General features: G+C 38.1%; 1 protein-coding gene and 1 non-coding gene across 2 annotated transcripts; one reads left to right on the top strand and one right to left on the bottom strand.

Moving 5' to 3' along the window:
- The first annotated feature begins 68,929 nt into the window (after positions 1-68,929).
- NEXMIF (neurite extension and migration factor) lies at positions 68,930-194,948 on the top strand. Its single transcript, XM_020284864.2, has 4 exons — positions 68,930-69,505; positions 182,183-182,308; positions 182,981-187,355; positions 187,956-194,948. Exons 2-4 carry the CDS (start codon positions 182,230-182,232, stop codon positions 188,047-188,049), a joined length of 4,548 nt encoding a protein of 1,515 aa, XP_020140453.2. The 5' UTR covers positions 68,930-69,505; positions 182,183-182,229; the 3' UTR covers positions 188,050-194,948.
- A 20,633-nt stretch (positions 194,949-215,581) lies between these two features.
- LOC142866035 (U6 spliceosomal RNA) lies at positions 215,582-215,687 on the bottom strand. Its single transcript, XR_012916107.1, has one exon. It is a non-coding gene; the product is annotated as a U6 spliceosomal RNA (small nuclear RNA).
- Between the last annotated feature and the right edge of the window lie 2,462 nt (positions 215,688-218,149).

Genomic DNA, 218,149 nt, shown 5'->3' with positions numbered 1-218,149 from the left:
TAAAGATTGAAAATTTTACTTTATTCCTAAGGGAATCCCAGTTTACAAAAATTAAATTGAAACCAAGGTAATTTGGGATTATAAAAACTGGGCCAGATGCCTTACTGAAGGTTCTTAACATAGAAATATCTTGGTGAGCAGATGGGCTCATTTGGAAATTTTTTAACAGCTCAAGTCTGAGGGTCACTTGTGAGAATCAGAAAGAGGCCTTAGCATTTGGACTTGAACAAACTCAAGATATGCATTTGTTTTTCCTCTACAGGGATTTACACCTTTTATATATCTTAAGAAAAAAAATTGTCTTTCTTTTAGATGTTGACAAAGCTCAGTTTGTGAAGATGATTGTTTTAAAAATATATTTTGCTTTAAAGGCAAGGTATTTAAAGATTGTATGATTCCTTGTTTCTGGATCACTTTGTCCATACTGCCATCTTATTCTTATCCTTCCTACTTGCTGAATGTGTCAGTGAGTAGCAACTTTTGCCAGTGTATATTCACAATTCTCTTACCTGGCAGCTTTCTTACAGGATATTCTATTATAGATTAGTAGTTGAAAGCATTTAATTATGTTTACAATTGCAGTTTTCTTAAATTATAGAAAGGTTCCTTCTTTCTCTTCTTTGAGTATATAGATTTTGAATGTAAATATTAAGTCAAATAAACTTGTTAAACTGGTTAGTTAAAACAACCCAGCCAGGAGAGGCCCTTTATCACAATTTTATTGTTTATAGCAATCTGTGTAGATAATCATTACTAAATAAATGTCTTTGTGATTAGAAATGGGTATGCCATTGAAGCAACTCTTTCCTGCAGTGCCCAGGGGAAACTAATATTTTGTAATTCATGCACTCAGAGTAAGTACAGATAATTAATGGTTACTCTGGAAATATGGCCTTATAGCCATATGCAGAAGGTGAAAACTTGGAATTGTTTCAGAGAGAACATAATTGTTAGCTGATCTTATAATGTGGGTAAAATGGTAGCAAATTATAGTGCTTTCAGTTAGCATTAAGCTGTCATATTTTTGATGACCAGTCATTGAAAGGCAAGTTTCTATTGCTCCCAGTTTCTCAGTTCTAACGATTAAGAAAGAATGGTGGAGAAATGTCTTGACTGCAAACTGTGCAATAAACTAGCATTTTGGTTAGCTAGAAAGAGTTGGAAATGAAGTGCATGTTCTAATTAAAAACAGGTTGGAACATTTTTGGTTAAAAAACATCAGTGGATTGTTTTCATTTTTTTGTGTTCTCACACAGCTACAGTTGAGTGTTTTTCCCTGATGATTTTCTATTCCCTTTCTATTTCATAAAATTATAAGATTTTAAACTTGGAAGGAGTTTAGGGGTCATTTAATACAATTCTCTCATTCTACAAATGAGAAAACTGAACTTCAGGAGAAGTACTGAGCTTGCTAGAGACCAAGTTGGGATGAAAACCCTGGCTCCTGACACTCAGTCCATTCCTCCTGTTGTACCACATTTCCACTCAGAAGTTATATTAAAAAATAAATTGAGGCCGGGCGCTGTGGCTCACGCCTATAATCCTAGCTCTTGGGAGGCCGAGGCGGGCGGATTGCTCAAGGTCAGGAGTTCGAAACCAGCCTGAGCAAGAGCGAGACCCCGTCTCTACTATAAATAGAAAGAAATTAATTGGCCAACTGATATATAAAACATTAGCCGGGCATGGTGGCACATGCCTGTAGTCCCAGCTACCCGGGAGGCTGAGGCAGAAGGATCGCTCGAGCCCAGGAGTTTCAGGTTGCTGTGAGCTAGGACGCCACGGCACTCACTCTAGCCTGGGCAACAAAGCGAGACTCTGTCTCAAAAAAATAAATAAATAAATTGAAGGGCGGGACTTCCAGAATGGCAAAATAAGGAGCTCAGTAGACACTTTCTCTGGCAAAACAACACTTTAACTGGTAAAAATTGTTTTTTAAAAAAGCAATCATTTAAAGTCTCTGATAATTGTCCTAAGAGCATATAGGAAATGGAAATGGATAAACATTTATTCAAGACAATCTATGAAATCTTGATAAGCGCAGCAAGAGTTGTGGCCTTTGAGAAACAACCTGTGCCATACACTCCCACCCCCACCCAGTGTTACCTGAGTGTTCCACCCTGGATGCTCTATTCTGGGTGGGTATGGTGAAGACGACAGGGTAAGTAGGGCTCCCTGTTCCCTCAGCTCCCAGCCTGGACCTACAGTTTGACCCTGACAGGCAGCTTTCTGCCTTTCTGATCCACCACCAACCCTGTGTTGCAGAAACTCTATTCCAGGCAGGCAAAGCCAAAAGGACTAGAGATCCCTCCTGCCACCCAGCCTTCCCCCCACCCACCCCGTTATAATGTAAGCTTTATTCCTTACACAGGCTGAAAATAATGGAACCCTGATTTTTTTCAACCCCATCTTGCTCATAGGTTGGAGGTTTCACTCAAAGAGAGGGAAACTGGTAAATACTAAGGTCTTACACCCCACTCCATTGCCCATGAGTAGAGTGGTGATTTCACTTCAGGAAAATGAGCCCCACCCCCACCCCCAGCTCCAGTTCAGTGATGAAGAAGTTCTGCCCAAGGGAAAAGAAAGTCATGCAATAAAGATAAAGAACTCCACAGCTCTTTCTGTGGGAACTGACTTCATTTGGAACAGAGCAAGGAGAACTCTGTCCCTACGGGTGTTGTCAAAAACAATGCTGATCTTGGTGGAGATTAATTAGGAGGGGCCGGCACAAGCAAAGCAGCCAGAAGTTTAATAGAAAATGAAAGAGGAAGCCAATCAAAACCCTTCTGGGGGCACAGTCAACTCTGTGGGTCAAACAAGCTGTGTGCATGTGCTGGACTGCACCCACTCACGACAATCAGAGCAGAACATGGGACAGACTTGAAAGCATTTTCCAATACATGCAGACCCGTCAACACTGGGCAAAAGCTTCACTGACACAAGAGCTTAAAGACAACCTTTGGCCAAACACTGACTGAACAGTAAGCTTCTCTGACCTAGGGGTGACTCCTAAGAACACCTCCTTAAAAATAAAATCACACTTATCCCAGGCAATCTGGAAGGCTGTGTGTATGTCCAAAGTTGTGCCCTCTTAGAATGATCAGAGAGGGAACCTCCAAGCTATGAATCCTTAGTGAACATGGGTCAAACGTAAACTCTAAACTATTGATAGCAGCCTCCAAGCACACACACAGCCAATGGTAAAGAGTAAAAATCTTACTGGACAATGAATGCCTTGTGCTAACCCAGGGGCAACCCCTAGATAGCTGAATTAAAAGATAGAACATCAGGTTGCACACTTCAGGTGAAATAAACAACAAAGCAAACAACAAATCCCCCAGGGGAGGAAAATAAGAATCCAGAATTGCTATAAGATGCTATCTAAAATGTCTAGTTTACAACAAAATAATTACAAGATATACAAAGAAACAGGAAAATGTGACCCATACACAGGAAAAAAATCAAACAGTAAACACTGCCTTAGAAGGGGCCCAGAGGATGTATGTAGCAGACAAAAGATTTATCAACAAAGAGAATGTGTGTTTGTGTGTGTGTGTGTCCAAATGTAAATTCTGAAGTTGAAAAGTACAATAGCTGAAGTAAGAAATTCACCACAGGAACTCAATAGTATATTTGAGCTGGCAGAAGAAAGAATCTGTGAACTTGAAGCTAGATAGAGATTAATCTCAATAGAGATTATGTAGTTCTGAAGAACAGGGGTAAAAAACAATGAAGAAAACCTCAGAAATGTGAGGCACCATTAAGTGTATCAACATATGCATAATGAGAGTACCAGGAAAAAAGGGACAAAAAAATTCAAAGAAATGGACAAAAAAAATCTCAATTTGATGAAAAACATTAATCTACACATCAAAGGAACTCAACAAATGCCAAGTAAGATAAACAATGAGATCCACACCCAGACACATCATAATCACATGTTACAAGCTAAAGGTAGGAAGGAGAACATCTTGAAAGCAGTAAAAGAAAAATGGCTCATTCATATACAAGGAAACAGGTGAACAAGGAAACCTGTTACCCAATAAGGGTAACAGGTGAAGTTTCATCAGGAATAGTGAAGACCAGAAGACAGTGATGACATTCAGATTTCTGAAATTAAAAAAAAACTATCAGCCAAGAATATTCAGCAAGACTAGCATTCAAACATGAAGGCAAAATAAAGATGTTCCCAGACAAATAAAAAGAAAATTCATTGGTAATAGACCTGCATTACAACAAGAAATACAAAGGAAAGCAAGTGACACCAGACAGTAATCCAAATTCACATGAAAAAACCAGGAGCACCAGTAATGGTAATCATATAGGTACTTACAAAAGACAGTATAATAGAATGTTTCTTCTCCTGACTGCATAAAACAACTACATAAAACAATATGTATATTTGATGGGATTAAGACCACTGGGACTTAGGGAGAGGAGAGGAGATGAAGGAATTGCCTGAGCAGAAGCCTGAAATAAGGGGTGATGTTAACTGCCAAGTTGGGGGACATACATCAGCGATCTGGGAGTACAGCAAGGCATGCATGCATGAAAAGCCATGGGTGGCCTGACATGAAAACTTTTCATGGCTGTAGAGGTGGATTGCAACATGTCAGCCCAGGAGAAGGGTCTTAAGGCTTCCATAGTGTTTGCACCCTGGGCTAAGTTCCTTCTCTCCCTTTCTCTCAACAATGCCTCAGTTAATGTAAAACCAGTCTCCCAGTGGGAAGCATGTAGTTTCCTTGCTCCTCTATCAAATGAGTCGCAGCTACTGACATTAAAGATTGATATCCATGTACATAGCTTGAGCTTGGGATAAATCAGTTTACCTTGACCAAAAGGGTTGTACCTACTGAAGAATTATGTGTTTTTTACTTCTAAAAAGGAGAAGGAAATTAGCTAGGACACCTTGTGATTTTTTGGGGGAGCCCTGAAACCTTTGATCATTGTATCCCGTGATTTTTTCACATGAGATCATTGTATTTTACAACATGGCAAAGAGAATAAAAAGCAAGTGCTGGGGTTTAGTCACTGCCACCTTGGCACCAGAGTGCTGGTAGTCCCCTGACCTCCCCACTTTCTTAACTATTATTTCTGTGTGTGTCTTTGTTTCTCTCATCTCTTGCAACACAGTCTGCCAGGTGACCCTATCTTTATTGGGGACGTTGTGAACCCCCAATATATATTATTATTTTTGGGGGAGTGGAAACAAAGCTTTCTTGGAGTAAGGAATGACACCACATGATATCTCAAATCTACAGTGAAGAATGGAGAGAGCCAGAAATGGTATATAAGAAGGTTAATATAACAAACTATGCATATGTTTGTGCCCTTATCTCACCGTTTTTAAAAGACATAAGATCATATAAAGTAATAATTATAATAATGTATTGTTGGGTTTATAATATGTTGATATAATATATATAACAATAATAGTATGAAAAATGAGGGAGAGGAAAGGAGTAGGGTTTCTATGCTTCCCTGAAACTAAATAGTATAAATCAGAAGTAAATTCTGGTGAGTTAAAATGTATATTGGCTAGGCACGGTGGCTCACATCTGTAATCCTAGCACTCTGGGAGGCCGAGGTGGACGGATCGTTTGAGCTGAGGAGTTCGAGACCAGCCTGAGCAAGAGTGAGACCCCGTCTCTACAAAAAAAAAATAGAGATTAGCTGGACAACTAAAAATATGTAGAAAAATTAGCCAGGCATGGTGGCGCCTGCCTGTAGTCCCAGCTACTCGAGAAGCCGAGGCAGGAGGATTGCTTGAGCCCAGGAGTTTGAGGTTGCTGTGAGCTAGGCTGACGCCACACCACGGCACTCACTCTAACCAGGGCAACAAAATGAGACTCTGTCTCAAAAAAAAAAAAAAAAAATGTATATTGTAAGCCCTAGAACAACCACTAAGAAAAGTAACTTTAAAAAATATGCTTAAAACATTAAAGGGATCAAAATGTTACACTAGAAAATATCTATGTTACACAAAAGAATGCAATAAAAGAGGAATAGAGGGGGGAAAAAGACATGAAGCATATAGAAAAAAACAAAATAGAAGACATATAGATGTATACCTAACCATATACATAATAACATTAAATAAAAATTAATAGTCGAGTCAGATTATATTTAAAAAATCAAGGTCCAACTAGATGCTGTCTACAGGAGATGTACTTTATATTAAAAGATACAAATAGGTTGAAAAAGGATGGAGAAAAAGATACGCTGTACAAATACCACAAAAGAGTCGGAGTGGCTGTACTAATATGAGACAAAACTTTAAAGCAAGTAAAAGTTACTAGAAATGAGGACATATAATAATCAAAGGATCCATCAGGAAGATATAACAATTTTAAACATATATTCACCTAAGAACAGATCAAAATAGATAAAGCAAAAACTGACAATTGAAGAGAGAAATAGACAATTCAACAATAATAGTGGGAGATTTCAAGGCCTCCCCCTTCAATAATGGATAGAACAACTAGGCAAAATATCAACAAGGAAATAAAGGATGGGGAACCTGCGGCCTCAAGGCCACCTGTGGCCCTCCAGATCCCCAAGTGTGGCCCCTCGGCCAAATTCAAACTTCACAGAACAAATCCCTTTATTAAAGATTATAATAATCCTTTATTAAAAAGATTTGTTCTGTAAAATTTGGATTCAGTTAAAAGGCCACTCAAGGATCCAGAAGGCCACATTCAGAAGCCTTGATAAATTTAAAATGATTAAAATCATACAAGAAATGTTCTCTGACCACAATAAGAACAAAATTAGAAATCAGTAATAGAAGGAAACTTGGAGACTTCAGAAATATATGGAAATTAAACAGCATGCTTTAAATAAAGGTCAAAGAAGAAATCACAAGGAAATTAGAAAATACTCTGAGATGAAAATGAAAACTCGAGAAAAACATGGAATGCAGCCAAAGCTGTTGGTAGCGGGAAGTTACAGTTGTAAATGCCTATATTTTAAAAGAAGGAATATTTCAAATCAATAACCTAAACTTTCACCTTAAGAAACTAGAAAAAGAAGAACCAACTATACCTAAAGCAAGCAAAAGGAAATAAATAATAAATATTAGAGCATAAACTAATGAAATAGAGAATAGAAAATCAGTAGTGAAATTAACAATACTATGAGTTTTTTTTTGAAACATAACAAAATTGTCAAGTCTTTTAACTAGACTATAGTGAAGGCTCAAATTACTAAAATAAAGAGTGAAAAGGGGGACATCACTACCAATCTTACAGAAGTAAAAAAGATTGTAAAGGAATGCTATTAACTGTATGCTAACAAATTAGAAAACTTAGATGAAATGGACAAATTCATAGAAAGTCATGAACTACCAAAACTGACTCAAGAAGAAATAGCCAATCCAAATAGATCTATAACAAATAAAGAGATTAAATTACTAATTTAATCACACACAGAAAAACCCAGGCCTAAATTGCTTTCCCACTTAATTCTACCAAATATTTTAAAAAGCATTAATACCAATATTTCACAAACTTTTCCAAAAATAGAAGACGAGGGAACTTCCCAATTCATTCTCTCAGGCCTGTATTATCCTGATATCACAACCAAAGACATCACAAGAAAACTACAGAGCAATATCTCTTATGTATATAGATGCAGAAATCCTCAGCAAAATACAAGCAAACTGAATCCAACAACATTTTAAAAGGATTGTATGGCAGGACCAAGTGTTATTTGTCCCAGAAATGCAAGGCTAATTTAACATCCAAAAATCAATCAAGGTAATATATTAATAGAATAAAGGATAAAAACCATACAATCATTTCAATAGATGCAAAAAAAAAAGCTTTCGACAAAATGCAACACACTCTCATGATAAAATGCTTAATAAATTAGGTATATAAGAAAACTCAATCTGATGAAGGTCATTTATGAAAAACCCACAGGTAACACCATACTCATTGGTGAGAGACTGAAAGCTGAACTCCTAAGATCAGGAATGAGATAAGAATGTTTGCTTTTACCATTTCTATTTAATATTGTACTGAAGATTCTAGCCAGGGCAATTTGTGAATAAAAACAAAGTTAGAGGACTCTCACTTCCCAATCGCAAAACTTACCCCAAAAGTGCAGTAATCAAGATGTGTGTGGTACTGGCATAAAGATACAAATATACATCAGTGAAATAGAATTGAGAGTCCATAAATAAACCCTTATGTTTCTGATGAGTTGATTTCTGACATGGGTGCAAAGATCACTGACTGAGGAAAGAAAAATTCTCTTCAATGAAGGGTGCTGAGACAATTGTATATCCATATGCAAAAGAATGAAGGTGGACTCCACACCATATAAAAAAGTAAAGTAGATCATAAACCTAAATGTAAGAGCTAAAAATATAAAACCCTTAGAAGAAAACAAAGAAGTAAATCTTCATGACCCTGGATTAAGCAAATGGTTTCTTGGATGTGACACCAACAGCACAAGCAACACAAGAGAAAATAGATAAATTGAACGTCATCAAAATTAACTTTTGTGCTTCAAATGGTACCATCAAGAAAGTGAAAGGACAACTCTTACAATGGGAAAAATATTTGCAAATCATATATCTGATAGGAGATTGTATCCAAAATATATAAAAATACATAAATATAATTATGACTTGATAGTAAAAAGTCTAATAACCTAATTTAAAAAATAGGAAGAAGATCTGAATAGAAATTCTTCAAAGAAGATATACAAATGGCCAGTAAGCACATGAAAAGATGTTCAACATCATTAGCCATTAGAGAAATGCAAATCAAAACTATAGTGAGATACCACTTCACACTCACTAGGGTGGCTATAATCAAAAAGACATAAGAATGTTGGCAAGAATGTGGAGAAATTGGAACCCTCATACATTGCTGGTGGGAATGTAAAGTGGTGTAGTTGCTTTGGAAAACAGCCTGACTGCTCCTCAAAAAAGTCAACATAGAGTTACTATTAACATATGACCCAAAAGTTCCACTGCTAGGTATACACCCAGGAAAAGTGAAAACATGTCTACACAAAAACTTATACATGAACATTTATAGTAACATCTTCCATAATAGCCAAAAAGCATAAACAACCCAAGTGTCCACCAACTGATGAATGGATGAAAATAAAATCTTATGTATCTATACCATGGGATATTATTTGACAATGGAAAAGAAAGAAGTATTAATACATGCTACAGCATTGATTAACTTTGTAAACATGCTAAATCAAAGCCACTCCCAAAGGTCTACATATTCTATGGTTCTGTTCCAAAACATGCAAATCTATAGAGACAGAAGGTAGATTAGTGGTTGCCCAGGGCTGGGGCTGGGGTGGAAGTGTGTTGTGAGGGAATTAGAAATTGCTGCTAATGGATACTAGGTAAGTATATTGACTATATAACCTGTGTTATGTGATTCATGACACAAAATGTGTTTTGTACATATCCTGACATTGTAGTATGTTGCCAGTTATTTTCCTTCCAAGAAGTCACTCCATTGAAGTAAGAAATTGGGGTCCTCAAGCAGGGTTTTTATTTTCCGGTTTTAATTACAGGAGTCTCCAACTGCTATATCCAAAGGTTTGTGTACCATGCTTCAAATATGCGTATATATGTTTTAGAGTCTCACTCTGTTGCCGGGCTAGAGTGCCGTGGTTTCAGCCTAGCTCACAGCAACCTCAAACTCCTGCCTCAGTCTCCTGAGTAGCTAAGACTACAGGCATGCACCACCACACTCAGCTATTTCTTTCTATTTTTAGTAGAGACAGGGTCTTGCTTTTGCTCAGGCTGGTCTCCAACTCCTGAGCTCAAAGGATCCTCCCACCTCTGCCTCCCAGAGTGCTAGGATTACAGGGTGCTAGGATGACAGGCGGGAGCCCCGCGCCCAGCCATACCATGCTTAAAATATTTTTAACAGTGATGATTTTAAAAAGAACTTCTACAGATGCTGCTCTTAACTGCAGTCATGAAAAATAAAGAACAAACCTTTCTTCCAATAATATTAGGTGCCAGGTTGTCTATAAAGAAGAGCTACTGCATAAATTAGAATCTGCACATTTATACATAGAATACAATTGTAGAGACTGTAATTTCATAGTTAGGAGTAGGAAGAAGACTGAGATGATTTAGTACAGGAATCAGCAAACTTTTTCTGTAAAGGCCCAGATAGTCAATATGGAGACTTTGTTGGCCTAATGGTCTTTGTGGCAACTACTTGAATTTGCCTTTGTAGTGCAAATGCAGCCACAGGCAATACATACACAAATCAAAGTGGCTGTGTTCCAGTAAAACTTCATTTATAAAAGCACCTTCAGATGCTAGCCAGATTTTGCCAACCCCTAGTTTATTCCAATCCCCTCATTTCTCTGTTTAGGAAGTTGAGACACACAGAGGGGACATGTCTACCTTAGCCAAGTTTTACAAAGTTGATCAATGGCAGAGCGAGGACTAGAACTCGGGTCATTTCTCTCTTTCACTATGCCATGTTTAAGTGGTCAAATTAGAGGTGACTGCTTTATCCCAGTAATCTGATCATATTTTCTCCCAGTCTGAATTTATCATTTTTCAGCTACTCAAGTAATTGGGATGCATAATTAACTTTTTTTTGTTACCTTCTACTGAGCCTTAGAAATTGATGTATATTGAGTTAGTAGTATCAGAGTATATAGCATATTTTAGGCTTATAGGATACATATTAATATTTAAGAAATGAATATAGTATTCCTCTTTCAGGGAATTTGTAGTACAATAGGGAGTGTCACACAAATCATGGAGTATCTTTGAAAGACAGAGCAAAAGAAGTCCAGATAACCAGCACATGTCTAAAAAAGAAAATGACTTTGTAATTCAAAGATCTGTCTTAGAACACTAGCTCTTCCACTGGCTGACTGTGTAATGTTGGTCTAGTCCCTTAGCCTGACCTAGCCTCAGTTTTCTTATCTATAAAATGGATATAATAAGCTCTTTTTCATAGATTCTAAAGAGGCTTAAATGAGAGAATGAATGTGAGAGTACTTGCAAGTTGTGATGTATTAATAACTATGCATAAAGAAGGACTGATTGTTTCCTAGTCAATGATAAAGAAGAGGCCTAATTTTGTGCTGTCTCTACCCTTCCATATGTTTTTAAGAGCTAGGCAGAGGTATACCCTTACAGGTACTTTTCTGAGTTGGCACCAATTAATGTAGCTACTAAAGGAAGAAGTGTTCAGTGTGAATTTAATTATGGAATTAATAATGGCCAGTGTGTCAGAAACTGGAAAATAGCATGAATAGATGGTGTTAATTTATAGGCTAAGAGTAGTAATTGGTTTGGCAAGATTGTTAATTCTTTCAGCCAAAGTTAGGCCATTTGACCCCTCCTAGATATTATAAAAAAAAGTCTGACTCTTCTTCAATTAAAACATTTCTTCTGAACATGGCAACTACCATCTTCAGGAGTTGAAGGCCATGGGTTATAATTGTTTCTGACTTTAGTGTACCCAAAGGAGGATTTAAGGAGAAAACATGTTGGGCTTTCAGTAATAAAAGAAACATAATGTATTTCTGCTGTCCTGTCATGTGTTGAACCTTGTAAGAGCTTTCAGGTAGCATACTAAAGTAGCAGCCCCCACTGCTGTCACCATTAGTCTTAGACCCTTTAAAAAGTGGAGCCATGGAAGGTATTCCCACGTACCACTTAACTGGCATCAAATGAATAATGCAACCTAGACGACTGATTTGTATTTACCTACTGTAAATGAACTTATGTAATGCAATTAAGTGTTACTTATGCACAACACTGAAGATCTTTGTACTGTGAATACCTAAGAAGCTAGTTTTCCCCTTTTTCTCTAATTAAATTTAGTATCTGAAGGTGATTTTCCTATCTTCATCTAATACTTTATTCTCAGAACATATTCTGACGGCCTTTCTGTAGAAAACACATCCAAATACATAATGCTTCTAAATACTTCATAGTCCTGAAAGTTTCTGATTTTTTCCATATTTTCCCCCTTAATTTAGCTTGTAAGTTTTCTGACCATACATGTTCTTTCCTTCTGTTTATTTTTTTTTAATGGAACACCTCAAATTCATTTATACAACAGTAAATAGCACTAGAACAATGAACTGTCAACTGACTTCATGGTGGTCAAGAATTCTCAGAAATACATGAAATCCATAAAGTGTTATTAAATCCCATCTCACCCTCCTGTCTACTAATCAGATGCATTAACATATAAAAATTGATTACTTACCCTTTCATTCTTTAATCTCACTTTAACCCTTTGGTAAAGGGAAAGCAGAAAAATGACTTAAAATCCAGAGGAAGAAGAAAGTTTAAGGATTGATAATCTGGAAGTCAAATTTCCACCTATGGAATAATTAGAAATTAACTAAGTGAACCCTTGTTTGAACCAGTTGGTTTCCCAGCTGACTTCTCTTATTGGTAGTAAGCCTTTCTTAAGCAGATACAATCATTTTTTTCCAAATGTGGTAGAATTCTTGGGGTTGAGCACTAAAAAGAAAATGCAAAGAACAGCATTCTAGACTTGTCCTTTGATGATTGTCCTTTCAGAAATGATATTTCAGTGCAGAATTTTGGTTTCCCTATGGTCTTGCCATTTCTTATGGTCTGCCTGTGTTTAGGAAGAAGAAAAAATGAAAAGTATAATAATATAATATATTCAAGAGAAACCTTCATATGGCTGTGCCATCTTTAAAGTCTCCGAGGTATTACTTCTCTTCACATTTTAAGATCACATAAAATGCATTAATGTATCTTTTAACCTGTAGCTCAAAATAAAACTTGTTTGTGTGGTCTCTGCATTCATTTGTATAACCATTCTAATTTAATATTTGAAATTATAGTTAATGTTCTAAGACTCACATCTTAGATTGACATTTGGTTAGCATTTGTCTCCTAAAAATACATGTGCAAATTAAGTTTTATACTAATTGTATTGATCAGCTCTAACCCAAATATAATAGAGATTTCCAATAAACTCTTTCTGATGAACTATGGAAAGTTTTCAGATCCTGGTAACTAGGGTTTATGTGAAGGATTTCATAGTAATATCACTCACTCAATAAATACCATGGGGGGAAAAATGTGAAAATGTGAGGACAGACACAGAGAGATGACCACCATGTATGATAGAGAGGTTGGGGTGATGTATCCATAAGCCAAGGAATGTCCGGGGCTACCAGAAGCTGGAAGAGAGGGACCATGGCCCTTTCAATGCCTTAATTTTGGAATTCTAGCCTCCAGAACTATGATGAAATGGAAGTCCTGAGTGGTTGAGCAACAAGCCCAGAGTCAGCCATCTAACACAAAGCACAGATAGGATCCACTGCAAATCTCAGCTAACCAATGGATTAGGTTTTGTGGGAGTCCAAAAGTGGTTTTCAACCTCTTTAACCCTGGCTTCATATTTGAAGAACCCAAGGAGAGTGAAGAACCCAGGCCTAGGCTGGGTGCGGTGGCTCACGCCTGTAATCCTAGTACTCTGGGAGGCCGAGGTGGGCGGATTGCTCGAGGTCAGGAGTTCGAAACCAGCCTGAGCAAGAGCGAGATCCCGTCTCTATTATAAAAAGAAAGAAATTAATTGGCCAACTAATATAATATATAGAGAAAAAATTAGCCGGGCATGGTGGCACATGCCTGTAGCTACTCAGGAGGCTGAGGCAGAAGGATCACTTGAGCCCAAGAGTTTGAGGTTGTTGTGAGCTAGGCCGACGCCATGGCACTCACTCTAGCCTGGGCAACAAAGCGAGACTCTGTCTCAAAAAAAAAAAAAAAAAAGAACCCAGGCCTAATAGGTGATGATTTCCAAGGATGTGAATCAGAGTATGAGCAGAAACCACTTGAGGATTGTGTTTTCAGTCCATTTGGAGGGCATCATGCTACAAAGATTACATAATGACTAGAGTAAGAGACCATCAATTGAGATGGGTTATCTAATGTCTTCTTTTGGGCTTTATTACATTTAATATTTTGATCCAATCACTAGTCTGTACAATTTATCTGTCCTAAGACAATACAGCTAAAAACAAAACAAAAACCCTGACCTTCCAGATGTTAGTTTAAATCTGTTTTCACAACTTCTCTTAAGAAGGCTGTGTGGGAACTACTTATTCCTATCTGGCTTCACAGGGTCTTAATACCAGGTCCAAGAATTACAATAAGGCCTCATCACACTATGCATTTGTGGAGGATAAGAAATTTATAATAAGATTTACACTTGCTAATTAGCCTAATTAATCCTAATTGGCCTCTTCTATGTTCAGGTTTGAATATGGCTTTGCTAACCAAGCCTGTGGGATTTGTTTCTTGGAGTCAGGGATGTTTCTCAGCAGTGCTTAGCAAATTAGGAGCCAGAGGAGCAAAATTATGAAAATTATGAAAATAAATTATGAAAAAAATTAAAACCATTGAAAGTATTTGCTTTCATATATTTGTTTTCATCAATATCCTGAGTTAGGAATAACATATATAATCAATTCTTTCATTCAATAAATATGTTGAACACTATGCAAATTACATATTGAAGTATAAAAATTGATAAGGAACATATCCTCAAAACCTTTACATTCCCATTCTTTCCTTTCAGCCTATGCCCTACTTGTGGATTGGCAGCAATGCTTTTAAGAGGATTTTTAGCCTTTGGAAAAACTTTGGAAGCATTAATGAATAATTGCTCTATGTCTTATGGCTCCCCACTGATTAGAAACAATAAACTTATTTCTATTAAAAAGCCATTAGGCTAGCACAAGAAACCTGAAGAAGAGCAATGCAAATCCAAATATATCAACAAAGTGAGACATTAATCAAAGGAAGTAACAATAATGCTATCTCATAAAGGAGTAATGTACTTTTATAAAACTTACTATATACTTTCTTATCCCCAGAAAAGAAGTTATGCTCATAAAGGTCAAGATGTGCCAGTGTCTAAATATCAATGAATGGTAAATGTGAAAGCATTAGGATGAATTCCATTAAAAATTTTTTTTAAATGAGCAGGAAATAAAAGCAGTGCCCCAAATTACAGTTTCTTGCCTAAAGTGCCATCCAATTAATCCCATTTTGAGACTTTATTTCTCATATGTCATGTGGGTTTTAACCAATATAAACCAATAATATCAAACTCTAGAATGATGTTTTGAAGAAGGTGGTAGAAAAATCTCTGTCCCTAGAGATTTTAAAGAAGTGGACTGACATTCATCTCTCTTAGGTATTTTAGGCAAATTTACTACAGTAGAGATTTTTATGAGTTGACTTCTTGAATTTACTTTCAATGTTAGAAATTTAAACTAGATGACACATGGTAAAGTCCATTAAAATTTAACAAGTTTCTTTTAAATATGAGAACTGATGCATTCCTGGGAGAAGAAATCTCTTTGCTTCTTCTAAAGACAAACTTCTAAGACCTCAGAGTACTTGAAGCACATCATCAGTTATCATAAAGAACATTTTTTGTTTGTTTTATAAATAACCCTCCCCCAAAAAACACCTTATGATAAAAGACATCCCAGTAAGTCAGTTGTATGAATGTCTGTGTGTAGGAATGCTTGAATTCTAGGTTTTCTTTTTGTCTTCATGACAGAAGGAAGATCGTTTGCCTTTTTAGAAATATTTCTTTTGCTAGTGTTTGCACACTAGATATTGCTTTTGTTAGTTTCAATGCACTGCCATTAGCAATAGAAATGTTTAATTGTTCATGGCACTTAGGAACATTTTTCTGTAGGTTATTTTTCTGTTCTGTAATAGAAACTGGTTTGACAAGTTAGAAGGAGGGAAGGATTGGGAACTCTGTGTGTTGCTTTGGGGGAGAAAATGTACAAACTAGCTTTTCTGTGACTGCTCTGCTCTCGTTGATAATTCACTTTTAACTAGAAGCTAGGGATGGTACATCGCCAAATTTCAACTGAATCAGAAGCATGCTGTAATGGGAAATAAGAGTAAATAAAGTTAAGGAGGCTGATGAATAATTGTACTGTTCATCATTCACCTTCCTATCTGAGATTTCTAAGCAATTTCAGAAGATGGCCCAGTCTAATTTTCCTTCATTTTGCCAATGAGAAAACATGTAGAAATTGATGAATCAAGTGACTCCATGTCATACTAGGAAGTAGGAAGCCTAGATTAGAAGTTCTCAGAGTATGGTGGGGCGCAGTTCCTGAGACCCTTTCAGATGAGGTCCAAATAGTTTTCATAATTATACCAAGATGTTATTTGCATTTTTCACTGTCATCGTCTCATAAATATACCATGTTGTTTTCCAGAGGCTACATGCTATTTAATGACATTATTGTTCTGACAGTTAATGTGTGTGTTCTTGTGTTTTGGAGAATTTTAGGTTTAGGGTATAAATGTGGAGGTATATACATATATACACACATACACACAACTCTGTTCTCAGTACTTCTACTATTTTCTTCCTAGCTATCAATCTATTTACCTGCTATAATCTTTTTACCTTGTTATCCACTAAATCAATATTTTAAAATTCTAGAGTTTCCCTCATGCCTGTGGAGAGGCACAAGAATTAAGTACACTTTGTCTTCTTTTGTATAATTTTTTTAATTTTTCAAAAACTTCTGTTTATATTTTATCTAAAACATTTTAGAATTTAATATTTTATACTAACAAAGTTTTATTTATTTATTTTTTATTTTGTTGAGACAGAGTCTCGCTTTGTTGCCCAGGCTAGAGTGAGTGCCGTGGCGTCAGCCTAGCTCACAGCAACCTCAATCTCCTGGGCTCAAGCAATCCTCCTGCCTCAGCCTCCCAAGTAGCTGGGACTACAGGCATGTGCCACCATGCCCGGCTCATTTTTTCTGTATATTTTTAGTCGGCTAATTAATTTCTTTCTATTTTATAGTAGAGACAGGGTCTCACTCTTGCTCAGGTTGGTTTCGAACTCCTGACCTTGAGCAATCCGCCCACCTCGGCCTCCCAGAGTGCTAGGATTATAGGTGTGAGCCACCGCGCCCAGCCACAAAGTTTTATTTATAATTGTTTTTCTATTTAGAGCTGGATCACTGGCTTACAAAAGGGAGACTAGAAGAATCACTCCCCCAACCCACAGCTGCACCAACCAACTCTAAAGATGCTGAAAATTGTTTTCATCTTGAAACTGACATATCAGCATAGAATTCTTTGCCTCAAGGGAGGGAGGAATATGCTCCAAAGAAACTGGACAAAACTATAAATTAAAATTTAAAGACTGTCTTTCAGCTTTATAGATGTTAATAATTTGCCCTATTGTGTCTATGATGCCAGTTAAATTGCAATATTATATGAGGTTAATCTCTCAGCATTTACAGAAAAAGGAGTTGAATATTTTAAACATAGATGGAAAAAGCTGTTTAATGCCAAACATTGTTTGTTACGGCTTTACAAACTAAAAATAATGCCACCAAAGCAACTTACAGGTAAATTGTCATAAATAGGCTAAAGAAGCATACAGTAACTAAGAGAATAATTAAGCCTTGTAGAGTTGACATTGTTGAATGAATGCCTACTGAATGAAAAGTCAGTAAAAGAAATTGTGCCACTGTCATTTTCCAATGAAATAATAATTCATCTAATTAAATATTTAGCTGCAAATATGGAGAATGACTTCATATCATCCACAGAATTATACTTTCGCCTTGCAAATATAAATACCCATAAATGTGGCTGAAGTTGCCGTGAATGGTTGGGAACAATCACAAGTGTTGGTGAACTATGCAAAGTGTTTGAGTAACTTTTTTGAACCTCATAGTTTATCCTGGAACAACTGTGTTGACATTTGCACTGGTGATGCAAAAGCAGTGGTAGGTAAAACTGCTGATGGCTTCCTTAGCCAGGCGTCCTCAAACTACAGCCTGAGGGCCACATGCAGGTGTTTTTGCCCGTTTGTTTTTTTACATCAAAATAAGATACGTGCAGTGTGCATAGGAATTTGTTCATAGTTTTTTTAAACTATAGTCCAGCCCTCCAACGGTCTGAGGGACAGTGAACTGGCCCCCTGTTTAAAAAGTTTGAGGACCCTTGGGACAGTGATGCCACATTGTACTACTAGCTGTTGCATTCTTCCCAGTCATGTACTTAGAGTAAAATTTAGAAATTGATGGTTTCATTTAAGAATATCCTTGATAAAGCAGTAAAAGTTATTTTATTAAATCTCGACCTTTGAGTACACATTTTAAAAAGATTCTGTGGAATGAAATGAGAAGTTAAATAAAATATTTCTGCTGCATCCTAAAGTATGATGGTTGTCTCAAGAAAAAAGCACTTGTGCAGTTTTTTTAGAGCTGAACTAGTCACTTTTTTTCATGGAACACCAAAAAACCTGAGTTGAAAGGAGGACTGACAGAAGAACTATGGCTATTCGGATTTCAGTATTTGACAGACATTTTCTCAAAAATTAATGAAGTGAGTATGTCACTTTAAGGAAAACAATGGGCAGTGTTTGTTACCAATGATAAAATTTGAGCTCTCAAGAAAAAAATTAGAATTTTGAAAAACTTATATCCCCTACTGTGAGCCTGACAACTTTCCAGCACTTAGTGACTTTTCTGAAGATATCAGTGGCGATGTTAACAAATGTGATAGATTGGATATTTTATAATGGGATGTGTCAACATTTGGAAGACCTGCATAAATCAGTGAATCAATATTTCTCGTATATCCAATGCATGATGTTAAAAAGCCTGCATAGGTCAAAGATCCATTCAAGCTGCAAGATAGGCCAGTGGACTTTGCTATAACAGAGTCTGAAAAATGCATTGATTTAGTGTCAGGTTCCATATTGCAAACTTTATGAAAACACCACTTGTCAAGTTTGTTGTAAAATCAAAAAAATATATACACAATTATTGAGAAAAGCTATGAAAATACTCCCCCATTGTCCAACTATGCATCCATTTAAGGCTGAATTTTCCTCAGCCAAAACAACATATCACAACAGTTCAGAAGCAGATATGACAATCCAGCTATCTTCTATGAAGCCAGGCATTAAAGAGATTTTCAAAACTGTAAAACAGTGCCATTCTTCTTAGTAATTCGTTGTAAAATATTGTTATTTCTCATTAAAATGTTATATTATGCAATATGTTTATTACTTAAAATATCTGGGGGACAGACACGCTTGAAGCTCTGACTAGAGGGAGAAGAAGGGGGCAAGGGCAACATACATAACCTAAACATTTGTACCCCCATAATAGACAGAAATAAAGAAAAGAGTACAAACCAAAAAAATAAATTAATAAACAGATACAGTAAATATTTTCTCAAATTTAATTTCCAATACAGGAAATATTGATAGATATAACCCATATGAATAAAAGCTACTTAGCATCTCCAGTAATTTTTAAGTGTACAATATTCTACATGTAGGATGTGGATTCATGACTTGAAGCTCCAAGCCTTATTAGAAATGTGGCCTCTTGTCAAACAAGGGAATTGGTTTCTGGGCAGAGGGAGTCACAGTCTCAACTGTGACTCAGAGTGAGCTATATGAACTCTATGAAAATTAAATTAATGCTTGAAAATAAGTGTGGGAAAACAAATTGTTGTGTGTGTTATCTTTGGACAATTTAACATACTCTTACAGTTTTACAGTGTTTTGCCATTAGCGAAGCATTTTCATGCCTATTACCTCTTTTGTTCAAGATTAGAAGTGTTTTTAAAGCGCAAGTCCCACACTTTCATTTTATAGATGAGCAAATTCAGGCTCAAGAAGAGAGATGACTTACCTAAAATCACACAGTAATGTTAACCATTGCATTCACGGTAACTAAGACAACATAGACACTCAATACATATTTGAGGTGTGCACATGTAAATGAGTGAGTGAGTGAATGGATGAATGAATGAATGAATGAATGAAAGACAGAGCTTGGAGAAACCAGGACTCCTAATTCTGAGTTCTATATTTTCCTACCCTTACACAGCCTCCTCATATTAATGCAGAAAAATTGTAAATGGAAAAACAAGCATCACGTGTACCTACCATCAAGTTGGTTTTAACCGATTAACACCTAAGTGGACATATAGGAATAACATTCATGGGGTGTCGGGCAGATGGGAGGGGGAGGAGAGGATGGGTACATACACACTTAATGGGTGCGATGCCCACTGTCTGGGGGATGGACACGCTTGAAGCTCTGACTTGGGTGGGGCAAGGGCAATATACGTAACCTAAACACTTGTACCCCCATAATATGCTGAAATGAAAAAAAAATTAAATAACAGTAGCAGGAAAGATTTAGATCATTCATAATAAAGAAATTTTTGACAATTTAAGGTTCATCCTAAGCATTTATCTTAATTGAGATATGGAGTGTGCCCCCACCTCTTTTAAAAACAGGAGAAAAACACAGGAAATTTTATACTTTATCCTCTTAGCAATCCTATTGGTCTTTCTTACTTTGAATTACGGATTTTCATATATATATATATATATATTTTTTTAATTTATTTCACAATATTATTGGGTACAAACATTTTGGTTACATGTAATGTCTTTGCCTCGCTCAAGTCAGGGCTAGAAGCATGCTCTTCCCCCCCATAGAGTGCGCTCTGTCTCCATTAGTTGTGAGTTTACCCACCCCCCCCTCCACCCATCCCAACACCTGACCAGCACCCAATGAATATCACTACCATAGGAGCACATTAGTGTTGATCAGTTAGTACCAATTTGATGGTGAGTACATGTGGAGCCTATTCTTCCATTCTTGTGATACCTCACTTCAAAGGATGGGCTCAAGCTCTATCCAGGATAATTTAAGAGGTGCTAGATAATTTAAGAGGTGCTTTTTGTAGTTGAGTAGTATTCCGTGGTGTATATATTTATATATATATATATGCCACATTTTATTAATCCACTCATGTATTGATGGACATTTGAGTTGTTTCCACATATTTGCAATTGTAAATTGTGCTGCTATAAACATTCGAGTACAGGTGTCTTTTTTATAAAATGTCTTTTTTTCCTTTGGGTAGATGCCTAGTAGTGGGATTGCTGGATCAAATGGTATTTCTATTTTTAGCTCTTCAAGATAGCTCCATATTGCTTTCCACACAGGTTGAACTAGTTTGCAGTCCCACCAGCAGTGTAAGAGTGTTCCTCTCTCTCCACATCCTCGCCAGCATTTGTTGTTTTGGGACTTTTTGATAAAGGCCATTCTCACTGGAGTTAGGCGATATCCCACTGTGGTTTTGATTTGCATTTCCCTGATTATTAGAGATGTTGAGCACTTTGTTTTATCTGTTTGCTGGCCATTATTCTGTCTTCTTTTGAAAAGTTTCTGTTCATGTCCTTTGCCCATTTATTGATGGACTTGTTTGATTTTTTCTGGTTAATTTTCTTAAGTTCTATATAGATTCTTGTTATCAGCCCTTTATCTGGTGTGTAGAATGCAAACATTTTCTCCCACTCTGTAGGTTGTTTATTTGCTCTAATGATAGATCCCTTGGCTGTGCAGAAGCTTTTTAATTTGATCAGGTCCCATTTATTTATTTTTGTTGCTGCTGTGATTGCCTTTGGAATTACAGATTTTCAAGTAGAGCTACCAGTATGTTGAGTTCATCTTCCACCTGTGTTATAACAGTAAAATCCCTTTTCCTCAGAAATAACATTTCTGTGTACTTTTATAAGTATACATATTTATGTGTGTATATGTAAGTAGGTATATCTATATATACATACACACACACACACACACACACACAAATTGTAACCATCCACACAGCACATTCAAGAACAGCCTAAAGAAAGGGTGAATCAGTGTTTAGTAATCCAGATTTATGTTCCCAATTTCTCTCTGCTTATAGGTGTCCTGTCCCAGTTATCATAAGAAAGGATGCAATTCTAATTTACGTCATGCCTAGCACATAATAGGAGCTCAACTTGTTGTTTGAATGGTTAATCTTGTAGAAATTTGACTACTAAAGTCATCTGGGTGTGATCATTCCCTGTAGCAAAATGGGCTCCACTTTATTAGGAAAAGCAGCTGCTGAGATCCGATTTTGTCCTGTCCTTTGGTGAATTCACAGGGAATATCACACACCTCAGACTTTAAAAAGTTCCTGTTGGGCCCGGCGCGGTGGCTCACGCCTGTAATCCTAGCTCTCTGGGAGGCCGAGGCGGGTGGATCCTTTGAGCTCAGGAGTTCGAAACCAACCTGAGCAAGAACGAGACCCCGTCTCTACTATAAATAGAAAGAAATTAATTTGGCCAACTAATATATATTAAAAAAATTAGCCGGGCATGATGGCACATGCCTGTAGTCCCAGCTACTCGGGAGGCTGAGGCAGGAGGATCACTTGAGCTCAGGAGTTTGAGGTTGCTGTGAGCTAGGCTGACGCCACGGCACTCACTCTAGCCTGGGCAACAAAGCGAGACTCTGTCTCAAAATAAATAAATAAATAAAAAGTTCCTGTTAATGGTGGGGCTTATTGGGAATTCAGTCTCCAGTCTCTGCCAAGTCTATCAGTCTCAAGAACCCATCTTCAGTAAATTCCAATGCAATGTTTTTTAAATGTTTCCAGGGACTAAGATTTGGGATAAATAAAAATGTCGTGAATAATTATAGTTGACAGTTCCTAACAGAGAAGATTTTACTTAACTTTTTAAAACGTAACATCTTGGGAAGAAGTGGAGTTTTAACCAGTGGAGTTTAGGGTGGGAATTAGGAAACCTACATTCCAGTCCTGGCTCTGCTATTCGTTGTTTTTCAGGGACCCTGGAAAGATGACTTACTGCAGACTCTGCATAATGTCTGTATCCCTGTGCCTCACGGGAATGGTATAAGAGAGTAAGAATGTATGTGAAAACATATTGAGCTCCTTAATATAAAAATTAAATGCCACAGCTAGATTGAAGAATAAAGTTATCTTTTATTTTCCAATCCAAAATGCCCCATTTCCACTCCTTCACACACTTTTAGAGCTGTTAAGATCAACAAAGCATAATGTTTAAGATGTGTAACAAGCCATGAATTTTGACCAAGAAAATCAGGTGATCCAATATGAAAAACAAATGTGGAATTTTTTTCTTACCTCTATTAAGGCACCAGCAATCCTGCCAGTGAGTCACCTAGACTTGTACTCATGACTTTTTTTCTTCTCTATGCCACATTGGACTGTAAGCTTCTGGAGAGCGAGTACCATTTTGTCCACCTTTGTAACTTTTTCTGCATCTAGTAAGGCCCTTGATTATGGCATTCAGTAAATATGTGTTAGAGGAATAGATTTTCAATGTAACACTGGTTGTGGAGCTTTTTACCTTTAATTCTTGCAATAGCCTTTTAAGTCGCCCCCCTACTTCCAGTGAACAAATAAGACTCTGAATTATTTTTCTTTCCTATAATTCTCTTTCCATCTTGTTCTTTCTATTACTTCTTCCAAGTTTAAGAGGTCACCAGCCTTTTCCTATCAAAAATTGAACGAAGAAGCTGTTCTATAATGGTATTTGACCTTTGTAGGAAAAAAATTCTCCATGTGCAACTGTAAGATGAAAGATTCAAGGGAAACTAAGAAGTGCCCAACTTACATTAGTGTGAAGCTTGTCTTATTTTAAACTCTAGCATCTGCTGTTCCTTCACTGATTGCCTGAAGACCTGCTCAGAACATATCTGGAACTCCCAAAGCAACATTTTTGCATCAGATGTATGAATGATTCACAAAACAACTCCTTCCTTTATTCTTTATCTTGATTACAGTCAGCTCTGTCATCCTAGTCTTTAGAATCCCTCAAAAAATATTTTGTCAAAGTCCGCTCATTCACTTTTGCTTATTCATTCAAATGGACATTTACTCCTAAGCTATCTCCAGGCTGTCCTTTCTTCTTCATTCTCATTGCACCTTCCTACTTTAGGCTCTGATTACCTGACACCCCTATCCCCATTTATGACTTGCAAATGGAAAATCGTAACTCCCAGAAGCGGTCTGTACCTCTACTTTCTTCTCTCTTCCAGTCCATTCCTTCCCCCACTCCCCCACTGTTTCAGAGGAATCCTCCTAAAACACATGTCTAAGTTTTAGGCTTGCTCCTTAACAAAATCCTAGTTCCTCAGCCTGGCATTCAAGGCCCTCTACAAGTGAGCCCCAATTTTTACCCCAGTATAATCTTCCATTTCAGACTGAGATGCACAAGTTTTACATGTACACTCTTTCATTGCCATCACCCAATTTTTGTTAACTTTTACCTATGACCCCTTGTTGAAGTTATTACTTCTGAATGGAGTGCTATAGTCCCCCATACCTAGAAGTTTGATCCATTCTTCAAAGAAGGCTCAGCTAAAATCCTGCATCCTTCAAAAAACTTATATTTCCCATCTCCAACCTTGGTTGAAATTCATCTTTCCTGATTCCATATTCCCCTCACACTTTGGACTTGTGGACATAAGTAATTATGTCATTCTCTGCTTTACAGTAAGCTTATTAAGACATTTCCATACTTAAGATTCCTCCACAACACCAGCCAGCACAATACTTTGAACCTAATATAGATGGTATCATTAAGTAAATGTTTATAATAGCAGAAGAAAATTTGGGTGAAAAATAAAATTCAGACTACCAGTCTAGCAGTTCTTGCTCATCACTCCTGGCCTCATATTGGTCAAGATGATTCTATTCCAAGTAAATGCATAATGGTTGCCACCTCAGGTTACTTTGGGAAGATGAAAAGGCATAAAACACACATTTTTAGGGAGTACTACTAAAGTCCTTAGGCATATATGGGTCTCTAAAGAGCCAGTGTTTTGTTTATTTGATTGTTATTATTAAAATATAAAATCTTCAAACATGCTCCTTCTCCATGTTTCCCACCTTCTCACTCAGCATTCTAATTTCCTGCTTAATAGGAACAGTGCCCAGATTCTACCCATCTCACCTGAGTTATTAATATTATCCTAAAGGTTTATATTCATGGACCCCTTTTCCCCTCTTTGCTTCTGGAATCAATAGCCCATAAGTAAATACCCATGGCTGAATACTGCTACAAATTGTCAGATGTGTACATTCAGAAATATCAATTAAGCATTTATGAAATTTCTGACCCTACTGTAGGTGATGGAGATTACAGTGCTGGATAAGATAGACTTGATTTCTGGGGGGTAGGGGGAGGGATGTATCATTTATTAGAGAGGCAGATAGAAAAGTACAAGTAAAAGATGCCAGATGGATTATTTCCTTTTAGAATAAGAATAGAAAGAAGCAATCATTTTGGTCATATTCAAATAAAACTTACTTAGAAGCCAAGTATATGTAATAAAATCAAGTGTGGAACAGCCAGCAGGGAACCTAGCTACAAGTATAACAGTCCTTGTGGATTCTCCAGCAGTAATAAAAACGAAAAGATCATTAGGTAGCAGAATAACCAATAATAACTAGATACAATGAGGAGATATGCACAAAAATATGGGAAATTTCAATGTTGAAATGAGGATAGGCACAATTCAGAACAATGGGCATTGGTCAGAGAAGGCTTTCTAAAAGAGACTGTTGCCTGAAGCATTAGTAAGAATTGCTCATGAATTAGGAAACATTACATACAAACAAGGTGCAAAACATAAAAATGAGAGTGGAAAAGAGCAAGCAGTTGAGTTTATGGTTGGAGTGTAGAAGGAGAAAGAGGGCAGTGTATATGGAAAAGTAGGGACAAATCTTTGGCAACTCTTATAAGCCATGGTACAGTATTTGAATTTCATTCTCAGCATCAGAAGCCACTGAAAAAGCTTTTAGAGGAGGGTTATTTTAGAATGATTACTCTCATTTTGGATAAGGGATCAAGTCTGCAAACAGTGAGACCACTTTTTGAGACTAATATGGTACTTCAGTGGGAATTGTTAGATCATATTTCTTCATGGATTCTGCCAATCTCTGCCTTTTAACTGAAGAGTTTGATTTATTTACATTTAAAATAGTTACTGATAAGGAAGGACTTACTTCAGCCACTTTGATATTTGTTTTCTGTATGTCTTACACAGTTTTTATTCCTCAATTTCAACATTACTGCCTTCTTTTGTGTTTAATTGATTTTTTGTATTGTACTATTTTTATTCCCTTCTTTTCTCCTTTTCTGTGTATTTTTAAGCTATTTTCTTAGTGGTTACCCTGGGGATTACAATTAACATCTTAAATTTATAACAGTCTGGTTTGACCTAATACCAACTTTGCTTCAGTCACGTACAAAATCTCTCCTCCTGTACAGCTTCTTCCCTCCCCATTTATGTTGTTATTATCACAAATTATATTTTATACATTGTGTGTACCCATCAATATAGGTTTATAATTATTGTTGCATGCATTTTTCTTTTAAATAATATAGGAAAAAAACGATTCCATTTTAGCTGAAGTATAATGGCCATCCCCCAAACAAATTTTGAGTAGCATGTCTAAGTTCTTAAGCACATTTCATATTGGTCTGAATAGCTTGTTTTGATTTTCTTGAAGCACTGAAGTTATGTTCCTGACCTTTTCATGTCAAGCACACATAGAAGATTCTAGCATTTGCACAGCTTTCTGGGGTATGTCACCAAGGCAGCTCACAGCTCGAATCCACTGGGCTTAAGAGATCATGTCACCCTAGGATTTGACTCATATTCCCAGGGCTGATGGACCCAATATCTGGTCTTATTACCTGTTCTTGGCAAACCAATTGGGAAGCTATGCTATATTTCATTCGGACTTCATTCTGCATGGAGAATAAACCAGTGAAGGGATTTTTTTTAAAAAAAGAAGAAACAGCATGTTCTGTTGTAGGCACGATTGTAAGATGTCCCCCAAGATTCCCCTCCCCCTGGTGTGCATAATCCCCAGGACTGTGCAGATGATGCATTGTACTCCTGTGATTGGGTTATATGATGTGGCACAGCTGATCTGAAGATAGGGAGATTATCTAGTGGACCTGTCCTAATTACATGAGTGCTTTAAACGTAATTTTCTTCAACTAGGAGTAGAAGAGAAAGTCAGAGAGACGTGCTCCATCTGGCCTGGAAAAAAGCAAGCAAGCACACATGTAGAACTGTAGAACTGTGAGGTAATAAAAAAATGGGTGTTGTTTTCATCAGCTAAGTTTGTGGCGGTTTGTTACTTATTAGAAAACTAATATAGTCCCTTTCCCTGATGAGTTCAGATCTATAGAGAAGACCCTCTTAGAGATAAACCTGTGAGAACAGGCACCGTAACTCAGAGCAATACTGCGGTTACTTATGGTGGTATATAATGAGAGATCTTAACCAGGCTTTGTGTCACTAGTATATTATTGATGTCGGGGTCTCACCTAACGGATGAGAATATTAGTTGTGTCCGTCACCAATCAGTAGTGGACAAAATGTCAGATGGGAAGCCATCACTGAGTAAGTGACCATATAGGGTTGGGGGTGGGGGTACTTGATGGAAGAAGGGAAAAGAAGGAATAGGCATTTCACAAGTAACAGGAAATGCATTAATACCTACCGTATGGTGACTTGGAGAGTAAACAGCCAAGCTGTCTGGGAAGTTGTATTGGTCAGTACCTCGGGGCTGAAGCACAAGTATCTAAGGAGGCAGAATAAGGCTTGGGATAAGGATTAAGAGCTTTGTAAGCAAGTTTGCCAGTGTGGACTTAGAAACAAGTTATTTGGAAGCATGATTTTTTTGTGTGTCTTGTACTTTTTTATTTTCTTTGTGTACTTCCTTGGTATTTTTTCAAATCTTAAAAACATTTCAACCTTTTACAGCTGTGCTAGGGAAAACCAGGCAATGAGGAAATTGTTCACACTTGTGCTAGAGATTTAATGGGAAAATAGTGCTCCTCTGAAGGTTAGACATGGCAGTTTGAGCTGGAAGAGAGGCTTCAGGAAAGTATTTCCTGACAGAGGCCATTTTAGAGAAGTTAAAACTTAGTTAAAATTGAACACCCCTAGTGTGATTGATTATAAAATGGTAGCACAAGGGATCATCTTTCTGGTGATGGAACGGTTTTGTATTCTGATGGTGGTGGTAGTTAGTTACACGTGATAAAATTTCATTTTAAAAATACCTCCCCCAAATGAATGCGTGTAAAACTTGATGGAATCTGAATAAGGTCTATAGTTTAATAGTATCGTACCAATGTAAATTTCCTGGTTTTGATAATATACTATGGTTATATAACATGTTATTATTGGGGAAATCTGGGTGAAGGGTACACAGTAACTCTCTACTATTTTGCAATTTCTTATGTCTTCTTTCAAAATAAAAAATGTTTAGTTGAAAAAAGATCTGAACACCCCTAGATTTCTGAAATTGATTCCTGAAATTGCTAGCCTGATACAGACTATGAATTAAATGAAATGTGTTTTTACAAAGTTGTAACAACCAGGTATAAGGGAAAATGCATTTGTATAGGCAACAGGTTTCTTAGGCCAAACTAAGATGACTGCCACAGTGTTTTTTTCCAGCCTGGCCCCCCAGCTAGCTGGCCTTCTGAGGAGACATGAGTCAGCACACTTATGTAAGTAACCAAGGTATTATCTCCTATGTGAACCCATGTGATCATGCTTTCCCATGCCATGTTGCCACTATTGTTCAGAGCCGTATATAAGTGCTCGCCATGTTCTCGGCCATGTTTTTCACTGCTGGTGTATCCCCTGACAATGAAGAGCATGTGTCACCTGCCCACTGCCATCCTGCCACTCGCCTTTTATTCCAATTTCCAAAGCCTGTGCCAGAGCACGCACTAGCCACGGACCTTCCTCCTCATGCCAGGAGACACTCGCTAAGCCTCAGCCCTATGACAGAATCACAGAGCACTTGGATATGAGCAGCTCTGCCTCAGGTCAATAACAGGGCTGCAAACACATTCTGCAGAAATACTAACCATGCATCTCAATCCTCCAACTCACCCTTCACCTTCCATCCCTAAACCAGCCGAGTCTCCTATGGGAATTTATACACAGAAGTGAGAAGCAGAAAATGTTAAGAAAAGGTCAACAACATCATTATTGAGCTGATTATAACACAACGCCCTCAGGCCCCTGATTTACTGTCCTACTGGTACATGTCATATACCATAGGACTTTGCTTATTGTCATTTCTCTTCTAATCATCTATGTGACTTAATAGTATGATGCACTGTCCCAAAGGCTGGTGCATGATGTAGAAACAATGAGAGACCCATATAGAAGAAGCTTCTATCTGCACTAAGCAGTTGTTCATCAGGGTTACTTCCCTGCTCTGAGAGAATGCAGGCACCTTACATACTAGGTGTTCCTGTTTTACCATGCAAGCACACTAGTTTTTGCAGATGTATTCATTTTTCCTCCCTATCTCCTTTGATATCTTCTTTAAAAACTCATCCTTGTTCTTCTTCAAAATCAAGACTCCAAGAACCCCAACAACCATGTAACTCCTGGTTTAAAACGAAAGGAAATGAAAATTTTTTTTGGAGGAGGACAGAGGTGATATATGTAAGAACTTTTGCCTGGGCTAGTATGGGTGGAAGGTAGATTTTTTTAAAAAAAAAAACAGCTTGAGTTCTAAACTTAACCAGATGGAAATGTGCCTGATGAGAGTTGGACCTAATTCAGAAAAGATTGTTAGCCAATAGATGAGCCAATTTAGACCAGCATATGCCAAAAATGGTCAATCAGGTTGTCCCAAGTGTGACTCCCCCATAGCAGATGTCACTGTCTCTCTAAAGGCTTTTGAGTGTCATCCCTTAGCATGGAGGTAGGTTTAATATGTGCACACATAGACATAAATAGAACCTGGGCCTGTGGCCACCCTACATTTAGAGTACTATGGCCTTATCACTCTATCAGCAAAACGCATAAGCCCTCTCTTAGGGCTTTTAAATGAACACACATTTTGCAAATCAAACAAAAGCTATGAGCACATACAATTAATTATAAGCAACTGTCCTAATTTTCTTATCTTTTCATGTTCCTCTATTGTAAAACAACAGAAATTCATGACCATAATTGTCTACATTCTCATCACCTAATAAAAGTCAATATTTTAATTTGTCCATGTTACCTTCTATTATTTGCCCTTTTGCTCAATTTTGACATTTTTAATTTCTTTAATATGGATCAGAAATGGAAATTTGCCCTCCTAAACACAGGCGTACCCTGAAAGGTCTCTGGTTTCCCAGACCTGGAAAATTTCCCTGAAAAGGGATATCCTAAATGCAATGATGACCCTTATGGTACTCTACACTTCAAAAGTCCTCTTTACATCCATTGTCCTATTACATCCTTATGAAAAACTTACAAGGCAGGCAGGGCTCCAGGAAACGAATAAAAATATAGGTTCTTTTACCATTCTCCCCTCCCTGGCTAAACCAGAACAAAAGGCCTACCTGGACAGAAGGTCAGTGCAAAGAGTTTCAGAAACACAGAGGTGGTTGAGGTCACTTCTAAGTGAACGGAATGACATCTGAACTGGATCTTAAAGGATGGGAACATTTGGACCTGTGGAGATGACAAGGGATGGAATGAATAGAAGGTATCACAGCCAAAGTAACAAATGAGGAATGCATATGTCATATTTGGCAAACTGTTTGCTGGAGTGCAAGATACATGAAGATGAACGGTAGAAAACAAGGCTAGAGAGATACGCTGGGACCAGATCATGGAAGGTCTTAAATGTCATATTTAAAAGTTCAAATTGTTTTCAGTAGGCAGTATGGTTTTTAAAAGGAAAAATAAGTCAGAGAGATTCTTTGCATTATTTGGGTTCTGTTACCCTCTCATCATATGACCTTGAGCTCAAGTTTTCTCATCTGTAAAATGGGTATAAGTGTACCTACTCCAGAGTATTATTGTGGGGATTAAATGAGATAATGCATGTCAAACACTTAGGACAGTGTGTGGCACATAATAGGTGGTATATAAATACTACCTGTTATTATTATTATTATCATCATAACAATTCATCTCTATCAGCAGGCTCTGTTTCCTCAACTGTAAAATGTGGAAGTTGGATTATCCCAATTTAATTTCTAAAGAAAGTCCTTTGACATCTTCAACATTATTTATCATCACCATCTTCTTGCTCTATCCTGTACTATTCAAAAACCTCATCTCTGAGCTTATTAGAATTTTGTCTTTTTATAAAGAGAAAGAGGTTAGAAAAAGTGATCACCAGGCCTTAAATATTTTATCACATAGTCAAATTACAAGTCTTTTTTTCCCATTTTTTATTTCTATATATTCATGGGATAAAAGTGCAATTTTATTACAATAATATATTGCATTGTGGTGAAGTCAGGGCCTTCAGTACATATATGACTGAAGCAACACACATTGTACCCACCAAGCAAACTCCCATCATACACCCCCTCCCACCAACCCACCCCTATAAATCTCCATTGTCCATCATTCTACACTCTGCTTCTATATGTACACATTATTTAGCTCCCAATTATAACTGAGAATATGTGGTATTTGTCTTTCTGAGTTGTTCCAGTTAAGATAATGGCCTCTAGTTCCATCCACATTGCTGCAAAAAACATGATTGCATTCTTTTTTACAGCTGAATAGTATTCCATTGTATGTATATACCACATTTTCTTTCTTTTTTTTTTTTTGGTTAGTATATTAAGGAATTAAATTTATGTTTAATATAAAACATTTATGCATGTTTCTTTATCCAATTCTCCCTTGATGGACACTTGGGTTGATTCCATGTCTTTGCTATTATAAATAGTGCTGCAATAAACATAGGAGTGCAGGTATCTTTTTAATATATTGATTTCTTTTTCTTTGTATAGATACCCAGAAATGGGATTGCTGGGTCATATGGTAGTTCTATATTTAGTCCTTTGAGAAATCTCCATATTGTTTTCCATAGAGATTACGCTAATTTACATTCCCACTAACAGTGTATATGAGGTCCCTTTTCTCTGCATCCTCTCCAACATCTGTTAGTTTTTGGTCTTTTTAATAATAGCCATTCTGATTGGTGAAAGATGATATCTCATTTTGGTTTTAATTTGCATTTCTCTGATGATTAGTGATGTTGAACATTGTTTCATATGCTTTTGGCCATTTGTTTGTCTTCCTTTAAAAAATGTCTATTCATGTTGTCAGCCCACTTTCTAATGGGGTTAATTATCTTTATTGAGTTGTTTGAGGTCCTTGTAAATTTTGCGTATTAGTCTCCTGTTGGATGCATAGTTTGCAAATATTTCCTCCCATTCTGCAGGTTGTCTGTTCACTGTGTTATTTCTTTTTCTGTGAAGATTCTTCATAGTTTAATTAAGTCCCATTTGTTTATTTTAGTTTTTGTTGCTGGTACTTTGAGGTGTTAGTCATAAATTATTTGCCTTAGGCCAATGTCCAGAAGAGTTTTCCCTAGGTTTTCTTCTAGGATTTTTATAGTTTTAAGTTTTACATTCAAGTCTTTAATCCATTTTGAATTGATTTTCGTATGGTGAGAGATAGGGGTCCAGTTTCATTCTTCTACATATGGCAATCCAGTTTTCCCAGCATCAATTATTGAAGAGTGTTCTTTCCCCAGTGCATGTTTTATTCTGGTTTGTCAAAGATCAGTTGACTGTAAATATGTAGTTTTGTTTCTGTGTTCTCTATTCTTTTTCATTGATCGATAGGTCAATTTTTATACCAGTAACATGCTGTTTGGGTTACTATAGCCTTATAGTTTAATAGAAGTCAGACAATATGATGCCTCCAACTTCGTTCCTTTTGCTGAAGATTGCTTTGGCTATTTGGGCTCCTTTTTGGTTCCATATGAAATTTAGAATTGTTTTTTCTAATTCTGTGAAAAATGGTGTTGGAATTTTGCTGGGATTGCGTTGAACCTGCAAATTGCTTTAGGCAGTGCAATCATTTTAACAATATTCGTGAGCAGGGGATGTTTTTTCGTTTGTTTGTGTCATCTACAATTTCCTTCATCAGTGTTTTATAGTTTTCCTTGTAGAGATCTTTCATATCCTTGGTTAAATACCTTCCTAGGTATTTTGTTTTATTTTTTGTAGCTATTATATCAAGATTGCCCTCTTCATTTGGTTCTCAATTACATCATTCTTGGTGTGTAGAAATGCTACTGATTTCTGTGTATTGATTTTGTGTCTTGAAACTTTACTGAATTCATTTAGCAAATCTAAGATTTGTTTGTAGAATCTTTAGGGTTTTCTAGCCATAAGATCATATCACTAGCAAAAAGTGATAGTTTGACCTCCTCTTTCTCAATTTTGATGACTTTTATTTTTTTCTCTTACCTGATTGTTCTGATTAGGACTTCCAGTACTATGTTGGATAGAAGTGGTGAAAGTGGGCATCCTTATACTATTCCAGTTCTTGAGAGAAATTCTACCAACTTTTACCCATTCAGTATGATGTTGGCTGTGGATTTGCTGTATATGACCTTTCTCATTTTGAAGTATGTTCCTTCAATGACTAGTTTGTTGAGGATTTTTATCATGATGGATGTTGAATTTTATTGAATCCTTTGTCTATGTGTATTGAGATTATGATATGGTTTCTGTCCTTATATCTGTTTAGGTGATGTATCACATTTATTGATTTGTGTATGTTGAACAAACCTTGCATCCCTACAACCCATTTGATCATACATTTTTTGATGTGCTGTTGGATATGATTTGCTAGTATTTTCTTGAGGATTTTATTATCTGTGTTCATCATGGATAATACTATTCTGTGGGTTTCTTTCTTTGCTGTGTCCTTATCTGGTTTTGGTATCAGAGTGATACTGGCCTTGTAGAAGAATGAGTTGGGACAATTGTCTCTTCCTTGATTTTTTTGGAACAGTTTCAGGGGGATTGGTATTAGTTCTTTGTATGTTTGGTGCAATTTGGCTATGAATCCATCTGGTCCTGGGGGGTTTCTGTTGGGAAAATTTTATTACTGATTCAATCTCACTACATATTACATGTCTGTTTCTGTTTCTTCCTGGTTCAATCTCAGGAGGTTGTATGTTCCTAGGAAAACATCCATTGCCTCTAGGTTTTTTGGTTTGTGATCACATAGTTTGTTAAAATAGTCCCTGGTGATCTTTTGTATTTCTTTGCTATCACTAGTAATGTCTCTTTTTTCATTTCTGATTCTGTTTATTTGGATCTTATCTCTTCATTTCTTGGTTAATCTAGCTAGTGATTTATCAATTCTTTTTATCTTTTCAAAGAAGTGACTTTTTGTTTTGTTGATCCTTTGTATAGTTTTTGGCTTCTATTTCATTATTTCTGCTCTAATCTTTGTTACTTCCTTTCTTCTGCTAACTTTGGGTTTGGTTTGTACTTATTTATCTCATTCCCTGAGGTGTGACATTAGGTTGTTAATTTGTGATCTTTCTGTTCTTTTTTTTTTTTTAACCATCCATGGAACTCTGCTTGATATATACTTTTTAAATGTAGACATTTAATGCTATAAATGTCCCTCCTAGCATTACTTTTGCTGTATCCCATAGGTTTTGGTATGTTGTGTTTTTATTTTTATTTTCATTTGTTTAAAAAAATTTTTCAATTGCTGTCTTATTTTTTCTGTTGACACAGTGATTGTTTAGGAGCATGTTGCTTAATTTCCATAGTTTCTGAGTTTCTTTTTGTATTTGATTTCTAGCTTTATACCACTGTGGTCTGAGAAGATAGTTGATAAGATTTTGATTTTTAAAAACATTAGTTAAGACTTATTTTGTGGCCTAATGTGTGGTCTATCTTGGAGGATGTTCCATGAGCTGGTAAAAAAATGTGTATTCTGTAGTTGTTGGGTAGAATGTATGTCTGTATGTCTGTTAAGTCCATTTGGCCTAAAGTTTAATTTAAGTCCAATGTTTCTTTGTTGATTAGCTGTCTCAATGATCTGTCTAGTGCTCTGAGTGACATGTTAAAGTCTCCCATTGTTATTGTATTGTTCTCTCTTTCTTTAGGTCTAGTAATGTTCGTTTTGTGAATCTGGGAGCTCTAATGTTGGGTGCATATATGTTTAAAATTGTTATATTCTCTTGTTGAAATGATTCCTTTAACATTATATAATTCTTTTTATTACTGTTTTTTATTTAAAGTCTGTTTTATCTGATATAAGTGCAGCTATTCCTGCTCACCTTTGCTTTCTGTTTTCATGAAATATCTTTTTCCACCCCTTTACTTTCAGTCTATATGTCTTTATGGGTAAGGTGTATTTATTGTAAATAGCATATGTTGGATCATGTTTTTTAAATATTACGGGGATACAAATGTTTTTGGTTACATGTATTGATTTTGTTGTGCTTGAGCCAGCATTATAACTGTGCCCATTACCCAGATAGTGTTCATGGTATCTGTTAGGTAGGGTTTTGCCCACCCTCACCTTCCTCTGCCTCCCTGCTTGATTATTGCTGAGTTTACTTCCTTCTGTGCACATGAGTGCTCATCAGTTAGTTCCAATTTAGTAGCAAGTACATGAGGTCTTTGCTTTTCCATTCTTTAGATATTTCACTTAGGATAATGATCTCCAGTTCATCCAAATTATTGCAAAAGGCATTAAGTCATGCTTCTTCATGGCTAAGTAGTATTCCATGATATACATATGCCACATTTTCTTAATGTACCCATGGATTAATGGACATTTGGGTTGATTCCATATCTTTGCAATTTAGAATTGTGCTGCAGCAAACACTAAAGTGCAAGTGTCTTTTTGATAAAATGACTTCTTTTCCTTTGGGTAAATACCCAGTAGTGGGATTGCTGGATCAAATAGTAGGTCTACTTTTAGTTCTTTGAGATATCTCCATACTGTTTTCCATAGAGGTTGTACTAATTTGCAGTCCCACTAAGAGTGTATAAGCATGCCTTTCTCTCTGCATCCAGGCCAGCATCTGTTGTTTTTGGAATTTTTCATAAAAGCCATTCTGACTAGGGTAAAGTGATATCATGTTGTGATTTTAATTTGCATATCTTTGATTTGACTTTCAGCTTTACAGTTATTGGTGTTTAGGAACGCTACTGATTTGTGTACATTGATTTTGTAACCTGAGACTTTGCTGAATTTATTTATCAATTCCAGGAGTCTCTTGGTGGAGAGTTTGGGGTTTTCTAAATATGAGATCATATAGTCAGTAAAAAGCGACAGTTTGACCTCCTCTTTGCAGATTTGAATGCCCTTTACTTCCTTCTCTTGCCTGATTGGTCTGGCTAGAACTTCCAGTACTATGTTGAATAGAAGTAGTGATAGTGGGTACCCTTGTCTTATTCCAGTTCTTACTGGGAATGCTTTCAACTTTTCCCCATTCAGTATAATGTTGGTTGTGGTTTTGTCATATATGGATGGCTATTATAATAATCAGATATATTCCTTCTATGCCTAATTTTTGAGGGTTTTTTATCATGAAAGTGTGCTATATTTTGTTGAATGCTTTCTCTGCATCTATTGAAATGATTACTGGTCTTTATTTTTGCTTCTGTTTATGTCATGAATCACATTTATTAGTTTACATATGTTAAACCATTCTTGCATTCCTGGGATGAAACCCACTTCATCATGGTGGATTATTTTTTTGATGTGCTGCTGCATTTGGGTTCCTAGTATTTTATTGAGGATTTTTGCATCTATATTCATAAGGGATATTGGTGTGTAGTTTTCTTTTTTTGTTGTATCTTTTCCTGGCTTTGGTATCAAGGTGATACTGGCTTTATACAATGAGTTGTGGAGGATCCTTTCCTTCTAAATATTATGGAATAATTTCTGCACTGTGGATATCAGCTCTCATTTGTAGGTCTGGTAAAATTTGGCTGTATATTCACCTGGTCTAGGGCTTTTTTGTTGTTATCGGAAGAATTCTTTATTACTTCTTCAATGCCAGTTCACTGGTGGCAGCTGCGTTTGGGCTTGTGAGAGTAAAAAGGCTCCCCAACAGCTCGGGAGCCTAATGACTGTCCGAGATATAAGGGAGGGAGAAATAAACCGCTCCACCTACCCTTTTTGCTGGACTTCAAGCCTGTCAGGAGTTGACCTCTGCTGATATCTTGCTTCTTCTTCTTTTGCTCTGCAACTCCTCATAGAATCTATTGTAGATTCTGGTACTTTACCCTTGGAATTATACCTGATCTTATTTGTTTGTTTGTTTTTTCTTTTTCATCTAAAACTTTTTTTTTTCTTTCTGAGATGATCTGGCAGCTGGTGTCTCTGGGCCACCATCTTCTCCTTCCAGCCTTAAGTCTGGATCATGTTTTCTTATTCATGTTGCCTGTCTATATTTTTAAGTGGAGCATTTAACCCATATATGTTCCAGGTTAATATTGACATATCAGGCTTTATTCTTTTCACATTATCAATTATTTTCTTGTTTTTAATCAATTCGTTGTTTCTTTCTTTTTCTCTGTCTCTTTGTCTTTGTGATTTGGTAAACTTGGGTGATATTGCCATTTAATTCCTTTCTCTTGCTCCTTTGTGTGATTTGTTTATAAGGCCTGCAAGTTATGTTTTCCTTTGTTATTGTCATGGTGGTGAATATTGACCTTTTATTCTACCCCCTTTGAGCATTTCCTGTATGGCTGGTTGAGGGGTGATGAATTCCCTGAATGTTTGCTTGTATATTTCAGCTTTGTTTAGGAAGCTTTTTATTGGAGCTTGGCTGATGAGAGGTGTGTGAGCAGTTTGTGCTTCCCACAGCTGTGACCTCTGCTAATCTCATCAACAGTGGTATGACCCTGCTATCAGAGGCCCATTGCACATCTTCCCCTCTCCTACCTGAGCATTCTTCCATAGCAGGAGAGCACCCCAGCCCTCACTATCATAGCCAGCACCTGAACCCAGGGAGGAATGAGAGCAAGTTTGCCATCTAAGTCTCTTTATGGTCCCCCCAGGACTCAAGCATGCCATCCAGGGACCTGGGAACTTGGGATTACCTAACCTAGTCTACCACCACTGGCACCTGAACACTCTCCCAAGTGTCTGAGGTCCAACCAACCCAAATTGCCAACAATATCACTGTAGGCACCTACCTGCATGGGTTAATAGACAGCTTACCTCTTCCTCTGTACACTGAGCAGCAGAGTTCCCAGCAGAGGAGACTAGGTGAACTGCAAAGATATCTGTTGTGAGATTAGGGAATAGGTTCCCAATGACAAGGAGCCAGCATAGCAATACCTCAATATGATAAAAGAGGCTTGTTTGACACCCCCTAGGATCACACTAGCTCTCCAGCAGTGGACTCTAACACAAAGGAAATTTTTGAAATGTCAGATATGGAGTTCAAAATATGGACCAAAAATAAGCTCAGTGGAATTGATGGGAAAGTTGAAAACCAACACAAAGAAACCAATAAAATAATTCAAGAAATGAATGAAAATTCATCAAAGACATAGATTTTTTTATTTTACAAAAAATATAACAGAGATTCTGGAAATGAATGAATCATTTAGGAAATTTCAAAATACAGTGAAAAGTTTTAACAACAGACTAATCCAAGCAAAAGAAAAAATTTCAGAACTCAGGGACAAGGCTTTTGGATAAACCCAGTCAAAAATAAAGAAAAAAGAATCAAGAGAAATGAACAAAATTTCCAAGAAATATGGTATTATGTAAAATGCCCGAGGATGAGAATCATGGGTATCCTTCAGGAAACAGAAGAAAATGCAAAAAACATGGAAAACTATTTGAGGGAATAATTGATGAAAACTTCCCTTGTCTTGCTAGAGATTTAGACATCCAGATACAGAAAGGACAAGTGAACTCCTAGAAGATTCATTACTTATAGGGCATCACCAAGGCCCATAGTCATTAATCTAGCCAAAGTCAAAGTGAAGGAGAAAATCCCACAAGCTGTGCAACAAAAGCATCAAGTATCTTACAAAGGAAAACCCATCAGATTAACAGAAGACTTCTCAACAGAAGCCTTATAAATCAGAAGGGATTAGGGTCCCATCTTGAGTCTTCTTAAACAGAATAACTGTCAACCAAAAATTTTATATCTTGCAAAACTAAGTTTCACAACTGAATTAGAAATAAAATCTTTCCCAGAAAAGCAAACACTAAAGAAATTTGTCACCACTAGACCTGCCCTATAAAAAATGCTCAGAAGTGCTATAAACACTCAAAAGATTGGTCAATACTCACCAGTGTAAAAACATTCAAAAGTTAAAACTCATAGCTCTTATAAAACAGAAACATGAGGGAGAATATAAAGCAACTAGGTCAAGTCAATATGATGACTGGAATAATATCTCACTTATCAATGTTAACATTGCCCCACTTAAAAGATATAGTTTGAGAAAATAGATAAAGAAACACAGCATAAATATCTGCTATCTCCAAGAAACCAATTTACTATGTAAACAGTCACATAGACTCTTAAGTCTATGTGGTGGAAAAAAATATTCCATTAAAATGGAAACCAAAAGTGTGCAGGAGTGGCTTTTCTATATCAGATAAAACAGACTTCAAGTCAACAACAGTGAGAAAACACAAAGGTGGTCATTATATAATGATAAAGAGATCAATTCAAGAAGAATATATAATAATCCTAAATATATATGCACATAACACTGGAGCTCCCAGATTCATAAAACAAATACTACTAGACAAAAAAATGAAATAAACAACAATATAATTATATTAGAGGACTTCAACACTCCACTGACAGAACAGACAGATCACCAAGGCAGAAAATTAACAAAGAAACACTGGACCTAAAGCAGACTCCAGAACAAATGGACCTAGCACACATTTACAGAACATTCTAACCCCAAACTGCAGAATATACATTCTTCTCAGATACACTTGGATCATTTTCCAAGGTAGAACATATCTTAGGCCACAAAACGAGTTTCAGCAAATTTTGTCAGCACCATGTTCTAATCAACTGAGCTAACCAGCCACCCTCAGATAATTTTAAAAAGTGAAAATCATACCATGTATCTCCTCAGACTACAGTGGAATAAAACTAGAAATCAATCCCAAGAGGAACTCTCAAAACTGTACAAATACATGGAGATTAAACAGCCCACTGCAGAATGATCCTTGGGTCAATGACAAAATCAAGATGGAAATAAAAAATTCTTTGAATCGAGTGACACTAGCTGCCTAAATCTATAGGATACAGAAAAAGTAGTGCTAAGAGGAAAATCCATACCACTAAATGCCTAAAACAAAAAGACAGAAAGATGACAAATTAGCAACATAATATTTCACCTCACAGAGCTAGAAAAACATGAACAAACCAAACCCAAAGTTGGCAGAAGACAAGAAATAACAAAGATCAGAGCCAAACTAAATAAAATTGAAACAAAAAAATACAAAGGATCAATGAAATGAAAAGATGGTTCTTTGAAAAGATAAACAAAATTGACAGACTACTAGCTAGATTAACCAAGAGAAGAAGAAAGAGTATTCAAAGAAGCTCAATCAGAAGTGAAAAAGAAAACATTACAAGATACCAAGAAATAAAAAGATCATCTTAAACTACTGCAAACACCTCAATGCACACAAATTAGAAAATCTAGAGGAAATGGATAAATTTTTAGAAACACACAACTTCCTAAGCTTGAATTAGGAAGAAATAGAAATCCTGAACAGACTAATAATGACAAGTGGGATTGAATTAATAATAAAAAATATACCAACCAAAGAAAGCCATGACCAACCAGATTCATAGCTGAATTCTACCAAAAATACAAAGAAGAACTGGCACTTATCCTACTGAAACTGTTCCATAATATCAAGAAGGAAGGAATGCTCCCTAATTCATTCTTTGAAGCCAGTATCACCCTGACACCAAAACCAGGAAAGGGCACAACAACAAAAAAAGAAACTATAGACCAATATCCCTCACAAAGATAGATGCAAAAATCCTCAACAAAATACTAGCAATCTGAATCCAACAGTACATGAAAAAGATAATTCACCAAGATCAAGTGGGTTTTAACCCAGGGATGTAAGGATAGTTTGACATGTCCATGGAAAAGAACCTAAACTCTGTAAAATAATTTAAAGAGGTTTATTCTGAGCTGAATATGTCAAGCATGGCCCAGAGAGCCAGGCCCAAGAAGCCTTGAGCAAGCGGTCCTGCTGTGGTTGGGTTATAATTTGGTTTTATACATTTTAGGGAGACAGAAATTACAAATAAAGGCATAAATCAGTACATAGAATGGGTACATTGGTTTGTTCTGAAAAGGCAGGACTTCTTGAAGCAGTGGGCTTATGTGTTATAAGTGGGTTAAAAGATTCTTTGATTTGTAATTGGTTAAAGAAATGAAGCTTTCTCTAAAGGTTTAGTATGTTTGAAGTTAATGTAAGGAAGTCTTTAATCATAGACCAGCCACCAGACATATACCAAGACTCAAGTTATCTGCTAAGTAAATTGATGACCTACAAGTGTAGTTTAACCTTTGTCACCCAGTTAGTGTGAATGGTACCCATTAGGTGTGAATTTACCCATCCCTCTTGCTTGCCACCTACTTGTTTGCACATATGGAAGTAAAACTCAAGGGAAATCAAGTAGGTGGCAAGCAAGAGAGATGGGTAAATTCACACCTAATGGGTACAATTCACACTAACTGGGTGAAGGTCACACTTATAACTTTGACTCAAACTGTGTACAAAATTAAATTATGTAACTAAAACATGTGTACCCCTATAAAATTCTGAAATTTAAAAAATAATAAAATTTATATAATGTTTTCAAAGTTACTTGAAATGAAATAAATTAAATGCTTACCTGCCTAAAAAAAATCTTTAAAAAAGAACTCAATACCATTTACTATAGCTGCAAAAAATAAATGAAATACCTAGGTATATGCTTAACCAAGGAGGTGAAAGACCTCTACAAGGAGAATTATAAAACACTGATGAAAGAAATTGTTGTCTCTCTTCCCTCTTAAGAATAATAATAATTCATAAGTTCGATTGCTTAGATAGCGCCAGACATCCTGAAGGCTTTGTTCATTCTTTTTTATTCATTTTTCCTTATTTTTGTCTGACTGGATTATTTCAAAGTTCTATCTTCAAGTTCTGAGATCCCTTCTTCTACTTGGTCTAGTCTATTATTGAAGCTTCCTAATGTATTTTGTATTTCCTTTAATGAGTTTTTCAGTTCTAGACTTTCCATTTTGTTTTTTCTAAGCTATCTATCTCCTTGGTAAATTTCTCATTCATATCCTGAATTGAATTTCTAATTTCTTTGTAGTGATTTTCAGATTTCTCTCATCTCATTGAGCTCCTTTAAAATCAGTATTTCGAATTCTTTATCTGACATTTTGCAGAGTTGTTTTTGATTGGGATCTATTGTTGGGCAATTGCTGTGAGTCCTTTGGTGGTATCATACTTCCTTGCTTTTATATGATTCCTTTGTCTTTCCACTGACATCTGTGCCTCTGATATGGTAGTCACTTCTTCCAATTTTTTGAAATTGCTTTTGTAGGAGTGATTTTTTCCTGAAGATGTATATATATTGTTGTTTGAGTAGGACACTTTGGCTTTTGTTTTGAGTGCCCACAGTAGCGTGATCTTTATATGATTTTTTCAGCAGTACACAGAGTCAATGATATCTCTGATTTCCTCAGTGGCTTAGGGTATGGTTATTAGTGAAGGTTGTGGTGAAGTTTTGCTGGGGACTTGGAAGCTAGCTAAGCCAGTCTTCAGGCCCTAGCAGTGGTAATAGTGGAGAGTGTGATCCACTCACATCTCAGTCTCAACAGCAACTGGTAGGAGGGTGATGGGGACCTTCCCAGGGTTGCATGGGACACCCCAGTCTCCTCCTCCCTCCTCAGAGCAGTGCAAAAGCAGCAGCTGTGTCTGTGGATCCCCGATATCTAGGCTGTTAGAATGGTGCCCAGAAACCCCTAGCCAAAATTGTAAAAGCCAAAATTGTTTTGAAGTGTGAAGCCCTGGGGATTTCCTTCTTACTGTTTCCCCACATTGAGGAGCTTCTCCTGGCTTTCAGTCAGTCCCCAGCCAGGCAAGCTGCTTTGAACCCTCTTCCTTACTTACTTTTGGTGCTTCCTGTCATTTCTATCATGAGCGAATCCTAGCATTCTCTCCTAGATGATCTGTTCAACATGTGAGTATCTACTTACTATTCTGGTTCGTCTTCATGGAGGAGGCACATGCTACCTGTGTCATCTTGATTATATCTACTCAAACTACGACTCTTTAGCTGAGAATGTGCAAACTTCCTTTAGGATAATCACAATCCCAATTTATTAAAGAATATGATTAGTGTGTATAAGAAACCTAATAATATTTGCAAACTATACCTCTCATAAGAGGTTAATATCTAAAATGTGTAAGGAACACAAACAACCCCATAGTGAAAAAAACAACCCAATTTAAAAATAAGCAAAGGACCTGAATAGACATTTCTCTGAAGAAGACATACAAATGGCCAAATATATTTAAAAATGTTCAATATCACTAATTATCAAGGAAATGCAAATTAAAACCACAATGAGCTATTACCTTATACCTGTTAGGATGGCTATTGTCAAAAAAACAAAAGATAACAAGTGTTGGTAAAGACGTGGAGAAAATAAAACCCTTGTATACTGTTGGTGGGAATGTGAATTAATTTAGCCATTATGGAAAACAGTACAAAGGTTCCTCAAAAACTTAAAAATAGAACTACCATACAATCCAGCAACCCCACTCCTGGGATTATATCCAAAGGAAAAGAAATCAGTATGTCAAAGACGTGTCTCCACTCCCACATTGATTGCACCATTATTCACAATAGGCAAGATATGAAATCAACCTAAGTGTCCATAGATGGATGAATGGATAAAGACAATATGTTATACATATATACAATGGAATATTATTCAGCCTCAAAAATGAAGGAAATCCTGCCATTTGTGACAATATGTATGAACCTGGAGGTTCATTATGCTAAGTAAAATAAACCTGGCATAGAAAGACACATACTCCATGATCTCATTTATAGGTGGAATCTAAAAGAGTTGAACTCATAGAAGCAGAGAGTAGAATAGTAGTTGCCAGGGGTTGGAGGTGAGTGGAGAATGGGGAGATGTTATTCAAATGGTGCAAAGTTTCAATTTAACAGGATGAATCTGTTCTGGACATCTAATGTACAACATGGTAAATATAGTTCATAATAATGTATTGTATACTTGATAATTGCTAAGAACATAGATCGTAAATGTTTTCATCACACACAGAAAAGGATAACTGTGGGGATGATGTATAAGTTAGCTTTATTGTGGTAATCATCTCACAATGTATACATATATCAAAATATTATGTTGGATACCATAAATATAATTGGTGTGAAAACTCAATGACTATTAGAGACCCTGGGCTAGAGAAGACCAGCTTGCTCTCAGAAACAAAACAACCCCTCAACCCACATGAACTTACACACTTGTATGGATTATAAAGCATTTTCAAATTTCAGCCTCACACCAGCTCTGTGAGATTAATGTTACTATTCTCATTTTTGAAGATGAGGTAATGAAGGCATAGAGAGGGAAATGTCTCTCCTAAGATCACATAGCTGCTTAGTGGTAGAACCAGTACTCAAACCCAGGTTTCCAATATTGTCCTTTACCACCACAAATCACTACCTCCATTATGTCATTCAGAGAACTAGACACCTGTCAGTCTGCCCAATTTAATTCAAAGAGGCAAACTAAGCCTGCCAGAGAAATGGCAACTCATTCGGCTTTCTGTAAAAATACCAGTAACAATATGTAACAGAACTTTCTGGGAAACCAGTTGAAACCATTACAAAAACGAAGAGAGAATATGAGAACTTTCTGAGTTCCAATTTGCATGAAAACTGAAGATGGACCTAAGCTGTTTTCATTGAGATCAAGTAGATAATAGAAAGATTCTGCATCCTCAGTTAAGATATATGGATTAATATTTTAAATTCCTAAAGGAAATTTGGTATATTAGGAAATAATGTTTCAAAACATTAGAAGAAATTGACCACACTTTGTGCTAATATATTTGCACTCAGCACATTGGACCTTGCGTTCTCTTATCTCACAGTTTACTGCAGCATAGGCTCCTTGAGAACAGAAAGGGCATCTTCCTCATTTGGGGCACCTGTGGTGGGAGTTTGCCTTGGACTTTGTACATAATAGGCACTAGATAAATAACTACTTGTTTCGTGAATCAATCAGAGCTTTTATTGATTACAACTTAAACCAGTGATTCTTATGCTGTTTCCCATTTTTGTTAAGTGAAATGGAAAGGCCATCTTTCCCCCTCCCATACTGAAAAATCAATCATAAAAATTAAGTTTGTAAATCTAAGTGGACAACTAAAATCTCTAGCAACCCTCATTGGATTACAATGTGATCTTCAAAAGTCTCTGTCCTTTTGTGATTCTATATAAGAACAATAAACAGAGATATATGGAAAAGTTTTAAAAATGAAGATGTTTTTAATTGAAAAAGCTACATGGTGAAAAACTCAAGCAGCTCCAGATGTTAATGATCATTTGTAGTCTAAACCCTAATAATAATAATTATTATTGATCACGTTATTTGAAAGAGTTATCTCACTTGTTCCTTATTACAACCCATTTTATAGCTGGTAAAACAGCTTCAGTTAATTTAAGGAGCTTGTCTAGGATCCTGAGGACTCTGAACCCCCAAGACTGACTAATATCAGAACCAGTGACCTTGACTACCTATGTTATATTCCTCTCAAAGTTTTTCTTGCAGTTTTCTACATGTGAGAAAGCCACCATGTGAGAAAATTGGCCCTAAAAGAAATCATGTAATAAGGAATGATCTTTAAAGAAAAATGTGTCCCGATTATATTGAAAGCGATTATAACTTTAAATTATATATAGTCCAAAAATCCTTGATTAATTTTTCTTTTAAAAACCATAGTTTTTGGTTTTAAAAGAATATTTACTAGAAGCACTTAGTTTCTTATCTGATGCTCATTTTTCCAATGCAAGGTACCCTTCATAGTTTTTTATTTGTATTGAGAATTATTATTAACACTTTATCACAAAATGACCGGTTTTTCCTCCTTTAACTCTGTCATTTTAAAAGGGTCCCTAAAACCTTGAGTATGTGCCTTTAAATTTGTTATTCGGTCCCAATTCTTCTTATTATGGAAGCCATCTCTGGTTTTGTAGTGAAAGACATTGGTAATATGATTTGATTAACAAATGCGCTTTGTGGTAAGGCAGATTTTATTTAAAGTCAATATATTTAAATCACAGGTTAGGAAGACTTGATTTCATAGAACCATAAAATATTGGCATGGAAAGGGAAATAAGAAGTCATTGAGACCAGCCCTCTGACTCATGAATCAGATTATTAACTACAACATCCTTGACATTTTTTCCTGGAAAAGTGCTTTCTTGTTGTTTGCTATGGCCTTATTGCAGGTTCTTCAACTCAGCAGTAGATGTAGGCTTCATTTTAGAAGGTACACACTAATACACTTTAGAGCAATGACTCATTTTTTCTACTACTTTCAGATTAATTTTGCATCCACACAAAGAAGCTAAATAATAATTTTTTTTATTTGCCAAAGCTAGATGAAGTACATTCTTGCAAGGTCATTGGGAAGCAAATCATCTACTATTCAGTAGGTTAATTAATCTCGAATATTGTTTATTTTTTTGCCAGACTGTATTTAAAAAAGAGATTTATCAGGGAAATGCAAATCAAAACCACAGTGAGATATCACCTAACTCCAGTGACAACAACAGATGCTGGTGTGGATGCAGGGAGAAAGGAGCACTTACACACCATTGGTGGGACAGTTAACTAGTACAATCTCTATGGAAAGGAGTATGGAGATACTTCAAAGAACTATAAGTAGACCCACCATTTGACCTGGCAGTCCCACTACTGGGTATTTACCCAAAGGAAAAAAAGATATTAATAGACACTTGCACTCGAATGTTTATAGCAGCAAAATCAACAATTGCAAAGATGTGAAATGAACCCAAGTGTCCATCAATACTTGAGTGGATTAATAAAATGTGGTATATATATACCATGGGGTACTACTCAGACATAAAAAAAATAAAAAACACCAAACGGTGAACTAATACCTTTTGTAACAACCTGGATGGAACCGGAGACCATTCTTCCAAGTGAAGTATCACAAGAATGAAGAAAGAAACACCACATATACTCAATACTAAATTGGAACTAATTGATCAACACTCATGTGCACATATGGAAGTAAAATTCAAGGGAAATCAAGCAGGTGGGAGGGGGCGGAAGGGATGGATAAATTCACTCCTAACAGGTACAATGCACACTATCTGGCTAATGGGCACACTTATAACTTTGACTCAAATTATACAAAAGCAAATCATGCAGCCTAAATGTTTGTAGCTCCGTAATATTCTGAAATTTAAAAAAAGGAGATTTAAGGTGTTTTATGTTAACAAAACCAACCAACTTTTTCTGGAGATTATTTCCTTTGCTAAAACATATATAATTATTTTAACAAGACATAAATATGAATACTCAAATTGTTTACTTAGTGATAGGTATATGTGTAGCAACTATAATTTTAAATGAAAATCAAGTCCCTTTTCATCCCCAAAATATTTTATGTAAAGAATTCAGGCCGGGCGCGGTGGCTCACGCCTGTAATCCTAGCTCTCTGGGAGGCCGAGGCGGGCGGATCCTTTGAGTTCAGGAGTTCGAAACCAACCTGAGCAAGAGCGAGACCCTGTCTCTACTATAAATAGAAACAAATTAATTGGCCAACTAATATATATACAAAAAAATTAGCCGGGCGTGGTGGTGCATGCCTGTAGTCCCAGCTACTCGGGAGGCTGAGGCAGAAGGATCGCTTGAGCCCAGGAGTTTGAGGTTGCTGTGAGCTAGGCTGACGCCACGGCACTCACTCTAGCCTGGGCAACAAAGTGAGACTCTGTCTCAAAAAAAAAAAAAAAAAAAAAGAATTCAGTTGTCATCTTCAACATCCTATTTGTTTGGACACTTAAGGAGAAAGGCTAATATTCCTTTCAATATATTTTAAAGTTCTCTCAATTAAAAATGAATTTGACTAATGGGAGAAAATATTCGTTTTCTATCTGTATAAGAAGCTTTCTGGTACTAAAACCAAGATCCATCAGTGTGGACACCTGAATCCAGGTATTTATGAGATTTCTATTCATTTGCCAATGTGACTTTGCTGAAAGCCTCAATAGCAAGACTATATTGTTGAAAGATTGATCATTGATAAATATTTCCTGAATGCCCACTTTGTACCAAGTGCTGTGCTAGGGACTAGGGATATAAAGATGATTCCAACCCAGACCCAGTCCCTAATCTTACATTTAGTCAGAGAGCCAGAGATACAAAAAAAAAAAAAAAGATTACCACAATACAATGTACACAATGTAGAGGACAAATTGACTACCTCTGCCTTAGGAAGACAGGGAAGTCTTCACAAAGAAACTAACTTGTGAGTTGGACTGACGGATAAATAGAAGTTCACCAAGCATAGAGAGTGGGAAGGGCAAAGGAGAATAAAAAGAAGCAAAGAGAATAAAATGTGGAAAGGCATAGGGGTATGACTGAGTATGGCATATTAGGGAAATTTTAAGGTTAGTATTATTGGAGGGTACACGTGTGGGAATTAAGTGGTAGGAGATGAGGCTGAATGAATGGATTAGAAGATGCTTTTCCTATAGGTATTGGAATGTCATTAATGGTTTTTCCGCAAGGGAATAATAAGATCAATTTTGCATTTTTTAAAAGATCACACCAGCTATGATATGGAAAATTAAATAGTGTCAACAAGACTGAAAGTAGAGAAATTGGTGTGACTCTACAATAGTCCAGAATGAGGGTTTGACTTAGAGCAGTGGCAGTAGGAACAAAAAAAAGGAGGGAGTATATTCAAGAGAGATTTATGAGGTAGAGTAAACTTGGATGAGGAAGATGACAGAGGCGAGTGTGACTCTGAGATTTCCAGGGAGCAGGGTGGAACTGTACAGAAGGTAACAAGTTCAGTTTGAAGTTCCTGAACCCCCAAGACTGACTAATATCAGAACCTACCTACCTAAAGCTAGGTAGATAGGGCATGTTGGCATATTTATTTAGTTCAGAAATATATTCTAGGCCGGGCGCGGTGGCTCACGCCTGTGGTCCTAGCACTCTGTGAGGCTGAGGCAGGAGGATTGCTTGAGCTCAGGAGTCTGAGATCAGCCTGTGCAAAAGCGAAACCCCATCTCTACAAAAAGTAGAAAAATTAGCCAAGTGTGGTGGTGCACACTTGTAGTCCCAGCTTCTTGGGAGGCTGAGGCAGGAAGATTGCTTGAACCCAGAAGTTTGAGGCTGCAGTAAGTTATGATGACACCTCTGAACTCTAGCCAGGGCAACAGAGCAAGACCTTGTCTCAATAAAAGAAAGAAAGAAAAGAAAAGAAATATATTCTAAATAGGGTATGGCAAGGTGCTTGTGGACATTTACGTCAGATTCTGTCTTTCAGTTTTGGCTAGGACTGTTGAAAAATTTCTCATAGAAAGACAGAGCCACATGCTCCAATACAAAGGTACTTTGTAAGCCTCTGCAACCTGTTGATCTGCTGAAAAAAACTTTTCTAAGCTGTTTTACTCTAGGTAATTAGAGTAAACAGAGTAATCATTTTTATTCCATGTGAGTTTCAGGATGCATTCAATGCACATACATTAGTTCCTGGGTGCTTATTGGATAAGTACCTACTTTCTAGGGCAGGCCCTGTGTTAAATGTTAGGGATAGAAAGATAAGTAAGTTTTAGTCCCTGAGCATTTTGTGCAGCATCAAATGCTCAGGGACTACTGAGAATTATGCAGAGACCTTTCTGGGATTCCTTTAAACATTAAAGTCATCTACCTTTTCTCCTGGACTTTAACTCTGATTTAGTAAGTAAGTTTTGAAAAGGAAAGATCATTGTTTTTCTAACTTACGGTTATGCCAAGATAAAATTTTTACACATAGTAACTTCAGCTTCATAAGCCATTGCTTTGCAATTTCACCAAAAGAAATGGATTATTGGTTTGGATTTAGAAATGTTTGTGTTATACAGATTTTGCCTTCATCCTGGAAGAACAAAATTCTACTTATAATAGCCAAAATACCAAGGTCATTAGGTCACTTAATATCATCACACTGATTACATTAATATTTTTCTTCTGTTTCTGCTTTTCTTATTTTTCCTTTCTGTATGAGAAATGGGAGATCTGAAAGCAAAGAGGTCTTCAAGAAGGTGTCTGCTGAGTGACTTCAGTTGTTGTGTTTGCTTTTATAGCAAGTAGTGTCTCTTTTTCTTTTTTTTTTGAAAAAAAATGATATTTATTTTCTTATATTTCTTGGATTTTTAAATTTTATCTCAATTAATACATAAAAAGCATTTGACAAAATTCAACACTCTTTCATGATATAAACACTCAGAATAGGAGGGGATTTCTTCAACAATGATAAAGGCCACATATGAAAAACCCACAGCTAACATCATAATAATGATAAAAGTCTGAAAGCTTTCCCCCTAAGATCAGGAACATGACAAACATGCCCATTTTCATCACTTCTATTGAACATCGTAATGAAAGTTCTAACCAGAGCAATTAGGCAAGAAAAAGAATTAAAAAGCATCCAAATTGGATGAAAAAAGTATCTCTATTCACAGATGATATGATCTTATAACCAAGAAACCCTAAAGAATCCACATACACAAAAACTATTAGAGCTAATAGACAAATTGAGCAAAAGATACAATATCAGCAAACAAAAGCAACTGATATTTTTATATGCTAGCAATGAACAGTCCAAAAATGAAATTAAGAAAACAATTCCATTTATAATAGCATCAAAAATAATAAAACACTTAGGAACAAATTTAACAAAAGAAGTGTAAAACTTATATTCTGAAAACTACAAAATATTATTATAAAAATGAAAGAAGACTTATAGAAATGAAAACCTATCCCATGTTCATAGATTAAGAGATTAAATATTGCTAAGATGCCAATACTCCCCAAATTGATTTGTAACTTCCTATCAAAATCCCAGCTGAATTCTTTACATAAATTGACAAACTGATCCTAAAATTCATATGGAAATTCAATAGATCAAGAATATTGAAAACATTCTTCAAAAAGAAAAAAGTTAGAAGATTCACACTTCCCAATTTCAAAAGTTACTACAAAGGTACATGATCAAGGCAGTATGATACGGCTTAAAGATACAAATATAAATCAATGGAATATAACTGACAGTCCAGGAAAAAACCTCATACATTTATGTTCACATTTGCTTTTCTACAAGAGTATCAAGACAATACAATAGAAGAAAGAATAATGTTCTCAACACATGGTACTAGGACAACTGGATATCCATCTGCAAAAGAATTATGTTAGATATCTACCTCACAGCATATAAAAACATTAAATCAAAATTGATCATAGGTCTAACAAGAGCAATCAGGCAAGAGAAAGAAATAAAGGGTATCCAAATTGGAAAAGAGTCAAATTATCTCTGTCTGCTGATGATATAATCTTATACCTAGAAAACCCTAAGGATTCCTCCAAAAAAACTCCTAGGTTTAATAAATGAATTCAGCAAAGTCTCAGGTTATAAAATCAATGGTGTTTCTATACACCAATAATGACCAAGCTGAGAACCAAATCAAGAATGCAATCCCATTTACAATAGCTGCAAAAACAAATAAAAAGTAAAATACCTAGGAATATATTTAACCAAGAATGTGAAAGATCTCTACAATAAGAACTACAAATCACTGATAAAAGAAATGATAAATGACACAAACAAATGGAAAACTATCCCATGCTCATGGATCGGAAGAACCAATATTGTTAAAATGACCATACTGCCCAAAGCAATCTACATATTTAATGTACTTCCTATGAAAATACCAACGTCATTTTTCATAGAATTAGAAAAAAGAGACTGGACACAAAGGCTGATGCCTATAATCCTAGTACTTTGGAAGGCTGAAGTGGGAGGATTGCTTGAGGCCAGGAGTTTGAGCTTGCACTGAGCTATGATGATGCCACTGCACTCTAGCCCAGGTGACAGAGTGAGACCCTGTCTCAAAAAATAAAGACATAAATTCTAAAATTCATATGAAACCAAAAAAGAGCCCAAATAGCCAAACAATCCTAAGGAAAAAGAACAAAATTAGAAGTGTCACATTAATGGACTTCAAATTATACCACAAGACAAGGCTATAGTAATCAAAACAGCATGGCACTGTCATAAAAGTGGACACATAGATCAATGGAACATAATAGAGAACGCAGAAATAAAACCACATACCTACACCAACTGATCTTTGACAAAGCAGAAAGAATATACACTGGGGAAATGACACACTATTCAATAAATGGCACTGGGAAAACTGGATAGCCATATGCAGAAGAATGAAACTGGATCCTCTCACTATATACAAAAATTAACTCAAGATGGATTAAAGACTTAAATGTAAGACCTGAAACTATAAAAATACTAGAAGAAAACCTGAGAAAAACTTTTCTGGACATTGGCCTATGCAAAGAACTTATGACTAACACCCCAAAAGGAAATGGGACAAGAACAAACATAGGCAAATGGGACTTAAATAAACTAGAAAGTTTCTGCACAGCAAGAGAAATAATCAAAAGAGTAAATAGACAACCTACAGAATGGGAAAAAATATTCTCAAACTGTGTATCCAGAATCTGCAAGGAACTCAAACAACTCAGCAAGAAAAAAACAAACAACCCCATTTAAAAGTGGGCAAATGACATGAACAGATATTTTCAAAAGAAGATTTACAAATGGCCAACAAACATATGAAAAATGCTCGACATCACTAATCATAAGAGAAATGCAAATTAAAACCACAATGAGATACCATCTTATTCCAATTAGAGTGGCCACTATTATTAATGAAATGTCAAAAAACATGACATGGATATGGTGAAAAGGGAACACTTATACAGTGTTGGTGGGAATATAGATTAGTAAAACCTCTATGGAGATCGGTATGGAGATTTCTCAAAGAATTAAAAGTAGATCTACCATTCAATCCTGCAATCCTACTACTGCATATCTACCCAAAAGAAAAGAAATCATTCTATCAAAAAGATACCTGCACTTATACGTTTATCACAGCACAATTCACAATCATAAAGGTATGGAATCAGCCTACATGCCCATCAACTGATGAGTGGATAAAGAAAATGTGGTACACACACACACACACACACACACACACACACACACACACACCTTGGCGTGCTACTCAGCAATAAGAAAGAATGAAATAATGTCTTTTGCAGCAACCTGGAACTGGATGCCATTATCCTAAGTGAAGTAATTCAGGAACAGAAAAATAAATGCTACATGTCCTCACTTATAAGTGAAAGCTAAACTATGGATACACAAGAACACATAGAGTGGTATAATGGAGACTCAAAAGGGGTAAGGGATGGAAAATTACCTATGGGGTACAAATGTACACTATTTGGGTGATGGGTACACTAAAAGCCCAGACTTCTCACAACTATACAATATATAAATGTAACAGAATTCAACTTGTACTCCCTAAATCTACTTAAAATTAAAATAAAATTGATCATAAGCCTAAATGTAAGCACTAAAACTATAAAACTCTTAGAAGAAAACATACAAATAAATCTTTGTGATCTTGGATTAGACAATAGTTTCTGAGATATGACATCAAAAGTACAAGGGTTGAAAGCAAAAACAGATAAATTAGTCATCATGAAAATTAAAATGTTTTGCGTGTCAAAGGATGTCATCAAGGAAGTGAAATGATAACCCCAAAAATTGAAGAAAATATTGGCAAACTACATTTTTGCCAAAGGACTTTTATGTAGAATATGTAGAGAACTCTTACAGCTCAATAATAGCAAGACATATGATCTAATTAAAAATGAAGAAAGGAGCTGAATAAACACTTTTCCAAAGAATATATACAAATGGCCAATAATTACATAAGAAGATGTGCAACATCATTAGTCATTAGGGAAATACAAATTAGAACCACAATGATGTACCATTTCACACATACTTGGATGGCTATAATTAAAAAGACAGATAATAACAAGTGTTGGTGAGGATGAAAATTGGAAGAAAAATTGGAAGCTTCATGCATTGCAGGTGAGAATGTAAAATGGTGAAGCTTCTTTGGAAAACAGTCTGACAGTTAATCCAAAGGTGAAACAGAGTTTTCATATGATCCAGAAAGTCCACTCCCAGATGTATACACAAGAGAACTAAAAACAAAAATGTCTACACTAATGCTCATAGCAACATTATTTGCAGTGGGCCCAAAGTGCAGACAACCCAAATGTCCATAAAATAATTAATGGATAAATAAAATGTGGTATATACATACAATGGAATATTATTTGTCAGTATAAAGGAATGAAATTCTTATGTGTGGTGCAACATGGATGAACCTTGAAAGCATTATAGTAAGTGAAAGAAGGCAGTCACAATATTTTATGATCCATTTATATGAAATGTCCAGAATAGGCAAATCTATAGATTCAGAAAGTGGATTAATAGTTGCCTAGGCTTGGAGGAGAGGTTGGGAGTAAATAGAAAGTTATTGCTGGTGGGTATAGGGTTTCTTGTTTCTTTTGGTATTGATGACAGTGTTCGAAAATTGATTGTAGTGATGGTTGTACAACTCCATGCATATACTAAAAACTATTGAATTGTACACTTTAAAATGGTGAATTGTTTGGTATCTGAAGTATATATCAATAAAACTGTTATTTTTGACTAAAAAAGTATAACCAGTCAAAATTATGGAGAGAGACAGAGAAGGAGAGAAGGAGAGGAAGAGGGGTGTGGATGTTGCTGAAAATTGCTGGAGTGACCAGGGCAGCTGAGGCTAGGTGGTCCTGGTGAATACGGAAGGAGAGAGAATATATTAGAGGTGACAAAGTTCTATTCCACAAAGTAAATTACTGGACAGGGATTAGAATATCGTAAACGAATTCTTTCCAAGTATTGCCAGGAAATGTGTTCAGAAGTGCAGCTCTCTCAGCTGAAGTTTGTCTTCCACCATTTTCTCTCAATGCCTAGAACAAGATCTTCTCTTTGGTACTTAGCTGTAGGCCTCTGGTGTTTCAGAGCTGCTGCTGCTACAATGCAGCCACTGCCACCACCATCAATGTATAATACACCAAAAATGGTGCTGTCACCAGGAGCTGATGTTGAGAGCCTTATTGTCTGCACCATGGATCTTCTTTTGAGCCAGGCTATGCCTTCATTTTTAGGCTACATCTAACAAGAAAGTTCCCAAAGCAAGGCTGTCTGCTCTGTTTTTGGTGGAAGATCTCTCATTGTTTTTCCTGCTATCACACTCTCTTTAAAACTCAGGCTTATATAGAAAAAATTAGCCGGGCATGGTGGCACATGCCTGTAGTCCCAGCTACTCGGGAGGCTGAGGCAGGAGGATCGCTGGAGCCCAGGAGTTTGAGGTTGCTGTGAGCTAGGCTGACGTCACAGCACTCTAGCCCGGGCAACAGAGTGAGACTCTGTCTCAATAAAAAAACCACAAAAACTCATGAAATGCTTTGTGTGAATGGAATACTCTATGAGTCCCAAAGTTTGGAAAGTGTCTCTTCATACAATGTTCATTGATCCTCACGAAGGCCATGTTACTTTCTAACGTTTCAATATTATTAATTTTATTATTAATTTATTAATATTATATATTCAATAATATTATATAATATGCATTATATATTCCATATATATTATATATATAGATATCAGTTATATGTAAGCAGTTCTTTACCTTGACAATAAGATATAGATTAGGAAAATAACCACTTGTTGTTTATATTAAAGGCATTAAAATTTAGAGACAAAGAAAACAAAAAACTCAGGCTTGTGTGTCCAAGATCTGGGCCAAAGAACAAGCTGAGTGGAAGATACTACAATCAGTGCTCTATTGAGTTTTACCTTTGTCTCTCACACTGTTCACTGCTGTTGATCTAACTTTGTGGGCCTCTACTCTTTTTTTCCTTGCTAAATTATTTCCCAGAAGGCTTATCAGTCTGTCATCTAAATTTATCTATTATGAGGCCACTCCATCCGTCCTCTAGACATGTTTGAATGCTTTGCCAAACAGTATGTGCTTAAGCTGAGAGCCCCTGCTCCATCCCATAACTGACACAAACTTTATTCATACTTTATCAATTAAGCAACTATCATGTGTTAGATCCCATTCTAGGCATCGAGAGGCAAGCACAATGCAATCCCTGCCCTCAGGGAACTTCCATTTTGAGGCGTGCAGACAACAAACAAGAAGTTGCATGATTTATTATTTAGTTGTGCTCTATAGGAAAAATATAGGCTGCTGTGACAAGATATGATAGGAGGATTCAATCAAGGCTAGGGCGGCAGGAAAGCTTCCTTGAGAAAGTGATTATTTCAGCTGCATATTTCAGGCTATGAAGGACTTAACCAGGTGAAGGAGGTTGAGGCAGAGAGATAACAGAGCAAACAACATTCATTCATTCATCCAGAAAATGTGTATGTATCTGCCATGCGTCAGGCATTGTTCCAGGTGATGAGGATACAATAGTGAATAAAACAAAACAAAATCCATAGTCTCATGTTGCTTACATTTTAATGGGAGAGGGGCAGAAAATAAACAACAAATGTGTAAAATAATTGGTATGCTAAATGGTGTTAAGAGCTACAGAGATTTTTAAAAAGCAACAAAGGGTGATAGGGGTACCAATGATAGGTATAGGGGGGATGTGGATACAATTGCAAAGATCTAAAGTAGGGAGGCTTCTTAATACTTCCCAGAAGCTGAAAAGAGGAAGCATGGCTGTGGGACCAAGAATGGATGCTTATCCTGTTGCTACTACTAGTACTATCTTCTATTTACATAGCACATTGTTCTCATGTAAATCATTTTACACACTGCCCAGTCTTGCCCAGTCCTTTCCAGCACAGCATAGTTGACCCTTCTTCACCAAAAGCTTTTGATTCAGTGTATTGTGGGGACAGTTTCCATGGGAACACGCCTTCAACTTGACAATGGAAGTCAATAGAGAATTAGAGAATTAGGATTCTCTTTACAGAAATGTGTTTTTTGCCAACTTTTCTGGGTTGCAAGTGTGTTTGTGGAAATTAATATCTTAGAGCTTTAAATCTGAGCTGATTAGGTCAGACAAAGGTGAAAACATGTTGGCAGAAATGGCCAAATGTGCAAAGGAAGAGAATTCTGATTTCCTTGGAAAGGCAATCTTCAGTGACTTCTGCAAAGCAAGGAAATAGTGGGTCTGGATTTCATAGGAGGTGATATACAGCTGAGTGTTCAGAAGCCAAGTATTCAGAAGAACAAGTAGGCAAGTCATAAGCCCATCCAGCATGTTTGTTGAGAATGAGTCTATACTACATTTCTAGAATGAGTTCCTGACACACTTGACACATTGCATGGAATTCAAAGAAAAGGACCGAGAAATAGTGGACGTGTTGGGGTTTAAAGTGGAGGAGAGGAAGGAGACATTGTGTATAGTTACTCAGCAAACAACTTTTAGTCTGGCTCTGTCAGTTGCCACCTATATGAGCTTGACCAAGTCTGAGCCTCAGTTTCCCCATCTGTACAATGAGAATGGGAATATGCATTTCACTGGGTGTTGTAAGAAATAAATGAGACAATGAATTTGGAAAATGTTTCAGAATAACAACAGCTAATTTTTATTGAGATCTTACTATCTTCCAGGTACAGTTTTAAGCATGAATCAACTCATTTAATATGACAACTTTAGAAAATTGATACTATTATTATACCTCCTACTTTACAGATGGGGAAACTAGGGCTCAGAAATGTTAGGTAATATACTCAAAGTCACACAGTAAGTAGCAGAGTGAGGATTAAAACTCCAGGATAAAAACCCATGCTCCTAACACTCACACTATACTGCCTAGGTAGCAATTCAGAGGGTGGAAGGAAGGTATGAAATCTGGCTAGTAAATACAAGAAATAGGATTCAAATTAGATCTGACTCCAAAGTCTGTGCTTTTTTTTTCACTATGCAGCCTTGTGACAGCACAGTTATAATAGTAGCTATCATTTGTTGACTACCTATTTACCAAGCATTTTATGTACAGTATCACTAATCTTTATAAGGTAGATAACCCTACAAGGTAAATGGCATTATACTCATCTGACAGATGAGGAAAATGAGCCTCAGAGAATTGTTCTTTGTTCAAAGTCACACAGTTTAGGGTTTAAATTCACATCTGCCTCACACCCAACCCTGTGTTTACTGTACCTTCCTTCCATTCTTGTGCAGTGTAAAGGGAAGAGGTGTTTTTTGTTAGTGTCATATGGGTCCGTGGGTCACTAGAAGTATCAGCTGTATGCTTTTGGGAACTCACTTGGTATTATTTTACGTGAGTATGGTGCCAATTGGCTGTCATCTTCTAACTCCCACATTGTCTACCATCTGATTTAAGGTGCTACACCTGCCTCTTTTTGGTATTCCCTCCCTTCTAGATCTTTCTCTCCTTCCCATCTCTCCTTTCTTGTCTCCTTTTTCTTTCCTTCCCTACTATCCTATTTTTCTCTTCCTATTTCCTCCTCCAAACTTCTCTCCACCTCTAGGGTCATCTGAGTTCAGGCAGAGGGACACAAGGACATCTTCAGGTTGTCTTCAGGGTCACACCAAGCCCTGGAACTGAACCTCTTACAGAGATTGAGGTCCTGGTCAAGGCGGCCTCATATTGAATAAGAAACCCAGCAATTGGCCCAGCCTCATTAGTTTTTGATGAACTTGTTGACTGAGCAAGGCTCAAGAAAGAATGCACTGTTTGTTGTTTGTTTTTGAGACAGAGCCTCACTCTGTGGCCCAGGCTAGAGTGCCGTGGCATCAGCCTAGCTCACAGCAATCTCAAACTCCTGGGGTCAAACAATCCTCCTGCCTCAGCCTCCCGAGTAGCTGTGACTACAGGCATACGCCATCATGCCAGGCTAATTTTTTTCTACATATTTTTAGTTGGCCAATTAATTTCTTTCGATTTTTAGTAGAGACAAGGTCTCGCTCTTGCTCAGGCTGGTCTCGAACTCCTGAGCTCAAACGATCCACCCACCTCGGCCTCCCAGAGTGCTAGGATTACAGGCGTGAGCCACCGCACCCAGCCAAGAATGCACCGTTCTTCAAAGACATCTCTTAAAAGCATTCATCTATGGGGCAATAGCTGGTGTCAGAGTGTGCATGAAATCTCATTCTCTTATTTAGACATTTCATTCTTCAAATGTAAGTGCTTGGCACTGTCTGAAGAATGGAGAGATGGAGAGATAGAGAGAAGGAAGCAAGGTTCCTACCCTCAAGACTTTAGGAATTCTCAGTCCGATATGGGAGCAGATACATGCCCAAATACTTATAATACATGAAAATAAATGCTTTAATCAAGATTTATAGTATACAAGATGCAATAGGAGCCTGGAGGAAATAGCCACTCATTCTTCTTGGGAAAGTAGGAAGTCAGGAAAGGCTTCAACGAGGAAGTGGCATTCAAACAAGCCTTGATAGGTGAGTGGCAGATCACCAGAGAAGGTGGGAAGGACATTCCAAAGGCAGAACAAAGAACTCATGCAAAGGCACAGAAGCATGAAAGAACATGCAGGTTCTGAGAACAGCAAGTAGTTTATTTCTGGTAAAGGCTCAACTCTATCACTTACCAACCGTGTGACCGGGACCAAGTCACTTGCCCCTCTTGGCCTGCTTACTCCTCTGTTAAATGCTATGTATAATAATAGTGATCATTTTATCCACACTATGTATCTCACCAAGATTGTATGAAGAGCAAATGAAACAGTTAACATGGAATTCCAGCAACATGTGAGGGTGAGGATTTAGCCATTCTTTCCAACCTTTAAAGGCTATGGGAGAGTAGATGTGGAATAACTTTGAAAATTATAAAGCACCATACCCGTGTGCATTGGTAATATTGTTAAATCTCATGGGCCAAACCCACAGACCCATAGGAAAGTTCAAGAGTTCAGTTTCCAGTCACAGTTTTTAGCCACCTGACTCCAAACCCTCCTTCCCTAGTTTGGTGCTGGTACTCCCCATTCCATCTCCTTACCCCCATGGCTGCTTTTCATCAGTTTATGTAGGGGCATATATGAGAAGACTATTTCCCTGAACCTGCCCACCCATCCTATTCTTACCTTCTTATCTTTTTTCCCCTGGCTCCCAAATGGGGACATATATCCTTCAACTCTCCCTTCCTCATTCCACACTCCTCCCTTTATTCTGAGAGTTTCATAATTAATTCTCTTCCTTTATTCAAGCATCTTAATTTCAGCATCTGGGACCCCAATTGTCAGTCCCAAAGTCCCATTCACAGTGACTCCGGGGTTTGTTTTTTTTTTTTTTTTTTTTTTTTTTTTTTTTTTTAGTGCTTTCATAGCTGAGCTAAACTCCGGGGGTTTTAAGGGGGGGGTAGATTGTGTCTAGGAGACATGATGCAAATAGACCTACTGGTAGTCTGCCTTGAACTTCTATGGTTTCAATATGGAATGAAGGGTTGGGTTACTCTTGTGTTTAGAAAGTTTGTAGTTAGATAGAATTTGGTAAACAAGCATGTTTTATTCTGATCCATAAAATAGAAAGGGAATATGTGCCCTCAGTAATTAGTGTTGTATCACAGGAAGCCCAAAGAACATGGATGTTTAAGATAGAAGTGATGGGCTTTCCTAGGAGACTTCATGGTTCTAAGTTCTATTGAGGCAATAGGCTCTCTAACTTAACCTTGGCAGTAGTCCATCAGTTACACCCATGGGAAGATGATCATATCTGGCTCCATAAATGTCATGCATATGTGTCTTTTCTTTTTGGATAACTCTAATCTCATAAAAGACAATATCTATACCTTATGGATTTATGTATCTCCTTATTATGCCTAGCCTAGTGTTTGGCACATAGGGGCTTGATTAATGAATGAATGAATGGATGAATGATAGCTACTTGGGAAAAATCACTAAATGCTGAATGATATGCTAAGGCTAGGAGACTGGATGGCTGTACTTGGGGCTTTTCAAGAAACTCTTGCTGTTTGGACTGTAGTGCTACAGGGAGTTGCAATTGCCTCCTAGCCCTGCTGACACCTTGATTTCAAATTTCTGGCCTCTAGAACTGTGCAATAATACATTTTCATTGTTTTAAGCCACCAAGCTTGTGGTAATTTGTTGCATCAGCCCTAGGAAAATAATACAGGGAGATTAAAGAAAGACACTAGAAAGGATACAACATTTCAACTATACCTTAAAGAAGAGAAGGATTTTCATGTGTGGAGGCACAGAAAGGCATTCCAGGATAAGGGAACAGCCTGAGCAAAGACATGGAGAATGTCCCTGTGTTATTTAGCAAAGCGGAAGATACTGATTGACTGCTCTGAATAGATGGCCACACTGGGTGTGCGTTGCCTCCACATTTCCTACATGCCAATGGGTTGGTTTATATGTAACAAAAGGGTACTCAAGGAGCATTTGTTTCAGATGAATGGAAACATCTCTTTTCCTGCCATGGTCTGCATTCACTCTTGAAACACATCCTCTATCCTGGGCAGGAGTTTCTTAGGACACATTTTGCTACATAATCCCCAGTGCAATGTTCTCAAGGATTCAGCATGAATACTTATGTAGATGGACCTGAAAAGGCTAGTTCACGGAAGGTCAGACCTTAAAACCAGCCAGAGCTTCTGTTTGCTTCCTAAGGTATTCTCTCACTTGTTTTACCTGTATTACTTATTCCATTGTCTCAGCCAATCATTATTCTCCACATTACACTATCACTATCACTACCATTATCAATATCAGTAGAAGCAGCAGCTATTATCAGGGTCAAAGGAGAATATCATAGTAACTGCTAGTGTATATAGAAGGAAACATACTTCCATCAATGACTTAGGAAAACCTTCTTGCAGGATAGGAGATTTCAGGAACTTCTGGAATGCATGCATGAACAGACACATTCATTATATACCTCTATATGCCAAGCCTTTGGTCAGGTGTTTTCATACACCTTAACCCATGAACTTCTCACATGTTCTCTATGAGGTAGAGATTGTTGCTGTTTGGCCTCTTTTTATATATTCAAAGACTATGTTTTTTTTTTTTTTTTTTTTTTTGAGACAGAGTCTCTCTTCTTGACCAGGCTAGAGTGAGTGCCATGGCGTCAGCCTAGCTCACAGCAACCTCAAACTCCTGGGCTCAAGCAATCCTTCTGCCTCAGCCTCCCGAGTAGCTAGGACTACAGACATGTGCCACCATGCCCGGCTAATTTTCTATATATATTAGTTGGCCAATTAATTTCTTTCTATTTTTTTATAGTAGAGACGGGGTCTTGCTCTTGCTCAGGCTGGTTTTGAACTCCTGACCTCGAGCAATCCGCCCGCCTCAGCCTCCCAGAGTGCTAGGATTACAGGCGTGAGCCACCGCGCCCGGCTTGAAGACTATGGTTTTAAGAAGACCCAGTAAACTGCCCAGGATTACATTAGTAAGAGGCAGAAGCCAAGGTCATTTGGTTCCACGTCTAATGCTTTTCCATTTCAACACAACTCATCCTCCTTTACTTTATCTGGGTTGGTGGGGGTGGAGAAGTGGGATACACTCTAAGATTTTGGATTTTATATGAAGAAGAGTCCTTTGAGGTCCTTTCCTTAAAGGAGCAGAGGTTACCATGTTCACCAAGCATTGGATCAGACATTTCTAGAGCTGTGTTTCCTCATTTGGGGACTACTCTTCAAACCATGAGACTACATTGCAATTTCCAATAGTGTCATTTGGCACTACTAATACCTCTCATTCTGAATAAGACCTGTAAGTTTGTGCCTGAGAGAGAGCTCACATTGTGCATGTTGCTCTGGTGATGCCCAACCCAGAGAAGCCCAAAGCCCATATCACATGCTCCATACATTATCCACAGAACTGCAGTGCCACTCAGGCCTGTGGCTGCATGATGGAAGGCTGCACTTCACTGTGGGGTCAGCTGGGACAGGCTGAGTGACTCAAAGTTAGGGAACTGAGGTCTGGAGAAAATCATTTCCATCTTCGGTTGCCAACAGCCATTGGAAAAGCCTCAGATGAAGCTGGGGGTGGTGGGAGCAGGGGTGGGGGTGATAAAGATCAGCATCATGCCTGCTGATCTCTGTCCATGGTCCTGTCCTGAGTCTGGACACATTTCCCTTACCCACACCCCTGCTTCCATCTTGCTCAGTGCTGCCAAGGCTGCAAATATCTTTGCTTTGCTGCTGGACTTGTGTAACAGAGCCCTGTGTTCTGGGCTGTTGGGCCCGGCTTCATCTGGGGCTTTTCCAATGGCTGTTGGCATCTGAAGATGGAAATGATTTTCTCCAGACCTCAGTTCCCTAACTTTGAGTCACTCAGCCTGTCCGAGCATGTTTCAAAGGCTCACCCTGAGAGGGAAAGTACTTAAGAGGCAGGAGCTGTCCCTGCTCAGGCTGGTTTTGAACACAGCAGCCAAAGCACCTGAGCATGTGGACAAATGGGGTCAGGACAACCCAGACACTCTGGATCGGAACAGCCTTTTGCTCATCTGGCCTCAATTTGTGAGCCCTGCCATTGGCTTCTACCCTCAACAAGTCAGCTCTACTTCCATAGGACAATGAGCTTAAATAACAGGTTATGTTTGTTTGTTTGTTATAAGGCTTCAATGAAGGAGGAGGGAGGGGAATGGTTGCAGTGGGGCACTTTGTTTGACTAGGTTGTCATGAACAAATGACATGATGTATGTGAAAGTATATCATAAATGTTCATCATCGTTATCATCTGAACCTAAGGATCACTACCTCAGCTAGTTACCTATCTAGTGTGTGGCCATGACCTTTCTTTTCACATTTATAAATTAGGGAGTAAGAATTTAAGGGCAAAATATCATAGAGTTCCAAAGCCTCTCTAGTCTGGCCCCACTCAACCCCTCCAAATTTGCTTTCTCCACTGAGGATCCCCTTGATTTCAGCTATACTTTATCACTGACCCCCAAATACATTGCTCACCATCCTGCTTCAGCACTTTTTCAGCTCATGCTGTTCCCCATCTCAATGTCCTCTTCCCCTTACTGCTGAGCACAGTCCTACTTCTAAGGCCACCACGCCTGATGCATGGCAAGGAACTCCCAAACTCCTTTAGCACCCCAAAGCCCTGACTTATTTTCACCTCTCACTCAGCCCTCAATCTTCACAGCCTAAGAGTGTTGCCTTTCTGTGTTTCTATTTCCTCCACTAGACTACAGGCTCCTTTGAGGCAAAAAATAAAAAAATAAAAAATGTACCTTTAATTGTCTCTGTTTTCTCCTCCTGAGTCCTAATACACGGCCCACACCAAACACTAGCTGAATAACTCATAGAATGGGGATCTACTTGCCCCTCTAAGGGCTGCTGAAAGGGAAAAAAAATGAGGCATCTGTCTATTTGTCAGCAGGGTGAGAGCTATAGTGTTCTAATCCTGTTTAGGACAAAGGAGGGAAGTATTGAGCCAGTTTGTCAGTTCCATTGTATTTAATGGGAGCCCTTAACATGCTGGGTGCTGCCCCTCATACAAGAGGAACAGTCAATGATGGTTTCAATTCATTGACCTCTGAAATCTGGACCCCCTGAGTTCCTATGGGCCATTATTTGAAATTCACCAGGGAAAGGCACCATAAAGTCCCAGCCAGGGGCCATTATTATGATTACTATATAGCCTCTGGGCACAATAGTGGTACATTATATGAAAAATAATATGGTAGTTTTCTTCCTTGTATATGCATATGTAGCATAATAATGTTATTTCTGTCATTCACCTTTTTTTTATCCCTCTCAGTTAAGATAAAACATAAATTTGGGCTGAAAGACATCCTGTGTCTGCCCTCAGCATGTCAGAAAGAAACTTACTGGGTCCACCTCCAGAATGGCAGCATCTCTTATGCCCCAGAAATTTCCAGACACTGTAGCTCTCTTCACTGGTAATAGGCTGAGTTGTCAGGTTATTAAAGAGGTGATACGGCAGGCAGAAAATCACACCACCTTGGGCTCCTGGTTGGCATTTGAAAGGCTGTGGCCATTTTGCAATACCAGTTCTGGGGGCTAAGAATCATCCAGGCACGTAACATGGAAGTAATGAAAGGGTTAAATGTTTTCTGCAAGGAGAAATTCCAGTAAACTCTCTTTAATCTTTGTTATTAAGCTCTATTAGCCAGTAAATTAAGAGACTGTGCTCTCCATGTCCCCCATGGAGGAAAGGCGCAGAGTGGTTTGGTGATTTGCTGAACATCACAGAGTTTGTTTAAGGCAGAATTAAGGTCAAAACCCAAGCTTCTAGGTCGTAGACTCATACTCCTCCATTACCCCACTTTGCTCTAATGGACATGCTATCATTGGCTATCAAATAGCAGTGGCCACCTGCTTCCAAATGGCACCTTTTTGCATTGAAGTTTCATAGCGAGTTTCTCCTTTAGATATACCTTACAGGAGGGACCACTCTATAAGAGATTCTCTGTTATGTTTTGGGTCAATGAAATCCCCGGAAAGGGGATGATGGGGGCTAAGACAGGCTTGAGTTCCACCCTAGACAAAACAAATGTAGTGACAATCCAGTCAATGTTTTTATATTGAATGCCTCTGTTGTGTTGAGCATTGTGCTCAGACATGGACACCTAAGTTGAAAGTACCTGCTTTCCTCTCTGTAAGTGAACAGTCTAGACAAGGAAGAAAACACATAAGCAGACAGTGTCAGTATCATGTGCTAAGTGAGTTGATTAAGGTAAACACATATGTTATGGGAGCACAGAGAAAGATACCTAGGCTAGTCTGCAGGTAGGGATGAGGCCTCAAAAATTTTCTTGGAGTAATTATAGTTAACATCAGTTCCTGGCCCATTGAAAACACTCAATAAAAATTAACTATTATTGCTATGACATTACACATTATCTCTGCCCTCAAGGAGCTCACAGTCTAGCAAAGGAGAAAGTACCAATATACAACTATAATACTACATAATTCAAACTATAATGGTGTGGTGAAGATACACATGGATAATAGCTCACATTCAGTGAAAGCTGCCTATATGCCAAGCACTGTTCTGAGGACATTATGTATATTTCTTCATTTAGTTCCCACAGCTTTATGATTAATCCCGTTTTCCTCAATTATAGGTGAGGAAACTGAGGCACAGAGAGGTACATTAATTTGTCTAAAGCCATACAACTAATGGACGGTGTTAAGTAGTCACAGATGAGAGAGAAGGAAAAGCAGCCCCTGATTTCTAGAAGATGCCCTGGCACTCAGAGGTAGGCCATGTAGTTCTCCTGCTGGACATAAACAATCTCACACTATACCGACATCAAAGTTACACTGAGAAGATGATAAAGTGAGACAAAGCAAGGCCACTTTGTAATTTTGTCTAAGCACAGACAAAAACAAAAAGCCTTATCACTACTTTAGTCCCTATAGATAAGATTTATTAAGATAAGTCACAGAATTGTCCTTGTTTTCTGACAGCATTCAATATAGAATGAATTCCTACTTCCGTAGACCTTCCCCCAAATTATCCAACCAAAACTCCAATCCTAGGATAATTCCTTTCTACAGCCCTTTTTCTGAGACACCCCCTAGTTTCCTATTGTATTAGTTTGCTCAGAGTGCCATAACAAAATATCACAGACTGCGTGGTTTAAACAACCAAAATTTATTTTCTCAGAGTTCTGGAAGTTAAAAGTCCAAGATCAAGATGGAAGGTTTGGTTTCTCTTGAGGCCTCTCTTTACTTGGCTTGCAGACATTCTTTCCTCTGTGTGTCCTAATCTCCTCTTCTTATAAGGACCCCAGTCACACTGGATTAGGGCCCATTCTAATGGCCTTATTTTAGCATAATCACATCTTCAAAGACCCTATCGTCAAATACAGTCACAATTTGAGGTACTGGGAGTCAGAGCTTCAACATATGAATGCGGGGGGGGGGCACAGTTAAAACAATAACAACTATGGCGTGTGTTCTCTCTCACTGTAACAAGTAATAAACCCAAATTGTCCAACTACAGGTTTGTTCCTGGTAGTCTTTGGCTGGAAAGCATTGACACAAATTATAACTGGTAATTAATAGGTGACTAACTTTAAAATGGAAGAATAGCATATGTGGTTAACACAGGTGAAAACAATGTCCTATCCAACAATGAGAAAAGAGCAATGCATTCTGGCCATTGAGATCTGGCCAATAGATAGGTAGCATTTTACATGTTTAACTTGTTTTGTTTGTTTGTTTGTTTTTGTTTTTGAGGGTAGAGGCCACATTTTATTTTTCTTCTTATGTATTCCAGTGCCTGAAAGATGCAAATGTATTTGCACAGTTCCTGGCAAATGCAAGATAAATTAGACATCATTCGTATCCTCAAGATATGTATACCTAACTTGTGACCCAGTTATCTCACCTGTAAAATGGGGATAATAAAATTGTCTTTGTTGTGAGGATTAAATAAAATAGTTCATGTAAATTGCTTAGCATAGTGTCTGGCACATAGTAAGGACTCAAAACATGTTGGTTATTTAGGGATTAGCTATTTTTTATGGATGAGTTTCATAGATATAAAATGAGAGGGAGAAGGAACAGCAGTATTCCAAGCAGGTGGAATGGCAAAAACAAAGGCACGGAGATGAAGAGCTCTAAAAGCCATACACTTTATAGCCCAGGGATGAAAAATCCATGGAAGAGTGCCTTATACACACTCGATAAGGTGACGCAGACCTTATTGGCAATGGGATATCTAGAACATTTGTCTCCTGTATGTTGCCAGGGAAAGGGAAATAGGCCCTCCTTCTCCCTGTGCTGTTTCTGGGAGGGGTTGTGTGACAGGCTACATAGGCTCTGTTGAGGGTGATGGCGAGAAGTTGGACGTGTCAGATCCCAAAGCCTAAGCCTTGGTAGCAAAATGAGGCTGTAACTGTGGCAGCAGCAAATACTGAAATTGGGCCTTGCCTGACTGGAGAAGCACTGCTTTGGCAATGACTTGGTGGAACAAGTGTGCACAAAGTAGCTAGTTTTCTCCTTTCTGTCGTAGCACCCACCTTTTGATCCCTTGCCTTGGCTGCTAGCGGTCACGGTCACGAGTCCCAGAACTCAGGCAGCAGCCTGACAGCCAAGGTTGCAAAAGTGCTACCTGGTCTCCAAGACGGGAGTTGCTCTTCAATCTTTTGCTGTTTCTTGTTGGGTTCCCAGGACGTCTGAAGGGAGTTGACTACCTAAGGGGTTTTACAGTGACAGCAGTCAGGCAGATAGATCCCATTTCCTTCCTGGTTCCCTTCTTTTCCCCTTTATTCCAAAACCGCCCCTCTCCACTTCTCTGCCTTCCTCCAACCCTTCCAAGATGACCCACCTTCCTGGGGGCTTAGGCCCTTAAGTTAAGGGTAGGTAGAGGTTGAATGATTAGATGCTTGGTGGACGAAGCCATTCAAATATTCTTCCCCAAACTTCAGAGCGCCCCTCTCGGCACACACAACTGCCCTAAAAGGCGTGGGAGAGTGGTGTCCGGCTGCGTGTCTGCTAGACCAAGAACGCACAAGTCGCGCGGTGGACTGGACCGGCTGCAAGAATGCGAGTGGGGGGCGGGGTGGGGGTGGGGAAGGGGGGCGCGCGCCCTTTATCACTGGTGGCCGCGCAGTGCGCGCTCCCGGGCGCCTGAGGGGAGGGAGGGACAGACGGACAGAGTGGGGGGCACATGGGGAAGGGATCTGAGAGAGGGTAAGGAGGGAGAGGGAGGGAAAGGGAGGGCTTTGGTGGGGAAGGAGGATAGAGGGGGAACGCGTCCAGCAAGAACAGCGTGTTGGAAGAAACAATGGCAGGGGCAATAGCGATGGTGGCAGGCGAGGCAGCCCCACTCTGGTCACCTTTCTGAATGGGCAGAGGCAGCTCTGGGAGAAGAGGGGACCAGGCAGCGCCCGCAGAGGCTCTGAGAAAAGCGGCGGAGGGAGGAGAAGGAGGAGGAGGGGGAGGAGGAGGAGGAGGAGGAGGAGGAGGAGGAGAGGAGGGGGGACGAGGCAGGGGGAGAACCCGGGAAGGAAAACCAGTAGCATCAGCAGCAGCAGCAGCAGTCGCCGCCGCCACAGCAGTAGCAGTAGCAGTAGCGACAGTAGCAGCATTTAGCAATAGCTTTAACAGCGATAGCGACAGTAGCAGCAGCCGCCCTCCTTCTCTCTCCCTCTCGCGGACGGCCGCGGCCACCGCACAGAGCGGGCTCCAGGCACCTCGCGCGCAGCCCGCTCGCGAGGTAGCCCCGGCCCGAGCGAGCGGTGGTGCAGGCGAAGCGCGGACCCTAGGAGCAGCCGGGCAGCCACTGAGGCTCTGAGTTTCAGGGCCAGAGCCCGACAGCTCTGACTCCATCTAGCACGGCGGCGGCGGCGGCGCCTGAGCGAGCAAGCGAGGGAGAGAGGCGCGTCCACCTGGCGGGCCCGGCGCATGGAGCTGAGGCAGAGGCGGCGGCGGCGGCGGCAGCAGTAGCAGTAGCAGCGGCGGCGGCGGCGGCTCCAACAGCTGCGGCGACGGTGGCAGCCCAACCTTGACTGTGGCCGCACCAGCTCCGGCGCCTGCTGCCTGAGCCCGCCAGCGACGTGCGCCCTGGGAGTCGGCCTGTGAGGTGAGCACGAGCGCTGCCATCCAGCCCCCTGGCCTTCTCGCCGGCTCCCCGGCTGGCTCGGGTGGCGGCGGCAGGGGGTGGAACGAATAGGAGGAAGCCGAGCGAGGAGAGGAGGAAGGGAAAACAGAAGGGAGGACGTCTGTGTGCGGATGGCGTGCATGTGTGTGGCTGTGTACCAGGGAGCGAGGCCGCGAGGGCGAGAGATCCCGGCTCCCCCTGACAGGCACTGCAATCTAGGAAAGGCCTCTGTGCTTGCGCCGAGGGGGAGGGGAAGCCAGCGGGCTGGAGCCGCCGCGCTCACACGCACCCCACCGGGCAGCGGGGACAGCAGAGTGCAGTCTCCTTTCGGGATGGTGCCCGGGAGAGCCTGGCCAGGGAACGGGGCACGGGCACAGCACGCTTTGGCGCGAGCGGGAAAACCCACGCGGCGGCCGCCAGGGCCGAAGCCGCAAAGGTGCGAAGCCGCGTCGCCGGCGCCTCCCCCGCCGGCGGCTCCCCGCGCGCGCCGGGTGGCGGTGGTCACCACAGAGCGCTCCGGGGGGCATGACGCCACCCAGCCGGGACCACAGGCGGGTATAAGTTGGGGACCCAAGCGAGCCTCGCCCAGCTCGTCACCTTTGCGGAAATTGGCCCACGGCCCCTTCCCGCTCTCGGTGGCAGTAGAATTGACGCTTTCCTGCGTGGCTTCTGCGCTTCTCTGTGCCGCACCCCGCGACACACGTCCGCTGGCGTCCTGTACACCCTGTGGGGCAGGGAGGCAGCGAGCCGGCGCGGGGAGCCGGCCCCGCTCCGGGGAAAGTGTGGAAACCGCGCCGCTGAGTTGGCGCCGTTCAGCTGAGGAATCCAGCGGTTTCAGCATGACTGCTTCTGTCTGTCTGATTCGTGAGGGACCGAATCACCCGCGCAAGGTTTTCTGTCTTTTTCGAAGTTAAAAAAAAAAAAATTGGCATCCCCATTTCGACACCAGCGCTCTTGATTTTTGTCGAGCTTCTGGCTGCATTTTGGAATAAGTGGGTCTCATATTTTGCTTCTGGGTTTTGGCTCCCAGCATATTGTTGAATTCCGTGCACAGCAATACACTTAGCTATGTGGCCTTTTTCTAACGTTCCATTTTCAGACTGTTATCTGAGAACACATGTTTTTGTGTGTAGGGCTGGCAGGGCTGTTTTTCAAAAGCGTCTAAAACACTCTAATCCCGGGATTTGAATATCTCGGTTGTTTTTGGTGCAAGAGCAGAGTGTGTCGATAGTTTCTGGAATATTTTGCTTGGTGAGAAAAGGTGCTCCAGTGGTCTTCTTTGAACTACTAAAGACCATTTGAGGTTTTTTTGTATTTTTTTAGGGGGGGGTTAAATCTTCCTTACATCTTTTACACACGAGGTTACCTATGACCAAACGTTTTATTTGCAGCAGTGACGTCCTTATGGCTGAGGAGAATTTACACTTATTGAAAATATATTTTTAGAAGGGAACAAAAAAGTCCTAAGTAACTGTCATTTTACATATTAACTGGGAAACCGGCTAATCAAATAAAACTGGCTGAGTGTCTGAAACTCTATCCCAGTGAAATATGTGGCTGTGAATATAATTAACCATCTGTCTAGTGAGCAATTTAAATTTGGGCTGGTACATTTTTATTACAGTGTCTAATTTCTGGAAGACTTGTACATTTTACCCTGCAGTAACAACAAAAACGTATTTGCTTACTAGGTCAAAAATTTACTTGTGTGGTGGTGGGATCTCTCCTCATAGCTTTCCTGGTCCCAATACTGCTTGACCTGGGAGATCAAAATGAATTTTGCTTTTGCAAACTGCATATTTACAATAGAGGAACTCAAACCAGCCCTGGAGGCTACTGATTAGACATTTTTGTTTCTTGGAAATACTTTCCAATATTTTACCTCCCACAGAACCTAGATATATTGCATGCATTTGAGTTGAAAAGATATAATTTTTTGTGCACATGTGTTCAGATGGCATAGGGTGATTCAACAAAATTGGTAACACTTGAAATTTGACTCCATTTACCTCCTCTGAGTCTACCTAATTCTCTACCTAGCTCTCCCCTAGCTGTTCCAACTGCCGCCCCCGCCCCACAGACATACACTCGCAAAAAAAAATACATCCTTTTGTCCTTTTAGCCAGTTTTTTAGGTTAACAGTATTCAGATCTGTGATTTGAACAATATGCTGAGAAACTGCTTTTCTGGATATCACAAGTGTAAAATACTATAACATAAAAGGAATTCGTATATATTTTTAAAATTTTCCCTATGGTGTGATTTTAATCAGAAATTTATTACTAGGGAAAAAAGGAATAGAGTTTGGGTGGGGATGAAATGGCATGGGAAAGATTCGATTTCAGAGACTTCCACCAAATAGCTATTGTTAACATAATATAATTAAAATGAACCACCGATTGATTGTGCAGTAAGCTAGAGAAAGTCATTTAAAGAAAAATACTTTTAAAACAAATATTTGCCTAAATAACAGCTCTGATAAATGAATAACAATTATGTAAGCACATGGCAGAATTTGACATATGTCAAGTCTGTTAAATAAATCAACCTGTTCAGTGAATAAATCTTCAATGCATCAATGCTTTTTAACACACATGCGCGCACTCACACATGCAAACCTGTAACACCCCTGTTGCCGAAGTCAAACAACTGCAGACGCTGCTTCTTTTTGTTTTGCTCAGTCTTGTCTCTCTTCCCTCTTTTTCTTTTTTCCACAATGGTCTAATTACCTGTAAGCTACCCAGTGAGCAGAGAGAACTAAAGGTGTGGTGGTGTTGCAGAGAGATGAGAAAAAGGATAAGTGCTGAATTTTAAATATTCAAGGATGTCCTCATAGATCTCTGACACAATCACCGGAGGTCCTGATCTCACTGAAGTATTTGCTCAGGAGGACGGGCCTAACCAAAGAAGCATTGATTGCAGTTTTTCTGTTCCTAAGTCCACTTCTAGTAAATATTTTTTTTTCTTCTGCAAACCCCTTAGTTAGGGGAGAAAAGAGATTCTAATTGGCCTTTGACTCTGTTACATTATCTTTAAACTCTTATCTGGTGGTATTTACATGGTTTATGTGTTCCTGTGCACAGTAAGCAAAATGAGAGGACCAAAGTGGGTGATAGGGAAGGGTTAGGATTCACTGAAGAATACGTCATTTGACTTCCTTGTTTTTCCCATCTTAGGGACTTTAGGTTCGGGCATTTTAATTTTTTTTCTTTTCTTTTTCTTTTTCTGTTTTACCTCCTCTGAAAAGTTGCTCTCCAGCTCCCTAATTGACAGTTTCTCTACTAGAGAACCTTTTCAAACCCAAGATCATAGAGTTAGACACAAAGAACTTCCCGGGTTCTCCATGCTGCTTGAAAACAAAGAGCACTAGACAAGACTGCGTCACTTGGGGCCACCTTTAAGTTTGCACTTTTTCGCTTGCCAAGAAAATTTCATGTTGGGCAGAGATGAGGATTCCTCTGTTCTCAAACAACACTGGCCTTGTGCATATCACAACCTTGAGGAAGCCTGGTCTGGGATGTGATCAGCTGGGAGAGTGGAGGATTGAGGGAAACTACCTTTTAGTGATGGTAGGGCCTTTTCTGGGCCAGCTAGAGGAAAGGGTGAGGACCTTCTTTGTCTTTCTTCCCTCCAGTCCCTCACTGCATGCAGTGATTTGCAAGCCTCTGCTAGGGAATGTGCTCTTTTGGTCTTTTTCTGTAGGTAAGTGCTGTGATCTGATATCTTTCCCTTTCTTGTTCTCTGGTGGAAAAGAAACTGAAGTCTTTGGGATCAACTCCTATGCACACAATTATTATTTTTCCAAAGGGCACCTCAATAGGTTCATCTTACCTATCCCCAGTGTGATAATTTTGATATAAACAATTATCTACTATTTTCTCAAGCACCCCAAATCTCATTAAAAAATTTAAACTTTTCACCCTCAGTAGCCCGTTTCAAGTGCCACTCAACTAGCTTAAACAAAAAGCTGCCCATGATGTTTACCTGAAGAGGGTTTAGAGATTCAAGACCAAGATTATACCTTGATTCTGACTGCTAGAGTAGTGCCATGCCATCATCAAGAACAGGCATAGAGGTCTGTTTTATTTGAAGGAAGTTAAAACATTTCCTCTATGGAGGACCATAGAGGTGATCATCTGTTGTGGTTTATGCCTGTTGTTCTAGCATACCTATTTCACCCTCAAATGTGTCCCAGTTTAGAAAACAAATTCTGTGGTCACCTTACTATGTGGTCACCACATTTGAAAGAATCTATGCTTCTTGATTTGGGGAGATAGTTGTGTTTGCAAAACTTGGGGAGATAATGAGCTTTGGAGATGTAATAGTCCCTTAATCTGGCTCAGCCTATCTTTTTCCTAACTAATGGGTCTTTTTTTTTTTTTTTTTTTGAGACAGAGTCTCACTTTGTTGCCCAGGCTAGAGTGAGTGCCGTGGCGTCAGCCTAGCTCACAGCAACCTCAAACTCCTGGGCTCAAGCAATCCTCCTGCCTCAGCCTCCCGAGTAGCTGGGACTACAGGCATGTGCCACCATGCCCAGCTAATTTTTTTTTTCTATATTAGTTGGCCAACTAATTTCTTTCTATTTATAGTAGAGACGGGGGTCTCGCTCTTGCTCAGGCTGGTCTCGAACTCCTGACCTCGAGCAATCTGCCCGCCTCGGCCTCCCAGAGAGCTAGGATTACAGGCTTGAGCCACCGCGCCCGGCCACTAATGGGTCTTTGTGGAGAAAAACTCCAGAAATGATTTAGGCTTTGGGCTTGATAGAATTGGATTATTAGCTCCAAAGGCATCCCTCCAAAGTGCATGCATGTGTTTTCATGTACACATGCACACAAAGAGGTGCTATCTGCATGCTAGAGTGGCTGTTCTTACTTTCATGAAGGACTGATAAGAGGTAATAAGCTTAAAGCTTATTAGGAGAAAGGTAGTTTTAGAAAGAACATCCTGACCATGGTAGTTGTGAGAAAAAGAGGTGTAGTACCAAGGGAAGTGTGAATGCTTTTTTTCAGAATATGTTTGAGAAGTGCATGGGCAACTCTCTGTCCTGAATAGTTTGCATGTAGTCCTGCATTTTATGTATATAATTTTCCATTTGCCTTTTGGTCAAGGCAAATGGAAAGATGATCTTTTAAACTGCCTCCCATTCTTAAGTATCTGTGATTGGCTTTCATTGATCTAGGACAGGACTCAAATCAGGCCTGCCATGGAAAAAGAAATAATGCAGACAAGAAGAAAACATAGATCCATTTAGCATTGCTTTTGCAAGTGTTTTCAAGCTCTTCCTTTTTATTTGATCTTGAGTCCAATGTTAAAATGACCCCACATTTCATGACCATATTTCAGCTGATATCTAGGTGCTTAGAGATTGTCCAGAGCCTGGTGGCGTGGCAGAGGGATGATCCAAAAAGTGAAATCCACAGGTAAATTTGTTTAAGTTGAAATGTCAATAGTTACCTTTTCTTTCCTGCCTATTGCAGTAACCTAAAGTTTGTGGTGCTACCACATTCTTTCTGCCTTCCTTCCCAATATTTGCTGTGTTATTCCAGGCACACATGTGATTTATTAACCTGGAGGGAGACTAGCTCTCAGATAATTGCTTGAACAGGAACCTGCTTTCTCTCTAGTTACTAAATAACTGGAACACATTTTGAAGATGTGCTGTTTACTAAGTAGGGGAGTAGAAAAATGGGGCCATCACCATTTAGCCAATGGCCCCTAAGCTTAGCATGAACTCCTATGAAAATTCAATGAATGCCAAGGATACCCTCTTCCGAAAGTGCACATTTACAAATATAACACTTGCATACATTTTCAAGAAGTCCAACCATGCATTGTGAGTTAAAAGCCTCTGCACTAGCCTTTTCCTAGTTGTTACAGAATTCCTGTTCCATGGCTGTCATGGTCACAGTGGCTTGAAATGGAAGCCATGAAAATGACTCTCTCAGAAAAGTATGTTATTAGTATCCTTATGGTCCACAGCCCTCAGCTACTCTTACAGGCATTTTTCTGATTAGCCTTCCTGAGCATTTTTATTATGAAAAACAACCACTTAGCACTCACTTTGACATTACCGTTCTCACCCAAAACAAGTTGAAACTAGTTTCCCCAAATCCTTGACTTGTCAACTCTCAGATTCTTTAAAATGCCTGTTCAGCTCTCACCTCCCACAAGTTCGTCATTAATATATAACTACATTCCATAAAAGCTCACTCACATGTGTCTGCCTCTATCTCTCTGTCCTTCCTCTGTATCTTTATCTCTGCATATTTCTTTTAGCCAAGGGCATGACGAAAGTAGGGAACTCAACTGTTAGGTATGGTGATGGGGTCAGAGAGGGAGGTGGTGTCCAGATATCTTCATGGGGACCTTAGGGACTTATGAACCTTTTGGAATATCAGCCATCCTGGAGAGAGTTAATGGATTTAATCCCAGATATCTAACATCATATATTAAAGGCAAAGCTCCTTAAGCTCTGTAAACATGAATATATGCCACATCTGCGCCTTGCAGTTGGGATGGTAGTAATAGGTGGTATTCTTACTCATGAATAAATATTTATTGCTTCTTTTATTAGCAGTTTAGAATATTGCACAGTATGAGAGTTAATAGAATTCTAAGGCTGGATGGGTCCATTAATGATCATTTATAATTTGATTCAGGAAACATTTGTTGAGCATCTACTACTTGCTAAGCACTGGGATACTGGGGACAGAGGAAAAGATAAATGGATTTTCCTATCTTATAGGGAATTAGCTTTGTTCCTGGCTGAGTCTTTTGACCATCTACATGAATTTACCCCATAATTTTTATAATTCAATGCATTTTTCTATTGTTTCTATATTCTACCCCTTGGAAAATGTTTTAGTCCATGTTCTGTTGCTTATAACAGAATACCTGAAACTGGGTAATTTATAAAGTAAAGGAATTTATTTCTTACAGTTATGGAGGCTGAGAAGTCTAAGGTTGAGGGGCTGCATCTGCTGAGGACCCTTTTGCTGGTGGGGACTCTGCAGACTCCTGAAGCAGCACAGGGCATCACATGGCAAGGGAGCTGAATGTGCTAGCTCAGATCTGTATTCTTCTTCTTATAAAGCTACAAGTCCTATTCCTGTGATTACCCATTACTCCATTAACCTATTAATCCATTAATCTATGAATGGATTAATCCATTTGGGAGGGCAGGGCCCTCGTGACCCAATCACTTTTTAAAGGTTTCACCTCTCAATACTACCATGTTGGGGATTCATTTTTAACATAAGTTTTGGAGGAGACAAATATTCAAACCCTAACAAGCATAGGTGGCCTGTTTTCCTAACACAGCGGGAAATTCCTCAGCAAATAGATATCTCTAGCTGGGTTGAGACAAGATTTCCAGCCTCTGTGGCACAAATGCTTCTGTTCTTATCCCTGTGATGGCTTAGCCAGCCTCATTTAACAGGGAGTAACGTGTTTTTTTCTCTGCAATTCTGAGGCAGGATTTTTATCATTGCGATCATTGGTGATGTGGAATTGCAAATAGCATTAGCCATGATGTATTGACTATTGCTTTAAGATTATGGTACAGAGTTATTGACTTCTGACTAATTAATTGAATATACTCTGCAAAAAGCCAGTTGTCTGTCTTCGGGTTTGTTTTTAACCCCTAGTTGGTAGCTGTGTTGGTTTTCTACTATCGTTACTCTTACAAACTACCAAAAACTTAGTGGTCTAAAACAACAAATTTATTATTCTACAGTTTTGGAGGTCAGAGATCAGGAGCCTGAATTACATTCCACTAGGCTAAAATCAAGGGGTAGGCAGGGCTGTGTTCCTTTCTGGAGGATATAGGGGGAGAATCTGCTTCCTTGCCTTTTCCAGCTTCTAGAGGATGCTGGAATTTCTTGGCTCATGGCCCCCTTTCATATTTAAGACCAGCAATAGGGGATTGATTTCTCATATCACATCCCTTCAATCTTGCTCTCATCATTACACTTCCTTCTCCAACTCTCACTGTTCTACTTCCCTCTTCCACTTATAATGACCCCTATAATTATGTTTGGTCCACCTGGCTGGATAATCCACGATAATATTCCCATCTCAAAGTTAGTTGATTTGCAACCTGAATTGTATGTGCAACCTTAATTCCTCTTGTGCCATGTAACCTAACATATTCACAGGTTCTGGGAGTAGGATGTAGACATCTTTGGAAGGCCATTATTCTGCCTACTGCAGTTACTTTTTTTCACTTTTAATTTTGAAATAATTATACATTCACAGGAAGTTTCAAGGACAGAGAGGTCCCATGTATCCTTCGCCCATTTCCCCCAATGGTTATATCTTGCATAACTCTAATACAATATCAAAACTATGAATTTGACATTGGGACAATGGGTGTATAAAGTGCTATGTCATTTTGTCACATGTGTATATTTGTGTCACCACCACTGCAATCAATATAAAGTACTACTCATCACTACAAGAGATCTCTCTTGTGCTACACTTTTATAGTCTTTGTAGTCATACTCATCCCCCTTCCCCATCACTGCAAACCCCTGGCAATCACTAATCTGTTTTTCATATCTAGAGTTTTATCATTTCAAGAATGATATATAAATGGAGTCATAGAGTATGTGACCTTTTCAGGTTGGCTTTTCTTGGCTCAGCATAATGCCTTTGAGATCCATCCAAGTTCTTTTGTGTATAAATAGTTCATTCCTTTTTACTATTGAACAGTATTCCACGGTATGAATTATCACAGTTTGTTTAATCATTCACCTATTGAGAGACATTTTGGTTGTGTCCAGTTTTTGGCTATTACAAATAAAGCTGCTGTGGACATTAGTGTGTAGATTTTTGTGTGAACATAAATTTTCATTTCTCTGGGAAAAATTCCCAAGAGTGTAATTGCTGGGTCCTACGGTAAATATATGTTTAGTTTTTTTAAACTAAAAACTAGTTTTTCAGTTTTTTTAAGAAACTGAAAAACTATTTTCCAGAGTTTCTGTAAGTACATAACTTATTAAATCTATTAGTATCAACGTTTTACCTATTTGAGTATATTAGAGAGACCTTACCTCTCTTTAAGGCCCTTTACCTTCCCCTGCATATATTGCCTTAAATATTTCCTCTACACACTTTAAAAATTTTTTATTATTTTTAATTTTATCTCCTTAAATTCCATTTACCATTTGTTTTTTAGAGATGAAGTCTCACTATGTTGCCTAGGTTGGCCTCAAACTCCTGGGATCAAATGGTCCTCGTGGCCTCAGCCTCTTAAGTAGCTGGGATTATAGACATATACCACCATGTCCAGCTCTCTACATATATTTAGAACTACATCAGACTATAATTTTTGTTTCAACCCTCAAATATAACGAGAAACTCAACAAGAGAAGCAAAGTCAATTGTATTTACCCTTACTTTCACTCTTTTCGGTGTTATTTCTTCCTTTGGAAGGTTCCAAGATTTCTTCTTTTATATTTTCCTTTCTGTTTAGAAACTTTCCCTTAGTCATTCTTTTAGTGCACGTTTGCTAGCAACTAATTCTCTTAGTTTTTTTCCATCTGTGAATTTCTTGATTTCCCCTTCATTCCTGAAGGATATTTTGACTCAAAATAGGATTCCAGGTTGACAGATTTTTTTTTTTTCTGAAAGTGCTTGAAAAGTGTGCCATTTATTTCTGGCCTTCATGGGTTCTGATGAGAATTCTGCTGTCATTTGAATTGTTTTTCCCTTGTAGGTAAGGTGTCATTTCTCTTTTGCTGCTTTCAAGGTATTTTTTTCCTTTATTTTTTAGAAGTTTGACTCTGATGTGCCTCAGCATGGATTTCTTTGGGTTTATCTAATTCAGGATATGCTTCTTGAGTCTGTAGGTTTATGTCTTTTGCCAAGTTTAGTAAGTTTTTGAGCATTATTTCTTCAAATACTTTTTATGTCGTGCCTTCTTCTTTTGTTTCAGGCCTCCTCTGATGACAGAAAAGTTAGATCTTCTTTTTGTAGTCCTATAGGTCCCTGAGGCCTTGTTCATTTTTTTCAGTCTATTTTTTTTCTCTGTTATTCAGATTGGATAATTTCTATCATTGTATCTTCAAGTTAGGTGATTCTTTTATCAGTGTTCTCCGTTCTGCTGTGGAGATCATACATTCAGTTTTTAAATTTTGTTATTGTATTTGCCATTTCTAAAATTTCTACTTGATTTATCTATATATCCTTTATTTCTTTGATGAGACTTTTATATTTGATTTGTTCCAAGGGTGTTTCCAGCTGTATAATGAAGCATTTTTGTCATGGCTGCTTTGAAACCTTTGTCAGGTAAGTCTAATATCTCTGTCATCTTGGTTTTGGCACCTCTTGATTGCCTTTTTTCCAATCAATTTGAGATCTTTCTGGTTCTTGGTAATGATGAGTGATTTTCTATAGAAATCTGGACATTTTTGTAGTATGTTATGAGATTCTGGATCTTATTTTAACTTTCTGTTTTGGCTGGATTTCTCTCACACTGCTCCGGCTCCAGGAGTTCCAACTCCAGGGGAAGGGAGTTGTTGTCTTGCTACTGCCAGGTGGAAGTGGAAGTCCAGATTTCCCATTCAGCTTGTTGACACCTAGAGGGCAAGGCTTCTTATAATTGCTTTGTAGGAGTTGGAATTCAGCCACATTTCAAGTGCTTGGTAGCCACATATGGTTTGTGGCTACCATATTGGGCAACACATGGGTAGAACATTTCCATCACTGTTCTAGAAGACTGAGGTTGGGGGAGGGAGCAATAAAGGAGTTTGACCCTACAGTAATTGAGGTTTGGGGTTACTGTGGCACAGGTAGAATAAGACGAGGACCTAGTTATTGGATCCAAGGTCCATGGCTAGGGTTTGGATCCAAAACCTGAGGTGCTATGACTGGTAGAGAAATATGGGCACAGGGAACTTAGCTGGTCATTATGGATCCAATAGAGCAGAGTTGGTATCCATAGTATTAATCAAGTTTCTTCCTCTCAGCCCTGTAAGAGAGGTAGTGTGGCATGCTGCAGATTCTAGTACCACTCCATTTGGATAGAGGGAAAGTCTTTCCTATTGGGGGATAGTTAATTTATAGCAACAAACTTCACCTCCATGACTGAAGTAACCATTGATTGAGGAAATATTAACAGAAAAAACTAGGTCATGAAAAGGGTATTCATTTGGTTTATGGAATTTAGGGTTTGTTTGGCATCTTGGTGGCCTTGATATTCTAGTCCTTGAGGCTTCTAGCATGCTCAGCCAGCTGGGGGGCATTTGTGAAACAGCTCTGTCCTTCACAGAGCTCTGTGTTGGCTTGTTGACACGTTTTGTCCAAGGCCTAGAGAGTTAGTAGATGCTGTTACACAGCTTCTTTGTACACTGGAATAACTGTTCCCTTCTCAAGTCTCTCTTTGCTTAGACTAGTGGGAGTGTACTCAGTGTAGGTTCAGTGTTCTCAGTCTCCCCTTGGGGCAGTTTAGTTACATTTTCCCTTACTGGCTTTCTGTATTTGTATATACATCTCTATGTGCTTCTATTTATGAGCTGCCTATACACTGTATCTCTTGGCAAGGGACAAGGTATATTCAGTGTCTACTGAATGTGTGTTGTATGTATGTATACAGGTAATATTGCCTTTTCCCATAGTAAGACCTATATGTGCAAAATTGTTACCTTGACATGTTGAGATGTTTCATAAATGACACAGTCAAATCTATTTATCAAAATAGGTGAAATGAAGGGGAATTGTGCCTGTGCTATAGTGGGTTTTTCAGATCTATATGGCTTGACTTAAAACTCAACAGAAACATACACTCACCTGAGAAAGAAGCAGTTTGGGAGTTAGGCTGTAAAGAAAGAGGCATGCTTTCTAACTGAAGACTAAGGTGTTGGTTATAAAATCCCAGATCATGGCTCACCAAGATCCTTCCAGTATATATATATGTGGGGAAGATGTTAGTGTGCCTACTCTGTTACTCAGAGATATGACGATGGTATGTAGTGGGAGTAACCAAAATCTTGATTTGTCACTTTGTCTCTCAAGAAGGCCCAAATATGCCACTTGACTTTTGAAGATGGTGTTCACTAGTTGTGCTGAGGGGCCAAAGAGTAAGGATATTGCTGAACAGAGCTGGGAAAAGAACTGGAATCAGCCTTCCTTGCCACTGATTCTACCATTTTCCTATAAGCCACTGTTTTTTGGCTCTAGTTCAATAATGTTTTAGTAGCTAGGCTTACATAGATTTAGCACCTGCATAAAGAGAAAGGTTCATTTGTTTATTGTCCAAATAAGGTGGTGATGTCATGATATTATTGACCCTAGTAATTCATGACTCATTAAGTCAGGGTCACTTCTAGCCGACCACTGAAAGATGCTGAAAAGTAGGTAGGTGAATTAATCTCTTCCCTTTGATTTTTACCTTTAATGTTCTACCCTCAGGTATGACTTATCTTCCAGCACTGAGTACCATTGGCTAATGGATGCCTAAAGTGGATGCATTTAACACCAGGAATGGAATTCCTTTGTTTTCTGAAAATTCAGTTTATTAGACTGAAGTATCTACAGGCCTGCCTCAGACAACAAGGCCACATACAGACAAGAGCACTCTCAAATTACGCTTTGAAATCAAAGTCTATTTTGGCATAATATGTGCTGAAAGGAAAAGTGTACTCCTAGGTATGCTCTTTACTTTGCCTTTTAGACTGTCCTTTTGAGCTTCCTCAGCCCTTCTCTGATCTGCATGGCTCTGACCCCACTCTCAATAACCTTCTGGGAAGGAGGCCCTGTCTTATGTCATCTACTTATGGCACTGAAATCCTGGGTGTCACATGGAGCATGCTCAGGGAGAAGCTGTTTCTAGACCCTCAGGTAGAAAGGGTGCTCAAGCAGCTGAGACAGCCTGAGGTAGGAGAGGGAGCAGTGGATGGTAGGGTAGAGAGCTGCCATCCCCACTGCTAAGATGGCCAGCTGAGGGAGAAAGCTATTTATTCAATAGTTCTGAGAAAGTAAAATCCTATACTGGTGTGTCTTCATTCAGGAGACAGTTATGATAAGGAACCACAGGCATTAAGGCTGCCAATAATAATGCCTTATGATTCCATAGCCCCTCTCTTCTAAAGGGCCCAAAGGGCTCCTATGTTTGACTTCATTTAGCCTCAAAAACATCCTTGTGGACTTAGGAAAGGTAAATATTGATGACCATGTAGGACAAGTTGCATCCCCTCCCTGGGCCTCAGAGTTTTCAAACTGTGAAATGGGGGCTTGGTCTAGAAATGATCTCTAAGGTCTTTTCCCACAGTAACAGTTTCCACTGTGGTAACATTTTCCAGATGGAGGAATTGAGTTTCAGAGAATTTTAAGTGAGTTTCCCAAAGCCACACTATATATCAGGGACAGAATGATGATTACAGGCCAAGCTCTGATCCCTTCCCTTAGATTTCTCTATCAGTGGTCTCTTTGAACAGTGAGGTAAGGGGAACTCTCACTTCTAAACACGTGATGCCTGTGCTTATCCCTTGCATTTAGCACTCTCCCCACATCTGACCACCTTCCCAAACTATCTCCTCTTACTTATCAGCAGGGCCTTCACCCTTGCCCTTGATGTTGCCCGGAATTCATATCTTGTTTAACTGCAGCTGTTTTCCTAACATACTGTGCAGCTGGATGCAAGGTCACTGCTATCCTCAGAGAGCAAAGTCTGGAGCCAGCACTTTAGTTACATCAGCCGAGAGCCTGTGGCCCCAGGGTGTAGCAGGAGGTCAGGGCAAAAAGAGCCACTGAAAAACATCATATTTCAAGGTACCCGCAAAAAGAAAGGAGAGTCTATAGATTAGGGCTGGGGGGGAAAGGGCTGACAAAAGGGGCCATTGGGGAAATCAGGAGCCAGTGAATTGATAAAAGCAAATTGATTCAATGATCAATCCATAAGCAGCAAAGAGACCAGGATGCCTGAGATTTCTTCAGAGTTGGGGGATAAACATGGCATTTGTGGCTGTGACAGAGATTTAGCTTGGGAGAGGGCAATAGGGAAAAATAAAAGGCTTCAGCAAGTTTAACTTTTGTAGTAAGACATTTAGTTTAAGAAATGTTGTGAGCTAAGTACTGCGAAGGAATAAATTCAGAGAACCATACTCCCCATATGATTCCTGGAAACCAGTAGGAATTTGGCTCAAGAAGGGATGGCAGAAGGTGATTTGTGGCGTTATAACAGCCGCCCTGGAAGCTGAGATGGAAAATTTGTCCCTGAAAGGCTAGGCAGTTAGAGGAAACTCACTGGAAGTTTCTGTCCGGAGAAAATCAATGGAACAGAGAGGGGTTTTAAAGCATATGGTGGGGGGTGAAGTCTGGAATACCTGGGAGTGCCAATCTTGTAATAGGTCCATTCGTTAAATTCTTGGCTTATGGTCTAGAATAGGAATTTGTTCGTTACTTTGGGGCAAAAAGGTCCCGAGGCTCCCAAGGCCTCTCTCTATCTTATGCCAGTGATTCCCTCTCTGATTTTTCTTTCTCTTGTTACTTTTTTCTCTTTTCTATTTCTCCAGTTTTAAGAATAAATTCATTTGTCATTTATTAAAATAACCCATGAACATTTCACAGATATTTTAAAATATAGACAAGAAACAATCCAACCTTTTGCTTTGAGAAATTGTTTATGTTTTTATTTTGAATAATTAGAAATATATTGAAAAGCACTGAGAATCAACAATATAAAAAACACACCTGGATCTCAGAATTGACAAACTGTTAACATTTTAAACATAAAGTTTGCTTTAGATTTTTTTTCCAGTGGGAGAAATAAAACATTAGAGACAAGTTAAATTCTGTCCCTAATTCCAGTCCCATTCTTCCCCATCCATTTCCAGAGGCAAGCACTAAGATGAACGTGGTATGTATTCTTCCATTTTGTTTTTGTACTTTTGCATAAGAGTATGCTTCCCTCTCTCCCTTCTCCCTTCTCCCAGTAAATAATGTGTAGAACTGTTCTGTGTGTTTTTAAAATTTACATAAGTAATATCTTAATGTATGTGTCATTCTGCAACTAGTTTTTTTTTTTTTCACTTAAAAACTTGTTTTGGGATTTATTCTAGTTTTCTTTTTACATTCTCCTTTTCCACTCTGTGCCCTAGAACCAATGGCATGTACATTACTTTTTCATGATAAAAATAATATATAATCACATTGCAGAAAAACTGGAAAATCCCATCAATCGTTGGCTCTTAAAACCAGAGAGCTCAACGTCCTATTGTAGACTTCAATTTGCAAAGGCTGCAGGCAGCTCAGCTAACCCAGTGATTCTGGCTATAAAGCAATGAAGGGCAAAATTGGAATGGTCTCTAGAGACACACTTCCTTACCCGACTCCTACCCCATTCCATGAAAAAGTAAAACAGAGGCCCAAAGAAGGGAAATGACTTAATAAGGGCACACATTTCTTTAATACTGTACTTGAGACTCCTTACTCCCTGTCCCGTACTTGGTACTTGAAACCTTTCTGAGGCAAAAAACAAAACAAAACAAAAACAAACAAAATAACCCTAAAACTTCAATTTTTCATTATAAAAATTATCCATTTTAATACGGTGTGTAAAATACAGAAGAGTAGAAAAATGAAGAAATCAAGAAATGCCCATTTTAACATTTTGATCTGATCTTTTTTCCTATACCATTTTTATGTTTCTTTGATTGTACCTTATCTTACTTTTTTCTACTTTAACATTATAATGTCATATGCACATTTGTTTTCAAAAGGCAGATTTGTACATTGAACTCCTACCACTAAATATTTTTTAAGGCACATGTTTGCTATTTAGCCATTAAGATGGTATAGGCAGGGTCTTGAGTAGAGAAGGAAACAAGGACCATAGTATATTCCCCAGCAAGCTTGTTCCTGTCCTTTAGCCAGATCTTGTTCTTCTGAAACAAAACAACAACAGCGAAACCTAGGTAGACATTTCTAGGATTCCTGCTCCTGAAATAGTCATTCAGAGCAGTTTGGTTGCCTTCTGAAATGGCTTAGTGTATAACCATGGGGAGCTCTGATAGAGCCCTCCAATTCCAAGGCAAGGGCACACACACGACTAGAATTGTTGCTCACAATATTGGTTACATTGTTTAATTTTAATACATGCAAACATGCATTCAATCATCAAGACCTGCTGGGAGAAAGAGAGGTGATGGTTTATTATTCTGGACAGTTCAACATATTTGAAACAGTAAAGCACCGAGAGATTAAGCAACTCGCTCAAGGTCACACAGTGAAAAAGTATGATGCTGAGATTAAAAAATAAAGTAAAACATGAGAGTGCTGTTATTCTTGGTCTTGGGTCTTGGAAAGCCGGACCTTAGCCTGCTGAAGATCACTGCACTTCTGCTTTAATCAGTTTAATTCATTGCTAGCTTGCCCTTGCTGCCTTTGATTCTCTTTGCATTGGCCAAATGTCAATCCGCAGTAGTTGTTCCAAAGCTCTTGACAGTTTCAATTTTTCAGTTCCAGGCTCTATTCTTTTGCTCAGGGCTAGAAAGGCAGAAGTCAGCTAGCAGCTAGCTGCATGTCTGATCCACACTTGCTCAGGGCTGGGGTGTGTGTGTGTGTATGCCTGTTAATCACTGAAGACTCCAGTATTAGGAATGTTCAAGATTTTACATTGAAATAATTAAATGAATTCCTCTATAAAGAATCCTCTCCCCATGTAACCAAAATGTTTGTTCCTCCATAATATCCTGAAATGAAAAAAAAAAGAACCTTCTCCCCTGCCGGAAGATTTACTTTTGGGAGATACTTATTTCTGCAATTGATCGAATTGGTTTGGAAATAGGCAGGTGAGGGTCAGCAAGCATGTGATTTGCTGGGACATAGGGTGATCTTGCTTCCAGATACTTAGAAGCCAATGTTGGAACAAGGTCCACCCTTTTCCCCTCCCCATAGCAAAGACAGCTGAGCTAAAGCTGCCTTTATTAAGGAGTGACTTTGGGTGCTGCGGTACCATTTTCCCTTCAAACTGGGCAGACAACTTCTCTGTGGGAGTCAGAACCTGCCACACCTATCCCATAGGCTTTGGAAAATGCGAAGTGGCACTTGCTGCATCTAACCTCCAAAGAACTTGCCTGCTTGCTGACCAGCTTGGCTTTGGAAAACTTTGCCATTTTTTGCCTTTCCAAAGGCCTCCACCTGTAGAGGTTTGAATGCAGGGGTGTAAGAGGCATTGAGGGTGTGCTGCTGAAAGCTCACAACTGTCCTTAGACCCAAGGAGGGCAGCAGTTCAAGAAGTCCATTACTCATCTGTTTCCACTATCTCAGGTAAGTGAAGATTCTAGTCCTCACTGGAAAAGACAAGAGGGGTAAGTAGATATAGGAGCCCAGAAGAGTTTCGGGGGATTTTAGCCACAGATCAGCTAAAACAGTGCTTCACGATCTTTTTTATACCCTCCCAAACCCTCTGTTACCTTTTTTCTTAAGGCCCAACTTCAAAGAGTTTTCTCCTGAAAAACTGTACTTACTAAATAATAGCTTTTCCATGTTCATATACATACATATATGCTCATGTGTCAGAGCTGATCAGCACATATAACCATGTTATTGTGCTTAGTTGCTATAATTCTAGGGAAATGCAAAGAAACTTAACATTTAGCTAACTGGGGCAGCTATATGATACAGTGTTCTGTTTTTCTTAAAGTTTTGAAATATGAAACTGGCTTGAGGATCCCCTTTATTACCTTTTTTGTTAAGATGACCAGGGACCTTAGGTTGGAAACCACTGACCTGGTTAACTCCTTCTCTCCATTTTTGAGTCAAAAAGTAAGGCTTTTGGCCAAATATAAAGAAAGTTAGTCTTTGAGCTGGGATTAGAACTACCCCCACTACTAGGGGCCAGTTTGCATCCTATTACTTAGATTCTCCTATGACACTTCTATAACCGACTCATTCATGGTCAAATTGCAAAAATGTCGCGAAGAGGACTTTTGGCTGTGGTCTTTAATAGACATTGAAGGCACACATGGTAGTTTGGAACTGCCTTGAGATTTGGCAATTTCTGGGAAGGGTATTAAAGGAGCTTTCTCATTCTAGTGATTAGAGGTTCAAAGTCATTCATAGATATTATAATAAAATATACTTAAAGAATATCTGTTAATACTAAATGTGATACTATAGCGGGGAGGAGGGAAGGGGTCGGAGTAACAGTGAACGGATGGATTAGTAAAATAACCCCCATTTCAGGAAAACTATGTGTTATTAGGGAGATATATGTACACAGGACTATTTCTAAGGCAAGGCATAACATAGTGCATGCCTCTGGGAGTTGTAAATTGCATAACACTTTTGGGTAACACTTTGTTCAGCAGGATTTCCTGGGACTGAAAAATGTATAATGAGACCAGGTAAACCAGCAACTGCGGTATTTTTAACTGCCTGCTAGGAGAAGACAAGTGATGTAAGTTGTGCCTCAGTGGTGCTTCGTGCAGCAAATTACAACAAAATTTAGAAGTGCTACCATCCTGGCTATTTGTATGTTTATCATTAAACCTCACATTGACATATTGGCCACAATTGTTTTCTGTGTCCTGGAAACAACATAGGGGATCATCTAAATCATCCTTATCTGACACATTAATTACCTTTGCTAGATTACCTTACCTACATATATGCACAGACAGACAGCTACTTCCAAAGGCAATCCATGCCAGAAAGCCCATTCTTTTTATTTTATTTGACTATTTTTAACTGGCAAAATACACGTAACATAAAATTTACTGTCTTAACCATTTTTAAGTGTACAGTTCTGTTGTATTAAGTACATTCATGCACATTGTGGTACAACTATCACCACCATCCATCTCCAGAACTCTTTTCATGTTGTGGTGCTGAAACTCTGTACCTATTAAATAACTCCCCATTTCCCCCTTTCTCAAGCCCTGGAAACCTGTATTCTATTTTTTGTCTCTATGAATTTGATGGCTCTAGGTAAGTGGAATCATATAGTATTGGCTTATTTCACTTAACACAATGCCTTCCAGGTTCATCCATGTTGTAGCATGTGTCATAATTTCTTTCCTTTTTAAAGCTGAATAATATTTCATTACATATATATACCACATTTTGCTTAACCATTCATCCATTGGTGGACACTTGGGTTCCTTCCACTTTTTGGCTATTATGAAAAATGCTGCTATGAACATGGGTGTACAAATATCTCTTCAAGAGCCTGCTTTCAGTTCTTTTGGGTATATATCCAGAAGTGGGATTGCTAGGTCATATGGTAATTTCATTTTTTAATTTTTTATATACTGTTTCATATAGTGACTGCACCAGTTTACATTTCTACCAACAGCGTACAAAGGTTCTCATTTCTCCAGATCTTTGCCAGCATTTGCTGCTTTTTTTCCAATAGTATCTATGCTAATGGGTGTGAGGTGGTATCTCATTGTGGTTTTGATTTGCATTTCTCTAATAATTAGTGATGTTGAGCATCTTCTCATGTGCATATCGGCCATTCATATATCTTCTTTGGAGAAATGTCTATTCGAGTCCTTTGCTCATTTTAAAAATCAAGTTGTTTGTTTTTTATGTTACTGAGTTGTAGTAGTTCTTTATATATTTTGGATATTAATATTTTATGAGATATATGATTTGCAAATATTTTCTCTCATTTCATACATTGCCTTTTCATTATGTTGATAGTGTCCTTTGATGAACAGAAGTTTTTGATATTGGTGTATCCAATTTATTCATTTTTTTCTTTTGCTGCCTGTGGTTTTGGTATCATATCCAAGAAATCATTGCCAAATTCAATCATGAAGCTTTCCCCCTATGTTTTATTCTGAGTTTTATAGTTTTAGCTCTTATTTTTATGTTGTTGATGGATTTTCAATTAATTTTTGTATATGGTATAAGGTAAGGGTCCAGCTTCTTTTTATTGCATGTGGATATCCAGTTTTTCCAACAACATTTGTTGAAAAAACTGTCCTTTCCCCACCTAATAGTCTTGGCACTCTTGTTGAAAATCATTTCACCAGATATATGAGAGTTTATTTCTGGGTTTTGTATTCCATTGGTCTATATATGTGTCTTTATGCCAGTGTCACACTGTTTTGATTACTGGTAACTTTGTAGTAAGTTTTGAAATCAGAAAGTATGAGATCTCAAACTTTGTTCATTCTTTGCAAAATTGTTTTAGGTATTCAGGGCCCCTTGAGATTTCATATGAATTTTAGAATAGATTTTTGTATTTTAACAGGAAATTTCACTAGGTTTTAACATTTTTTCTATTTTCAATTGAAAAATAATAATCATATATATTTATGGGCTACAATGTGATGTTTTGATGTATGTATACATTGTAGAATGATTATATAAGGCTAACTAACACATGTATCACTTCACATATTTTTTTTTGTAGTGAGAACATTTAAAACCTATTCTTTTTTTTTTTTTTTTTTTTTTTTTTGAGACAGAGTCTCACTTTGTTGCCCAGGCTAGAGTGAGTGCCGTGGCATCAGCCTGGCTCACAGCAACCTCAATCTCCGGGGCTCAGCGATCCTACTGCCTCAGCCTCCCGAGTAGCTGGGACTACAGGCATGAGCCACCATGCCCGGCTAATTTTTTGTATATATATTTTTAGTTGGTCAATTAATTTATTTCTATTTTTGGTAGAGACGGGGTCTCGCTCAGGCTGGTTTCGAACTTCTGACCTTGAGCAATCCGCCCGCCTCAGCCTCCCAAAGTGCTAGGATTACAGGCGTGAGCCACCGTGCCCGGCCTTAAAACCTATTCTTTTAGCAATGTGGAAATATACATTATTGTTTTTTGTTTCAAAATATTAAGGCATAAAAATGTTTTGGGTTACATGGATCGCTTTTGTAATGTTTGAGTCATGGCTATAGGTGTGCCCATCACCCAAACAGTGCTCATTGTACCCATTAGGTAAGAATCGATCCTCCTCTTCTCCCCCTACCCCCTGCTTGATTTCCAGTGAATTTTACTTCCCTCTGTGCACATGTATGCTCATTGGTTAGTTCCAATTTAATAGTGAGTATATGTGATTGTTTTTCCATTCTTGAGATATTTCAGTTAGAAGAATGGTCTCTAGTTCCATCAAAAATGTTGCAAAAGGCATTAATTCATCCTTTTTAATGGCTGAGTAGTACTCCATGGTATCTATATACCAAATTTTATTAATACAGTCATGAATTCGTGGGCACTTGGATTCATTCCACATCTTTGCAATTGCGAATTGTGCTGCAATAAACATTTGAGTGCAGGTATCTTTTTTTTTTTTGTTCCAGGATCTCATCCGGGATACCACTTTATATTTAGTCGTCATGTCTCCTTAGGCTCTTCTTGACTGTGATAGTTTCTCAGGATTTCCTTGTTTTTGGTGACCTTGATAGTTTTGAGGATTAATGGTCAGGTATTCTGTACAGTGTCCCTCAACTGGGATTTGCCAGATGTTTTTCTCATGCTTAGGCTGAAGTAATGTGTTTTAAAGAAGACCACAGAGGTAAAGTGCCTTTTCATCACATTGTTTTAAGGGTATGCTAGCATGACTTAACACTGTTGATGTTGACTGTGATCATCTCGCTGAGGCAGTGATTATCAGGCTTCTGTAGGGTAAAGTTACTTTTTTCCCCATTTCCATAATGTACTCTCTGGAACAAATCATTTTGGGCAGTCCCCACATTAAGGGGGGGGGTTATGTGCCACCACCTTGAGGATGAGATATCTACATAAATTATTTGGAATTCTTATGCACTGGAGATGTGTCTGTTATCTTTCATTTATTTATTTGTTCAATCATTTATTTGTGTCAGTGTGGACTCATTAATATTTATTTTAAACTTCAGGTTATAGTCAAATACTACTTTATTTATTTTGTTTCGCAGATTGTTCCAGCTTTGGCCATTGGGAGCTTTTTCAGTTAGCTCCTGTGTCCCTCTGACATACTTCCATTGTGTGGGTAATTTTTTTTATTTTGAGTCTGATTTTTGTTCTGCCTTATGCCATGAAAAAAATCTCTCTAGCATGTGACAGCCCTTCATATTTCTGAAAACATCCATCATTGCCCCCTCTAGTCGTCTCCAGACTAAACATTTCCCACTCATTCCTTCAGACATTACTCATGTGACAGATTTATTGACCCCTTACTCTCCTAGCTGCTTTCTTCTGGAAGCATTCCATTTTTTTCAGTTACTTGAACTACCTTCTTTCACTTTCCTTACCCTCCATAGCAATTATAAGATTTAAGGGAAATCAAAGGTCTTTTTTCTGTAAACTATTTATGATAGTACCTAGTACCCAAGCTGTGTCACTGAATGAATAAATAACCCCTGTATTAGAATGAAGATCCCTAGGAATTAGAGAGGAAATATACTGCTTCTGTTTTGTATAGAGCTTAATATTTTTTAAAGCTATTTAGGAACCTATTCATTTGACTCTCCTAACTCCTTTGTGAAGTCCATAGGGTAGTTAGTGGTGCCCAGAAAACCAAGGTTCAGAGAGGGTGCCTTATTCAAAGTCACCATATGAGTTTGACAGACTGGGTTCTCCTGACTCTTACTCCAGTAACCTTAACCTTGTGTTTAAACGTTGACTGTGTAGGCTAATATTTGTTTGTCAGGCCTGCAACCATTAATCAGAATTGTCAGTACATTTGCTTATGAACTGAACTTAGCCTCCTGATGTAACATGAGATATGAAAGGTATATGTAAGGTAAGTCTGAAATGCAAATATTTAAGAAATGTTTTTAAAAATCAAAATAATTTTTGTATGCTAGAAGATATTGATTGTGTGTTTGAGCCAGAACCTAGAAAGCATACGGTTAGCTTTGGGAATAGAAGTGTGAACAGAACAAGAATGAATGTTTTCTAATTGTCCTTGCTTGCTGCGGATATTAGGTAGCTAGCTTTGTGTATTTTTCACCACTTATCAAATACTAATGGAAAGGTGCTGAGGTGTGGCTAATCCCAAACAGTGTATAATCCCCAAATAATTTATACAATAATATCCTGTCACACATACACACCCCAGTGCCCAGTCCCTGCTCTTCTATTTTGGAGGTTGCAGAGACTGCACTGGGAGATTTAGCAAATGGCACACACTTTTATTCCTGGGCTGTCTCTGCTCATTCACACATTAGTAGGAGCCTTGTCACTTATTCCTTTATATATGGGCTAGCACTGAGTTGGGGAGAAAAAAAGCTAGAAAAGTTTTCTCCCTTACTACCTGACTACTCCCTCATTGTTAAAAACAGTTTGTGCAAACCAGAATTTGTGATGTGTACGGAATATTTAAAATCACAACTCTCTGGAATAAATAGTTGCCATACCCAGAGTCTGCTGCCTTCATGGAGTCATCAGTTGAAAAGAAACAGCCAGCTATCTGTGGCGCCACCTACTGGCCAGGGTGGGAGGGGGAAAAAGTGGTTTGAAGTTTAGCAGGCAAGTGGGAAGGCTGAATTTCAGGGCTGAGGGTGGGGAAGTATGGTATCCAGAGGAGGAGGAGAGCAGCAAAGGGGCTGAGAGCTAAACTTTTCAACTTTGGTGACAAAGTACGGGAAGGAGTAAGTAGGTACAGACACTATCCCTACTTGGAGAGTGGGAGTTGTTGAGGAAGAGGAACCCTCATTTAAATTAAATCTTAGCTTTAATATTTTCTGGATCTCTGAGATGGAGGGTTGATAGGAGAACCTGGGAAGTATGACTAAATAGTTGAATCTGCTATGGGGAAATGGGAAATGGGGCGGGCGTTTAATTATTTAAACCTATGAAATTTATTTTTTTGCCACCTGAAAGAGGTTCTGAGGTGAATTTAATAAGAAATGTGACTTCAGCTATGATTCCTTCTAATGGAGAAAAACTAAGTCCTTTGGAAACTTGTACTTTTTAATCTTCCCTCACTCCTAAAAGGATTAGCCATTATAAATGTCATTAACATGCTCCTTCCCTAGATAGGGGTATCTAAGTTATTTATTTTTATTTTTTTTTTTGAGACAGAGTCTCGCTTTGTTGCCCAGGCTAGAGTGAGTGCCGTGGCGTCAGCCTAGCTCACAGCAACCTCAAACTCCTGGGCTCAAGCGATCCTCCTGCCTCAGCCTCCCCAAGTAGCTGGGACTACAGGCATGTGCCACCATGCCCGGCTAATTTTTTCTATATATATTAGTTGGCCAATTAATTTCTTTCTATTTATAGTAGAGACGGGGTCTCGCTCTTGCTCAGGCTGGTTTTGAACTCCTGACCTCGAGCAATCCACCCGCCTCGGCCTCCCAGAGTGCTAGGATTACAGGCGTGAGCCACTGCGCCCGGCCAGGGAAATCTAAGTTAATGGCAGAGCCAAGTCATGACTCCAGGTCCAAAAGGTCCTGAGTGGCCCCGGAGTTTGGGCAGATATTTAGGAGACTAGAATTTCTGCAAAAGGTCTGATGAGCCCAAGATGAAACTTTCAGGAAAAGCTTCCATGCCATCCATAGATATTATCTAATTGTGTGTACACATTTGCTGAATATTTTAAAAATCTTCCAACTTGCTTGAATACAGTCTTTCCATCTACATCTTGGGTGCCATGTCTCCTCATTCTCTTTCATCTCTTCTTTCTTTTCCATATTTGTTGAGTGCGGAAGATTAAATGCAATAGTTTTAATGTTGCACACAGAATTAAATCACTTGCTTACCTGTGACTTTAGGGCCAGGAATGAGATAATGTATACAGGTCTTAGCTCCCTTATCAGGGGAACCTTTTAAATCTTTAAAAAAATGTGAGGGTGAAAAACAAGAAAATTTTTAGATTTTCAGTTCACCATTTGCTCTGAAGCATGAAGACTGAGAACTAGGTGGCAAATATAGACAGTAAACTAGAAGGGAAAAAAGGCCAAGTCCCTTTTCCTGCGTGGACCTTAGCTTCTTGAATGATACAATAAGACACATTCGATTTTGTCTTATTAGAAGTCATCTGCTTGGTGTATTATTCAGACTCTAGTTTCTTTATCCTTGAGCTATTCAGTGTCATTTCTACCAAAGCTTTTAAAAATATTTTTTTCTAATTCTACTGGAAGAATAGTCATAGGGCTTAGGCATGTAGGGGGAAACAGAAAATTGTGGGGGCAAAACTAGTGCATTTTCTAGTACTTTCGTTCCTTAAAACCTATGCCAGCATCTGTATTTTAAAACACAACTGTCTAGCACCCCCTCCTTGCTCACCTCTTTTCCCATACATACATACATATTCTCTCCCTCTTCCCCTCCCTCCTTCCTCAGCAAGTCTGGTGGACAGACTAGTCTGATGCCTCAAAATACTCTAATTCTAAGAAAGAAACTAAATTCTGCCTCTGACATTCCATTTCCCCTGTGGTTTTAATTAGGTGTAAATTCTCCTATGCTCGTTTGAAACATGCCTCAGGATCTTAGGAAGATGGCAGGCAGATGGGGTATTAATGCAGGGTGATGTTTCTCACTTCACAGTGCCCATGCAACATTTATTGTCATTAAAATAGTGTCATTCAAATGAGGTGGCTGATGTTGGAAAATGAATGCGAAGTTGATCATTGTTCTGTGGATCTGGGCTTTAATGAAGACACTGAATTAGAGGCAGCACTTCAGCTCTGCTTATACAATATGTATCTATGTATCTATCACTCAGTAGTGAAAGCCTTGAGATTCTAACAGAAGGACAAAGCCACTAAGACTATATTAGGGTCATGGGGATAAAAATACCTACTTCTCCTGCTTTACCAGGCTGTGGGGAGAATGAGGAAAATAATATGTGTAAAGTGGCCTGAACACCTAGAAAGAAAAATGTAGATGTTTTATTAGCCCTGTGTAAGATCATTGGTTAATTCCCCAGAGCCTTGTAGAGAATCCTGGAAGCCCTGTAACAAATTTCTCTTTTCCTTCCTCAGGTTTTTGTTTTCCCCTGGTACTCAGGTTAAAGAGAAATTGATTCTTTTCTATCTTGTGTTTGGCTTTTGTCCCTCTGCATTGAGGCTTTCAATTGAGAAAACCTCTTAGGGTCTGTAGGGCTGTCCAGTGATGGTTAGGCTTAAACATTAAATAACCACATAGAACTAATTAGGTTTTATGGCCTGTGGCCAAGTCAATGAATTTTGCCTCATAAAATTTCTGAGGAAAAAAATACATATTTAGGACTTGGTAAAACTTTTCTTAAAATGTCTCTTATAAATGCAAATGTTGCTGACCCAGTGGAAATATTTTGTAAGTAGCCCAGCTTGAGACTATCCCCCCACATTTCTGTAATGTACTTTTTATAACTTCCCTCCAGGTCGAGCTGTGAAAAGGTGAGGGGAAAAGGAGCCATTTTAGAGAAGTAGAATAGACTGAATCAAATGTCTAGAGCTTGATTAATTCCAAACTGAAACCCTGGCCTCCCCAGTCTCATGCTCCACAGCAATAATTTCTCCTTGGCCAGAGGCCTAAGCATCTGTGTCCAAATCTCATACTCTTTTCTGGATGAATTTATCAAGTCAAACCTCAAGTTGCTTAGGTTTTCTCTCCACCATTCCCTAATTTAAGTTAAGCTTAAAAATGAGAGCCATTAAACAGCAAAACAAACAAATACAACAGTAATAACAGAACATTATGTCCTGGCCCTCAGAGGTCAATTTAATGTGATTAGCAGCATAAAACTTCACAAAGGCTTTTGCTGGAGGATTACCAGAAACAGCATCATTCAGTATGTTGCCACGCGCTGCCATTCTTCTACTTCGGCATTATTTATTGATTGTAGCCAAAGCAAAATATTTGTACCTATTAAACCTTTTAGTTTCCTTTCAGCTCTTCCTGAGTAAAAGTGGAACTGCACCATTATTGTTAAACTGTTCTCAAGGTTAAAAAAACCTCCTGAATATTGTTTACATTCCTGGTTACAAAGGCGAGTACTGAGGCGGGTGGAGCTGCTCTGCCTGCATTGATTTATATCAAGGGTAACATTCTGTGTGTATGTGTGTCTGTCTGTCTGTCTGTCTGTCTGTGTTTTCATGCAGGAGAGGGTAGTAAGTGGAGAAGAGCTTTAAGGAAAGAGGGGGGCTGGAAGGAAAAAAACTTTCAATGAATTGAAACTGCATAATGAAAAGATTTTGAAATTTCATTACAAAAATGGCTCTGTTTTTTCTCTCACCTCCTCTTCTCTCTCCTTTCCTCCTCCCCACCCTTCCTAAAAGCACCAAAGTAAAATGAGACTGTCAGATCGAATCCACACACCCACTCTAGGTCTGTTTTGAGAAAGGGATTTTTCTCTCCCCTTATTTACTTTGTAGCAGTGGTAGCCAGTCTACTTACTGCAGGATGCAGTGACATTGTGGAGCCTTGCCACTGTTCTGCTTGGTTCCCTCCTCTGTGCTATTCTCCGGTCTGGTGAGCAGGGTCAAAGCTTCAAATGATTGCTGTGGCCACATTTCTCACCATCTCTTATTTCACACTTGGCCATTCAGTATCCAGTCACCGTCCCTCTCACATAATGGCCTGAAAAAGGTAGAAATTTAGTTTCTGAGTCTGGAAATTCTAAAGTGGAGGGTGAATTTGCCCCTGTGGCTGTGGGTTCTAGTTAGTATTTTTGGAAAAGGATTGAAATGTCTAGTTAACCTAGGAATGACAAATGTGTTTGAGAATATGTACATAATTCATAATGCATTTTAGGGCACACCTGCATTATTTAGTATTGGGGTTTCCCTTTAAAATTTTTTACTTTTGTCTAACACTCTAAAGAGTACCTGTGCCTGAGTTCCTTAATATTTTTTCAGGTCAGTTGTTAATTTCCAACTGCTTTAAAATAGAGCGTTTGGATTTTCTTAGTCTTTCTTGGCTCCCACTCTCTTCTAGTTTGTGCTTTCTTCACATAATAAACTTGTACCTAATTAATAACGATATTCAGTTTTAATACTTTCCATGAAAGTCTGTCTCTTACACTCTGTTAGGAATATCTTCCTCACCTGTAATACATACCTCTCCTGTAGTTGGTTGAGAGAGACATCTAGGCCTAGGATCAAAGTCCTAGAACAGGATCAGGGTCACTGGAAATGCAACCAAGATGGGGACTGAGGCTTGTGGGACAGCCTCAGTTGGAATGCATGTTGTAGTGAGCTATGGGGAGGAGGAAGAAACTAAGGACAGATTTGGTGGAGGTAGAGAGATATTGGATCAGGAAGGACCCAAAACAAGCAGCCAGAGAGAAGAAAACTAAAGTAGACTCAAGAGCAGTGGGTCTTTGATTATGGCTGTTCACCAAACAACCCTAATTGCTTTCTATGTTTTTTCTGAGCTATCCTTCGGCTGTCTCTGGGATGTACACAATGTATACCTCGATGTACTCATTCCTTTAATATGTTTTTATCACTTTCACAGTCCTTATTAACGCTCTCTTTTTATGGCCTTTGGGAGCCCAGAACTACATGTGCCACCTCAGTAAGAATTTAATCAGTATTCTGAAAAGATGGATTTATCCTTCTGATTTGTATTTGTGTACCATGCAACCACATGTACACTTAACAACTACCTCACTGACTCATACTTTATTTGTGGTCCATTCTGATCCTAAAATACTTTGAATGTTAATTTCTCAATCTGATTTTAACAGGGATTAAAATAAGTAAGTAAATAAATAAATAGGGTTCTAAGGTTTGGGAAACAATATTGAAATTGAGATGAGTTGGAGTTTTTAAATCCAATGATATTTCCTTTATAATTTTGGTTCCCATGACTATTTAGTCTTTGCCACTTCTATGCCTCAACAAAAGAAAATCTTTTAACAACTGTTGCTAGTAGTTGGTATCTATCCATCTCACTATGGTTTTCATTTTCAAAGCCCAATAAGTTGCTTTCCCATCCTATTGCATTCTTTACTACTGTTCTTCTTTGGCCCTAGGAATTAAAATATCTCATCCTGTCCCTTACAGCTTATTTCTGCCTCTCAGTTTTGCAGACAGGAGCACTAATAGAAATAACAAACACCTTATAATTTTATAGTGCTAAAAATTTTCAAGGTACTTTCACATCCATTATCTTGTGTTATCCTCTCCACACCTCAACATGTAAGCGGGACTTGGATTATTACCCCCCTTCTAGCTCAAGGCCATACAACTAAGGGCAGAGCCAATAAGGTTTCTAGATGGAGTGTTGGGTTTTTAAGTATGAAATGTCTGATCTCCTTAAGTACTAAGTTAGACAGTTGATATCTCTGACATTTTACTTTGACACTTCTTGTTTTATTTATTTTATCATTTTTTAATTTTTTTTACATGAAGCAACATTATTCTTACTGGTAGGCAGCAGGGCAACGGAAGCCTAGGATCCATTGTGAGCAAATCCCCTAAAGCTCAGAAAGCTGCATGGGGTGGAAGGAGTCTTGTCTGCACATGCCCCACTTGCACCACAGCTGAGGGACCCTGGAAAGCACCCTATCCTGGGTTTTATATCCCAGGGTCACATGACCACTGGACTAAAGCATTGAAGGATGTCCTGTTTTAATGAGGGACTGATACTGAGCCCAGGCTGTCTAGCTCCCCGCAACCCTCATCTCAGGATGTTGTATTCCAAACACATTCTACAGTGATTCTTGAGTACTACAAGCAAGAAATGAGAAGAACTGGGTCAGTTCATGGCCACCCAGAGAACTATCCTTCAGGCATGACCCTTTGGTGTTTCCCCAAGTTGGGGTAAGGAGGCCAGGACCCCATATCTCCATGCTGATCTGTCATTGGATGTGGACCACACCAGGAGGGAGCATGATCTTAGGTGCAGTGGCTCTCTCTAGCTAGTGCACTTCCCTTAAGGCTTTCTGCTGGCAGCTCTTCCAGCAATTAGAGATTAAGTCATTCATTTCTGGAAGGGTATCTATGTGGTTCATCTTTCAGCATCGACTTGTTTTTTTTTTTTTTTAAGATTTGGTTGATAGGTTCTACTTGTTCAATTTTTTCTCTCTCCGATGCTGTTGTTTTTCCTTCAAATGTTTGGTGAGTTTAGGTTTCCATTTATATGTATGCATGAAGGTCTAGGCAGCTAATAAAACTAGCTCCCTGTTTGTTTCCCCTAATAAAGCTCTTCCCCGAATGGGAGAACTAATGGAGAGCTCTCTGTATGTGGTTGAGCCTGTAGACTGGCAAGATTCACTTTAAGATGCTCAGGCAGGAAACTATCTGGCATTTCCAAATGCCAGAATTGTTTTATTTTTATTGTGAAGGTACATCCTCATTCTTTGAAATGCTCGGTTTGGCTTGTGATTATCTGTCAAATTTTTTTAAAACAATTTTTGTGAAACCATGGATAAGTAAAAAATTCATGTTATTTTCGAATAGGAGTTCTATCGTGGAACCAATGCAGCTCAGACAGCTCAAAATATCAACAAAGTGTTTGGGGAGGATGTGGCTAATGAATGCACAGTATGTTGATTGTTTGAGAAGTTCCCTGTTCTGGTGATTTTAATCTTTAAAAGGAGCCACATGGGCGACCTGAGACCAAGAAGGATAATGATGAGCTGAAAACTGTAGTGGAAGCAAATCCTTATCAACTTATGTGTGAATTAGCAGCAAGGTTTGACGTTACTATTCCAACAATATTGGGCCATTTGAAACAAATTGGCAAGGTAAAGAAGCTGGATAGATGGGTACCACATGAAGCACTGGAAGAGAAATCTCGAAGCTTGCCTTTGTTTACTGTCGTGACATAAAGGCGAACCATTTCTGTACCATATTGTTATGTTGATGAAAAATGGATTCTTTTTGACAGTTGCAAGCATTCGGCACAATGGCTGGATGAAGATGAAGTGCCCAAACACAGTCCAAAACCGAATATTCATAAAAAAAAAAATCTAATGATGTCTGTTTGTTTGCCTTTCATTGGTATTATCCACTACAGCTTCATGAAGCCTGATCAATTGATTACAGCAGATGTCTATGGCAACCAATTGGATGAAATGATGAGGATGCTTGTGATTAAGCAGCCAAGATCAGTCAACAGAGACAGGCCAGTCCTCTTGCAAGACAACACTCTACTACATGTCACAAAAACAGCTCTGCTGAAACTACAAAAGCTGGACTTGGAAACTCCCTGTCATCCATGGTATTCACCAGACCTTGCACCTACTGACTACCACTTCTTCCAGGCTTTGAACCACTTCTTGTAAGGAAAAACATTCCATTCCCAACAAGGTGTGGAAAATGCCTTTCATGATTTCACTGCCATTCACTCTCCAGGCTTCTTTGCTGCTGCATAAACAAGCTGCTCTTAAGATGGCAAAACTGTGTTGATAGTTTAGGTGCATACTTTGATTAATTGTACTGCTTCTCATTTCAGATATAATAAACTAAACATTTGATTTTAAACTGGACATTTCACATTTAATGACCTAATAGTTTCACTGCACTTAATTCACCATCGATTCCCTGGCCTAATTCCTTTCCTGCTATTTTTTAGAAACTGAGTAAATATATATAGGAATTTGCTTGGCAAACATGAGAATTTGCTGAGAGAGCAAATGTGGGAAATTGGCAGGATCAATTGGGTCACCTGGTGCTTGAACAGTTTTTGTTTCTCTGTGTCTTTCCTCTGACTCTCTAGCAATTCTCAGACTTCATGGGCATCAATTCCTACTTGTGGAGTGGGCAGCAGGGGTGGCTGTCAGCTTTAGGGCATAAATCTGGAAAGAAGTGCCTAGAAGTTGTCTGAAGAAGTACTTCAGGGTTTGGGGGATGGATTGGGTCCTTTCGCTTAGATAGGCTGAGCCAAGAGGTGGGGTGGAGGATGGCATTTGTGATGGTTGCCTAGGCTTTTCATCAACCATTTATGTGTAAGAGGATATTGTTACAAACCCAGCCACTGCAGCTGTGAATGTGAGGAATCTAAGGAGAGAGCAGTGTACATGGGAAGGAGGCGTACAGTCATTTGGTGTGCAGAAGAGATGCCAGAGCATCTGGGTGTGTGTTTGTAGTTTTGTATTTGAGATTCACTTCAAGGCTCTTTCATTTGTATGATAAATAATTTCCTTTCCACTCCTAATTTCCATTGACTAATGGTGATTAACCTTTTCAATTTTGGCATTATATATAATAAATTAAGTTATTTCTTTTAGACTTTGCCACAGTGCTGGTGTTTGAATAGAAACAAAGGTTGGGTTATGAATTCCTTATGTTCATTGTGGCTCTAAAGTAATGGTAAACCCTTGCAAAACCTCTCCCTGTTGTGTACAGAATCTTAAGGTTTGTATGTGGGAGTGGGGCTCTAGGAGTTACCAAATGTTGTAACCAACAGCAAGTGTTGGTAAAGTCCTGGAAAACTGGCCCTAGTTTTCTCCATCCCTCTTCTCTTAGGCTGTCATCTTGTCATATGAAATTCATGAATGGCACACTGTTGAGCTATGAATTTTATTGCTGGTGGAAGTTTGTGGCCTTCCTTGGGAAGTTATGTTTGATTTCCACTTCTCCTTTGTTGTCCCTTATGAGTTTGTATGGGGTTTCTGCATTGGGGGCAGAGGGAAAGTGTATACCTGCAGTGAGTATAAGATAAGATAATATGGAAATGTGCTAGTCCTCTAATTGTAGTCTGACTTCCATAGAAACACTGCCATTTGAAATAGATGCATGCAAGTTCCTAAAGTTCGGGAATTATGGTTGATCCTGGAAGTCATTAGCAAATGTGATACAGCTCAATGGTGAGTACTTATGAATTTATGCATGGACACATAATGTTGGGATATGTTATTGGTATATTAATTAAATAATGAGTCTGAAAATCAATATATGATCATTTCTCCATTATCCATGACAATGGAGAAAAGTAGTGGTACAAATAATCCCAAGCATCTGTTGATTTAAGTCTTTTCTGTTGAGTTTCGAAGTATATTATGAATTTTTTAATGAGGTTCACCTATATATGTCAAGAGACTGTGGGAAAATCAGAGTGGGGTTAAAAAGAAAATATCAAATCACCATATCAGAAAATCCACAAAGGGAATAATTATGAATAACAAATAGTTCAATTATGTAGTGTACAAATGTTATGACGAGTGTTCAGGAATGGCTCAATATGAGACCACCATTCTAAATGTCAGTACATTCTTGAAATAAGAATGCTCTTCACTGTGTATGCTTTGTATAGCTTTCTTGAAATTTATTTCCAGATGTTCTCCCATACTAGGTACCACAGCCCTGATCTTTAAGTGATAAATAATTGTCTAAATATCTTAACTTTTTCCTCCTTAATTTTTTTCTTCACTTTATTCTCACTAGCCTTTTCTCTCCAATTCTTTTTTAAAAATATTTTTTAATTCAGCATATTACGGGGATACAAATGTTTAGGTTACGTATATTGCCTTTGCCCCACCTGAGTCAGAGTTTCAAGTGTGCCCATCCCACAAACACTGCGCACTGCACCCATTAGGTGTGTATATACCCATCGTTTCCTCCCCCCTCCCTTCTGCCCAGCACCCAATGAATGTTATTACTGTATGTACACTTGAGTGTTGATCAGCTAATACCAATTTGATTGTGAGTACATGTGATGCTTGTTTTTCCGTTCTTGTAATACTTTACTTACTAGAATGGATTCCAGCTCTATCCAGGATAATACAAGTGGTGCTAGACCACCATTGTTTTTTATGGCTGAGTAGAATACCATGCTATCCATATACCACCTTTTATTAATCCACTCAAGTATTGATGGGCACTTGGGTTGTTTCCACAGCTTTGCAATTGTGAATTGTGCTGCTATAAACATTCGAATGCAGATGTCTTTTTTATAGAATGTCTTTTGTTCTTTTGGGCAGATGCCCAGTAATGGGATTTCTGGATCCAATGGTAGTTCTACTTGTAGCTCTTTTTGAGGTATCTCCATGTTACTAGTTTGCAGCCCCACGAGCAGTGTATGAGTGTTCCTATCTCTCCACATCAACGCCAACATTTATTGTTTTGGGACTTTTTGATAAAGGCCATTCTCACTGGAGATAAGTGATATCTCATTATAGTTTTGATTTGCATTTCCCTGATGATTAGAGATGTTGGAGCATTTTTTCATGTTTTTTGACCATTAGTCTTCCTTTGAAAAGTGTCTATTCATGTCCCTTGCCCACTTGTTGATAGAGTTGTTTGATTTTTTTTTCTTGCTAATTTTCCTGAGTTCTATACAGACTCTAGTTACCAGCTCTTTATCGAATATGTAACATGCGCATATTTTCTCCCATTCTGTAGGTTGTCTGTTTGCTCTCGTGATAGTTTCCTTGGCTGTGCAGAAGCTTTTTTATTTGATCAGGTCCCATTTATTTATTTTTGCTGTTGCTGTGATTGCCTTTGGGGTCTTCTTCATAAATTCTTTACCTAGTCCTATGTCTAGAAGAGTTTTTTGAACATTTTTTTCTATAGTTCTTACAGTTTCATGCCTTAGGTTTAAGTCTTTTATCTACCATGAGTTGAGTTTTGTGAGAGGTGAGAGGTGCGGATCCTGTTTCAGTTTTCTACATTTGGCTATCTGATTTTCCCAGCACGATTTATTGAATAAGGATTTTTTCCCCCAAGTGTATGTTTTTTGTCTGCTTTGTCAAAGATTAGATGGCTATATGACGATGGTTTTATATCTCGGTTCTCAGGTCTGTTCCATTGGTCTATGTCTCTGTTCTTGTGCCAGTACCATGCTGTTTTAGTTGCTGTAGCCCTGCTTGAAGTCTGATAAATTGATGCCACCCAATTCATTCTTTTTGCTTAAAATTGCTTTTGCTATGTGGGGTTTTCTCTGGTTCCATACAAAGTGTAGCATTATTTTTTCTAGATCTGCAAAAAATGGTGTTGGCATTTTTTAAATTTCAGGTTATTATGGGGGTACAAACATTTTGGTTACATGTTAATGATTTGCCTCACTCAAGCCAGGATTGGAGGCATGCCCTTTCCCCCATACAATAGTCACCGTGTCCATTGGTTGTGAGTTTACCCACCCCCTCCCCCAGCCCCCAATGAATATTACTACCATGCGAGCACCTTCAGGTTGATCAGTTACTGCTAATTTGATGGCGAGTACATATGATGCTTATTCTTCCATTCTTGTGATACCTCACTTCAGAGGATGGGCTCAAGCTCTACCAGGATAATATAAGAGGTGTTAGATCACCATTGTTTTTTGTAATTGAGTAGTATTCCATCGTGTACATATACCATATTTTATCAATCCACTCACGGATTGACAGGCACTTGGGTTGTTTCCACATCCTTGCAATAGTGAATTGTGCTACCATAAACAATAGTGAATTGTGCTACCATAAACATTCGAGTGCAGATGTCTTTATTATAGAATGTCTTTTGTTCCTTTGTGGAGATGCCTAGTAGTGCTATTTATGGATCAAATGGTATTTCTATTCTAGCTCTTTAAGGTATCTACAAATTCTTTTCCACAGAGGTTGTACTAATTTGCAGTCCCTCCAGCAATGTAAGAGTGTTCTTATCTCTCCATATCCTCACCAGCATTTTTTGTTTTGGGATTTTTAGATAAAGGCCATTCTCACTGGGGTTAGGTGATATCTCATTGTGGTTTTGATTTGCATTTTTCTAATGACTAAATATGTTGAGCATTTTTTTATATATTTGCTGGCCATTATTATGTCTTCTTTTGAAAAGTTTCTGCTCGTACTTTGCCCATTTATCGATGGAATTGTTTGATTTTTTTCTCGTTGATTTTTTTTTGAGTTCTACATAGATTCTTGTTATCAGCCCTTTATCAGATGTGTAGAAAGCAAATATTTTTTCCCATTCTGCAGGCTGTCTATTCACTCTAATGATAGTTTATTTGGCTGTGCAGAAGCTTTTTAACTTGATCAGGTGTCATTTATTTATTTTTGTTGCTGCTGTAATTGCTTTGGGGGTCTTGTTCATAAATTCTTTGCCTAGGCCAATGTCTGAAAGAGTCTTCCCTACATTTTCTTCTAGGATTCTTAAGGTTTCATGCCTTAGGTTTAAGTCTGTTATCTATCATGAATTGATTTTTGTAAGAGTGAGAGGTCGGGATCCAGTTTCAATCTTCTGTGTGTAGTTCCAGTTTTCCCAGCACCATTTATTGAAAAGAGATTCTTTTCCCCAGTGTATATTTTTGTCTGCTTTGTCAAAGATTAGATGACAATATGTGGATGGTTTCATTTCTGGGTTCTCAGTCCTGTTTTAAGGTCTACAGCTATATCTCTGTTTTTATGCCAGTTGTGTGGGGTACCATGCTGTTTTAGTTACTATAGCCTTTTAGTAAAACTTGGAGTCTGGTAGACTGATACTCCCAGTTTGTTCTTTTTGATTAAGATTTCTTAGGCCATACGAGGTCTTCTGTGGTTCCATACAAAGCATAGAATTATTTTTTCTAGATCTGTAAAGAATTATGATGATACTCTGATAGGGATTGAATTAATTCTGTAGATCACTTTGGGTAGTATAGATATTTTAACAATGTTGATTGTGCTAATCCATGAGCAAGGTAGATTTTTCCATCTGTTTACATCTACAATTTCTTTTCTTAGTGTTTCATAGTTCTCCCCATATATGTCTCACCTCTTTCATTAAATATATTCCTAGATATTTAATTTTTTGAGGCTATAGTAAAAGGTGCTGCATTTTTATTTGATTTTTGGCTTGACTGTTATTAGTGTATATGAATGCCTCTGATTTGTATGCATTGATTTTGTATCCTAAGACTTTACTGAATTCATTTATCAATTCAGGAGTCTCTTCGTAGAATCCTTGGGGTTTTCCAGATGTAAGATCATATCATCAGCAAAGAGTGATAGCTTGACCTCTTCTGCCCACATTTGGTTCCCCTTAATTCCCCTCTCTTGTTTAATTGCTCTAGCAAGTATTTCCAGGACTATGTTCAATAGAAGTAGTGATAGTGGGCAACCTTGTCTGGTTCCAGTTTTAAGTGGAAATGCTTTCAATTTTTCCTCATTTAGTATGATGTTGGCTGCGGGTTTGTCATATATGGCTTGTATCATTTTTTGGTAACTCCTGTCTATGCCTATTGTGTTAAGTGATCTTATCATAAAAGGGTCTTGAATTTTGTCAAATGCTTTTTCCCTCCCATTATTATACATCATCTAAATAAAATAATTCTTGATGAATTCATCATAGATATATAATGTGTTTTGGTGTCAATATCTTTGGGTCTGTCCTACTTCGAGTTTTTTGAGCTCCTTGAATGTGAGGATTAATGTTTTTCATCACATTTGGAAAGATTTTGGCCATTATTTCTTCAATGCAGTCATGTGTTGCTTAACAATGGGGATACTTTCTGAGAAATATGTTTTTAGGCAGTTTCATTGTTGTGTGAACATCATAGAGTGTACTTATTACACAACCCTAGATGGTATAGCTTACTACACAGCTTGGATGTATGATACAGCCTATTTTTCTGAGGCCACAAACCTGTATACCATGGTACTATACTGAATATTATAGGCCAGGCATCCTCAAGCTACGGCCCGCAGGCCACATGTGGGTGTTTTTGCCCGTTTGTGTTTTTACTTCAAAATAAGATATGTGCAGTGTGCATAGGAATTTGTTCATAGTTTTTTTTAAACTATAGTATGGCCCTCCAATGGTCTGAGGGACAGTGAACTGGCCCCCTGTTTAAAAAGTTTGAGGGCCCCTGTTGTAGGCAATTGTAACACGATGATAAGTATTTGTGTGTCCAAATATATCTAATCATAGAAAAGGTAATACATTGGGCCACAGTGTTAGGGCAGTTATGATATCACTGGGGGATAGGAGTTTTTCAGCCCCCTTATAGTCTTATGGGACCACTGTGGTATATGCGGTCCATCATTGACCAAAACACCATTATGCAGTGCATGACTGTATTCTTTTGCTCCCTTTTCTCTCTCCTCTCCTTCCATGGTTCCCATCATATGTATGTTGGTGCACTTGATGATTCCCAGAGGTCTCTGAGGCTATATTCATTTTTCTTCATTCTTTTTTTTCTGTTCCTTAGATTGGTTAATCTCAATTGACCTATCTTCAAGTTTACTGATTCTTTCTTCTGCCTCCTCAAATGTGCTGTTTTGTCCTTGTCATAAATTTTTCATTTTAGTTTTATACATTTTGACTCCAGAATTTTTATTTAGTTCATTTTAATAATTTCTGTGTAATTATTTACATTCTGTATTTGGTGAAACATTTTTTTTTATACTTTCCTTTAGTTTTTTAGACATGATTTCTTTTAGTTCATGAACATATTTCTAATAACTGATTTAAAGTTATTATCTAGTAAGTTTAACATTTGGGCCTCCTTGGGAACAGTGTCTATTGGTTGCTTTTTTTGCTGTGTATGTGCCATACTTTCTTGTTTTTTGCATGTCTCATAACTTTTTTGTTGTTGAAAACTGGATATTATAAATAGTATAGTGTGGCATATCTGCAAGTCAGTTGCTTCTTCTACCTGTTATTGTTGTTAGTTTAGTGACTTTTCTGAATGAATCTGTAAAGTCCATATTCTTTGTCATACGTGGCCACTGAATTCTCTGTTTGGTAATCTTAATGGTCAACTAGTGAATGGAGAGAGATTTAAATGCTTGTAAGCAATACATCTCCAAGTCTTTGTGAAGGGGGTCTGTGTGTATGTTGGGAGCATGCTATCAACACTCAGAAGGTAGTTGATAACTTTGCCTTGGCCTTCACTTCCTGCTTGCATAAAACCTCAGGGTCAGTCAGAGATGAGAGCTTAGGGCCTTCTGAGGTATTTCTTGAGCATTCACTCAGCCCTGGGCATGAACACAGCCCTACACATGCATGTAGCCATTGAGACTTCTAGGAATATATGAGTTTTTCAAATCTTCCTATAGACAACATTTCATTCCCCAGCTTTTCCTACTAAGCTCTTTGGTTTGCCTATTGCTCGCCCCAGTTGTTGTGCATTGCCTCAGACAGCCAAGATGTTAAACAATTGCCACTGATTGTTTTTGACAAAAGCTCCTGGGGAAAAGGCTGTTTGTACTGGGATAGCTCCCAGTCATGTCAAATAAAGACAAATCTTGTGAGTGGGATATTCCCGGGAACCACCAGACAAGTCAAATAATGGCAATTCTCTGACATTGGGCCTTGAAGGAGGTCCTACTGCTTTCTGCCCCGCCTCCAGAGACTGCTGGCTTTTATTGTGTTTCACTGCTGGTTTTCACTGTGATTGTGGGCTTCTGATTTTTAAGGCTACTGTGGAACTGAGAAGGGGAGGATGGGAATAAGGAAAGTTAAAACACCACCAAAGCTTACTGTTCTTACTGAGATATAGCCCTTTCCTTGAATAAATGCTCTCCAAATTGCTGTAAGCTTTTGGTTAATTTCCAGAGTTCTAAAAATTTTGATTCTAATGCTGTTTGCCAGTGTTCTCATTGGTTAGATGGAGAGAATTTTCTGAGGTCCTTACTCCATCCTTCCTGCTGATATCATTCTGAATTCCTAGATGTATAATTTGACATTCCTAATATTTGTGGATGGATCGGATAGTCCTTTTAGTGGGACCATTTTTTAACTTTTTATTTAGAATAATTTCAAAATTACAGAAATTTTTCAAAAATAATGCACAGAACACCTGTTTGTACCCTTCACCACATTCACCTATTGTTAATATTTTGCCCCATCTGATTTCATTTGTCATTTTTTCTCTTTCATATATTTTATATATAACCTTTTTTCTAAGCCATTTGAGAATAAATTTCATACATCATGGGCCTTTACCCTAACTGCTTCAGTGTGTACTTTTTAAGAAAATTCTCTCAAAAAATTATAGTATAGTAATTAAATTCAGTAAATTTAACATTGGTACAATACTTTTATATTCTGTGTTCCCATTTTGTCAGTTACCCAATAATGTCCATCACATTTTTTCTCCAGTTCAGGATCTGTTCTAGGATCATGTACTACATTCAGTTGTCATGTCTCTTTAGTCTCCTAAATGGATCACCTTATTTGCTTGCAATTTCACAAGACAGAAGAGCCATAGTAATTTTTCTAGGAATAATATTTTAAAATATCAGCTTAAATAGTGGCCCAGGAAACTCTGTTACTCCTTAGTTCTAAAACCTCCCACCTCAGATCCAAAAAGAGTTGTCAGGTTAGCAAAAATGGAGAGATATATAGGTCCCTGAATTCAGGTACATTCTGAGAGTCCTCTAAGGTACTAGCATTTTCTTCCCTCTCTCCTTTAATGTCTCAAACCCATCTCCTTCCTTTCGGACTGCTTGCCCTTTGGTACCAAACATATGACAGATATGATTTGCTTGGGTTTAATCCATCATAGTGTATCTGAGCGAGGAGCACCACAAGATAGCTAGGGATCACAGTAAGCTCTCCTTTCAGAAGACCCTGTTAATTAAATTTTGTATGAAAGACTCCAGGCACACCAGCCAAGATCTTTTTTTTTTTTTTTAAGCCAAAATGTTGCAAGCATTTCCCAAAGAAACCTCATCTATGCACTTCTCTGTGAAAATCAATTAGTGTTATGAATGTGTGATAGCTTTCCTTGAAAAAACCTTTCATTATGGTAAAGACTACACATTAACATACAGAGACATGTTTCTGTCTTCACTCTTTGCCCCTTAGTTCTCTTCCTGAATATTCCACACCACTACCAAATCTTGATTTGAAATTGTTATTTTCTAGTGGAGAGAAAGTAAGACCTTTATACTAGATAATGAAGACTTCTCACTGTTTTTTCCACCCTTCATTATTTTACTCTCCCCTCCCCCCCCCCACAAACATATAAGCACGCATTTATAGCCTCAAGGCAAGGACTGCCTTGGGTTAGGCAATTTCTGTTATCTACTTACCCATATTACCATAGCCTACCCTTTCTAACTTATTTTAACTAGTAAAACACTGATTAAAATTGGTCCATTTTCTCGTGTTAAAATGCCTTTTAAATTATTTTAGTCTTACCTAATTTTGGTTGATTTAATACAGATGTGTTAACTAACAGAATTCCATAGCTTGAACTTAGTGCTTCTCATTTGAAACTTTCTATTTTTATAACATTTCTAAATGGTTAAATGTCAGGTATCCTGCTTTTGGATGACTTATTTTTCTTTGATCATTTTCTTGCCCTTTTCTGCCTGTTTTCCCAACCTCCATTCTATTCTCTCTATCTATGGAATGAATACCCACCTTCCATCTTTGCCTATTGAAAGCTTTCCCATTCTTATCCTAGTTAACCAAATTATACACTCTGAGAAGACAGAGACTTGTTTTGTTCATTTTGAGACTTTACATGGCACTAAACAATAGTGCCTTGATACAGTTGGTGCTAAATGTTGAACACCTGAATATTGAATAACCAAATTATATTGAAAAAATGAAATGTTTCCATGAAGCTGTTCTTGGTAATGCAAGTCATGCTTTTCTTGTTTGTCTTAATTTCTATACTATTTTTACCTCTCAAGGTATTATATCACAAGCTGTTTTCAACTTGTTCCTATATATGTTTATATATATATATATATATATATATATATATATACACACACACACACACACATATATAAATGTTTCAAAAAGAATTTTTCTGAGGCCCAAAATCCCTAGGGGTTTAAAGTTTTTCTAGATTGAGTCTTCATTAAAATTATAAAACATTTATAGCAAACATGTATCAATAGAATAGATAGGACTTTTTAAAAATTAGTTACTATATCTATGCATCCATATTAATTATTGCCAGGGTGTGACAGGCTTAGCATCAGCTTTCTTCGTGTTTTTATATTTTTAAGATATAAAGGATTACAAACTTGCTCACATAAATGGGATGGGAATGGAAATTTTGTTACTCAATGTAACCCAATTCTTTGAACTCCTTTCAAGTTAATTGATGCAAATCACAACAATCTATTAGCAAATTTTATTTTAATGATTTATAAGGTGTACATCTTCCTTAGTTTTGTAGGAAGTATAGTATTGGAAGCCATCTGCCTTGCCAAAGTATGCATTGCCCAGTTAATAAAATAATTGACTTTATCAATATGTACACTAATATTTGGAATTGTTCCTTTATTTAGTGCTCTGAAAGTTTTTATACCCTGGGACTTTGCACATAATTAAGATTCAGAATGGGTGAGAAGTATACATTTCTTTAGTAAAGAAGGGGAAATTGAAAGGGGACTTCTTAACCACAGATACTTCTTAAAACAGTTCAGAGTTAGGGAAAAGTACATACAGAAGTTGAGGACCTGTAAATGGATTCCCTAAAAATTACCATTGCCTACACACTCCTTGAAAACTCTTCATGATACAGGCCACAGTTTTAAGACTGTTATTCTACAGCATTTAGCATACTTCTGTGTTTGCCAAGTACTCCCAAAGAAGCAAATGAATGCCTATGTTTATTAGAATTGTAGAATGGAAGTGTTACTACTAGAATCCTTGTGTTGATGAGTCATCGTCATCAAGGTGGGCTAGGCACCCCGTCTTCATCCTAAACTGATGAAAGTGTCATACCATCATCTCCTCCTCCTCCTCCACTTCTTCTTTCTTCTTCTTCCTCCTCCTCCTCCCCCTCCTCCTCCTCCTCTTCTTCTTCTTCTTCTTCTTCATCTTCTTCTTCTTCTTCCTTCTTCCTTCTTCTTCCTTCTTCTTTTTTCTTCTTCTTTCTTCTTCACAGAGTCTCCCTCTGTTGCCTGGGCTAGAGTGCCTTGGCATCAGCCTAACTTACAGAAACCCCAAACTCCTGGCCTCAAGCAATCCTCCTGCCTCAGCCTCCTGAGTAGCTGGAGCTACAGGCATGTGCCACCATGCCCTGCTAATTTTTTCTATATATTTTAGTTGTCCAGCGAATTTCTTCCTATTTTTTCAGTAAAGACAGGGTATCGTTCTTGCTCAGGCTGGTCTCGTCATCTGTTCGTAAAGACATCCTTAGGGCAGAGATGCCCTGGGGTTTCCCTGTTTTCTGTACTTGTGCTTAGCATCTTCCACTCTCAAGATAATCTCTCACTAAAAGTCTATAATTTATGGGTTTGTATATTTGTTTTAAACATAGTGACTGCTATGAGTTGTATCATCTTTTTTATTGATACATAATAAGTGTAAATATTTATGAGGTACATATGATATTTTGTTATACGCATAGAATGTGTAATGATCAAATCAAGGTATTTAGAGTATTTATCACCTCGAGGATTTATTATTTCTATTTTGGGAACATTTTAAGTCCTCTCTTCTAGCTATTTTGAAATATACAACATATTGTTGCTAACTGTAATCAGCCCACTCTGCTATAAACCATTAGAACTTAATTCCTACTATCTAACTCTATGTTGGTACCTATTAAACAACCTCTTTTCAACCCCTCCCTTCCCAGCCTCTGGTATCTATGTTTTGTTTTTGTTTTTCAGAATATTATGGGGTACAAACGTTTTGGTTACATAAATTGCTTTTGTACAGTTTGAGTCAAAGTATTAAGTGTATCCATCACCCAGAGAATGTGCATTGTACCTGTTAGGTGTGAATTTATCCATCCCCTCCTCCCCTCCTACCTGTTGATTTCCATTGAATTTTACTATTAATACCATATGTGCACATGAGTGTGGACCAATTGGTTTCAATATAATAGTGAATACATGTTGTGTTTGCTTATCCATTCTTGCAATATTTCACTTAGAAGGATGGTCTCCATTTCCATACAGGTTATTAAAAAGGGTATTAGTTCACCATTTTTTATGGTTCAGTAATACTCCATGGTATACATATACCACATGTTATTAAGCCACTCATGTATGGATGGGAATTCATCACCATTAGACCAGCCCTACAAGAAATGCTTAAGGGAGCATTTCCACACTGTATCTGCTTAGTACTTGGCTGGGGTGTGAGAACCAGCATGAGCTCCCTCTCTGGAACAATGCCATTATGCAGTCTCCAGGCAGCTCCCTATGTTAGTCTTAGGGCCCAAAAGGGTCACAGTGTTCTCTTATGGCTAGGATTGCAGGAATCCTTGATGGGAATGTGGCTTCTGGGGGGCATCTCTCACTTATCATTTCCTCACATTGGGGGACCTCTTCAGGCTCCTAGTGAATCCTGGCCAAGCAGGCTGTCTTGCTTCCCTCTCCTTCCTTGCCTTAGGTATTTTCTGTTACTTCTCTGTTGAATTCCAGTGTTTCTCTCTTAGATGATCTATTCTAAGTGTAATTATCTACTTATTACTTTGGTTCATTTTGGACGAGGCAAGTAGAAGATGCCTCTAGTCAGCCACCTTGAACAGATTTTCCAGAAGACCAAGTTGTTGTAACATCTTTATAGGTAGATGTGGCTAAAGAGATGAAATTTGTGCCTGTCTTAGTCTGTTTAGTATGCTGTAACAAATACCATAGACTGGGTGGCTTATAAACAACAGAAGTTTATTTTTCACAGTTTTGGAAGCTGGAAAGTCCAAGATCAAGGTGCCAGTTGATTCATTGTCTAGTGAGAACTTGCTTCGTGCTTCAAAGACTGTGTTTTATAGCTGTTTCCTCATGTAGTAGAAGGGATGAGGGAACTCTCTGGGATCTCTTTCATACGGGCACTAAACCCATTCCTGAAGGATCCACCCTCATGACTTAGTCACCTCCCAAAGAAAGGCCCCACTTCCAAATACCATCACATTGGGGATTAGGTTTCAACATATAAATTTTAGAAGGACACAAACATTGGAAGGACACAGACAGTGCTATCTTTTAATGTTCAGATTTTTACCAAGACCTCCTTATTAGTTTCTAAGCTATTTTGATCTTTATAGGAGATGCTAGTAAGTGTTTTCATGTTTTGAGTATTGATTGCTGTAGTGGGCTGAATGGTGGCCCTCAAAACGATCTGTCATTATCCTAGTCCCTGGAACCTGTGAATGTTACCTAATTTGGAAAAAGACCCTTTGCAGATGTAATTAAATTAAGGCTCTAATAATTTAAGAGGTCACCCTGAATTGTCCAGGTGGGCCCTAAATGCCATCACACATGTCTTTATAAGAAAGAAGCAAAGAAAGATAACAGATACACAAAGAAAAACAGGCATGCAGACGAGAAGGCAATGTGAAGATGGAACAGAGAGAGATGCTGCCACAAGCCAATGTCAGTAACCACTAGAAGCTGTAAGGAATGGTTTCTTCCCACAGCCTCCAGTGAGAGGTGCAGTCCTGCTGACACCATAATTTTATGCTTCTTCCCTCTTGAACTTTTAGAGAATAAATCACTGTTGCTTTATGCCACCCACTGTGTGATACTTTGTTACAGCAGCCATAGGAAACTGATATAATTATTAATCTGTTTTAAATTTACAGTGCTTTGAGGATACAGGCCCAATACTAAGTATATAGCTTCTTTATCAACTAGCTTGGATTTGGCTTATCATGGAGGAGTTGGCCATTTATGTTAATTACTTGCTCAACTAGTAGTTTTGCCAAAAATGATTATCATTTTTCCCATTCATTTTTATTTGTATGTATCCATGGGGTACAAGTGCAGTTTTGTTACATGGATATATTGCATTGTGGTGAAGTCAACCCCTTCAGTGCATCAATCACTGACGCAGCACATATTGTACCCACCAAACAACCTCCCAACTCTCCAAGTCTCCATTATTCACCATTCCACACTCTGCTTCCATGTGTACACATTATTTAGCTTTCATTTTAAGGGAGAACATGTGGTATTTGTTTTTCTGTGTCTAAGTTGTTTCACTTAAGATAATGGCCTCCAGTTCTATCCATGTTGCTGAAAAAGACATGATTTCATTCTTTTTTTTTTTTTACAGCTTAAGAGTATTCTATTGTGTATACCACATTTTTTCTATCCAGTCCTGCGTTGGTAGACACTTAAGGTGATTCCATATCTTTGCTATTGTGAGTAGTGCTGCAGTAAACATATAAGTGCAGGTATCATTTTTATATATTGTTTTCTTTTCCTTTGTGTAGATATGCAGAAGTAGAATTGCTGGTAGTTCTATTTTTAGCTCTTTGAGAAATCTCCATAGAGGTTGCACTAATTTACATTCTGACCAACAGTGTATAAGAGTTCCCTTTTCTCAGCATCTTCTCCAACATCTGTGGTTTTTTTGTCTTTTTAATAGCTATTCTGATTGATGTAAGATGATATCTCATTGTGATTTTAATTTGCATTTCTCTGTTTAGTGATGTTGAACATTTTTTCATATTCTTGTTGCCCATTTGTTTGTCTTCTTTTGAAAAATATCTATTCATGTCCTTAGCCCACTTTTTAATGTGGTTAATTGTGGGTTTTTTTATTGAGTTGGTTAAGGTCCTTCTAAATTTTGGAGATCAGTCCCTTGCCATATATACAGTTTGCAGATATTGTCTCCCATTCTACAGGTTGTCTGTTCACTCTGTTGATTATTTCTTTTGCTGTGAAGAAGCTTTGTTGTTTAATTAAGTCCCATTTGTCTATTATTGTTTTTGTTGCCTGTGCCTTTTTGCATCTTAATATTTTATTAATAACCATTAAGTATAAAAATTTTAACACAGGAATAAATGATATATTCACTCTCTCGTATTACTTTACTGTTAAAATATGGAAAATGTTTTGTGAGGTCCCCAAGACCATCACCACATTTGGGCGTTTACTAGAAGGACTCACAGGACTTAAAATATAGTCATACTCTCAACTATGATTTATTACAGTGAAAGTATACAAAGGGAATTAGTAAAAAGAGAAGGCTCATGGGATAAAATCCAAAGGAAACTGGACATAAGCTTCTGAGAGTCCTCTTCTCTGTACAATCCCACAGGACTTGATTAATTCCTACAGCAATGAATTGTGATGACATATCTATAAGAAGCTCACTAAAGACTCAGACCCCACAGTATTTAGTGGGATCTAGTCATATATTGCCTGTGCTTTTGATGTCTTAGTAATGAATTCTTTGCCTAGACCAATGTCCAGAAGTATTTTCCCTTGGTTTTCTTCTAGTATTTTTATAGTTTCAGATTGTACATTCAAATCTTCAATCCATCTTGAGTTGATTTTTGTATGGTGAGAGAGAGGGGTCCAGTTTAATTCTTTTGGATGTGGCAATCCAATTTTCCGAACACCATTTATTGAAAAGGGTGTTCTTTCCCCAGTGTATGTTCTTGCCTACTTTGTTAAAGATAAGTTGACTATAAATATGTAGCTTTATTTATAAATAAATAAAAAGTGAGTTCTGTATTCTGTTCCATTGATCTATGTGTCTATTTTTATCAATATACCAGTGAAATGTTGTTTTGATTACTGTAGCCTTATAGTATAATTTGAAGTCAGGCAATGTGATGCCTCCAGTTTTGTCCTTTTTGCTTAGGATTGCTTTGGCTATTTGGGCTCTTTTTTTAGTTCCATATGACCTTTGGAATTAGTTTTTCTAATTCTGTCAAAAAATGATGATAGTATTTTGATAGGGATTGTGTCAAACCTGTAAATTGCTTTAGTCAGTATAGTCATTTTAATAACATTAGCTTTTCTAATTCACAAGCATGAGATGTTTTTCTGATTATTTTTTTGTGTCATCTGTAACTTCTTTCATCAGTTTTGTAGTTTTCCTTGTAGAGATCTTTTTTCTCTTTGGTTAAATACATCCTTAGGTATTTTATTTTTTGCAGCTATTGCAAATGGGATTGCCCTCTTGATTTTGTCCTCAACTAGATTGTAGTTGGTGTATAGGGATGCTACTGATTTCTGTATGTTAATTTTGTATCCTGAAACTTTACTAAATTCATTTATTAAGTCTAAGAGCTTTTGGTGAAGTCTTTAGTGTTTTCTAGATATAAGATCATATCATCAGTGAACAGGGACAACTTGACTTCCTCTTTTCCAATTTGAATGCCTTTTATTTTTTTCTCTTGCCTAAATTATCATTTTTTAAATAGATAAGGACACATTTTTTTAACCACAGAAGAAAAATCATACATACAGAATAATCATAACTTTGAATATTATTCAGCAGGGAGGGTATTTGTCTATGGGAAAGGAAAAGAAAACTAGTAAATAAGCAATCCAGACCAGACATGAGCTATATATCAGTGATTATAAGGCAAATAAATAATTCAGCCTTAGAATTGATCAATTTAGTAGGAGAGTCAGGTAAGCCTCTAACTAGATTGCCTGACCATTCAGTTTACTAAAGAGTCATTTAAAGAAATAAGTGAGATAAATATTTATGTTTGGCTAGTGTCTGACATAGTATGTGCTAAAAATTTAATTTTATATTATATCATCATTACTATTCGTACTAGTATTAATTTTTAACCTTGAGTTGACATAGGATACCTTTTAAAAGCTATGAAGAGGGTGTTACAGTCTATGCACACTGCTATCTTGAAAATGCCCTTGCTAATAGGCCCTTGTAATTGAGGTGGAAAGATAACGTATATTGGATTTGATTATAAAGTAATAAATATATGCTTTAAAAATCATTAGTTATATATTGTTTCCTTCCAAATTGATGATGATTTTATGAAACTTATATTATTTTCACAAAACTGCTACTACATAAAAGTGTTTTTAGAACTCATTGAGATTATCTCCAGAGTCTGCAGTTTGTTGCTCAGAATCTACTTTGAGATGACAGGTCTTTATCCTTTGAGAGTGGAGCAGCGACATCATTTGGAACCAAGTTCATGATTTCTAGGCTAAGTTCTTTAAAAAAATAGAACACTTGTATATATGAAGGTACTTGCATTTGTTTTCCTTTTGTGGATGATGGGTAACTACATCTATATTATTATTAAGGAATCCACTTCTATGATTGTCATGAAGCCCAGCCTGAGTTAACAGTAATAAATTCTGGAGTTAACTGCATCCTACTCTGAATTTTCTGGTTTCAATCCCTATCTTCTCTCTTGACCTCAACTGAAACCCAGACTCATGAGACCTCAGTCCCTGCCCTCCTATTATAGCAAATGGCAAAGCCAACTACATAGGAGGCTTTTTCAGAGGAGAAAATGACTTTGTCTTCCTAGAAGATAAACCCTCCACTTTGCTTTATGAGGCAGACAGCAGCCACAGACCATGGACAGGTTGGGTCCTGTACAGGCCTCAGTAGGTTTGTTTTCTAAAGATAAATTCATTTCATTACTTTATGGGAACATAAAGTAATATATATATCTCAGCATTGAATTGGGACATTCTGAATTTTCTAATTCCGTCTTCCTCCCCTAGTATGGGTGGGATTCTTGCCTCCAATAGTTCTGATGAAAACAGCTGCTTACTTTGTAAGACACATTAGTCCAATGTTAACCAGTTATATTGTTAGAAAAACCTTTTATAATTAAATGAGACAAGATATGGGCAGGTGCCCAATGTAGTACATGGAACTATAGCAAATGCATGATAAATGCGTATAACCTTTTCATGTATCTCTAAAATGCACTTCCTTCAAACTCTACCTTCTGGAGCAACAAAGGTTAATTCTTAATTCTTCTTCTATATGACAAAACTTTAATTATTTAAAAATGTATTTACTTGATGTGGCCCCACAACATCTCTCCTCCAGGCCAAGCACCCTCAGGTCCCTCTGTCATCCTTACATGTCAGGATTTCTAGAAAGGATACACTTGAAACAGTTAGGTAATAATACTAGGTGGTGTATCATAAGGGAGAAATGAGTGGTACCAAAAACTAGTAAATAGATCGTAGGTAGGATATCCATAGACCTGAATGAGCTTGAGAAGATTTTTGTGGTGGGGGTGGAATTTATACTGGGCCTGAAAATTCAAGGAGAATTTGGGTAGACTGAAAACAGATTGGAGTACATCCCTTCAGTGAGGTGAGGGGGCTTTTGACCTTGTCCTGTACAGTGATGGGTATGTTTATTATTTGTTCTATCTTCTTGGAGTAGAGGGTTTGAAAACAAACCCTAAATGAAAAGGAGGGAGACAAAACTGAAGATGTTTTCACCCTTTAGGGCCAGGCTCTTTGGCAAGCAGCTGCAGCAATTGAGAGTAGCTGGGAGGAGAACCAGTGGTTTCTTTTCAAAGTAGAGCCTTTAGCTTTGGGAAAGGAGATACTAATTACAATGGATGCTAATTGTTTCTATTTGAAAATTCTTGTGGTGCTTTTTCTGAAAACACTTATATTAAGTAAGCATTAGATGAGTAACTAAAATTGCTGCTGGTAACCAGTAAAGAATCTTCTTTACTACTAGTATGGAAAGACTCAGTTGCATAAGGAAATTAGCTTGATACCTCCTCTTCTATTATACTATTCTTGGGAACTAATAAATGGGAATGTTTTTTTAAAAAAAAAATTCATGTCCAACTGGTTTTGCTGAAAAAAATGATGTTAGATGTATTACTATATAGAGTTAGGGAGTATCCTACTTCTCTTATGTTTGTATTCCTTCCCTTCTAACTCCACCCACCTCACCCTTCTCATATAGGAAGCATTCTGAAAATGCTTGTTGAATAATTGAATCGAATAGCAGCACCTCTTCCAAAATATTTTGGAGCTATGGTATAGTTATAGCCAAAAGTATATAGAGGGTCTGTTATTATGGTTTAGATTAAAAAAAGCCAAGGCTCTTTAGCTCACTTAAAGAGAAATCAGGCAAGTCATTTGGATTAGTCTTCTCTCTAGCCCCCCTGTATTAGATGTTCCTGTGGCTTGCCAGGGGAGTTGAGGAGGTTTACTCCAAACAACTGTTCTTTGTTCTCCTGAAGTGAGTGGTGTGGGGAGGAAGGGGATTTGGGAGGAGGGAAGTATTGAAAACCCAAAATACAACCCATTCATTTTGAGAATATAATGATTAATGATAACTTAAAATCCCAGGTTGGATAATGAAAAATGCTACATTGTAGATAGTTTGAAGGCTCCCCCAGTGATACCACCCAAGGAAGAGTATGGGGCTGATATATTTCTCTCAGATCTCTAGGAGAGGATCCAAATGTCATTCTGAAGTAGGCATTGAACACCTACTATATGAAAATCTCTGTGGGGAATGAAGAGATGAATAGGATCCCTGTCCCCTTGCCACCTATTGGTTTATAGTCTATTAGGTGAAGAAGAATAAAGGAACAATGGAAGGCAGATTATGTTAACTCTTCTAAATGATACAAGGTGCTGAGAAGAGGTAAGAGTGATCTGTAATGATTCAGTGAGTGAGATTATCACAGTGTAGGGGATACATGTTTATTTTTCCAGGATAATTATTTTTAATGGCTACTGAACTTAGCTCATACTGACAATAGACTCCACTCCTTTGAGAAAAGGATGATTATTTATACCCTAAGTAAGGATTGGACAGGTTGCTAGAATTTTGCCACAAAACTATACAGAGGAATTAAAGTTATAGGTTTATACTCATATGTATTTGCAAGTTTTCATTAGACTTTTTGCCATTTCATATTTTCTTTATACCATAATGATATATGAGGATGATGCTGATATATTAGAACTATATTTTCTTTATACACAGTTTGATGGGGAGAGTCTTCTGTTTCAGCATGATTGAACTCTTAAGGCAGAGCCTTAACAATCCAACAGTTTAAAGAAAAAGAAAGCACCCTGGAACAGAGCCAAAGCTGTATACACTATCTGGAGCTTTCGAAAGACATCCATGTATTGTTGCCATATGTAAATAGCACCCATCTAGAGAACAGCCCATTGATAAACTGGCCAATAGGGCTGACCAGTTCAAATATAGAGGAATCTTCATTGGGAGCATAATAAAATGTTAATCAAAATATATTATTCTATGTTTTAAAAACATGATTTAAAAAATAAATTTAAAGTAAATTTACCCCACTTTCATTCAACTGTTTTAAACTAATTTTCTATTTAATATAATATCTAGTAACATAAGAATTTTTCTGTTTTTGAGAAGCTCAATTTAAAATGTTTTAAATTCTGAAGTGATGGGACTTGAAAATAAATAAATAAAAAATATTTTAAAATTAAAAATTAAGGATTCTAAAGGCTTTGCTTTCCCCATGTTCAGGCTGGTTATATTTATCACCCAGATTGTACCAGGTTTTTCCATGTACATGCTTAGTACATTGACAATACATACACCTACATTAAGCCATCAGGAGTTTCTGGGCTCCATTCTTCATTCTTTTGATTAAAATTTATACTCACTAAAATTCCAGCTTATTCTGCACTGAAACTAGTTTTTCCTTCAGGTCCAAGACTTGTAAGTCCATGGTATCTGCTATTTGAGACCTGGTTTTTTTTTTAATTTAAAAATTTTAATTATTCTGAGTACATAATAGTTATATATATTTATAGGATACATGTGATGTTTTGATACAGGCATACGATGTGAATTAATCAAATCAGGGTAACTGGAGTATCCATCACTTCAGAAATTTAACATTTCTTAGTGTTGGGAACATTCCAATTCCACTCTTTGAGTTATTTTAAAGTATACCCTAACTTATTGTTGATTATAGCCACTTTTTGTGCTATTGATTATTGTTCATTATATCTAACTATCTATATTTTGATTACTTCTTTCATCTACAATAAGCACTACACTCTTCTTTTTCACAACTTATTTGGAAAACACATACATTCATGCACACACACATACATATTTATAGACAGACAGCTGTGTTACGCTGTTTAAATAAGACATCTCTGTGCTTTCTCATAAGCTCAGGGTTTATTTTTTTCCTTTCAATGTCGTTTTATTTCTTCCTCTTATAAGAACTTGAGCTGGTAGTTACATTTAACAGTTGTCCCCTTGGATGACTACTTACTGATAGCCTGACCCTAAAGCATTTTAGGACTTGCATTTGCTACTCTTGTTTTCCTTTATCCATAGTGGTCTGCTCATCTTTTTTCTTGTGTTTGCAGTTCTGCCTTGGTAGATGAAAAAGAATCTAGGAAAAAATGCAGAAATGGTAAGAGTAAAGGAAAGCAGGACAAGACAGTGAAGAGATTCTTATTGTATTATTGTCCATTACCCTTCTGTTGGAGTGGCTGAACTGTAGAATTTGACAAAAGCAGGAAACAGAAAAATTATAATGATATAGTCTGCTTCTATTAGGAGGTAATTAATATTTACTTACCTCTTGGGTAGCTAAAATGAGAATCTGGTTACTGTAAGAGAGATAAAAAAAGATAGTTCTTAACATTTGCTGGCATATCAAACTGTTGGAATGTGTAGAAGATTATAGGAAAATCAATGTCTGTCCTGCCTAGACCTATTATATGTTGCCTTTCCTAGATAATTGCACAAGGTGGATTCCCAGCATGTGCAGGTGTTGTCAATCATGAGTGCTTTAGTTTTAGATGCATAAGAGAAAATAAGGTCCCTGATGAGGATTGTTGGCTGCTGATTCCATAGCACAAATGAAGAAAGAGTAAATGAAGGAAGAGTTCAGGGGCTGTAGTAAAGATGAGATTTTTCCATTCCTCTTTAAGGCTAGGACAACAAAAACCTCAAAATAGCACTGCTGTCAGGCAGTGGCTTGTTGCCCTGAGTGACTTTAACTTAATTTATTGTTCCACAGTTGCCTGGTAGGCTAGAAGAGCACTAAAATCGGAAGCAATCATAAGCCATTTTATCTGTGAGATAGAGGCTATTACTATTATTTAAAGTTTGCTCTTTTTGAGAAGAAATCATATACCAAGAGGCAAGGGACGATCTGAAATTGTACAGCAAGTTAGTTACATTTATTTTATGACAATGCCAACCTAGACTTCCACTTTCTTTCCTATTGAAAGTCTCGAGTAGGTTGGTCAATTATATGGTGATCAGCAAGAATGTTTTAACTTCTACTGGATACCTGTAGCACAGCATTAGAATTGGAGTCTTTGAAATGTTCTAGCACTTGGAACTTTGTGTGGTGCATATTCCTACAACCACTCTGGCATTTATTCCAACAAACACTCTCTATAACTTTCACTGCAGTTTAAGCCACATTTTCTTTTTCTATCGCCATTGGAGATGATAGATAGCCACACTCCTACCCATCCTTTTGTCTCAGCCTAAACAGGTTAAAAACCTTTTGAATTAAAGAATGATTTTTCTCTCTGAAAACCCATCCACCACCTTCTTTCTCTGTTCCACAACCTTCTCTTTTCTATGTTAAAAGATACAAATAACTTAAACATATCTCCAACTCTTGTTTTATATCATTGTCTGTAGTTTTCTTTCCATATTCTTGATTCCTTATGGGACATGCTATTTTTTCCACTACTTAAGTAAGAAACTATATGCACCAATTGTATGGAATATCTCTGTTTTCATTTGTTTCTCCATACATAAAGGCAATAAGACAAAAATATCTTGGGAATAGTTTTTCTTTCTTACAGGGATACGGTGGAGAGGGATCTGTTCTGATTTATTTCTGGTCTATATCCAGTGGTGTATTGGAACTGGTTTGCATCAGTTCTTGACAACCAATTGTGCACTCCTCTTCCCAACTTCAAATTCATGTTCAGTGATTGGTAGCTTGAAACTGGCCATGGTGAAGTCTTTAATCCATGGAAATCAGCAAAGCCAACAGATAAGTTTTCCCCATCCCTCAAGCTTGTTGTTAAACACTTACCAGCATACAACTTACTGTTTCATAATCATTCTTGATCAGAAAGTCTATCTTAATTACCTGTCTGCTTCTAGTACTTTGTGAGCATAGTCAAAAAGCAGTTACAAGAAGTTACATATATCTATATCTATCAATCTGCCTGCCTGTCTATCTGCAGATTTGAGTCTGGATGATATAAAAAGAGGCATAAGGATTCAGGCGAGTAAGAATTATAATGTAAGTAGACAGGGCTATTTGCAACCCAAACAGTATATCTTTAAAACTGTATCAGTAATTTCAGTGCGTCAAGGATATCTGCTGTTTAATTGAGCAGGTAGATATTAGATACTGACAATGAGTTAATTTTTAAAAAATAAACTCCTCTTTATTGCAGACAATTCAGGCATGGGTACATGGAAGAAGTGTATTGTAGATTTTATACAGGATGGTTTAAGAAGCAGCACATATCTACCTCTCCCCCAGCCTCACTTCTCCAAATACACACCAGCCTAGAGATCGGTCCCACTGAAATCTCTTGAGCATGCTGTCCTTGTAAACAGTACACATCACCCAGCACTGTGCCTAGTGCAGCTAGGCAATCTGTGGGGTCTGAGGAAATTCTTAGCCTCTACCCATAGTGGGACATGGGGAGGGTATCCTTTTATAGGTCAGACTTAGCTATGGTTCCCTCACCAATCCTAAAACCCCTAACAGGGCATCTCAGATGGCTCATCTGTCTTTAAAAAAAGGGTTATTATAAACATTTAACTCGACAGTCAGTTGCAGACTGTGCTGGGTTGCCACCACTGCTGCCGCCATTGTGCCAGCCCCTCAGGTCTCAATGAGGCTGGATGATGCACCAGAATGGAAGACAAGCCAATTTGGGATCAGACTGGATCCAGCTTCATTCAACATTACTACCAGTTACTTGATAATGATAGAACCCAACTAGGCGCAATTTATATTGCGAGTTAAATGTTTATAATAACCCTTTTTTAAAGACAGATGAGCCATCTGAGATGCTACATATTTGGACCCAAAGGGTAATATTGGGAAGAATGAACCTGGTTCCATTATGATAGAATTTCTCTCCAAACTGCAGATTTATGTACAACAGGACATATGACCAGAACACTTTCTTGTTCTGATATTTGTTTTCTTGTGTCTCTGACACTCATATAAACAGCTCCTCTGCAAACGATTTCAGATTGCTATAGTATTCTCCAGAACAAATCACTTATAATGACCTTTATTTATGCATTGGAAATAAAGCTAGGATTAGAATATTGAACAGTGACTGTGCTGGTGGTTTGGGCTCTGTATCTGCAACTGAGTGAAATTCTTCATTTATCTCCATGCTAATCTCCCAGCAGAAAGATCTGCGTTTCTGGCAATCCCAGGTCCTATCTTTGCCTCAATAACTAGAATCTCTATTGACCAGGATCACTGTTCTCACCCTTCCTGACAGGCCAGAAGAGTTATTCCAAGTAATGGAGGGAAGTTGAGTGGTGCTTTAGCCCACATAGCAGCAAGGTGCTATCTGTCATCCTACTAGCCTTGACAGCTTAGCAACCAACTTCACACTCTGAGGTTAAGTCACATGTAGATTGAACCAGAGTAGGATGGCCAGAACACTGAGACAATGAAATTCATAAAGAGTATTGGGGAAGTAAATAGAAACACATCCAGGTAAGGGGACAGACAGAGGTGATAATCTGTAGGGAGATCACATAACAAGCAGTGGGAAGCTGCACATAGGAAGATGCAAGAACAGGACAATTCAGTTCCAAGGAGTACTGGGAGAACAAAACAGAACTTCAGTCCTAGAGAAACTGGAGTAGTGGACCCGGATTTAGTCACTGGATTTGGGACATAATAGAGATGGGTTGCAATGAACTAGGTAAGAATCTAGTTAATATAACTAGGGCATCATGGTATATTAGAGGAACAATAGCTGGTTTGGATCTATGCTTCTGAGTTCTGCATCCTGGAATACTTATTTACCCTACCTAGGGGATGAAATGATCCGACAACTGGAATTGAGCCTGCATGTTGGGACTTGACTTTGGCTGTGGGAATTAGCGGGTAGGAGTGAGGTACAAATCAGAATTGACTGCATCCACCAGCAGAGAGATTCTCCTGTCACATGTTTCAGGACCAGCCTACTTATTGATTCACCAAGTAGTCTGCTGGTGGAGAATTGGTAGATCTGACCTTTCACAGGGACTATATATGAAATATGTACACTAGTAGTTACCTTGGCTTTAGTGCTGGTAGGCTTGTGGTCATTTAGCTTGCATGGGCCTTGGCTGTTCTTATCAGTGAAAGAGAACAGATAGAGTGGACATTAATTTGCATTTATCTAAAAGAGATAACTTATACTAAGTGGGTTAGATGAATGGAAAGTATAAGGCATAGTGGCAAAGGTATGACTTAGCTTTCTTGGCAAATAAGTCCCTGGAGGTTATGGTCCTATGTCTTTTGACTAATTTCATGCAGTACCATATTGAAGAGGGATTTACTAAGTATATTTCATTAGGAATTAGTCCTCCCAACAATAAATTTAATATTAGAATCATAACCCTTCAGAACTGAAAGGAACCCTTAGAAATTCACCTAGTCCAATTTCCTTTATTTTATTTTTTTTGTGGAGACAGATAATGCAAATATAATTTAATATTAATAAATATATTAATATAACACATCATTTTAATAGAGCTAATGAAAATATCATATAATCACCAAAGACACATAAAGGGCTTTGACAAAAACATCCATTCATTTGAAACCTGATAATAAAAGAGTAATTGATAGAATTGATAGCCATATCATATGTATATATGTGATTCATCATATATCTATGTAAAAGATATCTCTCTCTGTGTATATATGCACACACATATGCAGACATGTACATAAACAAACCCATCCAACATCCTACTTATCACTGGAGAAACATAGAAGCTTTTTCACTTAAGTCAGGAAAAAGATAAGAGGCCCACTATCTTCACTACCATTCAACATTGTTTTTGAGATACTTGCTATGTTAGTAGCATGTTTTTAAATTTCCAGATGGATTTAATTATTTTGGGGTTTATTATTAATTTCTAATATTTAATTTTATTGCACTTTCCAACAAGCCACGTTTTTTGGGGGGAAAAAAGAAAGAAATTTTAAAAATCAAAGAAAAAATCCAACAAGCCATGATTTTGGGGGGAAAAAAGAAAGAAATTTAATTTTATTGCTGGGTAAGAGAATCATATTAATGTAATTTATATTCTTTTGAATTTATTATTTTTCTTGAATTTATTAGATTATATCTTTGGTTTCAGATATAGTTAATTGTCATCAATGTCTAAATGAGTTGAAAATAAAGTATACTCCCTGCTGATGGGGTTCTAAGTTTCTACTTTATTGATAATATAGCTTAGGTTTTTTATATTACTTACTGTTTTGTCCACTTGATATGTTTTTTATAAGAGACTTAAAGTTTCCTATATGAGGGTGTTAGTGATCTCCTTTGATCCCCTAGATTTTCTGAGTTGTGCTTGCTGCTATGCTACAGAGGATATAAATATTAATAGCTACTATATCTTCACTATGCATTATAGCCTTTAGCACTAGAGAGTATTTTTCTGTTTGTGTTTGTGTGTGTGTGTGCATGTGTGCATGTTGGTCTGAATTCTTTTTTGTTTTGTTTTTTTGAGTTTTATTTCAGAATATTATGAGGGTACAAACATTTTGATTATATTTTATGTCTTGGCCTCACCCGAGCGAGGGTTAGAGGCATGCCCTTCCCCTCTACAATGCTCGCTGTGTCTAATCCCTGGAGAATATCACTACCGTGTGAGCACCGTGTGAGTGTTGATCAGTTAGTAGCAATTTGATGGCGAGTACTCAAAGAGCTAAAAATAGAAATACCATTCTACCCAACAATAGCATTATTAGGCATCTACCCAAAAGAGCACAAGACATTCTATTATAAAGACATCTGCACCTGAATGTTTATGGCAGCACAATTCACTGTTGCAAGGACGTGGAAACAACCCAAGTGTCCATCGATTCATGAGTGGATTATTAAAATTTGGTATATGTATACAATGGAATATTACTCAATTATAAGAAATGACAGTAATCTAGCACCTCTTATAATTTCCTGGATTGAGCTTGAGCCCATTATCCAAAGTGAGGTATCACAAGATCCGAAGAATAGGCTCCACATGTACTCGCAATTTCCTTTATTTTAAAACATGCATGGCTATATAAATCAACTCAAAATGGATTAAAGACTTAAACATAGACCTGAAACTGTAAAACTGCCAGAAAAAAAACATAGGGGGAATAGTACACTACATTGGTCTGGGCAATGATTCTTTGAATTTGACCGCAAAGACACAGGCAACAAAAGCAAAAATGGACAAATGGATTATATCAAACTAAGAATCTTTTGCACAGCAAAGGAAATAATTAACAATGTGAAGAGACAACCTAAAAATTGGGAGAAAATATTTGTGAGCCATATATCTGATAAGGGGTTAATATCCAAAGTGTAAAAGGAATTCAAACTGCTCACTAGCCAGGAAACAAATGACTCAATTAAGAAATGGGCAAGGGACCTGAATAGACATTTCTCAAAAGAAGATATACAAATGGCCAACAGATACATGGAAAAATTCTCAACATTGCTATTTGTTCAGGAAATGCAAATTAAAACCACAATGAAATATCACCTCACATTTGTCAGAATGGCTATTATCAAAAAGATGAAAGATAAGTATTGGCGAAGATGTGGAGAAAACAAAATGCTGTATACTGTTGGTTGGAATGTAAATTGGTATAGTCATTATGGAAAATTGCATGGAGGTTGCTTTAAAAAACTAAAAATAGAATTACCATATAATCCAGCAGTCCCACTTCTTGGTATTTACTCAAAATATCTGAAATCAGTCAAAATGTTGAAGAGATATCTGCACTCCCATGCTCATTGCAACACTATTCACAATAGCCTAGTTATGGAATCAGGCTAAGTGTCCAACAAGGAATGAATGGATACAGAAAATGTGGTGTATATACACAACAGAGTACTATTTGTCCTTGAAAAAGAAGGAAATTCTGTCATTAGCAGTAACATGGATGAACTTGGAGGAGATTATACTAAGTAAAATAAGCCAGGCACAAAAGGACAAATGCTTCATATTCTTACTTATATGTACAATCTAAAACAATTGAACTTATAGAAGCAGAGAGTAGAATGATGGTTAGAGAAGCTGAGGGTTGTGGGAAATGGAGAGACGATGGCCAAAGGATACAAAGTGTCAGGAGGATTAAGGTTATTTTTTGAAATTGTTGCACAGGGTGGTGATTATAGTTAATAGTAGCGTAGTGTACATTTCAAAATTGCTAAGAGTAAATTTCAAATGTTCTTACCACAAAACATGATAAGTATTTGAGATGATATGTATGTTAATTAGCTTGATTTAATTATTCCACATTGTATTCATAAATCATAACATCACTTTGTACCCCATAAATATATAAATTCATAAATTGTCAATTTACAATAAAAGTGTTAATAAAACAAGCCATATATAGACTTGGACGCTCAGAGAGGGATGTAACTTGCCCAAGGTCACACAAAGGAGTTAGACACAGAGCTTGATACAGATCAGTGGTTGTCAAATTTTTGTATGTACTAGAATTACCTGGAGAGCTAATAAAGAACACAAAGGCCTAAACTTGTAGAAGCAGGATAGAACATGAGTTTTTGTAACCCTACTAAGCTCCTCAGGTGATTCTGATATCTACCAAAAATTCTTCTAGACTGATCTAGAACACATTTCTTCCAGACTGATTTAGAACACATTGATTTCTGTAAACATTTATTATTTCAGTGCTTATTTTCTACCATGTCATTCATTATGTCAGTACAGGCCATAATGGCATTTGTTTTTCTTTCAAGGCTATATCTGAAACTGAGAGAACCCTTGTGTCACCACCACTGCTCTGGTTGTCCAAATTAATCCTTTGTCTTCTGTTATACTATGTAGGAAGGACGCATAATTCAGCCCTGAAAGAACTAGACCTATCCTCAAAGTTAGGAAGATGGTTGCTGTTATAAGATATTTAGATGGAAAATCCAAGGAACACAAAGAACTTAAGATATCTTAGCCAGTCCAGGAATGCTGAGAACCCAAACCCAAACCACCATTACCAGTTCAGAGGTCACTCACTAACCTACATTGCATCTTCATTATATACCTTGCAACATACAAACGTTGTTTATAGTCTTTTCCTTATTTCCCACAACTACCCAGCAGGTACCATTTCCTTGAGTCAGGTCATTCTCCTCCTTGCCTCCCAAACTCCTGCAGCACTTTAAAATTATGCCATACAATATAACACTCAATCTTAGAATTGGTAGCTGATGATATCTGTATTTGCAGCTGCTCCCCAGCACTAGCATCAGCTCCACCTCAGATCATCAGGCATTAGATTCTCCTAAGGAGCGTGCAAACTAGATCCCTCGCATGCACAATTTATGGTAGGGTTTGTGCTCCTATGAGAATCTAGCGCCACCACTGATCTGACAGGAGGAGGAGCTTATGTGATGATGTGAGTGATGGGAAGCAGCTGTAAATACAGAGGGAACCTCGCTTTCTGGCCTGCTGCTCACCTCCTGCTATGTGGCCTGGTTCCTAATAGGCCACAGACTGGTAGCAGTCTGTGGCCCAGGGCCTAGGGACCGCAGTTATTTAGTATATTTACAGGATTGTACAACCATCACCACAATATAATTTTAGAATATTTTTGTCCTCAATACAAGAAACCTAAAACCCATTAGCAGTTATTCCCCACCACTTGTGATCCTAGAAAACCACGAATCTACTTTCTTTCTCTATATATTTGCCTATTTGGGGCATATCTCATAAATAGAATTGTACAATATGTGCCTTTTGTGTTTGGCTCCTTTCATTTGGCATAATGTTTCGAGGTTCACCTACGTTATAGCTTGCACTTCATTCCTTTTTATGGCTGAGTAATGTCCCATTGTATGACTATACTACATTGTTTATCCATTCATAAGGTGAGAGACATTTGGGTTTTTAACACATTTTGGCTATTGTGAATAATGATGCTATGAACATTCATGTACAGGTGTTTCTGTGGACATATGTTCTCAATTGAGTGAAATTGCTGGGTCTTATGGTAACTTTAACTTTTTAAGAAACTGCCAAACTGTTTTCTAGAGCCTTTGATGACAAATGGTGTCTAACATCTTTACATGAACTTATTGGCCATTTATATATCTTCTTTGGAGAAATGTCTATTCAAAGCTTTTGCCCATTTTAATTGATTTATTTGAATTTTTATTATTGAGTTGTAGGTATTATTTATATATTCCAGATACATGTCCCTTATCAGATACAGGATTTGCAAATACTCTCTCACATTCTGTGGGTTGTTTCTCCATTTTTGGTGGTATCCTTTGCAGCACAAAAGTTTTTAATTTTGAAGTTTAATTTATGTATTTATTCTATTGGTGCTTGTGCTTTTGTTGTCATATCTAAGAAATCATTGTCAAACCAAGGTCATGAAGATTTGCTTCTGTGGTTTTTTTTTTTTTTTTTTTTTTTTTTTTTTTTTTTTTTTTTGAGACAGAGTCTCACTTTGTTGCCCAGGCTAGAGTGAGTGCCGTGGCGTCAGCCTAGCTCACAGCAACCTCAAACTCCTGGGCTCGAGTGATCCTTCTGCCTCAGCCTCCCGAGTAGCTGGGACTACAGGCATGTGCCACTATGCCCGGCTAATTTTTTATATATATATATCAGTTGGCCAATTAATTTCTTTCTGTTTATAGTAGAGACGGGGTCTCGCTCTTGCTCAGGCTGGTTTTGAACTCCTGACCTTGAGCAATCCGCCCGCCTCGGCCTCCCAAGAGCTAGGATTACAGGCGTGAGCCACAGCGCCCGGCCTGCTTCTGTGTTTTCTTCTGAGGATTTTATAGTTTTAGCTCTTCCATTTAGGTCTCTGATCCACTTTGTGTTAATTTTTATATATGGTGTGAGGAAGGGGTCCAACTTCATTGTTTTGCATGTGAATGTTTAGTTTTCATAGCACCATTTGTTGAAAAGACTCTTCTTTCCTCCATTGAATGGTCTTCGTACTCTTGTCAGAAATCAGCTAACCATGGTGTAAGGATTTATTTATAGATTATCAATTCTATTCCATTGGTTTATAGTCTATTCTTGTACCAATACCATACTGTCTTGATTACTCTAGGTTTATAGTAAGTTTTGAAATCAGGAAGTGTGAGTCCTCCAATTTTGTTTTCTTCAAGATTGTTTTTCACTATTCTCAGTCCCTTGCATTTCCTTATGAATTTTAGGATCAGCTTGTCAATTTTTGCAAAAAAGCCAGTGAGGCCTTTGGTAGGGATTGTGCTCAATCTGTACATCAGTTTGGGAAGTATTGACATCTTAATATTAAATCTTTTGATTCCTGAACATGGAATGTCTTTCAACTTGTTTATATCTTTTAAAATCTCAACAATGTTTCAGAGTTTCAATGTACAAGTCTAGCAATTTTTTGTTAAATTTCTTCATATTTTATTCTTCTTGTGCTATTGTAAATGGAATTTTTTGTTAATTTCATTTTCATAATGTTCATTGGAAGTGTATAGAAATATAATTACTTTTCAAAACATTTGTCAATGTCCTACAATATTGCTGAACTCATTTATTTGTTCCCATATTTTCAGTGGATTTCTTAGGATTTTCTATGTATGTTATTATGCCATCAGTAATGAGAAATAGCTTTATTTTTTCCTTCCTGATTCGAATACATTTTTTTCCTTCTCTAGTTGCTCTGCATAGAAATTCCAATATAATGTTGAATGAAAATGGAGTGAGTGGACATTGTTGTCTTGTTCTTGATCTTAGAGGGAAAACATGTAGTCTTTTATCATTAAGTATGACATTAACTATGGATTTTTTGTGGATGCCCTTTTTTATTTTAGGTTGAGGAAGTTTCCTTCTATTCCTAGTTGGATTGAGGTTTTTTTTTATCATGAAAGGGTGTTGAACTTTGTCAAATGCTTTTTCTACATCTGTTGAGAGAATCATGTGGTTTTGTACTTTGTCCTATTAATATGGTGTATTACATTGATAGATTTCTTGGACATTAAACCAACCTTGGATTCCTAGGATAAATCCTACTTGGTCACAATATATAATCCTTTTTGTATATTGCTGGAATTAGTTTGCTAGTATTTTGTTCAGGATTCTTGTGTCAATATTCATAAGAGATATTCAGACCAGTTATTTTTTTTAAGTTTCTCTCAATTTGAAAAAAAAAAAGTCTCTCAATTTGGGTTTGTCTAATGTTTTCCTGTGATTATATATAGATTATGCATTTTTGGTAAGCATACCACAGAAGTGACATTATATCCTTCTCAGTGTATTATATCACAAGATTCATATTGCCAATAAGTCTTATTACTGGTGATATTAATTTTGGTCATATAAGTGTTTCTAAAACAGGTTCCTTGGAGTTTCACCTGAGGTGAGCAGTTACTGGGGATCAGAGGAATAGAGATATAGCAACATAAAGGAGTTAGTCAATCTCTCAGGTTACCAGGGATAGCAGACTGTAAAAGTGCTTTTCCAATAGTTAATAACAATGAATTAAATTCTTGAAAATTGGAAACAGAGTAGATTTTGTGTTCTCACCACAAAAAAATAAGTATGTGAAGTAATGCATATGTTAATTAGCTTGATTTAGCCATTCCAAAATGTATACATATTTCAAAACAACATTTGTGCACGATAAATATACTGTATACAGTTTTTGTCAGTTAAAAAAATAAATAATTTAAAAGTGGCTTTCCAAAGTGGTTTTTACTGCTATGTTGTTATGTTGGATTGATTGGGAAGAGTCATGATCATACTAACTCTCTGGAGTAATGGGTATATCACTGGGGAATATAGCCTAAAGAATGAAAGCTCTGGAATCTGGTTATTTGGATTCAAATTATAACTGTGCAGTTTATAATTGTGTGAATATGGGTAAGTTACTTAGCCTCACTAAGACTCGGTTTTCTGACCTGTGAGAGGACTAATTTTATTACGCACCTCATATGGTTTTTGTGATGAATACATTAAATGTTGAGTGTTTAGTTTGTAATAAAGACTTAAATGTTAGCTATTGATGATATGAAGATAAATTTGTGGCATCTGGCCTGCAGGCCAATAAAAATAAGCCCATTTTATCTTGGAAATAAATGTCATAGATTGCTGACCCCCACCCTGCCCTGCATCTTTCAGCTCCCTTCTCTCCTAGGCTTTTATGTCTAGTCTGATAGTAAGGATATCCATCTTTTATAAGATAACTTTTAGGAAGAAGTGTCTAGAATTTGAAGAGGATAAATATTTTAAGGAAGTTTTAAAAAAGGTACATAATTGGTATAAAGATGACTTATTACCAATTTTTAATCCCTCTAAATTTTATTAACTTTTTTATTTTTGTTATTCCTCTATCCTTAAATCCAGTCAATCTTGCTACTTAAGTAATAAGAGGAAAGGGAGGAGTTTGAAAACAAATGCGTTAAATGAGGTTTTTATATAGTTTTCATTATTCATTTTCTCTCTGTCCCTGGTATCTTAGGGTACTGAAAATTAGTTGTCTATAGGAGTAATAGAAAACCAAGTGATGTGAAAGAAATGCCCTCGGGCATAAACAAAGGACTTTTTCTGCTTTCAGGAACCACTGACCCAGAATTCAGAGACCAAATAAAAGTCAAAAAGCAACTTATTTTAGTTATAGATTTTTGTAATCTTCCCCCCCATAAAACCTACATAGGAACAGACTCGCCTGAGTTTTTAATTATAGAACAGGAGTCAAGGTAAGTATAACACATAATTTATATGTTCTTTACTTTTCTGTCATGGCCAGTTAAAGGATAGAGAAGAAGAAGAAGAAAGGAGTGGGGGAAAGAAAGAAGATAATGTTGGGAAAGAAATGGAAGACGTATAGGAAGAGAGGGCAGAAAAGTGTCCGTTTTAGAAGAGACAAACAGGTATTTTCTACTAAAGCACAGGAGACTGAAGGTTAATATTTCTACTGTGTAAGATCACCTGAAACTAAAGAGACTAGGACTATTATTATTGGGAAAATGGAGTCATAGAAAAAATTAAAAATGCTAGGGTTGTTTACCCTAGAGAAGAGAAGACTAGGAGGAGGTGGCATGATTACTTCTGTTACATATCTTAAAGGCTTACAGGAAAAAAATGAATTGGACTTCTATTTTATGGCAGAAGCTATAGGGAAACAAATTGTCTCAACATAGGCGAGCAATGGAATGGGATGGCTACTTTCAGGAGGTGGTAAGCACGCTGTTCACTGAAGGTACATTAGCATTAAATGGAACTTTAGTTTAGATGATTTTTAAGGTCTTCTTGACCCTGTGGTACCTGGACTGTTAAAGGAATCTGGTGTATTTTCTTTTACTGTTCATAGTGATGGTTTGGAAAGCTTTCATTGTCTTGCCTTTGTTTTCTGGCAGGTGGGCTATGATGTGTGATCTCTGTGATGGCTAGTGTAGTGTGGAGCTCCTTCAATCAGAACTGGCAGTTTAATGACACAGCATTAATGCTATAGTAATCTTCCATTCCTGTGAGTCTTTGTAGTAGCTAAAGACCAAAAGCAAAAAATAGCAAATTCATGAATTGAATTTCTGTTTAGCTTTCTATTCCCAACACTAATTATTTGTTTCATTTAGGGCTTTTGCCTAGATTAGAAGCCTTACTAAATAAAATATCTCTGAATCTCTCAAGTTCTTTTATTTCACACCAGTGAACTTTCGCATTCTAATAGTGTCAATTAAGACAGAATAGGATGAATAAGAATCGGTAGTCTAAATGGACAAATCTGATTTCAAGTTGAACTTTCAAGTGTATTAAAATGCATTGTGTAAGAAATCTATATAAAAATACGTTTAATATATTAATGCTTACAGATTACATTATATTATCATTTAAGTCGTTGGAAGAGTTTAATAGGTCACAGCAGATGGTATACTATCTTAGACCCATTTTCTTGCCAAGTTCTCAAATGCTGAAGAAAAGGAGTTACTTATGATATGGATATTTTGCTGTCATCCCTTCATACAAAAGTAAGAAATTTCAGGGTTAAGGATAACTCATTCAGGAATCTATGTTTACTGATGAAGTTTTAAAGAAAATCATGCCATGTGAAGGGGGATGCACTTAAGCATGAGGATTATCAAAAATCATTAAAATGTTAATCTAGCTTTTAAAAGCAATGTTTTTATCTCTAAGTGTAAAGAGTGTGTTTGCTTATTCATTATCTATTCATTCTAAATAGAATAAATCATTTGGGAATTTTAAAAAGCAGGAACTCATCTTTTTCGATCTATAAAGGGAATAGTTGAATAAATTATCTACAAAAGCCAATATTTTAGTTTCTTTTCATATTGACTAGTCTTAAAGTTTTTTTTTTTTTTAAAAAAACCTACCTTAGATTTGTAAGATTCAAAGATGTGTTCATTTAACTTCATACATTGATGATTTTGCTCTAAATAAAAATAGCATAAATGTACATTGTTTTTGATAACAGGGATGTTCCCAGTGTAGATTTGTGAGGATCTGTCCAGTTAGGGATACTCGATTTACACAAAATAGAGAGTAAGAGATATGAGAGTCAAAGGTAGTGAGTATTTTGGAGTTTGAAGGATTAAAGAGGTCATTATGGACTAGGATGGTTGAAGAAAACTTTGGAAAAGGTAGGACTTGAATGGGATGGTGAAGGAAGACTAGTACTTAAAAAAAAGAATGGAATTCCCTATGTGGTTAATGAATGGTGTTAAGATGCAGACAGAAATGGAAATACTATCATTTGGGGGAAGATGGGGAAAGCAGTAAGTGAAACAGTTTGTTAGAGGGTAAGAATGCATATTAAGGAGTAGTGGTGCAGGATGTTAAAGTAAACTAGGGTCAGATGAAATGCCTTAACACCAGTGGGCAATAAGAACCACTGGTTTTTTGCATAGGGAAATGAGGGCATGTGCAAAGGGATATTTTTCAAGAGAGTGTTCTGCTAGCAGTGTGGGAAATGTTTTGGAGGCAAGAACAGCTAGAAAGCTCTTGCCTCAACCCAACTGTGAGACAATGAGACAATAACATAGGGTATTGCCAGCTTGTTAAAAAGATGCAGAAGAGATATGAGTTGGTAGCTCTACTAGATTTAGAAGAGAAGAAATGGGCAAGTGCTGAAATAAAAAATTTAAAAAATAAAATAAAATTTTAAAAAATAGGGATGGACATGCTTAAAGCTCTGACTCAGGTGGGGCAAAGACAATATATGTAACTTAAATATTTGTACTTCTATAATATGTTGAAATCAACATTTAATAAAATAAAATAAAATAGAATAAATGGGCAAGGATGATTTCTAGTCAGTAAGATTTGAAACCCTAAAATGATTGTGCCTTTGACAGAAATAAGGTAGTAGTTTTAATTCTAGCTATTCCCCACTGACCTTGAAAGGATTTATTTCAATTAACTTTGGTACAGAAAATAAAAAATTCATCATTTAGTTTCCTGATGAAGCTTAAAAATTCATCTAAAAATGTAAAATATAAATCACTACTTTAATTATACACCTATGTAACTTCTAAAAATAAAGCCTGCATCTGTCTGAGTTATAAAGAAAATGTATCAAACAAATGTGCATTCTTTATAGAAATATTGATTAAATCGAATCTTCCTGAGTAGTGATTTAAATTGACATGATTTATTCCATTAATGCAAAGATTTTGTGCCCTCTGGGGGTCTGTCTGGAAGGGTGAGGCAGCTCACTGACAGCAGGGATTGGAACATTGCCAAGCCAGTCCAAGAGTTCAGCCTACTTTGTTTAGAAATTAAAGCCAATAGAAAGTTCCCTGAGGTTCCATGACAACGAAGAATGTATGGGGTGTCACTTATGAATCAACACGGAGTTAAAAAGCAGGAAGCCAATTATATATTCAGTCTCACATTGTTCTGTAATTGTTTTGTGTTAATTATATATTCAGTTGTGGATTGTTGGCTAATTGGTTTGTGTCAATTACATATTCTTTATATTGTTGTCAAATTGTTTGCTTCATGTGCATCAGACACAACATTCCTAGGTAAACTTGAAGCTCCCAGGGATAGGGACTATGTTTCTCTTTTGTTTCCCCCAGTGAATAGCATGAGACCTGGCACATGGCTGAGTGTTGAACTAGAATAAGGCATTTCAGAATATTTGAGTGTGGATCCATAGTACTATTGTGGACCTTTATAACACTTTAGATTCCACAATACTACTGTGAATGTTGACTTAGAACAGCAGCATGACTTTATTATATTCCTAATGGAGTTGTTTCCAATGATACTGTTAGTGTACAGTCATGGAGGATACAAACTAGAAAGTAGAAATGCATACTTACCTGTAAAATGAGAGGATCTGACTAATTAATGGCCTGTTCTTGGCTTTTCCACTTGGGTCTGCCAATTAAACTCTCTGAGCTGAGAGTTTTCCTTCCTGCAAAATGAGACCAGAATTACTATCTTGCCAACTGATCATGATGATTAAATGCAATAACATATCAATATCCTGGCAATACCAGTTCTTTAAAGTGAGAACAGGTAACCCATTGTCCATTTTCTTGGGATGTGTTACAAGGATGACTATGAATCTCTCTTTCTGGCAAATCTTTTCAGAAATTCTGATTCTGAGTAGAAGTATCCATGACTGGTATTATGATACTAAAGTACTATCAAGCTCTGAAATGCTGTGATTATAATTTTTATGATCCCTTTTCATGTGTATTGTGTATTGAAATTTAGAGTAAACAAAATGTTTTCACAACCCTTATCTCACTTGACCCTCCCAACTGAAATAAATGCATGAAAGCTTTAATTTATTTGTTGATCTCTTAATATATGTCAAATGAGCTCTTAATATATACTAAATGAATACATGTGCTCAATAAAACCACTGAGTACTGGTGATGCTAATGACACATCAGTGATACAGATGAAAATTCCTGCTCTCACGGTGGATTAAACTCTTGAATGAAGAAACCTGGATTCTAGTTCTGATGTAGCAACTAGTTCACTATTTGTGAAAGAAAGCATGTGTATATATTCATGTATGCACATGTTCTTAATGAGATGCTTTTACAAGATGCTTATTGTCTTGAATAGAACACTAGTTTCCATCCTACCCATTGTCAAGGTTCACAAAACTCATCTTTTTCTTCTTTTTTACATTTCAAACTATTAAGGGGGTACAAATGTTTTTGTTACATGGATGCATCTGTGTAATGCTGAAGTCAGGGCTTTTAGTGTGCCTGTCACCAGAACAGTGTTCATTGTCCCTGATAGGTAAGTTTTTATTCCTCACCTCCTTCCCACCCTCACCCCTTCTTAATTTCTAATGTTCTTTATAACTCTTTGTGTGTGTACTCATTGTTTAGCTCCCACTTATTAGTGAGAAACTGTGGTATTTGTTTTCCCATTCTTAAGATACTTCACTTAGGATAATAGCCTCCAGTTCCATCTAAGTTGCTGCAAAAAGAAAAGAAAAAAAAATATCATTATACCATAGAGTACTACTCAGTCATAAAAAAAAAAAAAGCAAACTAATCTTTAGAATGCATGGAATTGCTCTGGTCTCTGTTTGGTGGCACCTGTGGGCAGCTCGTGGAAAAGCACGTTGTGTTAAGGAGGGATCTGTGGACAATTATTTATCCTGTTTCTCAGTATGTTATTTTATGCATCTGCTTTTTGTTTTGCTTTTTGTTTTCCCTAAAGGTTGAACTTAATGCAGAGTAAGTAATGTGGAGGCTCTGAATCATTTGCTTTCTGTCTTTTTGTTTAATTAAGGCTATGCCATCTAATGACTGCAGCTCCTTAAAGAATCTCAGTTGACTGAAATATTTATTTCTAAGTGTTTTCTCACCTCTCTTCTTTAGCCTCACATCCTCCCTAGGAATTTTGGGCCTGATATTATAATTGCTGTTTGACAGCAGAAGAAACTATGGTATAAAGAGTAACTATGAATAGGTAGGCCAATATTCTCTGGGATTAAAAAGCAGTCAGTGTTACTCTCAGATATGTGCTTTTTTCACTACAGCAGGTTTTCCCAAATTAACTATCAATCACATTAGATGAAAAAGCTGCAGTTGCACCGAATGAACTTGGAGTCAAAAGACTATGGTCTCTGGTCTCAGTTCTGCCCTTTTTTGACATTGGAAAAGCATTTAAGTTCTCTGGGCTTCTATAAAATTTGGCAAATGATGGCCTTTCTTGAAACTCTCTTTCAAACTTTTCTACTCTTCAGAAATCTTTCTCTAGTCTTATCTTCTTTCCTCTGATTTTATTTTACTCAGCTTTTCTTTCTTCCATTTCTTTTTCTCCTAAGACTTCCTGTTTCTTGCAGCCCTGACTCCTATCTTTTTTGACCTTCCCCTCCTCCTCTTGGTATCATATTTTCCCATGCAATATTTAACTGATAAGTTTCTTGCATCATCCTTGAATCAAGAGAAAGTGAACCTGATTTGACATCTTTACAAAGGATACTGTACCTCAATTGATTACTTGTCAAAAGAATATAAAATATTAAACACAATGAAAATAAAGATCCTAAATCTTTTTGTTGGTACTTACTTTAAGGAGCTAACAAACAAATTTATTTAAATAATTTTTTTAAGAAGAGGCTATCAAGCTAAAGAAACTATATATTAATTTGTTGTTGTTGGGAGACACATGTATGTGTGTGTATAGGTTTAGTTAAGTCTAGATGATGTTTGGATATGATGTATAAATTGTGTATACCAAACAAGTTATTGCTAGTGATTAATAGTAAATAAAATAGCTTCTTTAGTTACTATTTACTGAGCTTAAATGCTAGAAGTACTGATAGCATGAAATTCTCCTTCCTAACTCTTTCATGGTCCAATTCTGCCTTCTATCTAATCTTCACTAAATCATAGCAGTGTATTTTTCAGCAAATTATGATTTTGGCAATCTGGTTGGAGGGGGAAGGATTAATTGAATCACATAAATATTCTCCTTGAAGCTAGATTCTTCCTCCTTTTATGTTTAGATGGGAATTTATCAAATCTACCCACCCCCTTGCAGATGTTTCTCCATGCCTGGAAGGAAGGGCAAACAGCAAAGAGGTTTCCTTGCTGCAATTACTTAGAAGTTTAGCATCCTGGGACCCTATGATGAACTAGGGAATCCTGTTACTGTGCTGTTGGAAGCCAAGAAAGTGGTAAGCTAGCTATATGATGCAACTGGTCTCTTCTGCAAGTGTGGGGGTATGAGTTCAAAGAATTTAACTAGCCTATAGGCACAGAGAGATGGCTAGGCAATACCAGCTTGTTTAAGAGGACTGGATGACTTTTGCTGATAGCAGGTAAACTCAGAAAGTCTTTCTCCTGACCTCTAATCTCTTCAGTCTAGGCTGTGTGACAACTGTTACTAGCTATGGAATAGAGCTGTAAGTGAATATTTTAAGCTGATAGAGGATTTGGGTTTGTCTATAAGATTATACTAAATATATTAATTACAGTTTTAACACCAGACATAATGCCATCAACAGTGAGACCTTGGAATGGAGGCTTCAACTTTACTTCTAATAGGATGCTTTCTTATATAATTCTTGTGGGAATGAGCCAGTCTATGACACATGGCCTACAGATGGTGTGTGGAAGTGAAGGGAAAATGAAAGGGAAGTCATATTTGGAGATGAGATTGGAAAGGCAAACATGTAAGCCTTCTTAGAAGACCTTTATTGCTAGGCTAAGGGGACCTAAACTTTATTGTATTAAATATATGTAGACAATTAGAGAAAGTCTTGTTGTGATCTGGATTAAAAAGGGGTAGAAGAATGCAGCTTTAGGGTTTAAACAAACCTGGCTTTGAATTCCTTTTTTTGATACTTATAATGGGACCTTAGCTTTGTTACTGCTTCTTTCATGTGCCTTACTTTTTTCTCCCTTGTAGAATATGGATAATAGTAATTTCCCTTATATAGTTGTTAATATTAAATATTATAAATATTAAGTGAGATAATGTATATAAAGTTCAGTGCCTGGCATGTTGTAGGTACTCACTGAATAGTAGCTACTATGCCCTTTGATTTCAGTTTAATGATTGAGCTTTAGAAGAAGCAAATGAAATTGCCCTCTGTTTAGCCATTATATCACTTTCAATTTGTAGAGCAGCTGATAACCTTCTTTGTATTTCATTTGATCTTTGAAATGATTCTTGGAAGTCATTAGGACTGTTTTGCACAATAGAAAACTGAGGCCCAGAGGAGAAATGGATTGCCTAAGGTGACATAATAATGTCAGAGCTTGATCTGGAACCCAGGTTTCTTTTTTTTTTTATTTCGGCATATTATGGGGGTACAGATTTTAAGGTTTAAATAAATGGTTCCCCCCTCCCCCCACAAGTCTGAGTCTCCATCATGACCATCCCCCAGATGGTGCACATCTCACTCATTATGTATGTATATACCCGCCCCCTCCCACCTGCCCAATACCCTATTACTGTAGTTCCTATGTGTCCACTTAGGTGCTGCTCAGTTAATACCAGTTTGCTGGAGAATATATCTGGTGCTTGTTTTTCCATTCTTGGGAAACTTCACTTAATAGTATGAAACCCAGGTTTCTTAATGGTTACTTTTACTTTAATTTTTTTCTGCCAAGCTTATAGTAGACCACATTGGGCATCTTTTAAACTTAGAGCTACTTGAATGACACACATTAAGCTAGAAGAGTAATTTACATACCAATATTGTATGTTATTTATGGTACACCCACTAGAAAGCCCCTCCCCCACATCTCTCCCTGTTTTATTTTTGAAGTCTAGCATTTATTAAAAGTTAAAATGAATAAAAGACTTCTTATCCTTGAGATAAGCTTTCTACAATTGTGATTTTCTAAAAAATCCTAATTACAAAGAATTGCAGCTTTCAAGTAGTAAAAGGATGGTTCAATTTATAACTTGCAATCATTATCTTACTCTGTCTAGAGAAGAAAACACATTGAAATTTTCTTCTTTTCACAAACACCAAAGCCATGTTGATATATTTTCTTTCTTCCTTTTGATAGATCCTACTCTCATAGAATTATTTTGTAATCCTGTTTAAAAGCCAGTTCTACCAATAACAGTCTTTGAGTTTCCTGGGTTCAGCTGTTTATTACTCAGCTCTCTTATTTCTGTTCCTTTGCATACAGTAAACCAAACACCCTCACCATTCAAACAAATAATGAGTATCTACTGTGTGCTAAACATCACATACGATGCAAGTGTGATTGATAACGGTGTGGAGGGAGATGCAAAAGCAGTGTGTCTATAATAAACTAGGAAGAACAATGGATTTGGCATCAGGAAACCTAGATTCAAGATCCAGCATGTCATATGTCTCAGTTTCTTCATCTATTGAGGCCACTAAACTAACATCTCTGCTTAGTGTTTTTAAATTCTTGATTGAGTGCATCAGGCTTTTACACTAAACTTTGTAGCTCTGAGGTTGACCAACTCCTCTGAGTGTTTTATAAATGAATAAGAAAACACAATGCAAATACAGTTCTTTAATTTTTCCGGGAATTTTCTGTTCAAATTTCTTGTGAATGCAGGGATTGGCAGGGCCCCATGCTTCACACCAACTCATATTCCCTAAAGTAGACAGTTGCTTTTGCCTTCATCTGGGCATGACACGTGGTCCTACAATTTTAATTACATTATGACTTTCATTTTTGCCTTTTATTCCTAGTAGAAATAACCATCTGGGTGTAACAAGGAAATGTTAATACTTTTCTTAAACAGTGCCTTAGTCCAACAGTCCCCAACCTTTTTGGCACCAGGTACCGGTTTCACAGAAGACAATTTTTCCACAGACTGGGGGGTGGGAGGGGGGGGAGGATGGTTTGGGGATAATTAGAGTACATTACATTTGTTGTGCACTTTATATCTATTAATATCACATTGTAATATATAATGAAATAACTATACAACTCACCATAATGCCGAATCAGTGGGAGCCCTGAGCTTGTTTTCCTGCAACTAGATGGTCCCATCTGGGGTGATGGGAGACAGTGACTCCTGAACCGTGTTGCTTATGTCCAGTCTAATCCGTAATCTCGTTTTGGTTTCTGTCACTGCTGAAAACCCTGCTTCACAAAGATAGGATGTTGGTAATGGAAGCAGGCTTTGCAGTACTTTTGTGGCAATCTCAGGATATCCCTCCTTGACTTGAATCCAGAACATATAGAGATTTGAAGTTGTTCCAAACATACTTTTAAGGCTACTCTCATTTGCAATCTCAAACAGCTGATCCTCTTCTAGCACAGACAAAGTTGAATCACCTGGCTTATTCACAAATGGGTCATGGATCTGTTCCTTCCCAATCTGGGGGTCTTTTGTGGTTGGGAAATAATGCTCAAAGTCTTTTGGAAGCTGAGATAGGTGATCATGCACCAGCTGGGAGAAAGAAGGCCTGGCTCAGTCTCTTTCAAAATCTCTGCTAATGTTTGAAACATGTCAAAAATGCCAGTGTTCACTTATCACCCCCATGATTCCAGTTTGGTTTTGAATGCAGCCACTTTATCTGCCAACTTGAACACAGTTGTCATTCTCCCCCGAAGTAGACAGATTGAGTTCATTGAACAGGTTGAATATGTCACACAGGTAAGCAAGTTCTGCTACCCACTCTGTGTCACTGAAATAAATATACTGCCAGTGGTTACTGTTTTTCTAAAGCAAATCTCTGGAGCAGTTCTCATAACTCAAAACTTCTGGCGGGTGATCTACCTTTAGAAAGCCATCTCACTTCTGTGTTTAAGAGAGGACAAGTATGCTCTGGGTCCATCTCCTTACAGAGCTGCACAAACAGATGTAGGTTAAGGGCATGTATTTAATGTGATTGATAATTTTAATGACATCCTGCAAAACATTGGTTCAGGTGACATTTTTTGGCTAGCCCACATTTCTCTATGGATGACACAGTGCACAGACTCACAATCACTGTGAAAGTGAAACCAGTCATGGTAGCCACTCCATCCATGCATATACCAACACAAAATGACCAATTCAGTTTTCCTGATATATAATCATTCAAAGACATGACTGGTTCCGCAGCTGTGGTGTTGGTTGGCAACAAAAGTGCACATAACATATCTTCATGCACATCCTCCTAAAAAAATATATTGCACAAAAACAAGCATTGTGGCCTCGTTGTCAACATCAGTAAACTCATCGACCTGGATTGCATACCACAGTGACTCATTAATCCTCTCTAACAATTTTGCTTCAATATCTTCTGCTATTTCATCAATTCGTCTAGTTAGGGTGCTAGCCAAGAGAGGAACGTATGCCACCTGTTGAACTGCAGCCTCTCCTAAATGTTCATGGCAAATGTCCTTAGCAGCAAGCAGAATAAACTCTTCACCAATAGTGAACGGATTCTTAGCTTTAGCAATGCAGTTAGCCACTAAGAATGATGCTCTCGGTGCAGACACATATGATGAAGTGGTGGCCTACAATAATTGCTTCTGTTGTTCATGTTCACATTCTTTTCTTTTGAAAAACGTCAAAGGCTTGTCTTTAAATGCAGGATACTTGGTCTCCATGTGGTGAAGCAGTTTTGAAGGTTTCATGGCTTTGTTGGATAGCTGGTCGCCACACACACAAAGCAGGCTTGGAGAATGTGAATCACCTGTTGCAATGAACCTGTAATTCAAGTAGGACTCTTAGTATTTTCTTTTAAATGCAGCTTTTATTTTATTGGCAGTCTTAGAGTCTTCTGCTGTCTCATCATTGGGTCTTTCCCCTTTTTCAAACAGGCTCTCCAGTGATGTTTTTTACTCATTTTTGCTGAGATTAGATTGTGAGCTTACCAAAACTGTGACTGAGACAAGTGTGCAGCACAGGGGGAAAAGGTGCAGGTGGAAGTGGTAAATAAAATAATGGACGAGCCACGTGTAGACTAAAATAAGTGTCCGATTCTGACTTAAAGCCGGCTACCAGATGCAGCTGTACAAATGAAGTACATCAACTCACTTGCCACTATAAAGCCTGCCACGAGATGCAGCTTAATTGTCACTTGCCACTCACTGATTTAGCCTTTAGATATGTATCTGCAAGTGATTGATTTATTATGGTCTCTGTGCAGTCAAACCTCTCTGCTAATGATAACCTGCATTTGCAGCTGCTCCCCAGCGCTAGCATCACCGCCTCAGCTCCACCTCAGATCAACAGGCATTGGATTCTTTGTGAGAAAATTCTAGAGAATTAACAAAAAATACCTCCTGGAATTAATGAGTGATTATAGCCAGGTTGCAGAATTTGAGACTAGTATACAAAAGTCAATTTCTTTCTTATATATCAGCAATGAACAATTGGGACTTGAAGTTAAAAATACAATACCATTTACAATTAGCATCCATAAAGGAAATACTTAGGCATAAACCTAACAAGATATGTATAAAATCTGTATGAGGAAAACTATAAAACTCTGATGAAAGAAATTAAAGAAGATATAAATAAATGTAGAGATATTCCATGTACATAGCTAGGAAGAGTCAATGCTGTAAAGATGTCAGTTCTTCCCAACTTATTCTTTAGATTCAGCACAATCCAATCAAAATCTTAGTAAGTAATTTCAGTGGATATCAACAAATTGTTTATTCTAAAGTTTACATGAAAAGGTAAAAGATACTGAATAGTGAACACAATATTGAAGAAGAAGAAGAACAAAGTTGGAGAGCTGACATATGCAACTTTAACTCATAGGATTGTACAACAAAAAGTTATTTTTACTATGTATAATTTTTTAAAGGAAATAAAAACAGGATGAGGAATCTTTAAAAGGCTAATAGTAGCCTTACAATTGTGAAAGTTCTCAGAACACTCAAAGGTATTGCTTTTAGTGAACAAATGTTTCACTTAGAATCAGATTGTTCAGGACAGAAGAATCCTTAAAGGTCATTAAACCCCCCACATGCACCCTCATTTTAGAGAAAGAGAAACTGAGGCCCAAAAAGGGAGTTTCCCAAGATTACACACAAATTAGTGGATACTTTGTATGATTTCAGTCTTTTCAAGTTTATTGAGACTTTTTGGGGGGCCTAAGATATGGCCTGTCCTAGAGAATGTCCCATGTGTACTTAAGAAGAATGTGTATTCTGCTGTTGTTGGGTCTAATGTTCTCTGTGTGTACGTTAGGTCTGTGTGGCTTATGGTCTTGTTCAGGTCCTCTATTTCCTCACTGACCTTCTGTTTAGCTGTCTATCCACTATTTAAAATGGGGTATTGAAGTCTCCAACTATTATTATAGAAATGCCTATTTCTCCTTCAGTTCTATCAGTTTTTGTTTCATATATTTTGGAGCTCTTTTTTTAGGTACATATATGTTTATAATTGTTGTGTTTTGATGAATTGACTCTTTTATCAGTTTATACTGTTCTTTTACTGGATTTTGAGAGTTCATTATTGTTTTAAGCCAGCCAAACCTCTCAATTTGAGGAAGTGTATGTGTGTGTCCATGTGTACATGCATGTGTGTGCATGTGCTGCTGACCAATGTGGTAAACACCAAGGGGCAAGAGGGCTACTTTGTCTTTAATTCCATAGGAATTCAGAAACATTTTTTGTTGGCAGCTCTGATGCCAGCACAAACTGGGGTCATTAGCTCCCTATTCTAATAAGATCTTATAACAGAGTTGAGAATGAGTCAGTGGACTCATTGTGAAGGAGAGCCAGGTCTTTACTGAAGCCTTTGTGAAATCACTCTTTACACACAGATAGCAAATGAAATCCAGCTTACTTCACACTCAACAACAAGTCTTAGGTCTCCAGTATCAGTAGTCAATAAAATTAAAAAGCAGTAGCAATCTGAGTGCTTTCTTCATCGCTCCCTTGTTTCACTGTCATGTTTTTTCTTTACTGCTTCTATTTCTTCCTCTGGTTTTTCTCTGTTTTATTTCCCCTATTTTCTTTACATCATTCCTTTATTCTTCCCCACTTCCGTTTCTTTACCCTTCCCTCTCATTTATCTTTCTCTCTGATTTCTCCTTTTCTATATTATTCCATTTACCCTGTGATTGTTGCATTGTTGCACACTGGCAATTGGACTAAATCTTTTAAGTTAGCATCAATAAAGATATGTTAATAGAGGGAATAGCCAAAGTTTTATTTCTTTGTGGGAGAAGTATACACATTAAAATAAAAGGCCTGTATTCTATTGCCATCTAATTGGAGCTTCTGTGCTGGCAGAAAATGTACTGGAAAAAAAAGTGAACAAAAAATACCTGGTAAGAAAATTATAGTAGCTGGACCCTAATGTCCATCTTGCTCTTTATTAGAATTATCTAAACACAAAGATGAAAGTAAAAATATGACATAAGAAACAACCTCTACAGAAAGCCCCTTTGGCTTCAAAGCCGTGAACTTCAGAGGAAAGCCAGAGTTTCTTGGGTTATCTGTCATACTGATAGTTGGACGTGTTAAAAGTTCTGATTGAAGGAAGAAAGAAATATAAAAGCAGCTATTGGGTTTAAGCACAGCTAAGTGGGGGGGTGGTAGTGATAGCCTTGTGTCCCTTTCTAAGTTAGGCACTCCTTAATTCTCTTGCAGGCTGATAAGATCTGGAACTCTCCATGGAATTTTAGGCTTATTTTGTACCTCTATTATTTTAATCTTACCTTAGGCTGTAGGCAGCTGGAATGGACTAGAAGACTTTTGGTGGTTTAAATCTTTTACAAGATGGTGATTTGGCCCTTTAGTTTTGAGGTTGGTGTACTGTGTGTGAGTACACATATTTATCACACACAGTCACTATCCTCGAAACTAAGGGTGCACATCTTTCTCAGCCATCTCTTTCTTGTAAAGCCACTGAAGTAATGTCAAAGTCTGAAGCTAGAGCATTTTGGTTCTAGGAAGTTAAGGGTTATTTCCTTGAAGGGTCTGGCCTAACCAAAGACCTTCAAGAGTAGGGAGTAATAATAATGTGATTGCCCTGAGTTGCCCCAACTCTCTTTTGGAAGGTAAGTATCACTTATTCTTGAATATCACCTCCCGTATCTGGTAAACAGAAAGAATGGCATTTTTAAGGTACTTCGCTTTACTGGCAATGTGCCCTTGCTTAGTGAGTGTGGTTGAGCAGCCATGACTTGGGAAGAAGTTACATATATCTTAACCATAGAAATTCAAGTTCATTGTCCCTTTTTAAACAACCTCACCTTTCGATTGGCTTTCACATTGCCCTCACTTCCTAGAGAACACAGAACACTGCCAAGAGAGGAGGCTTATACCATGCACAGTTCTATCTGGCTTCTTACTGAACCCATCTCTCTGGGATTGCTGGTGATTGGAACTCACATGGAGCATTCTACTTTGAACTTGTGTTGGTAAAACAGCTAGTTTTGTTAAGGAAACCCAAGGGAAGCTTTTGGGCTCTGCCCCTACCACCCACACACAGCCAAAAAGAAGCCCAGCCTGGGTAGAGGGCCATTGGAGACCATGTAGTTCAACTTCTCATGATACAGATGGAAAACTGAAGCCCAGAGTTGAAAAAAGGAACTTGATTATGGAAACACAGTCACATAATGGTTGACTTCTGACTTCAGAAGATTGTTCTTCCTCCCTGGTTGTATGTTAAGGAGGAATCTCATAGAGATCTGTTTAAACTACTAACTCTGTGTGAGCATTTCCATATATTTCACATGGTTTAATTTTTTTAAAAACCTTCATTTTTGACTAATTTTATATTTACATAAAAGTTGCAAAGCTAGTACAAAGAGCTCCTATACACCCCTCATCCAGTTTTGCCTGAGGTTATCATCTTACATTATTATGGTACATTTATGAAAACTAAAAAACCAATATTGGTATATTACTATTAGCTAAATTCCAGACATCATTCAGATTTCACTGGTTTTTTTCACTAATGTCTGTTTTTATTTCTTAAAAAATCAGGATCCAAGGCTGGGCGCGGTGGCTCACGCCTGTAATCCTAGCACTCTGGGAGGCTGAGGCGGGCGGATTGCTCGAGGTCAGGAGTTCGAAACCAGCCTGAGCAAGAGTGAGACCCCGTCTCTACTATAAATAGAAAGAAATTAATTGGCCAACTAATATATATATATATATACAAAAAATTAGCCGGGCATGGTGGCGCATGCCTGTAGTCCCAGCTATTCGGGAGGCTGAGGCAGGAGGATTGCTTGAGCCCAGGAGTTTGAGGTTGCTGTGAGCGAGGCTGACACTACGGCACTCACTCTAGCCTGGGCAACAAAGCGAGACTCTGTCTCAAAACAAAAAAAATCAGGATCCAGTCCAAGATAACACATTACATTTAGTCATCGTGTGTCCTTAGTCTTCTCTGATCTGTGGCAGTTTCTCAGTTTTTCCTTGTTTTTTCATAACTTTAACATTTTTGTGGAGTATTGATCAGGTGTTTGGCAGAGCATCCCTCAATTTGTGTTAGTCTGATGTTTTTCTTATGATTGCACTGGGGTTTTGGAGAAGAATACCACAGAGGTAAAGTGCCATTTTTGTCACAGTATATAAAGGGATACATAATGCCAACAAGATTATCGCTAGTAATATTACTAGTTATTTTTTGGTTAAGGTAGTGTTTACTGTGTTTTGGTTAAGGTAGTGTTTACAATGTTTTTCCAAGATAAAGTTACTATTTTTTCCCTTTTCATTCTCTATTCTTTGTAAGTAAGTTTAGCCCACACATAAGTTCAACCTCCTTGTATTATTTGGAATTCTTCTGTAAGCAAGATCTATCTCTTCTCCAACATTTATGTATTTATTTGATCATTTATTAATATTTATACTGTATGTGCATGGGCTTGTATATATTAATTTTATACTTTGAATTTTAATTTGCCACAACCTTATCTATATTGTTATTCATGTCGTTCATGCTTTGCTATTGGGAAGTCTTTCACGTTGGCACCTGTGTCTCTTGACACGTGCCCCCTTCCTTTCTTTTATTTTTTTAATACTTGCTTATCTTCTGGTACCTCAAGATACTCCAGACTCATCTTGTATTTTCCCTGACCTAGCCCTAGAATGCCATTTCTTCAAGGAACTCTGGTTCCCTTTATTGGAGAATGGTATTTGGAAACCAAGATTTAGGAGTGATCATTGTTACCAAGCTATCATTGCTTCTTGTCTTAGTCCATTTGTGTTGCTAGAAAAGAATACCTAAAGCTGGGTAATTTATAAAGAAAACAGGTTTATTTGGTTCATGGTTCTGCAGGTTGTATAATAAGCATGCTGCCAGCATCTGCTTCTGATGAGGGTCTCAGGCTGCTTCCACTTATGGCAGAAGGCTAAAGGTGCAGAGGTCACGTGGTAAGAAAGCATACACAAGAGAGAGAGGGGAGGGAGGTGCCAGGCTCTTTTTAATAATCAGTTCTTGTGGGAATTAATAAAGCTAGAACTCATTACCACAAGGACAGCACCAAATCATACATAAGGGATTCATTCCCATGACCCAAACACCTCCCACCAGACCCCACCTCCAACATTGGGGATCAAATTTCAACATAAGACTTGGTGGGACCAAACAAACCATTTCCAAACCGTAGCACTTCCAGACCACCTCAGTGGACAGAGAGAGCTAGGTAATATATATTTGTGTACTAACTTTTGTATACATACATTTCTATAATTGTGTATCCATCTTTGTATATACATTAAGCTAAATACGAGTTCATATTGGTGTCTCCAACTCTAATCCAGTACTACAGAGTTCATTCTAGCCTTACTGTCTTGTATATCTGTAACTTCCCTCTATGACAGTAAGAAACCCGGCTTCCATTATCCACCATCCCTTTACTTATTTGTTCAACCTCAGTATATTTCAGCTGGTTTCAGAATTGTTCACCTATACCCCCATGAGAAACAAATTTACCAAATACATTATAGTGTTTATATATGGTTCTTTGTCTTTATCCTTATAATTTTTTTTTGAGACACAGTCTCACTCTGTTGCTTGGGCTAGAGTGCTGTGGTGTCAGCCTAGTTCATAGCAACCTCAAACTCCTGGGCTCAAGCAGTCCTCCTGCCTCAGCCTCCTGAGTAGCTGGGGCTACAGGTGCACGCCACCAGGCCTAGCTAATTTCTTTCTATTTATAGTAGAGACAGGGTCTCACTCTTGCTCAGGCTGGTCTTGAACTCTTGACCTTAAGCAGTCCTCCCACCTCAGCCTCCCCAAGTGCTAGGATTACAGGCGTGAGCCACTGCTCCCAGCCCATTCATCCTTACAGTTTCTAGTCAAAAACCAATTTTCCAAAGTTAAGTCAGCTTCATTCTCCCTAACCCCAGTGCAGTTAAGTCACACATTTGTAATGCAGTTAGATTCATTTGTCACAGTCTGCATTCCATTGTGGGATCCTGTGATATCTGGTTGATTTTTAAATTTACATATATTAAGGCAAGTCTGTAGGTTTTGACAAATGCATAGTGTCATGTACTCACCACCCCAGTACCATACAGAAGAATTCCATCACTCTGAAAATTCCTCTGTGAACCTCTTTTTTATCAACCAATTCCCCTCCCATAACATCCAGAAACTACTGATGACTGTTTCATCCCCATGGTTTTAGCTTTTCCAGAGTGTCATATGAATGAAATAATAAAATATGTAGCCTTTGGTGTATGGCTTCTGTCTCCTAACAAAATGTATTTAAGGCTTATTTGAGTTATGTGAATCAACAGCTCCTTTTAAATAGTTCCTTTTTAGCACTGAATACTATTCCATTGTATGGATGTTTGTTTATCCTTCCCTTGTTGAAGGACATCTTGATTGTTTTTAGCCTTGGGAAATTATGACTAAAGTTGCTATAAACATCCACATGCAGGTTTTTGTGTGGATGTACGTTTTCAATTCACTTGGGTAAATACGTGCATTTGCTAGATCCTATCTGTTTAAACTACAAAATTTTAACACAATCCATTTCTGTGAAATCTTGGATGAGTGTTGTGTATGGTGCAGTGGGATATCTGTTCCTGAGCTGCACTGAAATAGTGATCACTCTCATACCATATTCCATGTGGATGGAAAATGGTATAGCCACAGGATGACTCCTTGCCCTCTTAACCAGGAAGATGAAGTTTCGGCAAATGACCACTAGATGGCAGGGTACTTGCTGGCACTGTGGGAGCTGGAAATCTGGGAGATTCTGGGAGACTGGTAAAATTGTATCACTTTCCCCACTTCCCTTTTCTTGGCAAAGGGATATTCTAGCCAAAATCAGGAATAGAATACATGATTTATGACACTGGCATGTACCTATCTTCTGATTCAGGAGGTTAGACTCGGGTTTCATGTTGGCAAGTATCCCAATAGATAAATTTGTGTGATGATAAGCTTCGGTTAGATAATGAGTTTGGACCTGAAATGGGGTATGCAACATCATGTCATGTTTGTGTCCCTTTCTGACCTCATTGCAAAGTAGAAGCCGCATGGAGCCTTGATGCCTGGGTTCTACTGTCAGCTATGTATTGTCCTACTTCTCTTGGCCTCATATTCATCATCCATAAAATAGGATAATAATACCTGCTCATTCATGCTCACAAGGTTGTTGGAAGGGATCAACATAAGATAAATAATATGAAATATATTGAAGTACTTTATATATTTAACATGACACAAATGTGAATAATTAATCATTAACGATCAAATCAGACAAAATATGAAATGCTATGTGTGTTAGGTAGTATCATACATTAATAAATCAGTCTTGAAAATACAATCTGTTTCCCCTGCCTCAGGAGAGGTAGATATTTAGTTTCTGAAGTGACTTAGTGTTTTTTTCAGAATTTAGTGGCTGGGTAATTTTTTATTATTGATTGATTGATTGATTGGTCTAGCAGTTGTAGAAAATACATCAGCTTAATTCCAAATTGAACTGATTTTGTATGGTAATTCCTCACCCTCACAAAATCCACATTATTTCAGCTTACCAAGTAAATATTGGCACATTCGGTAGATAATACTATTTTGGATTCCAGTTGGTATTCATGATTGACTCTGGTGTTCTGGACCTAGGTTATTCTCTTCCTTTGGTGTATGCCAGGGTCCAGCAAACTCCAGCTCTAGAGGTGGCTTTAGCTTAGAAATCATCTGTAGTTGCTCTGGGCCAAAGCTCAAAAGAAAGTTTGGCTGCTTAGGAGGAGTTTTCTCTCTCTTCCCAGCAATGGAGAAACAAATAGTCCTCAAATCACTGTCACCATGACTGTGGCCAGATTCTTTTAGACCTTGCCATTGTAGCTTAGCACTCCTCTCTCTCTAAAAGAGGCAAGCCAGGGAAAAGAGCAACTACTCATTATAATCTTTTCGGCTTATTTATCTGTATTTAGAAAGCCTTGGCCTTCTAAGCTCTCCTGCCTGTCTGAGTCAAAAAGAAAAGCCCCATGTGTATGTGTGGGCCTGTATGTAAGAAGTAAGTCTTAGGCCGGGCGCGGTGGCTCACGCCTGTAATCCTAGCTCTCTGGGAGGCCGAGGCGGGCGGATTGCTCGAGGTCAGGAGTTCGAAACCAGCCTGAGCAAGAGTGAGACCCCGTCTCTACTATAAATAGAAAGAAATTAATTGGCCAACTAATATATATAGAAAAAATTAGCTGGGCATGGTGGCGCATGCCTGTAGTCCCAGCCACTTGGGAGGCTGAGGCAGAAGGATCGCTTGAGCCCAGGAGTTTGAGGTTGCTGTGAGCTAGGCTGATGCCATGGCACTCATTCTAGCCTGGGCAACTGTTAAGCGAGACTCTGTCTCAAAAAAAAAAAAAATAAAAAAAATAAAGAAGTAAGTCTTGAACACATCCCTGACATCTGTCATGTGACATATGCAATGATTTGTAATAGTGTCAAATAACCATAGGATATTAGCTGGAAGGTCCAGTTCTGTCCCTTCCTTTTATATTTGGGGAAACTGAGACCCAGACCAAAAGCAATAACTCAAATTAGCTAAGTAGGTCTTGCTTTAGTACTGGTTACATTTAGTGAATCTTAACAGCAGCCAAAGTAGGTATTGGGCAAGTATAGAAGGAACTCTGTAATGCCCATGGCTTCAATCTTTATCTTCCTCCAGTGCAGGGGGTTTAGCCTAACTGAAAACAACTGATGCAATGTAGAGCATGGGAGGGACAGTGATGTGATGTGATGTGATGTGTGTGTGTGTGTGTGTGTGTGTGTGTGAACAACCTTATTGTCAATTATCTACTTCTGTTTTGCCCTAAATTCTGCATATTTCCCCTCCTCTTGTCAGAATCCTATAGTAAATGTGTGCTTTTTGAGTTTGTAAATGGAGGCTAGATTAAAGAGTGTTCTTAGTTTAGGAATGTTGTATGGCCATGTGGTTAGGTGTCTGTGGTTGTGTATGGGGGCATGTGCTGGGTTCAAAATAGTAATAGTTCCTCAAAACTGGAACTTCAGGCCGGGCGTGGTGGCTCAGGCCTGTAATCCTAGCACTCTGGGAAGCTAAGGCGGGAGCATCGCTCAGCGTCAGGAGTTTGAGACCAGCCTGAGCAAGAGCAAGACCTCCATCTCTACTAAAAATAGAAAGAAATTAATTGACCAACTAAAAATATATAGAAAAAAAATAGCTAGGCATGGTGGCACATGCCTGTAGTCCCAGCTACTAGGAAGGCTGAGGCAGGAGGATGGCTTGAGCCCGGGAGTTTGAGGTTGCTGTGAGCTAGGCTGATGCCATGGCACTCTAGCCCGGGCAACAGAGTGAGACTCTGTCTCAAAAAAAACACAAAACTGGAACTTCATAGTAAAAGCAAATGGTCTGCCTTTTTGCTTGCAGAGCCCAGTTTTATGAACTGATGTGACATACTGTGTGTTTGCTAGTTTGCTAGTGTGTGCCTGAAAATACCTCTATAATTGAGCTGCCTCTTCTTCCTTTCTCTCTAGATATTCCCTTCCATGTATGGTTAAAAAACCAAACCAATCTTGGTGTGTTTATCTCTCCTTTTAAGACTTTATCAGGGTTTTTTTCTATCTCTTGAAAAGATAAATTCTATCCCCCCAACCCACTGTACAAGCAACCCAACATTCTCTGCATAGACAAATAAGCTTCTTTCCTGAGTGATATAAATCTGTGAAAACCCCCACACACTGTAGTGAAACTGGACTTGCTGATTCCAAACTCTGAGCAAAAAGATCCTCTAGGAAGCCATTGCCAAAAAATAAGATTAATTGCTACACAAATGGGTATTTGCCCACTTCCCCTGCTCAATGGAAAATTTTGCCCAGCATAACAACAAGAAAAAGCTCAGCTCAGGGCTTTAAACTCACCCAATGAGATTTTAATGTTGGAGATAAAAGCAAGGCTGTAGACGAATTCATTTATTGGCATTAGTGTTCAGTTTAAAATATAAAACATATATTATATCAATATCAAATTTCATGAAAGGGGATTTATTTTGTAAGTTTTGTCTATCACCCTATTTAAGCACAATCTCTTTCCTCACCATTCTCAGAACATATAGCTTAGTTAGTGAGACAGACTACACAGATGTATGGGGAGTGTTGAGTGACAAAGCCAGCCTTTTGGGAGTTTAGAGCAAAGTAAGGTTATGTTAGCAAGGTCAGGTCAGAGAAGGCTATAAATTTTCCCTTTCATTCTTACCCTAATAATGACACTAGACAAACCCAACTAGGTTCTTTCCCAAATTCACGTGTACCATTTTTATTTGCCAAGGACTAGGCAGGATGCCTGAGGGAAGACATATATGGTAGAACTAGTCATTCTTTAAAGTGTAATTTTCCTTGCCCATACATTTTTTGTAGAGTGTCATTAGAGCAGTGGACACCCTAATACAGAAGTGAAGTGTGCATAGGGGAAAAGGGGGAGATAACTTGAATAAACTTTGCATTTTTTTAGTTGTGCTTCCTCATTTTTTTCTCATATGGGCTTCAAACATACAGTTAGTAACTGTCAGAGCTGAAAGGGACCTCTGTTACCATTTTATCTACCCCTTAACCACAACAAAATTTATATAGGTAACAGTTTAGTACAGTATAAAGAGCATGGGATTTGGAAAGAATTGAGTTCTAGTACCAGCTCAAGCCATTTGATCTCTCCGAAACTCAGTAACTTAGTTTCCTTATATATAAAATGGAGGTGATAATCTTCATAATAACATTGTAAGACATTGTACTGGTGGTCCCCAATACCACTCCCAGGTTTGATGATTTGCTAGAAGGGCTCATAGGACTCGGAAGTCATTATAATCAGGCTACAGTTTATCATATCAAAAAGATAGAAAGCAGGATCAGTAAAGGAAAAATGTACATTAGGCAGACAGGAAGATACCAGGTACAAGCTTTAAGAGTCCTTTCCCAATAGAATCACACAGGTTGTTCTTAATCCCCAAGTAATGAACTGTAGAAATATATGCAAAGTGTTTTTTGCCTGGGAAGCTTGCTTGAGCTTAAAATCCAGGGTTTTTATTGGAGTGACTATAGTGACTGACTGGAGTTACCCAAACTCCATATCTCTCAGAAACAAAGAAGGTATTCACCATAAGTCACATTTTTTGCACAAGCTATCTAGACAAGCTGTTACAACATTGTTCAAGGCTTCAAGCATATACAATGCCTTATCAGTTATTACCATAGGGAATATTCTAAGACCTCAGTTCCCAGGAGCTGGCCAAGGGCCAATCACTTAAGTAAGCCCTTCTGAAAATTTACAAGATTTGAGCAACTCAGGCCTGCTGAGTTAACTCTTTCTTTCACAGATAGGTATTGAAATTATCATGTGTGTCAAATACTATATATATATATATATATTATATATAATAAAGCAGTACATTAAATGTGAGGGATTATTATTATTGCAAATGAGTAATGAGAGCTAGAGCTGTTCCAGGGTGTGATTGAGTATAGTAAGAATGTAAATTTGCAAGGCAACCCCCAGATCAGTGAATGAGGAGATTGTAAAAAAAAAAAAAAAAAAAAAATCCCACTGAAGATTTTATTTTTCTCTGTGATCAAAGATAATTTTGTCACCAGCACCATTCTGTCCCTCATCAGTTTCACATTATACTTTCTTATCAGTAGCTATATATTTCTTGGGGTTTTCACACAAGCCAAATTTTTCTACCACCACGATGGACTTTGGCAAGGATATGACCCTCCAAAGGAAGGTGCAGAATTGAGCTTCTGGGGACAGACATAGACAGGTACTTCCCAGTAAGTCCTGGTCAAGTCTCAATGAAAGACTATGGATAATGATACTTTGATAATGGTAACTAATGCCAGCAGTGAATTTGAGTCTGGATTGAATTGAAGTAAATTTATATGAACCTGAGTACTACTGAAGTATCATTTCGAGCTAAATATTGGGCTAGATGCCCAGCCCAGCCCTTATCATTTTTCAAAAAAGTTTGCCCTTTAAGGATGAAAAAAGAAAAAAAAAAGACTATATAAAGGAAGTTCTGGCATTGTACACTAGGATGATTTCTGTGTACAGAGGGGACACCCTGAGGAGGTACACATACTCATACCTAAAACTGCTGAAAGCATTTACCAAGGGATGGTCTGTATTCTCTGAACCTAGGTGGTAATGGCAGCCAGTAGACTGGAGAGCAGCTTGAGGTGGGGAATGTATCTTACAGATGGACAACACACATCCTGATGGAACTTTGGTAAGGGAGCTCATGTTAATAGCAATTTAGCTGTTGTTGGGCTCCTCCTCTCTTTTATACCCTGATATGTGCTGTGGTCCTCCCCCAACCCATGAGTGGAGTCTAAGGCAGTTGCCTTCATTCTGTATATGAGCTATAACTGGCTCATTTGTCTTGTTGGTATATTCTGTTACCCTTTACCTTGGAGCCATGTCAATAGTTCTTCTCAAATTGGTCCTCTGCTGTCAGACCTTACTGAGCCCTATCTGAGGCTCCTTCTGAGCTCCCTGCTCCAGGAGGCCCTGGAAACTTCATGTACAATGTAATATAGGGTCTTTGGTGTGCTGATAGAAAAGGACAGAGATTAGATGGAGGCCTTGCTATCAAGGGAACTCATTGCTTCTTATGAAGTAAAGTATTTGTCAGGTTGTGCCTAAAGAATTGAGGAATTGAATCACTCCTTGCCCCTTCTTATCTTTCCTTAGAACAGCTTCTCCTACCCTTCACGCTAGTTAAAATGTCAATACTAGCCCTTGCATTTGTGTCACATTTTATATTTTTCTAATACTTTCCTGTATATTATTCAATTCTTACAATATTTTTGTTCATGCTACAAGGTCAAGCTCAAATGTTTTTGAGGCATTAATTTTAACTTCCTCTGACCTCTCAAGGAACATTCTATGATGCTTTCTTGATATTTAACCACTTTTCCTATTTTTTATTCTAATAATTTATCTACATATCTCATTTATTAGATGCTAAAATCCTCAATGGCAAGATCTACATAGGATTCATCAACAACTAACGTATAGCAGACAAGTAATGAATAAAGAAGAAGAGAGTAGAAAACAAACAAATGCTTGAAGCTTAGATAACTTTGCCAGTCATTTAGTCCAATTACTGGCAGACCAGGCACTTGAATTCAAATGTTCTCCTAATTCTGTAGTACTATTTTAAATTCTCCACCACGCTGCCTGCCTTATCCTGGCCAGACCAGATTTACTCTTCAGGAGAAGGGAGATCAGCTAAGTCTCTAATAGTCAGGAAAGGCTTTAAGGAGGAGGTGACAAATGAGTATAATGTCACTAGGTGAAATATAGTTGGAAAGTGGTTGGTCCAAGTGTTTACAACTAATTGATCACAACCAGCTACAGATTCCTTTGTTCCTTCTCCACTCCCACTGCTTCACTTGACCAGCCTGAAAAGAAAAGAAAAAAATATAGATGGAAATGTGTTGCAGACATACTAGCGGTGAAAGCACATAAAGAGGGTGGGAGGAAGAGCATGGCGTGTAGAGTAATGAGACCAAGCATGATAACCAGGGCAGCAGGACTTGTCTGGGGCAGGTCTTGAAAACCATGCAGAAATGTTGGAATGTGATGTGGTAGGAAATAAGGGCCCATGCAGAAGAACTTATATGGGGGAATGGTCTGTAGTAGTGAGGACTTAGGGCTTTCTAGTCTGCCAACTCTTTAGGATGCTTGAAATGATGGAAGGGACCTAAACCCCTAAACCTCCTACCTCCTGGTTTGGTTAACTCTGAGTATGAAGTATATTTTATTAAAAGATTCTAACGTGTTAAGTAGCATTTAATGTTAGTTGCCAAACTTCCAAACCTGAGCTCAGAGGGGGCCCTCTTGCAAGTCTAAAAGAGTTTCAGAACTCTTTGTCATGGTAATAAGGATTTTGCCTAGCCCAGGAGAAGCTGCCAACTCCTAGAGGCCTCTCTCTGGCACTCTAAATCAGAGGAGTTTAAAGTAAATGTAGCTCCTGAGAGAGAGTATGAGTCCTTAAATCACCCTCTGCTCATCCTTTTTAATATCTGGATTTATCCTCTGGAAACACCATTTGCTTCAGGGCTCTCAAGTTCTTGCCTACTATCTGAGTCATTTTGTTGGTTCCCTATGTACATCGTGAAAACAGCAAAATTTTAGTCAGTCAGTCAGTCCTTTCCCTATCCTCAAGAATAGCAAGCATGGAAAATCCATTTGCCTCCACTAAACTGAGCTACACCACACCCTGGTAAGTGGGTGAATGTTAGTATAAATTTCACATACATAAAACCTAAGGCTTCCCTCTTGTTCTCACCTCTCTCTCCCTCCACTCTTCTCCAACTCCCTAGCTCAAACATACTTCTTATGGTTTGTTGTGTGATACCAACTACACATTTGGCAATGGACAAAAATATAAAACTCCTGCTCTCATTTGTTTATACCACTAACCTCCTGATTCAGTACTCTCTGCAGGAGATCCTAGCAACCTCTCCCAGTGTTCATTTCCAACCAGTATTCTCTTACTTTTTCTCTGGAGAGCAGTGGAACTTCATCAAGGATTACTTTGTAACTATTCTAAAAGTTAGCCTCTGAAAGCTAAAGGGAGAAGAGATAGAAGGTGGTTAAGTGGGAGCTGGGCCCTCACAACAGAATTATGAGAGGCAGTGTGGAATAATGGAAGGAACACAGGTCTGAAGACCTCATTTTGGACATAATTTTCTTTTAATTAATAGATCTCCAGACTTTACATATATTTCTCACATATTTATGTACCTTTAGGGCAAGGACTATCTTCATGTCTGTATCACCTGACAATTCCTAGCTCACAGTTGATGCTCAGTTAAGTCACCAGGGCCCTCACTGTACTGTACCCTCCCTTCCCTGCCCAACTTCTCTACACCCTGGGTTCAGGTCTTGTTTCTACCACTTCCTAGCCTTGAGGCTTTGGTAGGTTTCTTAACTTCTCTGACTGAGTTTGTTTTACCTTCCTCAAAAGAGAGGTAATACCTGCTTCATAGTTTTGTTGCACACATCAAATAAAATAACAGATATAAAAAATGTTTTATAACCTATAAAGTGCTGTGAAAATGTAAGATGGTTTTATCAGATGAGTCAAGAAGTGTCAAAAAGCACAAAATTTTATAACATCCATGAACCATGCCTCCAACTAGATCCTGTGGTACAATTCCAGGCCTATTTATAGAACCAGCATTGCTTAAGTTGAGCTCATTTGGACCCTTTGATTAAAGTTAATATTAGGAAAGAAAAAAAAAACCCAACCTTTATCTGCTTTTGGTACAAAGGCCAATAGCAATTACATCACTTGAATGTAGTTATATTTCATTTTCCCAAAAGAATGCCCAGGAGTAATTAAAGCAGACTGGCTCTGGCAGAGGAAGTATGTTAAAGGCAATTAGTACAATGTAACAGACTTAGATGAAAACCAAATCTACATTCCCCCAGCCATTCCAAGTGTAAACTATATAAATCTATGTTCCAAATTCCCCAAAGAAGATATTTTGGGGGAATTGAGCAGCAAAGGATCTAGTGGTCCCTTGTTGCATGCCCAGCTCTGTGCTTATGGGCATGGTGTGGTGGTAGATGTAAAATGCTAAAAGCCTGCCTTCCAGGAGCTCATATTCTGGTTGGGTCCAGAAAATATAGAAAAAAATTTTTGTTAGAATAAATGAAACAATCTAAGATAAAATAGCATCGGGTGTCAAGTGGTATGGAGATCAAGTGGGCTGGACATTGAGTCAGATTTAGAGAGGCAGAAGAGGAAGAAGGCAGAGATCTTGCCTTTTGGGGGAGAGTAAGGGCAGGAGCTTTTCAGAAATGGAAGGAGCATGTCAGGTGCTATGCATGGGGTTAGATAAGGCTACTGATATATGGTGGGACCAGGTTACAGAAGGCCTTGAAGGCCTAGCAGAGGAGACTGGATTTGATATGACAGGCAATGGTGACTCATTGTGAGTTCTTGAGCCATGAGACTGAGGAGAAAATACTGTGTTAAAAAGCAACGTGCAGGGTAAATTTGAGTAGAGACAGACACCCACTACCAGAAACACATTTTTTAGCTTCCATCTTAGGATGTGGTGGTAGGCATAGAGAAGGACTATTGAAAACAAGATCTCTACAAAAAAGACACCTGCACTCGAATATTTATAGCAGCACAATTCATAATTGCAAGGCTGTGGAAACAGTCCAAGTGCCCATCAATCCAAGAGTGGATTAATAAAATGTGGTATATGTATACCATGGAGTACTATTCAGCTCTAAGAAACAATGGTGATATAGCACATCTTGTATTTTCCTGGTTAGAGCTGGAACCCATACTAATAAGTGAAGTATCCCAAGAATGGAAAAACAAGCACCACATATACTCACCAGCAAATTGGTATTAACTGAGCAGCACCTAAGTGGACACATAAGAACTACAGTAATAGGGTATTGGGCAGGTGGGAGGGGGGCGGGTGTATACATACATAATTAGTGAGATGTGCACCATCTGGGGGATGGTCACGCTGGAAACTCAGACTTGTGGGGGGAGGAGGGGAAAAGGTATTTTTTAAAACCTTAAAATTTGTACCCCCATAATATGCCGAAATAAAAAAAAAAGAAAACATGATATATGTAATAAAAGTAATTTCAGTGGTAAAAAAAAAAAAAAAGAAAACAAGATATGGCCAAAGAAAAGAGAACAATAAGAACATTGGGGGGGGGGTCAGAAGGTCAAATTATTTCTTATTTAATCAGTCAGAACTCTGGCATCATAGGTAATTTTAGTGAAAAACATGTCTATCTGTTGGAAATGAATTTTTAACATTAAATGGTTAGCTTATAGGCTTAAAATGTAATAGGTTCCCAGAGTTGAATCAGCGAATGGCTTCTGCATCTGACCTATTTCCAAGCAGCAAGAATGTGCAAGAATCTTTCTTCTCCAGGCTTTCCCAGAGCTAGAGGACCCAGCCAGCATTTGTATTAGTGTGACTAGGTTAAAATGAAGGCCTCTATTGTCTAAGAAAAGAAAGTAAGGAAGTACCAAAGACAAACTGAACAAAACACCAGCACAAAAGGACTATAAACAAAGGGGAAATTACATGGGAAATAAGAGAAAAATATTGAGTAGCAATTTGTTCTTAGTTACTCGGGAAAGTGCTGATTACTTTCACACACACATACACACACACGCATCTCTTCCCTTCCTTAAAATGTCTATAGTCTATAAGTGATTCGATAATACAGTAGGGAAATTATATTAATAGTTAGCAATAATTTGTTGTATATTTCAAAGTGGGTAGAAGAGAAGAAGTGGAATATTCCAAATGCAAAGAAAAGTTAAATGTTTGTGGTAATGGATACCCCAATTACCCTGATTTGATCATTATACATTTTATACATGTATCAAAATATCACATATATCCTAAAAAGTATGTATAACTGTATCAGTTTTTTAAAAAATTAAAGATTAAAAAGGGTCAAAAATTGCTATGTGACCAACATATTGCCAAGAATGATGGTAAGGCTGTGTGACTTTGAGCAAATTACTTAAACTCTCTGAGAAGCTTTAGTTTTCTCATTTATAAAATAGTAATGCTAATCCCCACCTATTCACAGGGTTTTTGTAAGGGTTAAATGCAAATCAATATAAAGTTTATAGCACACAGTAGGAAACTGATAAATGTTAATATTCTTATCATTAGACATCATGAGGGGATAGGTCAGCTTAGTGTTAGGACATAAACTTGCATTCATGTAAATGCAAACAGTTCCCCCAGCTTGCTGTTTAAATAGTTACTAATATGTAGAATTTAACCCAGCTCCATCAGCAGCTGCTTAAATAGCAGCCTGGGTTTTAGTTTACTTGACTGCCTACAATTGGGTTGAGCTTAAGTTGGAGAAGTGAGCAGCAGCTAGTAAATCTCATGTATTGTCCTACGGAAATACTGTATTTTTAACCTCAAAAAGTTGACTTACTCTTTGGGATATGAGGTAATCCTACTGTGTAGGAATAAAGTGAGCCCACTCCTAAGGGTGATAAGACTCCAATTTAACTGGTTCAAAGTCTACATCTCTATATTTCCCCATGGGCCTTGACTATGGTGTACTTTCACTTTGGAACAGCTCAGGAAAAAATGAAAGTTACCATATGGGAGGCGTTGACAGGGGGAGATGTTTATTGCCATTCACCTACAAACACTGTGCTGCCTATTCATGCATACCAGTGCATCATCTGCAATACGTGGAGAAATGTTGACATGCTTACATTTTTGGAGAAATTTCTCTTCTTCTTGGATAGGTTTCCTTCTCTGTTCAACAGAGCCAACATTTGATCTACAGAAGTACAAAAGCTACCATGCCTTTTTCAGGTAAAATTCTGTCTACATCTGCCCCCTTGCCATTGATCACTTTTATGGTTCCATAAATAAGTAAATAAAAGTAAAATGTGTTTTTCAATATAAATAAATCATTCAGAAAATACCAAAGAAATCACTAGCTACAATTAAGTGGTTGGAGATCATTGGCTCTAAGGTGCCACATTATTCTCCACAGTAATTTAGCAGGTAATACAATGTTGAGCCTACTGTGGCCTCTTTTATCAAAATGGAATCAAATCACAGTATTGCCTCATCATTCCATAGCTTCTCAGTGACAACTGTTTGGGTGACTGCAGAGATTTTAGTTAATGTAAGCAGCTGGAGCTGCCACCCTGAGGTAACAAGACAGAACTCTAGTGTATTGGGGCTGGGAGCAGGGGTAAGAAGTAGCAGCAAACTTTGTCATGTTAGTCCGCCTAAAAAATGTTCAGCTTTCCATACCCATTGACTGGAAAACTCTAGCTCCTTAAGTTTCACTTATTCATATTCCAAGTAGTGAGCAAGGTATTAGCAAAATGACAGGCTCTAAACTGATTCTGTGATGTGTTTGCAAACAGCAAGGTGCCTTTTATTAGATAGTCTCAATAGGGGTTCCAGATCTTTAATTACTTCATCATATTTAGGGTGCTGTTTTTATAATAATACTGGCTTTCACCTTTTCAGAGGCCTAGCATCCTGGCAAAAACCACCAATTTAAACATTGTAGGGTAAGGCGGAGATGAGAATGCCCTATCTGAATATGGTACAATTATTTCAGAACTGTTGTAAATATGTTGGAACATTTTGTGAGCAGAAGAGATGAATGATAGCACAGAACTGGTTGAGACAAGAAAATTAGAAAATAGTTGGAGCAAAAATGAAAATGGGCCAGTAAAGGATGGGACAGGAAGAGGGGAATAAAAACAACTTGGGTCAGGATAATAGTCTCCTTTCTCATTCTAAAAATCTTATACATAGTTCATAAGCTGGCCTAACAGTGGACTCATTTGATCTAGGTATATAATGAAATTTTTATCCTGATATATAATAAGAGTTAATTAAGCTGTCTCTAGCACCAGGAAAAGGTCAAAATGTAATTGTGGAGATTTTTTTTTCTTTATCCCTCATGCCATAATGGCAGATGATAGAAGGCATTTTGCTATACCTCTCTTTCCTTTGACTCATAACCCCACTATTCCTGCCTTGTTACTAGTATCTTGTCCTTTAAATGAGGCTGCTTCCTTTGGACCCTAGTGATTCCTAGAGTTCAGATGAAATGGACTAGGTAATAAGGGAAGAGTCAGCAATACCACTAATTCTCAACTAATTCAAACAAAGCACCTACCTAAAGTATTCAAGAGCTACAGAGTGTATTTTAAGGTGAGCTGTTTTCTCATTTCTTCACAAAGAATGTTTTAGATTGATATGACAATATACTTATGTATTATAAATGACAACAAAAGGGATGATCCACAGAATATTTATTAAAAACTGACTGTAAGTCCTCTAGTTACCAAAGGTCTGATTTCTTTCAAAGTGGCTGATGACATATTGGACACTCTTACATATCTTATTTCTTTTATCTGAGCCCCCAACAGCCCTTTTAAGTAGAAGTGGTGGGAATTATTATCTTCATTTTGTAGGGTCACACACTAATAAGGTAATAAAGTAGTAACTTGAATACAGAGTCCCTGAGTCCTAGTCCAGCATTCTTATTGTCTATAGTTCTGATTCATCCTCAGTTGACCAAACTTCCTAAAGTGCCACTTTGATCATGTCACTCAACCTCTTAAAACTGTGCTGAAGAGAGGATACCACTCATGGCAGTCAGAGTTCACCCAGCCCCATCTCAATGACTTGTTATTATTACTTCCCAGGTCCTTAGTTTTCTCATCTGTAAATTGAGATGACAGTTGCTTTTTTCCTATCCCACAGTGTTGTAATTTTCAAGTGGCAGGATGGATGTGATAGTTTTATTAAACTGTAAAGTGATATATAATCCATATTAACCTATTAATTCCTTAACTTTAATTAGAAGTCACATTGGAAAAATAATAAATATTAATGTCTTAGCTGTGCAAAAATATTTTCATGGACAAGACATTATTATATTTCTTTTGGTAAGTATGACCTGACAAAAATACCTTAAATAAATGCTAACTCTTAATTATAGATACTGTTCAGGTTCAGAACTTATTGTAAACTCTTCTCTCCTTTTCTTACTACTTTTCTATCAAGGAATTTTTATATGTAAAGAATTCAACTTCATTGTTTAGAGCAGCATGTTAATAAATTGAAGTTTGCCCTAATAGTCTTGGGGTGAGTCAGTCCACTTCTGTGGCCCCACTGAAGACTGAACCCTGGCCCTGAGCTCAGTCACCTCAGAAGCCTGCCATTGAGTGGCAGGACCGTAAGCTTTGTTGTAACTCAGTGCTGAGTTTGAATCCTGATTCCTCTCCTGCTAGCTAGGTGAGCCTGAAAGAGTTACCTAACTTTTGCTGAGCCTCCATTTTCTTATCTATTAAAGGAGATAATAATAACTATCTCATAACCTATTGTTTGAATTAAAGTAATAAATATATTAAAGTGCTTAGTACAGTATCAGTCAATAAATGTTAGTCTCCTTCCCTTCCCATACTGGGGACATAAAGTGTAACCAGGTGAGTTTGTGGATGGATAAGTGTAGAATCCCCTTCCCCCAACTCATCAAGAAAGTTTTTTTGAGTGCATATCTTAGGAATGGGGAGAGTTACCAGCATTATATTTGAATGCTAATGGCAGCATTATTATAGATGTACATGCACAGCAAAGACATTATCTTTAACAGCTGTGTTTAGTTGAGTAACAGATTTAGAAAGTGCAGACTTTAATCTATGTTTTCTCCTGGGATTTCATCACCATCTGATTTAATTTTTTCTGGCTAAAAATTATAATTGTAGCTTGATTCCCTCTCCCCCCTACACACACCCTCCAGCTATCCTCCCAAGAAATAGGAGCCTTTTATTTTTATTTTTATTTATTTATTTTTTTAAATACCTAGTTTCTTTTTTTTCCATTTTTTTTTCTTTTGGCATATTATGGGGGTACAGATTTTAAGAAATAGGAACCTTTTAAAAAATATGAATAAGAAATTGGATAAGCATTTGAAAGACATAAGGGGAGGGGATACCTGAAGAGGTAAGAACTTGAGGACTTTGGCCAAGCACAGTGGTTCATGCTTGTAATCCTAGCACTTTGGGAGGCCAAGGTGGGAGGATAGCTTGAGCCCAGGAGTTAGAGACAATAGTGGCAATAGTGAGATCCTGGCTCTACAAAAAATTTAAAAAGTAGCTGGACACAGTGGCATGCACCTGTAGTCCCAGCTACTGGGGAGCCTAAGGCAGGAAGATCACTTGAACTTAGGAGTTGGAAGCTATAGTGAACTATGGTGACACCACTGTATTCTACCTCGGGCAACAGAGAGAGACCCTGTCTAAAAAGAAGAAGAAGAAGTTGAGGACTTTGGGAAAGCTCTAATGACTAATATCTTTTTTTCCGAAGATCATGTCAACTTCATGCCTGCAAGGAACAGATGACTCTAGGGATATCACATCAAAGTTTGAGTTCTCGTTGTTGCATAGCTAGGTGGGGTAATAACCAAAATTGAAGATGTGATTGAGTAAAAAGGACTAAATGAAGCAGATCATGGAAGTTGGGGGTTTTTTCTTTTCCCAGGGAAAGGCTAGAGAGTAAAGGTAGCAGAGACTTTTGTCATTAGCTTTCTGGGGAAGAAACTATTGGTTCTGTTCTCCTCACTCCTCCCTTTCCACCTAAAAACCTAAATGGATTCTGGATTATACCTTGGGATATTTTGAGATTTGATAGCATAAGCTTGTCAGGATGTGGGAGAAAGGCAAGGTGTGATCTTCCAGGATAGCCATGGTAGGAAGGAGCTAGAAGATGGAGAGATAAAACACAGGATTATGCCCAGGCCATGTAAAACCATCCAGGCGGTAGCCATGGGGGAGTTCAACTGCATGGCAGAGGGCAAGGTTTTTCAATTTATTGTAAATCATGTCCTGCCATGTTCCATAGCCCCCACCTCACACACACACACACACACACACACACACACACACACACACACACACACATTCAGCAAATACTTTGCAGGCACCAGATAGGCTGTAGGAACTTTACCATTCTTGTTACTTTGGGCACCACAAAATGTCTTAGAGATCAACAAGAAAGATGAAGGAAGGACTAAATTGCCCCATTTAGGTAGCTTTCCTTTACTACCCTATTTAGTTGCTTTGAAAACTGGTTTCTGTGTCCACCTCCTTAAATTATACTAAGATCCTGGGGATTCCAGCTCCCAATGTAAGACTGTCCTATCTGGAATTTTTAAAACAGTTCTCTGAGAATGAGGAAGGAGAAGAAGATGAGAACTACAAATTTTGAAGCCCCACTATGGGCCAGGTGCTGTACTGCTTTACAAATGTATAAAACTAATAGTTACCTAAGGGCTGGGTGCAATGGCTCACACCTGTAATCCAAGCACTTTGGGAGGCTGAGGTGGGAGGATTGCTTTAGATCAGGAGTTTGAGAACAGCCTGGGCCTGGGCAACATAGCAAGACCCCATTGCTATAGCAAATTTTTTTTTAGAAAATTACCCAGGTGTGGTAGTGCACACCTGTGGTCCTAGCTACTCAAGAGGCTGAGGCAGGAGGATCGCTTGAGCCCAGGAGTTTGAGGTTGCAGTGAGCTATGATGACACCACTGCACTCCAGCCTGAGTGACAGAGTGAGATCTTGTCTCAAAAAATAATAATAATATTTATCTTATAGGGTTACCGTGAGTCACAGTAACCCTATGCGGTAACTATTATTTTTATTTGAGGAAACTGGAGCTTGGAGAGTTTAAATGATTTCCCCAGCATCACATAGCTACTAAGTGGCAGAAATGAGACTAAAAACCAGCCTACAGACTTCATTCAATACTGGTTAACTTCTTTTTCTCCCCACCCCCACTTCTTCCTAGCTCCAAAAGAAGACAATACTACATAAGTATTAGCTATTATTATAATTATCACTATTATTATTATATCTTGTACCACCTACCTTTGGAACTGAAATGGCTACAGAGAAAAAAAGGGAGAAAAAGAAACTAAATAGATATTTACTAAGCCCTGAACTAGACACTGAAGGGACATATAATAGTAACAGGTAGCTACTTTTGAACTATAGCCCTAATACTGATTTGGGATTTTTGATTTCACAGCCCAGATTTATAGGGCTATGTAATCAAGAATTTCAAATCAACCAATTCTAATACTAGACGACCACCATCACGTTCATACTGGGGCCATTCCCTAGGCTACAAAGTACCTCTGTCCTGTCAACACACAGGTTCAAGACCTGAAGATTGTCAACAGTCAGGATTTGCTGGGTGACTGGGGCAAAGCACATTTGTTGTCTTGGAAACCTAGAGCAGCCATTGCCGTTAAATAATATTTATAAAACCAACCTTCTCAAACATCTTGATTATAAATGTGCTAAAACATAAACAATTTGATAAAGGTGTAGACTCTGCAGATGTGGGAGATGATAGAATGTTATATAACAGGACTGGGGCTGCATTGCTAGGCTAAGAGCAGGTTCTTTCTTTATTCCCTCTGCCTTTATTTCTTCATGGTTTCTGTGGGAGCTTTTAGTTTCTTTTCATAGTGTTGGCATTTGATTTTCATTTTAATTTTCAGGGTATGTTTGCACTTAATTGGCACTGTGGCAAGTTCACTGCATGTTGTTTGCCTTCTGCAAACCTTGATTGTAATTGAGTCTGGGCTAGAAGGGAAATTGAAGAGTACAGCAGGCAATAAAATCCAGCCAAGTGGAGTGTCATTTCATCCAGCTTTCAAACTCTGTACAGAGCCCTGGAGAAATGTGACAGAGCCTTCCTAGAGAAAACACTTTTTTTACATGGGGAGAGATGGTGCCAAGATGCTAAAAGCATGAACCCTCGTGTACCTAGGCCAATTTATATGTATCTTAATTGCTTTGGAAACACTGTCATTACTTTGGCAGAGAAAAAACTATAGATTGGTTCTTCAAGATTTTTACAAACCTACAGCATTCCTCCAGTGCCCAAAGCTCCTTGTTCCTGACAGAATCTCTCTGTCCTTTATAAAAATGTGCCCCAACCTGGCTTGAGTTCATGGGAAGGCCATGCTGCTTTTGCTGTGAGCCCATATCCGAGGTTGTACTTGATGTCAGAGTGTGAGAATATCTTCTCTTATTCTCTTTCTCACACACATGGCTGAGTAGCTTCAGTAGGACTCAATTTTATTAGCTTTGCTGTATTTTCTTTCATGTCTTTTTAAAAGCCCACTGAATTGGTTTTAGATTTATGCAACTGATTCTCCTGTTGTCACATAAAGTTAAAGTCATATAGTCCAGCTTCTCCATCCAATATTTAAATCTGTTCTTTGATGTTGCCAAATTTTTGCTCAGCCTCTGCTTGAGTATTTCCAGTGACAGGGAGCTCACTTTTTTCCCTATGCCCCTCCCCTAGCACCCATTTCATCTTTGGACATTTCTGTTGATCTATTTGTTGAGCTACAGTCTTCCTCCCTCAAGGGTCTAACTAAACAAGTTTTGTTTCACTCTTTTGTGATAGCTCTTCAAGTATCTAAAAACACAAAGCACATTTCTTGAATTTTCTCCCCTGAGCTAAACATCAGTTTTGAGTCCTCTTTCTGGACTTTTTCCTCTAAATTAGTTCCAATTTGTCTATACCACTTACCAAAGTTGATTAGAATATAGATTCATTTTGCTTCTGCCATCTTAATGACATGTGTGCCCTGTTCAGGTCCTTCTTTGTATCTCTGTAGATTATTAACTTTTTAATGTTAGATCATTAGCACTAACAGATGATTTTAATTAAAACACATACCCACAACCCCTCCTTCCCACCTATCCTCCTCTCCCCCAGGAGGCAAACATTCTAATTTGGCATGACATTATCTGGCCTAACAGGGCCTGGCATATGAAGTGCCTAAAAGGTCATCTTCCGTTGTTTTAGCCTTCTGGAGTAGTTGAATTAAGTTCAAACTCGGGATGTTTTTGCCATCTTTAATCTCTCTGGGGATGTTTTTCATAACATCTTCAAACTAGATAACACTACAATAAATGAAATATGCTGCACTGGATTAAAAGGTTATTTCCCTGGTGTGTCAAGCTAACAGAGAACATGAAACCTCCCATCAGGCCCTGGATGTCTCTGGCTGTCAGTATAGCAACCCTGTCTCCATTAGGTTCCTAACCCCCACTGCTCAGAGAAAACTTTAGCCAGGAAACTTCCCATCACACTGAATCTTGAATGGCAGCAAAGCAAAGAAAAGAAGATCTAGGAAAAGTCAGAAATAAATAAAAGAGATAAGGGACTTTATGAGATAATAACCTAAGTCCAGGTAATCAAAGCCAAAGACCAATGGAAAATCATTATTTGAAATTAAGAATAAGGAAGAAACCTCATATAAGACCAGAGCCAAGCAAAAAAATGGACAATGATCAATGACAGGCAAAGGGAAATATGGGTAAGAATACTGAAGGATAGGACAAGAGTCTATATTCCAGGGAGTTAAGATACCCACAATTAAAAGTGAGCTCACACACCCAAATAATGAATACTTTTGGTTATGATTTTCTTTGAAGATTTTCTGTGGTGCCAGGAACTCCAAGAAAGAATTCTGTAAAGTGCTGGGCCAGGTATCCTGTGTGTCTATCATAATGAAAGAAAATAGGTAAAATGTGGTGGGTGCATACCATAGAGCAGTGGTCCTCCACGTTTTTGGCACCAGGGGCCGGTTTCATGGAAGACGATTTTTCCAAGGGGGGGGTGGTGCAGCTAAGGCGGTAATGCCAGTGACAGGGAGCCCAGAGGCTGTACATACAGATGAAATTTTGCTGGCTCGCCTCCTGCTGTGCCCACCACCTCCGTTTCTGTGGTTCCTAAGTTTCGTGTTTCAGGGAAGACAATTTTTCCACAGATGGGGTTGGCAGGGAATGAAGCACAGTAATGCACCGCCCAGTTCCTAACGGGACATGGATCGGTACCGGGCTGTGACCCCAGGGGCTGGGGACCACAACCATAGAGCATTATGCAACAGATACAAACAACAAATCAGATATGCACATCGAAATATGAATGAGTCTTAAAAACATGGTTAGTAATAAAAATGAAAAGAATGAGATATATAGCATACCATTGACATAAAATTTTAAAATATACACATATAAAATAATACACCTTTTACATGAACAAAATACACATTTACCACATTAGAATGGTTACCTATGGAAGAGTATAGAAATAAACAACAATAAATGAGTAATGGCAAGAGAGAAGTTTTTCTTGGCTCACTAAGGAATTGAGGAATATGATGACATCAACCCTCCACACTTGAGACCGATGAAATAAATAAAATGCTAGGCCAGCCCTCAAAAATAGAGAAGGTGACTAGATAATTAGGAGTAAGAATAACAGTGCTGTCTAGTAGAATTTTCTGTGAAAATGAAAATGTTCTGTATCAGCTCTGTCCAATGTAGTAACCACTAGTCACATGTGATTACTGACCACTTGAAATTTTTCTAGTATGAGGAACTGAAGTTTTAATGTTAATTAATTTATATTTAAATTTAAATAGCTACACATGACTAGTGGCTACCATATTGGAGGTTAGATGTTGCAAGTGAGCCCAGATCCCGGCACAGAAATGGTAAAGCAGAAAACAGTCGTTTTAACAGTTGGCCCTACCAGTAGATGAGAAGACAGCAAAGAAACCTGAGAAAGTCAAGATCACTAGGAAAGAAAGCACTTTCTTTGCCCTTTTTCGGGACTTGTTTTTCCCATCAGTAGGTGAACTTCTAGAAGCTTGGCCCCTAGAAGTTGTTCCCTACTCTGGATTTGGCTACTAGAATTGGGAAGAGTCCCACAGAACCGACTGTTGCTGTTCAACGAATGTGGGCTTTGGAATTGCACATCCAATGGGTGTTTCCTGTGCAGACTTTAATGAGCACAGGGCCCTAGAATGCCATCTGTATGGCTTTGGGCATCAGCCAGCATTGGCTTGAACTGAGTGCTGGAGAAGATACCTAGAGGAGCTATTGCAGACTGCGGTGCTTTGAGGGCTTTTTTACTGCCTTGGGTATGGGTGACATTAATGATTTGTGGGGGGTCAGAATAGAGAGATGATAGAGATAGGTGATTGCTAGGCCATTATAGAACTCTAACTAGACTGGCAACATACCTGTTCTTTGGCCCAACCCCTCTTTTTTCTGATGTATCCCTCCTCATCTTGTACCTCTATTCTTTCCCTTATGCCTGGACAGCCCATTCCTGGTTCCATGTAGAAATTTAAAGGAATGTAAGGAAAATGCTTCTAATGGAGGTGGAGAAGACACAGCATCATAAATGTATGTTATAGTGTTCCTGGGTGCTTTTGTGAGGTTATTGAAATTTTCCTTTCCTGTGTTGAATAAAAATTCTATAGCAAAGTATTTTGCAAATGGCCAAACTCATCTTAAAGTATTTTCCTCCACATATAAGTAGGTAATAAAGAGATACCCCAGTGGAGTCCACTTACTAGTGGAGGATACCTTGGTCCTTTGACCCTTGGCCATGACAGGTCTTCTGGCTGTGAAAAGGTCCGGGCATCTACCAGCCTATCAGTTTGAGAGTAATTGCTGGGCTCCACTATAAGCATATCTGCCAAAGGAGTGTGGCGAGAATGGGGTGGGATCTGAAAAAGTAGTCTTACCACTCGATATGGATTGCCAAGCAGCTGTGTACTCAGTGAAAGCAAATCTAGAGTCAAGTGGAAAGATGCATTTGTCTTCATGGAGAGGTCAGAGATGGATTCATTTTTCTCTATAACCTGGGCATTTTTAAACCAAAGGGATTTTTTTCCTTGATGAAAGAAATCCAAGTTGGGCCAATATCTGAAAAAACCTATCCCGGGGATTGATAAGGCTAGGAGAAAAATTTGAAAGTGAAATCCAAATATGTAAATAAATGTTTGAGCCAATCTAAGACTCGTCCCACTGACAGATACTTGCTTTGCCAATTACATTTCTACCTCTCCAAGACTATAAGTGCCTTGAGTTTAGAGCTTGTGTTTCTCACTTCTGTTTTCCTCATGGTATTGTCTGACATATAAAACAGGTATTTAATAAATGTGGGAAAACTTAACATACATTCACACCCATGTGACAGTCCCAGCTTTCCAGCAAGCTATTTATCCAAGAGATAAATAGTGGATTTATCCACTACATATCCACATATCCAAAAGATGTAAAGAAGTAGAGTGCTCAACGAAGTCCCAGATCCACAGATCATCAGTCTTTTTCGCTAGAATATAGGAAGGGTACACTTATTTCAAGTACACATGCTAGGAAGTCCGGGGATTTTGTGAATGGTAAAACTGAGGTCTCCAGTTACCTGTAAGAGCTAGCTCAGCACCTCATGGGAAAACTACAGTCGGACCAAGATTGATTCCTGGACCAGGCTAGTAGTATCACTTTTGCTGATGGGATGTTTTGTATTTCGTTATGTGTTGTCTTCAATTTACTTGGAACCATTTATAGGTGATTCTCATCTACTTACCTAAAAATAGTTGATCTATTGGGAACTGAGCAGATGAGTCTGTAATTCTTTAGGGGTTCTAAATAAATATGGTAATTAATTTGATGTTTATTTCTTTATAGTCTTATTTCCTGCTCTGGGGGTTAGAATGAAGTAAGAATGAGTAAAACACTATAAAATAAAACTAATATGATCACTGGGGACTTTTGTAAAAACTTTACTTGTTATGGCATCCTTGGTCCCTCCACTCCTCCCCAAAAAATTCAAATGGTGTATTAATTGGGCATTATGAAATAGTTGAATTTATTTGAGCACTTTTAGATCAAATGAATTCTCAACTCTGCTCATCTTCCAACTTCTGGTCCTTCGTGCAGCATCCTGTTTCCACAGTGGAAAAAGAAAGGCACCATGATTTTTTTTCTTAGTGTACACAACGTGTGTGTGCTTGTGTGTGTGCCTAAGGGGAAAATATGGTTCTTGGACTGGTATGCCTCAGGGTGCCGTCACAGAACTCTAGAATCCAGAAGCTGGAAGAACAGTGCCTACTTCCCAGATAGATTTGGCCTTTATCCCCACCTCCTTCCACTTCTCACCTTGGGATAAGCAAGGGCAGCTTTCTTAGTTGTGACACATTTCCTCCAATAAAGATAAACAGAAAGTCAGTAGCTCTGTGATCAGTGGTTATTTTTATTTATACTTTATATTCCACCTGGTAAGTAACTTGGTACCACGGGGATATTTCTGGACTAGAAGGTAACACACATCCAAGTTTGTGTATATGTGTTACCAACTTACTGTACAACACTGGCAAGTAGTTTCCACTTTTGAGACTTTGGTTACCCCGTTTGTAAAATGGGGAGTTTGGGATTAAACTGTCTTCCGAGATCCTTCCAGCCCTGTGGTTCGGTGATTATATTTCTGAAAAGAATTTAATAACATTCTCTAAAATGCAATTAACAGAATAGATTAGTAATAAGAAAAGAGATTAGAAACCATATGGAGAAAGTTAAAGGATAATTCAGCCTCAAGTTACCACATTCAAGCATTAAATGTAACTTGGTGCTGCCTGGCAACAAAAGCACTCTGCGATTAGGACACAGTCCTTGTATAAACCCATTCTTATAAAGGACAAAACTACAGTGGCGTAGTCCTTCCAAGCACTCACCATCTTGCACCCATCAACAGGTGTTCTAGGTTGGTCTCTCTGTGCTTAATATGTCATTATACTGCCAATATGGGTCTAGAGTCAAGAAGAAAGTGACTCTTTGGAAAGAAATACCCCATCCTTTACCTGACAAACAGTGATTAGACTCCTCTGCCACTCTTTCTTTGGACTTGAGAAAGAAAGCAGGCAAAATTCCTGAGAGTAAAATTCTCTTACAAACGCAAAGGGGCTTTGGGATGTGCCAGTGAAGTTGAGCTACCTATAAGTCTTAATTAAAGTTTAAAAGTTACGACTAGTGGAGAGGCTGGCTATTTCTGACTCGAGCCCATTAGTGCCTCTGCTTATTCTTTCTACCCCTAATTCAGGTCTTAATGAATATTCTGTTTTCTAGCATTTGTATAGTGCTTTAACATAGACAATGCATTTTCACATACTGTCACATTGATTTATGGTCTTATGCACCTGCTGTCCTTGCAAGTCTCTTTAGAGTGATGTCACAAAGATGGTGCAGATAAGAATGGAAGGGGAAGGGAGAAAAGAGAGTGAAGGGAGACCCAAATATTGAGCTGCTGAGCTAGGACAAAAATGCAGCTACTATTGTTTCTGCCCAGGAACCTGATGGCAAAGAGGGCCCCTCTTAGATGGGTGGTGGCCAAATGAAGGCAAGTGGAACATACAGTGCTCTGTCACCAGCAACAGCATTGTACTTGCTGCCTCTGACAGGACTGGGGTATGCATGTATAAAAATCAGAGGCATAAAGGAAGGGACATGAGGTGGAAGGGAGTAAAGAGTTTCTCAAGTGTATATCTTAAGCTAATCTCAGTATCACACAAAACTTAAATCAGAACTCCTTCATGTATGTCAATGTGTCCTTGTACGTGTAATTTCAATTTTTAAGAGTTGGAGAAAACAAAATTAAATGAATTGCAGATTGTTCAGAGGTAGAAGAACCCTTAGATATAATTTAGTTCATCTCCCTTATTGTATAGCTAATGAAACCAATGAAGGGAAGAGTTTGTATGAGGACACCCAGCTACTTGGTGGTTGTACTCTGTCCATTATATGACATCACCTCTTCTTTTGCACACATTTTTTAAATTCTGAAATCATACCATGAGAGATGAAATGGATTCATACTGTACCTTTGAGATACATAGAATTCTTTGGAGTGTAACTGTTATCTCTTTTTGATGTCTTTCGCACACTTAATATTTTTAAAACTTGTGCAGTTGTTCATTTACGTGTGATTTTGTACTTAAAAGCATCATACCTGCATATTTCTAATCTATGGTCTTGAAATCCTGGTAGATATCAGAAAATGGAATTAGCCAAGCAGAATTATGAATAAGAATATGCTCTCTGTACTACTGCTGATTCTGCCATCCATTATACTTTCTGGAACTGGACTGAGAAGAATCAGACCTGACAGAGCTAGGTGGGCTAGCCTGGAAAATCTTCTGTGGACCTGTTTGCTACAACAGCACCATCTCCTTGCTTCATCACAGTCCCTAACCAAATCTGTAGATTCCCCATCTATAACAGCTTGCTGATCACTTGCTTCTTTTCCAGTGTGACAGCTAGGGCCCTGGTTAGCTTTATTAGCCATGTTGGACCTGACAGTTAGGCTTCTTACTCACCCACCTTGCTTTGTTCCCAAGAATTTCCTGGCACCAGTATTTCTGAGGCTACTCTGTCCTGGAATCCAACCACCCATGATGCTCCTTTCAGAGCTATCTATCAATTCCTTGACCTCTCTCTTCTCTCTATATGCTCTCTACTGCTCCCATACCTGTCATTATATCTAAATCATTTTCCAAGTCTATACAGCACACTTCTGCAGTTGGACCTGAATCCAACATCTCCTTTCCATTTCTGTTTCCTCTTCTCTAATTCTATTCTTCTTGACATCTCACACCTGAGCATTGTCTCCTAACCTATCTCCCCACTTCTGTCTCAGATATAAAGAAGTAATGTTTGTATAAAGTCATAAACACAGAGGAGATAAAAATTCTTTGAGAACACAGAGGACAGAAACTAATTTTATGTGGAGTGGGGAGAGTCAAGGAATGCATCAAGAAAAATTGAGTAGGAAGAGGACAGCAAGACGAAAGAGAGGCTGGGAAGGGTAGGAAGGGAAGGAATAGGGGAAGAGGAGAGGAATTCCGAGCAGAGACTATTAAGTGCAAGATGCCTAGAAATAACAACAAAAAAATGGTATTACATATTAACGGAGCATAAAGGGATAGAATATTTGGAAGGATATGGGGAAGTAAACAGAATGAAAAGAGGATACAACTTGAGAGATTGAGGATTGAGAAGGGTATTGTATGCAAGGCAAAACAGAAATGTTTAAGGTAAGTTGTCAGGCCCATGATTCTATAGTAGTTGTTCAAAGGATATGCAGGAGTGTTGAGGAGACTCACGGCACTTCATGAATGTCCTTCAGCCTGGAATATATTTCTCTACACAGTACTTCCCCATTCCCACCTCCTTCAAGGTGGGAAGCTCATCCTTCAAGCTCCTTCTTAAATGTTGCTGCTTCTAGTGAAGACTTTCTTGATCTCCTCTCTAGAAATGGAATAATTTCTCTCCATTTGCGACTCCTATAAAAAACTTTCTGACTCTCTTTCAGTATATTATACTTATATTATGATTTGTGTATGGCTTTTTTTCCCCACTAGACTCTGAGCACTTTGAAAACATGGATCTAGTCTCATTCATCTGCATTTCCTACTTCAGTGCCTGATACAATACCATGACCACAGGTAGTACCTAGTAAATTTGTTTGATTGATTCAAACTGGCATCCCAGAGATAGGCACTACTCAAACCCCAAAGGCTATGTTGTCTCAGGCCCTAAGCAAGCACATGATTTACTTTCTTGCCTTGCTTTTGGGAAGCAAGGCAAGAAAGTTGAGAAAAGCCAGGGACAGTTGGGAAAAGCCAGGGACAACTCCCAACACAACTGCTGATGTGAGTCATCTAGACTCTAAGATCTAAGGCTTCAAGGCCTCTGGGGAAGAGCATAGCAGCCCACTGGGACAGAATCTATGAGCCTTCTTCAGGCCCAAGTGATGGGAAGGGCAAGTAGGAGGGATTGCTTTTGTAATTTAATTGAGCATTTCCTTGCTTCAAAATACCTGTCTTCATGCTCTTCTTATTTTAATACCATTACACTGTGTGAATTACTATGATCAGCAAAGCCATTTGTTGTACATTCTTCCAAAAGTGTTAATCAATTTTAGCTCAAAATAGATTTTTAAAAACTCACCTAAATTACTGTCCTAAAATGCCAATCAATGGGAAAAAGCTAAAGCAAGTCCAGAGCTCTTTGTCTTGTAACCATGAGAAGTTATAATCCTTCTCCAAAATCTAAAACCTAATATAAGCAACCTTACAATTATATATCCAAAATGAAGTAACTTCTGTGATTGTATCTAGCCTAACACCTAGTGAGCATTTATTCCCTCCTCTCCACCTCCCAACTCATCAAGCTCCCACACCTACTACACCTCTTCTTTATCTCTTGCCAGATTGTATGTCTATTCTATTCTCAACCCAGTAAGATTCCCTTTACTTCAAAGCCATAAATCCTGGGTGCTTGGTCAGATTTTTCCATTAGAGGAAATTTATGTTCTTAGGAAAATAACATCCTAGAGTAAAATTACAGCAGCATTAATATGTCCCATGATGAAGTGTTTGTGTCCTGTCTGACAAGTTGGATAATTGTTCATACTTAAGTATACTGTTCCTATATATATTTCATGGTACATTAATTTTTACTAATAGTCAATACTTGTCTGAGGCAGCTGTTCTTTGTCTCATTACCTGAAAGGGGGTAGTGGTATAGATCAGTAACAAGTGGAAACTTGTATTTCAGTAGCCCTGTTTTTGGCCAGGGGTTAAAAGTGGTGAGAATTATGGGGAAGGCATTTTGTGTTTTAAGAAAAAAAATAAAACACCTGTTCTCTTGGTCAGGAGACTTTGGTTCCTTTCATAGATCTATCATTATGTTGTTTTAGACCTCAGCTGTCACAGCCTCTCTTTCTGTGCCTTGGTCATCTTGGTGATAAAAATGGACTTACTTATAATTAACTATAAAGGACAAGAAGACATTAAATTATTGAAATCTACAAATAATTTGCTCCTATCAAGTCCTTGCCAAAATGGAATTAGTGGAGGGGTAAAAGAGGGGTAAATGATACCTGAAGTTCTACTGAATTCCTTAAAAAAGAAAGATGCACAGAGCAATTCGTGATGGCAATTTGATCCCATCTCACTCATAGGGTCCTCTTTGAAGCACGGGCAGCTATCTGATGTGTTCATTTGGTTCCATTACAAATGAGCCCTCCTTGTCAAAAGGTGGGAACATCAACGTTGTTAGTCCTTTCCACCTTTTAAAACTCTCTAGCCTTTCTTTCTGTGTAAATACATCTTTTTCTCTTTTCCCTGGCACCCATGGTTTATTGGCTACTCATAAAGTCCGGTCTCATATAAAATGAGAAGAAAATTTGGCAATTCTAATATGTAAGTGTTGGGGGAAACCCAGAGTCATCTAACATTTTCAAAACTGGGAGCTTACATAATACAGACTTCTTAATTTTATAGATAAAGAAATAGGCCCAGATAGATAAAATGTCTTATCTTGAATCATGTGAAACTCTTACTGCTTCTTGTTCCCTCAATGCTGGACCTACCTTTTATAGTTATGTGCATGTATTATATTAGGATAAGTGAATATACAATTGAGATTCTTATAATAGCTGCTTGGCTATCAGTGGCTTGTGCTTTTTAATAAAGGGATAGATACTTGGCTGGGGAGGAGGTCTAGGGGACAGGGGTCTGGAATAAATAGGGATTTATAGGTGTTGTATTAGCACATGGTAGGTACCTCAATCTTGTCTCCTATAATTTTGTATACACCTATCCCTCAGGCAGGTAGGTAGGTAGGCAGGAAGTGAGGAGCTATAGAAACTAAGCCCTAAAAATACCAGATGATGCTGGATCCTTTTCAAAAAATCTAGATCTTTGTAGACACATTTTAAAATCTTGCTGAAGGCTTGGAAGGATTCTTGTTAAAATCCAAGTTGTTTCTGAACGTTGAGAAGCCAAGGGGAATTCTCTATCTCCTTCAACTTTAGCAGTCAATTTTTAAGGCACAGAGAGAGAAAACCTGAATGTGATGTATCTGTGGGTGTATGTATGAATTGGCTTGTTTGTGAAGAACTTCTGATCATGTGAAGTATACATGAAGCAAATAAAAATAAAGCTAATCTCCATATGCACACACACCTTATCTCAGTTTAGTCAGAAATCTGCTTTGCGTCTTTCCTAATTGGGCATCCATGATTAGGTTAATTTTGGTACTATCTGGAAGAAAGGGTAAGTTTGCCTGCTTCCTCAGATTTCAGTTTTGAATAGTATGATGGCCTAGAGGGGATAGAAGAATCTAGGATGTATGAATGAAGTGTGAGTTTCCAAATTGACTTATATGGGGGGTATAAACTATGAAACAGGAACATGAGCAGTAATGAAGCCAGTCTGGAAACAGATAAATTCTAGTAAGCCTTTTAAGACCCTTCTAGCATAAATAACCTGTAAAACACAGAATAAAACAAATGTAATGACTGATATTATATATTTGAAATGTGCAGGTTGGACAGCATTTGGACTTGGAATGAAACAATAAGAGGCTACATTCATGGATAACCAACAAGATAAGGCTATTGTTGCCTCAGCCAACGGAGAAAACACTCTGATTAATGGGGTCAAAGAAAATGGTAAGGGAATCTAATTATAGTATATAATATCTCTCCCAGTAGTCCTTTGTTATTGCTATGGATTTTCAATATCCACAAAGTTGGGACAGGTTGAGTCCAGGATGCCTCTGAGATTGATGTTAATTCTAAACTTTGCTCCACCAAATCTCTAACTGCGCTAGAAGCATCTCTAAGAGGCATTGAATCTAACCCCTTTACCCTCCCAAATCATCTCTGTCAGGTGAAGTTCCTGAAAATTCCTAGTGATTTAGAAATATGTGAGGCTTGGAACTTCTAGAATCACCAGGAGCTTCCAGAACATGGGTCTGCAGGATGGTTCAGAGCCATATAGCTCAAAACTATAAATGTCCCAACTGAGCATTTTTCCCCCTGAAAGCTTTGACTTTCCAATTGATCAAGCAGTCCAGTTCTTTCCTCATTTCTATGGAAGGCTCTGTCTTTCTCTGAGGAAGAAGCTGGGACTAAAGAATTATTATTTTTCACTTGCATGAATGTTCAATATAAAATCAAGGTTATTTTTCAATGTTGTAGTTTTGATTTCTAAAGCTAGAGAAATGGAGGTTTAGCTTATAATAAGATCAAGTACCAGAAACTGATCAAGGAGAAGAGAGTTCATGAGTCTGATCTAAGACCCTTAACTTTATTCCTGTCATTTCTTTCCCTTTTCTCTAGACTCAGAGGACCAGGATATGGCAATGAAGTCATTTGCAGCTCTAGAAGCTGCTGCACCAATCCAGCCTATACCAGCGACACAAAAAGACACCCTGGCATATCCCAGGGGTCTCCTGCCTCTACCCTCTAAGAAGCCCTGTATGCAGAGCCCTTCCTCTCCTTTGGGCCTGATTGAAGCACCTGAGCATGCTGCTAACAGTGCTTCTGTGAATGCCATCTCCCTCACGTCTGGTGTTACAAAAGGCCTGAATACATGGTCACTGCCCAACGAGTGTGAGAAAGCTCCATTTGCCATAATGGAGCCTGCAGGCATGTCAGCTCTGAATGGGGACTGTCTCATGCAGCCAAGCCGGACTTGCTTGGGCTGCTTCATGGAATCCAAGGATGCAGTAGATCCTGAGCCAGGGATCAGTCTGAAAGTTGGTGATCTAAATAGGGATTATGAAACGTGTGCAGTCTCTGACATAGGGATTCAGTGCATCAATGCTGGAGAAAACATGAAATACGGAGAGCAGCTGCTCTCAGATCAGCTCCTAGGCTTCCCCCTGCATAAATCAAGGGGGGGAGATAGACGAGAAGCTGAGAAACCTGACATCGACCTGGAGGATCCAACTCAGAAAAGTTATTATGAGGCATTACTGTTAGATAAGTGCAATACAGAAGAAGCTTTGCTTGCAAATTCCAGTCAGGATTGGGGTTACTTTGAAACTTTCATTAGTGAGAGTAAGATCGAACTGCTTGACCTCTGTTCCAAGAATGAGCTATCTGTCAACCTATTCTCTGAAGAAGATGTGGATAACTACATGTTCGATGATGATGAGTCAACACTGGGCAGTGATGTCTGCTCCCTGAAAATTCGATATGAGTCCTTTCAGGACAATGTTCGTGACAAGACTACCCTTCTGATGCAGGAGGATGCCCAATTCAACTTTTTTCCCAGTGTCTTTACTACCTGCCCCAAGCGGGAGGCTAAGAGTGGAGCCCTGAAACAGAGCAGTGATCTTTCCCAATTCAAGGTCCCTGACATGAGCATCATCTGGGGGGAGGAAGATAAAATCTTGGACAAGAAGAAAGGCAAAGAAGAAGGACAGGAAGACAAAGGTGTAGAGAAAAAAGATGGAAAAGATGATGGAGAAAAATCTGCCTTAAATAAACCGTGCAGTGGGACTGAGGTGGGGCAATTTAAGAATCCCAAACAGGGCCATCTTGCTAATTCCTTGGAGACATCAGGGAATTTCAGTGATGAAAGTTCCTTCATTGAGGTCTCATATGATGCCATGGGTGAGATCAAAGACTGTAGCCGCTATATGGCTCGGGACACTAATTCCGGCAGCTCCTCCTCCCAGCAGAACTATGGGCTGCGAGCCAAGAGAAAAGTCAGATACAGTGAAGATTATCTATATGATGTTGACTCATTAGAGGGTGAAAAAGTAAATGAGAGGAAAGAATGGCTACCAGGTGGTTCCAAAGAGGAAGATGATGATGAATGGTGTCCCAAAAAGAGAAGAAAAGTAACCCGTAAGGAGCCCCCTGTTATTATCAAATATATTATCATCAATCGCTTTAAAGGTGAGAAGAACATGCTGGTGAAGTTGGGTAAGGTGGATGCCAGTGAGACAACAGTGAATTTGAGTGAGAATCAGCTGAACAAATATGCCAAGCTGGCACCCTTGAAGGGCTTCTGGCAGAAGAAGAAGAAGCAGAGAAACAACACAGACTCCATCAAGACACCCTTATGCCAAAAGCAAAGCTTTGAACCAGGTACCTATGAGGTGTCATTCCTGCCACCTGCTCGCAAACGGAAATCTAAACTTGGCAACAGGCACAGGATTCAAAGAATCCCGTCCATGGAAACTTCCGCAAGTAGTAAGCAGGTTTCATTCTGCAATGATCAGAGGCAAGCTAGTAATCGTAAAGAAGATGGAAGCCTAAAAGGTACACTGAAGTCAGTACCTCTTGCTGCCCCCAGCTGTGCAAATGGATCACATTTAACTGATGTCACAGGTCCTGACTCAGTGAAAGTCAAAGCCCAAGACACAGAGTTTAAGGGGCCAGAGAGGAAAGTGCTCAATAAAATCAAATTTAAAAGTGAAGCCAGGTTAAAATCCAAGAAAATTAAAGCTTCTGTGCAAGAAAGCAAGCCAATTGTTCAAGTGAGCCCTCTCTTGGAAGACCAATCCTCCAAGGCTAATTTAAAGAATGAAGTTATTCCTGGGACCTCAAACAGTTCCCATCTGTCTGAATTTCATGAGGCAAAGGCTTCTAAGAATTCCACTTTTCTACCAACCACCTGCTCTTCTGAAATGCCTCTATCATCTGCTAGTGTTGCCACTAATATACCTGTTATCCCTGGAGGGTATCTGCAGACATTGTTAGATGCTTCTGACTTGTCAAATAATACTAATATCTCATACTTCACCCACCATTCTCCAGAGCAAAATGAAGGCAGCCTCGCTCAAACTGAAAAATCATTTGTACCTCTCCAGCCTGCCCAGGACTGTGTGCTCTCCTCATCCTCTGACTCTGAGCTACAGCAGTCATCTCATAACTTCAAAATGGAATCAAACAACTATGGAAATGTGTGGCCCAACAAGGCTACTTCTGGCCCCCAGGAATTCATGGTTGAAGTCTCAAGGGAGATAACTCCAACCCAATCCAATGAATATGGAGCCTCCCAAGTAGTCCCTATGGACAGTAACCTCACAGTTTCAACATACAGTCCAATCTGCCTCAACAGTGGTGGCAGTAGTTCCAGCAAGGTCCTGTATGCTTCTGTGCAAGATACCCAACTCCCATCTGATAACTCTTACCAATTATGTCACTTTACTAATGGAGAGATCTGCTTTCCTTTTCAGCAAGGCCCAGTCAATATGGATGATGGTCGGCTCTTTAGCTTTGAGTCAATGGCCCCACTCTCTGTCAGCTCAAGCAATTATTGCTCCTTAAGCTTGAAGCCCTGCGAAAAAGATGGTGATGATGATATCACTGATGACTTCCTGGCCCATTGCAGCCCCAAGCTGGTGATTCAGCAGAGCATTGATGAGATAGCACCATTAAAGGAGTCCACTGACCTCCTGGATATCTCTAACTTTACTCCTGACAAATTCCGCCACTCGTCCCTTTCAGAGATGTCCCCACCTGACACCCCCAGTCTTTCACCTCAAATTACCAGATGTGAGAGTATCAAGACACTAGGAACACTGAAGGGGTTCCAAGAGGGTGCCCCAGGATCGTTGGGCAGCATGGAGAAAATCAAGTGGGACTGCAGTACCCTTTCACGGCAGGTCCAAGCGGATGATGGATTTACTTTAAATAACCATCAGTTTCAGTTCCATATGTTCAATGATGAGGATTCTGTCAGCCTGCTCCAAAAAAACCCTTGCCTGTCAACATTTAATGATCCATCTGGTCAAATCAGTACCAACAACAAAGTGTCAAAATCAAGAAAGAAAAGTTCACCCAGCAAGAATGGGGCTGCGAACCAAAGCTCTTCTCAGAAAAACACCAGGAAAAAATCCCTCAAAGCCAACAACAAAGGGATTGAAAAGCCACCTGGCAAACCGTCCCGCCAGGTCTCTAAGTCAGCAAAGAAAGGGAAATACATGGCTGCCATCAATGGAGAAAAAATGCAAATTGGCATTGGCCGTGGGGGAGGCCAAACTAACAACATATCCTCCACTGGGAAGACATTGGCTGAATGTATCCAACATGGTGGTCCCGTGGCCTCTGGGAAGATGGCAAATCAGAAGGGACTTTCTGGAGACTGGGCTTTGGGGAAGGAAAGCAGCCCAGGCTGGAGCGACTTGAGCGTGGGCACCAACTCCAACAGCCTCCTGGATGATGACCAACGGGAATTTCAGGAGCCTTCTTATATCTTGTCCAACATTGCCTCTGGTATGGCAGATGTACAGAGATTCATGATGGCCTCCATAGAGCCCCTTTGGGAACCCATGGAGCACCATGGGGACCCCAACATATTCTACTCCCCTGAGTCCAATAGTCTAAAATTAAAAACCCTCAAAATATTGGCTGGGACACCACAGGAGTCTAAGAAAAAGGTCAACAGTGGGTCTCCAGGAGCCACTAAGAATCACAGGTCAATCAAAGGTGTGAGCAAAAGCAATGGGAAAGCAGCAATAGGTGATCCTGGTCATACAAACATGCCTGGTTATAACGAGGACTCTCGCTCTGCCTTCTTTGATAAAAAGTATAGTAACATGAGCACTTTAGGCAATAACGGACCGACACACAAAAAGTTATATCGTCACAAATCCAGCTCCAAGGCCCTGAGAGATGAGAAGTGTAAGGGAAAGCACATGGAGCGAGAACAGGTCCACAAGGATGAGGCTGGGACAGCTTCTTTTGAAAAACTGAGGTAATACTGCACCAAAATGGCTGAGATGATGCACCCTTAGCTTTCCTACTACCTGCCGAGCCCGCAGTCCCTCATTTTTTCCCTCTCGAAAGCAAAAGTTTGCATGAAAGAAACTGTCCCATTCCCTTCTATTTCAAATTAAAAAGAAAGAACAAAAGTGCATGAAAATCTCTATATCTTTATGCCACCCAAAAAGATTGGGCAATTTTGTTGTGGCTTACTAGGGATACGTTCTAACAAGGCAACTTTTACTTCTGCTATTCAACATTAGTTTTTACTGATTAAGAAAATAAAACTAAAATTTGCTCTTGAATGATTTTGGGAAGGGAAGGGCTTTGCAGTAAGACAGATTCTGAACAACAGCATTAAAAAGTCATTAGACAAAAAGCCAAGATCATTTAAACAAAAAGAGCATAGTTGGAAGACGAAATCTCAACATGTGGCAATTAGGAGTGCTTTCTAGTGCCCCCTGCTATTTGTATCTTTCTCTGCATCATACAACATCTAGTATGATGTTAACAATTTGAGATTGTATGATCCCTTTGTGGGACTTACACTAAAACTAACTAAGATGGCATAAATTGTTTGATTTTTCTGCAGGGATTCCGACTACAATCTCCTAAAAGCAGAAACAGCATTTTGGGTTTTACCTGTGTTTGAAGAAGAGACTCACATTTTCCAGAAAGACATTTGATGTTTGTGTTTTATTTCTTTCAAAATATGCCTTGTGGTATGTATGTTGACATGTAAGTGCTTAAAGAAAAGAATTTTAAATTGTGGGAATAAGTCTTTGGAAGCAAACTTTAATCTGATGTTCTTTGTAAAAGACTTAAAAAAGTCATGCAGTTGCACAAGTAGTTTATGCACTATTTACCCACAAGGAAAAAATGCAAAACATTGTGCCAAACTACAAACAAGTGACTGTACTGTATATATTTTTACTTCTATATCAACATTTGGTTGTGAGTATTTGGGGAGCTTGTCCCTGTTAATTTACTAGAAACATTCCAGTGATTCTTGCTATTAACCACCCCCACTTATGTGGATAGCACCTGTAGATCACAGTGGAAAAAATGTTGTGTTACACAATTTACCAAAACTTAAAGGATACTGTTTGAAATGTGCCAAATTTCCTTACCTCATCTCACAGATTCACCCCACAGTTTAAAGCTCATTAATGAATTTTAAATGTATACATATATGTGTGTGTGTGTATATATATGTATACACACACACACACATACATACATACATACATACATACATTCTTTTAAAGTTTAAAACTCTACTCTTCTGTGTGGAAACATGAACAGTTAAACAAGGCACAATTAAGATTTGTTTGTCCCATTGTCTAAGGGTTAAAATGTTGGAAAAGTCTGAAAGTCACAACAGCTAAGTCCATCGGGGACTCGAGTATATGCATTTATAGAACCTTTTACAAGGAAACAAAACAGCTGCTTCGAAAGCTTGTTTTCTAAAAAGCAAAATCTGTAGCTGAAAATTATTTAAAGTGCAAAGTTATATTGCTGATACTTTATATCTCAGTTTTATATATTTTATAATAGTCTGGGATAAATTATAAAATAGCTATAAAATCAACACTAATGATAAATGAAGTACTTTCATGAGGTATTTCATAAAAGTACTTCATAAAAGCAAATGAAGATTGCTTTTATTTAAGTAGTTTCCTAAATGTTTTATTCCAGTTTTGTCAAAAGTGCACTCATATCATGGCTTTACTGTTCTTTAAATGTTTAATCTTGCAATGCCAATGTCATTGAAAGAAAATGTTAAGGCATCTCAGTTCAATCCAATTTTTCTTTCCATGAGTTAAGTACATATAATATCAGATAAGCTGAACAATTTGTGGAAACAACTTATTGGGGCCATATATACTCAGTCTAAGGATGACTAGTATTTGATGCCAAACACTAAACTTAAGTCTCGATGTTTCATATAAATGTTTAAAAATCACATTTTTATTCAGTCCTCCCTCCATTTTAAAAATTTCACAGCTCCAGCATCCCTCACTACTAGCCTTTTCTTCCCCTTTATTCACCACTTGACGTCTAACATTTGATCTCTTTTCCTTGCACAGTTGAAGGCCCGTGTGTCTGATGACTGATGCATTATGGCACAGATGAGATACTGGATGTGAAAGCGCTTTGTAGATCGTAAAGTGCTATACAGATATAGGGGATTAATATTATTAATGTTGTTGGTTGTCGTTGTTGTTACTATTCTTACTAATATTGTTACTAACCTATTAACTTGTGAATATATAGGCTGGGGTGGGAGGGTGGAAAATAAGTGGGTAGGGGAAAAAGGGGACTTAACAAAAAAGAGAAGATGTTTCAAAAGGAAAAATTTAAGCAAAATCTGAACCTACCTAGTCATTGCCACCTAAATATATTCACAAACAGAGAAGCAACATTTGAAAGTAGTCAGAGAGAAATGGAAGGAAGCCTGTCATGTATAAGAGTATATACACACTTCCCGGTCCATGATTCCTTTCACCAGCCTGCTCTCCTACTTACAGCTAGGTAGTGTAATGAACAAGCCTGTGTTCTTGATTCTGTGCGTTCCCAGCATCAGTCTCTTCTGTCTGTGGAGATGAGTGTATGGAGCATTTTGGGAGGCTGGTTTAGGCCCATTCCTAGGCTTTGATACTCTGTGCGTAGTGAGCCCTGGAAAATTACTTAGTGGAAAGGCACCAAATGAAACATGTCTCCTGCCCTACAGCTGCCATCCAAAAGGGAAAATAATGAAACTGGAACACTTTCTTCTATTTCTCTACTCTAATAGCAAGCTGTTTGTGTTAAATGCTATGAATGCTATGGCTGGTTCCTAGGAACTGGTCTTTGTTTTGTTTTGTTTTTGTTTGTTCTGTTTTGCAGCTGAATTTTGGCTTGGAATCACTAACTTTGCCTGTGTTGTGATCCCCAAGACTCCAAACCTCAAAGTCACCTGCTGGCTTACAGGAATGGAGTGCTTTCTGTGTAACCAAAAGGTGGCAATTAAAGAAGAAATAAAGAAAATGTTCCACGAGTACAACGTGTTTTGATAAAAATAAATACGGGAGCAGTTGTCGCCATTTTGTTTCTGTTTCTGTTTTTGTTTTTGTTTTCAATATCAGTTTAGCTTTGGAGAATGGGGTGGGAGTGGGGAAGAAGGACAGCCCGAGCCTGTTGGAAACCATTTCCTTGTCAGAACTTGCTATCATGAGTCCTTCGGAGTGAATGCTCTTTTCAGTTGCTCCTATAGAGCCCATGAAGTGACAATTCTAGGGCATAGTTCTTCCCTTTCTCCAAAGAGAATTACTATTTTAAAGGACCTTTTTTATTGGCCTGCAGTGCATTATATGTTTTTAACATATAAATTAGTGACTCATAACCAGTCATTTTGAACTGAAACATAACAAGTTTGAGAAATGAGCAGTAGGCCGAGGCAGAAGATGCTTATTCTCCTAATTGCTTTTAATATCCCTCTCAGTACATTATGTTCTGGGTTGTTTAGCATTTAGCATTCTGTTGATCCTGTCTCTGCTCTCACAATTCCTTTTCTTCCTGTCACAACATAGTAGGCTGGACTTACTGGAGATCCCTTATTCAACCAGCTGCCTTAGTGGAGTGAGGACCAATGTATAAAAATAGTGTTTTGCCCTATCACTGATATCTTAAGTCAGAAATATTGTATTTTCCTTGGTCTGAAATTACTGATTACCACTCTTTTCTTCTAACCTTTCCTCTCTGAGAAACTGCTTCCTATTAATGCCTTCCCACCAGAGTTCCATTTACTCTTTACTTTCCTGGAAATGATATCCTCCCTTATTCTTTTTACTTAATCTCAAAGCTTAGTCTAGAATTTTCTTCTTTTAGGGTCTTATATCCTACCTCCCCAAATTGTCAGGGTTTAAGAACCTTATCCAGGTTGCTTTCTTCTAGAAGTTCATAAGGGAATTTTCCCTTTCTTAATTACCTTTCATTGCCTTGGCCTTTTTCAAATCTAATTTTAAGCACATACTCACACACACACGTGGAAAAACTGTATCTCATGGCTGAGGAAAGTTGGAAACTCTTCTTTTTTTATTTTTTTTAAATTGGTGAGAATAGGTCTGATCTCCTGCCCTGGTTAGGTGCTGTACTATGTGGAGCAGGGTGCTGAAATAGTGGCCCTGACCAAAGATCTTCAAGACTTTGGGAGTCATGTTTGAGCTATGATAACTGGCTTGAATCAGTGGCCATCCTCTCTGCCTCTCCAGCTTCCTCCCATATTGCTGCTTCCTCCCAGCTTTCCCTTCAGACTTCTTGTTACTCAACTATGAGTTAAGGCCTTACCTTTTCCTAAATGTTTTCAAACCTCCTGCACTACTTTGACCATCACTTCTTCAGCCATCTCCCTGAAGTCCTTGGTGCTAGGTGGGCTTTTCTGACAACTTTCACCTTCTCTGACATTTTTCCTTGCTGGGAAGCATCTGTGTGTGTGTGAGGGGGCAAGGGAGGGGATAAGTGTGTGTGTGTGTGTATGTGTGTGTAAGAGAGACACATAAAGGATGCTTCAAAAGCTGTAAACAACTCTAGCTAGCATCCTAAGTCCTGTTATGTGAGGTCCTGCAGTTCTAGTGAATTTTCATGTTAGTGGGTTTGAATTAGAATTTACTGCCTAAAGGATAAAAACCATATCCAAGGACCTTTTAGCCAAGCTTGCTCTTAGCAAGCTGAACCGGTCCGATGCAGATCCACCACATTTTCAGTTGACACATGCTCTCAGAACAGTTCCAAGAATTGAAGAGAGCTAAGTTTCTGTGCTGAAGAAGAGAATGGATCACTAGCTAGTCCTAACTACTACTAGAACTAGAAATGTTTGTTTTCTCCTGTATTATTGAGAAATTATCTACTTTAAGGAGTTTGCATTTTCATTTGGGGATTTTTTTTAAATGACTGTCCACTACTACAGAAAGATGTCCTTTTTATTAAATAAAATTAATGTGAGGTTGGTTTGTTTTATAATCATAAAATTCACTAAGCCTATAGTTGTATGTAGAAGGCTTGGTACCAAAATCAAACATTTTAGTAACAGATAGGAATCTTGTCAACACAATGTAGGCCAGGGATTTTGTAAAGGTTTCTCAAAGACCCACAAAAGGGAGAAAAAAAAATTTAGTTGGGCTGTTTAACTTGGGAAACATTGTCATCATCTTGAGGGTCCTCAACCAGCATGAGATTATTTTGATGACAGTACTCAGGCAACCCTTTAAGGCACAATTTTACTCAGCATTAAACAGTAGCTACAGTCATAAAGCAGAACTCTCGTTGCAGCTACATACTTGAGATGTACTCTTGGTTTCAGAATCGTAAGAGGTGAAACATTGGAGGAAGACAGTGTAAAAGAGAGGCTTAGTACAAAGTTTAAGGTGTGAATGAGGCTTTTAAAATCAGGATCTGGATAATAGTAAAGACACTGAAGATTCATCCACATAAGATGGCAAGGATGTCTGTCCTTCTCACAGGCTTGGGGATTTCTGAGTCTCAGAATGACATCACATTCAAAAAGAAGAAAGGAGACATTTGAATTATTCTGCCTCTTTGAGAGATGCCTGGTTGTTTACAGCACAAAAGAAAAGGCTTAGAATGAAAACTAGAAGAGGCCTTTTGTTTTTTACTCCCAGTGAGGAGTGTGGAAATCTTAGGATGCTCTACTGGGATACCTGTAGCACTGACTGGAGTTTGCTGCCTACAGAGTTTTGAATGTACTAGTCTTTAGTTTCCATAGAACTGAATGCACCTCTTTAGTAAGTTACTGATTTATGGTGCTAAAGAAAACGATTATCCCCATTTCTTTCTTCTTCCCCAAGTCCCTTGAGCATTTAAGAAGATTTAAAATAAAAGCGTTAGAGGCCCTTTTTATGAATGTAACCTAAGTTTCTGTTTGACATATGACACTGCAACTTTAAAATGTTAGGAAATTATTTGCCTTTTTTCTTTTAGAGTTAAGCTTTATAAATAATCTGTAGAGTCAATTGAAGTATAAAGCTTAAGGATCACTCTTAAGACGCCTACAAAATCTTGTATATTTTTAAGTGTGCCAATTTGTAACATATTTTGTAAGTGTATATTTTTCTTAGAAAAGTGCTGTGAAGTGTCTGTATGTGAGAGTTTTCCTTTTTCTGCACCACTAGGTGCTAATAAAAGGATATTTACTTCAAAGTTTCTGGTTTTAGAAACCACAATACAAAGAAAAAAATACACTTTTGTTGGGAATTTTGTAACACAAAACATGTTGTGAAAGAGTGTAGTGATCTTGTGCAAAAGAAAATGAACATTTGTGAGCTTCTTGCTGTTTTATAGATTTTCTTGTAAATTATTCTTGTAATACTTCTGGTTTTGTTGTTCTTGTTGCAAAGGTTTTAAATATTTGTGACTGAATGTATGGTGAAACTGTCATAATGTTACCTAGCTGAATTTTGTTATTGTTTATGGAATAAATAAAAAGAAAAGTTTAAAATACTGCTTTAGAATCATATGTAACAGAAATCAGAACCATTTCTAATTAAATTTATGTCCCAAATAAAAAGTTCTTTATCATCTAGAGCAGTGTTTCTCAAACTATCTTGTGGTGAGGGATCAATGTTTTTTGCAATCCATCATAGATCAATACTATTATAAAACGCAATAAAAATGAATTTCTAAAAAAAATGCCATGGAAAGACATGCAAAATAAAACCCAAATATATTCGATTCAACGTGTAAAATTACATTTCAAGACAAACATAACATAGGAGAAAAAAAAAGAATTGCAAAATGTTGGTGCCCTGTTTGAGACAAGTTCACACATCAATATCAAATTGCTATAGAAGGTTCTAACCGCACTTTGAGTAACACTTTGAATAGGATTAACAGCATTACTGTCATCTTGGAACTTGTTAGGAATGCTGAATTTCAGGACCTACAGCAATTCTGGTGAATCAGAATCTGATTTTTAACAAGATCCCTAGGTGTTTCGTGTGCATGTTAAAGTTTGAGAAGCACTGGGCTAGAGTTTTGTGTAGGGGATTCCTTTGCCCCTCAAACTGGCAAGTCATTATCTAGTGTATCCAGTCTTCAAGACCTTAAAACAAATGGTGTCTTTGTTTTGTGATCCAGTTGGATTCTGCAGAGATGCAGTCCTCTCAAAGTGTCAAAGCTGTTTATTGAAAGTAATAAATGCTGATTTGCCTGGTACCCAACAGATGTCAGATTTTCCATAATTCCCTACAGTTCCTACATCATTTTACTTACCACTCACCTATGGACCATGTTTCCTTTAATCAAGAGTTTCCCACGCTCTGTTTCTGCTGTCCCCATCATTTTAAAGTATTTTCTGTGTCTAGAAAAATTGAGCTTTGCTTTCAAGTGTCCAGATCATTTGAGCCACCCATCAGAGCCTGGAGCCCTGGCTAACCACACAGCACTGGCGTTGTGGCACATACAAGACAACAGCCATTTTCTTGGTTTTGAATACCATTGCTAAAAGAAATTGAAAACTGTGTATGAGAGAGTAGCCCTCTTCTCATTGGATGACCTTGTCCACTTCTCCCACTTAAACTACTATCCAGATTTCCACAAATCTCCTCCAAGTTCCTGGCCTATATTTTTAGTTATAGGCTGGCTGTCTTCACTTGGACATTCTGAAACATCCTCAGACTTATTTATTCAAGATAATTGCATAATCCCTTTACCTTCTGAATGTGCTCTAGTTGAGTGAATGGGGCTGCCATCCATCCACGCCAGCAACTCCTGGATGTGAAGGCAATCTGGCTACGATGTCTGTGACCCCATTGATCACCAGGGTTGATTTGGCTGATCTGGCTGGCTAGGCGGGTGTCCCCTTCCTCCCTCACCACTCCATGTGTCTCTCTCCTGAAGCTGCGCGCTCAAAGAGGACCACCTTCCCCAATAGAGGAGGACCGATCTTCGGTCAAGGGTATATGAGTAGCCATGCTCCCCTGCTAGAACCTCCAAACAAGCTCTCAAGCCAGCAACTCCTGTCTCTTCCATTTTCACACCCAGTTCGTCACTCTCAATTCTCCTGGCTTTCTATCCACGTTGCCATTGCTTTCCTTAAAGCTTTCGTGGTATTTCACCTGGGCTATTGCAACATTGTCCTAATTCAGTGATTTCCAGACTTGGATTTCACACTTGGAAATTTTTTAATAAGGAAAAAGAAATAGAAAGGGGCGTCTCTATAGAGTAGCCAGCTTTTTATTTTGCTAAGTAATGGCATTGAAAAATAAATGTATTCATTATCAGTTCACAGAAGATCATTTAATGCCAAAAGACAATCAGACAGTCCTTTATTTAAAATGCACTGTATTATCTTTTTCTCTTCACCACGGACCATGAAAGACTCAAACCAAACTCCCAACCCATTACTTTAAAGAATAAAAAGAAGTTTTGTATTTCAGTGCTAATGGATGGGAGAAGATAGAGAATGAGGGACAGAGCAGTTGAAGCCCCCATGAGCAAACCCCCTCTAATGTTCTGAGGCTTTATTTCTCCCAATTTCTAGAAGTTTCATATGTGATAGAGGTTCCAAATGCATATTCTTCACTCTTTTCAGGATTCATAAGTGTATTCTGGTGAATATGGCCTTAGAGAAAGATTCTTCTTTAACTAAACTAGTGGTGGACTTGGGTGGGTAAGTGGTCCCATTCCTTTTTCACTGTGGTTTCACATCTCTCTCTCCTGGCCAAAGTTGAGATAGGACCAGAGCTTAGGGGAAGAAGGCAGGTCCTTTTTCTAAAGATGTTTGATCTGTCTTGGATTTGAGCTTTTGATGGATTTAATTTGGGAGACAGGCAATTATGGCACTATTTCAATAGAATTTTCTATTTAAAAGTAACTGGAGCTGTAGTTATTAAACTTTTCAGGCCACATATCATTTTGAGAACCTTATTAAATCAATGGGCCTTCTCCCCAGAAAAATGAACATACTCAGAATTTTACGTACAATTTCAGAAGGTTCACAGATTAGGAACTACTGTATTAGGGGCATGGATTCCTTAAAACATCTTCCCCACATCATAATGGAGTATCTTAGTCTATCTCCTCTTTACTGACCCAAAATAGCTATCATTTATTTATTGCCTACTATGTGTTAGTCACTTTGCATTAATTATAATTTCTCACAACAACCTTGCAAAGGAGGCAACTTTCCTATTTTACATATAAGAAAATTAGAACATAGAAAGGTGCAATAAACTTCCTGAAGGTCACACAACTAATAATCTTCAAAGATCTTCACCACCAAACCTGGCAAAGTCCTTTGTGTTTGTCCCATCACATGCGCATGTCTCTAACTCAAGATACTATTTCCAGCATAACCATATTAACTACACTATATCAAAAATGGGAAGATTAATATTAATACTGACATTAGACATTGTTCAATAAGTCATTGACTCTGTGTCAGGTATTATGTTAGATGCTAGGAAAACAAATAATTGAAATATAAAGCAAATGCTTTGCCCTGTAAGAGCCCACAGATAAATCAGACAGGTACAATTTAATAGTTTAAATTTAAAGACACCCAGTGGTCAGTTTAAGATGAACAATCACATATAAAGTAGCTAATGATTTGCTCTCCTTAAGTACTTGAGAAGAAAAAAACTCCATCCCCACTGCTATGGAGGAACCGGTGTCAAAAATGCTACTCCCAATAGCCAATATCTCATCTTCCACTCTTTCTCCTATTTTGGAATCAGAGTTGAGAGTGAGCCTAGATCCATCACTACTGGCTGTATGATTTGGGACAAGTTACTTTAATCTCTCTGCATCCCAGATTTTCTGCACCACCCCCCCTCGAAAAACCTAGTATAACAACACCATCGTTCCCATACACCTGTCATGAAGATTTCAGATCACACTCGTATAAAGTCTTGGCATCAGGTGGACAGTCCGGTCATACTTAACACTTGCTATTGTTTAGTAGACATATGCAAGTGTTTTCCTAATAGTTCTCATTTTGATCCCTTAGAAATAACTCTGGCTCCCTACCCCAAATATTTCTCTTTTTATTAGGCTTCCAACTAAGAAAATTAGTAAACTCCTGGCTCAGAGAGCCTTTGATCTTCATTTGGAAAAAGATACCATTGCAGCAATAAAATTAGAAAAGCCAGTACATTAAACATCTGTTATTAGAGTTAATTTATTATCAGTGGCAGAGCGAGGTAGTTAAAAGCTACAAATTATTAATCAATACTACCTGGCTTCTGTTCCTGGCATGGCCACTAAATTGGTTTAAGAACATGAGCAAGTCACTTCCCTTCTGGGCCTCAATTTCGCCATCTGGAAAATGACAAGTTTGGGCCCAATAGCATTTAAGAGCATGAAGTATGAGTCAGACTGCCTAAGATTGAATCCAAGATTCTCCTGTTGCTAACAATAATACCTACCTCAATTTCCCCACCAGTAAAGTGAGAATAATTACAATACCTATCTCACAGGATTTGGGGAGAATTAAATGAGATACTGCATATAAACATTTAAAATGGTGGCTGGTACACATATAAAATGTTGAAAAAATATTATCTATTATTATATTGGAGGGTCCTTCCTTTAAAGACCCATGATTCAATTTATTATCTGGACTGCTGTGACTAAATTAGAATTTAATGAAGTAACTATGGATATTTGTTCATTATTCAATTAATTCATTCACCAAATTATTGCTGAGCACCATTTGTGTGCCAGCAACTGTGTTAGGTACTGAGGGTGTCATGGCGAGCAAAATAGGACTTTGACTCTCTCCTCATAACACTTATATTAATGAAAAAAGCATTTTGATTATGAGCATATAATTTAAAACTAAAATAAGAACTCTGAAGGAAAGGAACACACTTTTATGAGAACCACTGATAAAGAAACTTGACCTAATACTAAGGCTGGCACCCCAAGGATAAGTAGGATAAGAAGCATGCAGTACTCAGTACTCAAGGAACTGAAGACAGCTAGGATGGCTGGAAAGGAGTAGAGAGATGAGATCAGAGAACAATGCTTCATGTGTTTCAATTTGGTCACACTTTATGGAAATTTTAACTATGCAGATTCGAAATAGTACAATACAAAATATTGAGAGTTTGGCTACATGTGCAACTTTTGAAATTGTTCAAATTAAAAATTCATTAAGAAGATCATAATTTCAAAGTAGGCAGGTATGTGAAAGATAAGCTATGTTATACTATTGCCACATTTTGATATCACTTTGGTTAATTAAAAATGCCCTCACATTTATTGAAACCTTAAAATCTGTACCCCCATAATATGCCGAAATAAAAAAAAAATGCCCTCAATCTCTTGTCATAATTATACCAACTTTGAATTATGCAAGCCATTCATGAATACACTCCTCGCATAAAATGCACACAGACCTCACTTGTCTTTGGTTTTGATTTAATCTCAGTGGGTTGAATTTGCATCCTCTAATGGTTGGACCTCCAAGCCTCCTTCCATCTCAAGCATTGTTTCTAATCATAAAATACATAAACATTAATGTACAGTAAGTTGTATCAGTTGAACTTAATATGCCAAGCTACCTGAAGTTTAAAATATTTAAAATATATATCTGGTTCTGCATATTTTCTCAAAGAGTTCTAGAAAGGAAACAAACAAGCAGTTTGTAAGAAAGTTACTCAATTAACAACTCAGTCACTGAATGCCCTCCGGAAAGTGAGTGTTGGGATTGAATTTGCCTCAGGTTCTCAGAAAATAAACACACCTTCCTTTCTTCTTATTTTAAGCTTAAAATTAAACAAAGAAAACATATATTCTCACTACATAAGTTCATGTTAAGCAGGGACAATTTATCTCAAAATTTCTTCTTATTTACATTTAAACTGCTTACAAATATTTTTAAAGTATTGAAATTACCAAAATTGAGAAAGTAGATTTACAATATCAACTAAATCACAAGGCAGCATCTGCTCTTCTGCAAATCAACAATTTAGCATTTACTTACCCACTCTTCCAAGACACGTCTTGTTGACCAGAAGAACACATGATCATTTTAGCCTTTCCTATTGGTAGTATAATAAAAATAACTTTCAAATAATTTGCCCTTCTTAAAATAAAATCTTTTCCATTGATTATTTGGAAAGAATTATTTCAGAGGTGAGTGATTTTCCTGCTGATTCTATAATAGATGATAAAAACTTTTGGAAATCGGTTGCTCTTAACCTCATAGCTATGCCTTACTCTGCTTGTCCCATTGACTAGGTGGTTGAAAAATGGAAATCTGAATGATAGATTCTTTTTTTTTTTTACAATACTATCAATTTAATTGTGCTTTTTACTGCAAATTAATGTGGTAAATAAAGTGTTATAAAAAACAGCTAGGAAAAACCCACTTGGTACCACAAATTCTGTATTGAGCAAATAGCATTTGTGCAGTAGAATTACAACCAGAATAACTCATATGTTTAGCTTTAAGAAATATTATCACATATGTCTTTTAATTTTTACTAATGAATTGCAATAGCCCCTATATCCTCATTAGCAGAAAGTTGTCTCCTTTTTCCTGTCTTCTCACTACTTTGCTCAAAGCAAGAATGATAGATTCTTTAAAACTGTTGAGACATAATTTACATACCATAAAATTTACCCATATAATTGTAAAATTCAATAATGTTATCAAATTTACTAAATTACTCAATCATCACCATAATCCAGTTTTAGAACATTTTCATTACCCTAGTAAAATATCTTATTCCTATTTACATTGAATCCCTGTTCCCAGCTCCATGCAAATCAACCACTAATCTACTTTCTGTCTGGATAGATTTGCCTTTACTGGACATTTAATTTAAATGAAATCATATAATATGTGGGGTTTTGTGTCTGACTTCTTTCAATTAGCATAATGTTTTTGAGGTTCATCCATGTTTATAGCATGTATCAGTACTTCATTCCTTTTTATGGCTGAACAATATTCTGTTGTACAGCTATAGAACATTTTGTTTATCTATTTATCCATTGGAGCAATTGGATCATTTCCACTTTTTGACTATCATAAATAATACTGCTATGAACATTCATGTACAAGTTTTGTGTGGATATATATTTTCCATTCTCTTGGAATACCTAGGAGGGAATTGCTGGGTCATCAGGACCTGTGTGTGTCTGTGTGTCTGTGTATGTTTAATTTCAAAATATTAAGGGGGTGCAAATATTCAGTGTTTAATATTTTGAGAAATTGCTAAATTGTTTTCCAAAGTTATTGTGACATTTTATATTCCCACTAGCAATGACCGTTTCAGTTTCTCCACATTATAATCAACATTTGTTATTTTCTGTTTTATTGATTGTAGTCATTCAAGTAATTGTGAAGTGGTGTCTCATACTCACATTAAGCATCTTTTCATACACTTATTAGCTGTTCCTTTATCTTCTTTGGAGAAATGTCTATTCCAAATTTTGCCCATTTTAATTGGGTTATTTGTCTTCTCGTTATTGAATTATAAGAATTCTTTTATATTCTAGATGCAACTTTTTATCAGACATGTGCTATGCAAATATTTTCTCTTAGCATAGTGATTGTCTATTTTCATTTTTTATCGATACATAATAATTGTACATATTTTGAGGGTATATGTGATATTTTGATACATGTATACAATTTGTAATGATCAACTCAGGGTAATTGGGATATATATCACCTCAAACATGTATCTTTTCTTTATGTTGGGACCATTCCCATTCTTCTCTCCTAGCTATTTTGAACTATACAATACATTATTGTTAACTATAATCACCCTACTATACTATCAAACACTAGCTCTTATTTCTTCTATATAACTGTATTTTTGTACCCATTAACCAACCTCTTTTCATCCTCCCTTTACCCTACCCTTCCCAGCCTCTGGCGACCATCAACCAACTCTCTACCTCCACGAGATCTACTTTTTTAGCTCCCACATATGAGTGACATGTTGACCTCCATTTCCATCAATGTTGCTGCAAATGACAAGTCTTCATTCTTTTTGTGGCTGTGTAATATTTCACTGTTTACATATACCATATTTTCTTTATCCATTCATCTGTTAATACACATTTAGGTTGATTCTATGTATTTTTTTTGGTGAATAATGCTTTAATAAACATGGGAGCCCAGTATCTCTTCAACATACTGATTTCCTTTCTTTTGGATACATATCTAGCAGTGGGATTGTTGGATCATACGGTAGTTCTATTTTTCTATTTTTAGTTTTTTGAGGAACCTTCATACTATTTTTCATAGTAGCTGTACTAATTTATATTCCCACCAACAGTATACAAGTGTTCCTCTTTCTCCACATCCTCGCTTGCATCCATAATTTTTTATCTTTTTGATAAAAGCCATTTTAACTGGGGTGAGATGATATCTTATTGTGGTTTTGACTTGCATCTCCCTGATAATTAGTGATGTTGAGCATTTTTTCATGTACTTGTCAGCCATTCATATGTCCTCTTTTTCAGAAATGTCTACTCAAATCTTATGCCCATTGTAACTGGATTATTTGTTCTTTTGCTATTGAATTGTTTGAATTCCTTATATATTCTGGCTATTAATCCCTTACTAGATGGATAGTTTGCAAATATTTTCTCCTGTTCTGTAGATTGTTTCCTTTGCTGTACAGAAGCTTTTTTGCTTGATGTAATCCCATTTGTCTATTTTTGCATTTGTTGAGGTCTTACCCAAAAGGTCTTTGCCAAGAATAATGTTCTGAAACATTTGGATAAAAAAGTCAAGACCCAGCTATATACTACCTACAAGACACTCATTTCATCTATGAAGACACATAGACTGAAAGCGAAGGGACGGAAAAAGATATTACATGCAAATGGAAACCAAAAAAGAGCAAGAGTAGCAAAACTTAATATCAGATAAAATAGACTTCCAGTCAAAGACTATAAAAAGAGACAAAGAAGGTCACTATATAATGATAAAAGGGTCAATTCAGGAAGAGGATATAGTAATTGTAAATATATATGTACCCAAAATTGGAGCACCCAAATATATAAAGCAAACAATAATAGATCTAAAGGGAGAGATAGACTGTAATACAGTAAAAGTAGGGAACGTCACCATTCCACTCTCAGTAATGAACAGATCATACAGATAGAAAATCAACAAAGAAACATTGGAGTTAAACTATACCTTAGACCAAAGAAACTAACTGACATTTACAGAACAGTTCATCCAACTGCTGCAGAATACACATTCTTCTTATCAGCACATGAACATTCTCCAGGATAGACCATGTGTTAGGCCACAAAACAAATCTCAACAAATTCAAAAAAATCACAATTATATCAAGTATCTTTTATTTTCTTAATGCTGTCTCTTGGAGCAAAAAGGTTTTAAATTTTTATGAAGTTCAACTTAATCATGTTTTTAGTGTTGTAGCTAAGAAATACTTTCCTGACTCAAGGTCTCAAGGAGTTTCTCCTAAGATTTTTTCATCTAAAACTCTATTGTTACAAATCTTATATTTAGGTCTATGACCCATTTGGAGTTAATTTTTTGTGAACGGTGTGAGATAAGAGTCTAAGTTCATCTTTTTGCATTTGACTATTCAAGCTTAGCACCATTTGTTAAAAAATACTATCCTTTCCTATTACATTGTCTTGACACTTGTCAAAAATCAATTGACCATACATGTAAGGGTTTATTTCCATAGTCTCAATATTGTTCCACTGGTCTATATGTCTATCCTTATGCCAGTACAACACTCACTTAATAACTGCTTTATGTGAAATTTTAAAATAAAGAAGTGAAATTGCTCCAATTTTGTTTTTCATTTTAAAAATTGTTTTGACTATTCTGGGGCCTTTGCATTTGTATATATAAATTCTAGAAACAGGTCTTTAACTTTTACAAAAAAAAAAGAAAAAAAGCCTGTTGGAATTTTCATACAAATCATTTTGTAGCTAAATAGCAAGGAAAGGATATTTGCCATTTGCCAATATTGAGTATTCCAATCCATGAACATGGGATGCTCCATTTTAAAAAGACCTTTAATTTCTCTCAGCAATGTGTTGTAGTTTTCACTGTATAATATTTATAATTTTTTGTTAAAATTATTCATAAATATTTTATTTTTTACTTGCAATGGTGAATGGAATTGTTCTCTTTATTTCATTTTCAACTTCTGTATTGCTATTATGTAGACATACAATTGAGTTTTGTGGTTTGATGTTGTGTCCTGCAACTTGAACACATTTATTAGTTCTAAAAGATTGTGTATTTCTTGGGATTTTTTATATATCACATCAGGCCAGCTGCAAATAGAGATTCTTTTACTTCCTCCTTTCCAATCTGGGTGTCATTTATTTCTTTTTCTTGCCTTATTGCCCTGGCTAGAACGTCCAGCAAAATATTAAAATAGAAGTTGTGAATGCATAAATCTTTCCCTTGTTCCTGATATTAGGGAGAAATCATTTGGTCTCTTATCATTAAGTATCATGCTAGCTATAAGCTTTACATAAATGTCCTATATCAGGTTGAGGAAGTATACTTATATTCCAAGTTTGTTAAATTTTTTTAATCATAAATGAATGTTGAATTTTTTCAAATGCTTTTTCTACATCTATTTAGATGATCATGGGGGGGGGGGTGCCCTATATGTTAATATAGTACATTACAATAATTGATTTTCAGGTGTTAAACCAACATTACATTCCTGGGATAAATCACACTTATTTATCTTGTATAATTCTTTTTATATGTTGCTATACTGGATTTACTAATATTTTGTTGAGGATTTTTCCATCTGTATTCATGAGGGATATTTGTCTGTGATTTTTTCCTTGTGAGATCCTTGTCAGGCTTTTGTGTCTGTCTGCCCTCCAATGTACAACCATGGAAGTGTACAATCAGTCGTTTTATTAATTCTTGTTTTTATTTTTAAGCCTGGCTTATCCTATGATCTGAATGTTTATGTCCTCCAAAGTTTATATGTTGAAACCTAACCCCCAAAGAGATGGGACCTTTGAAAGGTGATTAGGTCATGAGGGTTCTACCCACATGAATGGGATTAATGCCCTTATAAAAGAAGCTTGAGGGAGCCCCTTTGCCCTTCTGCCATGTGAGGATGCAGTGAGAAGGTGCCATCTTTGAAGCAGAGAGTGAGCCCTCACCAGACTCTGAATCTGCTGACACCTTGAACTTGGACTTCCCAGCCTCTGTAACTGCGAGCAATAAATTTCTTTTGTTTACAAATCATCTAGCCTATGGTATTTTTATTATAGCAGCCCAGATGGACTGAGACAGCTTCCTAGGAGTCATCCCTAGTTCAGTATTGCTTAGTGGCCAACCAATATTTGGTCAATGGTAAACAGGTTGTACTTAAAGGCCTTAAGCTAGCAAAGTTTCCACTCTTCGCTGAGATGATTTTAGAGTTGGGACATGCATTCAGAGTTCAGGCAATTAGTTGGTCTGCCTTGGCTTTCACTTTCTGCTTATGTAGAGCCTCACTATCAGCTGGGAGTGAGTAGAAAACTGGGGCCCTCTCTGGTTTTCCCTGACTATGTTCTTAGCCCTGCACATGCACACAGACTTCCAGATCCCCCAAGAATATGAAAGCCTTTCCAAAACCTTCTATCCACAGTTATTTTAGTCTCCACATCTCTATTTAAAATTTTTGGCTGATCTCTAGCTTGCTCAACCAGTATTGTAGCTTCAAACAGCTATGACATTGGCCTTTAATTTTTTCATATGGATCACTATTGTTTTCAACAATGCCCCTAGGGATTTGGGCTTCAGCAGAGCTCCAAATCAGATCAGCCACCTCATCCAGCAACGAGGTTAATGGTCCTCATAGCTTTTTTGGGGAAAAGATTTACTAAGGTCCTCACTCTGCCTGAATTATAGGTTTTGTTTCATTTTTTTAAAAAAAATATTGTTATTCCTCTTCCTCAAAAATCGTATTTATTTTTTAATTGATAGATAAAATTATATGTATTTATCATGTACAACATGATGTTTTGAAGTATATATACATTGTGGAATGGCCAAATCTAACTAACGTATGCATTACCTTACATAGTTATCATTTTTGTGGTAAGAACACTTACCATCCACTCTCTTAGCAATTTTAACACATTAACTGCCGTGTGAGTTGTATTTAACTCACATTCGTTTTGAGCCTGGGGCGTCATGAAGCATATGTAACTCACACATCTCTTTACCATGGCATCTCATGCTACCATGCTGTAGCATACATGTTACAAGTTGGGTGGTCCCCTGGGCAAAACCCTGAAGTTGGTTCTTGAAAACCTTACTTGTTGATGTTCTTACTGATACAATTAATAGTGACCATTTAATTGCATATAAATCACTCACAGAAAACAATAAAAATAACAAATTTTTCATGACATTAGAAAGGATCATTTTGTTTTCAAAGTTTTTATTCTATTTTTGTAACAAAACACCATGGCCCCAAGGAAAAATTTAGTTTTCTAGTGTGACAGTCCATGTGCTAAGGAATACAATACTGATGCCATGAGCTGTACCTTAGACTTCTCTAGCGTTTCTTAGATGGCCTGGTATAGTGCTGAATATAGATCAGACATGCCTGGAAGGTTTTTTGATCACTTGAAAGCCACCATAGATTATTCTGTCCAATGAAGAATTGATACATTTCCCTGCACAAATAACTGCACAGGAGTGCAGAAATAATGTCTGACTGAATGCTTCTTCTCCATATTCCTCCCAGTACATTACATTATACGTTTGAAAAGGGCCTACAGGTCATTCCGATGCATAGCCTGGGGACGTGAGCCACAGGTTTATGTTATGTTTGTGTTGCACTTTAGAGTTTTCAAAGCACTTTCTTCCCCATGATCTCACTGATCCTTAAGACAACTCAGTGAGGTAAGTAGGGGAGGTATTACTATATATCTCTGTTTTATATTGGAGAAAAACTTAGAAGGCTCACATACATAAAATTAGTGTTGGCATCAGGGCTTGAAATCAGGTTCTCTGTCTCTTTGAGTCTCTTATCAGTCTCTTTTCTATACACAGAAAAATTTCACAAGTTCCAATGTAAAGGTGATAAGAATAAGAACAAACAGTAATAATAATAATTGAACAGAATGTAAAATGTTAGCCTTTTCGGTTGTCTTGAATTTCACAAAGAGAGCTTGAAGATCAAGAAAAATAAAGGTCAAATATATTCCTGTCGGGGTGGACTAAATTCTGCTGTGAAAATAAACAACCCCAAAATATGAGTGGTTTGACACACAAAAGTATATTTCTCATTCATACATTACCAATGCATATCAGCAAGGGGGTTCTACTCAACAACTACTTTTATGGCCACTGCAACAGTGGCTCTTAAAGCTGATGGCTAGAAGCTTTTCGTCCATTGGCCAAAACAAGTCACATGAGCTTTATCTGATCTCATGGTAAGCAGAGATGTGCGATCCTATTCTGTCCCAAAAGAAAGGGAAGATGTAAATATCTGGTGAGGAGGCATGAGCATCTATTACCACTACCCTAAATATCATTAAATGAAGTACCAAAGAACCCACAAAGACATGATCGGAAAACTATTCAACACAATTAACCCATCGCCTAATTCCCATCTATTTAAGGAGTTGAGGTTAGAGAACTCCAGTTGGAGGATTTCTTTGAAGAATTGTTGGTGCACTGTTTCTTTTCTCTGCCTCTCATGGATCAGTTAGGGTATTTTCCCTCACCTCAAGCCAAGTGAAAGGGGACTCAAGCGGCGGGTCATTTGCATAACAAGTGTCCCCTGGAGTTGGGAAACTTAAGGTCTATTGAATTCACACTTGGGAAGACTAGAAGTCCTCCAAAGAGCAAGACAATAGGATGTGCTTTTCTGGGTAACAGACGCTTAGGAGTTAGGGAGCTAAACAGGGACCACTTTTTAAAGAAATACTGCCCAAGAGAGGTGAAATAAGTGCAAAAGAGCATTTGTGTGGGATGGACTGAAGCTGAGGTAGGTAAGAAGTGGGCAGCCTAAGAGGTGTCATTGCCATCAGGGGAGCTAGTCAGAGATCCTCAGTGAGAAGCTCTCCAAGAATGCACAAAAGTGACCCTTGAGAGATAAAAATGGCCAACCAGCAAGCTGTTTGACAAGCTTCATATTAAGTTCCTTACATACATCAGTTAATTTCTCAAACCTTATGAGGTCAGTTCTGTTATTATCCCTATTTTACAGATGTTGAAACTGAGGCATAGAGAGGTTAAGTAACTTGTCCAGGGTCACACAGATAAAATAAGTGACAGAGCCAGAATGGAGGTAAAATTGTACAATTCCACAGCACAGCACCTAACTATCTAGCCATCCTTCCTGCCTTCTATGATGATGGCCCATGTGTGTCACTAATGGGAAATTAAGAACTTTGTACAGACTCAGTTTGACCAGATAACCAGACTTTAACCAAGATGATCTGTGAGGCCAAATCAAAATCTAGGCCAGGGAAATCAAGAAACACACATTTTAGGAGGCTCTGGTAACTTTTATTATAGTGTGATATTATAAAAGTTATTTTCTTTACCTTTCCCCTGAAAATGAAGCAAAATAGCCTTATAAGAAACAGTACAGACATTCACAAATTACAGTTGACTTGGAGTTAAATGACTTATTTAAAAGGAAAATAACATAGGTTACTCTAAGTCCTGAAGTATTTAGTTATACATGGGCCTAAAGAGTTATACACATACACACATACAAACATTCATACATGACAAAATGTACAAGATGCATGTTATAGTGTGTAGTCTCATTAATTTCATGACCACAAATGTCAAATGCACACTTAATACTGCCCTACTCCATTCCTAGCAACCCACCATTTCCCCTAATAAATTTTTCTCCCATTCTCCAAAGTAATTATTTCACTTTGCCTTCTCTTCTCAAACTTCCCCATCCCTACCCAGTATCACTCTCAACTCATGAATATAACTTCAGAGATCTGTGGAACAATAATAAAATATCCAATATTCATATCATCAAAGTCCCAGAGAAGAGGAGAAAAAAAGAGAGTGGGGCATACCATTTTCCAGAACCAAAATCTGTATTAGTTTCCTATGGCTGGTATAACAAAGAATCACAAACTGTGTACCCTGAAACAACAGAAATTTATTATCTCACAGTTCTGAAGGCTAGAAGTCCAAAATCCAGGTGTTGGTAGGGTCATACTCCCTCTGAAACCAATATTGGAGAATCTTTCCTTGTCTCTTCCTGGCTACCGGTGGTTTGCTGGCAATCTTTGGTGTTCCTTGGCTTGTAACTGCAGTACGTCAATCTCTGCAGTTACAACATCACCTAGCATTCCCCCTGTGTGTCTCTTGTTCTCTTCTTATAAGGACACCAGTCATATTGGATTAAAAGTCCAGCCTACTCCAGTATGACCTCATTTGCAATGACTCTATTTTCAAATAAGGTCATATTGTGAGGTACTGGGAGTTAGTGTTTCAACATTTGGGGAAGGGACACAATTCAACCTACAACATATATGATGACTGAAACAAAAAAATTTACAGCTCCATCTGATACTCAAGACAGTAATATTTTAATGCAAGGAAGGTACAGGGACCTAAATGAAAGTCAATTTTCCACATTTCACTCAAGACAGTAAAACTTTGATACCAGAAGGCTTTAAGAAGTCATATAAGTATATTTTGATACCCAGAGCAACCACTAAGAAGGCTATACAAAGTAATACAGTCAAAAACACTATAAATAAATCCAGATGAAATTGTGAAAATTAGTCAAGTAATCCACAGGAGGGCAAGAAGAGACAGAAGAACAAGAAACAGTGAACACAAACAGAAAACAAATAATAAAATGGTAGACTTAAGCATTCACAAATAAATAATCACCTTAAATGTAAATGATCTAAATACATCACTCAAAAAGCAAAGATTGATCAAGTAGATAAAAAAAAAAAAATAGGCCGGGCACAGTGGCTCACGCCTGTAATCCTAGCACTCTGGGAGGTCGAGGCGGGCGGATCAATCAAGGTCAGGAGTTCGAAACCAGCCTGAGCAAGACAGAGACCCTGTCCCTACTATAAATAGAAAGAAATTAATTGGCCAACTAATATAGAGAGAAAAAATTAGCCGGGCATGGTGGCGCATGCCTGTAGTCCCAGCTACTCGGGAGGCTGAGGCAGGAGGATTGCTTGAGCCCAGGAGTTTGAGGTTGCTGTGAGCTAGGCTGATACCACGGCACTCATTCTAGCCTGGGCAAGAAAGTGAAACTCTGTCTCAAAAAAAAAAAAAAAAAAAAAAAAACAAAAAAAAACACAACCTATGTGCTGGTTACAATAAACTCATTGCAAATTCAATGATATAGGTAAGTTAAAAGAAAAAGATAGAAAGAGATATGCCAAGTATTAATTTAAAAAATAGTAGAAGTGGCTCCAAAAATGTTAAAGTCGACTTCAGAGACAAGGAATATCTTTATATATGATAAAAATATCAGTCTACCAAGGAGACTTGATAATCCCAAAAGTGAACATATAAAAAAACGAAGCCTCGGGAGGGTATATACATATATAATGAGCGAGATGTGCACCATCTGGGGGATGGTCATGCTGGAGACTCAGACTTGTGGGGGGCGGGGGGGAAATGGGCATTTATTGAAACCTTAAAATCTGTACCCCCATAATATGCCGAAATAAAAAAAAAGAAAAAAAGAAAAAAAAAACGAAGCCTCAAAATTCATGAAGCAAAAATCTATAGAGCTGAAAGGAGACATACACAAATCCACAATTATAATTAGGGACTTCAACACTTCAACTCTTAGCAATTGATAGAATACACAGAAAATCAGCAGGGATACAGAAGACGTGATCATCACCATCAACCAATAGGATCAGTCATATATAGGAAACTCCACCCTGAACAGCAGAATACATATTTTTAAGTCCTCATGAAACATTCACCAAGATAGACCATATCCTGGGCCATAAAACAAACCTCAGCAAATTTAAAGGAACAGAAATCATACAGAATGTGTTATCTGATCTTAATGGAATCACACTAAAAATCAGTAACAGAAAGACAAGAGGAAAATCATGAAACATGTGGAAACTAAACACATTTCTAAATAATCCATGAGTTGAAGAGGAAGTCTCAAAGAAAAAGAAATATATAAAATTAAATGCAAATGAAGATACAAAATATGTGGGATGCAGCTAAAGCAGTGGTAAGAGAGAATTTGAGAGTACTAAATGTTTACATTAGAAAACAGAAATTGTCTCAAAACAATAATCTAAAATTTGACCTCAAAAAACTAGAGAAAGAAGAGCAAAACAAACTTAAAGCATACAGAAGGCAGGAAATAATAAAGATAAGATGAGAAAATTTAAAAAAACTAAAAAGCAAAATCTAGCTCTTTGAAAAGAGCAATAAACCGCATGTGAATCTACATTATCTTAAAATGAAAAGTTTAATTAAAAAATAAATAGTAGAAGTTCTTTTTTTAATGCATTAAAAATAAAAAGTATAAACTATTGATGGAAATATAAGTGGTACTCAAATGTTACCTTTCCTGACTATCCTATTTAAAATTATCCGTCTACACTTGTATCAGTGAGGATTCTCCAAGAAACAGACCAATGAGAGATGAATAAGTAAATATACATATTTTATAAATAAATATAATAAGATATGTAAGATACATATAAGACATATAGAAGATTTATTTTAAGGAATTGGCTTACATGATTGTGGGGCCTGGCAAGTCTGAAATCTGTAGGACAGGCTGGAAACTCAGGCAAGAGTTGATTCTGGAGTCTTGACTTGGAAATCTGTAGGGCAAACCAGCGTGCTGGAAACTTGGCAGAATGTGATGCTTCAGTCTTGACAAAATTTCTTTGCCAGAAAACTTCAGGCTTTTCTCTTACAGCCTGAAACTCATTGGATGAGGCCCATCTACATTATCAAGGGTAATCTCCTTTATTTCAATTGTAGATGTTAACTACACTCACAAAATGCCTTCACAGAAACATGTAAATCGATGTTTGATTAAATAACTGGGCACTGTAAACTAGCCAAGTTGACATGTAAAATGAACTATCACAATTCACCCCTTGCCAAATTGGCACTCATACACATATCTCCAAACAGAGACAATAACAAACTCATACTTCCGCCTAACAAAACACAACTATCCTATGTACAACTGAAAATGTGTTAACCCTTTCTCCTTAAGAGGATGCAAAGTCCTAGGGTGATGTTTACTCTTCTCCTGATATCCTGTAACTTAAATACTGTGCTATACAGTTAACTATTAATAATACATTTTATATAAGGAAATAAGAGCAGGAAGAAAAAGATATTTGATATACATATATATACAAACAAGCACATATATATAACAAAATAAGAAGGAAATACTCATAATAATTATAGTCCTTATTTCTGCAACTGGTCACATGTTAAGAGCTGTTATTTATTAATAAAACAATCTTCTTCTACTACCCATTCCATATTCCCTTTGCCCTCAACAAATACCCCAGCTTCTCGTGGTTCTTTGCCTGATTGGGGAACCCAAACCTTTATTGCTGAAGGATCTGAAATTAGTAGTTCTGTTGAATTGTATTATTGCAGGGATTTTGTTTTGTTTTATGTTTTTAGAGATAGGGTCTCACTATGTCACCCAGGCTGTCTTCAAATACCTGGACTCAAACAATCCTCCCTCCTCAGCTTTTGGAATAGCTAGGACTACAGGCATGCACCACTATGCCTGGCTGTGGTTTTCTGTTGACCTTAATCGTAGGGCATGGTAGTACTAAGAGACACCCTCTAAAGGGATCTACCATATTCTAGACATACTCTTCCTTAAACTTTCATTGTGGAGTAAAAGCCCTGCAAGTTGCAAGCTTTCCCTTGGGAATCAGGATCAATCACCCCAGCCAGTACAGTAACTTCCTTCATTGCCTGTTGACTTAGAGGCATGAAGAGCCCAAAGTAGCAAGGTGACAGTCTTAACATCCAGCCCAATGGAATTATTGTTGTATATTCTGGTGAAAGCATCCCACCCTTTGGAACTAAGACCTAAAGACCAGAAGAGCATAATTTCATAAAGATAGAATGCAAAAATGTTGCCAGTGGATAACTAGGATATACTGAGTAATGCCACTCTCATTTTTACCCCTTGATTCTTGGATCTGAGAATCCTTGCTACAGGAGAAACAGCACCATATATTGGACACTGACTTAGAGCATATACAGGCTCCTAAATAACATGCCTTAGCCCTACAAGGTATTGCCACCTAGCTAGTACTTTGAGTCTTCAAAAGGTCATTTCATTATTCTATCAAGCCAGCTGCTTCTGGATAATGGGGAACATGGTAAGGCCAGTGAATTCCATGAATATAGGCCCCTTGCCACACTTCATGTGCAAACTCAGTTCCTTGATGGGAAGCAATGTTGGGTAGAATACCATGGTGGTGAATAAGGCACTCTCTAAGTCCATAGATGGTAATTTGGGCAAAAACATTATGTGCTCTAAAGTGAGTTTCTAGTCTACTAAGAATAAAATGCTGGCCCCTCCATGGTGGAAGTGGTTGAATATAATGAACTTGACACCAGTAACTTCCTGATCACTCTGGGGAATGACTCAGTGATGGTCTCTCCTGCTGGCAGATTGAGCACTCAGCAGTGGGTATAGCCATATCACGCTTTGTGAACTGAAGTCCATGTTGCTAAGTCCATGGATAACTACCATTCCTACCACCATGGCCACTTTGCAAATGAGTCCATTGGGCAATGGCAGGAGTAGCTGGGGAAAATGGATGACTGTTATCCACAGAACAGGTCATCCTATCCACTTGATTATAAAAATCCTCCTCTGCTGAGGTCATTCTTTGGTGAGCATTCACATGGGACACAAATATCTTCAGGTCTTTTTGCCCATTCAGATAGGTCTACTCAGATACCTTTTCCTTATACCTCCTCATCACCAATTTTCCAATCATGTTCCTTCCAAGTCCCTGACCATTCACCTAACCCACTGGACACAGTCCATGAATCAATATACACTCATATTTCTGGCTGTTTCTCTTTCTAAATAAAAATGAATGCCCAGGTTCAATGTGCAATGTTCAGCATTCTGCCCACTGGGAGGATTTCCCTCCACTATTTTCAGAGATGTCCCAGAAAGGGGCTATAGAGGTAGAGCTGTCCACTTTTAGGTGGTGCCTGCATATCATGAAGAACCATCTGTACACCACGCTCATTTCCTCTTCTTCATTCAACTTATCATAGAGAACTCCTGTGAGGATGTAGGTGCAGGCTGGAAGAGAAGGGGTAGTATAGCAAGAGTGGGGCCATTGGCATTTGAGCCATTTCTTCATGTAACCTACTTGTGCCTTTTGGGGCCTACTCAAGCCCAACCTCATATATCGCTTCCATTTCAATGATTGAGTGCTGGTGTCCATGCCCAACTTTATGGCTTGGTGGGTCAGATAATAGCCACGATGGGCAGCTCAGGTCACATGGCAACTTGGTAGCCCAAGGTTAAGCATCCAGTCTCTACAAAGGTTCATTAGCAAGACAAAAGCTGTTTCTGAAAAGGAAAGTAATTATCTGTAGAGGAAGGCAGGGCTTTGCTCCAAATTCCTAAGGGCATGTGCTATGATTCACCTATAGTGGTCTGCCAAAGGCTCCAAACAGGATGTCTATCTGCCACTGACACTTCAAGCACCATTGGATCTGCTGGAACATATGGTCCACTCGGCAGAGCAGCTTGTGTGGCAGCCTAGACCAGTTGCAGAGCCTTCTCTCGTTCTGGGCCCTACTCAAAACTAGCAGCTTTTTAGGTCACTCAGTAAATGGGTCAGAGTAGCACACCTGAATGAGGACTATGTTGCCCCAAAAGTTTAAGGAGGCCTGCTGGGTGTTGTGCAACTTTTTGGTTGCAGAAAGAGCCAGATGCTCTGTGGAAAGCAATATGGAGATACCTTAAAGCGATACAAGTGAATCTACCATTTGATCCAGCAATCCCATTGCTGGGCATCTACCCAAATGATCCAGTGACACTCTACAAAAAAGACACCTGCACTCGAATGTTTATAGCAGCACAATTCATAATTGCAAGGCTGTGGAAACAGCCCAGGTGCCCATCAATCCAAGAATGGATTAATAAAATGTGGTATATGTACACCATGGAGTACTATTCAGCTCTAAGAAACAATGGTGATATAGCACACCTTATATTTTCCTGGTTAGAGCTGGAACCCATACTACTAAGTGAAGTATCCCAAGAATGGAAAAACAAGCACCAGATATATTCTCCAGCAAACTGGTATTAACTGAGTAGCACCTAAGTGGACACATAGGTGCTACAGTAATAGGGTATTGGGCAGGTGGGAGGGGGGAGGGGGGCGGGTATATACATACATAGTGAGTGAGATGTGCACCATCTGGGGGATGGTCATGATGGAGACTCAGACTTTTGGGGGGAGGGGGGAAATGGGCATTTATTGAAACCTTAAAATCTGTACCCCCATAATATACCAAAATAAAAAAAATAATTAAAAAAAAAAAAAAGAAAGAGCCAGATGCCACAACTAACCTTCACTTTAGAAAGGATCTCTTGAAATACCCCACACCCTTGGAACCATAAAAATTTCACTGATGTGAAAAGCCCAGTTTTATTTTTGACTTATTTCTCACCTCTGACATGCAAATGTCTTTCCAACAAATCTACAGTAGTTGCCACTGCTGGCTCACTAGGTCCAATCAGCATAATGTCATCAATGCAATGAGTCAGTGTGGTGTCTTGTGGAAGGGAAAGGCAAGCAACGTCCCTGTGAACTAAATTACGACATAGGGTGCAGAGTTGGTATACTTCTGGGATAGGACAGTATTGCTGGCTTTGCCAGATGAAAGCAAACTTCTTCTGGTTGTCTTTACTAACAGGCATGGAGGGGAAAAAAGGCATTTGCCAGATTAAAAACTGCACACCAGATACCAGAAGATGTATGGATTTGTTTAAGCAACGAAACCACATCTGGTATAGCAGCTCCAACTGGAGTCGCCACCTGGGTAAGCTTATGATCATCCACTGTCATTCCCAAAGATTCATTTTTTTTTCTTTTTTAAAACTGACACATAATAATTGTACATATTTGTGGGGTACGATGTGATATTTCAATACTTGTACACATTGTATAATGATCAAATCATGAAATTAGCATATCTATCACCTCAAACATTTATCATTTCTTAAAAATATGAAATGCTTCACGAACTTGCATGTCATCCTTACACAGGGCAATGCTAATCTTCTCTGTATTGTTCCAATTTTAGTATATGTGCTGCCGAAGTGGGCACAAGATCCATCTATTTTCTGCCCAAGCAAAATAGGTGAGTTGACTAGGGGTGTGGTGGGAATCACCACTCCTGCACCCTTGAAGCAAGTCCTTGGTGGTGGCCTTAATCTTTGCAATCCCTTCAAGAATGCAGTATTGCTTTTGGTTTACTATTTTCCTAAGTACAAGCAGTTCTAGCAGCTTCTACTTGGCCTTTCGTACCATAATCGCTTCCAATCCACAAGTCAGAGAATCAATGTGGTGATTCTCCCAATTGCTGGCTGTGTCTATTCCAATTATACCTTCCACAGCTGGAGAAATAACCACAGGAGAGGTTCAGGGACCTACTGGGTCCACTGTGAGGTAGATCTGAGCTAAAACTCCATTGAACACCTAATCTCCATAGACCCCTACTCTGACTGGTGGAACACAGTGTTATTTTGGGTCTCCTAGAATTAATATCAGTTCACAGCTGGTGTTCTGGTTTCTGAAAAGTCTGATCATTTCCTTTGTTCCCAGTGTCCTCTTTACCACTGTAAATAGAATCATTAGTGCATTTAAACCTAATCAGATCAGAAAAGCAATTCCAGAGACTTCAGAACCAATTCTGAAAACTCATCCTTAAGATTCTGTTCCTTTGGAACTACTCTTGGGATCAAAATCTGTATCAGTCAGAGTTTTTCAGAAATATAGGACAAATAGGATATATACATATATTGTGTTTATAAATATAAGAGATTTAGCTTAAGGAATTGGTTCATGCGATTGTGGAAGGCGAGCAAGGTCCCTGTGGACTAAATTATGTCAAGTCTGAAATCCACAGGGCAGGCCATCGGGCTGGGAACTTTGCAGGAGGCAATGCTGTGATCTTGAGGTAGAATTCTTTCTTCTCCAGGAAACATGAGGTTTTCTCTTAAGTTCTTCAAGTGATTGGATGAGGGCCACCCACATTATTGAGGGCAATCTCCTTTACTTCGAGTCAATTGACTGTATATGTTAACAACATCCATAAAATAGCTTCACAGGCCAGGCGCGGTGGCTCACGCCTGTAATCCTAGCACTCTGGGAGACCGAGGTGGGAAGATCGCTCAAGGTCAGGAGTTCGAAACCAGCCTGAGCAAGAGTGAGACCCCATCTCTACTAAAAATAGAAAGAAATTAATTGACCAACTAAAAGTATATAGAAAAAATTAGCCAGGCATGGTGGCGCATGCCTGTAGTCCCAGCTACTTAGAAGGCTGAAGCAGGAGGATCGCTTGAGCCCAGGAGTTTGAGGTTGCTGTGAGCTAGGCTGACACCATGGCACTCACTCTAGCCTGGACAACAAAGTGAGACTCTGTCTGAAAGAAAGAAAGAAAGAAAGAAAGAAAGAAAGAAAGAGAGAGAGAGAGAGAGAGAGAGAGAGAGAGGGAGGGAGGGAGGGAGGGAGGGAGGGAGGGAGGGAGGGAGGGAGGGAGGGAGGGAGGAAGGAAGGAAGGAAGGAAGGAAGGAAGGAAGGAAGGAAGGAAGGAAGGAAGGAAGGAAGGAAGGAAGGAAGGAAGGAAGGAAGGAAGGAAACCTAGTGGCCAGTGTGATGGTATTAACAGGTGGGACCTTTAACAGATGATTAGGTCACTTGCCCTTCTACCTTTCCACTTTCCACCATGTGAGGACATGGTGTTCTTTTCCTCTGGAGGATGCAGCAGCAAAGTGCCATCTTGGTAGCAGAAAGCAACCCTCGCCAAGCAACTGAACCTGCTGGTGCTTGATCTTGGACTTTCCAATCTCCATTGTGAGAAAATAAATTTCTCTCCCTTATAAATTACCCAGTCTCTGCCTCGTGTGATGGCTCACGCCTGTAATCCTAACACTCTGAGAGGCCGAGGTGGGAGGATCGCTTGAGGTCAGGAGTTCGAGACCAGCCTGAGCAAGAGCGAGACCCCGTCTCTACTAAAATTAGAAAAATTAGGTGGACATGGTGGCGCATGCCTGTAGTCCCAGCTACTCGGGAGGCTGAGGCAGGAGGATCGCTTGAGCCCAGGAGTTTGAGGTTGCAGTGAGCTATGATGCTGCCACTGCACTCTACCCTGGATGACAGAGTGAGACTCTGCCTCAAAAAATAATAATAATAATAATAATAATAATAAAACAAAATAAATTACCCAGTCTCAAGTATTGTGTTATAGAAGCAAAAACAAACTAACACACTTTGTATACATACCTCTTAGAATAGCATCTGGCACTTATTTCGAAGTAAACAAATATTTGTGGAATAAATGAATGAGTGTATTGGACTTATTCAGAAAGAAATGTGATAATATCCAGTAATATGGAAGATGTATACACAAGTATGTTCATTGCAGATACTTTCAAATACCAAAAAGTTGAAAACTAACCAAAGGTCCAGTAATAGTGGAAGGGATTTTTTTTTTAAACTTTGTTATATTCATACAGTACGTTTCTCTTGTTCAGTTAAAGTGAGTTAAATAAAACTACATGTAAAAAC

The sequence above is a fragment of the Microcebus murinus genome, chromosome X, assembly GCF_040939455.1.
Source record: "Microcebus murinus isolate Inina chromosome X, M.murinus_Inina_mat1.0, whole genome shotgun sequence".
Taxonomy (NCBI): domain Eukaryota; kingdom Metazoa; phylum Chordata; class Mammalia; order Primates; family Cheirogaleidae; genus Microcebus; species Microcebus murinus.
The sequence above is the reverse complement of the archived record's forward strand: the minus strand, read 5'-3'. Positions and strand labels throughout refer to the sequence as shown.

Excerpts from the sequence above, each read along its gene's own strand:
- NEXMIF (XM_020284864.2), top strand. The coding sequence starts at position 182,230 with ATGGATAACCAACAAGATAAGGCTATTGTTGCCTCAGCCAACGGAGAA. Across the intron at positions 182,309-182,980 it reads TAATGGGGTCAAAGAAAATG|ACTCAGAGGACCAGGATATG; the intron begins GTAAGGGAATCT and ends CCTTTTCTCTAG. Across the intron at positions 187,356-187,955 it reads GCTTCTTTTGAAAAACTGAG|GGATTCCGACTACAATCTCC; the intron begins GTAATACTGCAC and ends ATTTTTCTGCAG.